Source organism: Giraffa tippelskirchi, chromosome 6 (genome assembly GCF_054371585.1).
Source record: "Giraffa tippelskirchi isolate mGirTip1 chromosome 6, T2T-mGirTip1v1.2.pri, whole genome shotgun sequence".
In the NCBI taxonomy this organism is placed as follows: domain Eukaryota; kingdom Metazoa; phylum Chordata; class Mammalia; order Artiodactyla; family Giraffidae; genus Giraffa; species Giraffa tippelskirchi.
This window is the reverse complement of record NC_137280.1, coordinates 116,770,818-117,038,406: the sequence shown is the minus strand read 5'-3', so window position 1 is coordinate 117,038,406 and position 267,589 is coordinate 116,770,818. Positions and strand designations below refer to the sequence as shown.

Here is a 267,589-nt window from a genome sequence, read left to right as displayed (position 1 = left end):
CTGCCAGTCTGGGGACTAGACCCTTGCTGTCCAAAAGAACTTCCCACAAGGATGGCCAAGTTTCAGATCAGCTGGGTCCAACACAGGCGCCACCAGCAGCTCCATGTGGGTACTGGGCACAGGACATGTGACAGCAGGATAAGGAGCAGGGTTTTAGACATCATTTACTTTCAGTGAAGGTACATCTAAACAGCTGATCCAAGGGCAACACAGCTGTGGGTGAAGCCACCCCTCGGTGGGCACCTGGACATGAAGGGCTGCTAGAAGGAGGGAGGTGGTGGCTCAGACAGCCCAGAGAGCAGGAGATGGGGGGCCCTGAGTTCCCTCGGAAGAATGGAGGATCAGGGGAGAGGTCCCAGAACATCCAGAGGGCACAGCTCCCTTGCCTGCTGACCTCAGGTGAGCAGGAGGTGACCCTGTTGGGTGCTGGGGCCACATCGGAGAGAGACCCACATCAGAGCCAGCAGAGGAGCCCGCTCTCCAGGGAAGACGCCTGGCCTTGACCACTGGCTACCCACTTTCTGAGCCTAAGGTGTCCAGCCTCCCCCGCCCCCACCTGGCCCCATTCCCCAGATGGAAATAGGAAGTTGGGGGCAGGGTGTCTTGCGCACCCAAGAGCCAGAGACCCCCACGTGGCCCCCGCGGGCAGAGGGGCTGGTTTGCGGCGTGTCCAGTGGGCACTCCCCAGGTAGCGAGTGGAAGGGATGGAAGTTGTGGGAGGGGCCTCGAGAGCGCAGGTCGTGGGTCTGTGCACCCGCACCGGGCACAGGCTTGGGACCAGCTGCAACACCCGTGCACGAGTGTGGGCTTGTGTCCTGTGTGTGCATCCCGCATGCGTGGCTGCCATGTCGCGTCCCCGTGGCCGTGTGCCACGCCTAGGCCCATGCGTGAGTTTGCAAGGTGGAAGAAGGTACTGGAAGGCCTCCCGATCCAGCATGCACACGTACACGCGCGCATACACGCACACTCGCCCCTCCAGCCAGCCGGGCCCCAGGCCTTTCATCTCGCGCTGACAGGCCCCGCTCCCAGCTTTTAGCCGCCGAGAACTTCCTGCTAATAGTGCATTAACCTTGGCGGGGCCTGCCAGTTACTCGACACTAATGCGGGGGGCGCGGGTGCGCGCGCTGACGGCGCTGACAGGCGCAAGGGCCGGGTAGCGGGCGGGGCTCCCCTTCCTACCCGAGGGGGGCGGGCAGGAGGCGCGGGGCTGCGGGGGCCGGCTGTGTGTTCCCGGCTCCGGATGGCAGAGCGCGGGGTCTCTCCTGACCTCATTAGAGTAATTAATGTGCCTTTTGAAGCTGGAGAAAGCGCTCAGAGTTGTGGGAAAGGGGCGCAGATCACAGGGTAGGGGGGCCGTGGACGGTGTCTACGTGCCTGTTAAAAGCGTGTCCCAGTGAGTCAGGCACAGAGAGAGCCCGAGTGACAGAGAGGGGCAGACGGAAACGGAGGTGGGCCGAGGGAGAGGCAGTGCAGATGGTGAGACACACCAATAGCGAGGTGAGCAAGGCTTCAGAATCGGATGAAGAGTCACAGAGACAAAAAAGCAAGGGATGCGTGGAAAGACCCACAGGGGGAACAGATGGGGAGAGAGCAAGGGGGTTGGGTTGGGGGATGTCATCTCAGTGCCTCCCTGGGACTGTGGCCTCACTTCCTCAAACTTCCCTGGCTACTGGGGACCTGCTGGCCACTCTGTACAGGGCTCTCCCAAAGAATGGTAGTGGGCAGTCAGGGAGGACCTCCTGGAGGCGGCAGTAGCACATCAGAAGGGGAAGAGGAATTGTGAGCAGCCTTGGGGCATGATGGGAGATATTGCCAACAGAGAAGGAAGTCAACTGGGGGCCAACGTAAAGGACCCCAGCTGGAAGGAGGGGAGACCAGCTGACTGTGACAGAGATGGTGCTTCTTCAGAAACCCAGGCTCAGGCTGAGCGGGAAGGGTCAGCAGGTCTGAGGGAGACTGGCCAGAGCGGCTGGTGAGGCTTGAGTGAGCAGCACGCCCAGACCATCCCATGGTGGACATGGCAACAAGGTGGAGTTGAGGTGTGAGAAACCGGGCCCCCAGCTGGACCTATTTCCCCACGTGTACAAAGTTTGGCTCAGGCCACACCTAGGACCATAGGCCAACAGGGTAGAGACTGTGCAGCACAAGGCTGCCACCTGGTGGCAGCTCCCTCTGATGACAGCTCCTTCTAACAACGTGGCCTTCATGCTTTCCACCAGCAGCGTGAGGGTGGGAATAGAGCTACAGGCCAGCCACACTGGTCCCGCTTTCCACAACCACATTTATAGGGTGCAGGGGGGAACAGGCCAGAGCCAGACTCTGCCTAGAAACAAGGCCCACAGAAGAACTCATCAAGCCCATCACAAGGTATGGGAACCAAGGTACTCCAGTGAGACTCAGGTGACCAGTATGGGCCTCAGATGGTCAAGATGGGGACTGAAACACCCCCATGGGGTCAGGTGCCAGGATGAATCCCAGATGATCAGGATGGGGACTGAGGTACCCCTAAGAGGTTCAGGTGCCCAGAATGGGGATCAGTTGCCCTGATGGGACTCAGATGCCTGAAACGGGTTCAAGCTCCAGATATGGGACTGAGTGGCCAGGATGTGCACTGAGCCACACGCTGTGGACTTCAGGTGTCCCCGTGGGACTCAGGAGGCCAGGACAGAGGCCTGAGTGCCAGCACAGATTGCCTGGGATGGGGGATCAGGTTCACCAGTAATTTCACTGGAGGCTGAAAGGAGAGGGGCAGGGTGGCCACAGGGAGCCTCAGCTGATTCCAGACCTGGACGCTGCAGCCTGGGGCTCTGTGAGAATGGCCCTGTAGTAGTAGTGTGTGGTAAAGCAGAGGACACAGCCCTTGAGGGGCCCCGGGCTGAAGTTGGCCTGGAAGGGGAGCCCTTAAGCAGTTTGGTGGACGAATAGTTCTCTTTTACTAAGCCTAGAGGTAACTAGTGGCAAGGTCTTCTTCCAGGCAGGTGGGGGCAGGTCTCCCCCATCTCTCCCTCTCCTTTGTGGGATTCCCTATGGGACCCTCTGAACAGCTAGGGATGATCCAGATGGTCACGGGTGGGAGAACTGAGGCTGACATGGACCCAGATCTGCTGCCCCCTGCCCTACCCCTGAGCCAGGGCACTGGGTCTGGCCCGCTGTGGAGTTGGGTACCGGCTACAAAAGCACTGCTGCCTTTATTGTCCCCGCCCCAAAGGGACGGTGCTCCCAGACAGGACACTCAGCCTGCCCGCCTTCCAGGCCTCAGCCTGGGGCTGCCGCATTCCCACCGGGGAGGGTGACTGGTATAAGTCACATCACAGTCAGGGACCTCAGAGCCCTGTGTGGGGCTGCCGGTGCCCCTCTGGGCAGTCCTGTCTGCAGGGAGGGCTGAGTTGGCTTCCAGTGGGCCAAGAGGGCCCCACACATGCTCTCTGGTCCAGGCCGGGTATTCCAAGCACTGAGAGGGCCCCTGCCTTTCGTCCTTCCCCCAGGACCACTGGAAATGCTGCCTTCCCGAACCAAACATCTGGAAAGGAGAAGTAGAAGGTGGTGAGAAATGTGGGTGAGCCCACCCCACTCTGCCCTCATCCAGCTGTGTTTGAGGCTGAGTGCTGAGCCCTCTAACTGGCCAGCCCCCGCCCCCAGCCTGCAGGCCTTGCTGACTCCCGACCTGGGGGGAGAGGGAGTAGGTGCCCTAGCCAGAAGATGCAGACAGCAAAGGAATTCGCAGACCATACCCACGCTTCCCTCTGGGAGTGGGAGGGGGGACCAGAAAGTGCCCACCTACTCCAGCCATGCAGCTGGTTCCCATGTTAAAGAAATGGGAAACTGAAACTGTGAGACAGGGGCCTCAGACAAGGCCACGCAGCCTGTGACGGCAAAGCAGTGCTCACTCCAGGCCCACCCCTGCTGCTGGGTGCTGACTATGCTGAGCCCAGGCACAGGTGGTCCACGTGACTCTCTTCCTGCTGATCCCACCCCCCACCCTCCCCAAGGAGCCCCTGAAAGTGTGTAGAGTGCTATCCTACCATCTCAGGTTCCTTGTCTCAAAGACTGTCTCCTCGTCACTGTCCATCGAGGTCATCTCGGTGGGGTCCTCAGTGTTGGCCAGGAGCCCGTATCTCCTTCGCTGTGGCTTTTTCAATCTGAAAGCAGGCCCAGGCCCACTCAGTGACTCTCTGAGGACCCCTCCGTGAAGCTGCTGACCCCCTGTCCAGCTTCCCACCTTTTCCCACAATCCTCCTCTGCATGACTCCCAAAGCCTTGCAGTGTACTTTCCTGGCCTAATCGCATTTCTTCTCACAACGGTCACAGCGATCATCAATTGCTCTTACGTCAATAACAAAAGGTGGACATCTCCCTTGGCAGGCCCCCGAGCTAGGACCCCTGGTGTGGGGGGGTGTTGTTATCCCACTATACAGATAAGAAGACTGAGTCTCAGACAGAGTATTAGGGTTTGCCAGAAACATCAAGTGGAGAGCTGTCTCTTGACCACCACCAGGGAAACCGCGAGGTCTCTATGAGGCCTCTACGATGGATACAGCGTGCACTGACATGGAGACAAGCATTGTGCACCCACAGCAGTGTTCAAGGAAGACAGAAAAGGCCTGTTGAGAGCTCCTGAACATGGTCAGCTCTGTGGGAACACAGGCTCTCTGGAGATCAACCCCAGAGAGGAAGCCAAATGCGGAGGTCAGGGGTCCAGGAGGGGGCAAAGGGCCTGCACCAGGCAGGGAATATGCTTCGAGAAAAGCAAAGTGAAAGAAAGTGAAGTCGCTTCAGTTGTGTCTGACTCTTTGCGACCCCATGGACTCTAGCCTGCCAGGCTCCTCCGTCCATGGGATTCTCCAAGCAAGAATACTGGGGCGGGTTGCCTTTCCCTTCTCCAGGGGATCTTCCCAACCCAGGGATTGAACCCTGGCCTCCCGTACTGCAGGCGAGTAAAGCAAGAGGGTCCTCAACTCTTGGGAGAGCATGGGCAGAATCTAGACACCAATCATCATGGCCAGCCCTGGACTGAGCAGGAGCAGCAAAGCGCAGGGGCTGGCTCCGGTCTGGCCCGGGCCGGGCTGTGAGCATTAACTACAGGGAACGATACGGCCAGCCCGGCTCGCAGACGCAAATTGGATTGGTGGTCACGACGCTCGTCGCCAGGCTGGCGGAGCCGCATAGTGTCCCGGAGACTCCTGGTGCCCTACGCAACCTACCACCTCCCGCTTCCGTGGCTCCGTCTGGAAAACTAGCTGCTGCTACTACTGCTGCTAAGTCGCTTCAGTCGTGTCCGACCCCGTGCGACCCCATAGACAGCAGCCCACCAGGCTCCGCCATCCCTGGGATTCTCCAGGCAAGAACACGGAGTGGGTTGCCATTTCCTTCTCCAATGCATGAAAGTGAAAGCAGCAGCACCCAAACACCCAAACTTCAGAAGAAGGAAGGAAAAAAAAAAAAAAAAAAACCCAGCGCATCACGTGACTTTCTTACCGCACCCACCCAACCAGCCACGTGACGCTGGCGCACTGGGCTTCAAGCGCCTAAACACGTGGGGCATGAGGCGCGCGAGGATTGGCCGCGCCCGGGCGGCGGCGGCGTGCGCTTGACGCACCTGAATGCCCGGATGAGGAAGTAGACCGCGGCCAGGACGATGAGGCCCGTGACCACGTAGAGAGAGCGCAGCAGCGGCGAGCCCGGCGAGCCCAGCGGCCACGGGTGTGTGTTGTTGTGCGGTGCACCCGGCTGGCTACCGTTCGTCACAACGGGCGGCGGCGGCAACGTGGCCTGTGGTGACGGGGGCGTGTCCTCGGCTCCGCACAGCAGAGGCGGCAGCAAAAGCGCCGACAGCAGCAGGAGCCGCGGCGACACCCAGCGCGGCCCCATGGCCCGGCGGAAGCGCTAGCTGCGCCCCGCCCCCTTTAGGGGCTGTCATTCAATGGCGCGGGACAGTGTCAGCCAATGGAGTTCAGGGGCGTGGCCTCGTAGCCGGAAATACCTAACCACGCCCCCGGCTGTTAACCTCATTTCACCTGGGCCCTTAAATTTCTCCGCGTCGCGAGCCTGCCAGCTCCTCGCTCAAGCCTGCCCCCGAGGGCTCGGAGCCTCAGTCCTGTCCCCCGACCGGAGCGTGAGCACCGCGGCCGCCCCGCACGCCACGCCGGGGGCGGGTTATCGGGAACACCCACCAGCGTCAGGGACTTTGATGCGGGGGCAAGTGCGACCGGACCCAGCGGGCCTCCCTCCCACTTGAGCCCCGGGAACACTCGCCCTGGGCTATAGTGACACCTGCGCGGTGGCACACTGGGCCTGATCCTCCCGTGGAGGAGACATCCAGGCCCCGAACCTGCACATCCTGCCTTTCGGGGAGGGGGCCAGAAGAGACCAAACACATCCCGTGGGAGAAGTGGGGGTTAAGCCAGTGACCTGGACCTCACAGGGCCACACCCTGCTCAGAGTTGACACAACCAGCCCAGAGCCCAAGGCAGTGGAACCAGGGCTCAACCCTAAGGTTCAAAACCCCAAGACTGGGGCAGAAAGCAAGCGGCTTGGGAGCAAGGCCAGCCCCATGCAAAGATGAACATGCCCAGGGTCACTGCCAAGACCTCAGCCTGGGCTCTGGGAGAGATGCCTGCCCCCCTGGGATGGGGGACCCAAGGGACCACCTCCTCCTCTGCTCAGGCTGGCCACACCCTCTCAGACCCTGAGAGAACAGTCCCAGGGGAACTGCCCAAGAAGGCAATGAGCTGCCAAGCTGGTCTTCCTGGTTTGATTCCAGCTCATGCCCAGAATGAAGGCCAAAAAAGGTTTTCTCCAGTGGACTCTCCACCACGCCCCTTCCACCTGGACCACCCCTGCAGGATCAGTGTCCGCCCTCCACACCACACCCCAAACGAGACTCAGATTTGTGGGTGGACACACTATCCCTTTATTCAAACGTGACTTCCACGCTTTCTTGTCACATCGCGGGTGAGGACCCACCGCCGTGCCAGCACCACAGGCCTGTCCTCCTGGAGCACCTTGAACCCTGTGCCCCAACCTTGCCAGTAAAACATCTGCTGGAAAGACAGGAAGGATTGGGGGGAGCACAAGGGCCACTCCAGCAGGAGGCAAAGATGCTGTCCCCAATGGATCACGCTGCCAGGAGGGGAGAACCCACTGCAAGGGCCTGGGCCAAAGGGCCACATGCCTCCCGCCCCAGGAAGCACTTACAGGCGACGGGCTGCGAGGGCAGGCATCCGTGCCTCTGGCTCGATCCTGGGTAGAGTCCCTCCTGGGACAGGGACCCCAGGTCAACACTGTTTTCAGGCCACACTTCCTCCAGGTCACACTGACTTCCATTCAACCTGCCAAAGCAAACGAGTGTTAGCCCTTACCCCCTGGCAGAGCTGAGCTCCCCTCCCTGCCTCCCCCAGAACAATCCACAGCTCCTGGGAGGGTCTCAAGCTAGTCATTGGGGCCAACCTGAGGCCCCGCCACGGGCAGGCCTGAGCCTTTCAGATGGGCCAGGCTACCTCCACTCTTAAGCAGAGCCAGCCACCCACTTGGGACGGAGCTGCTTAGAAAACGGCACAAGCTCTGGGAAAAATGTCATGGCAGCAGCAGACGCCGTAGAGAACTAGTTAGGAGTGTGACTTGAAGAGGTCTGGAAAAGACAGTCAATTGAGGAAAAAAAAATTCTAAAAGGCAGGGTGTTTGGTGGTCTCCAATCCTACTAGCAGGTGGAACCTACCGGTGAAGCTCAACTGCCCAGGCTGCTCACCTGGCTGCAGGTGGGGAAGGGCAAATGGCCGGGGCCTGCCTTTGGTTCCACTTTATTTTTGTTAAAAAAAAAAAAGGAAAAAAAATAGAAAAGCAAAAAAGTCAAAGGAACATTCCCCAGGTAATATGGCTTTACTTTCATGAGCGCCCGAGAGAGGAGGAATGCGGACGAGCAAAAGGAGTTACCTCGGTGACAGGACTATCTCCACATATGAGCTAGCCCAGGGAGCGGCTTGCGTCTCAGAGGGTTCTGTTGGGCGCACAACACTTCTGTCCTCCGAGGGGCTGCAGCTTCCATAGGCTAGCAGAGAATGCTCAGAACTTGTAAAGCAACAGCAGAGCTAGCTAATGAGCCAGTCAGTCTGTGGTCACCCAGGGACACTGTCTGCATCCGCTCACTCTCTGGCCTGATTCTAGATTAAGGGGCTCAGGGTCAGCGTTGGGCGCCCCCATGTCCACTGTCCCTGCTAGGCTGCCCGCCCATTGACCCCTCCAGCTGCCATGGCCAGAAGAATCCCGGGACTGCCCTGCGGTCCGAGAGCCCGCTCCCGTCACCCACCTGCTCGCCTAACTGGGTGGGGGCAGTCGGTGGTCACAGGGGCCCAGCCAGTGTCACTGGCTCTACCTTCCTCCTCTAGCTCTGGGAGCTGCAGGCAGGATGGCAGCCCTAGTCCTCTAGCTGCCCACTCTGCTCTACTCTGCCTGCCTCAAGCTGACAGCAGGACGCGTGTGGTGCGATCAAAGGGAGATGCTCAGAGCGAGGTTCATTCAGACAGTCTTTTAATCAGCTTCGTGAAGCCAAAGAAAACGGCATACAAGGATTCCTCAACCACTTCAAATACAACAGTGATGGCATATGTGTATGACTTCCAGTAAAAAAGGACAATATAAACACACATTGTCAAGAACCTCTTGGGGACTGTGGGTCACCCAGGACAGGCGGGCAGCCCGGGCACCTCCACTGCCTCCTGCATGGTCTGACCACGCTACACTCAGAAATGTTACACCAAGTTGGAAAAAAGCCACAGCTTGCTCAGCTTCCGACAAAGAGAGCGGATCCAGAGTTCCTTCAACCTCAAAAAAGAGCAACCTCACGGGGTTGACCCCGCTGAAAAGAGAAACGAAAATGGCAACACAACCAAAAACAAAAACAAAACCCTCACAACCCCCGGTTATTTTCTAAAAAATCTCTTGGCTAGTGGTAAGAAGGTTAAAAGTAAAACCGGAAGTGCTTTTCAAAACGAGTTAAAAACCCTTAAAAACAGAATGCACTTCCTTAAAAAGCAAAGGGCAGCAGTGAGGCCATCTGGGGGGTCAGAAGCAGTCAGGCTGTGTTTGACAAGATCAGAACCAACAAGACTACAGAAGTGGGCACAAGGAGGCGTGGTCACTACACACTAACGATGCAGCGGCGCTCCCCAAATCCTTAAACACACAGCCATTGGAAGGACGATCTCGAGCAGGAAGGATTTTTACTCGTTGTGTGTAGCTGAGAACAAGAAGCAGGCACAGTGTAAAGGAACGGAAGCAGACGGCAAGAGGCAGCAGTCCACGCCTGGCCGGCCCTGGGGGCCCAGCCCTGCAGCCTCAGGAGCAACCAACCCCCCCAAACAGCTGAGGGTGGCGGTGGCCCACAGGCACAGATGCTGCCTGCCCACTCTGCTCAGAGGCCCTGGATCTCCCTTTCCTCCTTGGTCAGTAGAAGTGGCTGCTGGCACCAACACCCGAGAAGGCAGTCTTGTCCCTTACAGGGTCAGCAGAGTAACCAGCTCTGATCGAGGCTGGCAGAGCGCACCGAGGCACACTGAACTCCCACCACCAGCCCTTGGAGCGCCACTTACCGTAACTGTCGTAGCTATCTCTGTAGGACCCGCCAGAGCTCCGGTCGTACCCGCCACCCTGATTCCGGCTGCAGGAAGGACATAGATGGGCATGGAGGGCACCTCAGGGGGTTTCCACCAGCCCCCACCCTCTGCAGGACCGCTGCCCCCACCTGCTGTAGTAGTCTCTGGAGCCTCCATAGCCCCCACTCCTGGACTCGAACCTGCTCCCCCCATAGCCGCGGTCCCCACCTCCTACAGAGGGCACAGGAGGAAAAGTGTCAGCTCCTGCAGCAATGCCCCCCCACCTCATCCCCGCAGGTGGCACTCACCTCTGGAGAAACCACGGCCCCGGCCCCGGCCCCCGCGGAAGAAGCCCCGGCCTCCGGCAGAGCCACCTCGGTATCCACGGGATCGGTTATCAGATGACTTGCCTGCCTGGTCCACCCGGATCTGCCGCCCATCCACAGACTGGAGACCAAGAGTGAACACGGTAAGCCTCTGCACCTCCTGCCCTAGGTCTGCAGCCCAGACCCTCCGGACCCCAAAGTGGCCACCCCTCACCTTCCCATTCATAGCCATCATGGCGTCCTTGGCATCGTCGATGTTTTCAAAGGTGACAAACCCAAAGCCCCTGGATCGCTGGGTCTCCCTGTCTTTCACGACCACCACTGTGCAGTAGAGAGGTCTGAGGTCAGGACCCCGCCCTCCCTGTGCACAGCCCTACTCAGCCACCTCCTCTGGCACCAGTCTCACCTTCAGAGATCTGTCCATACTTTGAGAAGACCTGCTCCAGTGACTGCTCATTGGTGTCAAAACTCAGCCCTCCGACGAAAAGCTTGCCCTCATCTGATGCCATGGTGGCCTGAGGCAAACACCATTGAAATCCTCTGAGGTCCTGCAGGGGCTTCCAAACTCACCCCTCCCTATTTTCCTTTATACAAGTAACATATGCTCATGGGGGAAACCGTGAAAAATTATTTTGCTGCCCTTTAACCGTTCCAAGCCCACACCCAGACCGTCATTTCAAATAAGCCCTTAATTCCTTTATCACTTCGGGCCCCTTGCCTCTACTCTGTGCGTGGGCCAACTCCACCCCTCTCAGCCAATACTCGGAGCTCCGAGAGCTGGGTCCACACCGCGATTCTGCCGCGCTCCTCAGTGCTACTTGACCATGGGGCCCCAAAACTCCAGCCTGGTGACACCCTTACAGGAGGTTTAACAACGGACCCTTAAAGAGGGCATCGACCACCACTGCCATGGGCTGAGTGCACCTTGACTTCTGCACTTTGCAAACACTAGAAGACTAAGTCCTAACCAGACCATCATGGCAAAGTGCTCGGTCCACTGGAGGGTACTGTGCAGGGAGTGGCAAGGAGGCGCGGGGGGGGGCGGTCTGCGCTGGGATGCCGACGCAGGGCGGGATTGTGGGGCGGTGCTTAGATTGACCCTTTACGGGACACAGGTTTCCACTGAGGGGCCAGAAACAGGCCAGAAGGCGACCTGCAGCCGCGAAACTAGGACCCAAACTTAAGCCGTGGGTGGCACCGGGGCTGTGTTGCCCTCGCAGAACTCCAATAGGAAAGCGGGGAGGAGCCCTGGACCGGCCACGCCCAACATGCGCATGCGCCCCCGCGCGCGTCCTGCGCCACTCCATCCGGGCATCGGCGCTCCCGCCATTTCGATAGGCGCTGTCTCGCGCTCGCGGCCGCCATTTTACGGAGATGTCACGCTCGCGGCAGGCCTGGCTCACCGGGAATGCCGTCCGGCCACGGCTCTACCTGGTCTACGCTGCCCCTCGCCGCTGGCGGGGCGGACTCCACCCCGTGCCCGCCCTGGCACCGCCCCCGCCCAAGGGCGTGCCGCCGCCGCCCCGCCTCATCCAGCTAGCCGCAGGCCGCCCGCCGCCCCGGGCCCGTGGAGCCGGTGCCGCCAGGGCCCTCACCACTGAGTCGGGCAGGTCCCTGGCGCAGGCGGGAAGACAGAACAGCAAAACGACCCGAGCCTCCTAACGCGCGAGTGAGGAGGGGGGCGCTGTGCGCCTGACCTTATATACTTCGCCCCCAGGCCCCGCCCCTGAGCTCGCCTCCCCGCGCTGCGCCGGCCAATCCCAGGCCCTGGAGACCGTGGCTGTACCTCATATTCATGAGCTGGGGGGCCGGGCCTGTAGCGGTCCCGCCCCCTCTCGCGCGTGGGCGCTGGGCACAGGGACGCGCGGGGTCCGCAGTCCTCAGCCCGTGAGTGGGGGGCGGGGCAGGTTAGCGGCGGGGCGGAGCGGACCTACTTCCGCATGCCCGCCCCCTGGCCTGTGGCAGAGAACAAAGGGGCTCTGGAGGGTGCTGCCAGAGCATCTCCTGGGAACCTTCTAGGGGTGGCTGAAACCTCTCGTTTTTTGGTGCTCCAGCAATTACCGACTAACCAACCTTACTTAGGTCCCCAGAACCACCCGAGATCCAGTTCTCAGACACCCCACCTTCATCTGAACCCCGGCCGGCATCAGTCCTTATAAACTTGCCAACGTAACGGACAACCCAGAACTCCTAGAACCTCAACTCTCTTGAATACACCACTTCGTGTGGTCAGCCCCAAAGCCCGCCCAAACCCTAACACTGAGACAAGTCCATTTATGTGGACCCCAGTATTCTCCACGATCCGAACTCTTCCTGCTTCCCAACTTCGTTTCCCTACAAATTCCAGACTGCATCCACACCTAATTCCCACCCCAACCCTGACTTCAGGTCTGGTAGGTGGCACCCATACCCCACAGTCATACCCCAGACATTTTTGTGCATCCCAGCTCTAGACTGCAGGCTTACCTTGACTTGGGCTCTCAAACCCACAGAGCTGGACTCTGTGCCCAGCCCTGGAGTCTCCACTGCACCCCAACATTCAGCTTAGCCCTCAACTTCACTGTGTGCTCCAGCCCCCTCCCCTCTCCTCGAAGCACACTGTTTTGCATACCTAGAACCCACTCACTGCCCATGCCAGGAGTGTGCCACTTGGCTCATCCCCATGAATATTTTTCCTGTCTGGGGGTCCCGAGACCTCTGCTATTGCACAAATATTCACCCCCAAGGCTGTTCCCAGTTTCTCTTGTGGTCACCCCTTTCCCCCTGCCCAGGCCTTGGCTCATACTACCTTCTGTGGCCCCGGACCCTTCCATGGGGTGCAAGAAGCTAGTGCAGACTCCTGCCTCCCCAGAACAGAGGCCCAAGCTAATACTCCTCCTCCAGACGGTCTTCAAAGGCAGACATTCTGCTAAAAGTTAGAGGGATTTGAAGGACTTCCCTGCTGGTCCAGTGGTTAGGACTCCCCACTTCTTATGAAAGGGGTGCAGGTTCAATCCCTGGTCTGAGAACTAGGATCCCATATGCCCCAAATTGAGGTCAAAAAAAAAAAAAAATTAAGAGGGAATCTGAGAAGAGAGACCTCCCTCACACACACACCAGGCAAGCTCCAGGCCTCCCCAAGCCCCACACTTGGTCCCACACTCAGGTGGGTCTAGCTGACACAGTAGGGATGCGGGCATGGACACTGTCTCATGTGACAAGGTCGCTGGGACCCCTCCCAGGCTCAGGCAGTAGTTCATGACTCCTGGCAGCCGTCTCCCCGCGCCTCGTCCCCCACACCACAGCCCCCACCATACAACTCTCTGTCAGCAGCAGCAGGAGCTGCTGCGTCAGCCACTCACGCAGGGCGGTTATTAAAAGGAGCAGAGGGACTCATCGCTCAACTCCCCCTCCCGCCGCGCCCATTGTGGGGCCGGAGGGCCGGGCATGCCCAGCCAGAGAGTAATCCCCTCCTCCACCGGCGTTCTGATCTGCTCCCCCGGCAGTCAGGTCGGCGGCTCCTGGCCCCAGCCCAGGCGACGGGGCCCCCGGAGTTACAGGGGACCCTCATCACTCATTGCCCCCCGCCCCCACTGTTCTGTGGTTCCTAGTCTGCCTTCTCCTGGTTTTGTGAAGTATCTTGGTTCATTCATTTTTCCACCAGCAGCGTGTACTTACTACGAGGCTGTTGCTCGGCACAGGGCTGAATAAGTACCCACGACTGTCCTGGGTTCCCATCGCAGTGCGGACCTATACCTGTGGATACCTGTCCTCAGGTGCGCCTGCCCCGGGCACAGTGTGGGAAGTGTGTGCTTGAGTCTCAGGTGTGATACCTGTATCCGTACCTGGCTGCCGGCGTGTCCCTGTGACTCAGTGTGTAACAAGGACTGTTTGTCCCCGTGAGCGATGGGGTGGGAAGGGTGGTCGCAGTGGGCTGGGAGCACCTTCCTCCCTGCCTCGGCCCTGCTCCACGTTCTCCCCGAGGACACAAGGGGGCGCTGCGGCCTCGTTGTCAGCCTGGCCGGGGGCTCCCGGGCCCGCCTCGCGGTCCAGCCGACTGCCACGAGCACCGGCGTGGGAGGGGGTTCCCGTCCAGTCCTCAGCCCCCCCCCCCGACTCCTCCGCCCGAGCGCTTGGGGTGGTCGGGGAGAAGGGGCTTAAAATAGCCTTGGGCGGGGGCGAAGCTGCTATTCGCGGCCCCGATGCGCGGCTTGCCGCCTGCCCGGCGGGACGGGGATTAGGCCAAAGGTCTACTTCTGCGCACTCACAAGACGCCCTTCCACAGGCGCCCGCCGAAGACCACCCCGCTTCCCCGCGGCAGGGCACCTCACCCACACGCGTTGACACGGAGACGGGGGCGTGGCCGCTGTGCTCCCGCACCGAACCCCTAGGCCTCCCCGCTGGGTCGGGCCCGCCGGACGCCGAGTCCTCCCCCGACCCCGGCTAATGACCGGGCGGGAGGCGGTAATGAGCGTCTGGGCTCGGGTCGGGCGTGGCAGGGATGAAAAGCGCATGGAGGGGGAGAGACCCCGGGGCCGCGTAATTACCGCCCCCTCCCGGCCGACCAGGCGGGGGCCGGGCCGGTGCACCTGGCGGCCGCCCGGCGAGGGCGCGGAAGTGGGACGGTCCGGGCAGAAACTCCAGCCCGCCAGCCTGGCCCAGATCCCAGGGGCCCAGAACCAGGGAGGGAGAAGTGGGGACTAGATGTATGTGTATGTTGCCAGGTGTGGTGCACATGTGTGCCTCTGGGCAGGGGACCCGTGGGTGCAGAGATGGAGAAACAGGATCTGAGGACCATGCCTGTGTGAGCATGAAAGTGGCGCTGTGTGCCTGTGCACATGGGTGTGGAAGTGTGTGCACAGAATTTACGTGTATGTGTATGTGCAAACTGGCGTGGAGGTGTGTGCGTGCGTGTGCACACATGGAAACATGTTTGCATGGTCATTTTTTATGTGCAAGAACAGAGGGGTTGTGCACGGACCCCAAAGTATGTGCAAAACCAGGATGTGGAATCAGCCCAGAAAGGCTGGGTGTGCGTGACTCAAGGGACCAGGACTCCCAGATCATATGTGCCCATGGCTGGTGGCGTGACGTGACTCATGACCCTGGGGTGGGCACATGCCGTGTGCTGTGTCAGCAGCAATCAGAGGAGGGTGACAGGAAGGAGGCCAGAAGCCCAGAAGAAGAGGTTAACTGCCCTCCATTTCCCACCTGCATTTGTAGGGGGCACATGTGAGATCCCTAGGAAGCCCAGGTGGCTGCCCACAGTGAGTACAGGAGAGTCAGCTGACTGCAGCCTGGCTTCTGTTTCCCTCCTGTTCCTAGGAGGGGGCTTCCTGGTGGAGGGGGTCATGGCAGGCACCTGGGTGGAGCTCCCTGTGACTCATGGACCAGGAATGTGATGGGTGATGGCTGCCTCTCTTCTGCTCCTGCCCGGGGCCCTCATCCCAGGAATACAAAGGTCAGGCAGCTCCTGGATCATGCTAGTGACTGCAACCCCTACCAACTGCAGGCAGACTGTGAAGGGACCCAGGGGACACCTGGAGGCCCACACCAATACATGCGTTCATGCATGGGACATATCAAGTGTGTGAAATGCAGGCCTGGTGCAGCCACTGCATGCTCATGGAAACCCCAAAGCTTCCCTGGGTAGGGATGCTGGGGAGGCAACCCCCTGGGTTTCTGAGACTGGGGCAGGGCTGTGTGGTCCACAGCCCCACTGAAGCCTTGTTGACTCCCTTGACCTTGGCCCCATATACAGGCTCACTGCAGAAACATAGAGGAACCAAAGGACCCCTGACTGGTGATGTTGAGTTTCCATGGCAACATTGGGAGTGGCAACCATGGAGAGAGCCCACCCTCCTGGGGCAGCTGCCAGGGGCTCAGGAAAGACACCTCTGTGACCTGTGTGTCCAGGCAGCCGTACATAGCAGCCTCCACATCCCTGCCCCCACACCCAAGCTGGCAGACACAGGTGCTCACAGGACTTGTCCTGCCCGCTGCCCTTCCCCATCCCTCCCTCAAGGGTCAGCGACTGCCTGGGTGCCCAGCTGTGAGGGCAGGCAGCGTCTGGGCTTCCTTTTGAGCCTGGGGTGCCTCAGCTGAGAATGGGTGCAACAGCAGCACTTCCCCAGGTCAGCAAGGGTCATAGCAAGGCAACCAGTCCTCACCCTGGAGTGGCTCCTAGGGCCGTTTTTCTCTTCTTCCTCTGGGTCTTAGGCCTCTCCGGGAATGGTCCGCCGTGCAGGAGGAAGCCCCACTTTTTCTGAGGGTGCACCTACGCTCATGCACCTGCCCACCCTAGTGGCCGCTTTGCTCGGCTGGGCCTGCAGAAGGAAGGGCGCGTAGGCAGTGTCTGTGGCTGGGGCGCCCCGGCTTCGGGTGCCGCCTCCGCTGAGCAGCGTCTCTGAGGGTCTGAGTTTGGGCTGCCTGATGTGACCTTCAATGCTGCGGTTTTTGTCAGGGAGGTCTTGGCCCTGGGTGAGAACGGGTTCTGAGGGTCACACAGTTGACTGAGGTTGTGGTACCGAAGTGTAGGTTGGGGCGGGTTTGGGACTGTGGGGGGTGTTGCGTATGGGGGTCCCTGTGCTGCGGGCGAGATGAGCCTCTCCCGTGGACTGCAGAGCGGGTGCAGCGCGCGTGTGGTACGGGGAGGCGGGTTGGTCTGGTGGCAATAAGGGGCCCTGCGTGGGCGTCCGGGGTTGGGTTGATTCTCCGCGAGGCCCGTGGGTAGCGTTCGGGGTGTGGGCCGTGCGCAGGGCAGATGGAGTCAGCCGGCTCCGGCCGGCTCCGCCTGCGGGCGCTCGACCTCCTTCCCTCGACCCCGTGGGGCCAGTCCAGCCCACATTCCAGAGGAGTTAGGGGGTGCCCTCTCCAGCCCCCGCCGGCTCCGGACCTCTGACTCCAGCTCAAGCCTACCCGCAGCATCTCGGGAACCCACCCCGCAGCAGCTGGCTCCAGGGAGGGGCGGCGAGGCGGGGGCGGAGGCTGGAATGTACGCCGGGGGTGAAGGAGGGGGCCCCCAAGAGGGGGCGGAAGCGGGGGAGGGGTCGGGAGGAGGAGTCAGTGAGGCCGAGACTGGACGAAAATAGAGGGAGACCGCCGAGGAGAGATGGAGACTCCGACAGAAATACAGACAGACCCAGAGACCAAGAAAGGAGGAAAGAAAGGGAAACAGGAAGACACAGGAAAGGAGAACTCAAAGGGAGAGGAGGAGGGGCACACGTGGGTGAGGGGAACCGAGGCAGCAGGCCAGGCCTGGAGGCCCCTCAGGAGGGCCATCTCCAGTCGGGAAAGGGCCTGAGGTGACAGCGGCCCCGCCCCCACCTGCAAGCTGGACGGCTCACCTGTCCCTAGTGACATCGGAGGCTCCTCGTCCTCTGCCCTGCCCGGTGGGGGCGGCCGTGGGTGGGGCTGGAGGGGAGACTCCTGAGTTGAGCCCTAGCACCCTTGGCTGTAGCTTGGCAACTCCCATTCCCAAAGTGCCTGGAGAGGAGGGCGTTCCCGCCAGGCCTGGGCGGGGGTGGCTGTGCTGGGGCACACGCCCACTGCTGGGGGTGCTGGCGCTGGCCCCAGCGGGGCACCACTCACCCTCACCTTCCCAGGGACCTGGCTTCTCCCAGCCTTTCTCCCAAGCCAACCCAATGCCGCGTCCTTTGGCATTTCAAAACCGTGCAGCTAGCCCCAATTACCCATTTGGCCGCCCGCAGGGGACTCTGGCCTTGAACAAAAAGACGTGACCCCAGTGACCTTTTCTTGCCCGCCCACAGCTGCCTCATCATCCCAGAAGCACGGCCCATCTGTGAGGCAGCACCTGGATCCAGGCCTCTGTTTGGACTCCACACCTTGGCAGCCACACCTGTCCACACCTCCAGTGCCAACCCCCATCTAAGTGTCGGGGCTCTCTGTCGGCCCCGGCTAGCCCCAGGGGTAACCTCGGACCGGAGGTTTTGGCTCACATCCTCCCCACCTGGCAAAGGCCACCCTGTTCACACTGATCGCTGCCTTCTCTGAGTGGACTACTGATCACAGCAAAACAGGCATAGCCAGGCAGCGACGAGGTCTTCCTGCCGCCATGACCCCTCCTGGGTCCCCAACCTCCGAACTCCCTGCAGCCCCCTTGCCAGATATCGCACTGTGAACCAGAGGCCCCCTTCAGACAATGCCTCATCTGTCCCTTCCCAGGCTTGTCTCCGAAGCCTAAGCAGAGCGTCCAGACCAGACACCTAGGATGTTCCGGCCTCTGCTCCCTCCACCTGCTCCTCCTCCTTGGGGTCCCCATTTCATCGCCCCCAAGCCAGATTTGAGGAATCATTCCTGTCGAATCCTTGCCGTCGCCTTTTGTTTTAGGTCCCCCAAGCTGACTTTCAGATGTTTCCCAAATGCACCCGCATTCATGTCTTCAGACATCTGCGCACGCCGTGCCCCCAATATGGGGCACCATTTCCCTCTTCCTGTAGTTGTCAAACTCTTATTCTTTTGGCAGAGCCTCAGCCCAACTGCCCTTCTCCTGCTCCCCGCCCTGCGCTCCCCTAGCCCGGAGCTCGCGCACAGTGTCGTGGGGAAGAGACAACAGACAATGGCCGGGCTTGAAAGGCGGGTGCACGCGATCGCGCCCGTGCGGGGGTCCACGTGCGGCACCCCCATGTACGCCCCCTCTTCCGTCTCAGAGCTGCAGCGGTCGTCAGACCCCTTGGCGCGCCCGCCGCCCCCAAATTGCGGACGTGCGGCCAAAGGAAAAAGGAGGTGGGGGGGGCACACGCCCCCGCGCCGCGCCTGCGCACTTGGCCTGGCCACGCCGCAGTCCCGCCTCCGGGAAGCAATCCGCGCGGCTATTGGTGCGAGCAGAGCAGCGAACAAGGAGGCCGCCAATGAGGCGTCCCAAGAGTAGGCGGGGCCTGAGTCTTTCAACGCTAGGACGGGGGCGAGCGGGGCACCCGCCCCACAGTGACGTCAGGCCCGGTTCGCGGCGCGTTGCCATGGAAACCGCGTTTCCATCCCTGCGGGCTTCCGGGGGCCGCCCCCTCCCATTCAACTTTTTCCTCCCTGGGAGGAGGGGTTGGTTGGTGCAGGGCCGTCCCCGCCTCCTATGATTCCGCAGCCCCTGCCTACACTGGGCCTCAATTTACCTTTCTGTGCTGCCCACGCCCACGTGGCCTGACCGGCCGCCTCTCAGGTCGCTGCACCCCTTCGGCTGGGCGCCTCTCCCTCCTCGCCCCCCCGCAGGCGTGTGCGTTTCAGGTCCGCACAGCGAGAAGGGACCAAGGGCCACAGCCCCAACTTGGGGTGGGGTTCTAGGACTCCGGTAGGGCTGTGACCCTCGGACCCCAGGGCTGGGCGCCAAACAGCGCCCTGAGGACTACCCGGCAGTAGACCAAGTGTCCCCCCACCCCGCCCCCCAGCACCGTGCAGACACAGCTCCTGAGATGCAGCGGGTGCTTTGATCTACACCCTCCTTCCTTATCCCCCACCCAGCCCTGCAGTGGCCAGCTGGTTCACAGCCCTAACCTCCGGGGGTCCGGCTGCGTGGTAAGGGTGTTCGACCTTGACTGTCCCATCCCCACCTACACCTTGTGGTCCTCCGAACCAGAGGGAACGTTTGGGCTTTTGACCTTAAGGTCTGAAGGGATAAGGCGGACCCAGGCATCCTACCTTCCCGGCTGGGTGTGCGATGATTTAGGGGTGACTGGGTGGCAGGAGGGGCAGAACGGCCTTAGCAAGTGCTCCCAGGACACTCCTGGACTGCACCTGTTCCCTTCCCCCTGGACGGGGCTCCTGGAACTGGGGCTTAGGAGGGCTGGGTCTTGGCTACAGGAAATGAGCCTAGGGATGGTGGTCACTAATTTGACAAACACCCCCAGTGCTCTGGACCAAATAGTATTTCTCCTTGGGCCTGGGTTTTCTCATCTACCAAGTGGGAGGATAATTAGTTCTCTTAGGTGACTGTGCTAAGTGAGGCAATATATGTAAAACGACCTTCAGTATTATGATTGTGTCTCTGCCCAGCCCCAAAGTGGATGAAGGTGGGACTTGCCACCTGGCCCGGCCCTTAGGGAGCCCCAGGTGGGCAGTGGTGGAAGACGCAGACTGGGGAAGTTCCCAGCCAGAGCTGGGGCGCTAGGGGTGCTCCTGGGTAGGGCACGGCCTGAGCAAAGGCCCGGAGGCTTGATCGCAATGGTCAGGGCTGGGGAGAGCTGGAATGCAAGGCCTGGCAGGCCGAAAGGAGTCCACCAAGAGCCAGCGTGGAGCCAAACTGACGGGCCTTGAGCACCTGCCCTAGGCCCTGGCTTGACTCTGGCGCAATGGGTGTCCTGGAGGCCTGGCGCCAACCCCCCAGGGGTGGAGCTTGGGCCAGGGGTCCGCAGGCTGCCCACCCCCCCACACGCGTGGGCGGGCGGATGTAACTACTTCCCCTTTCTGTGGCTGGGGAACCCGTGGCCCGGAGTGTGCGGCCTTGTCTCCCTGGAGACTGAGTCTCAGGGCTCGCCTGCAGCCCACTTAGAACTGAGAGGCCACACCCAGGGCACATAGCCCTCGGGCAGCCCCGTGCCCACACCCTGCAGGACTTCCGGCCTTGGGTACCGGGAAGTGGCCGGCCCCTCCCTCCCTTGCCAGGCGGCTTCCTGCCCACCCTCACCCCAGGGCGGGGAGGGGGTGTGGGAACTGTTATGGGACGAGCCCCTCTCCCCGCAGCCCTTCCACTCTCCGGGGTAGTGGGCTACCCCAGCATCTGACCTGGTGGCCCTCCTGGGAAAGACCACCCTCTCTCATACTCAGAACCCCCTCAGTAACCACTCCACCCTCCAGGCGAGCAGGCCGGACGTACACTTGTGTTTCATTTTCTGTTTATTCCTTGAAGTCACGGTGTTTGTGTAGGCTTCTTTTCCAATTTCATGTTTTCATACAGGAAACTCCCGCAAGGTGCTGGGACACCCCACAGCCCGACCCCCCCGAAGGTGGGTAATGCTTTCTGGGGGGGGGAGGGGCCCTCCCAAGGGCAGAAAGGGTGGACAGTTCCTGCCTGGGGCCTCCACCCTCAGACCAGCGGAGGCACGTACGTTATTTAAAAATCGTTAAAAAAAAAAAACCATCAGAACACACATTAAATAGATATCCAAGACAGCGTTTCAAAAACAAACCCGCCCCTTTTTCTTTTTTTTGGAAAAATGAAAATAAAAACAAAATTCTTGACCCCTCCCCGACCCCCCCTGCCCTCCCACTCCCCCCCACAAAAAATGTACAGAGCTACAGTTAACACAAGATGTTCACATCTGAAACCATTAACTTTAAACACATAACCTGGGGTAGGGTGAGGACCTGGGGTTCATCTAACAGGGAGGGGCAGGCAGAGGGTGGGGGGAGTGTTGCGCAGCAGAGGGGCGGGGCCAGGACAAGACTGACAGGTGGGGGCAGGGCCCAAACTTCTCCATTATCAGTAAAAAATAAGTGAATGAAAAAATAACTCCACCCCTATTGAAATGGCCCCAATAGTGGGGAGGTCTGCCCCTCTGCCCTGGGGATGCCCCTGCGGCAGGGGCGTGAGTGGGGGGGGTCCAAATTAGACCAGCAGCGAACCCCCCCCACGGGGGGTTAATGCTACACAGCTTTGCCCCTAGTGGGGGTTTCACAGCTCAGCACCCCCACCCCTCCTGGCTGCTGAAGGGCCCCCCAGACAAAGTCCACAGGCCCAGATCCCTCAGGTTGGGTGGGGAAGAAGGGCCGGGGGTGGGGCATCAACCCCGCCCCCCCCAGCCATTTCTCTATTTTTCAAGAGATTCCCAACCACTATTGGCTCAGTCAGAAAATTAATAGTCTATAAATACCCCAAGCGCAGAAAAACGGGGTGGGGCGGGAGGAAACGCACAGTGCGTGGACGGCGGTGAAGGCTGGCGGCAGGCTCCTCCCCCCCTTTCCTTTCCTGGCAGGAAAGGGTCCCACACCCCAGCCCGCACCCCAAGGCAGGCTCTGGCCAGCCTCTCCCCTGAAACGGCTTTTCTTTTCTTTTCCAGGAAAAAGGAACATGGAAAAGGAAATCAGGAACAAGAGTTCGAACATGGAAGAAGAGCAGTCCCTGGCAGTCATGGGCTTGGTCGCGGTTGACGCGCACCTGACCGCGGGGTTCCTCGCCCGGTGGTTTCAGAGCCAGAGTTTGCGGTGGGGGGGTGGGGGCTCTCCTCTCGCGGCCCCCTCCCCTGTCTGTAAAGTGCATAATGAGGCATCTACGTTTTTTTACTTAAACCTGAAAGGAGTGGGGAGGGCGGCAGAACGGAAGGGGGGGCGGCTTCCTTGTCTCCGCTCTCTCTCAACCATCTGGAAAGACTGCTACATATTTGGAGCTTGGGCAGGTGGGCGGGAGGGACCCAGTGCGGGTCGGGAGAAGGATGAGGCGATGGAGGAAGGGGCGGGGAGTGTGAGCCGAATCAAGGAGGCAGGAACCCAAGTCCACGGAGAGTTCGGAAAACCATGGTAGGAATTGCAATTTTAAAAAAGAAAAAAAAAAAAACCACCGGAAGGACATGGAACCGGGAGGGGGGAGCCTCTTGCTGCACCGACAGAAAGCCTGCCCTCCCGTGTGAGGCCACGCTGGCGGCCACCCAGGGCTGGGGCGAGGGACAGGGTTCCTAGGCCACCACGAACTCTGATTTGATGTCGGGGTTCACTTCTGGCTTCCAGACGGAGTCCTCGAAGTCGAGGCCCAAGCCGGCCGCCTCGCTGGGGCCGCCACCTCCCCCACTGCCAGTGCTGTCGCTGCGGCCGGCCTTGCGGCTGGGCGGCCAGTGGTAGGGACCGCGGGCATCACGCCGGGCCTTTCTGCGGAGCCGTTTCTGCTGGAGCAGCAGCTGCAGGCGCTCCACCTTACAGCGGGTGGCTCGGTTTTCTGTCTGCCGCAGCCGGTCCCCTGCAGAGGACGCAGTGGGCGTGACCCTGAGGGTCTCTTGGAGGCCAAAGTCCCAACCAAATACGAGGACCCCCAGCAGCTGCCCCTGGATATCAGGCCCAACCCAGGACACTCCCTCCAGCGAGGGAGCCAGACAAGAATATCTACTGAACCTTCCGTCAACTGGAGCTGTCAGCTCCATGAGGGCAGGGCTGGCCCAATACAGCCCTTAGTGACTCAGCGGTCATAAACATTAGCTGCTCAGGCTGTGTCTGTTTCCCCTTCAGGACCCAGGCTCAGGGGCCCACTTCACAATTTGGAAGGACTCGGAATGTGTCCGGAATAACCAGGTTTTGTGGGGCGGGGGGTGCGCAGGCTGCCCTCGAGCGGGAGAAGCTGACCCCCTCCCTCCCTCAGGCTGACTGGGCCATTCACAGTGGCTTCACCCACCATCTGGAGAAGGTGCCTGAGGGGGGTGAGGAGGAAGTGCGGATGGAGCCCCCTCTGGAGGGCACAAAGACACTGTGTGCCCCAACACACACACTCCCTTCTCTACAGGCGCCTGCAGAGCAGGGTGAGCGGCAGCTGGCGGCCCCCTCCCCACCACCGGGGGCTCAGCTGCTGGAAGAGGCACACAGAGGGGCCTTGACAGACCCATGGGGGGGGTGCAAGGGGGACACTTACCCGGGGGCTTGCACAAGCGGGCCTGGCTCAGGGAGGCCGGGGCCGCGGCCGCCAGCTTCTCACAGGAGGTAGTTTTGGGGCCGAGGTCTGGGGTGCACTGGGCGTGGCAGCGCAGCTGTGTGAGCGATGGGGGCATGCCCTGGTAGTGCCGTGTGGCGCTTAGGAGGTCATTGAGGATCTGCAGGATGGTCCCGATGTCCCGCCTCGGCCGTCCGCTGCTGTCCTGGCAGTTGGGGTGCAGCGTGCCTGTGGGGAGACACAGATGAGGACACTGCAGTGCTGGATGTGTGGTCTTGGCAGCATGGGGTTCCATCTGTACAAAGGGCACCCCTGGCTGACTTGGGCACTTGCACCCCCACGGGTGGACATGTGGCCGGCTGTACAGCCAGGCACGTGTGTGGCCACCCCGGGGAGCATCTCATCCCTAGTGTGTGTGTGTTACCACTCATGGGGACACTCTGACACCTACCAGAGAAGGTCCCTGAGAAGACCCCCGGGGCGTGGTTCACAAAGCTCTCGATGACTGCGCCAGGTTTGCGGGAGCGGGAGGTGGGGCTGCCCCCAGTGGGGGATGTGGGGCTGGCACCAGTGCTGGCAGCGGGAGAACAGTCCATCTGCTGATGGAGGAAGGCACATGAGCTTCGGGTGCCAGGGTAACCCTTGGGGTTCGGGGCCAGGAGATCACCCACCACACCACGCAAGCCCAGGTTGTGGGGACAACTCAGGGATTCTGGATTCAGAAGACATATCTGGGGCTCTGCTGTCCTTCCACTGCACCCTTCCCCAGACTCACCTCAGGGCAGGTGGTAGAGGCTGAATGGGAGCGGAAAGAGCCGGCTGTGACAGGTGAGGATGCAGGGGCAGGGCTGGTGGGCACTGGGGGGACGCGGGCAGCACTGGACACTGGCCGGCAGGGAGAGGACACAGGGGTGGTGGTCATGCTGGGGTCCCCGCGGGTGGCGGCGGCGGCAGCAGCCAGCACGTGGCGGTGCTGCAACGGGGCATGCTGGGCTGCGAGCTGCAACTGGACAAACATCATGTGGTCCCCCACACGCAGCGCCAGGGTCAGCGGCGAGCGGCCTGACAAGAAGTCACTGACCTGCAGAGAGAGGCCCGTCAAGCCTAGGGCCCAGCCCGCAGTGCCCCCAGCCCGGCCCGGCCCGGCCCCCCACGCTGTGTGACCTGGGGCCTCTCGCCGCCCCTCTGTGGGTTCTGGGGTCCCTGTCGGTGCCACGGATGCTTAAATAAAATGAATCGGTATTTCCGGAAGCCGCCTCCGCCAGCCCGGCCCAGGTCGGGAGCCGCTGGGGGCTGTGGGGGGACAGAGGCAGATGAGACGGGGGCCTGGCCCACCCTGGCCAACTTGGTTCTTTCAAGGGGAAACCGAGGCCAGAGGGGGTGGGGCCCAGCCGGCATCTCTGCTCTCAAATAACCCCCAGCTCACACCTCTCCCCACCCTCTCTCTGCTTGTGCACACTGCAGGGGCTAGGCTCAGGCCCCCTCCCAGCTAAGCTACTTGGGCAGCGAGTGGGTGGAATTCCTGGACAAATTCTTGTCCTAACCTTTGCTTTCTCAAGATAAATATTTATCTGTCCTGGGCGGGGCTGAGGCTGAGGGGGAGGCGCTCCGCCGGCAGTGGGGGGGCCCTGACCATTCACTCTGTGGCCTGAGTCCCCCAAGGCATCAATATAGCCCATGCAAAAGTGAACCTCCAACCTGGCAACCTCTTTGGAGCAGGTTAGGAGCCCATAAGATCCCCCCATCTGCACTGGACCCCTCCTTTGGGGGCCTGCCAGCACTGCGCTCTCCCCAGGGGCCGGGATTGAGGGGGGTGGAGGTTTCTGAGAAATGACACAGGCCAGGATGACTCAGAACCACCTCCTCCCTGCTCTCTGCTGGCAGCGGCTGGTGTAACCTTCCCTGCTTGGGGGCCGTGGGGAGGAGGCAAAGGAGGCGGACAGAGCGCACTCCCCCCTCCCCGCAGCCCCTTCTGCATGTGCCCTCCCCAGCCCCAGAGATGCCCTTTGCAGAAAGGGCCTGGGTGGCTTCATAAGAGTGGCTGCCCCCCCCACTCCACCCTGCAACTTCCTCCCAGGGGAGGGCGAAGGGGCAGGCATGACTTGGTGCCAGGCAGGGAAGCAGCACTGGGAGCCCAGTCACTCCGCCCAGCGCCTCCCTGACTCCCCGACTCCCTCCTGACTCCCTCCTGACGCAGGCACCCTGGGGCGGATGTGAACCCAACACGCCCCAGGGGCCCCCTGCCAACCACAGCACCGCACCACCCCCCCAGGAGCAGGGAGCTCCGGTCACATCTGCCCCAAAAAGCACACCCCCAGCTGGCTCCAGGCTCTCCTCTGACTCCTCTGCCCCTCCCAATGGCGGACCACCCAGCTCCCAGGGCCCCTCCTCCTCCACCGTGCTAGCCGGCTGGCAAGGGCAGGACACAGCACGCCGGGGAGGGGGCGAGGGCCTCAGGGCAGGAGGAAGGGAAGCCGCTGAGCAGGTTCTGAGGCCGGGGGCCAGCCCAGCCAGGGAGGCTGAGGACTTGCCACCCCCACCCTGGCAGCAGCCGGATAGCTGAGGCCTGTGTCACCCTCCTGGGAGGAGGGCCCCACTGCCAGAAAAATGAGGAAAGGAGGAGGAAAAAAAAAAAAAGCTGCAACAAAACCGGGAACCCTGTGTGGGCCAGCCCCAGCCTTCCTCCTCATCGCCCTCCCGTGCGCTTACTAAATATTTTCCTAACATCCTGTCTGGGCTGTGCTGGCCCCAGGGTTGGGCGCCCCCACCCCCTCCCCCTTTTGGGGCAGAGAACAAAAGCCCGAGGAAGGAGGGGTAAGAGTGACTCCCCACCCCTCACAATGGGGGTCACAGAAGGCGGAAGGAATGTCACCCAGAACCACCCCCCCCATCAGAAATGTTAAAAAGGTTGCTCTGGGGAAACCGCAGTCTGGGCAAGGGGAGCTCTACGACAAAGCCGGTGGGGCTGGGGACGCAGGCCCCGGTGTGTGGGAGTGGTGTGAGAGCATGGGCCAAGGTCACCCCGCAGGCAGGCTTGTGAAAGCTGGGCCCCCTCCCCCATGGCGGCCACCGTGGGAGAGAAGGCTCTCAAGGTCAGGTGGAGAGTGCTGGGGGGGCGGGGAGGAGGAAGAGGAAGCTGGGTGACCAGGCCAAGCTGGCACGAAGGTGGAGCGGCGCGTCCCCTCCCCTTCCCACAGGCCTCTTGGGAGCACAAACAACCCCTAAGCTCTCCAGAGTGGCTGGGCACTCCGCCGGTTGCCCCCAGGGGTGGGGAGGGCGCTGGTGCGCGTCTTACCTGGGTCTCCGTCAAGCTCTCCAGGGCCTGCATCACAGACTGTTCTGGCCTGGAGGCCTGAGACTAGAGAGAGAGGAAGGAAGAAGAGGAGACCCTGAGGGTGGGCCCTGACGGAGGAGTGGGGTGGGGTGGGTGGGCAGCCCTGCAGGGAAGGGGTCCCATGTCAGTGCTGGGGGCTGTGCTCGCAGGGGAGGGGGCTGCCTGCTAACGCGGGGCTTCGGGGCTCGCTGCCCCAGCCATTTACCATGAGGCCCGCCTCCACGGTGGGCACGAGCGTCAGCTTGCTGCCATCCCCCACGCCGAACTCCTGCAGCTTCCCCGAACTGAGCCGGCTGAGGGGGGGAGGAAGGAAGAGGGTGAGGCTATGCCGCCGAGACAAGGCAGGGACTCGGAAGCAGAGTCCGCGGGGGAGGGCTATGCTCATATGGTAGAGACAGCAGTCCCTCGCCCCCACCCCTTCCTGGTCTCCAGATCCAGGGCCCTGAGTTTGTGTGGAGGGTGGAGGTCAGACCCTGGGAGTCTCATGCTGGCAGTTCAGACCCCTTATTCCAAGGAACCCCAGTTCTGTACTGGGACACTCCAGCTGCACCTCAGCAAGGCACTTTTTCACCATCCAGGCCCAGCACACCCCTTGGCACCCTCCCCCCACCCCGGGGCCGCCCCCTTGTAATTCAACCACCCGGGCCTGGGCTGTCCCTGCGGGCCAAGCGCTTAGCCTTTCGGGGCTTTGCCGGGCGGGCTCCCCTCCTCCCTCCCTCCCTCCCAGGCGCAAGCCGCCGCCGCTCAGACAAAGGAGACCCTCCCCCACTCTCCCCTCCCCCACCGGGCCCCTCCGCTGGGGATGGACATTGCGTGTCCCCGGAGGCCCGCGGAGGGAGGGCTCCCCGGCCGGGAGGCGATTTAAATGGCAGGGGGGAGGGGTAGACTGCGGAGAGCGCTCGGTGGCGAGAACAAAGCGGGGCAGAGAGACGCGAATGGGGGGTGAAACAGCCAGACGCAGAGGGGGCCGCTGAACAGATGCGGAAGCCGGCAGGTCGCAGGCAGAGGAGGCCGCCGCAGAGCCCCCCACCCCAGCAGTTGGGACCCCTACTCCGCCCGGGACTCCTGCCTTCCCGTGGGGGACGCCGCTTAAGCCCGACCCGAGGCGCCCTCGCAACCGCCTTTGTGCAGCGACCCCGGGCGGGGGAGGGGGCCGAGACACGAAGGCCGAGCAGAGGGCGCCCGTGAGCGCGCGGCGCGCCCCCGCCCCCCCGTCTGCCGCCCCCTTCCTTCCCCGAGCGGCGCGCTCTTTGTTCCCGCCCCAGGGCCGGGGCCCGAGGGGGCGGCGCGGGGACTGGGGGCGCGCGGTACCTACGTGTCTTTGTGGAGCAGCGCCAGGCGCTCCTTGGGCACTTTGAGGCGTTGGGACAGCCGCTTGCGCAGCCCTTCCACCGTCTCGTCGGGGGGCACCGACAGCTCGTAGCGGGTGCCTGTCGTGCTGTGGATGGCCAGGCTCATGGGCGCCGTCTCGGCCGTCGGGCTCAGCTCGCAGGCGCCGCCGGGGGCCCCGCGCCGGCAGCTCCGGGCGCCGCCGGGCTGCGGCTCCATCCCCGGCCCGCGCTGAGGGGCTGGGGTCCGCGGGGCGCCGCCAATTCTCGCCGCGCCTCCGGGCAGGGAGGGTTGGGGGAGAGATCCCAAACTGGTTTCCTCTGTGTCCCTGAAAGCGGGGGGCAGCGAGCGTCCCTTTGGAGAAGGTCCCAGGAGTGGAAGGCGAATCAAGAATCAAAAATCCAAGTGAAGCTCCGAGGTCGGCGTCAGCTCGCCGGGGCGCCTTCCTAGGTGGGGACTACACTCCCAACTCTTTTCCAGGGCGGCGGGCTCGGGGAAGGGTCCCAGAAGAGGGGGCGCCGCTCACCCAGCCGCGTTCAGGGACGTCTGCTATTCGGGCCGTGCTTCCCCTCGCGTCCCCTCCCTTAGCAACAGCCGCCGCCGCCGCCGCCAGAGGATCTGGGGGTGAAAGTAACAGAAAAAAAAGTTATAATGTATCAACGTTCCGAGGGGCGGGGCCGCCGCCCCCTCCCATTCACTACTTACACTGCCGGCCCGCGCCGACCAATCAGCGTGCGCTGAACGCCCAGTCGGCAGCGGGGTCCGGCCAATGGGAGCCGCCGAGGCACCGCCCCACGTGGCCGCGCGGGCCCGCCCCTCGCCCCGCCCCCGACCCGGTGGCCAAGCGGAGTGCGGCGGGGGCGGGGCCGGCGCCGCTCCGGCCCGCCCCCGCCCCCGCCCCGCCACAGCCATTCATAACGCCGGGACCCGCAACAAAGGGCGGGCGGTGGGGCGCTCGGGGCCCGAGACCCCGGGTTGGGGCGCATTGCCGTGGATAAGGCGGCGGCCCAACGCTGGAAGAGTAGGAAGCCGGAGCCTCCCCCTGCGCCCGTCCGGGAAACCGCTGCAAGCGGAAGCGGGACGCGATCCCCGCGCCTCGTGGCTGGGTCCCAGCTGAAGGACTCGCGGGAGGGTCGGCCTGCGGCGCCCCCTTTCCCAAGAAGCGTGAAGCCCCTGCAAGGGGTGGAGCTGCGGGCGGGGCTGTACCCCGCTGACGTGGCCGTTGCCGGACGGCCCCTCCCGCGCCTGTGCCACCTCGCGTCCCACCCCCGTCCCGCGGGCCGGGCCCGCTTCTCGAGTCGCGCCCGCCCGAGCCGTGACGTGACGCGGCGTCCCCAGCTGCGCCCGCGCGCGCCGCTCGGGGCTGCGGTGAGTCAGCAGCGCTGGCGCGCCCTCTGCCGGCCCTGCCTGGGAGCTCTGCCCAGAGACCCGGGCAGGGGGCGCCGATGCAGCCCAGGGTAGGGGGCTGTCAGACGGGACTGCTGGCGTTAAGGGAGCTTAAGAGCGTGAAGCTTCTGCGTCAGTAGACTGGGGTCACACAGCCGAGGAAACAGAGGCCAGAATGGAAACTAACTCAAGGTCACTCGCGGGGAGTGGGAGTGCCCGGGGAGGCGGGGCGGGGGCAGAGGTCCAGACTGGGCTCTGCCGGCAGCGCCGAGTCCTTCCCATTCCACGTCCCAAGGGGCTCCCCAGGGTTGGAGACACCTTGAACTCTGCCTGCTCAAAGAACAAAGAAAACTAGGGCACCCTTAAGAGCCTAGAATGAGAACCCTCTTCTTCGGCCAGCGGGGTCCCGCCCCCACTCACCGGGAGCGGCCCGTCCGAGGTCCCAACTGTCCTGAGTGTACGTCCAGGACGAGTACGCGGTGGCGGAGCCGGTCTGGGGCTGAGCGGGCAGCCCCCGAACCTTTATCCGCACCGCCTTCCCTCGGGGTGGAGTTTAGGCGGCCAGGGGGCGGGGGGCCGGGCGGGCCGTGACGCAGGCCCGCCCCCGCCCCTGCCTGTCGGCCAGGGCCCTGGGGCACCGTCCAGCCTGGGCCACCCGCCCCCTAAGCTTCGCCCTTTTAAACGGGGAGGGGTGTAGTCCTCCTTGAATGCTACGAATCAAGGGTCACGGTCGGCAGCGCTGACGACTGGGGGCACCCGCACTCCGGCCCCGGCCAAAGGGTTTTGGGGTGCACGGCTGGATTTGCTGCCCCGCCCCTTTCCTGCTACCCCAGGCCCGGTGCTTCCGTCGGGGGACACCTGCATTGGCGAACGGGAAAGGGGGGCCTGAGTCAGCAGCCTGCGTCCAGGAAAACAGGCCCGAGTCACCTGCCTGCAGTGGGGGTGCCCCAGCCAGCTACCCTGGCCTCCTGCATCCCTTAATGGTGACCTCAGAGAGTATTTATGGAGCGATTCACCAGCTCCAGGCCTGCCCTGTACATCCGTCACTACCTGCTGGGCTTTGTGACTCTGGAGGGCAGTGACCTTTGTGAGCTCCTGTGGTATGGAGTGAGAAAATACAGCAGGTCTCTCCAGAACCCTGGGGATACAGGGCCCTCACCTAAGGCTGGTGATCGACATCAGCCCATTTGGTTAGCTCACCTGCTGGTGTCCAGCCTTGGCTGTGAGTGTACTTGCCCTGCCCATCTTACAGGTGATGAAACTGAGGACATACAGCCATTGGTTTGTCTGCAGCTCGCCTCATATAGGAGGCTTTCTAACGATGACCCTGAGAGCAGGGCCCTCTCCGTCCTCCTTCCCTCTGTCCAGAGGAGGGGGACCCCGGGCCACCCCCATCCACTTATCTGTGCCTCCCTTTATCTGACCCAACCACCTCTACCTCCACCCTTGCCCTGGGGCCCCTCCCAGGGCTGTGCTCCTTTCTAGGATGGAGCCAGTCCTCATCCTGCTCCCACCCAAGGCCCCCCAGCCTCTGCCCCCGACCGGGTCACAGGCACACCCAGACACTCCCAGTCCCACAGGATAAGGGCTGGGCCTGAGGGATAGACAAGAGCTTGCAAGAGACAGAAGAGCTGCAGGGAGGAGCAAGTCCACGCCAAGCACAAGAGGCTTCAAAGAGGCCCCCAAGGTCAGGTGTGGGACCAGGCCATGGGCCTGCTTGGGTCTGCGTCCAGGGAGAGCAGGGAGGCAGCATGAGGGACGTGGGCTCTGAAGCCGGAGCATCTGAGCACAGTAGGGCTCCAGGGCAGGCAGGCCAGGTGGGACCCTCAAGTGAGCAGGTGCCACTGGGTGGGGGTGTTGTGGAGACCTCAGGTGGGTCTCCAATCTCACCTGGCTGGGTTCCTCTGCCTGCAGGGGAGTGGGCTGGTCCTGGCGTGGGCCTCCTGAGGGTCACACACACAGGAGGACCAGCCCCTGCCTGGCTTTGCAAGTCCAAGTTGATAAACATGCCAGATCAGCCTGCTTCAGGCTCTCCTTCTCAGAAGACCCCTCTCATCTAGCTGCTGGTCCCAGGTTGCGAGCACACTCCAGGGATGAGGGCATCACTTCCTGGGAAGGAGATGAGCCCTTGGGCACCATCTAGCCTGCGCTCTCAGTAGGGGGTCATGGTCCCTGGTTCCTGGCCCTGTGACCACTCCCACCCCGGGTGCCCTGACCCCAGGACAGGACCTGGCCTGTGCTGGCCGTCTCTGCAGTCTATCAGCACAGGGGTCCCCAGGCCAGGCTCCAAGCCTTGCCCATCCCTCAGGGGGCCTGCTCTGTGCTGTGGGGCCCGGCTGTGTCCCAGTCCCAGTCCCTCGGGGTGAGGGGCCGGAGGCAGGTTCCCTGGTGTCATGGCCGCTTGCTGCTTCAGTGGTCGGCGATGGTCTCCTTCTGCAGCCCTCCTGCCGTGTCCTCACTCTTATTTATAGACCAGATAAGGAACTGGCCAGGAACTGGAGGACCTGTGCCCTAAGCGGGGGGATGGGGGTGGGATGGGGCTGCACCTGAGCCCCCACAGCTGTTCCAGCCTTATCTGAGCTGGGGGTTCCTGGGCAAGTGGGGGCCGGCCACTTGGGCTTCCCCTGCCCAGAAGGATCAAGCCTGGACAAACACCCTCTCCAGAGCTGCAAGCTGGCAAGGCATATCCTGGGACATCAGGCCTCAGAAGTAGCCGTGGGACACTCACTCACACGGGACCATGACACAAGACCGCACAGCCCATCCGTACCCATGAAGAGCCCTGGAGTGGCCTCTCTGTCACCTTCTGGCTGCCAGTGACACACAGGGAGGCCAGAGCTCTCCTACACACTCACTCCCCTGGAATCCCCTGCCAGCTCTGCTCAGACCCAGGGCCAGGTAGGGGGCAAGGTGACTCCCGCCAGCCACCTGAAGCCAGGTCCAGGGACACCCCTTGGTTGCAAAAAAAGGAGTGACTGGCTAAAGGAGGTGGGACAGCACTGAAGCTTCCAGGTGCCAGGACCGCCCCCACCCAGCCACCCCACCCATCTGGGGCCATTCCAGGGGCCAGGGTGCCATGGAGGTGCCAACACCACCAGGGACTGGGCGCCCAGCCAGCTGGGGCCACCCACAGGCCAGGCGAACACAGGGCGGGGCCTCCGTGGGAGCAGGCAGAGCCGGCCCCTTCCCAGTGTAGCTAGGGCGGGGCACCCGCAGGGCACACGTCACAGTCTGGAACCTGGTGGAGCCCTGCTGTCCGCTGGGCAGCCCAGGCCCAGCCCACAAGTGGCAAACCACACCCCTGCCCACCATCCCCAGCCCCAGCTTGGTGACCTTTGCCTGTCCCCACCCTATCGGGGTGAAGGCCAGAACCCAGCCTGGTTTTACTAGCAGTGCCCCCACCTCCCCCAGCTTACTGCAGACACTCAGGACGTTTCAGGACACAGCCTGCGGCCCCAGGAAAGCTGAGGCTGGTGTTCAGCGCCCCACCTCAGTGGGCAGACACAGGAAGCCAGCGAGACGCTGGGCTGGATCCGGGGCCCACTACCAAGCAGGATAAAATCAGCGTACACACGTTGGATCCCAGGTCTTTAATATGGTCTGGGCAGGGGGCAAACTGTCTGCTGGCGGTGGCTAGGAGCAGCGATCTCTGCAGCAGACACTGCAGGGGCAGAGTGGTGGTGCAGATGGCGGGAGACTCCCCCCAGGGGGACAGCATTCCCCGCGGGCAGGGCAAGTGTCCTAGCTTGCCCCCAGCCACCCGACCTGCCAGAGCTGGTTCTTTCCCTGGGTTTATTTAGCATAAAGGGGCAGGGCCCCAAGGGGCACTCTGGCCAGAAACTGGCACTGTGCTGCCCCCTAGTGGCTTATTAACAGGACAGCTCCCCGCAGGCCCGCTCCCTGTCAGCCTGCACCCATGGGGAGCTGGGTCTTCATGCTAGGCCACCCTTGCCCAGCTCCAGCCTGGTCTCCTGGCTGGACCAGTGTGAGGCAGGCACCGCCTACTCCAGAGCCTTCACCAAGGCCTCGTTGGCCTCGATGCGGATTTGGATCTCAGCCCGTGTGGCCTCGTCTGCTGCCCCCAACAGCTCCGACTGTGCCTTCTCCAGGTTCGCTTTCGCTGCCTGCAGGGAGTGGGGGGTGGGTGAGGGCTGAGCAGGGACCCCAGCCCGGCACCTGTTCCCACCAAACCTCAGCTTCCCCCAGGACACTCACCCCCAGATCCAGCATGTCCAAGGTGACAGCTTCCTCAGCCAATAACTGCACGGAGGAGTCAGCATTCACTGTGACAGAGCCGCTACTCACTGCAGGAAGAGGGAGCTTGAGAGTCAGCTCCACAGCCCCTGTGAGGCTGGGAGGCTGACCCTACAACCTGGCTCCAGGGTAGAAAAGCCCCAGCACACAAGTGGACAAGCGGCCACCAAGCGCATCCACTGGGGGTTGGACATGGAGACAGAGACCCCTCTCTTTGCCCAGCAGCTGAGCTAAGGTTGGGGTGATCCCCAGCTGAATCCCAGTGCTGGACAGGAGCCATGCTGTGGAAGACCTTTACAGAACCAAGGACCCCTTCTCCAAAAGCCCCTGCCAGGCAGCACTCTTAGGTCTCTTTCCCCAGTCTGTCAGCCCCAACTGCTGAGCAGTTACATCCCAAACCACAATTAGACCACTGCCGGTGTGGGGGCGGTCTATGTCCCTGGTGCCCTTTCTCAAGCTCCCAGCTGAAAACAGGACTAGTCTGCTGAGACGTGCATCCCCTACTCTCTGTGTGCCCACTCGACTCACCGAAGTATTTGGAGGTGGTGCCATCCTCAGCGTGGACCACAACCAGGCCTGGCCGCAGGACCTGCAATGTGGGCACATGGGCTGCAAGGATGCCGAAGGCGCCGGTCTGCGTGGGCACGTCCACCTGGCGGACGTTGGCGCCGTTGAAGAACACCTAGAGAACACACGTGACGAAAGGGTCACCTAAGGCCAGTTCTTCGGGGCCCAGCAGTTGGTGTCCTCTGTAGTTAAACAGCTAGAACAGGACAGCTGAGGCTGGGACACAGGCTGCTCCGCTGCGGCCAATGTTTCGGAGGGATCCCGGTGCAGGACTGCAGCACCTTCCTCTACTTGAGGACGAAATCCAGACACCCTAGCCTTCGCGGAAGCAGATACGGTTAAAGCACCACCAGCGAGACGCCAGGAGAGGAGACACTGAATTCGGCAGAAGGGCCGAGAGGCTCAGGTTCTGAATCCCGGGAAGACAGGTGTATGTCGAAATAGGGGCTGAGGGCAGGCGACCCGAGAACTAGGGGCTCGAATCCCAGACCACAGGTCCGGAATGGGGGTGGTCTCCGACCTGAAGGTTGGGGGCTCGGATCCAGGACCACACGGAGGAGGGGCGAGGGTCTGGAACGGGGGTCCCCGACCTGAGGGTTAGGGATTCGCATCCCGGACCATACGGAGGAGGGGCGCGGGTCTGGAGTGGGAGTCGCCAGCCTGAGGGTTGGGGGCTCGGATCCTGGGCCACGTAGGGGAGGGGTCCAGAATGGGGTCTCGAGCTCCGCGGACGTCCGAACCTGCGTGGGTGAAGCGAATGTGAAGGACATCTGTCCTGGACCCGCGGCAGGGGCCTGAGCAGCGGCGGCCTCGGCGTAGGCGCGGACCTGGCGTACGAGGCGGCCCAAACCCGGACGGCGGAGCAACGCGGCGGGCAGCATGACGGCTGGCAGACAGCGGAAGGCAACGCGGAGGCGAGCGGACTTCTGTTAAACACGAGCGGCCTTGAGGGCGAGGAGGACAACGCGAGAGGACTTCTGGGAAAAGGATCCTGGCGAGAGCGCACGCGCGAACTACGACTCCCAGCGCGCTGCGCGCGATGCGGAAGACGAAGCACCACCTGGGCGCGTCGCATGCTGGGGATTGTAGTTTCCTGCCAGCGAGCGCTCCTAGCCCGGTCGTTCCGGGAGGGGAGATCGGTTACATGGCTCTGCATCCTGAGGACCAGAAGCCTGCGCGGAGAAGATACGGAAACACTTAATTCAAGATTTGGGGGACGCTCGTTGGATGTCAGGCGCTAGGGAGACATCAGGGAAATAGCGAGATTCCTGCTCTAGTTTGGGGTGTTGGGGACGTTTAACAGACATTAACGTGATATATGAGCGTCCGAGGTGGCAATAATGGTAAAGAACCTGCCTGCCAATGCAGTAGACGCGGGTTCGATCTTTGGGTGGGGAAGATCCCCTGGAGGAGGGCATGGCAACCCGTCCCAGTATTCTTGCCGAGAGAATCCAGTGGACAGAGGAACCTGGTGGACTACAGTCTATAGGGTCGCAAAGAGTCGGACTCGACTGAAGAGACTTAGCACGCACGCAACATAGTTTATAAGTTGTGCAGTACGTTAGGAGGTAACAAATACATAAAAGTAACAAAGGGGCGGGGGCCGGATAGAACAGGCTGTGAATGCGGGAGGTGCAGGCGGCGAACCAGAAACTGCATCCCAGGTAGAGTGTCCAGCTCCCGCAAGCGTCCAGCGGGAACCTCTTGGCTGTAACCCTAAGGGCGCCGGCAGAGGGCGCACTGCGCCCAGAGGTGCGCTCCCCGCGGCCCCGCCCGGCTACCGCCCCCGCGCGCTGCTGACGCAGGGGCGCGCGCGCGCAGGCGGCCCAGGGCTGCGCTGCCGTCACCGCCTCCCTCGCGGCGCTGACGTCACCGCTCTGCCCCCGCGCTCCGGCAGGTCGTCTCCCGGGGTTGGGCCCCAGCCCCCACCTTGGGCTCCAGGAAAACGCGAAGCCGGCCTCCGCAGGGCTAGGACCTACTTCGGGAAGGGCCTTGGCTGAGGAGCGGGCGGATGCAGAACGCAGGGGAGAGATGTTACACCTGGGCCCGTGGCTGCACAGGTGCTGTGTCCAAAGAGGCTCCCACACCAGGGAGGCCCGAGACCTGGGGCCCAGGCCCCGCCAGACCCTCTAGGCCAGCGTTGTTAAGGCCTCCTAGGGAGTCGGTTCCTATGCGTTGGGCATCCCAGCCCTAGTTGGATGTTCAAGCAGGGAAGCTGTACTCCCATTTCTTAGGGGGTGCGTCCTGTGCACGCGCCTCTCGGAGCCCTGGATCCTACTGGAATGGAGGCCTATTCTAATCCGTGCCTCAAACCCATCTACTGCACTGGTCTTTAATTCCCCTTCCAGAGTAGCCAAGGGGACAAGGCTACCTGTTATCCAGGTCCCAAACCCGGGGTTATCCTGGAATTCTCTGCTGGACCGGTCAACAAGTCTTCCACCCAGCTCCGCCACTGCAGCCATTACTGGCTTGGATGGCCCCACCGCTCCTTCCCTGGCCTCACCACAGTGCCTCGTCCACGCACAGCCAAGAGGGACAATATCACTCCCGTCCTGGGAACCACAAACTGGCTTCCCCCTGCTCCTCCGGCATGTTCATCTTCAGCCCACACACTCTGGGACCTCAGGGACTTTGCACATGCATTTCCCACGTGCCTGGAGCCAGGCAACTTCCTGGGTAGTTGTCCCCCTGACTGCCCCTTGTCCTCCTTTGGCAGTGTCCCCCTTACATCCACTGAACACGCATGTTCCCTCCACTGTGCTCCCCCCCGGGATAGCCTCAGGGACCCAATGGCAAATGAACTTCTGCTCTGGGAGGCAGAGGTGAGCAGGGACACAACACACAGGAACAGGCAGCAGGCAACGACATGCAGGGCCTCGAAGAGAAGCCAAGTGTAGCAGGGCATGGGAACATGGGGTGAGAGTAAGAGCTGAAGGAAGCAAAGCAGGGAGCAGGCCATTCAGGCCTGGCAGCTGCTGGCACAAAGGCCCGGAGGTTGGAATGGTCCTTCCACTTTCACTTCACAGGAAAGAGGAGCCATTGAGCTGTATTGAACACAAGGCTGGGCAAACTGGGATGGAACCCCAGCCAGGCTGGTGGTAGCTTGATGACCTTAGCATCTAGAAGGATGATGCATAGTTGTCTGAGAAAGAGCAGCTTTGGGGCTGACCTGACATGGAGTTTCTGCAGGGTAGTCCTGTTTGGTGGCACTCACAATAGGTTGGGTTCCATTATCTCTGCTAGTCTTAACAAGGCGACCCTGACAGTGCAGCCCACACAAGGGAAGAAAGATGGACACGTGCCCCAGAGCTCCCTGGTTGTGCACCCAACAGGCTCCCAAATTGCGAAAGCCATCGACGGGGAGTCTGTGCACCCCCAGGACACTGGGCTGCGGGGAGTCGTGCGCCCCAGGACCAACACCTCTTTGGTTCCCCCGTCCCCCGGGATCCAGGGGAAGGGTCGAGGAATCGTGCGCCGTGGACCTGGAACGGAGATTCAGCTGCCTCTGGAGAGGGCGGCTCCGCGTGGGGAGGGGGCGCCCGGGAGCGTAGGCTCCGCCCCCCGCCCCCTCCGGAAGGGAAGGAGAGGCGGCGGCCGGCGCGGAGCAAGCAAGCGAGACGCGGCGGCGAGCGCGGTAGGGGCGGCCGGCCGGGGACAGGGCGGCTCCGGGCGGCACCGAGCGGGTCGGAGCTGGCTAGCCGCCAACGCGATCACGTGTGCAGCCCCTCCTCTCGCGCCTACCTCCCCCGCGCGCCGCGCTCTCCATTCATAAATTCTCATCCTGCTACCGCGGCTACCGGGCGCCGGAGCCAGCCGGGAGCGCCGCGCAGCCGCCTGCCCGCCGCCCATGGGCCGCGCACCCCGGCGCTGAGGTAGGCGCGCGCGGGCCTGGGGTTGCACCGGGTCGGGCGGGGGGCAGGGCGAGGCCGCACGGCTAGCTCTGGCTAGAGATCTCCGGCCCTTGCCCGCGAGGCGGCGAGGCCGGAGGCTGGGAGCGAAGGAGCCGTGGCCAGCGTGGGGGCCAACCTGCGGCGCTCTGCACCCGGACTTCGGCTCCCGGGATAGGGACCCTCGCCCACGCCCTCCCCAGCCTGTTTCCCCTTGAGAGATTCGGCCAGAGCCGTGGCATTTCCGCCCCCTGGCTTAGCCCGATGTTGAGACAAGCCAGAAGTCGGTTATCTGCATCTCACTTCTCGCCATCCCCATCTCCGGGGCCGGTTGGGGACGCGGGGGTGGGCGCAGTGGAGAGCCCGATCCGGAGCCGAGGCCCCGCGGGACTTAAGGGTGGCCTGTGGCCAACCTCCGCCCTAGGCTCACGACCCCGCCTGCCCCCTAGAAGCCCACCTCCCTTCCCCCTGGGCCCCCTACTGTCTTTCCTGGTCTCCTGTCAACGTCCCTGTGCCTCTGCCACCTCCCGCTCTAGCCTGAACTCATTTCTCATTTCCCGACCTACATAGAGGGGCCCCCTCCCCCATGGATGCAGGGGAGCCGCGGCCAGCCTCTGACCCTAAGTGTCGAGGACACCTGGCTTTTGCCAGGCCCCTCCCCTGCTATGGGCCTCGGTCCCCCACTCCCCCCGTCCAATAGGGTGAAAACTCCGATGGACTGGGGGCGCTGGACCTGTGCACAGTCTCTCCCATTCCTGTGAGGAGGGGCCGCGCGCAGTGCCCACTCAGAGCTGCTGGTCATCCTTGCCCCAGACTCCGTTCCCTGACATTCCAGAGTGCGGCCACCGGTCCTTCCCACCGGGAGGGCGCGTTGGGGAGGGCGGTCAGGTGCAACGTCCAGGCAGTCCCTCTGCTGAGATCTGAGACCTTCCTGTCTCGGCGCCCCCAGCGTCAGGCAGACGTGGACCCGGCCGGCTCTGGCAGGGAGGGGTGCGGCAGGGGCACGCGGGCGGCCGGGCACCGGCGGGCGGCGGCGGCAGCAGCCATCTTGCCGCCCGGGGCTGGCTCCAGCCGCCCCTGTAGGAGGCCTCCCTCCCCCGCGCCCCCTCCCCTCCCCAATGCTCCCTGGCAACCCGCTTCCCTCCCCCCCCCCAGCTCGGCCTGCTCGCTCAGTCACCATGGGAACCAGATTCTTGAGGGTTGGGAACAGATGCGCCTCCTTTGGCCTTGTCACTCCCCCTAGCTCTGGGCGGAGTGAGTCCTGAACCTCCTGGAGTCGTGACCTCGAGGGTCCCGGGGCTCGGCCCCTCCGCCCCCGCCCCTGGCTGGACAGCCCCGCGGATGGTCCGAGTCCCCGCTATTTTGGAAGCCGTCTCCTGGGGCCGAGGCAGCCCCTCCAGCTCCCCGGATGGGGCAGGCCGGACCCCTGGCGTCTGGCGGTAGTGAGCTGATTCAGGTCTCAGTTTCCCCTTTCCTGGGTAGGGCTCCCCGCCCGCGCCACCTTGTCGGGCCGGCCCCACCGGCTGGGGAAGCTGGCCGTTGATACGTACGCGCCTCTTTTTCAAAGATGGGGACTTGGAGGTCTGATCCGAGCTGGTGGAGGCTGCCTCGGGGCTCCCCCACCACCACCACTCTGTGAGTCACGCCCTGTGTGGGCCCCTGCTCCTGCTCCCGGGAAGGAAGGCGGGAGGGGGGATACAGGAGCTGGAGCTGAGCAGCCCCTGCCTCCGCCCCCCACCCCTCCTCCTAGCCTCAACATGCAGCCCACGGCCACCATGGCCACGGCCGCCGCCACCACCACCGCCACGGTTGCCCCGACCATGACTTGGGACAACGCCACGGATCGCCCTACAGTGAGTGAGGGATGGAGGGAAAGGCAGGAGGGGGGCAGGGCTGCCAGAGGTCACGCCCACTGGCCCTGACCCCTAACCCGCTGGCCCCGCAGGCAGAGCCCGACCCAATCCTGGACAACTATCTGCTCCTGATGGTGGTGATGGCGCTCTTTGTCGGGGGCGTCCTCGTGGTGCTGTCGGGTGCACTGCTGCTCTGCAGGCGCTGCTGGGAGGTGCACCGACGCCTCCACAGGTGCGCAGTCCCCTCCCCCCACCAGGGGAACTGGGACAGGTCAGCGTGAGAGCCCCGCTAAGAGCAGGTGCAGGCATACTAAGGCACGCAAGCATACTTCTAAAGGACAGTGCCCGGGCTCCTATGAGCTCGGGATGCTACCTGTGAACAGGAGCCCTGCTGGGCCCCCAGGGAGGGCAGCCAGTCTGGGTCCTTAGGCCCACTGTGCTCTCTTGCTGTGCTTCCCCAGAGCCCCAGAGGAAGCAGAGAAGACCACCACCACCTACCTGGACAACGGTGCCCACCCTGCCCAAGGTGAGGCGCCCTGCCAGGCCCTGTCCCAGCCTGTCTGCCCCCACCTGGCCACCCCGCGGCCGCCCTCCTTGGGCCGCCTGACCATCTGTGTCTGTCTGTCTCCCCCACCAGACTGGGCGCGGCTCGATTCCGACTCATCTCTGTTTCCTTAAGCCCACGCGTAGGTGCTCACAGGCGCGTGCTGCGTGAGTGAGTGTGTGAGCGGATGAGCGAGTGCCCGTCCACCCTCCCACCCCGCCCTGCCCCTGGTGGTTAGCCGGGCCCTCCGTGCTCCCTTCCCAACCGCTCCCCTCCCTAGCCGCCTGCCGGCCCACTCGTGGCCCACCCTCTCTTGGCTCTCCTCGCAGACCCCGAGTTCAGGGGGGAGGATCCGGAGGGTCAGGACGAGACCCAGCGCTTCTTGTCCACCAGCTCCACTGGCCGCCGGGTGTCCTTCAATGAAGCAGCCCTGTTTGAGCAGAGTCGGAAGGCGCAGGACAAGGGCCGCCGGTAAGGAGGTCCAGTGCAGCAGCTAACCTGGGAACTCGCCTTGCCGCCCCCGCCCTCCCCAGCACCTGGTGGGCAGAGTGGCAGTGGGGCTGGAGAGGGCACTGGAGTGTGTGTCGGGGGCCTGGCTTGCCTGAGGTGACGGGCAGGTGTGCTGGGCGCAGGTACACCCTGACGGAGGGGGACTTCCACCACCTGAAGAATGCCCGCCTCACCCACCTGCACCTGCCACCCCTCAAGATCGTCACCATTCATGAGTGCGACTCGGGCGAGGCCAGTGCAACTGCCACACCACACCCCACGGTTGCCCCCAAGGCCAGCCTTGCCATATTCCAGGTGAGTCAGGTGTCAGGTGGCCCGGAGCTCGGGAGTGGGACCCCAACCCCACACCCACCCAGCAGGCACCACTTTGCCCACCCACACCCTCCCCCAGCTGTGCTCCTCACCTCAGGGTGGGAAGTGGGGCCTGGCCAGGTCCAGTGGGTGGGGGTCCAGCACGCCCCCCTCACCCACCCGTGCTCTTTGACCTGTCACTGCTTCCTCCTCCCCCCTGGCTCTGTCCCACAGCCCCCGGGGAGGGCCCTCACTGGCCGCTCCGTGGGCCCCAGCTCCGCCCTGCCAGGTGACCCCTACAACTCGGCCGTGGGCCCTGCCAACTTCGGGATCAGCCCCTCGGCCTCCAGTGACTCCGGGGAAGGCAGCTCGGTGAGACCCCCACCACGTCCTCTGCCCTCCTCCAGCATGGGTCAGCCTATGGGCCTCTACCTGGTCCCTGCCCCAGGAGGAAAAGGGGCGGGTTATACATGGGGCACACGTGTGCACCTGGCTCACCTCCTCCAGGGTTGTCCAGCAGCTGGAGAGGGCATGGTCAGGACCATTCCAGGCTGTGCGACAGGACACCCCCTACCCTGTCTTGTTCTGGGATGGGCAGGACAGAGCTGGCCTGTGCCTGGGGAGCTTCTCAGGCAGGGTCTGGGGGTGGGGGGAGGCCTAGCCCCCTGGTTTAGTGTGGCTCCCACCCAGCCCCAGCTCTCTGCTCTTCCTCTGCACTCCAAGTGAGTGACAAGTGGCCCAAGCGAGGTGGGCACTCGGGCAGCAGGGAGGGGTCAGCGGGTCTCAGAGCATCTCTCTTCTCTCACAGCTGGACACTGGGGCCAGGAGTGCCAAGCCTGGTGCGCAGGGGGCCGCGGCAGGGCCTGGGGAGGCGGGCCCAGGCTCTGGGGCAGGCCCCGTCCTGCAGTTCTTCACCCGCCTGAGGCGCCATGCTAGCCTGGACGGGGCCAGCCCCTACTTCAAAGTCAAGAAATGGAAGCTGGAGCCCAGCCAGCGAGCGTCCAGTCTGGACACAAGAGGTGAGCTGCAGCCCCTGGTGGGAAGTGAGGCCCAGGGGGATGTGGAGCAGCAGGTGGCTCTGCACCGTGGTTGGGGGTGGGGGTGGTCCCCAGTCCCCATCCCAGACTGGCCAGCATCATCTGCTCACCAGTGGGTGTCTGGCCCACGAGCTGGTCAGGAGGATGACCTGGGGCTGCACACAGTGCCCCAGTAAAGCCAGGGCTTGTCCAGCTAGAGCAGACAACAGTGAGCTTCTCCCGTGAGGCCTCGTACAGCATGTTTCTGGCACTGTAGTTAGTTTGTTCTGCTAGTGAGAGCACACCTAGATGACATGTACAATAGTATGGCTGTGTGCCAATAAAACTTTATTTACAACCACAGGTGGTGGGCCTTTGATGCTGCAGACCCCTGCTCATGGAGCCCTGGATACAGGGCTTCCAAACCTCAACCCAAGGGCCATGCAGGTGGGGGTGGGGGTGGGGGTGTGGCACCAACTCCTGCGACCAATGCTGCTCACTGGAGCTCAGCAGGGCCAGGCTGCTAGGGCACCTACTGCCCTGTGGTGGAGGTGGCGGGTCCCAGTGCCAGGAGAGGCAGGGTGAGGGGACCAGGGACAGCATGAGTACCCTTGTTGGAGCCAGGCTCTGGTGCCCATGGGGCGAAGGAGGGCTGATTTCTGGTTGAGTGCTCCTGGCCAGGAAGGGGAGGGGAGGGCTTGTACTGCTGCCCCACTGGGAGCCTAGGTGGAGCCTGTAATTCCAGAGGTGATTATAGGCAAATGCAGGCAGGAAGCACGCAGAACCTGTCTGCTGGGTTACTACCATCCCCACCCCTGAGGCTCTACCACTAGGTCTCCCTGGCCCACCAGCAAGGCAGGATCTGGAGCTGGCAGGAAAGAGCGTCACCTCTCTCCCTCCCCAGTCCCTTACTTGGCCCTACCTTCGGCCTTCAGCCAGGCCGTGTCTGTTACCTGATGTCCAGGACAAGTCCTTGATCTGGCCACACCTGACTGCTACCTTGGCACCTCCACTCATGCCTGCCCTGGCCGCCGGGCTCTTGGTCCTGGCCTTCCCGCCCTCGGTGCCTTAGTTTCCCAGCTGCACCACGGGGCGGGATAGACACTCACCTGGCCCAGGCTGGTGTCTGCTAGCCTGGCTCAGATGTGGGCAGTGGGCCTGGTGCAGGGAGGGGCTTAGGCAGGTGGTCGGTTTTCCTTTGCACAGGCTCCCCCAAGCGACACCACTTCCAGCGGCAGCGGGCAGCCAGTGAGAGCATGGAGCAGGAGGAAGGGGATGCCCCCCACGTGGACTTCATCCAGTACATTGCCAGCGCGGGCGACACCATGGTCTTCCCAAGCCCCCGCCCCTTTCTGGCCAGCCCCGCCAGCCCGTCCCCCAGTCTCGGCAGGTATTTTTCAGTAGATAGAGGTGCTGGGGTGGACCTGTGGGCCCCTGCCCCATCCCATCCCCCATAGGTGGCCCAGAGGATGGGCGGTCAAGTCCCTCTGGCTCCATAGTCTCCTGGAGGCTGCCTCGCTGGAGCCATCTCTCCAGCACGGACCAGAGAAGGGAATCAGGGGAGAATGGGTAAGGGTAGAGGGATGGCTGGGGCCCACTGCTTCCTGCTGAAGCCTAGGGCGTGAAGGTCTCTGCTGTGGACCCAGGGTACCTCCCACTTGCTGGTGCTCCTGTAGCTGGACAGCTGCTAGTCAGAAACTGTTGTGACCACTTCTGGGGGTGCCGCCCTCTCCCCCAGCCCGAGGGCAACTCTCAGGAAACTCTGGGCCCCTGTCAGCAGGATGGACAACTGGACCCAAGGAGCAGGGCAGGCTTCCTAGTCTTGGGCGCTTCCTGGTGGGGGAGATCAACACTTTCTATGTGTTATCTTCCTCCTGAGTCCCAGTCAATCTGTGGTGGGGGAGCTGAGGCGGCCCCCCGGGGGGGTAACCCAGGTGTCCGGGCTCAGGTGGACCCCACTTGGTCCAATCCAACCCCAGCAACCCCTTGGTACATGAAGTTCTTAGTAAGAAGGCATCTCCTGAGAAGAGCCTTAACTCTTTCAGGGCAAGGGGCCAACCCCCTGCACTGCCAGCGGATGCCCTGGTCACATTTTCTTTTAACATTTTATTTATTTTTAATTGAAGGATAATCGCTTTACAATATCGTGTTGGTTTCTGCCATACATCGGCATGAGTCAGCCATAGATATTCGTATTATACATATACCCCCTCCCTCTTGAACCTCCTTCCCATCTCTCATCCCATAAGGCCCTGGTTGAACTGGCAGGCACCAGGACAGCTCCGGGTTAACCCAAGAGCATCCAGGCCAAAGTGGACAGGCAGCACTCAGAAACACCATCTTCCACGGCCCGGCCAAGCCTGGAGGGTTCTTACCCGTGCCCACCCTCCTGGACCGAGAAGCAGGGTGGTCAGGAGAGGGGACGGGGGAGGGGGCCCAATGCAGCCTCCTGACTGCGGCCTGGTTTGCAGGATAGAGGCAGCCGAGGACGTGGGCGCCGCAGGAGGAGCGAGCCCTGAGTCCCCCCTAGAGCGCGGCATCATCTCAGGGCCTGAACAGCTACAAGACTCAGATGGAGAGCGAGACGCGGGGCTGGAGCAGGCCCCGACCATCTACCGCGATATCTGGAGTTTGCGCGCCTCGCTCGAGCTGCACGCGGCTGCCTCCTCAGACCACAGCAGTAGCGGCAACGACCGTGACTCGGTGCGCAGTGCCGACAGCTCGGGCTCGGGCTCCGGGGGCGCCGCACCCGCCTTTCCACCGCCCTCGCCGCCGTCCACACCCATGCCGCGGCCGGCGGATGGAGAGACGGGCGGACCACGCAAGCTGCTGCAGATGGACAGCGGCTATGCCAGCATCGAAGGCCGCGGCGCGGGGGATGATGGGCCCCCAAGCGCGCCCGAGAAGCGCTCCTCCTTTACAAGTGTGGACAGCGAGGCCACCGTGGGCTGCAGCTTCGAGAGCCCCGCACCAGAGACACCCATCCGTCCCCGCAGCCCACGCGCCTGGCCTCGCCGCGCCCCGCGCCGCGACTACAGCATCGATGAGAAGACAGACGCACTGTTCCACGAGTTTCTACGCCACGACCCGCACTTCGACGACGCCCCGTCTGCCACAGCGCGCCATAGGGCGCGCACACACCCGCACCCCCACCCCCACGCACGCAAGCAGTGGCAGCAGCGGGGCCGGCAGCACAGCGACCCTGGAGCACGCGCTGCGCCCCCCACCCCATCCACGGCCCAATCTGGTGCCCCCCGCCCCGCACGCGCACCCCTGCGCCGCGGAGACAGTGTCGACTGCCCGCCTGACGGCAGAGCGGGCGACGACCCGGCCACATCCTCCATCCCCGTCATCGAGGAGGAGCCCGGTGGTGGATGCCCGGGGTCCGGCCTGTGCACTGGGACCCCGGGTGCGCTGCTGGACAAGCTGGCGGCCAGCCTCGATGACAGTCTCTTCCCACCGCGGCTGGCCCAGCCAGTCGCCGTGGCCCCTGCATTGGCCACGGCAGCGCCCACGTCCCCTGACCACAGCCCGGTCTAAGCCTGCGCCCCGTGCCCACCTCGTCAGCTTATTCGGCACCGGCGGGGCCCCGGCGCCGCCCCGGCGCCAGACATACCTGGGGTGCGACGCCCCGGCGAGCCTGTGCTGGGATCGCGGGCCTGGAACACGAGCATGGTTCCCCAGGCACCCCAACGTGCGCACGCACAGTCCCCTCCAGGCACTTCGTAGGTAGAGGTAGAGGGAGTGTAGCGGATTCTCACCTTGGGGTCCCGAGGGCCACACTCAACTTCCCTTGGCCCCAGACTGTGGCCTCGGGGTGTTGATGGGGGTTGCCAAGCACACCGCGTCGCGTCTCTGGCGCATAGCTACGGAAAGCGCATGCGCAGGGCTTGCATCCAGACGGGGGTGATACAGGCAGACTGCGCAACACGCATGCGCACAGTGCCTCTTCTAGAGACCAATGAAGCCTCGAGATTCGCTCGATGCGCACGCACCGCAATTCGCGCCAGGACACATGCGCAGGGACCGCAAGGCGCCAAAGCTCTACCAAGAGCGCGGTCCCTGGCTGGGAGGTCAGCTCAAGGCCGCAGCCACCAACCCTTCGAAGCCGTTTACCTCACCGCGGCAAGTGCTCGCGGCAGTCCGCACCCCCGCCTCCCCCGAGCAATAACCGCTGCCGCCCCCCACCGCCCCCACCCCCGCCCTGCACACGCTTCCCACCTCGCTCCTTCCCGGTGTCTGCACTCCACACCTGCCCTCCGCATGTTGAGCGGGCCGCACGCCCTGGAACCGCTCTGTCCAAAGAGCCGCCAGAACTCACCAGTGTTTAAGACATAAAACCCAATGGTCAAGGTTTCAAGTTTCCCAAGCTTTATTTATTGCCAAAAGATGGGGCAGCCCTCGCCAGCGGCCGAGTCGCCCTGCCCCGCCCCTCCCCTCCCTCCAAAGCTTCCTGCAGTCTGTGTACCATCCAGTGATGGAGTTTGTGTTTTGTTTTCTGGTTGATTATAAATATTTACTGCATACTCTTGCTTGCTCTGGATTGTTTCTGGGGACCCGAGAGCGCATACGTCTTGGGGAGAAGGGAATGAGGCACCCCCTAACCACCATGCTGTGAAGCCGTGGGCCCTGGGCTGAGCAGAGGGGCCTATGGAGCTTTGGGGAGGCCGGGCTCCCGCTGAGAGCAGAGAGATCCAGCATGGCTAGAAGCAAATATGCCTAGGAGGCCCAGGTCTCCAGCAGGTACCCGGCCAGCCCCTCCACTGTGGGACCCACAAAGGGCCCCAGGCTCAGGCTCAGATCCCCTGACAGCATGCTGCCACCCACAGTTCCCAAACATCCCTCACAACCACAGCTCAAATCCACCTGTTTTATTTTTTGTTTAAAAAATAAAAATAAAAAGGAACCAACCAAACAACAAACACAAGGAGGCCGCCTGGTTCCCTTGGGCATGGGCATGCATCTGGGTTGGCAGGCCTGCACGTCATGCCCATCCCGCTGCGGCTGTGGTTGATATGAACACATCACCAGGTGTGGGAGGTGCTAACCAGTGGCAGAGTAAAAAGAGGAGTTGGGGCGGACGAGAACCAGTAGTCTCAACGTAAAGTGCATGGCGAAGGCTGGCATGGGGCCACATTGGGCCCTCTCCCTCCTCCCCTAGCTGGGGGAAGGGGCTCAGCACAGGATTGCAGTCAGCAGGAGGTCGTGTCCACTGGCCACCGAGGGAGGGCCAGATCCCAGTCCCTGCTGTCCCCCAGCCACAGCCCTCTAGGACCCTCTGGCTTCCAGAGGAGCAGTCAGCACGGAGGGCGCTGTGGCAGCCTTCCTGGGCGGTGGGCAGCAGGCCAGCCGTCGACGGGAAGACTGAGCAGGACCTGGCCGGGGCTCCTGGAGACGGACTGAGACCAGGACACAGGTGGGTCACTTCTGAGCCAAGCAAGGTCCTGTGTCACAGGCAGCACGCTCTCCCTGGATCCCTTCAGAGGGTGGGGAAACGGAGGCCTAGTCACGCAGTGCTGTCAGACACCTCCACTGGCCAGGGAGAGCTGCACTGCCTCAAGGGGCCACCCCACGAATCTCTGGTCACCTGGTGGGATTAAACAGGGCCCTTGTGCCACAGAACCAGGCCTCCCTGCAAAGAGCTTCTACCCTACCTGACTGGTTCTGATACTGGCAGGTAAGTTCTGTGGGGGCCATTTGAGGGGCAGCTCCTGGGGAGAGGAGGCATGGATGGACAGGGGCTGGTGCCTCAGGCCCCCACCCCACTGCTCATATCCTAAGTGGCAATGGGGGCCCAAGCACCTGTGAGGCCCACCCAAAACGCCCTTTGTGGACTGGGTGGGTCATGGCTGGGAGGAGGGAGCAGGGAGAGGAGATGACAGCCTCAGTCAGAGCACAGCCCCCTGCACCAACCCCACCCCCCGAACTCCTCCAATGCCAGGAGCAGCCTAGGCTGGACAGGAGGCAAGCCCCTTGGGTCTGCAAAACAGGCCGTCAGCTTGAGGGGCCCTCCTCTGAGACACACACATACCAAGCTCCCGCCCCACACCAAGCAGCCAGTCAGTGTTCTATAGAAAGTGACTTCCTTCAACTCCAACCCAGACCCCAGGGACAGTGACACAAACCAAGATGGTAGTGTCCACGATGTGCCCCCCCACCCCTCTGGTCCTGGCCCCATCCTACCTGTGGGCAGCCACCCTCACTGCTGTTTGCAGGCCGACAGCCGGCGGATCTTGCTGCTGGCCGAGCAGGCCTTGCGGGAAGGATTGGAGGCAGCGCTGGCCCGGCGCTCTGCCCTCGACCTGGTGTTCAGCTGGGTGGTGTCAGTGCCATTCACGCACACAGCCTTGGGAAGGACCCGGTTCTGTGCGCTCCGCCCAGCCTCCTCCTCCAGGACCTGACCTTCAAGGGGAGAGGGCAAGAGTGTGCTGACTGGGGATTCCAAAGCACACGTGCTCTGCATCATTCCTGCCCAGACCCAGGCACCCCCTCACCTGTCCCATGTGACCTGCCCGGTCCTGCCACAGGGCCTCATCCAGGGAGTGGGAGGGTGGGCCTTCGAACCAACCGGCCAGAGTCAGGCCCAGCCCACGCTCACCTGCCCGTTCAGCTGTGAGCGGGGCTCTGCACTCAGGTGAGTGGGAATGTGGTGGAGGACCAGAGGCCTGGGGCCCAAGCCTCAGCTCTCTCACCTGGGTGAAAGCCAGAGCCCACTGGACCCTGTGGAACACGAGGGGCTGTACTCAGGCCAGGCATCCAGACTCGGTGTCTCTCTTGAAACAGCCCACCCCGGCTCTCCATGCCGGGCATGAAAGAACACAGAAGCAGGCTCGGGCACCTCCCATACCCCATGTCTTCCCGCGTGGCCTGCTAGCCCTCACTGGGTCCTGGGGCCCTGCTGCGTGCCCGCTGAGTGGTGGGGGAGAGAGGGGCGCAGGAGCCCATGCTGACCACAGCGCACCCTCCTCCCGTGGATACCAGGAAACCACCACAGCTGCCCCGAGCTCGTCTGGTCCTCACACAGGAATGCATTTCCACCAGTGGCGTCTGGGGCCTGACTTGGCCCCTGGACCTTGCCGGAAGCCCCCTAGGCATGTGTACAGGGAGCAACTCAGGTCAGAACTCAGAGCATGGCGGGGTGGGCTGGTGTCAGGAGCCTGCTCTAATGGGGGAGGGGGCTTCCAGGGTGCTGAGTACCATAACGCTGCTCAGACCACCAGGGCTCAGCCTTCAGCACAGCAATCACAGCTGGGGGTGGCCGGCAGGCAAGGAATCTGCTCCACTTGCCCTCAAGGCACCACGGCACTGGCCCCAACAACACCCCTCAGAGTGGGTGGCAGGACGAGGGACAGACCAAGGAGACCCTGGTGAGCAGATCATGAGACAGGACTGGAGCAGAAGCAGCCCCAACACAGCCTGACATTGGCCTAAGGCAGGTTGGCAAGAGGTAGCTAAGCTGCCTGATCTCGGTGCAGGCTTGTCCCCCGTCTGGAGTAGGGACGTTTCTGGGATAGGGGTCTAGCTTAGGCCCAGAGAACTGCTCTTGGACAAGCATTCCACACCCAAGAAAAGTAGCCCGGGCCTCTGGCATAGGCCTGAAGGGACGGCGTGTGGTAAGTGCCCAGCGGGGCTTGGGGGGGCTGGCAGGTCCACACTCAGCCAGCCAGACACCTGTCCCAGAGCCCCAGTGCCTCCCAAAAGAGAACACCTTGTTCCTATCCTGCCAGGAACAGAGATCCAGGAGGCCTGACTTGGGACTGGGCTGTGGCCGAGGTTCCCAGGGTCTCTGACCTGACCCCAGGACCCCAGTGGGAAACGGCTACAGCCAGCCACCATGGGCACCATAGGCCTGACATGTCCTGGGAGGGTGGGTCCGTGCCCACAGGCCACCCTGCACATAGGCTCTTTCTATAGGAAACACCTAAGCCCTGGCTGACGAGCCAGAAGAAGGCAAGCAGGACCACACATGCAAGGCAGGAAGATCTTTATGCAGAGCCAGTGGAACCAGCCCCGGGGCAGCACAGAACCACGGACATGGTGGCGGGGCAGTGGCCCGGCCTCCCTCAGACCCTGGGCAGGGTCAGCGAGAGCCCACGGGGCACAGGGCGCGGGCAGGGCGGTGCTACACTAGGGCCCGGGCTCTGCCTGGAGCTCCTCCAAGGCCCTGGCCTCAGCTTCCTCTCCAGAAAGTTCTGAGCACAGGCTCTCCCGTGGGCCTCTCTCTCTAAGCCCTGCCTCAGACGCCTCCTCGCCACCTGGGGAAGAAGGCCAGGCATCAGCAGGGCACCAACACTGAGAGGGCCACCGGACCCTCGGGCGGAGCCCCCCGACCGGGGCTCACCGGGCACTGTGAAGTCCTGAGTGTAGATGACGTCGTCCTCAATGTCGAAGAGCTCGTCATCCACGTCGTCGGCACAGCTGTGCAGGTCCTCCAGGTAGGGCACCACTGTCATGCCCCGCCACCGGTCCTTGCAGTCCGCGCTGGGCGGGATGGGCACCGGCTGCTCGGCCGGCGGGTGCTTCTTCCGGAACCAGCTGTGGGAACGGGGCATCAGGGCGTCCAGGCTGGCTCCCCACACGGGCCCACCCTCAATTCCCACAGAGAACTACATGGCGTGCAGAGATGGAGAAGGGTGGGGCCAACAGGAGAGAGAGCCGGCAAGACCCCTGCACCCCGCCCTCCCCCTCCAGCACCCAGCCGGGCCGGGGACTCACCTGTGCTGCCGGATCTGCTGTATGGAGAACCGCTTGGCCGGCTCATACTCCAACATCCCTGCCAGGAGACCAGCCGGGGGCGGGGTCAGCGCGGGCAGAGGCCCCGCCCCTGCCTGGGAGGGGTGGGGGCGGAGGGCACGGCGCCTGTGAGCGGAGCCCCGCCCCCGCTGCAAAGCGAGGTCAGGAAGGAGACCGGAGCAGGCTGGAACACAGGACAAGAGCCCACCCCAGGGATCCTGAACCTGTCCACACGTCCCAGGAAGACAAAGCACAGGGGTCGACCCTGCAATGCCCGCCCGGCTCTGGCCAGCAAAGCCGGTGACCGGCAATTCTAGCCGGAACCCCAAATCCCCAAGGCAGAAGCAGGAGAACCAGGGGCCTCCAGAGGGACACACCCTAGAACCTGTGTGAAGGCCTTTGCCCCAGACCTGGACACGCAGAAGGGGCAAGGCAGCCCTGTAGGCCTTGCTGGGCTGCCCTGAGGTGGCAGAGCTACAGAGGTGGGGAGCCCACAATCCCTGTCCGCACCCCCCTGCAGGTGGCTTTGTTCTCAGAAAAGTGTAACTTTGGGATGTTGGCACTCAAGACCTGAGCCTGAGTGGTGCAGAAGAGGAAAGGTCATGTCACAGCCCTGTGGTGGGAGGGCGAGGGCAAGGCTGGGGCGGTGTTTCAGAGACCTGTGGGCAGGAGGCTTGCCGCCCAGCTATGCAAGACCTCTAGGCAGGCCCAGGCAGAGAGGACAAGACACTGCCTGGACCTGGGGGACAGGGACACCAATGCCCTCCATCATCTCATTAGCCAGACTTGGGGCTGCTTCTTATTTATTTGGTTGTGCTGGGTCTTAGGTGCGGCATGAGATCTAGTTCCCTGACCAGAGATCGAGCCAGGGCCCCCTGCATTGGGAACTTGCAGTTGTAACCACAGGACCAGCAGGGAAGTCCCCTTGGGACTGTTTCAAGTGTTTATGAGAATGAAGGCAATAACAGGTCATCATCTGTGTCACTGGAGCCAAGAAAGCTTAAAACTGAGAGAACTCCAACCCATCAGTCCCCGTTGAAGGAAGCAGGCTCTGAAACATCAGTCCTTGCTAGAGCTGGAGGAGGCCGGGGGGTGCGGGTGGGGGTTGGGCCATGAGCCTTCAAGGAACACTTGGGCAGGGAGGGCCAGGTCTGAGTCGGTGGGGCTGCCACCTCCCACATTCCAGGAAGATCCTGGGAGGGCGGGGAGCCCAGTGCCTGGCTGCCAGGGCGGCCCTGATGCGGAGGGCGGGACTGGGTTGCACCACTGCAGAGCACTTGAACTGCAGCTGCCCAGCTTCACTTCACTAACAACCAGAGAACTGGTGTGACTCGGTCATCAGGAGGCTCCGGAGCCACACAGGACTGTGAAGCTGCTTGTTCATCTGTAGGCCACATACACGCTAAAGCACAGATTAGGTGTCCAGCACAAGCCGAGCATCAGGTCAGTTATACAAGGCCTGGGGACTGTGGGCAGAGGACCTAGGACAGTACCAGTCACACAGGCGATACCCTGGATGTGCAGTATCATCAAAACTAACTTCACCAGGGAGCTCCCTGCCAGTGCAGGGATGAAGACTTGGCGCTTTCACTGCTGTGGACCTGGGTTCAATCCCTGGTCAGGGAGTAGGATCCCACAAGCCATGTGGGATGTCCAAAGACACTAACTTCAGCCAAACCCCAGGATGCTGGTGTGGCTTTATGGGGGCCACGTTGGGCCAGGCCCCTGTGTGCAGGGACAGTGCCACCTGCTGAGCAGCCTGGGAACTGCACCCGAAAGAGGTCCTGCAGGAGACCCCCTCACTGTTACTTCCCGTAGGGATGGGTAATCAGGACAGAGTGGAACCAAGACCCAGGGCAGGTGGCAGAGCCCAAAGGAGCAGCAACCCCTCCCACGCTCCACTCGGGTTGCTCTCCAAGCCTGGCTACGCTGTGCCCACCTCCCATGTGGCTGGTGGGGGGGGGAGGCGGCAGGCAGCTGTGGCTGCTGCAGAGATGGCTCAGCTCTCAAGAGGCCAGTGGTCTATGGAAGACCCTCAGGAGCCCCCACACCTGCAGCCTGGCCTCCACCCCGAGGGCCTCACCTCTGAGCAGGTCTGAAAGCGGGGGCCCACAGTCCCCTGGGATGATGTAGTCCCCCTTCCCGATGTTCTCAAACAGCTTGTAGATGTTGTCGCCCTCGAACGGGTACAGGCCTGTTGTGATGTTGTAGCTGTGGCCCAGGAGGACAGACTGGTCAGAGCCTCCCCTGTGGCCCTGGAGCCTCTGCCACACTCCCCCACCCCCACTACACACACACACACCCCACCCCCTGCAGGGATCGGATGTGAAGACGATGGTCTGGAACATACAGTGCTGCTGGCTCACTGTGAAGACACGGAAAGCCACTGGACTGCGCGCTCTAACAGGATGGGTCAGGGGATGTCCGTCAGTGATTGCTCAGTGGAATAAAATGGGATGCCTCTTGGCCCAGACCATCGGCTGCCCCACGGGGCTGCAGCGCCAACTCACGTTGGGCGGAAGAACACAGGCCCCCTCGCTGCTGCCGGGCTTATGGAGGGACAGACGCCTGCAAGGTAGTCTGGGTGAGAACCAAGCATCACTGGCAACTCATGGTATCTTAAGAACTCAGCCCCAGGAGTCAGGACAGAAAGCCTCACCTGAACAGTGATGGGTGACTTGCGCAGGGGGACCAGCACAGGGGGACGCCAGCACAAGGCCGAGGTGGGCAGGAGGACAGCTGGTCCCAGTGCATGTGCCCCTACCCGCAGGAGTTCCTGACCCCAGCTCCATGGCCTCCCCAGATATGGGGGACCTGCCAGGAGGGGCAGGTCATTAAGGCCTGGAGTCTGAACTGAGTGCCTGGGGCTGGGATAGGTGAGGTAGAGGGACCCTGGGGTAAAGGGACCAGGCCCAGGGCACTTACAGCGTGACTCCTGCTGACCAGATGTCCACTTTGAAGCCAGAGAAAGTGTCCAGGCCATTGGCGATCTCAGGTGGCTGGAACGCTGGGGAGCCCTGGCTGGTCCGGCATGTGTCATCCTCGGCAAACGGGTGCAGTGCCTGTGGCAGCGCCAGGTAGCCCTTAGGAAGTGGCCCCAGGCGCTGGACCCCATGCCCTGCCCGCCCCGGGCCCCTCCACGCACCTCAGCCACACCCAGGTCAGAGATCTTGAGCGTGCCACCAGTGGTGAGCAGCAGGTTGCCGGGTTTGATGTCCTTGTGCACGATGCCCTGGCTGTGCAGGTACTCCAGGCCATCCACCAGCTGGCAAAAGTACCTGTGGGCACAGCTCTGTGACTACCAACCACGGCCGGCCGCCTGGGCTGTGCTGTCACCCCAGTCTCTGGCCTGGAAAGAGCCAAGCTGCTCACTGCCCCTGCCCTCTGTCCTCTCCTACCACAGGCCAACTGGTCCTACAAGCAACTGGGGGCTGACTCTCCAGGAGAACTTGGCCTCAGGGCAGTGAGGCCCCCGTCAGAGGCTCCCCCAGCACTAGGAGGCCTGACAGTCTCAGGCAAGGGGCATGTGGGGCAGTGTGTGTGCAGAGAGGAGCCGGTGGACTGCCGCAGGGCGTGCACAGCAGGCGGGCTACACGATCGCAAACTGGGCGCCAAAGCCCTGAGTTTTAAAACACACTTGAACTTCCATCTCACTCGTGCTCAGAATAAGCTCTCTGAACATAGGACCAGGTCCTTTAAGGCCCTGGCCCTGAGTGACCTGCAGGGGCGGGGCTCAAGCTCACTCACCCATGGGCCTGGCACACAGGGAAGCGCTTCTCAGGCACGCTGTCCAGCATCTCCTGCATGCCACACACGCAGTACTCCATCACCATGTACGTGGGCCGCGCTAAGGAAAACACGCAGCAGGCACCCTGCTCTGGACAGGACAGGCCCTGGGACACAGACAAACGCTGGGGATGGGGCTGTACCAGTGCAGTGAGCAGGAGCACCCGGGAGGGATCATGGGCACTGCAGTGGATCCCCACCCCTCCACGGACCCTCCAGGGCCGTCCTGTGGAGCTCTGTGCCGTCTCTGGGCTCAGCCCACACAGCCTACCATGAAGGCCCCTGGTCGTTCCATCCCAAGGAGGAGCTTAAGCCTCGCCCCCAGGGGAGCGAGGGATAGAGGCCCATGAGGGCCCTGGGGAAAAGAAGGCTGGAGCCATGGTGAGGAGAGGGAGGGAGTGAGGAAGGGTGGGAGCCAGGGTCAGGTCGAGGCCCCCCAGCCACACCTCTTTGTAGAGAAAAGCCCAGTCATTTTGCATCCAGCGGGTCAGGGATAGACCCTTCAGCAGGACCCCAGGCCCCTAGACCTGGCCTGGGAGTCGCAGCTCCGGAGGAGAGGGGAAGGCCAAGGAGACTGCCAATATGCCCGCCCACTCGTGGGGACATGCCCACCTCCCCACCCCCTGCAGGATATATCTTCTGCTTCTCCTCGTTGTACAGCACATCCACTAGCTGGATGACGTTCCTGTGCCGCAGTCTTCTCAGCAGCTGGATCTCCCTGGAGAGAGGATGGGTGGTCAGCCGAGTCCCGGCAGCCTGGCCGCGCCCACCGTGTGGAGGGCACCACACGGAGGGTGCCGGGTCTCCCAGAGACCAGCAGGGCTTCAACACGGCAACAAGACCAGGGACGTCCAACACTTGAACTGAAGATGCATGGAGACCACAGCAAGGGCGCACAGGGGCAGCATGAGGGGTGTGGGAGCTGGGACTCCAGAGACAGCCCTCTCCACCCCAACCTCCACCCTGTTGCCAGTGCAGCTCCCGAGGATTCTCTGCAGGAGCCGGTGGTAGTGAAGGGGGAAAAGTCGGAGGTCTGTGAGGAGGCTTCACAGAACGCTTAACAGAGTCACCAACTGACCCAGCACCTCCACTCAGGGCATGAGCCTGGGAGGACTGAGAACACGCGACCTGTGCACATGTGCTCACAGCAGCACCATCCATGGGAGCCCAAGGGTGGACACAATGCCAGTGTCCCTCCACATCCAGGAGCATCCCTCAGCCCTGAAAAAGAGAGAAACACTGATACTTGCTACCACATAGACGGGCCCTGAGAACACGATGCTCAATGAGAGAAGCAGACACAGAAGGACAAGCAAGGTGTGATTCCACTGATGGGAAACGTCCAGAACAGGCTGATCCACCGAGAGTGGGTTCCTGGTTATCAGGGGCTGGGGAGGGGATGGGGTGACGGTTAGAGGAGATAGGGCTTCTTTTTGGGTGATGGAATGTCCTGGACCTACACAGAGATGACCATTACTAAGAAGATACCAAGTGCCACGAAACTGCATGGTATGTGAGTGATACCTCAATAAAGGTTTTGTTAAGTCCTCACCAGAAAGCCCACGTGTGAAACATAAGAACATCAGGGCAGGTGAGGGCTCGTCCTCTTGAGACTCAGCTCCCACCCCTCCCACTGTCCACATTTCGTGAAAAGGTCGCCTATTCCAGAAAACCGACCCTCCACCCTCACAGACCAGTGCACGATCCTGGGCTCTCATAGTGTAGGTCCTCCTTCCACGTGGATCATGGCCCGGCACTCAGAGCCCCCACTCCCCAGACCCAGTGCACAAGAGGCCCTCCATTTGCAGGAGGAAACACAGCTTTACAGTGGCTTCTCGCAAGCCCACTGGCTGCCCCGTCCCTGCCCAGGGTCCCCTCCAGGCAAGAGGCTGCACATCTAAATGCTCCCCTGAGCTGAAGCAAGGGGAGGTGACTCAGAGGCTGGGCCCTGGGTTCACACCATCTGACCACCGGGAGTTTAGCCTGCTGTCCAGCATGAGCAGGGACCACACACACAGCAGCTCTACCTGGGTACTGACCCTGGCTGTGCAGGCTCTGTGGGAAGCAGACTCTGATGCGAGGAGTCCCCGTATCTCTGGGTGTCCCTGGGGACAAGGCAGTGTGGTGAGTCCTGGTGGGTGGGAGCAGACTCCCCAGCCCTGCCTCTGGCAGGTCCTCCCTCAACCTGCCCAGCTTGGGCCCTACTGTGGACCAGTAGGTTCCACTCACTCCTGCAATCGACATTTCCAGGCTGCTTTGAGCAAGGCACTGGGTCCGTGGGCACCCTGTCCTGGGGGCCCCCTCAGACGCTCCAGGCCCACCAGCACTCGTTGGCAGTAGCCCTGTGCTCCCAGGCTTCCTTCCCCCATCACCTCATAGCTGACTCCCAGCCTGCTGCCGGCTCCCCAGGGCCAGAGCTCAACTGTGGTGACTCAGGGCCCCTCCCCTGCCTATAAGTCCTCCACCCCCTCTATCCGACAGAGAGGTGGACACCCCAGGCCGCCCAAACGGGAGCCTTTGTCCTGACAGTGGTTACCAGGCCTCTGCGGTCTCTGCTGCGTGCTGCCTGGTTGGAGTACAGAGCAGCTCCTTGCAGAGGTGCCAGGAGAGAGGGCCCCGGGGAGGGGTCCTGAGGCAGCTCCCTCAGTGTTTGATGCCTGCTGGGCTAACTGGCCAGCAAGGGCACCCACCGCGGGGATGGGATTTGCAGCCCAGAGGGGAAAGCGGCATGTGGCGGCAAGCTCAGTAGAGAGCCCACAGGCTGGGGCGGGGATGGGACACAGAGCCCAGTGCAGACTGAACTCTAGCGGCATGGGGACAGCTCAGGTGACCGTCCCCATCGGCCTCCCTGCTGGACACGGGAGGAGAGACACAAAGGAGGGTCCAACCCAGACAGTGACTCCTGTGGCAACAGGACAGCCCAGGTGACCGTCCCCTCTCTATCCAAAGAGATGCTACATAAACCCACATGTGGAGACAAGGAGCCCTTGACACCTGAGCCAACATGTGGCTACTTTGAGGAGGCAGGCCTCACAGCCAGGCTTCAAGCAGCACCGCCAGTCCCAGTGTGCAAACAGTCTCCAAACTCGGATGTGGCTGCCAACCACACGTGTGGTGGTGCTTGCCCCAGGCCTGCCCAGGCATAGACAAGCCCAGGCTCTGCCTTCTGTGCCATGAGTACCCGTCCCAGGACCATCCACCCAGCCGAGCCTCCCCCTCCTTCCATTGCCACTGGGGCAAGACTCCTCTGCAGGAAAAGTTAAACGCCAGAGGGACCCGCAGGCAGTGGACAGCACTACCCCCCACCCCACGTCAGGAAAGTCAGCTCTGGAGGGAGGGCCCTGTGCAGGGCCCTCAATCAACATGATCACAGCCTCTCGAGGAAGTGAGTGAGCCTGCTGTCAACACCAAGGAAGGGGCCACAGTGTCAAACCGCATGCCCAAAAGGCCAGGACCGCGGTGGAGACAGCACAGAGACACACTCCGAGTGGGTGAGGGGGTGCAGGAGGATCCCTGAAACATGCACTGCAGGGGCCGAGATGTTTTCGTCACCTAGGAGTAACACCACTGGCCAGAGAAAAAGAAAAACATTATTTAAAGAAAGAGGAAAGCCAGGCGCTCAGCCAGGATGCAGGAAGTGAAGTGAAAGGAAGCAAGCCTTCCGGTCCAGCCGCAGTTGCTCAGGGAGGGCATCGCAGGGACCTGCCTGTGGTGCTGGGAGCAAAGTGGACCTGGGGCGGGCTCGCTGACCGCCCACAAGGGGAGGGCAGTGAAAGAGCCAGGTCCTAAAGCACTGGAGTTCACAGAGGGGTGCAGCTGCCCCCATGGCCACCCACCTCAGGGCCCCGGGACCAGCCACCTCGCTCCCTCTAGACGCCTGATGGTCCACAGAGAGCAAGGAAGGGGTGATGGCCACTCTGGCCAAGGGACACTGAGCAAGAGCCCCTCACCCCTCGGTCCTTCTGCTGATGCTTCCAATCATGTGGCGAGGGGCAAGAGACGAAAATGAGGAGAAACTCAAGAAAAGCGAAGTTCAACACAAACACGTGCTCGCACAACTGCCCAGCAGCACAATTCCTAATGGGCATCAGCAGAGGATGACCCATACGTCCACTGATGTGGATGGATACACATGTCCACACACATGGGCATCAGGGGTAGATGACTCACACGTCCACTGATGTGGATGGATACACATGTCCACACACATGGGCATCAGGGGTAGATGACCCACACGTCCACTGATGGGGATGGATACACATGTCCACACACATGGGCATCAGGGGTAGATGACCCACATGTCCACTGATAGGGATGGATACACACATGTCCACACACATGGGCATCAGGGATAGATGACCCACACGTCCACTGATGGGGATGGATACACATGTCCACACACATGGGCATCAGGAGGGGATGACCCACACATACACTGATGGGATCAGATACACGTCCCCACCCCCCACACACGGGCAGCATCAGAAGCTCTGACACTTGCTACCACATGGACACACCCTGAGAACACGAGAGAAGCAGACACAGAACACACAGGGTGTGATTCCACTGATGCGAAACGTCCAGAACACGCCGATCCACAAACACAGAGTGGGTTCCTGGTTGTCAGCGGCTGCGAGGGGGAGCAGGGATGACTGCTGACAGGGATGGGGGTTCCTTCTGGGACATGGACTGCTCCGGAACTAGAGACAGGTTGTGGTCGCACTCTTCAGGAAAGTACCTGACCCTGAGTTACCTGCTCACAGCTGAATTTCACATCACGTAAAACGTGTCTCACTAAAGCTACTCAGAGAACAGGACACCTGCTGCTGTATAGTAGACACATGATAATGGGCGACTGGGCTGTGACTTCCAACAGGCTTCTGGGTGAGGGGCCAGCGTCCCCCACACCCCAACCTGGAGTGTCCCTATGGCCCCAAGGCTCCACTGCATCTAGTCACCCCTCAGCCAGTGCAATGAGAGCCTGGGTGCCTCAAGGAGCAGCTGTGCCCTGGTGATGCCAGCTGGCTTCAGGGAGGAAGCTTTACCAATACCTGGGTAGTGGCGGTACCAGCAGATGCCAGGACCTGGCAGAGGCCACCTGGGATGGGAAAGAGGGCCAGGAAAGTCCAGGCTCCGCCAAAATCCCAACCACTCACCCTCGGGTCCAAGAGCCCACCAGTCACCACTGCTGACCTGGAGACTGGCACTGGGCACTTGGGCCAGGACGCAAGGCAGGAACACCAGGAACGCTGATGACGAAGGAGGCTGGCAGGGCCCCGAGTTGCCAGTCCCGGCTCTGCACAGCTCAACGAGCACATGCATCTGGCACACAGCAGGCACAGGCCCTGAGCTGCCCTCTCACAGAGGGAACGTGGAGCGGGAGCACGGAGACTGTCCCTGCTTCTCAACAGCTGATGGAAAAGCCCGCAAAGAACAGGACCTTGTGACAGGTGAGAATCCCGTGAGCTGGGCCCACCTGCCCTCCCAAGGGTGGGGGCAGAGGGGCGTGTACCCACCATCTGTACAGGTGTGAAGCCCCAGGGCTGCCCCCAGCCAGGGAGGCACCAGCGTGGCCTCTGCGGCTGACCGGAAAAACAAGTGGATGTAAAATCACCCTTTTCATTAAAAAGTCCTTGGATTGGTAAGGAGAAGTTCAAAGGTGTCAGTGTTAAAACGACAACTGCTTTCTTTTTCACTTCTTGATGCTTTTCTGAATTTTCCTATTTTACAACAAGAACAAATTGGCGGGACTTCCCTGGCAGTCCAGTGGCTAAGAGTCCAAGCTCCCAAAGCAAGGGGGTCCAGGTTCCATCCCTGGGTCAGGAAGATCCCCTGGAGAAGGGCATGGCAATACCCTCCAGTAGAAAACCCACCAACAGAGGAGCCTGGCAGGCTACAGTCCATAAGGTGGTACAGAGTCAGACACAACTGAATGACTTACACACATAAAAAAAGAACAAAGAGGGACAAGCACAGACCACAGCAGCCCTCCCGGGAGGAGCCACAGGAGGGGAGTCTTCCTCTGTCACACACTGCATTTCTTAAGGAATGCGTCCCATCCCAACTGGAGCTGCGGGACTCCTGAGGTTTGTCTGGAAAGTTCCGGACACTTCACTCCATGAGAAGAGTCTGGAGTTGAGTTTATTAAGTCTCTCCAAGACAAAGGAGCCTTTTTTCCCCCCTGTAGCTGCCTGGCGGCAAGGCTGACCCAGAAGCCTGGATCTTGGGGCCCCGCTTGAGCGCCTGCACAGAGCAGTCCAGCATGTATCATCAGGATTCAGGACAAGGGAACAGGGTGCTCAGAGCAGGGCTTGCCCTCACGACATTGAGGAAGGAGGCGCGGGGTTCTAACCTGAAGGCACACACCCAGTGGGCCCTCCCAGCACCAACCCACAGGTGGCCAGCCGGCTGGGTGCCAGAGCTGCACTCTGAGAGGGGAAGACCTGTGCCTCTGGGGCTGAGACGGAGGAAAGGGCCCGACCCTGCAGCTATGGCACCTCACAGCGACCCCCAGGCCGCTGTAGATGCCAATCACCTTGCCTCCCCAGGCTCAGTCTCCCCAGGGCTTCCTCCAATGGACACTGTCTCCACAGCTCCTGAGACCACAGCTGATGGCTCAGGAAACCAGAACTGGAAGCCACGATCCTCTGTCGGGTGGCCAAGCAGGAGGGGTGGTGATCGCCCTCTAACTTGACCTTGGGCACATACATTTGCAGATAGGGAGGGGCTTCCTCAGGTGTGCGTCACCCTTTGGAAGAACTGGGCACTCACCCACCTGACACCTCTCCCTCATCTCAAGGTGGGCATCTGCAGATGTTCTGGGACCACTCAGTTCTGCCACCCTCAGTGCATGCCCTTAGTCCCCCACTCTCTCTGAAGCCCCCGGAATGGCCAGCAGTGGCTGGGGGGGCCCTAACCAAACATCAGTTGGTGCTGGAAATGAGCCTGGCCCCTCCCAGCCTGGGATGCAGCAGAACATAAGGCACCAGAAACCAGGGCGACCTGCGCCAACTCTATCCAGGAGGGCTTGTCCACGCTGGAAGAGTCCAGCACCCTACCCCTGGGACAGACCCAGGAATGAGGCTTTCGAGGAGCCAGGAGGACAAGGACCAGCCTTGGAGAGTATGTGTGTGTGTGGGGGTTCCCTTTCTGCCAGCAGCATCCAGAAGCCCACTGCCCCTCAACCTGCAGTGGTGGCCAACTGGTAGGCCGAGGGTCACCTCTCCCCTCCACGCTTCTGGATTAAGGAGAAAAGGTGACTCAGAGAAAACAGGGAGTGGGGATTGGATCAGAAGTGTGGCCTAACTTAGCCTGCAGGAGGGCACTGGCACCCACTGTCCCCTGGCCTGTCTCGCCCAGGACACTGGTGGCCCCTGCCTAAACCTCACCATGCAGGTGACAGATGGGCACAGAGAACTGGCTAGGCTGGCCCTGGGACGCCTGGTCCTGCCCTTGCTGGCGGTCCATGGCTGGGGCACAGTCCACAGCCAGTCTGGCCCCACTGCCCTGCTCTCCAGGTGTCCCACAGCAGACAGAAGCAGCTGGGCGCTCACTGTCAAACTGCCCAGAGAGCAGGGGGGCCGGGGGAGGGGTGAGAGTGATCAGGGAGCAGCACTCCCAGGACCGGCCAAGGTCACCAGCCAGTCCTGCTGCCTGGCCTGTTAGATAAAGCCCTGGGCTGGGGTAGGGTGGGATCCCCAGGCAGCAGAGATAAGGAAGGAGTGTCCCCTCCCAGAACCAGCAAAAAGGACGGAGGCAGGGCTCCCACCACCTCTGGGATGCCTATGGCCAGACAGGCGCCTGAAAAAAGTCTGTGTAAAAAGTTTGCGGGGACACAAGCCGACCCCCACTTCTCAGGAGCCACCGAGCCTGCAATTCGTGGATATGTCCTGTGCATATGGCATATCCCAGGCGAGTGAGAAAAGACCGAGTACGCCCCTGCAGACTGATAAACCGGTGTAAACAATTATTTTTGGCAACCGCAGCGTCCCCCTCCAACAAGGTAAACAAATGGCGTGTCCCGGCCCTAGTAACAGCCTCACGCTGGGAGGAAACCTGCTGGCGGCAGGCAGAGCCCTTTCCGAACCCAACTGCTTTTGGTTTTCCGAAGCCAAACCAACGCTGGCCGCCTCCGCCGGGTACCTGAGCCCTCCGGACAGCTGAGAGGGCACAGGGGGAGAGGGGCGCCCCCTTCCGAGGAGGGCCCCGCAGTGACCGAGCGCGCAGGACGCCTAGCCGCAACGAGCGATCCTGACTTCACCAAAGTCCCCCAAAGAGTTGCCCACGACTCTCCCTGGCTGGTCGACTGGGGTGCTTAAGGAAACGGAGGACGGAAGAAAGTAACCGAGAGGAGAAGGGAAGAGGAAGAGAGGGAAGGGGGAAGAAGGAGGACGCCCAGCGGCGCGCGTCCCCACCCAGGAAGCCCGCACTTACTTCTTCACGTTGGCCTCCCCGTTGGGGATCCTCCGTAACTTCTTTTTCTTAAGGATTTTGACGGCTCTTCTGCACAGTGTCTCCGAGTCCAGCACCTCCTTCACCTTGCCATACGACCCCTCCCCCAGCAGGTCCCCCATCAGGTACTTTCCGATGAGCTTGGCCCGCTTGCGGCGGGGCTGGTAGATGACCTCGGTGGAGTCGATCCGGTGGATGAATGTGTCCATCCCCACCGACATCAGCTCGCCCTCTGTAAACATGCCCAGCTGCTGCGGGTCCGCCACCTCCATCCTGAACTCCAGGCCTCCGACTCCGGCCGGCGGTCCCTTATCCCCTTTGTGAACTTCGCGGGGAGCGGTTCTTCCTTTTGTTCCCCACCCCCGCCCGGCCTCAAAATTCCCTTCTCCGAAATTAAAAGTCAACAAAATCGAAAAAATAAGAGAGAGAGGGAAAAAAAAAAATAAAAAGAAAACCCTCTTGGAAAAGAAACGATTGTACTGAACGTAAGTTCAAAAGGCGCGGCTGGTCCAAAGCCCGGGCACCCGGGCGTGCGCAGCGTCTCAAGTTTGGGGGCCGCCCGACCTCGGGGCTTCGGAGCGGGCAGGCGCGTCCACGGGGGCCCTTGGCAGGCCGGTGGGGCCGGGAAGTGCTAGGTCATCCTCCAGGGACTTTAGACCCTCGAACGAACACGGACGGGGCCGGGCCGAGTCTTCTCCGCGCCGTCCATTACTAGCGGGCCATGGCGCGCGCCCGGGGCCCCGCGCAGACCAGCTCTGGGGCTCCCAGAGCTGGGCAAGTGAGCTTTGCCGGGGGCAGGGCGCGCAGCTCGGGGGCGTCTCCCGCCGTCCGGGGCGCCCGAGACGCCGGCAGGTGCGTATCCGGAGCGCGCGGGGCACTTTCGTCCAGCTCGGCCGGCTCCCGCCAGCGCCGGGGCTGCCCGCGGCTGCCCGGGGCCCGCCGGCTGCAAGGAGCAAGCCTCGTACGAGCCAGCTGCCGCCCGGGCGCCCACACACCGGCCCGGGACACCGAGTGACCGCGCGGGCCCGGCGGGCGCCCCGCCCCTAACGGCAGCCCGCGCTCGCTCTCCGCCCGAACGCCGTCGGTCGCGGACCGCGGGTCTTCGGGCAGCCGAGGCGGCGCAGGCCGCAGGCCCCGGACCGGGGTTCCCGGGGTTGTCGGGGCCCGGGCGGCGCGTATCCCGCCGCAGCCGCCGCGCGCGTGGAGCAGGCGGGGCGGCGCGGGGGCGCAGCCCATGCAAGGCGGCCGCGCTGCCGGCCGGCGCCTGCCGCCGCTACCGCCGCGCCCCGCCTCAGTCGCGGCCGCCCCGGGCCTCCTCCCCCTTCCGCGCCCGACACGCCGCCGCCATCTTGTTTACCTCCTCCCCCGCCCTGCGCCGCCTCTCCACCGCACGCCCGCCGTGGGCCCGCCCCTCGCGGCGCCGACGTGCACGCCCGTTGGCCGAGCCGACCAGCCCCGCCTCCACAGCGAACCCTGCCGCCACCACCCATTGGGCCAGTTGGATCCGGGCGGGCCCCGGAGCAGGGATTGGTTCTCGTTCGGTCCCGCCCCAGGGGTGGTTACTGCTCGATCATTGGCCCACGGAGACGCCCGTCAAGTGGAGGGGGCGGGAAGCAGGCGCGGGGAGGTGAGGCGGTGGCGTTGACCTGGGAGGGTTTGAAGGCTGGGGTCGAAGTTCGCAAAGGCCAAGGGTTGCCTCGGAACCGGGAGTCGGGGGCGGGTGTCTGAGCGCAACCCTCGCTGGCCCGGAGGCGGCTCACAGATGCTAGTGGGCGCCTGCTCTGGCGTGTCCCCTGAAATCCCGTTCGAAGCGAGGTCAAGGGTCAAAAAGTAGCCGAAAGTGGCCAATTGAAGCCTGAAAGCCTTTATTAAGCATCTACTCAGGCCAGACGGGGCGAGAAGTGCGCTGGACCGTCTCTACCCCAAAGAATCTGACAGGATAAAACGCAGTAGTACTCAGCTGGCATGGTGCCAGCAAAGTGCTTTGGATGAAGAACAGAAATGGGAAAATACTAGGGCTTAATGAAATTGAAAATTCCTCTAGGCCTGTCGGGTTTTTCTACCTTTCTGTTTTTTTTTTTTCACTTGATTATTTTGTCACTACAAACTGCTTGTCTTGAGTGGGAACGGTGGGAGCCGACACCGTCAGATTGGGGCTCCAGGCCGCAAGTTCTGAGCCTGACACCTGTGGACTGCCTAAATCTACGTGTGAAATTGAGTGTGTTCTTGTGTGTGTTCTTGGGGACATCTAGGAATTTCATCAGATTCTCAAATGACCCACAGAAGGCGGATTGCTGTGGCTTTGGGGGTGGGGGGACCACAAGTCACACCAACATACCAGCAAGCCCTAATCAGAACATGTAGATTAGCCTCAAATTCCTTTTCCTTAATCGTAAAGAGCAGAGCAGAAACCAATGAAACAGAATAGAAAAAAAAAAACCACAGGGAAAACTGATGAAGCCAAAAGACTATTCATTTAAAGGATCAAAACAACTGATAAAACTCTGGCCAGACTAACCAAGAAAACTAGGTGACCTAAAAGGATTAGATATAGGAACAGCTCTATGCCCAAAATTCAATATGAAATAGACCAACACCTGAAAAGGCACTAAAATGAAAGCTCAATGAAGAAGAAATAGATAATCTGCATTGGCTTATATCTATTAGAGAAATTAAATCTGTAGGGAAAAACCTTTCAACAAAGACAATTAAGACCCAGATGTTTTCATTCATGAATTTCCATCAAACATTTTGGGAAGGACTTCTCTGCTGGTCCAGTGGTTAATTAAGAATCTGCCTGCCAATGCAGGAGACACCAGTTCAATCCCTGGTCCAGGAAGATTCCACATGCATCAGGGCAGCTTACCCCCTGTGCCACAAGAACTGAACCAGCACTTTAGAGCCTGTGCTCTGCAATATGGGAAGCCCCAGCAATGAGTAGCCCCCACTCTGATGCAACTAGAGAAAGCCCATGAACAGCAACGAAGACCAAGTGCACCCCCCAAAAATTTTAATAATAAAAAATTTTAAGAAGAAATAACATTGGTTCTAAACAATCTTGCAGAAAATGAAGAAGAGGCAACACTGCCCAACTCAAATTCCTTTTGGTATTTTCTGTTTTTAACTGCTGACTTATGCCTAGCTTTCTTAGAATCTGGGGGTATTTGATAATCTTGGCATCCCACTCTCCTTCACTCCAATCCTCTCCTGATGTGCAGGACACATGGAAGGACATAGGAAATGTTTGGTGACCATTGCAGAAAGAGTCCATGAAGGTGAAATCTTGGCCTAGATGTGACCTCCTCCAAGAAGTCCTCCTGGTCATTCCCTCAAATGTAGCCCCTTTCAAGTTTAGTTTTCTTCTTAACACTTGTCACCAGCAGAAATTATCTTATTTATATATTTCTTTTCCCATATTTCTTTAGTCTTTGGAACTGCACTGGGAGCTCTCTGGGGCTGAGGCTGGATATGTCTTGGCCACTGCTGTGCCTTCAGCAATTTGAGCTATGTCATTTAGTACAACAGCCACTGGCCACCTATGTCTGTTAAGCTCCTATAATGTGGCTGCTGGAATTGAGATGTGCTGTGAGTGTAATACACATTGGATTTATATATATATATATATATATATTCAGACCAGAGACTGAACTGCAAGGAGATCACACCAGAGACTGAACTACAAGGAGATCCAACCAGTCCATGCTAAAGGAGATCAGTCCTGGGTGTTCATTGGAAGGACTGATGTTGAAGCTGAAACTCCAATACTTTGGCCACCTGATGCGAAGAGTTGACTCATTGAAAAAGACCCTAATGCTGGCAAGGACTGGGGCCAGGAGAAGAAGGGGACAACAGAGGATGAGATGGTTGGATGGCATCACCGACTCGATGGACATGGGTTTGGGTAAACTCCGGGAGTTTGTGATGGACAGGGAGGCCTGGCATGCTGCGATTCATGGGGTCACAAAGAGTCGGACACGACTGAGCGACTGAACTGAACTGAATTGAACTGATATATAAAATGTATTTTTTTTTGGCTACATTGGATCTTTGTTGCTATGCTTGGGCTTTCTCTAGTTGTGAGTTTCTTTGTTGTGGTGCATGTACTTCTCACTGCAGTGGCTTCTCTTGCTGCAGAGCACGGGCTCTAGAGTATAGGTTCAGTAGTAGTGGCGCATGGGTTTAGCTGCTTCTTGGCATATGGGATCTTCCCGGACCAGAGACTGAACTGATGTCCTTGCATTGCAAGGCAGACTCTTAACCACTGGACCACCAGGGAAGCACTACACACTGGATTTTGAAGGCCTAATGTGAAAGGAAGAAAGTAGGTATGATATTTATGTATGGGGCTTCCTGATGGCTCAGCGGTAAAGAATCTACCTGCCAGTGCAGAAGATGCAGGTTCAATCCCTGGGTCAGGAAAATCCCCTGGAGGATTAAATGGCAACCCGCTCCAGTATTCTCACCTGGGAAATCCCATGGACAGAGGAGCCTGGCAGGCTACAGTCCATGGGGTCGCAAAAGAGTCAGACACAACTTAGCGACTCAACAACAACAATATATGTGTATATCTTATTAATAACTGTAATATGAAAACACTCTAACATATTGATCGCATATTGAAATGATAAATTTTGGATATATTAGGTTAAAAGAAATATATTATTAAAATTAACCACTTCATTGAATCAGTGGCCCAGTGGTTAGGACTGGGTGCTTTCACTGCCTGGGCCCAGGTTCAATCCCTGTTTGGGGAACTAACATTCTATAAGCCACAGAGTGCAAACAAAAAAATAAATTAAATAACATAAAAGTAACCACTTCATTGGAGAAGGAAATGACAACCCACTCCAGTATGCTTGCCTGGGAAATCTCATGGACAGAGGGGCCTCCTGGGCTATAGTTCATGGGGTTGCAAGAGTCTGATACAACTGAGTGACTAAACTACAACAAAACCACGTCATACCCACCATGATGGTTACGATTTTTTAAAAATGGATTATCGGCAAGGATGTGAAGAAACTGGAACTTTCATATAGATGGTATAGCCAGGTTGGAAAACCAGTTGAAAGGTTAACACTGAGTCACCATATGGCCCTGTAGTTCCAATCTGAGATTTCTGCTCAAGAGAAATGGAAACACATCCACATAAGAACTTGTACACAGATGTTTACAGCAGCACAATTTACGATAGTCAAAAAGTGGAAACAACCCACATATCCAGCAACAGGTGATGGACAAACTGATCATGGCATGTCTACATATTGGAATATTATTCAGCCTGAAAAGGACAGAGGCATTGACACACATGGATGAACTTGAGAACCTGATGCTCAGTGAGAGAAGCCAGACACAGGACTCACAGTGTGTGATTCCATTGATGGAAAACGTCCAGAACAGGCAAGTCCACAGAGACAAGAGAGTGGGTTCCTGGTTGTCAGTGTCTGGGGTGGGGATGGGAGTGGGGGCAGGTTGGCTGCTGACATGTGTGGGGCTTCCCACTCCTGTGAGTGAAGAGTAAGAGTATAGTATGTCATGAAATATAAGAGGCCATTGGAAGTGAGGTGTGCTATTACTTTATGAATCACTGTAAAAAGGAAAGACTTAACAGTTAGAGATAACACTCTGGATCCAGAGAGACAGCCTGACCTCTGGGACAGTAAACTGTGACAAATGGGATTACTAATAGACATAGGCAATAAGTATGAACATTTATGGTAACCCTGGGGAAAAACAGCTTTGACAGCATGCTCTCACCCTCACCATTCTTCAGGTTCTACTAAGGACCCTGGGTTATAGGTGAGAGGCCCCAGGGTCGGGTTTCAGGTTATCACTGAGAGGCCCCAGTTTATAGGTGGGGTCCCCATACATGTGGAGGCTCTAGGTTACAGGTGGGGCCCCAGGTTATAGCAAGGGGGCCCAGGTTATAGATAGGAGTCCCAGATTATAGATATGGAGCCCCAGGTTACAGGTGGGAAGTTTCAGGTTATAGATGGGGGCCCCAGTTTATACTGGGAAACCCAAGGTTATAGGCTCATGTTAAAAGTGAGGGGCCCCAGGATTGAGGTGGAGACCCCAGGTTATAAGTAGGGGCATCGGGTAATAGCTGGGAGAACCAAGATACAAGTGGGGAACACCTGGTTATAGATTGGAGCCCCAGGTCATAGCAGGGGGCAATGGTTACAGGTGGAGGACTCCAGGGCATACAACATGGGTGGCCTCAGATTATAAATGGAGAGCTGTAGCTTACAGGGAGAGACAGGTTATATACTCAGACCCCTCTAGGGCTCAGTTGTCCCCTCTGCCTTCCCCATCCCTCACACCTATCGTTTCTCCCACCCCCCTACAATTCTCACAGATACTCATGCACAGCTGGCCCCCAGACCTGTCTGCTCCTTCGCACACCTCTTGCTGACCCCCTTGCTTACCTCTGATGCCAAGTCCCCTTTCATCCCCTCCCTGAGGACCGAGGAGGCAGAGGTCCTTCTGGCCCTTCTCCTGGCTGACTGCCCCACCTTGGGTCTCCTCCCACTTGGTGGGTCTCTTAAATGTTAAGCTCTTGGCCCCAGGGCCACCCCTTTTCCAGGGGCCCAGCTAAGGCCCCCACTTGAGAAATGAGGCCCCTGGGAGTCAGAGGGGTCCTTCCAAAACCAAGGTCAGTCCCCACCAGGAATCCAGCAGGCATTGATTAGGGGCTGACCCAGCCTGGGCTAGTGTGGCCACCAGGGGGCAGGTAAGGATCATGGCTGAGGCTGGCCTGGAGTGATGTGAGCATGTACGTGTGTGTGTGTGTATGAGCTTCTGTGTGTGTGTGTATGAGCTTCTGTGTGTGTGTGTGTGTGTGTGTGTGTGTGTGTGTATGAGCTTCTGTGTGTGTGTGTGTGCGTGCACTTGTTGTATATGTGAGCGTCTGTGTGTGAGTGTCTCTGTTTGATCATCTGTATATGTGTGTATGTATGAGCTTCTGTGAGTGTGTGTGTGTGTGTATGAGCATCTCTGTGTATATGAGTGTCTGTGTGGATGTGGGTGTTTGTGCATGCCAACATCCACTGCATGCCAAGAGAGTCCCCAGCGGTGACAACTGTAGATGCCCCGAGAGGTGGCCCAGTGACCCCTGGGGGGCAGGACCACCCCACACCCCCAGTTGAGAATCACAGATTTAGAGATCCACACTGAATTATCTACAGATAAAAGAACATAATGTCGAGGGTTTTACTTCAAAACGTTCCTGGGTGCACTGTTCAGGCCCAAGGATTTGGGAGAAAGTGTTCTGATATGGCCACTACTGTTTTGTGTGTGTGTTTAAAAATATTTAATCAATTTATTTGGCTGCACCGGGTCTTAGCTGTTGCATATAAGATCTTTAGTTGCAGCATCTGAACTTAGTTGCAGCATGGGGGATCCAGTTCCCTGACCAAGGATCGAACCCAGGCCCCCTGCATTGGGAGAGTGGAGTCTCAGCCACTGGACCAGCAGGGGAGTCCTGTCACTACTGTTTTCATTTTTAGGTAACATGTAACATGTTGAGTGGAAGCTCCCTGAAGAAATGTTCCTGTCCAGATCCCCAGAACCTGTGAATGGGACCTCAATTGGAAGTAGGGGGTCTCTGCAGTGGTCATCAAGATAAAGATCTTGAAGTCAGCCTGGGTTACTTCAGTGCAGTTCAGTCGCTCAGTCGTGTCTGACTCTTTGTGACCCCCATGGACTGCAGCACGCCAGGCCTCTGTGTCCATCACCAACTCCCGGAGTTTACTGAAACTCATGTACACTGAGTCAGTGATGCCATCCGACCATCTCATCCTGTGCCGTCCCCTTCTCCTCCTGCCCTCAATCCTTCCCAGCATGAGGGTCTTTTCAAATGAGTCAGTTCTTCGCATCAGGTGGCCAAAGTATTGGAGTTTCAGCTTAAACATCAGTCCTTCCAATGAACACCCAGGACTGATCTCCTTTAGGATGAACTGGTTGGATCTTCTTGCAGTCCAAGGGACTCTCAAGAACCTTCTCCAACACCACAGTTCAAAAGCATCAATTCTTCAGCGCTCAGCTTTCTTTGTAGTCCAGCTCTCACATCCATATATGACTACTGGAAAAACCATAGCCTTGACTAGACAGACTTTTGTTGGCAAAGTAATGTCTCTGCTTTTTAATATGCTGTCTAGGTTGGTCATAAGTTTCCTTCCAAGGAGTAAGCGTCTTTTAATTTCATGGCTGCAGTTACCGTCTGCAGTGATTTTGGAGCCCAAGAAAATAAAGTCTGCCACTGTTTCCCCATCTATTTGCCATGAAGTGATGGAACTGGATGCCATATCTTAGTTTTCTGAATGTTGAGCTTTAAGCCAACTTTTTCACTCTCCTCTTTCACTTTCACCACAAGGCTCTTTAGTTCTTCTTCACTTTCTGCCATAAGGGTGGTGTCATCTACATATCTGAGGTTATTGATATTTCTCCCAGCAATCTTGATTCTAGCTTGTGCTTCATCCAGCCCAGTGTTTCTCATTATGTACTCTGCGTATAAGTTAAATAAGCATGGTGACGATATACAGCCTTGAGGTACTCCTTTTCCTATTTGGAACCAGTCTGTTGTTCCATGTCCATTTCTAACTGTTGCTTCCTGACCTGCATACAGATTTCTCAAGAAGCAGGTCAGGTGGTCTGGTATTCCCATCTCTTTTAGAATTTTCCACAGTTTATTGTGATCCACACAGTCAAAGGCTTTGGCATAGTCAATAAAGCATTAACAGATGTTTTTCTGAAACTCTCTTGCTTTTTTGATGATCCAGCGGATGTTGGCAATTTGATCTCTGGTTCCTCTGCCTCTTCTGAAACCAGCTTGAACATCTGGAAGTTCACAGTTCATGTATTGTTGAAGCCTGGCTTGGAGAATTTTGAGCATTACTTTACCAGCGTGTGAGATGAGTGCAATTGTGCGGTAGTTTGAGCATTCTTTGGGATTGGAACGAAAACTGACCTTTTCCAGTCCTGTGGCCATTGCTGCATTTTCCAAATTTGCTGGCATGTTGATTGCAGCATTTTCACAGCATCATCTTTTAGGATTTGAAATAGCTCAACTGGAATTCCATCACCTCCACTAGCTTTGTTCGTAGTGATGCTTCCTAAGGCATTTGACTTCACATTCCAGGATGTCTGGCTCTAGGTGAGTGATCACACCATCGTGATTATCTGGGTCTTGAAGATCTTTTTTGTACAGTTCTGTGTATTCTTGCCACCTCTTCTTAATATCTTCTGCTTCTGTTAGGTCCATACCATTTCTGTCCTTTATTGAGTCCATCTTTGCATGAAATGTTCCCTTGGTATCTCTAATTTTCTTGAAGAGATCTCTAGTCTTTCCCATTCTATTGTTTTCCTCTATTTCTTTGCACTGACCACTGAGGAAGGCTTTCTTATCTCTCCTTGCTGTTCTTTGGAACTCTGCATTCAAATGGGTATATCTTTCCTTTTGTCCTTTTGCTTTTCACTTCTCTTCCTTTCACAGCTATTTGTAAGGCTTCCTCAGACAGCCATTTTGCTTTTTTTTTGCATTTCTTTTTCTTGGGTAGTCTTGATCCCTGTCTTCTGTACAATGTCACGAACCTCCGTCCATAGTTCATCAGGCACTCTGTCTATCAGATCTAGTCCCTTAATTCTATTTCTCACTTCCACTGTATAATCATAAGGGATTTGATTTAGGTCATACCTGAATGGTCTAGTGGTTTTCCCTACTTTCTTCAATTTAAGTCTGAATTTGGCAATAAGGAGTTCATGATCTGAGCCATAGTCAGCTCTGGGTTACGTAGGTGGGCACTAAAGCCAATGACAGTTGTCCTTATAAAAATCATACAGGGGAGATCTGACAGCCAGAGAGAAGCCATGTGAAGATGGAGGCAGAGACTGGGGAGGTGCGGCCACAGCCAGGACACCTGCAGCCCCCAGAAGAGGCAGGATGGCCCCTGCCCTGGAGCCTCCAGCACTGCCGTCACTTTGACCTCTGAAGTCTGGCCTGCACAATATGACTGTGTACAGTTCTGTTGTTTAAAGGCCATTTGTTATGGCAGCCCCAGGAAGTTCATATGCAAGTTTCTGAGAATTATTTATTACAGGAAAATTCACCCTTTTTAAGTGCACAGTTCTATGAATTTTTTCACAAGGATATAGTTGTGTAATCACCACCATAATCAGGAAATAAAATATTTTCATCACCCCAAAAGGTCCCCTGTTGCCCCTTGCAGTCACCTCCCTCCACCCCCAGCCCTCCCCAAGTACACATTGAGTTTTGGCCTCATAACTTGGTCTTCTCTGTGGTGTCATGCAATGCAATAGGATAGTAGGAGCCTGGCTTCCTTCATTCACCCAGAGTTCATCTGAGATGCATATGTTTTGAGCACTGGCTCCATGTTAGGTCTGGATGATGTCCGTTCATATGGACATTCTGTGTTTTGTTTTTTTTCATCCATTCACCAGTTGAGGACCATCTGGGCTGTCTTCAGTTTTCTGCGATTACAAATCATGCTTCCGTGAATACATGCGCACAGCTTTTTTGGTGTACAGCAGACTTTATTTCTCTTGGGGTAACACCCAAGAGTGGAACAGCTGAATCACCTGGCACTTCTGGATTTCCCATTTTGAGAACCCTTGAGCTGTCTCCCAAAGTGGCTGCGTTCCTGCCAGCAACATCTGAGGGGCCCAGTGGTTCTGCCTCCTTGCCAGCAGTTGGTTTTGTACAATTTTTTTGGTTTTGGCTTTACCATTCAGATAGGTGGCACATTAACACACATGTGCACAAACATGCAGCCACATAGAGGAAAGGATGAATGTTCAGTTATGTGCTAAATAAAGTGTTAGTCGTAGGAAGTAGATTTTGTGTTTTTAACCACAAAATCCTTTCAATTCTTCTCCACATTTGAAAATATTCATAATAAAAGGTTGGAAAAAAATAATCCAAGGGTGGACTAGAGAGAACACAAGATTCGCCGGGAGTCGATACTGGTTGAAGCTAGGTAGGGGGATGGAGGGGTCGGTCTACCTTTTCCTATCCTGTGTGTCTGAAGTACTCCACAGCAAAGAGTTGGGGGACTCATACCTCGTGCTCCTTAGGATGGCTATGAAGAGAAAAGAAAGCCAGAAATAACAGGCATTGGTGGGGATCTGGAGAAATTTTTTAGAAGCCTTGTGCACAGCTCATGGGAATGTAAAAGGGTGCAAGCACTGTGGAAAACAGTCAGAAGTTTTCTCAAAAAAATTAAACATAGAATTACCACATGACCCAGCAATCCCACTCCTGGGTACAGAACCAAAAGAGTCGAAAGCAGGGACCTGAAGAGATATTGACACACCGGTGTTCACAGCAGCATGATTTATAACAGCCAAAAGGTGCAAGCAACTGAGTGTCCGTCAATGGATGATGGGCAGACACAATGTGGTCCGTTCACACCACGTGGTCCCTCCATGGTCATCCCCAGCCATGAAAAGGACAGAAGCCCTGACTGTCACTACCACATGGACAGACTCTGAGAACACAATGCTCAGTGGGAGAAGTGGACACAGAAGGACAGACACATAGTTTGTGATTCCACTCATAGGAAGTCTCTATGATAAAGATGGAACTCTCTATGGTGAAGATGTAAGTCTTTGTGGTGAAGATGGAAGTCTCTATGGTGAAGATGGAAGCCTCTATGATAAAAATGGATGCCTCTATGATAAAAATGGGCATCTCTATGGTGAAGATGCTGAATTTTATGAGGGGGACACACCTTTTTGTGGTAAAAATCTACATAACATAAAATTCACCATCTCAGCCATTTTTGAGTGCACAGCTCAGTGGCATTAAGCACATTCACATTGTCTTGCAGTCATCCCCACCATCATCTCCAGAACTTTCTCATCTCCCCAAATTAAGGCTCTGTTCCTGTGAAACACTGACTCCCTGTCCCCTCCCCCAGTCCTTGGCCCCACCATCTACTTCCTGTCTCTGTGGATCTGACTTCTCCAGGGACCTCCGGTGAGTGAAATCAGACAGTGTGTGTCCTTCTGTGTCTGGCTTCTCTTACCGAGCATCACGTCCTCAGGGTTCATCCCTGTTGTAGCAGATGTCAGAACCTCCCTCCTTTTTAAGGCTGAGTAACATTCCACTGTGTGGATGGACCCTGTTTGTTCATCCATCATCCGTCGATAGACACTTGGGTTCCTTGTAACTTTGGCCATTGTGAACTCACTACCAGGAACACTCCCACACAAGGGGTAACTGGTCAGGTCTCTGCTTGCAGGACTTGGGACTCACACCTGGGAAAAGAGCTTCTAGGTCGGGTGGTGATTCTGCTCAACATTTTGAGGGTCTGTAGGACTCTCCCCTTGCAGCTGCCCTCTGGGTGGACTTTTGACTCTCGAGTTTTGAAACAAGGGGATGAACTACCTCTCTGAAAATTTAACTCATCACAGGGAAACACATCAGCAAGTTCTAGACTGTGGGAAAGTTAACAGGAAAAACAACTGGGTTTCAAGCAAAAAAAAAAAACAACACAACACACAAAGAACAAAAAAACCCACCAAACCACAGAAAAGAATGGGGGAGGGGAGTACAAAGTTATAAATTAAAATGTGAGCGGCATCAGCTACATTTTGTTTACACGTTTATGCATGAGCAGGTTGGACTGGGTCATCAGGGCTAGCATCTGCTCAGACGCTTGGGCACCAGAAACCCTGAGTGTATGAATGAGTGGGCGATCAGGGTGACAAGGGGGAGAAAGCCTGCCCAGTGCTAGACACACTACCCACGCCTGCTCCCGCTTACTCAGGACTCCAGTTCCCAGCCCCAGCTCTGGGGTCCCACACTTCCTTTGGGCCTTGGCAGGCCCACCTGTGCAATGGGCCACTCACTGGGACCCAGGGTTTCTGGATGACTGGGGAATCACCAAGGAAGGGGCAAGGCAGGCAGTCAGCCCCGTGAGAGCAGGGTTGTGACAGGTGGGGGTCACTGGATATTCATCCCCTACTGTGCCCAGGACTCTCCTCTCCCTGAGACCCACAGCCTCACATTGATCCCTCTTGGCCTGCATGGTAGGGTGGAGGCTTTGGGACAGAACTTACCAGAATCAGAGAGCAGGGACATTGGTCAGCATCCCCCAGCCCCGGACCATTGGCCCATCCCATTGCTCAGTTTGGCCTGGGGAGCCAGAGACGTGGTGGCCAGCTTGACACACAGTCAGGCCAGCACAGACCTGAAATTCCGGGACATCACTGGGCTCTGGCCGCCATTCTGCAGCTGGGGTCAGTGAGGCTTGGGGGAAGCTGGACTGGAGGTGGAGAGGGCCCCACCAGCCCTGTGTGCTTGGGTGTGGCCCTGGCTAGGGGTCGTTTTGCTCCAGCCACATTGTCTTTTCATCTCCAGTCATCAGTCATCAGACCAACTTCTGTCTCATCCCAGGGCCTTTGCTCTTGCCCCTCCCCGCCAAGTGTCCACACAACTCCCTCTTTCACTCATCCCAGTTGCGGCTTCATGTCCTCTGACCTCCCTGGCTAAGCCCCCACCCCTGACACACACTTGCTGCCCCCATCAATGCAGGCTGCAGGATCCTGTTGCCCCATTTGAGATGATCTCACAAGGTTGTGCTATGGTTCTAAGACCATTAGAACATGCAGAATGTGCAGAATCTGGCTGCATTTCCCACCTGCTGCCTGCAGATGCCCTGGCCCAGGCCACCTGAAGAGCAACAGTGATCATCATCCCTGGCACATGCTGACCCAAAGTTCACCTCTTGCTGGCCTGGAGGCCAAGGTCCTTCCTCCCTCTCACCACCCAGTTTGAGAGAGGAAATTTCTGGGCTAAGAGAGCTCACAGCATCCTTTGTCAGGGGCATTATCATCATTGTTCAGTTGCTTAGTCGTGTCCGATTCTCTGTGTCCCCATGGACTACAGCATACCAGGCTTCCCTGTCCTTCACCATCTCCTGGAGTTTGTTCAAACTCATGTCCGTTGAATCAGTTGCCATCCAACCATCTCATCCTTTGTCATCCCCTTCTCCTGCCTTCAGTCTTTCCTAGCATCAGAGTCTTTTCCAGTGAGTCAGTTCTTTGCATCAGGTGGCCAAAGTATTAGAGCTTCAGCTTTAGTATCAGTCCTTCCAATGAATATTCAGTGTTGATTTCCTTTAGGATTGACTGGTTTGATCTCCTTGCTGTCCAAGAGACTCAAGAGTCTTGTCCAACACCATAGTTCAAAAGACAGGAACATAGGACCGCGTAGAGCAGGGCTCAGACAGCCCTTTGTGTCAAGGGCCTGAGAACAAACATTTTCAGCTTTGCGACTGGCTGGCCTCTCTTGATTGTCCACCTCTGTCCATCATGTCATGGACGCAGTCACAGCAGATGCTTAGTGGAAGGTATGCATCTTCGCCAGGGAAATTTTACTCTTGGACACCAACATGTGAATTTCATGTCATTTTCATGTGTCACAAAAGAAGTCTCCTTCATTTTTTTCGCCTATTTCGAAATGTAGACATCACTCATAGGGTGATGCAGTCCTCATACACATGGATGGCAGTTGGCCTGGGCTCATGGGCCAGGGTCTATGGACCCACCTCCAGGTGATGTCACTCTATGGCACTCAAGCTCTGAGCTACACAAGGCTGATGTTTCCTCTGCTGAACCTGGAGGCTGTGTGGAGGACAGACCCTAATGTGATCCAGATCCTAGCTCCTGCTGGCCAGGCCTTGGTGTTGTCCACTTCCCTTGAGAGGGTGGGGCCAACAGACTGTGGCCAAGGTGACATCATGCCATGCATGGTCAGACTTACATCCCCTCCCTGTGGGTTTGACAATGTGAGTAGCCAAGCTGGAGGACCACATGTGTGGCCAAGGGCACCCTCCAGTCAACATCTAGCAAGAAACAGGGCCCTCAGTCTTAAAGCATCAAGAGTATAAATCCTGCAACAATGTGAGGGGGCTAGAAAGTGACCCCCTCCCCAATCAAGCCTCCCAATGAGCTCTGAACTCTGGTCAACACCAGTGATGTGGCCTGTGCAAAGGACCCAGCTCCACCAGCCCTTGGAAACTGTGAGATAGTCAATGTGTGTGTTGTTTTAAGCCTCTGTTGTTTGGGGAAATTTGTTACATGGCAGCTGCTAACTAATACAGGCCATATGTGGCGATCACCCCAGCTTCTGCCATTTGTCCATCCACTCACTACTTTACATCCAGCATGCATTTATTGAGCACTACTGTATACCACTCACTCATTTATTAATGCTGCCCTGCTAAAGCCCACAGTGGGATGACAGGCCAACCTTGCCCTGCAGGAGACTACTGCCCAGGGCTAATCCCCCTGCTTCCAATCCAGTCCACAGTGTACTCACTCCATTGGCTGACTCCATATACCCCATTGGCTGACATCATGGGGCTCTAACCCCATTGACTCCATACAATCATGTGATCCCAGTTTGGCCAATGAGGGCTTTCCCTTACCTGGCCACAGAGATTGGTTCAACAAGGATATGTGAGTAAAGTTGTGCCGATCAAAACGGTCCCTGAGACTTTTGCTGCTTCTCTTGCAGAGGAGGTGCTGACCTTTTGCTGGGGCTGTTAAGCTCATGTGGGGATTTAGTCAAGGGCTGCTGTCCCAAGGTGGGGAGACTTGAGGAAAAAAACCCAAGAGCCAAGATGGCAGAATTGAGAGATGGAGAAGTGGACAAATCTTTGTGACACTGTTTGAGGGTCCTGGATCCAGGTGAGTTTGAAACCAGTTGGATCAGAGGGAGTCCTGCCCCCAGGGGATACTGGGACATCTGTGGTTGTCAAGACTGTGGGGCTCCGGGCATTGGGTGGGTAGGGAGCAGGGATGCTGTCCACACCCCACAGTGCCCAGGACAGCTGTAAAACACAAAGAACCATCTAGTCCCAAATGTCAGCTGTGCTAAGGGGGAGAACTCTGAGTTAAATATGTCCCTGGACCTTTCAGTTCCACAAGCCCAAAATTCCCATTTAAAAGAAAAAAAAACAAACAACTGCCAGTTTCAGTTGCAGTTTCTATCACTTGCAACCAAAATATTCTAACCAAACTTGGCGGGAAGACTCATGTAGGGGGTTTTGGCAATGGAAGCTGCAGGTGTCCAGCCTAGGTGGGCTTCATCACATGGGGTGGGGTGGGAGGATGGATCAGGTCTTATACTTTGATCATTTTTAATAGGTTTAGAAATCTCAAGTCGCAAGGATGGTACAGGGAGTTCCTGTCTTCTGGCACCCACTTTGTCCTGATGTTAACATCTTCCATGAGTGTAGGACATGTCATTAATATATTGTTATCGACCAAATTCCTCACTTCAAAAAAATATTTCTTTAGTTTTTCCCTAAGGTCCTTTTTCTGCCCCAAGACTCCCCATCAGGATCCCACATGACATTTAGTCATTACATTTCTGGGTTGTGACAGTTTTTCAGACTTTCCTTGTTTTTACTTATTTTCTTATTTATTTATTATGGCTGCATTGCAGGGTATTTGGGACCTTTGTTCCCCTGAGCAGAAGTCGAACCTGCGCCCCCTCGTTAGAAGTGTGGAGTCTTAACCACTGGACCATCAGGGAAGTCCAGATTTTCCTTGTTTTTGATGACTGGACAGCTTTGAAGAGAGACTGGTGGGATATCTTGTAGATCGTCCCTTGATTGAGTTTTTCCGGTGTTGTTCTCAGAGCTTCACAGGCAGTGCTAGTGGTAAAGAACCCATCTACCAATGCAAGTAGATGTAAGAGATGTGGGTTCGATCCCTGGGTTGGGAAGATCCCCTGAAGGAGGGCATGGCAACCCACTCCAGTATTCTTGCCTGAAGAATCCCATGGACAGAGGAACCTGGTGGGCTACCGTCCACAGAGATGCACCGAGTCAGACACGACAGAAGCAACTTAGCACACATGGTGTTGTTCTCAGGGTTAGACCAGGGTGATGGGCCTGGGGAGGAAGACCACAGGGCGAGGAGCCATCCCGGCCCACTACATCAAGGATCCCCACTGTTCACACAGAAGATCATGGTCAGTGGCCATGGAATTTCTCCAGTGTGTCTGAAACCTGTTGCTTTTGGAGGCCTCCCTGGGATCTGAATGCAACTTTAGTTTAGGATTTCATGACAAGTTGATTGTGACGTGTCACCCCTTTGATTACAGGGTCGATTGCCTTTTGCTTTCTCTTCTGTTAGTGAAATTCACATGACATACAATTAACCATTTTATTATTATTGCTTATTTATTTTGGCTGCTCTGTGCCCAGACTTTCTCTAGTTGTGGTGAGCAGGGGCTACTCTCTAGTTAGGGTATGGGGGCTTCTCTTGTTCATGAGCACAAGTAGGGCGCTTGCGCATCAATAGTTGTGGCACATGGGCTTATTTGTCCCTTAGCTTATGGGATCTTCCCTGACCAGGGATATTGAACCTGTGTCCCCTGATTGGCAGGTGGACTTTTAATCACCAGGGAAGTCCACAATGGACCATTTTAAAAGGTACAGTCCAGTGGCGTTTAGTACATTCACCTTGTACAACCACCACCTCTATTTTCAAAACATTGTCATCACCCTTTTAAAACATCGAGTCCCCAGTAAGCAGTCATCTTCACCCCCTCCCTAGTCCCTGACAACCAGGAACCCACTCCCTGTGTCTGTGGATCTTCCTGTTCTGGACATTTCCCATCAGTGGAATCACACCCTGTGTGTCTGTCTGCTTCTTTCACTGAGCATTGTGTTCTTGGGGTCCATCCATGTGGTAGCGAGTGTCAGGGCTTCATCCCTTTTCATGATGAATGATGTTCCTGTGTGTGGAGGGACCGGTGTGTGTGTCCACCCATTAAGTGAAGTTGATGTTGTTCTTGTTCAGTCATGTCCAACTCTTTGTGACCCCATGGACTGCAGCATACCAGGCTTCCCTGTCCTTCACCATCTCCCGGAGTTTGCTCAAATTCATGTCCATTGAGTCGGTGAAGCCATCCAACCATCTCATTCTCTGTTGTCCCCTTCTCTTCCTGCCATCAATCTTTCCTAGCATCAGGGTCTTTTCCAGTGAGTTGGCTCTTCGCATCAGGTGGCCAAAGTATTGTAGCTTCAGCTTCAGCATCAGTCCTTCCAATGAATATTCAGGGTTGACTTTCTTTAGGATAGACTGGTTTGATCTCTTTGCAGTCCAAGGGACTCTCAGGAGTCTTCTCCAGCAACACAGTTCAAAAGCATCAATTCTTCGGTGCTCAGCCTTCTTTATGGTTCAGCTCTCACATCTGTACATGACTACATTAACTGAAGTACATGGGGTTGTTTCCACTTCTGTTATGAATTGTGCTGCAATGAATTTGTTTTTTTTAAACATTTTTACCATAACGTCCCCAAACTCACAGTGATCCTCACCAAATTCTCACAAAAACCCTCCAAAGGAGGTACTGTGATTTTCCCCCATTTTACAGGTGGAGAAACTGAGGCACGTGGAGGTTAAGTAACCTGCCTGGGGTCCCAGAGCCACTAGCAGAGCTGGGATTTGAACCCAGGAGTTAGTAACCTCATGCTCAGCTACGGGAGCTCCATCTTCTTGGCTGGTCATTTGTACAGCCCTGGGGATATCAAATGACCAGCTCAGTACCCCACTTCCAGAACAGCTTTGACACCCCCAAAGTCTTACCCTTTGGAACCCAGCTTCCTGGTCTCACCCAGCAGGTTCTGATGGGGACTCCTGACCTGAGGCTGCGGAGTCTGGCTTCTCCCTAAGCCTAGGGGTGGATCCCACAGAGTGATCCAAATGCCCCCGATACCCCTCAGGAGCCTGGCCACTCGCATGCCACTGGAGCCTGGACGTGAGTCAGCTGGTGTCTGCCTGGCTTGGAATTTCCCTGTGGGTCCAGGCAGATCCAAGGTGAAGGTTCAGGAAGTCCCAGCACAGGTGACATCAGTGCTCAGAGCTGGCTGTGGTTTACAGCCGGGAGGTTAGGCCAGGGCAAGGAAGGGCCTGGTCCACCTGCCTGGATCCTCCTCTGGCACTTGTGTTGCAGGGACCTGTCCTGTGCCACAGGGGTAGGGGGTCCATTACCTTGTGACCCAGGAGCATAATGGATGTGCCTGGTGCTCTGCTCCGTCCCTCGTGCCTGGCCCCAGGATGACAAACATTTAGTGGATGAATGCATGGCATGGCACCAAAGCTAAGGTCCACCTCCTCCCCACACCACAGCCCCCCTACCCTCAGCCTACACCCACTCTTGCTCCCCTCACCAACTGCCCCCGCCTTGGCCAGCTCACTACTGGCCCTGGATAGAAAAAAATTCAGAGGGACTTCCCTGGGGTTCCAGTGGTTAAGAATCCACCTTCCAGTGGAGGGGAAGCGGGTTAGATCCCTGGTTGGAGAACTAGGATTCCACACGTCTCAGTTAAGCCTATGCGCTGCAAATAAGACTCGATGCAGCCAAAAAGTAATAAATAAGAAAGAAATACAAACTTTGGCTCCTTAGGCTTTGGGGCAACAGCTCCACCTCCTCCAGCCTCCATCTTTCCACCAGATGAGATTCACAGATGTGGCCCCCTGTCCAGCATATGTGGCAGATCAGGTGACCTCCAGCCCCACCCTGACCATACCACACCATTGCTTCAGAATCTTCAGTGGCTCCCTAGTGCTCCAGGATAAAGGCCTCGCCCTAGCTTTCTGTTGATTGGCGGGGGAGGGTAACAATGCCTCCTCCCTCTTCCCAGACTCACCGCCTGCGCCCCCCATAGGTGTTCCTCGGGGCCTTGGCACATGCCAGCCCTCCCCCTACACTTCTTCCCCTGTGGGCTTGGTGGGTGAACTGCTGATCTTTCTTCCCCTCCCACCTGCTCTCCAACCTCAGGGCCCAGCCAGGACCCAGCCTGGGGTTGGGGGATAAGAGTCACATTTAACCCCTGCAGCCCTGGTGTCCCTGGCCCAGCGGAGAGGCGGGAAGCCCTGTCTGGGGCGGATCTTAAACCTGTTGGACAGGTTTGCTGTTCCCAGAAGTGGCCCCGGCTCAGAGACAGCCTAGCCGAGCCTGGCAGGATCCAGCTCCGGGTCAGACACGGCGGGAGGGAGCTGTAGGGCCCTGGAAGCCGCCAGCCAGCGCCGGCGCCTGAGGACGCCTCGGGGCAAGTGTCAGGTGGGCACAGAGGGGGCGTGGTGGCTGGAGAGGGCGGAGTCGGCTCCGTGTGTGCGGGAGGACTGGTGGAGCGGGGGACAGAGGTTGGGACGAACCAAGGGACAAGGGGACAGCGATCGAGAGAGAGGCGCCGTGGCGGGGCGGGAGGGAGGAAAGACAGACAGTGACCGGAGGCTGGGGACACAGACATGGCTCGTGGGACCTTGCTGCCTCGGTTTTCTGTTCTGTACCCTGGGGGCGCCGATTGGGGCTCCAGGAGGAGAAAAAAGAGGAGAGCCGGAGAAGAGATGGGAAAAGGAAGGAAGGGGGGGAGAGGAGGGGAGAGGGAGCCGGGAACCGACCACTGGGCTGGGGGAAGCGGGTGCGGAAAGGAGAAGTGGTGAGGGACCCGGGCCCGGAGGCGCGGGGAGGGAGGAGGCGCTGCGCCGCCCGGGAACGCGGGGGCTTTCCAGAATGTGGAGAAACAGGAAGTGGCGAGTCCCTGCCCCTGCCCCCAGGCCGGGTCCACCTGCCCCGCCTCACCTGCCCATCACCCGGCTCCTCCTCCCTGGGCGGGCCTAGCCCCGGGGTCTTTCCCTGGAGGGAAACCGAGGCTAATGGGGGACTCCTGACTTAGACCGAGAATCACCTGGCTCAAAGGGAAGCCCCCAGTGATCTGACCTCTATCCGTGTGAAGTTTTTTGCTCTTTTGAAATAATGATCCGCATGGGGAACTCGCCTGTGTGTTTGGTGCTAAAATCTCGCCCATTTAGCAGGCGGGAACGCCAAGGCTCCGCGAGAGGGAGCCACTCGCCAGGCCTTCTCCTGGGTCCCATTTCTGTCCGTGGCAGTTCCCACGTCGAGTGCCTGAATTTCACCATTAAAATCACAGGACTTCCATCCCAGTTAGATGTGAATTTCAGATACATCAAGGCTAGTTCTTTGATATAAATATAGCCCAAACGTTGCCTGGGCTATACTGGCACGAAAAATTATTCTTCCTGTACCTGAAATTCACACTTAACTTTGTGTCCTGCATTTTATATGGCGCCCCTACTTCCTTGAGCCTGGTAAAAGTGCCTGGGGGACAGTCAGGTGCCCCTCCATGGGGCAGGGGCAGAGGGAGGGGTTGAAGAAGAGGCTCTTTGACCTTAAACAGAACTCCACCAGCAGACCTGTGGTCTTCTGTGAGCCTGTCCCCACCAGATAAAAAGCCTTGGTCTCTTGTGACGATTGAATGGGGTCACTTAGGTGACCCCATGATCCAGATGTTCACCTGGAAACATTCATAATGTCTTAATACTAGGCACTGTTCATTTAGCTGTCTGAAAAATAATAGCCACTATTATCTGTGGGAAATGGAGGCACAGAGAGGCTAAGTCACTTTCTGGGGGTCACACAGCACCTAGGGCCAGGTTTTGAGCTCCAGAGCAGCATCCATTCTGGTCTCCCAGGCTGCCTCTTGCGATTCCCTGGAAATCCCCAAATCTGACTAATTCCCTAGACATCCCCAGACTTGGCAGTTTCCTCCATGCTGAGATGGCTGGACCCACCCCGGCTTGGGCAAACTGCCCCCATTTCAGGCAGAATTACCCATAGAGACCTAGTGCTTTTCTGAGGTGGACGTGGTGGAGGTCGAGTCCACGCCTCCCAGCGGCTCTCTCTGTGACCTGGACCATCTGTGGAACAGTTCTGCGCCTCAGTTTCTCCATCAGCAAAATGCAGGTACTATCAGTCAGACCCCAGAGGGCCGCAGTGGGGGCAGGGCCAGTTTTGTGGGTGTGTGACTTGGGACTTTGCTCAGGCCTGGAGCTTGGGGGGCTGTGCTCAGTTTAACGGTCCCCATCTTGAAGTTCTTGCTACTTTTTGAACAAGGGGCCCTGCGTTTTCCCATGTCACTGGGCCCTGAAAATTGTTTGATGGTCCTGTGTGAGCAGAAACTGGAACATGCCACCAGATGCTCCGCGAATCAGTTTATTCACCCTTTTGAAGCTTAAGTCTGTTGCTCAATTGGATTTCTTCTCGTTAGCTATAAAGAATAGTTCCAGGGTCAGGGTTACAACTCAATTGCCAAAAACAACGCATGCCAAAATAAAGCTCCATCTGGATATTACTTCTCTCTGGGTCCCAGTTTCCCCATCTGCTTCCTTGTGCCTGTGGGTTTGGGTACAGGAGGTCCTGAATTTGTAGGACAAACAGATTTTTTTCTCTTTTTGGCCACAGCCCATGGCATGTGGGATCTTAGTTCCCCAACCAGGGATTGAACCCACGCCCCCTCCAGTGGGTGCAAGGAATCTTAACCACTGGACTGCCAGGGATGTCCCAGGGCAAACAGATGTTTTAAAACATACTCATCTTCCTTACCAGATCCGGCCTTTGAACAGCTTTTAATTTGCTCTTCCTAAGTCTAGCTGTCTGGCAAACTCCTACTTGAACTTCAAAGCCCCAGCCTCAACACCCTCTCAACACCGCCCTCCATGATGCCCTAGGCAGAGACTTTGTTCCTCACTGGGCCCTATGCCTGATCTTGCAGATGGGAGTGTCTGGTCCTAGCTCTGTTTCTCCTAGACTGGGGGCTTCCTGAGGGCAAGGATGAGAACTGAGTCCTCTCTGGGGGCCCTGGACTTGTCCAGCTCAAGGCCAGGCACATAGCAGCATCCATAAGAGTTCACTGAATAGACAAGCAAGTGAAGAGGTGGCCTTTAAATTCAAGGGGTTGGACCAGGTACAGGAGGCCTCTGGCTGGCTGGTGAGGTGGGTCCAGGAAAAGGTGGCAGTGTCTTCATTCCCTGCTGGGGAGGAGGTGGTGCCTCCTGCACTGGCTCTGTCTGACCCGCCAGGCTCAGCCCCTGGTGGTCCAGTAGGCCCCAGCCACAGGAACACAGCAGGCCTGTGCCACAGCTGGGTCCCATCCTGTGCCTGACAATGAGGCCCCTAGAAGCCCTGATGGGGACGGAGACAGCAAGGGAGCCACTCAGGTCTTAAGGCCCCTGCCTGAGAGGATCCTGCTTTTCTCAGGGTGGCCTCTGGGGCTTATCAGACCCCATGTGCCTGGCTCCCTGACCGGCGGCGGGTGGTCCCAGGATTCCTATTCTAGAGTGGAGATAGATTAATGAGCAGACTACTATTGGTAGGGAGGCAACCAAGTGAGGGAGCATGATAGGGGGACTCAGGGCCCTTTCAGATGGTTGTGAGGCCAAGGTCTGGGCTGTCCGAGGACCCCAGTGGCTGAAAGGTCAGGGTCAGAGTGCACCAGGGGAGGGCAGAGTCATGCAAAGATCTGCAGGTAGGAATGGTTCCTCATGCTGTAGAGGAGGAAACTGAGGCTTACTCGAGAATCGAGCCCCTTCCAAATGCAGAAGGGCCTCAAGGGGTTGGGGGTGGGCTGTCACCGCGAGATGGCCCCGCGCCCAAACCCCGCCCACCAGAGGTCCCGCCCCCGCGGCATGACCGGAAGTGCGCGAGCCCCCCAAGATGGCGCCCGAAACCCGGAAGTGAGCCCGGCCGCGGCGAAGCTCGGAGAAACGGAGGCGCAGTGGGCTCCGCGCCCGGCCGGACCCGGGTCCGAGGTGAGGCGCGCCCGGCTCCACCCTCGGCCCGCTCCCGCCACCCCTACCCGGCCAAACCTCTCTCGCCGGCCCGCGCAGGCCATGGCACCCCGCGGCCGCCTGCGCCCCGAGCCGGGGGTTACAGAATTCTGGGGTTCCGGGGCCGCGGGCGTGGGGAGCGCGGCGGCGTGTCCCCGCCCTCATGGGCGACCCCCTGATCCCGCCCTCCGCCGCGACCCTCCCGATCCCGTCCTTCGCCGTGAACTCTAACCCGGCCCTCCTCGGCGACCCCGGACCTTGCGCCGCTCCGTCACCCCCGCCTGACACCCGCCTTGGCATGAACCCTGAAACAGGGCGACTCCTAACCCTTTCCTCTCTCTCTCCTCGGTGATTCCCTGATCTCCCGCTATCTGGCTCTCCCTGGTGATACCCGGACTTTACTTTGGTGACTCTTGACCCCGCGCTTCTCTGTGGCTCTCTTGCACTTGGTGACCTCCTCCTGGCTGCTCCCCGGTCATTCCTTGACTCCTCTCTTGTGCTTCTCCAGCTCCGTGACCATAGCCCCTCCCTCTCAGGGTGACCCCTGACCTTAGTCTCCTCGCTGATTCCCACCCTTTCTCCGCAGTAACCCTTCTCCCCGGACTCCTGCTGTCCTGGCTTCTCCGCCCTGCGTTTTTACGGGTGCGATCCCATGGCCTTGGGATGGGGCCCTTGCTGGTATTAACTGAGCAGGCAGAGCATGTTGGGTGGGAGTGTCTCCTAGAGCTGGGCGGGGAGCGCTGGTGGGCAGAGGCGGCCCCCACCCCAGGGCTACCGAGACCTGGAGCCTGTAGAGCAGTAGCCTGTGTGGGTTGATGGGGAAGGTGAGGTGTCCTCCCAGCACCAGGGCACTGGCGGACAGGGGCTGATGTCTGGGAGCAGAGGCGTGGATAGCCAGGCAGGAGGGTCTAGCATCATGTTATTACATTCTGGAAAGGGAGAGAGAGCTGAGCGTTGGAAGTGTGTTGGTCCTGCCTGCCCTGGGCCTCCTTTCTGGCTGTTCACTGCCTGACTGGCCAGGTGTGGTCCCCTCTGTTTGCACCTGGCCTGGAAGCAGGCTGGGAGGAAGCCTGCTGATAGTTGGAGGAGTGGTGAATGTTGCACATGTGATGAGGGGGGCTGGTGTTGGACAGACTTAAGGTGGGAACCTGCCTACCTCCTGCCAGGCCAGGTGACCCAGCCCAGAGCCAGTGTGGTGGGTCTGTCCCTGTAGGAGAGATTCGAGGCAAGTGGGGCTGGGCCCCCAGAGTCTGGAGGGAAGAAGGGCCACCTGTCAGAGGCTGAGGTTCCAGGGAAATCTGTAGAGGTCAGGCCCACCCTTTCTCCAGGCTAGACAGCCTGAGCTGGATCTGACCCTGATTTTGTGTCCCCGCCTGGGGCCCTGTGTGCCTGGCTGGGCGGGGGAGCTCGACAGTTACAGACGCTGCAAACAGAGGAGTGGCTGTGTACCCCATCCTTGGGCTGAGACTTGGGCCCACTGGGCGGCCTGGGGAGGCCACTCCCTGCCTATCTGCACCTTTTCTTCCAAAGGCCCTGTATTTTCCTAGGGGAGTCCCCAGAGGTGGGTGGTGGCTGCTCAGGGCTGTCTGCTTGGGCCCTGGGTGAGTGGGCCGGAGATGAGTGATCCCTGGACACCCCTGGGCCAGGGAGACCCAGGTGGGCATTGGACAGACCCTGGGGAGTCTGACGAGTGTGATATGCTATCCCCAGGGATAGCCAATGTGAGGACTTAGGGGAAGGCATTGGGGATTTCTAGGGCGGGAGGGCCCTTTGTTTAACTCTGTGCCTCTGAGCAGCCGTCTGCTCACACCTGTCTGGAGCCAGACCTGCCGTGTGTGTGTGCATGCGTGCGTGTGTGCATGCGTGCGTGTGCATGCGCACATTTGGGGGAAATGTCTGTGCTTTGATAAGGGAGTGAGGGGCCTTGTGTGTGTGTGTGTGTGTGTGTGTGTGTGTGCGTGTGCACGCGCACATTTGGGGGAGATGTCTATGCTTTGCTAAGGGAGTGAGGGGCCTTGTTTCTAGGGGAGCCCTCATGGCAGAGCGCAGAGGAGGCTTTGAAGTTTGGGTGGGGCAGCGTTGACCTCAGGTGTGCAGCCCAGGGCCAGGTCTCTCCAGCTGCCTGATCACCCCGACCCTTGGCTGGGGGGAGGAACGGAGGTTGGACCGCCACTGGGGACATGACCAGCAGGCTGGCCCAGCTCGGTTCTAGTAAAGTCTCCGAGCACCCCCCCAACCCTGCCAACCAACAGGGGCTGGGCCGGAAACGCTGACCCAGCAGAGAGCTCTGGCCTCATGAGTGAGCCGGCTGGGAATAAAGAGGCGACTGTGTCCAGTCTCCAGAGGCTGCCTCCCTCCTCACAGGGCCTCCGCCCCGTGAAGCTTTCACAGCCACTGGTGGAGGCGGGGTCTGCCTGTTCCTCATGTGGGGTCAGGTCGTGGAGAAGTGGGGGCACCTAGAGGCTGACACGAAGAGTGGGGACACGGGTCCCCTGGGCAGCTGCACAGGTCCAGGGGGTGTGTGTGAGTCTGCCCACGTATGTGCCAGTGTGTGTCTGTGGACACACACATGTGCAGCAGTGCACGTACGAGCCAGAGTGTGCGTATGTCACGTGTGAGTGTTGCATGCACACTTGTGCGTGGTGTCACCTGTGTGCATACATGTGAGAGTGCATGTGTGTGTGCCTTGCGTACGTGCGATCTGTCAGTGGGCCAGCTTGGAGCGTCTCCAGCCACTTTTCCACAGCCAAGGGCTGCGTGGTCAGGCGTGGGGAGGGCCGGCCACAGCCAGCTGCCTGGAGTGGCCAGGCGCGAGGTCACTCAGGCCCAAGCCTGGCCAGCCCTGCTCGCCCACCATCTCCCTGTCTGCCCAGCCCAGATACAGCCTGGTGTCCATGGGCCAACACTCCCGCTGGAACTGCCCTCTCCCCTGCTGCTGGCAGGTCAGTCCCCTGTGGGCCAGCTGAGCAGGGCTGGGACAGAGCCAACTTTCTGCATCTTCCTGCCGTGGTGACAGCTGCCAGCCTCCCTCGCTGGGGGTTGTGGCTGCCCTGTCCTCAAGTGGGTGACTCAGGTGAGGGCGATTTCTAATGCTCTGGGCTGGCCCGGGTACCTACTGCTAAAGCCTGTCATTTATATATGGTGATGTGGACCCTGAGAACACGATGCTCAGTGAGGGAAGCAGACACAGAAGGACACACAGGGTGAGATTCCATTGGTGGGAAATGTGCAAAACAAGCAGATCCACAGACACAGAGAGTGGGTTCCTGGTTGTCAGGGGCTGGGGAGAGCGTGGGGGAGACTACTGATGGGAGTGAGCTCTCCTTTTGGGGGTGATGGAATGTTCTGGAATTAGATGGAGGTGGTGGTTGCACGAGTCTGTGGTTGTATTGAAGGCTACTGTGCTGTTCACTTTAGGTGGATTAAGTGTATGGCACGTGAATTGTGTCTCCATAAAACAGAAAAGTGGTTAAAAAAAAAAGACAAAAAAAAAAGGAGAGACAGCAGGGCCTGGCCTAGGGTGAGGGGGTGTCGGCTGGCCCCATGAAGAGGGCAGAGGAGATGCCATCTCCTTGTTTTATGGAGGGTGAACAAGACTCCCCTGGGAGCTCCCCAAGCCCCAGCTCTGCCCTGACAGCTGCCGGCAGGAAGTGGGCTTGTGGGGAGGCAGGCTCCTGGTGCTGGGGTGTCTGGGCCGGGTGTGGGCAGTAGGAGGCCCAGAAGCCCCTCCCTGAAGCCTGGCCCTGTGGGAGGAGGCGCCCTGGTAGCTGTAGCTGGTAGTGCCCTGACCCCTCCTGTAGGCTCCCGGTTGGCTGGGATACTCGGCACATTTCCCCCCCACCCCCTCCACCCTCCCACTACAGTGACTCCTCCCCGGTCAGCCTTACACTCCCCCTGTGCTGCCCATGGGGCAGAAAGGGCGTCCGCAGCCTCCCAGCCGGGACACTTCGGGGAAGGCATTGAACTTGGCGCCTGCAGGGGGTGGGGCGGGGGAGCAGTGGTCACCCAGCACCTCCCTGGGTCCTCAGGCACCCCTTCCGTGCCAGGCGCTGCCCAGCCTCCCCTGGGCCCCAGAGAGGGGCAGGTGCCTCCAGCCTGGCCTCCATCCCCAAGTGAAACCGAAAGTGGCCTCTCTGGCCTTCCTGCCGGGCCACATCCCGGAAGGCTGGCGCCTGGCATTTCCCAGGAGTCCGGGTGGGCGGGAGTCACAGCAGCCTGGGGTCAGAGGCTGACCCAGGAAGTGGGGACGAAGTGGGGAGGGGTAGAATTGTGGGGCAGGGAGCCTGTGTGACTCTGAGTCACAGACTAGGATGGGGTGAGAGTCCTGCTCAGAGATGCCCAGAGCTACCAGGAGCCAGGGCTCCCCTGGAGGTGAGGTGCCGTGAGGGAAGGCTGATCCAGGAGCTGTGACAGTGGGGGGGGGGGCAAGCCTGAGCACTCCGCCCCTGAGCCCTCTCCTATTCTGAACATTCTGGTGTGTCCTTAAAGATCAGTGCCACCAGGGCCACTCTTTCCCAGCTTGGGGGTGTGGCTCCGCCCTGGAAACTGCAAAGTGGGGCAAGAGACCCTTCCCTACCACCCACCCATAGCCCTGTGGGGGCCCTTCTGCTGTCGCTTGGGGTATGTCAGCTGACCAGGGATCTGAAGGGGGGTTTCATCAGATTTGGGAGCTCAGCCCGTTATCTGGGGGGCAGGACTCAGAGTGAGTGAGCCCCCAGGTGGGTGTTGGGGACTGTCCGGATCACCCTTGGGGGTGAGTGATCTTCACCATGGGAACCTGAAGGAAGGCGTCCCATGCTGGGACAGAATTGGAGTGCAGCTGCCACCACCAGATCCAGACCTGCCACTCGACTTGCAGAACCTGCCCATCTAGACGCCCCAGCACATTCCTGCACTGGGGGATGGGGGGAGGCCCCGCCAGCCTGCAGCTCCTCCATGGCCCTGAAGAGGCTGCCCCATGAGGGGCCACCGGGGGCTTCACCACCTCCAGGCACCTCTGGGGTGTTACCGTGCCTAGCCCTACCGCCCACCTGTCCACTCGTGGGCTATGTCCTAGCTGTGTTCTGGGGTCAGCTCAGTAAGGGCGCCAGAGATGTCCCCGTCCTGATCCTGGGACCTGCAGACGTGTCCCTTCACATACAAAGGGATTTCGCAAGTGGGATTAAACTAGGGGCCCTGAGATGGGGTGACCCTGGGTCCCCGGGGCCCCAGCGTCATCACGGGGTCCTCATGAGCCGAGGACTCTCTCCAATGAGGCCGAAAGGGACTGAGGGTCAGAGCTCAGGGGCGTCCATATGCTGCGACTGAGGCTGCTCTAACCATGGGGCAGCCCCTTGGAGAACTCTGCCCTGCCGGCACTGTCAGCGCTGAGCCAACCTTGGGAGACCCAGAGCCAAGGGCTGGCGAGCTTGCTTGGATGTCTGACCTGCAGGCCTGGGGGAGGGTTTGAGTTTGTGGATGTTCATCTGCACAGGAAAATCAGACACAAGCCTGTCGGTGGGTCTTGGGGCCCCTGCTGCTGCGACTTAGGAGTGTCTGCCCTCTTCCCAGCACAGGGGTGCCCTTTGGCTTGGGCGAAGGTCTCTTATGATGTACTTGGCACCAGGCTGGACCACAGGAGCCCAAGGAGGGCGCTGGCCAGTCTGACCACTCGCCTAGTACTAGTGTGATCCAGCCGTGGGGAGCACCCTCCACTGCCTGTCTCTGGGCTCTCCAAGGAGCTGGGCAGAGGGACCTGGTGTGCCAGCTGGCCTGAGACTCTTGTCATCAAGCAGCAAGCGTCAGGAGGAACAAACTCTTCTCCCCGCCGACCCTGGACATCAGTGTCCAAGGACTAGAATGTCAGGCCTGCAAGATTCAGCTTAATGTCCACTCAGGGGAGAAAGATCCAGGGATCAGAAGAGACCACAAGCTCAGTGTATCTAAAGCCTTTTCAAGACCACAAATAAACACGAGCCCTGAGCAGGCACTTCCCAGAAGAGGAAGCCTGCATGCATGTGTACTATCACCATGGGCAGCCACTCCACACCTGTCCACATGGATGCAGGTTGGAAGGTCCATTAGCTGCAAGGGGGGTCCAGCTGGAACACCATCCTGCGGGCTCTCTCCTGATAAGGCTGGAACACGCCTGAGAGTGGGGATCAGGGCCCTGAGACCTAGGCTCAGCATTTCCAGCTGTGACTAAAGAAGTTCCTTGTCCTCATCCCCATTCCCTTCTGGGCCATCGATTGGGTATGAAGGGCTCCATGCCCCAAAGCTGTGTCGTCAGAGCTGGTAGGGTTGCTGACTGGCCTCCCGAGGGCTGTGAGACTCCGGCAGGTCCTTATAGGTTCGAGGTGGCCCTCTAGGTGTGGGAGCTGCTTTGAGAAGCACCTGGCCCACAGTTGGCGCTCAGAGTACCCTGGGCCAGCGGTTCTGTGCCTGCTAGCAGACAGGTCTGCGGGCGCAGACACAGCCAGTGCAGGTGACCCTGAATCGGTGCCCACAGGACTCAGCCTTAGGGTCTCCTCTTCTGCATAAACGTTCATCTCTGCAAACATCACTCCATCACCTGGGTCTGGGGTTGGTTATCCTCCAGCTAGGGTTTTTCTCTGCCTTCCATCTGAACGTCCATGGGCGGCTGTAACAGCTGACCACAGGCTCAGCTTAAACCACAGAGATTTACTCTCCCAATTCTGGAGACCAGCTGTCTGAGATCAAGGTACAGCAGGGCGGTGCTCCCTCCACCCACTCCAGGGGAGGGTCCTTCCTTCCTCTCCCAGTTCCTGGTGTGGCCTGCAGTCCTTGGTGTCCTGGCCTTGTGGGCACAGCACCCCTGTCTCTGCCTCCGTTGCCACACGGCCGCTCCCAGGGTCTCTGTGTCCAGATTTCCCTCTTGTAAAGACACAGGCCCCACCACCCCATCTTAACTCCTTTTGTCTGTGAAGAGCCTGCTTCTAAGTGAGGGCCTGTTCCTGGTGGACCTGAGCTTGGGGGGCACCCCTCTCTCCAGCATGCCTCCCCTGTTCCATCACTTCCTCCCACACACACGCTGGGCCCTCCTCCATAGCCCTGTACCCCTGTCGCTCACCAGCTGGCCCTGTGTCCCCATGTGTCCCACCTGAGTACCTGGCCTGGTCAGTCAGTGAGGAGGGGCCCCTGAGGCTTCCCTTGGGACCCATCCCCTCCCTTTTTGGCCCACCCATGGAGGTGGCCATCCAGGTGCCTGTCCCCTTCCGGGGGTTCTGACAGAGTAAGCTGTGCCAGCCAGCCCAGATGGGACCTCGGGGCATGGCCAGTGCCCCCAGGACAGAGCTCCTTTCCCTTGCCTGACCTTCCCTGACCCTCTGCCCTTCTGACTGCAGCACATCCTGACCCGGCTGGACCCCTCTATCAGGAGCAGAGGAGACTTTGGGTACCCCTGCTGGGGACTGACCCTAGGCTGGCTCTGACCAGTGGGGCAAGAAGGGGGCTCCCCACCCCAGCCCTCCCCCAGACATCCCAGACCCGGCCCCCTGATTCTACCCAGGCCACTGCCCCCAACCAGCCCCCTACTCATTCCCCCATCCCAGGGCCAATGCTCAGAGTCCAGCCAAGGGTTGGCCAGAAGGACTGCTCTCCTGCAGCCTGGGGGAGACTGGCAGGTCCCTCATGCCTGGAGAGGGGGTTCCTCGGGGGCCTGGTAACACGTGACCACCAGAGCCCAGGCACCACCAGGCAGGGGTCCAGGTGGCTGGTTCCGAGGGTGCCTGGGGGGCTGAGCCCTTAGTGTGCATCAGATGGCCCACCCCGGGGGCACTGGCCCTGCACTGAGGTCTGGCGGGGGCACCGAGGTGAAGTGGGCTCAGCCGAGAGGCAGGGGTGGCCATGGTCACCCACCAGCTGGGTGCATCCCGGGGATCAGGCTGCCCCAGATCAGGCCTCTTCCCACATTCCACCCCCTGCCCCGCCATCATCCTGTCCAGGCCACCAATTCCTTGATCTTGCTGTTTTACAATGACTCATTCGAAATGTGATCTCAAAAGGAAATCCTGCAACTCAAAGCTGGGTGAAGTGCAGGCCCCTCCCCAAGAGCACCTTGCCAGCGAGCACCCCTGCCGCACGTGCCGTGGGGCTCACGTCTCAACAAACATGCTGTGGCCCCACCTCCTTCATACCCGGGGAGTGCAGCCTCTGAAGCTTGGGAGCTGGTGACGCTGTCCTGACCCCAGGGGGGTGGGCAGGTTGGGGCTGCTCAGCAGAGGTCAGAAAGTGAGGGGGTGGGAGGACTGTTTGAGGGTGCAACAGGGTGAAGTGGGCTGAAGTTGGTTGTGGGGCCCAGAGACGACCTTGCGCCTGGGCATCCAAGGATGGTGATGCTGTAGGGGTGGCCTCTGGGGGTGTGGGGATGGTGGTGGGCACAGTGTCGGCCCCACCCCAGCCCCTGACAACCAGGAACCCAATCTCTGTGTCTGTGGATTGTTCTGTTCTGGACGTTTCCCGTCAGTAGAATCACACCCTTTGTGTCCTGTGTCTGCTTCTCTCACTGAGCATCGTGTTCTCAGGGTCCATCCATGTGGTAGCGGGTGTCAGGGCTTCACCCCTTTTTGTGGTTGAGGGATGTTCCCAGGTGTGGAGGGACACGTGTGTTGATCCATCATCCACTCAGGGACACTCGGGCTGTATGCACCCTTTGGCTGTTGTGGATGTGAGTATTCAGGTTGCTGTGTGGGCGTGTCTCCATTCCCCTGGGTGGACACGTGGGAGCAGGACTGCTGGCTCTGAGGTTACTGTGTAGCCGGGTGAGGTGCTGCTAACCCCCAGGTGGCACCATGTCCCCTCCCCCCATCTGGGTTCACGATCCCCAGCGGCTCTCGACTCACAGTCCTGTTGCTCCCCTCCTCACAACCCCTCCAGGTCTAGGTCTGAATGCTCTGCTTGGTCAGAGAAGACTTCTGGGGTCCCCAGGGCATGCCCCCCCCACGTCTTGGTAGAACAGGACAGACAGGTCCCGTCACAGGAACCCCCCCAGTCACGACTCCCCCCACAGAACATAGAGAGCCCTCCCCACGGGGACAGCCTCTTCCTCTGGAAGGACATGATGCCCTGGGTTGCAGCATGGGGCCTGAGCCTGCAGGCCCACTCAGAATAGGTGCCATGCAGGCCTGGCCTTCTGCCAGTGGGGGTCCTTGGGGTTCCATGCACCCCAAGGACAGACCAGGGGTTCCCCTCCTGTGCCTTTTGGCCATGGTCTCTGGATGGTGCTTCCCAAGGGAGCAGCCCCAGCCTCTGCAGTTGTGGAGCTGAGAAGCACCTGGGAGTGAGTATAGGATTGGCCCCACGTAGACCTGTTGAGGAGTCCATTGAATCAAGGAGCTTGAACTGAGGGTCTCTGTGATGGCTGTGGTCGCTTGAATGGCTTGGGGTCTTGGAGGCTCCGGGTTCCATGGAGCTCCTGACAAGACTTATGCCCAAACAGCCCATTCTCCTGATGATCAAACTGAGGCTCACGGAGCTCTGGGCCCTGAATCTTTGGAGGTTATCCCACTGTTAGACGTGGAGCTGGGTTTGACCATCCGCTTGACCGAGGCCACAGGTCCCAGAGCAGCCGTGTGTTCCTCATGGTGCAGCCAGGTCCTGCTGGGAGCTGGGGGGCTGGCGTCCTGCCAGCATCTCCAGCCAAGGTGGGGCAGCCCAGCCCCCACAGGCTTCCTGAAGGGCTGAACGCAGCCCCTGTCCCTCTGGGCCTCGGGTGAGGCACTCACGGGCAGCGAGTGGGTGCAGGCGGCCCTCCCCGCCCCCCGCGGGATTGCACAAGACTCCGTGTGGCAGAGATTACTGGAAGTCCTGAGGATTTCTTCACTCAGGGCTTGGCCGGGAGTGGCAGCCGCCTCCCCTTCCTGCCTCTCTGGGTGATTAACGTCCCGAGGCCTTGTCCTGCGGGGCACTCAGTTAGCCCTCCGTTGGCGATGTGGCCTGCAGTATGTCGGTTCTACCCAGGCCGTGGGCGGGTGGGCATGGCGGGGTGGGGAGATCACATGGGGCTGGGTCGTCCCTCGTGCTTTCCCCATCTGGGTGTCTGCCCCCCTTATCAGTGAGACCCTATGCGACCCTACCTAGCCCCACTCGGGTCTGGGGGCTCCTTCTGGCTCAGCCCAGCTGCCCAGAGAGCCTTGGCACACTTGACCTGGCTGCAGTAGGATGGGGCTCCCGTGGCCCTGCAGCCCCTCTAGCTCAGAGCTGCCAGTTGGCTAAACCTCTTCCAGACGCTAGTCACAGATCTGGGGGTGTGTCCCTGTGGCTCACGGTAGGCTCCCAGGGCTCAAGGTTCCCTTTGTGGGTGGCGGGAGTGGCCCCAGAGCCCACAGGATTCAGGGGCCTGAGAACAAGGGTGGGAATGCAGCGGGGCCCCCACCCCCAAGGGGCTGCCCTCATCCTGGAGGTCTCTGCCATTTGCCTAGGAGGGAGTGACGGGGCACCTGATGGATCCCCCAGCACAGCCCCCGCGTGGGTGGGGTAGTCAGGTGGGCTGGGGTCATCTGAGGGTTCCCCTGGGGATCCTGCCACCCCCAGCCCACTGTCCCCAGAGGCACCCTTCCCCACCCTTTGGGGTTGGAGGGCAACCTTGGGACATGCCTGTCTTTCCCCAGGTCATGATGCCGCCGCCGCGGAGCAAGAAGCCCAGATAGCTGCCCCTGCGGCCTGGCTGCTGGAGCCCCCTGATGCTGGCAGTGGGGCCCGCCATGGACGGGGAGCTCCCTCCGCATGAGCCCCCGCCGGCTGGCAGCGTCCTATACAGCCCGCCGCCCCTGCAGACCCCACTGTGTGGGCCCAGCGTCCAGGTGAGCCCCAGCCCCGGGTGTGTGGGGTGGACCCTCTGGGGGTCATGCACCACTCCCGAGTCCCTCACATGTTTGCTGTAAGATTTCTAATGCCAGGACCTCGGCTGGCCCTTGGGGACGCTCGGCCTGGGTGACTGTCCTCACCCATGAGATGTCAATGGCTGGGACTGCTGGCTGGTCACACTCATCCACTCTGCCGCAGCACTTCTTTCTCCTTATTTTTCAAGACTTTATATCTGAAGCAGTTTTAGGTTTATGGGAAAACTGCACAGAAAGGTCCCGTACAACCCTCCCCATGCCCCTCCCCTCCATTAGTGTCTCAGGGTCCTCAGGGTGCTGAGCCCAGAAGCCGATGCCCATCAGCATCACTGTCTGAGGACCATAGTGACATTTGGTTCAGTTTGATTGCTAGGTGTTCTGTGGGTTTTGACAGATGTCAGGTGACCCGTATCCACTGGTCAGCATTACAAAGCAGTGTCACCACCCTAAACCCCCCTGCCCCCATCCATCCTTCTCTCTCCAGAGTCTCACCTTTTTCAGAATGTCCTAGGGTGGGAATCACACTGTGTAGACTTTTCAGACCAGCTTCTTTCCCTTAATGTTGTGTGTGCAGAGCTCTTCTGAGTCTTTCCATGGCTTCACAGCCCATTTCTTTCTATTGTCTGCATGTCCCACGGTTGGTTTATGCTTCCACCTGCCGAGGGACAGCTCACTCACATCCGAGCTCTGACGGCTGCAGTAAAGAACTGCAAGTGATAGAACGACTGCGGGTGCCGGGCCTCCTCATATCACAGAGGGTATGGAGGCCTCGCACAGAGAAGGGGCCGGCATACTCCAGCGAGTCCAGCCTGCCTGGAGCAGAACGGGGCTCCTTCCCTGCAGAAAAGAAAAGAAGCTGAATGCCTTTGTGGGGAGACTTGAGCTGCTCGGCAGGGGGAGCAAGTGGGATGTGGGCTGCGTGGGCGCAGCAGCAGCAGCAGGTACACTCGGGAGTGTCCTCCCCTGACACCTGCTGGGATGGGAGGGAAAGATCGTCAGGGGGAGAGAGCGAGGATCCAGCTTGGGGTTCAGAGAGGCCGGGCACTAGGCCTCTGGGGCAAGGCAAAGTTCCAGGTCAAGGGCCCAGAGCCGTCAAGGGGCACCCCAGACTTCCAAGTGTAGCATCAGACGGGGCTGTAGGTCATGCACAAACCCAGGATCCACCCTGGGCACAGCTGTGCCCCTGAGGCACCCTGACACGTCAGAGCACAGCACCAGGTCAAGTCAAGCAGGCCTCACCATTTGGTAGGGAGGGAGCGAAAGCGGATCCAGCTGAAGACCCCCTACAGCCTCAGGCCAGGCCTCCCCCCAGGCACTGCCTATGCCCATCCAGCTACGCCCACAGAGGCCCTGCCCTCCTCGGCCCCGCCTCTCTCCAAGCCTCCGCCCACCCATGCCCTCTCTGACTTGTGGCATGAGGTGTGTTCCTCCTCACATGCCGTGTCTCTCCGTTTCGTGGGCTCAGAGCCTGCGCCTGTCATTCTTAATAACCCTTTAGGATTCCTCCTTCTCAGCGTCCCATCATCTGCTTAATTATTTCCCCGTTGTTTGGCCTTTGGGGCGATTCCAGTTTTCTGCCGCTATAAATAGTGCCACTGCGTTTTCTCCCTGCTCCTGGATGAGTCCCTGGGGGTATGCTTCTGGAATAGAATTCCTGGGTTAGAGCAAGCCCCAGCTTGGGCAGGTTTGCAGACGACGGAGCTCTTCTGCAGGGAGTAGGCTCCTGCCATGTCCCATGGTGGTGACCCAGGAAGCCAGCCATGGGGCAGGACACAAGCTCTGCAGGGACAGCACATGGGGACTGCAGGGGCTGAGATACTGGAATCGAGGGGAGGATATTTGGGCCAAGATATCCTGTACCTGAGTACAGGGAGGTGCCGTGTGGGGGCTGAGCTTTGCTCTGGGCAGTTAGAGCCCACAAAGCAGGCTCTTGGGCTGTGCACAGAGCCTGTCCCTCTTGGGCCACTGAACATGGGGGTGGCCCCTCAGGCCACATTGGGACTGGCCCACAGTATTGACAATAAGAGCTATCTTTTCTTTATCTGAAATTCCAATTTCACTGGCCTGGTTTCACTGGCAGTTCTGTATCTTATCTGGCAGTTCCGTGTTATCTGCTGCACACCTGAGCAGGAGTGTCATCTTCCTTCATCAGTTTACACCTGGCCTGGGAAGCTCCTGGCTAATCTCCCAGGACCTTCTCCTCCCCAAGGGGAGGGCCAGCCTCTTTGTCTCCAGGCAGGCTCTGATTGGCTAGCCTGCGCAGGGACCCATCTTGGGACTACTCAGGTCCCCCAGGCCTGCCTTCTGAAGGTGGTGTCACTCCCACTGGCTGCAAGTATAAAATCCCAGGGAAGGCTCTGACTGAGGGAGACGTCAGGGGGCACCCCAGGCTTCCAAGTGTAGCATCAGATGGGGCTGTAGGTTGTGCACAAACCCAGGATCCACCCTGTGCCCAGCTGTGCCCCCGAAGGCACCCTGACACGGCAGAGCACAGCACCAGGTCAAGTCGAGCAGGCCTCACCATTTGGTAGGGAGGGAGCGAAAGCAGATCCAGCTGAAGACCCCCCACAGCCTCTGAGGGGTGTCACATTGGGGTCATGTGCCCCCCCTCTGAGCCAGTCACATTCTATGGACCTTCCTGTTCACCCCGGCCCTCTGAAGATGGATGCACAGTGAACCTGCTGGGAGGCCCCTGATGAGGGAGGGATTCAGTGCCCTCTGGACCCTGCCCCAGGGCAGTGGGGGGGACCAGGGACGCTGCCCCACCACCCCCTCCCCTGACGCCCACTGCTTTGTCATAGGACACCATGCTGCACTACCCCTGGTGGAACAGCTTCTCGCCCACGACATACCCAGCCTTCTCCAGTGAAAGCCAGTAAGTGTCCAGCTCCCAGGGTCCTGCTGGGGGCCCCCACCCACAGGGGCTTCACTTTGCCTCTCCATCCCACAGTCAGGGCTAAATGGAACCAGAGCTCTCAGTCGGGGAGTGGGGCTTCAGTGTCCTATCAGGAGAGTTGAGACCCAAGCCCTAGACTGACCTGCTGTGATCTGCCTTAACAAGAACCCTCCAGGGAGACAAGCAGCAGTAGTGGGGACAAGGGAGCCAGGGAGGGCCCCACTGTGAGGACATCATGTGGGCAGTGAGAAACTATGGGGCTGAAAGGAGCCTAGAGGGCAACTTCGTGAAGGGCATTGGCAAGCTGGGTTTTGAAGGATAAATAGGAGTTTGCCGGGTGGGGAGCAAGCCTGGAATCCGGCCAAGGAATGGCCTGTGCAAAGGGCATGAAAAGAACATGCAGCCAGAGCCTCAAGGTTTTTCTGGGGTTCCATGTCTGGGGACATGGGCATGTGGGCCCCTCCTAAGCAGAGTTTCTGAGGTGCCAGAATTGTTCCTGCAGGCTGTTGGCCCCCACCTCTGTCCTGTATGTGGGGTGGGTGGGCAGAGTCCCACCACGCCACCGGCTCAGCTTCCTTTTCCTCCTCCAGCCAGTTCATGAATTCTTCCATCATGGGCCAGCCCTGCGCGGATACCAGCTATGGCCCTGTGGCCACTGCCCCCAGCTTCCCACCAAAGAGCAGTGATTTTCCTCAGGTAGGAGATCTTTGCTGGGCTGCGCGCCTCTTGGGGGTGTTAGTGCCAGCGGACGGGGCTTGTGTGGCGGGATAGCCGGTGTGACTTTTCCATAGCAGGGGCGCTGGGTCAGAGGTCATGTCACTGAGGCCAGGGGCCCATCTGCTGTCACTCCACCTGCGTGCGGGTCACAGACCGCATCACAAGCACCTGATCGCTTTGCCCATACCCATGCTTGCTCCATTCGGGTGCCTTGGTGGGTCCACAATCCCCATGCCTCGTCCAGGGGGTTCACAGGTGGTGCCATGCTTCCCTCCACTCAGCAGCCCTTGATCGAGAGCTGCAGAGGGGTCTGCGGGAAGAAGCCCAGTGCCATCCTGGGGGGGGCTTAGTGCCAGGGTGACCCCCACCTGGGGGCAGGAAGTAGGGGCAACAGGGGCTGTGTAGTGCTGAGTCTCCCTTGGAAGTTTGGAATCCTCAGCCCCCAAGTGGCTCCTGTATCTGGGCAGACTCAGTGCACAGTCTGGGGACCATCCAGTGGACTGGCTGGGGTGGGGGTGTCAGGTGCTCAGGTTTCCTTTCGTAATGTGGGAGCTCGTGGGCCCCACCAAGTGACAGGCTGAGAAAGGCCACGGCACACACAGGCCAGTGCAGGCCCACTGGACTCACATGGATCCAGGCCAAGGCCCTTCCGACTAGCCTACACACACCAGGGGCAGCAGGACTGGCCAGAGATCTAGACAGGGGCGGTGGGGGTGTGTGCTGCAATGACTGCACCCCCCCCCAAATCCGCATCTTCTTGGGACCTCAGGATGAGAAACTACTTGGCTGTCGGGACTTTGTGGGTCAATTAGTAAAGACAGAGCTGAGGTCATTCTGGTTAGAGTGGCCCTAACCTTGCCAGAAGTCCCTATAGAGACACAGCGTGGGGAGGCATGTGATGAGGGAGGCAGAACCTGGGCACTGGGGAGGCAGGGAGATCTCAGAGCCTGGAGGCGTTGCCACCATGCCATGCCCTGGATGCCTGCCCTAAACGCAAGATATGTCTATCATTTGAGCTGCCCCATCAGTGACCTTTACAGCTGCCCAGAAGGTGACATGCTGGTCTTGTGGCCCGGGGAGCAGAGCCTGCCCCTGGGGACCCCTGAGGCCCCAAGGGCAAGGATAGTGGAGTGGGGACAGGAGGCCCGTGGATCTAGCCTCCCAGACTCTATAGAAGGATTTGCGGTTTCCATTGCCTGCCACTGGTCCGTGAGGACACTGTTGACCACCCAGGAGAGGAAGGTTGGTGGGTTCACACTCCCAGGGCATCCGCCGTGGCCCCTCGTCTCTGGGCAGCTGATGGGCCTCTTGTCCACTGGGTCCAGGGCCTGACTCCGTGTCCAGACTTGTTCCCTTGCTGGGACATCCTGTGCTGGATGGCTGAGGCCTGGGCCATTCTGAGTCCAGGGCCAGCGGAAGCCTTTGTGGGCTGACCCAGCTCCTGCAGCCGCCCAGGTGCCTCGCTCCCCGTCCCACTCACCGCTTCCACCGCCTCCTGGGCTCTGTCAAGAATTCACATGGCTTCCAAGCCAAGAATTCCTTGGGGCACTGCATCCGCTTCTTGTCACGGGTGGGGAAGAGCACCCTGCGTGGCCCCTCACTGGAGGTCACACATCTACCCCACAGAAGCTCACAGAGTGTGGCTGCAGGCCACTCACCCTCCAGTCTCCTTTGCCGGGGGCAACTTGGACCAGGTCTCCCTTTAAAGCAGTGAAACGTCTTCAAACGAGCTCTCACCCCATTGCTGACCATGGGGTCACACAGATGTGAGACTGTAGTGCAGCCAGGGTTTGACTCTGTCATCAGCATCCTCCATCTCCCCTGGGACCCCTGTAGCTGTGGCCAAAAGCAGGACGGAGTCCAGAGTGCACCTGGCATTCAAAGTTCTTCCCAGCCCAGCTCCGGCCTGGTAGGTCCACTCTGCTCCTGGTTCAGACTGAGTGACATTGCATGGTGGCTGGCACAGGGACAGCCCCAAAGACATCCTCATCTTGGGACCTGTGGACATGTCACCTCATGGGGCAGAGGGGACTTTGCAGGTGGGATTAAGCTAAGGCCCCTGAAATGGGGATGACCCTGGATTCCTGGGGTCCCAGTGTCATCATAGAGTCCTTATAAGAGGGAGGTAGAGGGTCAGAGAAATGGCAACCCACTCCAGTGTTCTTGCCTGGAGAATCCCAGGGACGGGGGAGCCTGGTAGGCTGCCACCTATGGGGTCGCAGAGTCGGACACGACCGAAGCGACTTAGCAGCAGCAGCAGCAGAGGGTCAGAGGCAGAGAGACGGGAGATGCTGCTCTGCTGGCTGTGAGGATGGAGAGAGGGGCCGCGAGCCAGGGATGCGGTACCTCTAGAAGATGGAAAAGTGGGAAGCCAGTGCTCCACTGGAGCCTCCAGAGGTTACCAGTCCCATGAACCCATCTCATACTTCCGACCTCTAGAACCATAAAGTAATAAACGTGCTGTTGTAAGCCGTGGAGTTCGGGGTAGTCTTATTACAGCCGCTTCATCACGTGAAGCCCTCATGAGGGCCATGACACACACCAGAAGCGGTTGCTTCTGTTAGTATGTCAGAAGGAGTTTTGGAATGGGGAGTGCAGACCTGGACTGGGGGCAGGCAGTGGGTGTACACCTGCAGGCCTTAACACATCCCCCCAGTAACTAAACCTGAGCCCCGAGTTTCCTGCTAGCCAAAGTGAAAGGGGAAAGACTATTGGGGGGATGTGTGACCCTCACAGCCCACAAGCAGAAAAGCTTACCCCTGCCTTCCCTTGGGGTCTGGAGCAGTTCCCTGGAGGCTCCACACAGCCGGCTTGAGCCCAGGACCTGGTGGGGTCAAGCCCGCCTCTGTATGGGGGTACCCATCCACCAGTTACCTGGGAGGGATCTACAGCCGAGGGAATTTGCTCTGGAGGTCTAGGGCAAGAGGTCAGTCTGGGTCCCACTTGGAGGTAGCTCTGCTTGTCTGGACAGTCCTGGACGTCAGACCAGGCGCCCGCTGAGCCACCACAGCTGGGGACCCTAGTTCTAGCCAGGGAGGGGTCTGCTGAAAATTTCATCCCTGACTCTCTTTTCTCTATGTTTGAAGGTTTTCATGAAACACAATGAACTTTAAAATGTCTTAGCCTTACAGGGACTTCCCTAGCAGTCCAGTAGATTAGAACTCCTTGCTTCCAATGCAGGGGGATGTGGGTTCCATCCTTGGTCGAGGAGGTAAGGTCCTGCATGCCACATGGTGTGGCCAAAAAATAGAAAAAAAAAATCTTAGATTCACAGCAAAGTGGGCAAAACGGTACAGAGAATCCCTGAGCGCCCTGCCTCACCTTGTGGCTCAGATGGTAAAGAATGTGCCAGCAGTGCAAGAGACCCAGATTCAATCCCTGAGTTGGGAAGATTCCCTGGAGGAGGAAATGACAACCCACTCCAGTATTCTTGCGTGGAAAATCCCATGGACAGAGGAGTCTGACGGCCTATAGTCCTTGGGGTCACAAAGAGTTGGACACGACTGAGTGACTAACACTTTCACTTTTCTCACCGCCTCACCCAGTTTCCCTGCACATTACATGTAGCAGCTTACATGGCCAAGGCCGACATCACAGGTACAACCCACATGACTACACTTGTGTGCCCCCATATCCCCATATGTGTGCTAAGGCTTCGAAGAGAACCAACCAGGTGTCTGTAGGGTACCCCACACTGGGAGAGGTTGGAGTCCCTGGCGGGATGCCCACAAACATAACACATCAACTCCAAGGCCCTGTGTCAATGCGTCTCGTTGCTGATGGGTTGACTTAGACCCCTGCTGGGGCAGCGTCCACAGAGTCCCTCCACTGTGCACCACGGTTGGCACTAAGCCACTCAGACCCCTACACCCTTGACAGCCCAAGGGGCCCCATGTGGGGTCTCCAAGCCCAGGGTGTACTTTGTGTTTGGGGGATATGACTTTTCTTCATTCTTCATTTTTTAAATTGAGATATTATTTGCATTTCTTACAATTCAGCAGTTTTAGTACATTCACAGATGTGCAACCATTACCTCTAGATCCAGAACATTCCATCCCCCAACAGAAGCCCCACCCCCATGACCAGTCACCCCCCACCCCCTTTCCAGCCCCTGACAACCAGGAACCCACTCTCTGTCTGTGGATTGGCCTGTTCTGGACGTTTCCCATCACTGGAATCACACCCTGTGTGTCCTCCTGTGTCTGCTTCTATCACTGGGCATTGTATTCTCAGGTCCCCTCCACGTGGCAGCCGGGGTCTGGGCTTTAGCCTTTTTCCTGGCTGAGTCATATTCTACTGTGTAGAGGGACCACGTTGTGTTTATCCATCCTGTGGGTGAACTTGTGGGTCATTTCTGCTTTTCAACTGCTGTGAATCATGCTGGTGTGAACATGCATGTACAGACTTTGCTGTGAGCATGTGTTCCAGATGTGACTGAATCTCCTCAGGGGGAAGTTTGGGGCCTTGTTAGGGTCAGGGCTGAGGGGGAGTGCTCAGCCTTCCAGACACACCTCTCCAGGCTTTGTGCCTCCAGCTGTCCCTGCCCCTGCCCCTCCAGGCCCTCCTCTGGTCCTCCCCACTCTGGTTTTTCTGGAGTCCTGGCTGCAGGGGTAACCACCCGCCCTCCTCTGCTGCCCCTCAGTGCCCAGCCCCCTACAGCCCCCTGGGAGCAATGCTACCCTGTCCCTTCCTCACAAGCTTCCCTGGATCCTTGCATCTCTTCCAGGCCCTGGAGAGGGGGACTCTATGCGATGCACTGAGCCCTTCTCTTTCTGTCGTCAGGGTGAGCATGTGCCCTGAGGGTCCCTCCAGGCATCCCAGGTGGGCCTGGATGAGGGCACTGTCCATTTGCCAGCTGGGCTTCTGGGAAACAGGATGAGGTCACAGCTCAGGAAAATGCTTCACAAACTCGCAGCAGCATCCTACACGGGTTGGGGGGAGGAGCAGCATCATCTGCGTTGCGGGTGCATCTGCCACAGTTGGAGGCCCTGCCTACCCAGCCAGCAGTTCCCACAGCTCCTGGTACTGGCCACCAGCGCACAGTTGCTTCCCATGGGAAGCCCCTGGTTCACTTCCATGGCCAAGGCCCCTGCTCTGGGGTCCTCTGGGGGGAGGGCCTGTCCTGCCTCTCACAGCACCTGGGCCCCAAGTGTCCCAGGATTGTGGTCCCATCACGCCCCTCGCACCTCCATCTTCACCCGATCTTCTCTTTGTACACATCCAGACCTCCCTTTTGTAAGGGCACCAGCCGTTACTCCAGCATGATCACATTTTAGTTGGCTACTTCTGCAGCAACCCCATTTCCAAAGAGGGTCCCATCATGGGCCTCATCCACCCCTACGTGCCCAGCCCAGTGGTGGCCTGGGGACCCAAGAGCATCCCGGCAGCTGGGCAGCCCCACGTCAGACAGGGACAACCAGCCATCTGGTGACAAGATAGAGGGGACAGAGTGTGAGCCCACTCCTGGCAATCCGACCAGTTTCTTGCCCCTGAAATATAATAACAAAAGTTTGTGCTTGTCCTTTGTGGGTCTTCTTTTCATATCAGTCTCCTAGTAGTTCTTTTTAAAACTGAGACAGAATTTACACACCTTAAAATTCATTCCTCCAAAGCATATTTGCACAGCTGTACAACCACCACCTTTATGTAATTCCAGAACATTCCATTACCCTAAAAGGAAACCCCGTCCTCATTAGCAATGACTCCCCAGCCTCTGACAATCAGGAGCCCACTCTCTGTGTCTGTGGATTGGCCTGTTCTAGACATTTCCCATCGGTGGAATCACACCCTGTGTGTCCTTCTTTGTCTGCTTCTCTCACGGAACATTGTGTTCTCGGGGTCTGTCCACACGGTAGCAAGTGTCAGGGCTTCCCTCTTTTCCATGGCTGAGTGATGCTCACGGATATGGAGGGACACGTGGTTGTGTTCACCTTTGGCTGCTGTGCATGTGTGGGTTTCCATGTGGACCTGTATGTCCGTTGCCCCTCATGGGTGCCTGGCGGTGGAATCACAGGGTCTTGGGGTGACTGTCTTCTGAGGATGCTGCCCCATTTCACAGCCCACCTGCCGTGTGGGGTTCCAATTTCTCCTCATCCTCCCACAGTGGTCCCTGTCGGCTTCATGAATCCAGCCATTCCGGCGGGTGTGGAGTGTGTCCTACTGGTTTCGGTTTGCGTTTCCCTCTTGCCAGACTGTGTATGTCCTTCCTCTCCTGGTTGCCATTTCTACATGTTCCTTGCCTTCAGCAGTGGCCTCCAGGCCATGTACCCCCCAACCTCCTCCCCAGCTGTGGGCTGCAGACTGAGTGAGGTTGCAACATCAGGCCAAAGTCTCCCTGACCCCAGGGACCCTCCCCAACTAGAGTCCCGGGGCACTGGGCAGGTGCAGGGAGGCCTACAGGCCCACCTGTTTCTCCTGGTTATGGGCCGGCATCGAACTGTCCTGAGATGGGGGTGATCAAAAGAAATAGTCCAGGATGGGGCTCCTAGCCTGACGGTTTTGTGCCCCCCAGCCGCTGGCCCTGCCTGCATCTCTCCCTCTGTGCTGGGATGTGGGTCGCAGAGGGAGATGGAGTGGGGGAAGGACAGAAACCCCTTGCCAAGGCAGAATGGGAGCTGGATGGGACCTCAGAGCCCTGCCAGGGTGGCCCTCCAAGTGGGGGGGGGGGCTACAGCATGGGCAAAGGCCCTGGGCCGAGCCGCCTGGGGAGGCAGGCACTGAGGGTCAGCCGTAGGGCAGCCAGGACAGGCAGTGAAGGTCATGGTGCAGGCTGAGGAACCAAGGGCAGACCCAGGAGGGGCCAGCCTTGGTTTCCTCCCCACAGCACGGGGTCTGTGCCCCTTGAGTTCCTGCTATGAGCACCCCCAGGACAGCCATGGTCCCTGCCAGGCGCATCTGGGCCTGGGCTCTGGGGGGCAACGATTTGGGGAAACTGAGGCTGGGGCGGGGAGGGCGCCAGGGCAGCAGGGTACAGGTTGGCAGCAGCAGGGTTCAGGCCGGTGGCGGCAGGCCGGCGTTGTTGACAGCCGTCTGTGGCTAGAATCCGCCCCGTTCAGTAATTCTCTGCACTCTGCCAGTAATCGCCCTGACTTACCAGGCAGGCATCATTTCCTGAAAGTCAGCCGGCCTTAGGGGAAGTAGGCGCCGGCGGTGACTAAACCAACATGCAAATGCAGCCGGGCGGGCGCGGGCTGAGGGCTGAGGGCCGGCCGGGCTGAGCCCCCGCGGTCATGAGGCAGCTGCTCCTGCTGCCTCCCAGAGCCCCGGCCATCACCATGTCCCAGCTGCGCTTCTGGCTGCAGTTTGCCACTATCAGCAAGGTAATCCCGCTCCTGCCGGGCACGCAGGGCCGGCGGGGCGGCAGAGTGGGCGGGCCCAGCCCGTGGGAACAACGGCGGTGGGGGGGGAGGGGGGCGGGCTCCGTCCGGCTCTTTTGGCAGCCAGGGTGATTCCGCTGGAGTTTTCCGAGCAGAGCCACGTGGGATGTGGGGACAGCCAGGGAGGGTAGGCAGGGGGACAACGGGGGGCCAGAGCCACCCCACCTGGAGTCTTGGGGGCACTCTGGGCACGGCGGCACTGGCTCCATGGGCTGGGGTGGGGCACGGCTTGAGACGGGCTCTGATGGGACAGGTAGGAATGGTCCCTTCTGTCCTTCTGTCCTCCCATCCCTCCATCCCCCCTTCCCTTCATTCCCCTCACTCCTGTCCTGCCATCCCTCCATTCCCCGGTCTGTCCTCGGGGCCCCTGGATCTGTGTCTGAAGGGCGTTTCTGGTGTCGCTTCCCCAGCTGGGAGGGGTTGCTGAGCAGACCCAGAGCCAGGTCCAGCCTCAGGGCTGTCCTGTTCCATCCTGCTGGGTACTGGTGGTGGACGTGAGATGGGGGCATTGCTGCGTGGGCAGCTCCTCCAGGTCCCCCCAGCTCCTCACTGGTCTGGGATCTCTGGGATGCTGAGAGAACTGTCAGGGTAACCAGCCAGCTCCCCACTCAGGGGCTGCAGTGGAAGGAGCAGGGTGGGGACACAGGTCAGGAGGTGACTGGGGGTAGGGTGGACACAGGCTGCTGAGTTGGCTCTGGTGAGGGCCGGGGAGCTGCCGCCCTGGCCTGACTAGGCCTTGGGACCCAGAGAGGGTGGATCTGGGTTCAGGTCGTCTTGCAGGTCTTCTGCGGCTGCCGGGGGTCAGGTCCTGACATGGGCAGGCGCCCTCTCACTCCCATCCAAACACCCACTCTGCCCAAGGCAGGAGGGGCCCTGGGAGCCCCACCCCCAGCCCTGGTGACCCGAGTGAGGCCCCACCTCCCTTTGCCCCTGAGGATCCAGGGGCCCCCAGACAATGCTGGTTCCCCCCCCGGGCATCTGGTGGGGACAGTGTCCACAGACTGGGGACGCCCACTTCCTTAATAAATTGTACTTTTCACAACAGGGTTAGGTTTATAGCGAAGCTGTGGATCAGTTCAGGGTCCCCATGGGTCACACCTCAGCTCAGCACCACCTGCATCCCAGCTGATGGGCTGGTATTGACGTGTCATCCTCAGCCAGGGTCTGCACTTCCCCTTGTCCTCTCTGCCCCAGGGCTGCATGTCACCAGGCCCCCTTGGTCTTGCCATTGTCTCCTCTTGGGGTTGGGGGCCTGGGCAGTTGTGGGTGGAGAGCCCGGGTCGGGCATCCTGCAGGATGTCCCCAGTCTGGGCTTGTCTGGTGTTTTCTTGTGGTCACCCTGGGACCATGGATTCCTAGGGGAGGGACCCAGGAGGGGACGTGCCCTCACCTGTCACATCAGGGATCCCTGCTGCCAACCTTGACCTGACCTCCTGGCTCCTCCATGGGGGAGGGAGTGTCCTTCCCCTGCACACTGTCCTGGGAAGGGTCTCCATGCAGCCCTCTCAGAGGGTGTAATCCCCTTCAGCCCAGGGACTCTGCCATGGTCAGGGCTGGCCCCCCAGCCCCACCCCGCTTCTTGCCCACTGCTCAGCAACTGTTCTGCCTTCAGGGAGCAGGGCAACCCCTCAGGGCTCCAGGGCTGCTGGCTGCTGGCCTGGGCCATCATCACTCTGCCCAAGCTCAGTGCCATCCGCTGGGAGGACCACGCAGATGTGGTGCCAGGGGATTTCAGCAAGGACAGCTGTCCTTGCCTGTACCCAGACCCCACCCCAGCCAGCCTGCGGAGTCTGGGGACCTCCTCATTGTCCAGGCTCGGGATGGGCCACCTCTGACCCCAGCTGACCAGGGATGGGCCGGGGAGCAGGCAGGCCAGACCTCCAAGCCCTCGCTGCCTCAGTGTCCCCTGAGATGGGTGCTCTGGCCTGTTGAGTCACCCAGCTCTTGTGTGAGGGTGCCAGGAGCCTCAAGTGGATCATGGAGCACCTCTTCCCGTTCCTGGGGTTGGCATTCCCCTCCTGCTTCCCTTCCTGCTCTGTCCCAACCTCGAAGATTTTATTCACACTCTCGCCTGGATTTGACCAGGTCACAAGGTCCTAGCACTGCAGGCGGTGGGGGAGGCTGAGGTCTATCCCCCCAACACCGTGAGACCAGGCTGTGCGTGGCAGGGGGCAGGGGCCAGTAGGGGCCTGGTGGGCAGAAAGCTTGCCTTACAAACCCCCCAAGCCAGGGCAGCCAGGCTGTGGGAGGCCGTCTTCCCAGGGCCCGCAGCCTCAGACTGGCTGACCTGGCCCCGCCCCTGCCATACCCCTTCCTGCCACTCCCCCTGTCTGGGCACGGTGGGTCCCACCAGCCTGTTTGGGTTCCCCTGCCTGCTAGCATGGGAGCATGGGGGTCTGGGGAAGCTGGTCAGTGTCACCTGGAGGTCCCCTCACCCCAGAGCGGGGGCAGGTGGTTCCCATGTAGATCAGTGGGAGGGGAGCCCCAGAAACACTCTGCAGGGGCGTGGGGCAGGGCTTGGCACTGCCTGAGCCAGGGGGCCTAGTCTTAGTGACCTGGGGCTGAGGGGACGGCCCCCTCTACCCCCCCACCCAGCCAGGAGCTAGCTCAGCTCCGGCTTCCAGGCCCCAGCCGGACACATCGGGTGGGCCCCACTCCCCGGCGTCCCTTCCAAGTCTCTTTCTCCCCAGAGTCCACTGATCTTGAGTCCCTAAGTCGGAGACCCAGCTGGTCTGCCCCGCCCACCTTCCTAGCCTCCCCCACCCCCCGCCACAAGTTAGTGGGACACATGCAGCCTACCTGGCAGCCCGCCTCAGCCCACCTGTCCGTGGCCCTCCTCCCACCAGGCGGTGACCTGTGGAAGGTGCGCCGGGCTGGGTGCTCCCAAAGGGCTTGTTCCCTCCTCCTCTGCCTTGGCCCCACCCCCTCCTTGGCTCCTCCCGGCTCAGGAAATGCTCCCATTGACACTCCCTCTGGGACCACAGTCTGTCCATAACCCCTGCCCCATGTCAGGCAGGCTAGGGGGCTCCTTCCCTGGAGTGATCAGCTGAGCGTGCCCCACATTAGGGCATGGAGGGGCTAAGGGAGGTGGTTGGGGCCTTCACCTTCCCCAGCTCCAGGCGCTGGGGGGCTCCTGCATCTTGGCATTACCCCTTCACAAGGATGGGTGTGCCCTAAGTAGACTCCAGCGTGTACCTGTGGGGTCTGCTTTCTCTCACCTCCCCTTACTTTTCCCCTTTCTTTTTAAAAAAGAAAAAACAGCTTTATTGCTATAATTCACGTACCATACAGTTGACCCATTTGAAATGTGTAATTCAGTGTTTCCAGTACATTCACAGAGTCATGCATGTGTCATCTCTGTTTAGTTCCAGAACATTCCATCACCCCCCCAAGACGCCCCATCCCCAAGAGCAGTCATTCCCCTCTCCTCCCCAGCCCCTGACCACCAGGAACCCACTCAGTTTGTGTATCCGCCTGTTCTGGACGTTTCCCATCAGTGGAATCACATGCTGTGTTGTCCTTCTCTGTCTGCTTCTCTCACTGAGCATCATGTTCTCAGGGTCCATTCGCATGGTAGCGAGTGTCAGGGCTTTATCCCTTTCTGTGGCCAAGCATCATCCACGGCATGGCTGGGCCTGTGGCTCTGTCTGTGTGGCCTCAGCCGCCCATACCTAGCCTGTCTTCCAGGACTCCTCATACCTCGATGACCTCTCCAACGCTTCCATCTTCTCCTCATCCGTGGATTCCCTCTCGGACATAGCTGACACGCCCGACTTCCCACCCGCTGACAGCCTCAGCCAGGTGCCTACCATTTGGGATGTGAGCACTGGCCCCTCTGCCCACGACAAGGTCAGTGCACCCAGCCTCCAAGCTGGCAGCCATGCCAAGGCCGCTTAGACCCAGACAACGCTGCTACTCAAGGTTGCTTGTGTCTCCCATGTGGGCCTGAAGATGCAGGGGCTCCCAGGGGGAAAGGTGACTCTGGGGAGCACAGCACACACTAGTGGATGTTGGTGGATATCTGCCCAGCTGCCCTGACAGGTTCAGTGCCCGTGAAACTCCTGGACCCTCAAGAAGGGTCAGGGGGATGTGACATGCCCAGAGCAGGTGTAGTAGGCAACCCAGGACCAACCCCATCTCTGGCTGCAGGGGCCCAGTGGGGCAGTAACCCTGCCCTCCCCTCACCAGGGCCCTCCCACCAGCTCCTAGCCTCTCCCAGGCCCAAGCGGGCAGCTGAAATCCCACACGGACTTCTGCTGCGGCCAGCAGGGCTGCAGGAACCTGACTCAGCCTTCCAGGAACCTGAGCCCAAGGCTGTTTGTTTGTTTTTGTTAATTCAAAAAAGAAAACGGAGAGGGAATTGAGAGTAGGTTTCTGATCTCCTTATACCTCATTTCCAATTTATTTTCATTTCAAGAAAACTTTGTGGCTTTTTTTTTCAATTTCCCTGGTGGTCCAGGGGCTAAGACTGTGCTTCTACCATAGGGAGGCACAGGTTTGATCCCTAGATAGGGAACTAAGATCCCACATGCTGCACAGCACAGGCCCCCTACTCCCCCCCCCCAAAAAAAAAGAAAAGGAAACTACACTTTGATTAAAAAAACAAAACTTTGTTTTTACTTTCCTTCCAGTTTTATTGAGATATAATTGACACATGGCACTAAGTTTAAGGAGATGCACACACAGCACAACGATTGACTTGCATATGTCATGAAAAAGGACCACAATAAGTCAGTGAACATCCACTGTCTCATACTGATACAACAATAAAGAGATAGAGGGACTTCCCTGGTGGTCCAGTGGTTAGAACTCGGCGCTGTCACTGCTGGAGACCTGGGTTCAATACCCGGTTGGGGAACTAAGAGCCCACAAGCCACACAGCATAGCCAAAAAAGGAAAAAAGAAAAAGTAGAAAACCATTTTTTTTCTTGTGCCCACAACTCCTTGCATTTACTGTTAACTTTCACATACAATGTACAGCAGTGTTGTCTACTTATCATGCTGCATGTTGCGTTCCTAGTTCTTACTTATATAGTGCTTCGTGTATCCCTAGTACTTATTTATGCACCAGATCTAAGTGGGCAGAAAGCAGGAGGGAGGCTTGTAGCCAGCTGAGGGGCTTGAGGACAGTCAGGCGAGCCCTCCTGGAGGCTGGGGGCCTATCGAGGCACTTGAGCCCCACCTCTGGCCTGCAGGCTCATGCCCCACTCCCTGACTCTCCCCTCCAGCTGTTCCCGCCCAGTGGGCCATTTACAGGCCTCGAGGACCCTGTGTCCTCCCTCCCCAGCACCCCACTTCTCATCAGCTACCAGGTGAGCCAGGTACCTTCCCTACCCCTGCCCACCCCTCCTGGGCACTAGGGAGGGCCACTCAGGCACTTGCTGTGTGCAGAGTCTGGGCTACAGACAGGGAAACTGAGGTCCCAGGGAGGCACCATGCTGGGGGGGGCAGGGGGAGAGGGTAACACCTTCCCATCACCTGAGTCACTGGGCTGGCTGGTGGTCCAGGCCCCTGCCCCTGACAGGGAGGCTGGCAGGCTGCAGGGGACAGGACAGTCCCCAGTGTAACAGCACCTCTCCTCAGGCTCAGAGTCAGCCTGAGGAGGACGACGAGGCCGAGGAGGATGAGGCGGAGGAGCTGGGCCACGCGGAGACATATGCTGACTACGTGCCATCCAAGTGTGAGTGTCCCCTGTGGAGACCCCCAGCTGCACAGCGCCCAGGGTCTGGGTCCTCTGGCCTGGGGTGCCCGTTTCGGGGGTCTCTGAAGGTCCCAGGGAACCTTAAACTGCCAGAGCAGGTGTGGATGCTGTGGGTGGGCTCCTGAGGGACTCTTCTGTAATCAGGGTTGTGATCTTCACCTGGCACAAAATCAGCGGCAGGCCGAGGTTGCAATGGAAAGGCAGGCCGCCTTCCTCTGCACCTGGGAGGGTTTTAGGAATCTGCCACCTGCTGGAACTAGGCTGATAGACCCTCCCCTCCCCTTCGTGGGGCGTGCCCCGCCTATCCTGGCCCCAGGCCACCTCCCTAGTGCCCTGGTTATGCCCCGGCCATGCCCCTGACCTGCCCCCTCGCCACATCCCTACAGCCAAGATTGGGAAGCAGCACCCGGACCGTGTGGTGGAGACCAGCACGCTGTCCAGCGTCCCGCCGCCAGACATCACCTACACCCTCGCCCTACCCTCCTCAGACAGCGGGGCCCTGTCCGCCCTGCAGCTGGAGGCCATCACCTACGCCTGTCAGGTGATCCCGGGGTCTCCCACCGGGTCTGCGTCCTGTGTGGGGATAGTCTCAGTGACCCCTCCCTCCCCCACCCCTGCAGCAACATGAGGTCCTGCTCCCCAGCGGGCAGCGCGCAGGCTTTCTCATCGGCGATGGTGCGGGTGTGGGTAAGGGCCGCACGGTGGCCGGAGTCATCCTGGAGAACTATCTGCGGGGCAGGAAGAAGGCCTTGTGGTGAGCTGCCTCCCCTGGGTGCGGGGCGGGCCCACAGCCCGGGAGGGGACTCCTGAAGCCAACTGGCCCGCAACCCCAGGTTCAGCGTCTCCAATGATCTCAAGTACGACGCGGAGCGCGACCTCCGGGACATCGCCGCTCCCGGCATCGCGGTGCACGCACTGAGCAAGGTGGGTGGGCCGCAGCCCCAAACCTGGTACCGGTCGGGGTCGCGGAGCCCAGCTCTGGCCAAGCCACCTCATGCACAGATGTCCGCCCTCTCCCCCAGATCAAGTACGGCGACAACACTACCTCAGAGGGCGTCCTCTTCGCCACCTACTCCGCCCTGATCGGTGAGAGCCAGGCAGGTGGGCAGCACCGCACGCGCATCCGGCAGATCCTGGAGTGGTGCGGGGAGGCCTTCGACGGCGTGGTATCCTCGCTGGGATGGGGGCGGAGCCGAGCACAGGGGTGGGGCTATAGGGGCGGGGTCTAGGGCAGGGGGCCGGGAGACCTTGACAAGTCCCATCCTGGCAGGCTCTGGAGGGGCGGAAGTGCGGGCGGAATTCCCGGCAGGGAGGGCCTGGTGTCACAGGCTCGCCCTTAGTGACCGTTGCTACCCGTCCCTGGCTGTCTGCCTAGGCCTCCTGGCTCCAGTGGGACGGACCCATGCCCACAAGGTCAGGGTGGTGTTGGCTGAGACACTCCAGGCGGTGAGACTCAAGGGCTAGAGATGCAAAGCACTTCCTCCCTCGTCCTCATCCAGCCCCCTAGTAGTGGGGCTGAGTGGGCCGGCCAGGCCAGGAGATCCAAAGGGAAGCCAGGCCAAAGGCCCCCTGTCCCAGCTTGGCCAGCTAGTGTGGGTCCCAGGCCTCTCCCTCCTTCGCTCTTAAGCCTGAGATCACTTCCTTTTTGCTCACACCAAACTGTAGGAAAATGAAGTGTAGGAGAATATAAGCTAGAGTCTGATGTTTGTGTCCTGTCCACCTTTTCTTGTTTCACACACTCCTCTTACCAGTAACAATCTTCCAGAGGACCCATCTTAGTCTCCCCACAGCTGGGCATTCAAGGGCCACAACTTCTGGGGATATCTGCAGGGGCCCACAGAGGACCCTTAAGCTCTATCCTCCCAGGATCTGCCCTTGTTCCCAGAAGTGGGGCCGCTGCTTTCTCCCGAGGCTCCCCGTCCCTCTTGATGAGAGGAGACCTAGGGTCCTCTGCTCACAGGGCGAAGTCTGTACAGAGGCCCTCAAGCAAGACACAGCAGCAGGTCTACTGATGCATCAGCTCAGCAACAGTATGAAAAATAACAAGGTTAACGTCACACCCGGGGGCAGCCTGCTGGCAACAGGCTAACCTTCTCACCCATGTTCCCACAAGTTCTCCATCAATCCTCTGTATATTTGTGTGGACACATGCACACACACATGGCACTCACACCTTGTCTTTCAGATAGGTTTGTGACAGACCTACTTGTCTGTAACTTACTCCCCTGAAAACATGAAGAACCTTCTATGTTTTCCAACTCCTGTGAACATCACGGGTCTAGAGGCTGTTTTCCAGTGGCCCTGGTGGCCTCACACCCCAAGGACCCCACCCTGTGGCCAGAGACCCCGGGCACCTTCTGGAGTTCCCGCAGCCAGGAAGGGAGATAGTGTGGTGGGTCTTTCGGGCGGCCTGCCTTCCAGAACAGTCCTTAACCCACGCCCACCCCAGATTGTGTTCGACGAGTGCCACAAAGCCAAGAACGCAAGCTCCACCAAGATGGGCAAGGCCGTGCTGGACCTGCAGAACAAGCTGCCCCTGGCCAGGGTGGTCTATGCCAGCGCCACAGGTGAGAGCCTGCTCATCGATGGGTGATGCCTGCCCCAGCACAGCTGTAGGGGCATCTGATCTGCAACCCAGCTCCTGCCAGCCACCTTGCAGCCTGTCTGCTGATAGATACCAGCCCCTGTCAGAGGCCTCCCCTCTGCCCACTGGCCATGGGCACTTTTCCAAGAGCCTCAGGTCCCTGTTGCTGGCCCTCATGCCATTTCTGGGGCCCCATCCAAGGCTGCCAACCTAGCCAGGTCAGAGAAGCTGACAGTGGCCCCCTTCCCCCAGGTGCCTCTGAGCCCCGAAACATGATCTACATGAGCCGCCTGGGCATCTGGGGTGAGGGCACGCCCTTCCGGACCTTCGAGGAATTTCTGCATGCCATCGAGAAGAGGTGCGCTCTTCATGCCCACGTGATGGAGGAGGGGCCGCAGAGGGCCCTGCTTGTCATATGTGGAGTTGCACCCCTCCTATCCACTCTCCTGTGGCAACCAGGGGGGGTCTTAGAATGAAAATTCCATGCTTTCTCTGCCTAGTACTTCCAATTATCTCAGAGGAAGGGCCCTCCCCTGCCCCCCCACCAAGGTAGACCACTTTCTCTTTCCAAGGCACACTAGGCCCTTGATGACCACAGGGCCTTTGCAAATGCTCTCTGCCCCACACACCGCACCCCGTGCACCTTGTCCTTCCTCACTCTCCAGTGACAGCCCCTACCTCGCTGGCTCCATCTCTCGGTGGGACCCAGCATGTGGTCCCTAGCTGGCACCTAGGCAGCCTGTGCTTGCCCACAGGGGTGTGGGCGCCATGGAGATCGTGGCCATGGACATGAAGGTCAGTGGCATGTACATCGCTCGCCAACTCAGCTTCTCTGGTGTCACCTTCCGCATCGAGGAGATCCCGCTTACCCCGGCCTTCGAGCGCATCTATAACCGGGCAGCCCTGCTGGTGAGTCTCTGACCTAACGGACAGCCTCAGTGTCGCCTTGGAGTTCTGCCCGATCACCTTCAGCGTCTTCCCTTGAGGGCACCACTCAGATTAGTCAGACTGTAGACAGGAGGAAGCAGCTGGCCGGCCCACCTCATCCTTGGTGGGAGCCCAGCATCTCAATCCTGTTTAAGCTGGGGATTCTGTGGGACTCCCCTCCACATGTTGCCCCCAAGGCATGATCCAGAGCTGGTGGCCATTTCAGTCTCTCTCCATGGAGCCGTTCTAGGTGTTGCAGGGTGTGGAAGAGTCTCTCTGGCCCCACCAGGTCACTACCAAGAACCCCCTCCCTGGTGACAACTACAGATGCCCCAGACATGGCCCACTGTCCCCTGGGGGCCAGTGGTAGAAGGCGGGCAGGGCAGATATCCCCTCCATTCTAGAGGTGTTGTCCACTTACCCTCTGACTGCATGAGTGCCATTTTCACAGTGGCCTTCCCAACGTTATACTTTTTGGATTTTTAACATTTCTGACCATCCAGCTGTTGCCAGGGCCTCTGTATAGCCCCACTTACAGCCCCCATCCTCTGGCCCTACATTTCTGTGGGGCAGGGGCCGGCAGTAGCAAGCTGAGCTGGGCATGTCATTGCAGTGGGCCGAGGCCCTGGGCGTGTTCCAGCAGGCAGCCGACTGGATCGGCCTGGAGTCGCGCAAGTCCCTGTGGGGCCAGTTCTGGTCAGCCCATCAGCGCTTCTTCAAGTACCTGTGTGTGGCCGCCAAGGTGCACCGGCTGGTGGAGCTGGCCCAGGAGGAGCTGGCCCAGGACAAGGTGAGCTGGGTTGGGCTGAATCCCCAGAAAGAAGCGGGCACAGGCTTGTGTGGAGAACGGGGTTGTCTGGGAGCTGAGGCCAGCCATTGGTGCCAGGTTAACATCCCAGGGGACGTGGGCTTTTTGGGGTCTGGCAGCCTGAGTAACACAGGGGAAGGAGGACGGAGCAACAGGCCAGCCCCAGGTTTCCAGCTGCAGGGGTGGGTGTGGGGGCAGGGGGTCCAATCCTGCTCACACACACCCACCCCCGCAGTGTGTGGTCATCGGGCTGCAGTCCACAGGTGAGGCGCGGACCCGGGAGGTGCTGGGCGAGAAGGAGGGACAGCTTGATGGCTTCGTGTCCGCCGCCGAGTGAGTGACACCTTGGGGGCCTGGCCCTGCCTGTGACCCCAGCTGAAGGAGCCGACCCCGACCCTCAGAGACCTTAGGTCCAGCCCAGGTTGTTAAGCCAGAAAGGGTAACCATGGGGACCCAGGACTCGGGGGCCACTGGCCCAGGGTCCCGAGACTTTCGAATGAAGCTTCCCCAGGCTCACCCCTTATGTGGGTACCGGGCTGTTTCAAGGACTGCACAGATTTTAGGGACTGTCCCTGGTGGTCCCTGAAGCCCCTGGCCTCCCTTTCCACCCTGGGCGAGGATCCCAGCATGAGGCCCCTTGCCTGCTCTGCCTCATCCTGTCTCTTCCTGCACGGTCCAGCATGTCCTCCTTTCCCCTGGGCCCCCCACTCTGGGATGCCCGCCTTGTTCTTCAGAGCCATCAGTGCTTGCAGGCAGAGCCCCACCCAGCCCCCCACCTATATTCAATCTATTGCCCACCAAGTGTGGGTAGGACCCCAGTGGGACCCCTGCCCCCGTCCCTGCAGCTCCTTCCCCCTCTACCCATCTTCTCTGAGCCCCTGTGCCCAGACCCACTCTTGGGGCCTCTTGGTGCTAGGCGTCCACTAGGCAGAGCAGACCTTACACATGGGACCCAACCCCTCCATGTCTCCCAGTGAAAACAAACTCTGCATCTCACTTTCAGAGGCGTCTTTTTGTCACTAATTCAGAAGCACTTTCCTTCGACCAAGAGAAGGCGTGAGAGAGGAGCAGGCAGTAAGAGAAAGCGTAAGTGCCCGCCACCCGGCTGGACCTTGTGCCTATGGCCCCTCACTGCTCCTGCCGGGGCCCTCCAGCCTCCCTCCTTTCTGACCCTCGACCTGGGTTGGTATGCTGCCACATAGCCACATGGCCTGAGCCCATCCCCACCCCAGCCCTCCAGGGCAGCTGCTCAGTCAGCAAAAAACCCCAGTGCTGCAGGATGGCTGTGTGGCTAGTTCATTCCCAAGGCCTCCAGCCTCATCCCCAGAAGGCAGGGCCTCGCATTCCCCAGGTGAAAGTGAGTCTGAGGCTGAAACCACACTGGTCCAGGGGACCAGGATGGAGCCCTTACAAAGCACCCCAGGATAGGGGACTGGCCCAAGCACCTACCTGCAGGCACACACTGCACCCTGTTCTTGCAGGCAAAGGCTGAGCATCCTCTCATCAGGGGGAAGTGAGGCTCAGAGAGACCAAGCAACTCACCTGAGGGCATACAGCCAGCCTTGGGGCCCAGTCCTGCCCCTCAGGCTTCCTGGGAGCGCCCTGCAGGGTGTCCGGGACAGTATTCAGGTTACTTGGGCCCCTGGACCGCCACCTCCCAGGGCTTGGGCATGTCCTCTGGCTGACCCACCCAGCGCCACCTTGTGAGGTGGGGCACGTGGCCTCCCCAGGCACCACCCAAGGACGCACTGCTGTGTCAAGAAGTCTGGCAGGGTCGGTAACACGCCCCCGCCAGCAGCAGGGCAGAGACATGCCACAGCTGCACAGGGGGAAGGGGCTTGGGCCGTAAGCCCTAACCATCCAGGCATGCAGCCTGTCCCTGGACCACTGGGAGTCTCCCTGGGACCAGGCCGCAGTGACCCTTGACTGCTCCCTTGCAGGGCGGCCACGGGGCCGTGGGGTCAAGGCGCCCAGGCTGGCGTGCGAGGCGGCAGGTGTGATCCGCATCAGTGACGACAGCAGCACAGAGTCGGACGGCGGCCTGGACAGTGACTTCCACTCTTCCCCCGAGTCCCTGCTGGATGACGATGTGGTCATCGTGGATGCCATCGGGCTCCCAGCCGATGACCGCGGTGAGGCCCAATGCTGCCCTCCCCATCCTCACTTCTCAGGCTCTGAGCAGGGAGTCAGGGGCACATGAGCAGGGGCAGCCAGAGGTTCGGGGAAAGATTCTGGACCCCCACTACCCGTGGGCCCCCTCACCCTTGAGGGCCCAGGGCTGGGAGCAGGGCTGTGGACAGGCGGCCTGGCCCAGTCCCCCCTGACCCTCTGGCCCCACAGGCCCCTTGTGCCCCCCACAGCGGGACCTGCATGGCCCCGGTGTCCTGGAGCGGGTTGAACGGCTGAAGCAGGACCTGCTGGCCAAGGTGCAGGCGCTTGGCCGGGAGCTGCCAGTCAACACCCTGGACGAGCTCGTAGACCAGCTGGGGGGCCCAGAGTGTGTGGCCGAGGTGAGCTCTGGTGCCCCCTGGTGGCCAGCTTGGTGCGGGTGGGTGGGTGGGGAGTGGCTGCTGGATCCAGTGTCCTGCTCTCCCCTTCAGGCAGTGCTGCCCAAGCCCAACCCCCGACCCCCCTCCCCCTCCCTTCCTCTCTTCCTCTCTTCCACTGTGTGCCTGCGCGCTTTCCCGGGACGGGCCCTGGTGCCACCTCAGGTCTGTCTTGGCCCTATGTGGTCGGGTTGCAATAAAAAGACTCAGGAAGATGTAGTGACCGTGCCTGCTGATGACCCCATGGGTACCCGAGCCTAGGGAGAGGCCAGGTTCTGGCAGCCCCCACCACCCACCCACACCCAGGAGCCCCAGGAGCCAGGTGGGGGGACAGATGGGGAAACTGAGGCCCGTGGGGATCAGCCCCTGGGCGGCCACACCAGCTGACAACCTGTCCTCTCTCCCCACCACGGCCACAGATGACCGGCAGGAAGGGCCGTGTAGTGTCCAGACCTGACGGGACGGTGGTGTTCGAGTCACGGGCGGAGCAGGGTCTCTCCATTGACCACGTGAACCTCAGGGAGAAGGAACGCTTCATGAGTGGGGAGAAGGTGGGGTCCCTGGGGCACCCCGTGTGTGGCCGCATGTGGGCTGAGAGGCGCAGGGCTCTTGATAGACTGGCTAGAGGACCACCAGCTGTGTGTAGGGGTGTGTGCTGTGCTTGTGTGCCTGAGTGGGGCCCCCTAGCCCTCCCCAGTCCCACTTTCAGTTTGAGTCATCCAGGCCCTCTGTCAGTGCCTGGACCGCTGATGCTGAGCCACCCTGTGGGAACTGATGTCTGCAGGGCCAGCAGACTCTGGGAGTGACTCAGGATGGTCCAGACTCCACTCTAAGCCCACGGAGGCCCCTCAGGGACACACATAACCTGACCTTCCTGTGTGGGTCACCCTGAATGCTTCCAGTTGACCCAGGGCACATGGGGCGTGGGGCAAGGTGGAGCAGGCTGCCCACCCTGCCGCCCCTCTGACCCATCCCCAACCATGCGTACCCAGCTTGTGGCCATCATCTCAGAGGCCTCCAGCTCTGGCGTCTCCCTCCAAGCTGACCGCCGCGTCCAGAACCAGCGGCGCCGGGTGCACATGACGCTGGAGCTGCCCTGGAGCGCTGACCGAGCCATCCAGCAGTTTGGTGAGCCCTGCCCCCGCCTCAGGCCAACTCGCCCCAGGGGCCTACCTGGTCCCTAAACACCCCTTCTGCCTCCAGGCCGGACCCACCGCTCCAACCAGGTCTCTGCACCAGAGTACATCTTTCTCATTTCGGAGCTGGCGGGGGAGCGCAGGTTTGCTTCCATCGTGGCCAAGCGGCTGGAGAGCCTGGTGAGCCTGCAGGCAAGGGGCGGGCTGGTAGCTCCCCAAGGGGGGTGGGCCAGGGAGGAGCAACACATGGGTAACGTGTGACGGCCTCCCATCCTGGGCAGGGGGCTCTGACCCACGGGGACCGCCGTGCCACTGAGTCCCGGGACCTGAGCAAGTACAACTTTGAGAACAAGGTACCTGAGGAGGTGGGGCCCAGGAGAGGAGTGTTCCCGGGGTGCTGAGACCTGGGGTGCCCCAGTCTCTGACATGGCCCTTGGCCCACCCCGCAGTACGGCGCCCGGGCGCTCAGCTGCGTCCTCACCACCATCCTAAGCCAGACGGAGAGCAAGGTGCCACTGCCCCAGGGCTACCCCGGAGGGGATGCCGCCTTCTTCCGCGGTGAGCTGGTAGACCCCCCCCCCCACATACACACCAGGGGCACAGGAGATGCTGGCAGTGAGGGGGAGCCCTGGTAGGCTGTGGCCAGCAGTTGTGCGAGGCTCTCCCTCCCCGCAGACATGAAGCAGGGGCTGCTGTTGGTGGGCATTGGTGGGCGCGAGTCCCGGTCCGGCTGCCTGGATGTGGAGAAGGGTGAGTCCCTTGCTGGCTGGCACCTCCAGGATGGGGAGGGGGGAGGATATGAGGGGAGAGGGGGAAGACGGAGGCCACGTGGGCCTGAGGCACCCTGCCGTCCGCAGACTGCTCCATCAGCAAGTTCCTGAACCGCATCCTGGGGTTGGAGGTGCACAAGCAGAACGCGCTCTTCCAGTACTTCTCCGACACCTTTGACCACCTCATCGCCGCCGACAAGAGGGAGGGCAAATACGACATGGGCATCCTGGGTGAGCTCTGTGGGGATGCCCTCCCCTGGGCCGGGCCCCAGACCACCGCTCACCCCGCTCACCTGCTCGCCCTCCACAGACCTGGCCCCTGGCATCGATGAGATCTACGAGGAGAGCCAGCAGGTGTTCCTGGCGCCTGGGCACCCGCAGGATGGACAGGTGGTCTTCTACAAGGTGAGCAGCCCTGCCCCGCCCACCGCCACGCCCTGTTCACGGCCCCGCCCATCGCCTGACACACACATGCCCGCAGATCAGTGTGGACCGCGGCCTGAAGTGGGAAGAGGCCTACGCCCGGTCGCTGGAGCTGACGGGCACCCACGACGGCTTCTACCTCTCCTACAAGGTGGGTCCACCAGTGAGCCCCCAACGCTCTCCCAGGGGCAGGACCCAGGCTGGTGGGTTGGGAGGGGAGGGCGGTGGCCATCCTCACGCCCTCTCGGTTGACACGCGTTCTCGGATATGCGGCGCGCCCCCGCGAACTGCCCCATCCAGGTCCGCGGCAACAAGCCCAGCTGCCTGCTGGCCCAGCAGAACCGCGGAAAGCTCTTCACTGTGTACAAGCCCAACATAGGGCGGCAGAGCCAGCTAGAGTCCTTGGATAGCCTGAGTCGGAGGTTCCACCGGGTAGGTCCCCGGGGCCCCCTCTGTGCTCCAGTGTCCGGCAGCCCCCAGGCCGCCCCGGGCGCTAGGTGGGGGATGAGTAGCCCTGGGCCCTTTGCGCTGCAGTTTCCCACCGACAAGCTGGGGAGCGCGGACAGGTGCGTGCAGGGGCTCAACCCGCTGTGTCCGCAGGTGACGGCAGAGGAGGCCAGGGAGCCCTGGGAAAGCAGCTACACCTTCTCGCTGACGCACTGCAGCCACACCACGTGGTGAGGGCCCGGGGTGGCCTGGGGGGACTGTTGGGGGCACGCGCTCGCTTGCGCGGCAGCTGGTATGAGCCGCGGTCCCTCGCAGGAACCGGCACTGCCGGCTGGTGCAGGAGGGCAAAGACTGCGCGCAGGGCCTGCGGCTGCGCCACCACTACATGCTGTGCGGGGCCTTGCTGCGCGTGTGGGGCCGCATCGCCGCCGTCATGGCCGACGTCACCAGCAGCAGCTACCTGCAGATCGTGCGCCTCAAAACCAAGGACAAGAAGAAGCAAGTCGGTGAGTCAAGGCACCAGCGGGCTGGGGGAGGTGGGCGGCCTCAGCCCCGCCCCGCAGGCCCTGATGCTACCGCCCCCGCTCCACCCCGCCCCACCCCACCCCCACAGGTATCAAGATCCCCGAGGTCTGCGTGCGCCGTGTTCTGCAGGAGCTGCAGCTGATGGACGCCGACGTGAAGCGCAAGCAAGCGCGCACTCGGGCTCTCCTTGCTCCGCTGCCCACCCCACGCCCTCTTGCTCTGCCCTTTGGCCCCGGGGAGGTCCTGGACCTCACGTATAGCCCGCCGGCCCAGGCCTTCCCTGCACCCTCACCCTTCACCTTCCCGGCCCTGGGCCCGGGCCCCGGCCCCGGCAGTCAGCTGCTGGGCGCCCCCGACACCCCCGACGCCCCGGCTGACCCCGTGGCACTCCTGCACCAGGGCTGCGAAATCAACTTCAAGGAGGTGCTGGAGGACATGCTGCGCTCCCTCAACGCCGCGCCACCCCCCGAGCCCCCCGGCCCTCTGGGCCCTCTGGGTGCGGGGGCGGCGGGCGCACCGGCCGGTGGAGCACCAGAGCGGCAGAGCGTCATCCAGTTCAGCCCCCCCTTTCCCAACTCCTAGGTCCAGGCATCCTTCCCGAATGAAACATATTTATCCGTAATAGGCTCCCGTCTACACGGGGAAGAGAGTGGCTAGCCGAGCAGGGCCAGGACCCCAGCCGACTACTGAGAGGAGCGGGGCCAGGGGCCCCTCGTCCAGCCTCCCGAGGCCTCCATTGCAGTGCCTTCCCGCCCGGTGCCTGGGCAGACCCCCAAAATGCTGTCCGCCCTGAGGGACCCTCTGAGGCCTTGCCTGGTGGGCAGTGGCCGTGTGCAGCCCCCCACTCAGGATACTTGGGGGCCAGGCAGGGCCTGGGGTGGCGGCTCTTCTCTGTGCCTCTATCCTCTACTGCCCCCCCCTCCAGGCCTGGGTTGGGGCTCCCACCCCACCCACCTTACAAGGCCCGGTCAGGCCTGTACCCCTGACATCCACAAACTGGGTGGCCCCAAGAGCTGGAAACTCAGGAAACCCCAGGTGCTCAGGGCCCCACCACCTCTGGGGGGTTCCAAGGGGCAGATCCCGTCTTAATATATGCAACCCCTCCCTGCTCTCTGTGCCCTAAATTATTGCCCAGCCACCTCTCTCAGGGGCCTGGAATCCCTGCAGAGCTGGTGGCCGGCCTCTGGTTTCTATGTGTATTTATAATTAATTCAAGTGTATATATGTAAAGAGATCTTTTTTAAATATATGTGCCTTTTCACTACTTGGGTCAGGCCCCACTTGGTGATGCTGAGTCCCGTTCCTCTGAACACCTTGATCTGGACTGACTGCCATCTCTGCCTTGGTTTCTTCCCAGGTCTGCTCCAGATGGTGTTGGGTGTGGCAGGTGGGGCAGACCAGGGACAGGACAGCCCAAGAGTAGGGCTTGGTCTGGAAGGCAGGACGGGATGCCTGACCCTTCCTGGAAACTGGGGAGCATGCCCAGCCCATGGCCGGAAGTTGGAAAGGGACTAGGGAGCAAAGTCGGGAGACCCTGCTAGAAACAGCCAAGGGTGGTGGAGGTGGCTCTTGACCCGCCATCCAGACCCCGTCAGTCCCCTCCCCCTGTAGGTCCCTACTCCTGGGGGAAGACTGCTGGGGTGGGGGGGAGCCAGCTCAGCCATTCTACAGCTGTGCACCCACCTCCCACTCTCACAGAATGGCCCCTTTGAGCAGCAGGCAGGCTGTACCCACCCACAGCCCTTCCCGGGAAGTGGGGCTGAATACGCCAGGTGAAGCCCATGGGCAGGCCTGATGCCCGGACTCCATGTCTTCATTGCAAGGCCAGCATGGTTGAGCAGACCCTGACAGGCATGGCTCGATGCCCAAACCAACTTGGCCTGATGCCCAGCCTGGGTGCAGTGGGCCTCCAACGGCAGGGTCACGAGCCTAAGTCCCCTGATCTCCCACACCTGGGTACACTGGAGGAGACCAAGGCCACCTGTGCTGAGAGCAGCAGCCAATGAGGAGGCATTATCTCCCCCAGGATCAGCTGGGCTGGGTGGAGGAGATTAACAACCCCGGGCAGAAAGACAGGTGCAGCCCTCTGAACCCCGAAGGAACTCCACCTCCCTACTTGCCCGCACCCCACTCAGCCTGGGGAGCTGATGACACCTGCCCCTGAGCCCTGAGTTAGCAAAAGCCAGGAGCAAGCCAATCTGTGTTGTGTTGTACATTTTATTCCCACAAGGCAGCCAGGGGTGGGGTTGTCAAGCTGTGGCCAGGCCAAGGGACCTTCCTCCGGCAGGGGTGCACGCCAGGTTCTCAGGTCTGCCCCACCAGGGGCTGGTTTTCAGACAGACCGTCATAGGCACCGGGAGAAGGCTCCTTGGAGCACAGGCAGCAGGCTTGGCTAGGGGCAGCACCTTCTGGAGCTAGAAGTAGCACGGCAGGTCCTTCTCTATCACCTGTCGGGGAGAAGGGGGTCAGGGGTGCCTTTTCCTGAGTCCCCCCAGCGGGCTCCCTGGACAGGCACCTACCAGGGGCTCTTCCATGGGACCATACCGCTTCACCACACAGCCATTCTTGTCAATGAGGAACTGCAAGGAGGCCACCGTGGGTATGAGGTGAGCCAGTGGCCCCCACCTGCCATTCGCATGGCTCTGGACCCTCAAAGCAGCACAACTGTGGCTGGTGGCCGTGTCTGTCCATCCCGCCAGGGCCCCTGACCCCCCTTACCTTGGTGAAGTTCCATTTGATGGCGCTACAAGAGAAGCATGAGGTTGTGAGGAATCCCTTGGCAGTTGCAGATCCCCCCTCCACTGCCCCCAGGAAGCCATCCTGTCCTCCCCGTCCCCCAGCCCCCAACTCACTTTCCCAGCATGCCCCTCCCCTTGGGCTGGACTTTCATCCATTTCCACAGAGGGTGGGCGTCGTCCCCATTTACACAGATCTTGCTGAACATATCGAATTTGACGTTATAGCCAGCGGCGAACTCTTTGATCTCCGCATTAGTCCCTGGCTCCTGTGTAGACCCGGGTTGAGGGGGGAGGTGAGTGGGGAGGGGCCTATGCCCCTTTCACTCCCCGCTTCCACAGACAGCTCCTCTCCCCAGCCCGCACAATGGGACACACAAGGACATCCAGGGCCAGCCACGACGCACCTGCCTCCCGAACTGGTTGCAAGGGAAGGCCAGGATCCGTAAACCACACTCGGCGTATCGGGCGTGCAGGTCGACCAGCTGAGTGTAGTTTACGTCAGTCTTGCCTCATTGCGAGGCCACATTGGTGACGATGCACACGTAGCCCCTGGAGACGGGATGAAGCGGTCAGGTCTGGGCCACGACCTTACCCCCGCCGCCCCCACCAAGTGGGCAAGGACCCACCGGTACTTGTCCAGGTTAACCATGCGCCCGTCGATGTCCTTGGCTGAGAATTCGTGCATGGAGCGAGCACAGCGCCAGTCGTCGCGGGACGCACACTGCAAGGCAAGGGCTGGCTGAGCGGCCGACTGACCTCGGGGCTTGGAGCCCACAGCCGCTCAGCCCACTCGCCCTGCCCAGGGTACCTAAGGGAGAAAAACCCGGGCCCTGGGACTAAGCAAAATGTGATGCTCCTCCTCAAAGTCTCCCCTGTACAGCAGGGCGCACTGGGCCGGAGTCATTGAGACCTAGGGAGGGCTCGGGACCCTGCCAGGTGCCCCAGCGGATGGGGAGGCCGCTAGGTGTGGGGGCCTCCGTGCGCACCGGGTCTTGGGATTCGGTGGTGCAGCCGCTCTCCCCGGCCGGTGGTCCCGCCAGCCCAGGGCTCTCAGGAACTGGCCTCCTCCTCCGGGGGCGCGCCCTCCTGCGTCGGCATATCCGAGCCCTCCGCCTTCGGGGGGCTCGGCGCCGTCGCCCGGCCGGCAACCGGCGCCGCTGCCCGCGACGACCCGGGGAGCAGGCGGCTGCGCGGCCCATGCCCGCAGGTCTCTGACTGAACCTGTGCCCACCGAGCGCCAGGCCCCGGGGACAAAGGGCCGGTAGCCAAGGGCGCCAGGCCGCTCCTTTGTGACGCCACCGCAAGGGGCCCCGGGGCGCGCAGGGCGGGGGAGGGGCAGTGATGACCCGCGGCGCGTGATCCCGGATTTCCACCCCTTCCGGCGCCCCCGCTCTCCAGGCCGCAGTCGGGGAGCCAGAGGCCGACGGCACCACCCCCAGCTGCCCGGATACAGCAGCCTGTGTGCGTCAGGGGCTTCCAACCGTGGGTTCCGACCGCCCAGCCCTGTCCCCGGCCCCCCGGACGCCGCCTCGGTCCCCGACCCAGACTCGGACTGTGACCCCCGCCCGCGCTCTAGCCACGGTCCGGATGGCCGCGGAGGGGGCGGCAGGCGCCCCCCGCCCAAGGTCGCCAGAGGCAGGTCGCGCGCCCGCCCAACGGCCCGCTGGCCGGTCGGCGGCGCCACACTCACCATGGTGCTGGCCAGGCCCGGCGCGGCCACAGCCCCGCAGAGTAGCGCTGGCTTCAGCAGGCGGTACAGACGGCTAAAGCTCATCTCTACGGTTGGGGGCCCGGGAAAGCAGCGCTCCTCCCCTCGCCGAACCGGCCAATGGACGCGCGCCGGCGGGCCTCACCTCCCCGCCCTACACCACGCCCAGCAACACTCTCATTGGTCGGATGTTCAGGCGTCGCAGACGCGTGCCCACACCAGCCAATGGGAGGCCGGAGTGGGTTGGCGGGGCGGGGCCTAGGCCGGGCTGCGGTTTTTTTGTCGCTGTGACTGCGCATGCTCGTGCGCGGGCGGGGGCCGCGTCCGCCCAGGCGGTGCGTTGGTGGATTGCGGAGTTATCCGCACTGAAGGATGCTCGACAACTTGAAATACTACTGGAAGCCCGTGGGGGGGATCGGGGTGGTGGGGGAAAGGTTGGCTCGAAGTCTCAGAAAACATGCTTGTTTTTTTAAAATGTAAATAAAACCACGCTGGGCGTCGGACTACCCCCACTCGAGCTGCGGTGTCGCTACGAGGGTCTGGAGGTCACCGGCGGCGACAGGCCCGGATGGCGGTGGCGCTGCCGCAGGGTGCGCCATCAGCGCACGGCCCAAGGTCTCCGCCCTTGGAAACCGCAGGCTTAGCCGCTTATATAAGTGACACGTGAGCCCTGGGGGGGAGGGAAGCTTCGGCAGTTACCTTGTGGTCCCGCCCCCTTCTCTGAGCGGACGCTCAGGTTTGTGCTTAGAAAGGTAAACACGAGGCCAAAGGGATCTGTTGTCACTTCCAACGTGACACAGCACGAGTGCATGCGGTTGGGGACAGAGTGCCCGCTGATTTGGCTCCTGGCGCATTTCCACTCGAGGCTCAGGCGTTGAGCCACCGCCCGGAGAGCAGCCCCACCCCATTCTTGGGACCTGAGTCACGGAATTCCACAGCCCGCCTGGCTGCCCCCTTCCCCCAGCCGCGGCAGGACGTTGACCTGCGGCCAGGAGGGTGGTTTCAGCTTGTGCTGCTGGTCAGTTTCTCTCTTCTTGGATCCTCCCCGTGGACGTTTCTGCAGTGGTCTTGAGGGCAGGACTTTTGGGGCTGGGCTCATTTGGGGGAACTCCCCCACACACACACATAAACACACACCCTGCAACCTAGGCCTGCCCCAGGGGCCTTAGTAGGCTGCATTTGGTGGCAAAGGGGACAGGATCCCTGGGGCCAGATTGCCACACTCCTGTCTTGCACAACAGTCTTCATGTATTACTGCCTCTCAACCTGATCAACCACAGCTGGTGAGTTCTGCAGTCACATCTTTGCTGGAGCCCCCATTGTCTCAGCTTAGCTATCTCACTTCTCAGGAAATCCCCCCTCACTTCCGCCCGGGTGGGTGTGCAACACTGGGTGTCAACACCCACACCAGCCAATCTGAGTGGCCTTTAGAACAACACAGCTGTTTCTAGTTTCCTTTATGATGGGATCTGTAACTTTGTCATGAAGATGGCCACCATCTGCCTGGTTACTTGAAGGTTTCCAGGAAAATAGCTTAGGATGACTCCCCCGCCCTGTGGAGCCCACCACAGGGGAGACATACGCAAGGTCTCACCCCATTCCTGACTTCATACCAGTTACAATGAGAGCAGAGGGGGCAGGACGAGCTGCTGGTTATGGTTCCACTGGCTCTGGGAGGGCTTTGTGCTTGGGGATTCACTGCTTTTCCAAACATTCCTCCCCTTACAGAGAGGGCAGTGGAATCCTGGGGAAGCCCCAGCCAGGCTCCAGGAAGGCTCCCCTGTGGTGGCCTTTAATTGAGTTTAAAATTCACATCACATAGAATTCACCATTTTCACCAAAACATACAGTTAAGTGATTTTTAGAATATTCACAATGTTGTGGGACCATCACCACTATCCAATTCCAGAACATTCTTATCACCCCAAAATAAACTCCACCCCCATTTGTAGTCACCCACTCCAACCCCTGACACCCACCATCTACTTCCTGTCCCTGTTAAATTTCCTGTGAGTGGAATTAGCACTTCTTTGCTTTCTGTGTGTCACTTATGTCATTCAAAAAGAAACCCTGTCCCCGTTACCAGTCTCCTCCATCTCCCTACCTCAGCCCCTGACAACCATGAATCCACTCTGTGCAGATTTGCCTGTTCTGGACTGTTCACATCAATGCAGTCATATACTAGGTGGCCTCTTGTGTGAGGCTTCTATGAGCATCATGTTTTCAAGGTTCATCCACATTATAGTGTGTGTCAGTGCTTCTTTTCATGGCTGAGTAATATCCTATGATGTGAATGGATTATATTGTGTTTACCCATGTATCCATTGATGAGTATTGTGCTGTTCTACCATTTGGCTTTGTGATGCTGTACAAGACTTTTTGCATGGGCGTATGTTTTCATTTCTCCTGGGCATGCACCAGGGAGTGGAATTGCTGGCTCACATGGTCACTCTCTTTAACTGTTAAAGGAACTGCCAGGCTTCCCCACAGCTGCTGCTGGATCTCACATCCCCGGCCAGGAGTGTGGGGGTGGTGGCCTAATTTCTGACCTCTGGGCTCTGCCAATTGGCAGAGCTGCACGGTGGCGATTCCCAGGAGGAAGTTGTAACTCCATGCCCCGTTGCTGAGGTCACGCAGTCACAGGCAGAATTCTGATTCATGGGTGATGGGGTGGGGCTCACCTGCTCCCGTGAGCCCATTCTCCCCTCTTCCCTGCCCCAAGGAACAGCAAGGCAACCTAACATCCCCTGCCACCCACACCTGGGCCTTCCCTGGGTAACGGTCCAGGCTGCCCTTGGGAACCTCCAGCAGTTCTGCCCCCTCCCCCACTCAGATTTGCCCATCACCTAGATAGACACTCTTTCTCCTGTCTTAAAACCCACTCTAGGACATCCCTGGTGGCTAAGTGGTTAAGAATCTACCCACCAATGCAGGAGACATGGGTTTGATCCCTGGTCCGGGAAGATCTAACATGCTGGAGGGCAACTAAGCCTGTGCGTCACAACTACTGAGTCCAGGCACCCTAGAGCCCGTGCTCTACAACAAGAGAAGCCACCGCAATGAGAAGCTTGTGCACCACAACTAGAGAGTAGCCTCCACTCGCCACAACTAGAGAAAGCCTGTGCTCAGCAACTAATACCAAATGCAGCCAAAAATAAAATAAATAAAACCCACTCTAGACCACCTCTCTCTCTCCCCGCTACATCCACATCTCCTGTTTCTTCCCTCCCATAAAGAAAGGCCCCCTCCCTGGATCTGCCCTCCGTGGTCACAAACAGTGGCCCCTGGGCCAATCCCCTGTTCAGTCTGCAGACCTGCTTTGACAGCTTCTCCATCCCCCCTCCTCCAGACACCTCCTTCACCTGGCTCCAGGATACCTGGTTTCCACCCACCCTCTATTCTGTTTCAGGGACACTTAGGTAGCGCCAGCATCCTGCAGTCTTCAGCCAAGTACATATGCAATGGGTGCTGTTCTTGCTTCTGTTCTACAAAGGGGGAGGGGGACATTGAGGCACAGAGAGGTTAAGTAATATGCCCAGGTCACACAGCCAGCACTGGAGCCCAGGTAGCCACATCTCTTTGCTTTCTGCCGTTTCCTCCCCTCCTCTCAGCCTCAGGGCTCAGGCCTGACTTCTGATGGGCTCCGTGACCTCATCAGACTCTCAATGCCAGTCTGCACTGTGCGCCCACAACACCCACAACACCCACATCAGTCTCCACTCCAAGCTCATCCTGAGTTTCAGGCTTGTACCCTACTGTCCCCTGGATATCTCCCCGTAGGGTCCCCCAGGAGTCCCAAGCTCACCATGTCCAAGATCTGCTCCTGATCTGCCTCCTACACCTCCCCACCGAGGTCTGTTCTTCCTCCTTTGCTTGTCTCTGCGTCTTTCCACATCCTGTCCACCTACAGATCCTGTGAGCACTGCCTTCCGGACACCCTGGACCTGCCCACAGCTCACTCTTCACTTGAAGCCTCATCTATCTCTGGCCAGGACGGTCCTCCCCAGCCCACTCTTTGGTCTCCCTGTTTCTGCCCTGCGGAGATGCTGAAAATGGCTGCAAACACAAACTTCTCAAACCCAACCAGCAAAGGCTCCCAGGATCTGCCCCACCTGACCCTCTGACCCACAGGCCTCCTTGCTGCCAACACACTAGGCCTCAGGGCCTTTGCACACGCTGTACCCTCCGCCTGATACACTTTCCTCGACATCCCCATGGCTCCTACCCTCTCACCCTTTGGGGTTTTGCTGGAACCTTCCCTGACCACATTTGAGACTGCTCTATTTTTTCTTCCACAGCACTGTCTCCTTCTAACATGCTGTATCATTTACTTATGTCCACTGTTTCTGTCCTGTCTCTCCCTGGCATGTAAAGGTGCTTGGTCTGTTTTGTTCCCTGTCCCTTTGGCTCCTCATTAAATAGTGAATCATTGAATTAATCTATTACTGAATGAGAAGTTACTGACATAAGGAAGCTGGGCTGAGCAGGCCTGAGCAAACCTCCTGAACCAACTCGGGGGGAGGGTCCAATGCAGAGGTTGTGCACTCTTGGGGGTCTGTGGGGTATCCAACCAGGGGCTGGGCTGGGGCTCAGGGGACAGGAAAGGGGGAAAAGAGAGGTGGGTGCATTTCATAAGCACCAGGAACTATACCAAGCTCCTCCCAAGTACGAGCATCTCTATAGGCCCTCTAAAATGGGGGACACTTTATTCTTTCCATTATACAAAACGGAAAACTGAGGCTCCGCTCACACCTCCTCTGTCTCACCAGATTCTAAACAGTCTCCCCAGACTGATTTTGAGCAAAAACCACCACTCACGACAGGCCTTGCGGTCAAAGCATCGCGAGAACTTCTGTGCGGGTGGGCGGTGCTGTTTGAAAGTTTCTCGCGCAACCAACCGCCGCTTTAGTAAGGCCAGGGCTGCCCTTGGCAGTGCCGTTCCCGAAGGTCGCTGTATTCAGGCGTTTGCCTGCGACAGCCCTGCACGGGTAGACAACGTGTGGGGGGCCTGATCAGGACTCGGCGTAGGCACAGTGGGCGCGGGTCGTGCCGGTCGCAGGCGCAGTGTGTGAGAGCGGCGGCAATCATGGACGACGAGGAGGAGACGTACCGGCTGTGGAAAATCCGCAAGACCATCATGCAGGTGAGCCGCGCGGGGGCCGCCCTCCTTGGAGAACGCGGTGAGGGCGGGCCTGGCTGCGCCAGACGAATTGGGCACGCGGCTGCCGAGGCGTGGACGGCGGGTGCCAGGGCCCACTGATGGGGATGAGCCTCTCCACCCGCGGCCGGGCGGCTGGAGCGGAGGAGTCGAGCCCCAGAGTCCCCCGAGAGGGGGTTAGAATCTCGCTCGAGCTGGAGGGAGGGAAGGCGGGAGACGCTGGGCCGCCGTGTGTTTGTGTTCCTGGAAGGTTGTGGTGGTAAGCCCCTTCAAGCCCCTGATCCTTGAAGTCCTTAATCAGTAAGAATTGATAACAGGCCAGACTAGAAGTTCAGGCAAGGCTTTATTGGAGCTTATGCTGCAGCAGGAGGGAGCGAAAACAAGCAACAGGCGCCCTTCCTAGATCTTCCTGAATGGGGTGAGGATGGGCGCGGGTCCAGGGGTCATGCCAGAGTGATGACTTGGGTGGTCTGCCCGCCCTCTGGGTGGTGCTGTGTGCAGGGATCATGCCTGGCACCCAGCTTTTGCTCCCAGCACCTCAGAAGTGGCAGTGGAGTTTTTGACTTTTTGTTGTTGTCTATGATTTGCTCCAGCTGCTTCAAGTGCACAGTTATTTTTAGTCCTGCATAGTTTCTGGGTATTCTGTTGCTGGAGACGTTTGTCCAAGTGCAGGCACTGCGCAAAGGGTCCCAGCTCCCAGTCTGTCTTATCAGCACCACTTTAAGTACATAACGCAGAATCCCCGGTTCTTGACGGTGGGAGGAACCCTGGTGGGCTGGTCTGACCACTGTCTGGTGGCTACTTAGACGCCCTGCCCACGAACTCGGTCTCAATGTCACAGCAGTCATACCAGTTTTTTCTGTGTGCCACATAATTTAAGCCACCCTGTGGGTGGGGTCCAGTGTAATGCCACAAAGACTTGGGGTCTTGATCAAGAGCACCCAGCCTTCTGGGAATTATGCTGGAAGCTAAGGCTGAGCCGTGACCCAGCGTCTCCAATGCTTGGCAGAGCTACCCAAGACAGGGCTGGAGCAACTGCACTTCTACCTGTTGGTGTCAGGGCTGCGGGAGAGGAGACCTAGGTCTCTGGATGGAGACAGCATGGGGTGGGGGATGTTGGCACGGCTAGGGGGCAGCTCCAACCTTCCTTTCTCTTTCTGGGTCCTCACCTAGTCCGTGTGCTCACAAAGCCCCAGTTTCTGAGCAGGACCTCGAACTGCTGGGCCTCAGGCTTTCGCCTGGTTTCCCAGCCAGCACCCTCCCAGCCTGCTGTACCTGTCAGACCTATGCCTTGGGGCTTGGCTCTGGACTCAACATCCCCCCTTGCATCCCAGGCCTTTCCCCAGTCTCCTCTGCAGTGGCCTCACCCACCAGAGCTCTGGCTGCTGTCCCATCTCCACTGTGTGATCACCTGCCACTTCTCTCTGCAGCTGTGCCACGACCGTGGCTACCTGGTGACCCAGGACGAGCTGGACCAGACACTGGAGGAGTTCAAGGCCCAGTTTGGGGACAAGCCCAGTGAAGGACGGCCGAGGCGCACAGACCTCACGGTGCTGGTGGCCCACAATGACGACCCCACCGACCAGATGTTCGTCTTCTTCCCAGGTGAGGGCTGCTCAGGGCCAGCTCACAGCAGCCACCTGCTGTGCACCCCAGAGTCATGCACCCACCCTCATCCCTCTGCCCCCTGCACTCCTTGCTGTGGGGACCCCTTCTCCAGCTTCCCTCTTCTTGATCACCCACCCATTCTCTCTGGGCCGAAAGATCACATATCCAAATACGGTTTCATTCTGAGATTCTAGGGCCAGGACCCCAACAGAGGGACTTTGGGAGTAGAGTGGGTTAGTGGAATGGGAAGTGAGAGCAGCTTGAGGCGGCCGATGTACTGCACACAGACCCTGGGGCTGCCTTAGGCGCTGACCTGCTGGGCTCCTAGGGTCCAGCTGTTCTGTGGCAGGCCCTGCGTGCTGCCAAGATCATGAAGACCCCCACTGCTGCAGCATGGAGATGGGTGGTCTGTGTCTGGCAGGACCGTGCTCTCCGGGTCATCTCACCTCAGCTCACCTCTGAGAACCCCAGACCTTGTCTCGTGAACCTCTAGACTAAATGGCTTAATCCAGGGTTTCCCAAAGCTCAGAGCCACTGAGCCCTGGGCAAGCCCAGACTCCCAGACCCCACTTCCAGAAGAGGTCCCTGAGGTCCAGGGGGCCCAGGGCACCTGTCAGCTCCCATGTGACCTGGAGGCAGCCAGTCCCCCCATTCTGGGGACCAGCTGCCCGTTTCTTGCTTTGCACATGGAGAGGCTGAGGCCTGAGAGTTGGAGTGGCACCGCAGTGCCTTGGCAGAGCCAGGCTAGAACCTGGGTGCCCGATGGGAAGGGGCCCCTCAGCACTGACCAGCCTGTGCTCTGCCTGCAGAGGAGCCCAAGGTGGGCATCAAGACCATCAAGGTGTACTGTCAGCGCATGCAGGAGGAGAACATCACGCGTGCCCTCATTGTGGTGCAGCAGGGCATGACGCCCTCTGCCAAGCAGGTAAGCCCGCACCACTGGGGTGGGATGGAGCCCAGCCAGCACCTCTGTCCCCAGGCCCAGGGACCAGCTGCCACACTAGCTCCCAGCAACCCTGGGAGCATCCTGACAAGTGCTCACCTTTCTTGATGTGAGACCAAGGCCTTATTACTGTGCTGAGTGCCTGGGTGGAGTGGGGTGGGTTTTCCCAATTTATGATGCGAGATGTCTTTCTGAGCCACGAGGGTAAACCCTGCTCCACTTCCAGGGTGCCAGTTGCCCATGAGGAGGAGCTGGGTTGGGGCGGACCTGGGGGCCACACAGGGGCGGGCAGCCGCCCTTGCTGCACTTGAGGGTTGGCGTCTCTTCCAGTCCCTGGTTGACATGGCACCCAAGTATATCTTGGAGCAGTTTCTGCAACAGGAGCTGCTCATCAACATCACAGAGCACGAGGTAGGGGTGCGGGGGCTTGGGTGGGATGGGACTGGAGACCCACCCCCCAGCCCCTCACCTGTTGGGGAACGGCAGACGTCCGGGGTCCCCCCAGTGTGGAAAGAAGGTAGGGTGACCCAGCCTTCAGTCAGGAGTTGGGGGGCGGGGGTGCAGTTTCTATCTCCCCTGGAGCCCCGGGTCCCAGGATTGTGCCCTGTGGCCCATCTGCAGGGCAGGGATGTAGGCTCCAGACACCCACCCCCTCCCCCCAGTGTAGAGTCAGGACTGGTGCAGACCCCTGGAGCCCGAGCTGTACCCCTCCCCTGGGGGCTCCTTAGGGTCTGTCGCTCCATGGAGACCAGGTTCTCTTCTCACAGCTGGTCCCAGAGCATGTGGTCATGACCAAGGAAGAGGTAACGGAGCTGCTGGCCCGGTAGTATCCTTTCTGGACCCTGACTGGGCCCGGTTCCTCTCCCCACCCTGCCTGAATTTCACCCTGGACCCCCCCCATACCCCGTCAGTCCAGTGAGGCCTTTTCCCTGACCTGCTACCCAGTAAACTCCGAGAGAACCAGCTGCCCAGGATCCAGGCAGGAGACCCTGTGGCGCGGTACTTTGGGATAAAGCGCGGACAGGTAAGAAGCCCTCCCAGGGTGGAACTAGAGCCAGGGCTTCTGGGCGGGGTGGAGGGAACCCCAGGCTGCTGCTCCTGCACTGCTCCAGCTCTGCTTCCTGCCCCTAGGTGGTGAAGATAATCCGGCCGAGCGAGACTGCAGGCAGGTACATCACCTACCGGCTGGTACAGTAGCTGCCTGTGGACAGACAGCTGGCATCGAGGGGCCAGGCAGTGGCGTTCATCCCACTCCTGTGCGCGCGCCCCACCACTTCCCTCTCTGGATGCAGCCCCAGTTCCAGCCTGGTTGTGCCCAGCTTCTGTGATGAATAGTCACAGATCACACGACTAACTGCCCGTTTCTCTCCCAGCATGTCCCCTGGAGGACAGAGAGATGGTCGTGACCACCCCTTCACCCCACCCCACCCCCTTGCCGCTCCCAGCCAGGAGTGTGGGAGCTGGTTGCCTTGGGAACCTTGCCTCTGCTCCCCCTGGATCCTAGGGCCCTTTGCCTCGGGCCTTGGATCTGCCTTTCCTGGGCTAAGAGTCCCTGCAGCCTCTCCTGGATGCCAAGCCCCGGCCCTGGATCCCAGCTGACGGTGCCTCTGGATGGGCCAGGACACCTCAGGGTGGCCCAGCATCCTCTGGCCTCCCCTCGCTGTGTCCCCCACGGTGGCCCTGATGCTCCCTGTCCAGGGAATCTGAGGACAGTAGCGGTGAGATGGAAACTGGGATTTGGTTGCTTTGGAATGCTGGGCATCTTAAAGAATTAAAGCTATTTTGAGTAATAAGTTCACTCATCTGAAGACCAAGGCAAAACAACACTGGGTTTGCTGTGAGCAGCCTTGTTCAGGCTCTAGACCACTCCACAGGATCATTGCCCACTTCCCCTGGAGGGGTGGGGCTCCATCATGCCCTCTAGCTTTGCTTCTTGGTGCTCTTCTTCCATAGAAGTTGGGGGTCAGACTACCTAGTTTTCCTCTATATTAACTTCAGAGGCCTCCCTCCCCAGGCTAAGTGCCATTGTTTGTATTTTTAATTAATAGCTTCGTTGACATGGGATCTACATACCATACAGTTCACCGTTTTAAAGTTCAGGGTTCTGTGATTTTTAGTACATGCACAGTTGTGTACCACAGTCAACTGTGGAACACTCCATCACCCTAAAAAAAAGCCCCATTCTGTTAGCAGTCACCCCAGCCTCACTACCACTAACTCTGTTGATATGCCTGTTCTGGACATTTCCTATCAGTGGAATCACACCCTATGTGTCCTTCTGTGTCTGCTTCTCTCCTGAGTATCGTGTTCTCAGGGTCTCTCCACGTGGTAGCAAATATCAGGGCTTCTCTCCTTTTCCTGGCTGAGGGATGCTCCTGTGTGTGGAGACACTGTGTTTCTTCTTCAATTGATGGGCCTGGGTTGTTTCCATTGTGAGCAGTGTTGCTGTGAGCATCCGGGTACACATTGCTGTGGTTGTGTTTATTTTTCTGGGTGTGGTGTGTACCTTGGAGTAGAATTAGTCTTGTAGAAGCTCTGGTCACCCTTTGGAGAAGCTGTCAGGCTATCTTTCCTGTGGCTCCCCCGTTTCTCATTCCTGAGCCCTGTATAGATGTCCCAGTGTCTCTACCTCCTTGCCTGCACTAGTTCTTATGACCTGAGGGACGGGGAGTGGGTACAGGGTGGCCAGTGGTGGCGCTGTGGTTCTGGTTCCCTTGCCCGGTGCTGGTGGTGGTGAGCACCGGGCTTGCCAGCTGCCTGTGGGTTACCTCAGATATGTGTCTGTGCACAGGTCCTTTGCTTCTTGTTTAACTGGGTTATTTGTCTTCCATTACTGAGTTTTAGGGGTTCTTTATATATCCTAGGCACAAATTACAAAACGGTTTTCCCACGTTTTGTATTTTTTAGGTGTCTCCATGTAGTGTTTTTCTTTTTTGACTGCCTTGGGTCTTAGTTGTGGCATGTGTGGGATCTTAGTTCTCCAGCCAGGGATCAAACCACCTCCTGCTGCGCTGGCAGGTGGATTCTCAACCACTGGACCCCAGGGACGTCCATCTCCCTGTAGTCTTTATTTGTGGGTCTCAAATCCTGGGTTTACTCCTGGGCATCGTGTGACCTGGGGTGGTCACTTTCCCACTGACAGATGGTGCTCTTGATGCTGTTTGTTGAGGAATATATTGCGCTGCCCTGAGTTTCCACTCTTGTAGTGAACGCATAGACCCACGTGAGTCTGTGTTGAGATCCTCTTTTCGTTGATAAATTTAGGTGTGTTTTTAACTGGAGGATGATTGCTTTACAATACTGTGTTGGTTTCTGCCACACATCAACAGGAATCAGCCATAGGTATACATATCCCCCCTCCCTCTTGAACATCCCTCCCCAAAACTTAGGTGGTAAAATCATAATTTTACAGTACATCTTAACAGGCAAACAGGTCTCCCCTTTCTCCAAAACAGACATACGTTGTTTTCCATCAGCCAGAATAAGCCAGATGTAGACGGAGGAGCCTGGTGGGCTACAGTCCATGGGGTTGCTAAGAGTTGGACACAACTGAGCGACTTCACTTTCACTTTTCCCTTTCATGCACTGGAGAAGGAAATGGCAACCCACTCCAATGTTCTTGCCTGGAGAATCCCAGGGATGGCAGAGCCTGATGGGCTGCCATCTATGGGGTCGCACAGAGTCGGACATGACTGAAGCGACTTGGCAGTAGCAGTAGTAGCAGTAGATGGACAAATTGTCTGATTCCATTTACCTGGGATCTCTAAGGAGTCAGGTCCACAGAGACAGGAAGTAGATGGTGCTGGGGGCCAGGGACTGGGAGGAGAGAGGGAGTTGGTGTTTCCTGGGGACCAGAGTTTCAGTTTGGGAAGATGAGAAAGTTCTGGAGATGATGGTGGGGATGGTTGCACAACTGTGTGAATGTGCTGTGGTTGTGAACTATGCAGGTTAAAATGGCAGAAAGTAAATGTGTAGTTTACAGTGTTGAATGTTCTTAGATTTTTACTCTTGCTAATGAACTCTAGAATCAGTGCACTGATTCCCTGAAAACTCCTTTTCTTGTGGTTGAGGGGCTTGGTGGAGGGGCTGGGTGCAGGCGTGTCTACAGGTGTGGGGCCTCAGATGCGAGGTGTGGACGTTCCACCAGCAGTACCAGCTCTCCTTTGGGGCCCACCCAACTCCTGCTTGTTGCTTAGGGATTGGTTCTGCTGCCCACAAGTCCCTGAGATTGGTCCAGACACCTGCCTCAGAGCTTCAGGAAGTGGGGCCCTTCCCGATTGTGACCCTGGGTCAGTCCTTTGGTGGGGTCGTGTCCGGAACCGGTTGCAAGCCAGGCCGGGCTCCTCACAGGCACTTGGGTGCCTGGAGCAGGGTGCTTATCTTACCTCCTCCATGGAAAAGTGGAGAGCCCCTCTGCCCTGCGGAGCACCTGGAAGTGTTCATAGATCTGTTCACTCATTCTTCTGTTTTAAAAACTTAGGGGTCAGCACACTTGTTCTGCAAAGGCCCGGGGGTGAGTGTCTTGGCTGTGCTGGCCAGGTGGCCTCGCTGCAGTTACTCAACCCTGCTGCCCTGCAAGGCAGAAGTGGCCACAGGTCACATGCAACCAGAGGGTACGGCCTGGGCCTTTATCTTTTTTGCAAGACTGCAGGCCGCCTTCTGGGCTCTTAAGAAGCTTAGGCAGCAAGCTCTAACCACCACAGCTGGTCTTACCTAAGCTTGGGGAGGACTGCCGTTTTGGGGGGCTGTCCTGTCAGAAAGGGAGGCCTAGCAGCTTTTACCATGATGGGGTGTGAATCCATGTCATTCATCTCGTGAGTAGTTAGATCTCTGCTTAGCTATCCCCTGCCCTCCAGGATAAACCTATAGGAATGGAGGCAGAGCCTCACCTCTTCCTGGCTGTGCTGTATCAGACAGTGGCTACTGTCTTCCTGAGGCTCTTCAGTCCATGTGGGTTTCCTGAGCCAGGAGTGCAGGGAAGTGGTGCCTTGTGTCTATGTCCCCATGGCCACCTGGGCTCACACGCCCTATGGGGTTGCCCTGCCGGGCGGTGGAATTTCTATTCATAGCTTCCCCCACCACCCCAGGCCCAGCGAGGAGCTGGGAACATTGCTCAGGTGGCTGCTGCCAGAGGAGGCAGGCTCAGGTTGAAGACTTTATTGTATGCAAAAGGAAAGTACATGTTGGAAAACTCCTTCGTGGGAACTTCCTGTACCCTAACATGAGTGTCCAAACCCGCTCTTCTGTAAGAGCCAGGTTGTCTTGAGGCCAGCCGGCCCACTGTCCACAAGGCGTCCAGCCCTCCTCCCAGGTGCCCTGTGACCTCCTCAGCCTGGCTCAGGGTGGGCAGGGTCCTCCATCACAGCAAGTCTGAGAGCGGGTGTGCAGAGCAGCGCAGGCAGGAGCTTCTGGGAAGGCAGATCAGTAATGCCCTGGCCGCTGTGGCCAGAAGGAGAGGCCTCACAGTGACGTGTCCACAGGGGCGGGACCTGCCCGCTACCCCAGTTACACAAACTCCGGCCGCCTCTTGCAGCTGTTGCCCCCTACCAGCCGCCCACCACGCAGCCTCACAGCCGGCAGCCAAGCTGCGGCCACACTGTTGGACCAGTTGGTGGCATTGTACTGGCTGGTGTTGTTGCACTCGTTGGTGTTGTACTCGGAGAGCCTCCGGGCTGGCTCCTCCCCCAGGCCCTCCCAGGCCCCAGGCCCATACTCCCCGGCTGTGGCACCCAGCTGCTCTTCGCTGCCGCTGCGGCTGTCCTGACTGCCCTCTGTGCCTGCCTCGCCGCCCTGTTTCTCCAGAAAACTGAGCCGGTGCAGTGCAGCCCCACCCGCCGGGGACCGCAGGTCTGAGGCCTCCTCCAGCTCTGAGTCGGAGTCGTTGGAGGCGATGTGGGGTTCTGAAAAGTCCAAGGGAGAGGGACAGAGATACAGAGGGACAGATGGACAGCCTGTGAGCTGGGGGTGGAACCACTGGGCATCCACCTCTGGTGACACCAAGAGGCTCCCCCACCCCCCCAGCAGGCCTGTCTCCCTGCTCAGAACCCTCTCAAGTCAGGTGCAGGGTCTCAGACACTTGGGGTTGTTTCCACTTCTGGGCGCCTGTTTCTTGGAGCTGGCAAAACACCTCAAGGGTATCTCTTTGCGAGGGTTTGTAACGGATTAAAGACAGATGACACTGTGTCCAGGGAGACAGTTCAGTCTGCAGCTCTTGATGTGAACCGACTACATCACCCACCATCTGCCCAGCACCTCCAGGGCCACCCCACTCACCAAGGCCCCCGTCCTCAGCCGCCTCTGTCAAGGGAAAGGCCACACCCCCGCTGCCCCCCGGGTACGGTGCCTGAACCACCACCTCAGGTCTCTGGCTGGATACCCCATCCTGCAGAAGCAGAAGAGAGGTCAGGGAAGCGCCACGGTTCTGGCCATGCCACGTTCCATTTACTCTCTTGTAAGTTAACCAAGTAAAAACCCTAAAAACCATTAACACCTGCTGCAGCTGAGCATATGAGGGCCCTCAGCCCCCCATTCCCATGTCTGGACAGGTTGAGCTCATACAAAGGGGGCTGAGTCCCTGTGGACACCAGCACCGGTGCCACTGTCCTGAAGCTACAACCAGGCATGTCCCCTCCACAGCCTTCCTCCCCTAAAGGCAGCTGACAAGGGGTTAAAGATGTGCAGTGGGGACTGAACAAGGGAGCCGATGCTGCCTGGAAATAAGACCCTCTACCAAGGAGAGCAGCAGGCTGGACCCAGCTGAGCTGTGTGGGAGCCAGGGCACAAGGACAGGCTACAGGTGGCACAGAAGTGGGAAACCAGAGAGGGGCCAGGATGGCTGGTCGAGTGCAGGTGTGATATGAACTCGGGAGGGCACAGTTTCCCTCCACAGATCTGAACCCACACTTCACCCAGTTCTTTGCTTAAAACGTGCCTCGAGTGCCCCGGACAGCCCTGTCCAAGCCAAACATCTCCCAGCAGAAACCCCTGTCTAATCCCCATGGGCAAGCAAGGTTCCTAGCCCCCACCATGCTCAGAGCCCTGCATCCCTTGTTCAGAGTGGGCAACCCTCACCTGGCCTCCTGGGGCCTCTTCAGGCTCCTCCTCAAAGACCAGGGTGTAGTGGGTGATGAGTGTCTCCACGATGCAGGCCTGGTGGGGGTAGTCCACCAGCGAGGAAAGGGACACGGTGGCCTCGGTGGGCCGGGGCCGCAGCAGCGTGGGCCCAAACACAATGCCCAGGTTCCCTGGTGTCATCTTGTTGTCCTGTTCCACCTCCACGATCCTGGGGGGTTGCAGGGTGCAGGGGCAGGTGTGAGCAGCTCCCAAGACCCTGCCACCCTTGACCCCAGCCGACTCTGCCCTCACCTGCGCAGGTGCCGCATCAGGTACCGCAGTGTGGCCCAGTTCTCCCGAGGCAGGTCCCGTAGGAGTTCCCGCAAACGGCCCGCCATGGCCATGGCCGCAGCCTCGCTCTCTGTGGCATCCGGCCGACCCCGAGATGCTGCCTTGGCCTCGGCCTCGGCCTTCAGACTGTCTTTGGCCATCCCCACAAGCTCATGGTAGAGGCGGAAGGAGATGAGCGGCTCAGGCAGCTGCAGGGTGACAGGTCAGGTGTGGAGGGTCAGTGGGCCTGGCCCACAAACTGCCAGTCCTGCACTGGCCCCGCCCCTGACAGCAGCCCCGCCTCTAGGCACAGGTCCCATCCACTCTACTGACCACGCCCCAGCATAGCAACCACGCCCCTTCCAGCGCTGGCCACACCCCCAGCAGGCTCCCTATCCAGCCTAGGAATTGCTCTGCCCTGTCAGCATCTATCTCACCTGGCGCAGATAGAGTTTGAGGACATTGCTGATGTCGTGGGGCGAGGCTTGCGACAACTCCACCAGCTCCTTGCCGTTCTCGAAGGCCTGGCACAGCTTCTCTACACGTGTCTTCACCCCATTGACCCGGTAGATGCCCTGTGGAAGCCTGCAGTCAGCAGGGGCCCATGCCTCTACCTCCCTGTGCAGTCCCTTGGCTGGAGTCCCCGCCACTGTGCCTGCGATGTTCACCTTGGTGCGCAGTGCCCGCTGCTCGATCTCAAAGACGCACTTCTTGATGATGAAGGGCACGCCGTCGGGGGTGCTGCGGGCAGCATGGCTGAAATCCTGGCCAAAGAGCTGCAGGCGGCCCTGCAGCTTCTTGTGGCCACACTGGATGGCCAGGGTCTCCAGGCACTTCTTGTGGCAGGCCAGGCAGCACTGAGGGTGGGCACAGTGTGAGCAGCCCTTCCTGGCTCAGGTCCAGCTCAGACACCCCTGGCTCCATCTCCTGCCTCATCTCAGCACGCGCGCACACACACACACCCCGCCCCCCCACCCCACACCACAGTACAGCTTCTGAAACGGCCTTCACCCTTCAGCCTGGGCTCCTCCCACTGCTCTGGCCCCGCCTCCAGGCCGCAGGTGCTCTCCCCCCAGGTGGAACGCACATCCAGATGCCTCGCTCCCCTGAACCCGACCAGGACCACTCACCTCCTCACACTCGGCGCCCTGGAAGTACACGTAGCTGTTGCACTCCCGGCACTTAGCCGGCGTGCGGAGCTTCCGAAGCCGGTGGGTCCGGGCCGCCTTGGACAGCCCCACGTGGCGGAAGGGCCCGCTGGGCATGGCCACAGGCAGCTCCGGGGTCATGCCGTTGAGGTCAGCTGGTGGGGGAGGGGGAAGGTGGCCAGTGTCACCGAGGGAGGTCAGGGCCAGACCCACAGAGAGTCTCCAAATCCCTCCTTTCCCCACTGCCCCGTTCAGAGGCTCCCTCACCCTGATCAAAGGCTGATCCCCCTGCACTGCCCTCCTGGTCGGCTAGCTCCTCGTTGGATGACAGGGTGCCGCAAGAAGACATACGCTCGAACTTCTTAAAGTCCTCTGAGCAGGAAACAGGGTGTCAGAGACTCTCCCTGACCCCCCACCCCTGCTACCCGCTACACAATGAGCCCACTGAAGCCTGGAATGGGTCGCAACATTCCACCTCCCGCTGACCCAGCTGGCCCCTTCACCTGAGCCAGGGCTGGGGTCCAGACTGGTTTCCGAATCCGAGATGGAGATGGGCCATGACTTGTGCACCTGGTGGCCCCGCCCACCTGTGAAATAGGTATCCCCAGTGAAGGTCTGAGGGGGGCTGCAAGGGGGCCACGTCTGCCCTCTCTTGGCACTCACCCCTGCGCTCCTTGGCAATCTCCTCCTCGCTGGGCCCGCCTTCCTCCGGGGGGCTACCGGCAGCCTCTGCCCCCACAGCATCGCTGACATTGAAGCTGCTTTTCCGAGCACGCAAGACTGGGGACCTGGTGGGACCAACAGCCAAAAGGAAGGGCCATGATGGGGGTCTCAAGGGCTCACCGCCCCCACTCTCATCTCAGGCAGGAAGTCTGGCTCCCTGGGCATGCACAGAAGGTATGTACCAGGCACTGGCAGACACATGGGGCTCGAAGTCGTAGTGCACATCGGGCTCCTCGCCACGCTGCAGCTGGCGCACGTGAGAAGCGTACTGCTGGCCTGGGTCGTACAGCTTGCTGCTCTCATACAGCATGTGGAAGTGCACAGGCAGTGGGGCTGTCTGCGTGTGCATCATCTGGTAATAGGAGATGGTGGCCTGCGGATGGGTGGGAGGTGAGCACTAGCGGTCCTGGCACCTGACAGGTAGGTGCTCTGCCCACCTCTCCAGGGGAGCCCCAGTGCACACCGACTTGATGGTCTGGTCGCTCTGCCGGATGACCTCCTGGATCTGCCGTAACGCCGTCACCTTGGTATCTTCCAGCTCCTGCTTCTGGGTCTTAGCATCGGCCACGCATGTACGGTAAGTGGCCATTGCTTCCTCCGCCTGGGGTGGGGGCGGGAGGTGAGCGGTTGCCCAGAGAAGCATTAGCCCAGGGTTCAGCCCTCAGGGCATCTTCAGGCCCCACAAAGAAATCAACTAGGCACAAAAGGATGGGAAGTCATTCCTGCCAAGAGGCAGAGCCTGGACAAGGGACCAGAGGTGGCAGTTCTGTACAGGGCGTGAGGATCTGCCACCATGGGCCTTGCCCTCACTGGCCCTCACCTTGTTCTTGGCCTCCTCCTCCAGGCGACGACGCTTGTCCAGGGTCTTGGAGGCTGCACCCCCTGCGCCGGGGCCAATGTTGGCTTGCTCCTCCTCCGCCTTGGCCACCAGGAAGCGGGCCTTGTCATGGTCCTCGCAGCGCTGCACATAGCCCTGCTTGGCCTTGCGGAGATTGGACTCTGCCTCTTGCTGTGGGTGTGGCAGTGAGCAGACCACCCCGGTCAGTCAAATACACATTAGAGATCTCTGCCACCCACATCTCTTGTGCACAGATCCCATAGCCAGTGAAGCAAACAGGACTGATGGTGGAAGAGCAGGAGATGACACCTGTAGTGGGAGCCTGGGAGGAGCCAGCATCTGGCCTGCCCATTTTACAGCTGGGGAAGCTGAGGCACAGCTAAGCTTTGAAGGAGACACCAACGACATCATCCTCTTGACACCTACACAAACGCCCACCACAGTGACTTGTGCTTTTGTCTCTTTCACTTCCCTTCTTACAGACAAGACCAGTGAGGTCGCCCAGACAGGAAGTGAGGCACCCTCAAAGAGCACTCCGTTAAAACCCAGTGAGCGTTCTGCGGGCCACACCTTACAGCCTACACCATCAGAAGCTCAAACATATAAGAATTCATATGAGTACTAGGAGAAACCATGGGAGAATTTGTTTAAGTAAACATAGCACAGGGAAGCCCTTTCCATATGTGACACAGAACCGAGAAATCATAAAAGGAAAGACTACTACTAACGATCATGGGTTTCAACTGGGAAAACAGGCCAACAGGTTAAATCAAAAGTCAAAACAACAAACTGGGGGTGGAGAGTCTGTAACACGTATCATCCAAGGCTGGGTTCTCTAATAGGTAGAAAGTTCTGGGAAGTCAATAAGAAACAGGCTACTGTCCAGTCCAAGGTGTGCAAAGGATATGAACTGAGAGCTCACAGAAGAGGAAGAGCATGGTTGTGGCTCTGGAGGTCAGCCTCTCACACTCATCCCCTATGACCCAGCCATTATCTTTTGGGCACTGATCTGAGATGAATGCTAGGTCACAGGTCTGAGTAACAGGGGCAGAAGCTCATCACAGCCAGTCATGTTTGAAACAGCAACAGCTCAACCACAACTAAACTCCATCAATAGGAATGTATTGAAATAAGCCATGTGGCTCTGTAGCTGAGAATGCCTAGCTAAGAAAAAGGCAGGAGGGGTTTCACGTGGACTGAGATGGGGCGAGTCCCTGAATGTGGAGGTGCGTTTAAAAGATCAGAAGCAGAATGGGGTACTCGGCAAGCTGTCATCAGGTGTGCAAAAGTTGTGGAGAGAGGCATTTGCCAGACATGCTAGAGGGAGCCGCAGGACTCCACTAGCTAGAGTTGAGGCCAGGAGAGCTGGTTTCACCACCGACCCTGTTAACGTACCTAAAAGGCAATACAAAAGATACTAGTGCCTTGGAACTGCCCAAAAAGAGGTGAGAAGAGTAACCTGGAGGAAGAACCTGGAGCATCCGCCAGACCTGGACGAGCCCATTTGGTCCACCCCAGACCTGCTCCTGGCAGCCACAGGTGACCCTGTTCCCCCATGACTGCGAACTCTGACACTGAGGGGCGCCCCGGGGCCAGGGCCTTTCCTGCCACAGCTAGAGGGTCAGGAGCCTGAAGCAGCTTGGAGGCAGGACCCACGTCACGTGGGCACAGGGCACTCTGCACGGTGTCGGCAAAACGGGAAACCTTCATTTGGGTGTGTACCAGAGAACTGCGCATGCGCGAGCTGGCTACCCTGGCCCCTCCCAATACCCTTGCCCCACCCGTGGTACCAGCTTCCTCTGGGCGCGGTGCCAGGACTCCTTGATCTCCTTCCTGCGCTTCTCATGCTCGAGCCGCCGCAGATTCAGGGGCTTGGGGGAGACAAGTGTGAGTGGGGACCCCAGAACCCTCCATCCTGCCCACTCTCCCAGGCGCAGCCTACCTGCATGAAGGTCTGGGTCAGCAGCGTGCCCACTGCCTGCACCAGGCCGTGGCCAAACTCCAGGTCCTGTTCCAGCGCCAGCGAGTAGATAGACAAGAGGGGCATGTGCGGCTGTGGGGTGGGGCCGGCGTCACGGTCACGTGGGGCTGGCCCAGGAACCCTCCCAGCAGCCCTGCCACCCCCCTGCTCCCTCAACCGCCCTTGTACAGACTGGAAACCCCTTTCCTCCGGTCCATCCTGGAGGTATTGAGACTCACATCCAGGCCTGAGGGACCCCGCGTGGTGCCCCACCCACCCACTCCCCCCAAGTTCCCCACCTCCTGCATGACACTCTGTCTGCAGTTCTGGACGATCTTCTGCAGGCCTTTGGCAAAGTCCATCTCTGCAGGGGAAGGGGTGTGAGGGCAGGGGGGCAGAGGAGCCCTCCAGCCAGACCCCACCCTCTAGGCTCCAGCTCTCACCCAGCGCGCTCCGCTTCTCCAGGTAGCCGATGAGGTCCTTCATGTATTTGGCCATGTTCTTGGCGTACTGCAGGGCAGCATCCACGCCCCCCTCACAGCGCTGCAGCAGGGTGTCCACCTCCTCTGGGGACAGGCAGCCTGTGGAGTAGACACCCCTCAGCCCAGGCTCCACTCCTGCCCAGCCTTCCCCTGCCCCCGCCCACGCCTCCTCCCATCCACCACCCCAGTCCTCTGCCACTTGCTGGGCTCAGAGACTCACCCGCATCACACTCCTCGCTGCTGGGGGGGGCACTCTCACTCCCCTGTCCATACAGGTTCTCCATGGACTATATCAGAGGGAGACAGGTGAGTCCAGCCTGGGCTGGGCCCTGTTTGAGGCCCACCCTGCAGGACACAGTCACCGCCCCCCTGGACAGAGCGAGTGGCCGTGGTCCACAGAGGGAACAGGGGCACTCACCCGCCCTGCCAGCCTGACCCCAAGCAATATGCAGGCCACCCTTGCTTACCTGGCCTGAGTCCCCAGGGGGCACTGACAGGAGGATGCTGCTGTCCACTTCACCCATAAGGAACTCGGACACACTGCAGGGCGGAGGGGCAAGTGTCAAGAGGCACATGGGTCCACATGGGTTCCCACCCTTCCCCACCTTGACTCTTCCCCACCCCTACCCCACACTCACGTGCTGCTGAAGGAGACGGCAATGGTCTCCAAGGCCTTCTCAAACTCCCGCTTGTCTGACTCATTGTTGCACTCATAATGGAAGGCTGGGGACAGACAAGGATGAAAGAGGTTAGCCCAGTCTGTTTGGGAGGTGACCAACCATGCAACTAATTGAAGGGGGAGCACTGGAGCCGTTGTGTCCATCACACTCCTATGCATCCTTCAAAACCCACTTCAAACATCCCCTCCTTCAGAAAGCCCTCCCAGACAGAAAGCCCTCTGTGCCTTGTCCTAGCTGGCTGACCTTTGACTTTGGCAATGAGGGTTCCAGCAGCCGTGAGTGTCTCCACAGTGTTCAGCAGTGGGTACTTGGAGATGACCTGGCGCATCACACGGAGGGCCTCACCCAAGCACTCATGGGCCAGTGGCCGGCGGGCCTCAAGGAGTTCTGCCAGGTAGAGTGGGTATGAGCAGGGAGGGAGGGAAAGCCTGTCCACCTAACCACCTAACCCTAACACTTCTCTCCCCAGGTGGGAAAACTGAGGCAGAGGTGGGAGAAGGCAACTGCCTGAGGCTCAGTGTGTGACCTCAGGGGGTGGGGTGGGGTGGACTGTCCCTCTCTGGACTGCTGGCCAGGTCGACAAAGGCCAGATGTCAGTCTAGAGAGTCCTGCTTAGAACACCCTTTCCTTGTCCCTCCAGAAAATAACCTTCCACTGACATTCAAGTTGCAAAGCTCTGTTCAGTTCTCTCCTGGCCCTGCCGGCCTGGGAACTGAGGCTTAAACACCCCATTATCTCTCTCCAGACAGCCACCCTATGAGGCAGGCACTGTTATCACCCCCATTTAGAAGATGAGGAAACTGAGGCACACAAGTGAGAAGTCATTTCGCAAGGATCACACAGCTTTTCCATTTACACTAGCTCTGAAGACAGAAGGACACTGCCTGGCTTTATCAGGAGGGCAATGGGAAGCCATGGAAGGTGTTAGAGCAAAGAAAGGTCAAGGTCATATCTACATCTTTGAGGGAGGCTTTAAGTGCCCTCCTCAGATATTCTTAGCCTGAAAAAAAGCAGAGTGTGCAGGCAGAACATGCACCATGTAGTGGAAACAAAACTGAAGAAACCTGTAGATGCTGAAGGAATGAGCAGACCTGCTGACTCCCAGGAGGGGCCTGCCTGTACCTCCCCCACCTGTGTGCTTCTGACTCAGCCTGGTAGGTGATGCTCAAAAGAAAAAAAAAAGGAATCTGGAAATAGGTGTCTGATCCCTTTACAGCACTGAGGACTCCCACTGAATACCACCGATAGGGAGACCCCTATGGAGTCCTTGGCCCCAACATTCCTCAGATTCAGGATTTGGCGCCTGAATCAGCGGGGAACTCCGGGAGGCGGAGGGAGCGTCAGGAATCCTGGGAGGCTGGCCACGCCCCTTCCCCAGACATTATTCCCAGGCACCCCGCCCCTCGTGTCTCCTGGGCCTCAGCCACCTGGGTCCCCGCAGCACCCCCACCTGGGCAGGTGGGACTCTGGCGAAGCCCAGACATGCCCAGCTCTGCACCGGCCAAGGTAAGCGCCCGGCAGCCCTGCGTCCCCAGTGGGCCGGCAAACGCCCAGAACGCCACGTGCTCCTGACCAGAGACTACACCCCACACCCCACACCATCCCCTCACCTCGGGGCCCTGCCTGGCAGCGCACAGGCCTCTGGTCCAGCACGGGGTGCACCGTCCCGCAGATACACATGGTGTACCATCAGAGCGCGGGGACCGTGAATGCGCACGACGGACTACTCGACTGGCAGGACTAGGGTCTTTGGTGCCCGGTCTTCATCAGCCAAACCGGCTCTGGCCGGTCCGAAGACCCCGCCCCTGCCGAGGAAAGCTCCGCCCCCCGGAGTCCCGAGAGCCCTGCCTGGGGTTCTCGGCTTCCCAAACTCGAGGATCAGGACTCAGACCCGAGGAGACAGGAGATGTGACTCCATTCAGGATGGGGCTGCCAAGGGCAGACAGGGAAACAGGCCCAGGTACATGGTGTGGGGAGGTGCAGGGAGACCCCGCCCACATGGATCCCTGCGCTCCCTGCCTCCCAGGCTGAAAGCCGTCTGGCTATCCCACAACCATCATTGTAGGCTGAGGACCTCTGGTCACAGCCAGCATCCTTCCAGGGCTTGTCGTTGCCCCATTTCACAGATGAAATACCAGAGTCTCCCAGGCCGGTAGGGGCAGCACCAGCATTCAAACCCAAATCCTCTCTACTTCAGGCCCTTCCCTCTGCCCGGGGCTGCCCCAAGGTGCAAAGAAGGGGGCCCCTGCCCTGGCCATCCTCCTGCACAACACCCACAGGCTCAGCTCCGCCCTGGCCTGGCCTCCAAGGAAGCGCTAGGATCGGAAAGGAACCGAGATTAAAGAATTTCCCCAGGAAACAAGTCCAGCTCCACCCCAGGACCAGATAACCCCACAGGCTGACACACATCCCCCCAGCAGAGGCTTGGCCAACAGGGAAGCTCTCCATTACAGCCTGCAAAGCTGAGGTCCCTCTCCAGGAGGAGGTTGAACCCAGGCTCTGGCTCGGGTGAGCCGGAGTCAGGGGCCCACCCTGAGCCTCAGTTTCCTCATCCGTAAAATGGGCACCTGTGAGGAGCAGGCCAGGGTGTTTAGCATGGCCCTGGCACTGCGGTTTCCGGCAGGAGAGATCACAGTGCCCTCCTTGGCTGTCAAGGACAAACAGGAAGCAGATGAAAATAACTCGGCAGGAAGCTGGGCTGTCAGCGGACCCGTGGAGAAAACGGAACTGCCATCCACAGCCCGCTCACTCCTGCAGCTTATGTGCTGGTCCTGCCCCTCGTCCCTCCTGAGTCTCTCTCAGTCTAGACCTCAGCCTGCCTCTCATTCACATCAGTCCAACATGCAGATCTGACCTTGTTCCACCTCTGCTCTGACACCTTCTATGGCTCCCCAGCACCCTCAGGATAACAGCCAGGGTCCCTCTGCTTGCCATTCTCAAGGTCTTCAGCCTTACACATTTCATACACCTGAACCTTATTCCCTCAAATGTATCTCTACTTTGTGTTTCTATGCACATGACATTCCCTCTCAATGCCTTTCCTTCCTAGTTGCCACTGAACTCCTATTCATCTGTCAGAACCCTAGCTGCAATGTCCTTTTCCACAAAGCCCTCCCAACCACTTCCTTCTGAGCCTCCCCAAGTCCCTTCCCAACCCTGTGCTGACCCTCTAGGTTTTGGAGTCTGACCCTGCCTTCCTCCACCCAGGCCTTGGTGTCCCGGCCAGTTCTCACCATCACGCAGAACACACTCCTTCAGTTTCTCAAGGCCCTCAGCAAAGCGGGCCACATCAGCTAGCAGGTGGGAGATGTCCTCCACAGTGTCTGGGCAGGGTCCCTGGATGGGTGCCTCGGCCGGGCTGGCCGCAGACAGTGGGCTGCGATGGCTGCGGCCCAGTGTCCAAGTGCTGGCCCCCGACAGAGGGAAGCCAGCAGCGCTGGCATGGCGGCTCAGGCTGGTGGGCCTCTTGAGAGTGCCCGTGGCCTTAGCATTTGAGGCCACACTTGGTGGTTCCAGGCCGGCCCCCAGGGACACTGCATCAGCCCCGTCTCTCCTAGGCAGCTCCTGGGAGGGTGAGATGAGCTGGTAAAGCAGGTGCTCCCATCGGGCCCTGCCTCAGTTTCCCTGGAAGTGAAGTGGGGCTCTGGAGGGTCTTCAGCCTGACCCCATAGGGGTCAGAGGCCATAGGTCAGAGGGCTGAGATTTGGTGTCGTGCCCCTCCCACACCTGTTACCCAACGTCCTCTCCTGGAGCTTTCACAAACAACGTCTCTGCCCAAACCACAGCCGGGGTGGAGGAGGGGCGCCCCACTTCCGGAGGTGGGGGAGGGAGGGGGGTAGGGAGGGCTGGGGTCTCCTGAGCTCCTCTCAGTAGAGGCCACTGCAGATGCCTACTCATTGTTAGACACCTCCTCCGTTCCTGTCCCCTGAGGGTCCAGCAGACTCCTGAGCCCACAGACACTGCCGGCCCTGTAGATGCCCCCAGGCTTGCACCAGGCCTGCCCCTGTGGGTCTACTTCCACACTCTACTCCCTATAAACCTTTTGCCTAACAGCCTGGCTATAGCTCTCACATCTAACGGTACCGGGAGACCCCAAATTCCCTGAGCCCCCACCTGACGGAGTCCAGGCCCAATGCACCCACACCCTGGTACCCACCCCACCACTCCCTGGACCCCATAGCCGGCCCTGGACAGGGTAGGAAGGTGCATGGCCCTCCCAAGGGCTTCTACCGTAAGCTGAACATGAGGATCCCAGCCCATCCTGCGAAGCCCCTTGCAGTCCAGTCTGGTGGGGACTGTAGCTGGCTCGTGCGCCCCACCTCTGGCCCAGCATGTCACTGCCCGACCCTGCCTTGCTGGGCCTGATCACAGGGTGTCCTCCTGCCCCCGTGCTGCCCAGCTGTCGCTCCAAGGTCCCCGCCCGCTCCGTGCTCCCCTTAGAGGCTCACTCACCCCCGAGGGCTGTGGGCAGGGGCTTCCCGCCCGGTTCTTTTTCGAGATAGACGGGGTTTTCATGAGCTCTCTCTTCTTCCTGGAGAACATGGTGGGGCCAGGCCCAGTGGGCCGAGAAGCCCAAGGGGGGCCGGCTAGGGGAGGCAGGCCGGGGGTCTCAGTGCCACAGTTCCTGGTGTTGGTGGCCTCGGGACCACATTGCCGCTGGCCACCCCCTCCTCAGCTGTCAGGCTCATGTGACAGGCCCAGCCCTCATTGGCGGGCGCTTCCCCCCACAGGAAAAGGCCTCCGGAGGCGGTGACTCAGACCCGCCCTGACCCTCCCCAGCCTCAGCCTCAGCCTGCCCCTCCGCACAGTGGGCTCGAAGGTGGGGTCCCAGGCCCCGCCCCCAACTTCCGCTTTCCTGAGCTCTGCGTGTGTACATTCACTGAGGTGCCCTGCCTGGCGGCAGCGCCCCAGGCAAGACACCGATGCCCCAGGCACGACCCCAGCAGGGACACAGGACTGCAGAGACTCTCACCCCCACTCGGCCACACCCAGATGCACCCAGGAGTGCAGATACCCGAACATGATGGACATGTGGGGACACAGACTTTGACATGTGTTCAGAAGCCACCCAGCTCCACAGACGCAATGGGTACCCTGGACACAGGCACCTGCCTTCCATTCATCCCATCATTCCTGTGTGTGGCCACCCTCCACCCTTTGGCAACGCCCCTGCAGACCCCAGGGAACAGTGCAGGGTATAGTGGGTTGCCTTCCCTCCATCCATCTCTCATCCCCACCTGATTCTACATTCTGGGGACACTCAGCAGGACAGATTAACCCTAATGCTAACTGCTGAGGCCACCATGCTGCCTCCCTCCCTGGCTTAGCCCCCATACCTGGGGTGTTTGCAATGTGTATAGCACCCCCTGTACCCTCTCCCCCCATAACCACCTCTTCTCTTGGAGCCCCCCTAATCTGAGCCTTTTCCCCTCCCCCAGTCTTCCTCCCCTCCCCTTCTGGAGTCTCACCCCCTCATCCCCTACGCCTTCCCCACCATTGGCCCCCACTGACCTCAGGTGGGAGGGGCGGATCTCCAGGGCACAGGGCACGCAGGCCACAGCCCCTCACAGCAAACCCTGTTCTCCAGGCCCGGGTCCATCCACTAACCCAGCCCAGAAGGCCCTTGAGGATCCTCTGCCCACCACTCATCGCTCTGGATGCCAGGATTGGGAGGTGAGGGCCGGCTGCAGGGCTGGCTAGCTGGTGGGCCTCTGCCTGGTTGGAGGCCTGAAGTCTGGGCCACCCCTTCTGGGCTCCCTCAGCTGCCCCAGACATTCCTGAGCCCTGACCTCATGTCCACTTCAGATCCAGCCACTCACAGGTACTGCCTTCAGGCACCAGAACTACAGAGGCACTCAGGGGCCCGGGGACCAGTGTCCAGGCTCTTATGAAGGGTACGCCTGCACAGGAGACACTCCCCAGCCACCACACAAGCTTTCACAGCTGGGAGTCCAGCTAGCTGTAGCTAGGTTCACATCTGCATCCACACACCCACTCCAGCACACACTCTGTGCCAAGCCCAGTGTCCAGGCACATGTACAGAGCCATTTTGGGATGAATATGCAACCTGGCACAGGGACACAGGTGCACAGTGCTTCACACCACAGCTTCCCTTTATTTCCTCCAGGGCCTCTGGAGTCTGGGTGAGGCTTCAGCCCCTCTGCCCTGCTTTGGTCCCCCCAGCTCCACAGAGGAAGAGGCTCAGAGGACCGTCTCAGCCATGCTGTGGTCATCGAGGAAGTGGGTTATGAGTTGGGGGTTCTGCGGGCCTGGCACAGGGTCAGCCCCCGTTTGTGCCTCCTTCTCATCTTCCTCCTTGCCCTGATCCTTGGAGAAGTACAAGAATACCTAGGGGTGGATGGCCCAGGGAAACAGGAGGGGAGGTCAGCTTGAGGGCCTAGCCCCCAGCCCCATCTTTGCCCTCAGCCCCGTCCCGGCGTGGCGGTCACCTCCTCCAGTGTGGTCTGGCTCACAGAGAAGTCCTCCACACCATGCTCCGCGCCATGTGCCGCCAGCAATCCAAAGACGAGGGCCAAGGTGCAGCGCCCTCCTGGCAGCAGCTGGAAGCGCAGGCGGCCGCCGTGTGCCTCCCGCAACTCTGCTCCCGGGAAAGCCTGGGCCATGAAGTCAGCCGCAGACTTGGAGCGCGACAAGGGCACCCTCAGGGTCAGTGTATGGCCAGCCCCGAATCTGGGGTGGGGTAGGGTAGACCAGAGCTAATGGACCCGCCTATACCATCTTCCAGCCCTCTTCTAGCCCCACCCCTATATTTGGCTCCTCTAGAATCCCAGGCCAATCTGACCCCAACCTCTGCTCCTAGCCCCACCTACATGCTCATCCGGTCTCTACCCTGCTGCTCCCCGGTCCCGCCCACACAATGCCATGCCCCACTCCAATATCCAGGTCATGCCCACTTGCTGGACCCTCTTTGGCCTCCACCTACAGACACACCTTCACCCATCAGACCTCCTCCCCATCTCGGTCCAGCGTTGCCCCCTCTCCTGGACAGTCCATGATCCTTGCCTGTTCCCCAGTTAGAACCCAAACTGGCCCCACCTGATCTCCCCTCCAGGGCCACTTACGCCCCCACCCTCATCTGCCCGCACCCAGGCCTTGAGGCCTTGCCCTGCTCACCTGCCCTTGAGGTGCTGAGCGCTGCCCAGGCAGCGGAACCGCCCATTCACCATGATGGCCAGGCGTGTGCAGAGCGCTTCACACTCCTCCATGCTGTGGGAACCCAGCGATGTGAGCTCCTACCAGCCCTGGACCCACGGCGCTCGGCTCCGGGCTGCCCCTCCCAGGGACCCTCACCCTACAGCTCTGGGCCACCCTGTGCTCTGGACATTTCCTGTCAGTCCCAGACTGCTCTGTTCCCCAGGCCCACCTGTGTGAGGTGAGTACCACGGAGCGGCCCTCCCGCACCATGGCCAGAAGACTGTTCCAGAGGAACCGCCGGGCGCCAGGGTCCATGCCAGTGGTTGGCTCGTCCTGGGCGCAAAGCGGGGAGATGCTTAAATGCGGCCCCCTCCCCCCTACTCTGTCCTCCCATCCGCACACACATACCAGAAAGACTAAAGCCGGCTCCCCCACCAGAGCCACGGCTGTCGCCAGCTTCCGCTTGTTGCCACCGCTGTAGGTGCCCGCAAGCCGGTCAGCATACTGAGGGAGGCCCAGGCGTGCCAGGCCGTAGCTTGCTGTCTATGGCAGGATGGAGTGGGAAGGGCAGAGTGAGAATGGGGTGCAGGGTGAGTGGGAGGGGCTAGGGCGGGGATACGGTGGTGGTTTAGTCGCTCAGTGGTGGACTCTGTGATTCCATGGACTATAGTCCGCCAGGCTTCTCTGTCCATGGGATTTCCCAGGCAAGAATACTGGAGTGGGATGCCATTTCCTTCTCCGGGGATCTTTCTGACACAGGGATCGAACACGGGTCTCCCGCGTTGCAGGCGGATTCTTAACCGACTGAGCCACCAGGGAAGCCCGGGGATATCGTGGGAAGGTAACTAAAGAGGTGGGGCCAGAGCGAGTACGGGGCGGGGCTGCGACTGGAGGCGGGGCCAGACCAAGAGAGAGGCAGGGCCTGGCCTGGTGGCAGGAAGCCACCAGGAAGCGAACCCCTAACCCAGAGGTGAAAGTGGGTGGGGCCACAGCCAGGAAGGTCTAGGAGAGAAAGGGCGGGCCCCTAAGCAGGGAGGGGGCGGGTGCAACCTGAGAAAGGTGGGAAGGGCTGGGGATGTGGGGGTGGACCCAATGAGTGTGTAGGTGCTCAGGGAGGGCAGGGGCGGGGCCAGAGGACCTAAGGTCGGGGGACCGAGAGCAGCAGAGACACTGTGATCCAAGGGAGAGACTGGGGTGGGGACCGGAGGGGTTAGTGGAGAGAGCTGTCACCTGCGCAACTTGGGCTTCGGGGACTCCTCGCAGGCGTGCATACAGCTCCAGGTGCTCGCGACCAGTCAGAAGCTCGAAGATGGCATCAGACTGAGGGCAGTAGCCCATGCTGCGGTGAGCTGCGGCCGGTTCCTGGGCCACGCTGGGGATGGGGGACAGGGAACTCAGGGCACTGGCTGGGCCCTGGCCATACGAGGGGCAAGCAGGGGCCTTGGGGCCCACCCACCCTGGTAAGGGACAGGAGGTAACTCAGGGCTGGGTCCACTTGCAGGGGGACTCAAGGCCAGGCCAATCCTGTCATACATGCACGAGCAGGGGAAGGTGGGGAGGAACAAGAGCCCAGGAGCCCCTCACCTGTGGCCTTCCAGAATGGCCTCGCCCCCACTAGGCAGCATGTCCCCAGTCACCATGCGGAATGTGGACGTTTTCCCTGCTCCGTTCACGCCCAGCAGCCCGAAACACTGCAGGTACACCCACAGAGGACACTCATAGAAGCCCAGACACTTGTCCCAGCATCTCTGACTTCTGGGACGGGTTTCTCAGCTTCCGCTGGGAGGGCTGTGGGCAAAGGGATCCCTGGGCAGATACTGGGGTGTGTGAGTAGGCACAAGCAGAAATGCTAGATGACACAGCATGTGTTCAATGGACACAGTAGATGTTCTATAAAGGTCACTCGCAGTCAGTGCTCTATAAATATTGAGGCAGGAGTTGGCTGAATGTTTCCTGCCATGCAGTGGGTACCAACAGCAAGAGCACCTGGTGAGAATTCATGCTGGGCACACAGTCAACCCAAGATGGAGAGGTTGACTGAACACAGCAGGCATTTGCTAAAGAGTGATGGCAATTTATACCAACACACCACAAATGTCCACAGGTGTGTGCCAGCCTCGAGTAGGTGGCCAGGAAATGGACCACAGCAGACAAGTTTGCACAAAGTAGTTGCTTGAATGTGCATTGGTACAGAGCAGGTACCTACTAAATACTGGTTGTGAGCAAGTGCTTGATACATATACAGTATGGACTCAATAAATGTTGGTGTTTGATAAAAGTTGATCATCACAAAGGTGACATTCAATACACTTTTGGTACACACAATGGTGGGGGGTTCAACAAGCTTTACTGTATACAGTTGGTACTCAATAAATACTAACATATAGTAGGTGCACATAGTAACTGGCACATGTATGGGAGCCCAGTAAGTGCTCAATAATAAATTTGTCCTCACTAAGATCTTGTTAATTCCTATTGCACACAGTCGCGATCAATAAATGTAACCATGCAGTAGGAGCTTCATGAGATTTGTTGGCTCTAAATAGGAGCTCAAATATTGACACCCAGTAGGTACTCAGTATAGGACAACAGACACAGAGTAGGTGTTCTATAGGGGGAGGTAGACACAAACATGGTAAAGACCAGTGGGCGTACAATAGGGCAGCCTCTCACCCTTGCATCACCTGGACTTACCTCACCAGGAGGGATCCCCAGGCACAGGCGATCAACAGCTGGTGTCCTCTGCCCTGGGTACACCTGGGAGGATGGAAGTCCATGAGAAAGGTGAGTGGGCCAGTGGAGGCCCCCCAACCGACCAGTGGAGGCCCCCCAACCCACACCCACCTTGGTCAGGTCCCTCAGTACCAACACATCCCCCTGGGTGGCCCCTTGTACTACCCGTTCCCGCTCACGGGCCACATCCTCATCCTCCTCTCCCAGGGCGGGTAGTGGCCTCAGCTTGGGTCTGAGGACAGAGATGTGAGTGGGCCCAGGGCCAGACCCCAGTCCCTGCCACCCTCCCTGGTCCCCACTGACTGTGGTAGGAGGCGATTGTGGTGCTGAAGCAGTAGTGTAAAGAGGAGGAAGACTGGCCCCTGTACGAACATGGCCAAGAGGTTCTTGCCGACCACCTCCCAACGCAGGGGAGACTGGAAATGCCCCTCTCCTGTGGGGACATGAGGAGGGATAGGGTCATTTTAGGGGCTTGGTTACTGGGCCTCTCCCCATTCAGGTCACCTTGGGTTCTTAAGAGAAAGCACCAAGCTGAATAGACACTCAACTAGGGTCTAATTGGCATGGGAAACAGTGGCATTACCACCTTCTTTATTTAGCATCTTAGACCTCTTGTGACATGACCAAGATGGAATTAACTCTTATGGCTGCTTTGCTGCATTTTTAACTTTGCCTACCCACCCTTCCAGGTCATCTAAGACCTCAAGTTCTCTTCCTCAGGACTGCTGTTTGTCCCTGCACTGTAGGATTGACCCTTGTCTGGCACTTCCCCTCCTGGAGAGAAGTTCTCACCCAAGCGCTCAAAAGCATCAGCCATGGCCTGGTTCCGCACCATGTCGATGAGGCCCCGGCCCAAGCAGAAGTGAGGAAAGATAAGGAAGACCTGTTTCAGGATCCTGCTCACTTTCTGCAACTTCTGCTCAGGGACAGATTAAGAAGGAGGTGGGTTGGAAGCCGAGGCTGAGGCCCAGTCTGACCCCAACCCAAGGACCAGCCTTGTGGGTCCCACCTGATCAGAGAAGAGCTCGAGCACGAAGGTGGCCATGCTGCCATTGATACCAATAAAGAGATTGATGCAGGTGAGCACAACATAAGCTGTGCTGGGCACAGAGAAGAAGAAGGAGGCTGGGTACATGAGCGGTGTGATCGACCAGCTGAGGGGGAACAGGAGCCATGGTTATTGTCAGATAGGCTGAGCAGCCCTGAGAAGAATATAGATCTCCCATCCCAAACTATGTTGTAGACCTCTGTAACACGGTCAGGTCAAGATGAGCTTTTAAGGCCACCTTGGCATACCCCTGAATAAGATCACACTTGGGGTCCTCTCAGATCTCCATATCCTCTCCTTAGGAGCTGCTGTAGAGTCCCACCTCCCTCAGCAGAGTCGAGGGGGTCAGTAAGAACAAATCCTGGCGGGGCTGGGAAACTCACCCATACAGTAGTAGCAACAGCAGGAGGGCAGGCAGGTTGGCAGGGGCCACATACGCCCTCTGCTGGAAGGCCAAAAAAATGAGCACCACGATGCACGCTGACACCAAGTAGTTACACTGCATTGGAGATGGCGGTTACCCCCTCAGTATGCTGAGCTATCAGGGAAGCCCACCGGCATCCTTGGCATTGTTCCCCACCCCAACCTCCCTATGCTTTGGATAATAGGACATGAGGTCTCCACCATCCCCAAGACTTCAGTGATGCCATTCTAGACGAGTTCCTGACCAGAAAGGGCCAGAAGAGGCAGTGGCAAGTGGTGGCAGGGCCCCCACCCCTCCAAACAGTCTGCGCACCATGTCCCAGAGAAAGTTGCCAAGCCAGTAGAGAGTGGGGGGCAGGCCCTCCATGCACTGCAGGTGTTTGGCTTGGGTGACACGCTCGTCAATGAGGACAAGGATGAAGCTGGCCGGAACAAAGGACATGGCGAAGACCACGCAGATGGAGACAAGCACGTCCACCGAGGAGGCCATCCTGGGGGCGAAGGGGCATGAGCTGCTCAGAGAGGAGCTGTGCTCACCATTGATGGGACTGAGGTCCCCAGGGCTGGACACAGCTGGTGGGGGAATGTCCTGAGCCATTTTGAATTATTAGTCAGGGAGAGATTGTCCAGGTCTCTAGTAGGATAGAAGTTGATGTGACAAGGATGTGCAGGCAGCTGGGGGAGATTGCAGCCCATGAAGCCTGATGATGCCCCATTATCCTGGCATAAGGGGTGGAGAGGGGAAGTTCTTGTTCTCTGTTTACACAACAAGAGTGTGCCAGGGCATAAATTCAGCTCCCATCACCACAAACAACAGAGAGACCAACTGGGGTGGGGGGATACATGGAACAGGGGAACACACAAGGTGGGGCTGCACACAAGGCAGGGCAACTCACAAGGTGGGGGAACACATGGGGTAGGGGGACTCACAGAGCAGCCTCAGACAACTGCTCCTTGGTGAGGTTCAGGGGGTGATTGAGCGTGGTGATGCTGTAGGCATGGTGGGAGGCGCCTGGTGGCAGGTGGGCGCGTAGGAAAGCATTGTTGGCTCGGTTTACAAAGGCCACCATGGCGTGCCAGCCCTTGTTGTTAAACCAGATCTGTGGTGGAATTGGGGCCAAGGGGTCAGTGAGCTGGGATCAGACCTCCCCTACCACAGCACCAGCCTTCCACCGCCAGTTACCACCTTGAGGCCATCCTGAGTGTCCAGACCAACAGCCCATGCTGTGAGGTTGTTCAGGAGGTGGTCGAGGGCCTTGCCTGGTACGGGGTTCAGCAGTGCCCGCAGCTCTTCCACAGAGCGGCCCACCTCCAAGCCCGAGGGCAGGCCTGGGTCTCGGCCCCCCAAGGAGAAGCCCCCATACCTGAGGGGCAGTGGAGTTGGGAGACAGCTGAGGGTCGGGAGGATGGGGCGGCAGGCAGGCAGAGGGCACAGGAAAGGAACCCATACAAGGGACCCTCCTCACCTGACCTCGTTCACCCATTTCTTGGTCTTCAGGCTGTGGGAGAGACAGACACAAACAGAGAGGTGAGTGGGACAGAGACAAGGTGCTGGGGAGTTGAGTGAGACAAATAAAAAGGGGGAGGCACAGAGGGCCCCCAGGAGGTCCCAGCCCAGAGCCCCAGCCTGGGCATCCCACCAACCCCTCCCAGGACTGGACCACGTCCTCCCCACTGGACCCTTGCTACAGCTGGCCACACCAAGTCCAGGGTGGTGCTCACCCTTGGTGCACCAGGCGTGGGTAAGTCTTGACCAGGAAGTCAGACAGATTCCGGCCCGTTAGGTTCTGGACCACTTCACCCAAGCTTGTTGGCGCCTGAGGTGGCGGGGGGCCACCGGCTGCGGCAGGGCAGTCAGGCAGCAGACGGCGGGCACCAGGTCGGCTGCACTGGCAGGCGGGGGATGGAGACTCCGGGGTCCAGTTGCCACTGGCCAAGACCTCAGCCACATCCGCAGGGACCTCAGGCACCGAGAAGTGGCAGGGGGCAGGCCGTGAGCACGCTGGTTCCCTGTGGGGGTAGGAGCAGGGTGGGGGTGGGACTGGAGGTGCCCTGCTCCCAACCAAGCATGGGGGATGCTCCAGAGCCCAGACAGGGAAACCGAGGCCAGAGAGGAGCCAGGCCCAGGCTGGAGGGCCCTTACCTGCTGGAGTTACTTTTCAGGTAAGGCTCCTCCAGTCCGGCCTCCTCCAGCAGAGCCTCAAGCAGGCGGGCATGTTCGGGGTCCCCTGGAGTGTCATCACTGTGTGTAGTGGGTGCAGGGTCAGGGCTGTGCCCACAGGCCCCTGGCCCCCCCCCCAGCCAGGCCCCTCTCCTCTGCACCCACCTGAAGAAGGACACATGGGAGCCGTACATGCTGGGGCTCAGCCGCAGAGCCGGGTAGTATCCAAACGGGGGTGCAATGAGGCTGAACACCAGTGCCAGGCCCACAAAGAGGGCAGGCAGCACAATCTGAAGGGCCAGCCCATCAGCTCCCCGCCCATCGGCCGCCAGGCTTGCCTGCACCCTTCCCTGATCCTGCTCTAGAACCATCTATGGCTCCCCAGTGCTCTCAATAAAAGTGTTCAGAGTGGGGCATACACCTGGGCTTACGGGGCTAAATTAGGTTGTAGAGTGGAAAACAGACACCGAGGGGCTTCCCCCACACACACCCCCCAGTAGGTGGCCCCTCACCTGGGCAAACAGGCCACGGCGGCTGCGGCGGGCAAGCAGGAAACGCTTGAGAAGTAAGGCCCAGAGCTGCTGACAGGTGAGTGCCCAGCTGTGTACGTGGCCTGCGGTGGCTGGCCCAGAGCCCTGTAGTGCCTGTGTCTCAGGGGCAGAGCCAGCTGTGGGGGATGGGAGGGTCAGTGCTCGGCCCTGAGGACCAGGAGGGGCCACAGGGTAGGGCAGGGACAACTCACCCAGCCCCCTATTCTCCAGGGCTGTCTCCTCTGGCGGAACCTGGAGCTGCCTAGTCGCATTGGGGTGAGCAATACCCAAGCATGGGCCCTGCCTGGGCCTACCATCTGCAGAGTCACCGGCGTTGGGGTCAGGCTTAGTGTTTGGCCTGGGGTCTGGGCCAGTGTCAAGGCTCACAAAGGAGGAGTCAGGAATTAGGGTGGAGGTCAGGGCTGTAGGTTGGGCCATGTTAGCCAAGAGTGGGGACTTGGTCTAAAGTCAGATCGGACTCTGGACCAGGGTGAGGGGTCAGGACAGGGGCCTGCGGGCGTACCCTCTGGGCCTGCATCCACAGCGCAATCCTCTACCACCTTCAGGAAGATCTGGGAAGACAAAGCAGGGGGCTCAGACAGAGCCTGGGGACACGCAAGAGGGAGGGGGACTCGAGGGCCACATATCCCTCAAACACTGGGGATCCCCAAGCCTCCCTTAAGGCCCCCGAGCCTCCAGGCCTCCATGTGGGCCCTGCCTCCTCCCTGGGACACCCAGCTGTCCACAGGCAGACTCTTTTTCATCCTTCCAGGCGCTACCTCCTCCAGGCAGCCCTCCTCCTGCCTCCCACCTCATCCAGCAGCCATACCTCCTCCAGGCTGGTGTCGGAGATCCCATAGCCAGCCAGCCCCAGCTCCCCCAGCTGCTGGTCCAGCTCACGGAAGAGCTCAGCAAAGCTGCCATCCAGGGCGCCCTTGTAGGGCAGCGCCAGCACCAGCTCGTGTGGCAGATCCTTGACCAGTCGTGTGCCGGGCACGTGGCGCTGCACTATGGCCCACAGCTGGGCTGCACCTGGGTGGGCAGCAGGCACGTCAGGGGCCCTGGGGTCCCACATTGCTCTGGCTTCTGCCCCACCCCCTTGGGGAAGGGGCTTAGGTGACCCACAAGGGACCAGTCACTGAGGGCAGAGGAGATCAGGATTAAGCACCCAAGGGCAGGACTTGACCTGGGGGTCAGGGCCAGAGTCCACTCAGGGTCAGAGGTAGGTTTGTGTGTCAGCTCAGCTCAGGGGTCAGGTCAGGGGTCAAGCCTGGGTCGTCAGGCCTGTTGCCCTGAACCAAGTCACTGTCCCCCACTGGCCCCTCCCTCTTGCTCTCCCAGCCCCATCCACCAGCCCCTCACTCAGGCTCTCCCACCCCCGCCCTCACCAGCAGAGCTGGCCTGGCCGCCTGGCTCCCTTTTCTGCCCAGCATCCATGCTGTTCTTCAAGCCAGTTTCACCCTGGGGGCAAAGAGGCACCAGCTGCCACGGCCATTGGGGCTGTATGGAGTCTTAAGAACTGGGGTCAGAGGTCAGTTCCAGCCCTCACCTTTTTGCTGGTGGCCAGGGGCAGGGGACCCTTGGCCAATGTCAGGTAGTATCCGGAGCCCAAGTGACGCCGCAGGAAGAGAGGAGAGCCACAGCAGCACAGGCGGCCCCCTGCCACCACCGCCACCCTGTCTCCCAACAGCTCCGCCTCATCCAGGTGGTGGGTGGAGAGGATCAGTGTGCGACCTAGGCAGGGGACCCAACCCATACATGTCAGCAGGCTGCCCAAGCTGTGGTCCCTGCCCCATGCATTACTTATCCCTCAAAACCCCATCTTCCATCACCTCTTTGTCAGAAAGATCTTCTGGCCTCTCAAGCAGCATCCAGGGAAATCTCAGGCCACTCCCAGTTCTTACCTTCACGGTATTTGAGCAGCAGCTCCCAGATGCCTCGACGGGAAGTGGGGTCCACACCAGCCGTGGGCTCATCCAGGATAACAACTCGGGAACCACCCACAAAGGCAATGGCCACTGAGAGCTTCCGCTGCATCCCTCCTGGGTTGGGACAGGGGTCAAGATCTCCACAGTCTTGGGCAGGGCTGCCTCCCTTCTCCCTGCACCTTTCCCTACCCACCTGGATCACAGTGCCTGATTCCTCCTGGGTCCCCAGATCCGCCCATCTCCTCTGGCATCTCACAGTCCTCAATATAAAGTCCCAGCACCACCCCCCTGCCTCATCTCTGCAGACCTGGAGGCTCCCCCCAGTCCGGGCTCACCTGACAGGTGATGAGTCTGTGTATGCCTCTTGGGGATCAGCCCCACGTCCTGCAGCAGCCGGTCCTGCTCGGGACCCACAGCAGCTGCGCTTAGACCCTTCAACCGCCCATAGAACCAGACGTGCTCATCCACAGTCAGCCTGAGGCCATGTACAAAAGACAGTGGGGGGTTACCATGGCAGACGAAGCCCCAGAGAGCACCCAGCACCCCCACTGCCATGCCCCAGGCCCACGGAGACGCACAGGTCAAAGAGGACGTTGTACTGTGGGCAGACACCCAGGCAGGGACGGATGGCTGCCATGCTGGTCCGGATGTCGTGGCCCAGGACAGAGGCGGAGCCAGCCGTGGGTGGAAAGAGGCCACTCAGGATGGACCTGCAGGTGCAGGGGTCTCAGGGCAGCTTCAGAGGGGAAGCTGAGGCTCCCAGAGCAGAGGCACCAGCACTTATAGGGCACCTATTATATGCCCAGACCAAAGGGGTGTTATGTTCCCATTTTACAGGGGAGGGAAGACAAAGCTCAGAGAAAATATTCATCACCTGCCTATTGTGGATTCAAAGTGAACTAAGGGGAAGGGGTCCAAAGGGAACTGGGGCTGGGGGCTGCTGGGGGGGCATCAGGGTTACCCCCTCACTGTACAGACAGGGACCTTCTGACCCCAGATGTCCTTCCCTTTGAACAAGTGGGCAAGTTGAGACCCAGGAAGAGGAGCTGGGGGGGAGGGGAGCTGTGGGGGGAGAGGAGCGATGGCTGCTCACATTGTGGTCGTCTTGCCAGCCCCATTGTGGCCCAGGAAGGCAGTGATGTGGCCCTGGTAGAAGTCCAGGCTGAGTCCGCACAGCGCCGGCTGGGGGTTGCCAGGAAAGCGCTTTTCCAGGCCACGTATGGAGACTCCCGGAATCAGGCCGGGGGGCGCCTCCTCCACTAGCACTGAGGAAGGAGGGCAGACTCAGTTATGGGCGCCCTCAGAAGCCTGGAAACAGTTCAAGCTGGTCCTTGGAGTCAGGGACTTGTGGGGCTGGGGCCTGTGGGAGTTAGGGGAGCCCCAGGACCTGGGAATGTCCAGAGGATTGGGATCCATGGGGACCTGGGTTTTGTAGGGGCTGAGAATCCAGACAGGGAAGGTTTGTCGGGCCTTACCCTTGGGGTCTTGTGCGGCCAGGACTGGGGCAGGATCTTTGGGGGTCTGAGAGCCAAACCAGTAGCTCCTCCGAAAGGGAAAGTTCCACGGTTTGGGGATCCCATACTCGCCTGTGGGGAGTGGTGCTCAGTTACCCCTGAGCCGCTCCCCCTGGAGTGTGCCCACCTGGGATGCGGGCATCCAGCTAAGGGGTAACCAGGAAGCCCCACCCACCCGCCTGCCTGCCCCAGGCCGTTCCTGAAACGCAGCCACCAGTGCACATGTGCACAGGTGCCAGGAAGACCCACCCTTTCACCTGTATTCCAGGCCCCCTCAGCCCCACCCCATCCTGCACCCGCCCTTAGCCCAGTCTCTCCTGCACCGACACTGCACCTCCTGCAGCCCACCTGGGCACACCGCCTCCAGGTACCAAGTGGCGAGGCCATAGAGAGCGGCATCTAGCAGCAGAAGGCCTGAGACCTGTGCCAGGCTGAAGACATCTTCTGTAGGCCCGGTGCCCACGTTGTGCCACTGCGCGCCCTCGCCCTGCTCCTCCAGCAGTGCCAGGCTCTCGCAGCCAAAACCGAAGGCCACGGGGGACAGAAGGCTCTATGGGTGGGGGCGGGTAGGGGCGGGTAGGTAGGTAGGTAGGTCAGCAAACAAGGACAGCTGAGGGTGCCCTGCACCCCCGCACCCCCGCAGCCTGGCTCTCACCGCGGCCACACGGCCGCCCATGGGCAGCTGGTCCCTCCAGGCCACGCACAGCACGTAAGGCAGATAGAGTACGAAGTAAGCAAGACCCCCGCAGGCGGCTGCCAAGTTCGCGCGGGAGAAGAAGGCGCTCAGCAAGAAACTCTGGACCACCGTGGCCACAGCGAAAGCCGCCAAGAACAGGAACAGCACCCCCGGGTGGCTGTAGGGGAGGATGTCCCCGAGCTGCAGGAGGACAAGGCAGCTGGAGGGAGAGCGCGGATTCGCCCAGGGACGCGCAACCCCGCGAGGCGCCCCCTGCTCGTTACCTCCCGTACACACGCACCCGTCCCGAGTCGGCAAGGCGGGGGTACACGCACCTTGAGCACCAGCACAAGCAGCGCGGTGCTGAGGAGGAAGGGCCCGAGGCAGCTGAGGAACCAGCCCAGCCACAGTGCAGTGGCGCTGAGCCCCATGGCGTGCATCGTGTAGCGCAGCCGAGTCTCCTTCTCACGCACCACTGCCTTCACCGTCAACGCCACCGAGTAGATCCAAGCCAGTGTCAGGAAGAGTGGCAGTGACCGGCTCAGCACACGCAGGAACCTGGGGCAGTGGGCAGCTGTGGTGGACGCCAGAGACCCCCGCGCTGCCCCCATCTGGCACGACAGTTCCCGCCCTGGGACCCCAAGGGGCGGCGAGGACATTCGCCCTCCCTTGTCCTCGGACTCCTGATGGTGCTGTCAGGTTACGTTCTCCCTGTATCCAGAGACACCAGACCCTGAGGGATCCCGGCTCCTCCAGCTACAAGGTCACGGAGAGTGGTCCCTCTGAACCGTAGTTCTCAGCCTTGACTGCGTGAATATTCCACATGGCACCCAGGCCCCCACCCTGAGACCCGGGATCTGGCATCTGGGAGAAGTGAGGAGAGGGAACTCACGCATCGTCCACGTAGCAGGGGTAGGGCATCTGCTGCAGGTAGAGGCCAGCATGGGGGATGGTGCCTGTGAGCACGCGCACGGCTGCCCGCTCCAGCAGGTCTTGCAGGTACACGAAGCCACCCCACACGTAGCGCAGGTCCATCAGGGGGTCAGCGGCTGGACCGGGGTCCCAAAACCTGAAAGTAGTATGGGAGTAGCTAGGACCTGCCCATCACAACTTTAGCTCCGCCCTCACCTGTGTACAAATTACCTAGACCCACCTGCCAAGTGCTTTAATCTTAACCCAGAAGCCAAGGCATTGACCCCGCCCACCAAGCCCTTGGCCGTGCCCATCACACATAAACCCCTCCCATCATGGATCCCTATTGGTCTAAGGATTTGGGCCCCACCTACCAAGATCTCTGATAGGTGGGATGCTCCCTAGCACCCCCCCGCTGGTTCCGCCCCACAAGGCCCCCCAACCTGTCCTTGATCTTATTGGTTCCTGTGACATCATCGATATCCATGCGGATCTTGATGCGCACGTGGCCAGGGCCTGGGGACTGCGCGGAGTCTGGGGAGTCCTCGGGTCCCAGGAAGACGATGCCGGCCCAGAAACGGTGCTCGGAGAGCAGCTTCAGGGCCCGCTCCACCAGGGCGGCCTCTGAAGGGGCGGCCTCCAGCTTGTCCAGAGTCACGCACTGCGGAGGGGCCTGGGCGTGAGTTCGAGGCCCCAGTGTCTTCCCCTGGACCTGAAGGCGGAGCCGCGCTTCCTCCTAGGAGGCTCTCAGCAGAGCTGCCTCTCCCCTCGGAAACGTTTTCCCAGGTGGACGGTCCCTCACCTCCATCACACGGCCCAGTGTGACCGCCAGGTGTCCCACATCAGCGTGGGCCTTCTGCCAGCTGTAGCCCCCGCTGCGAGGATTCAGAAAGGCACGAAGAGCTTCCACTCTGGTCCCACCTCCGGGTCTTGGCTGCTTCCTTTCCTCGTCCTGGATCTGCAGGAGCCTCTGTGGGTGTGTTAGGGAAGGTGGGGCTCTGCATCGGAGGTTCAGGGCCTGTCACCCCTCTTCCCATCCCAGTGAGTGGCCTGAGCTCACCGTGGAAACCACTCCCCACCTCCACACCCTCAGCTGGAAGTCCCTGCCCTTCACCCAAATCCTCAGCAGGGGTGACCCTGCTGCCACACACCCCCGCCCCCCACATCCCTCTCCCACTCCCATCCTGGCCCCACCTGCAGCGTGGCGACATTGGCACTATCGTTCAGGAAGTTGAAGAGCTGGGGTCCCAGCAACCCCCACACCTCCTGGATGTCCTTCAACAGCGCCAGCTCCTGGAAAGTTTGGTTGACCTGCAAGAGGTGGGTGCTGAGTTCCTCAGCCGTTCATGACCCTTCCCTCCAGTGAAGCCCCCTGCCCACCCCTCTTGCCTTCTCCCCTCTGCTCCATCCTGCACCTCTGAGTACTGTCTGAAATCTGGCAGTCCCTCCACTTCAAACCCCACTTCCTGGACCCAGCCCAGGGGCAGCCAGTCTCTGGACTCAGGCTCTCCTGTGGCCTGGCTCTCTCCCCCTCAGCTGAGGCTGGGACTGAGGGCCCCTCGCACTGTCACCTGGGCCATGATCTGCCGGGTGAAGGGTGTGTCGGGCGTGAACAGTACTTTCCCCAGGACCAGTGGCTTCAGGCGCCTCCAGAGCAGGCGGGACAGGGGGTGGGTGTCCAGAGCCCCCATCAGCTCAGCGCAGGTGGGGCCTAGGGCCAGGGTGGGGGCACCATGAGGCTCTGCGCCCACGTCCTGGCCCTGCTTCCCCAGGGAGAGGGATGGAAACCAGGTTGGTCACTCACTCAGGCTGTTGTCCCGCAGGGCCTGCGCCGGCTCCTGCCCCACCAGCTCCTTTAGGTCACTGGCCTCATACCAGTTGAGGGAGGGCCCGCCTGGTTTGCTGGGCCCCCTGGCACTGCAGAGGACTTCTGCCACTGCCTCCAGGGGACCACCTGGCCTGTGGGGTCTCTGTAGCAGGGTCCATAGCTCCCTCAGGCTGGGCAGCTCCAGGAGCTGGAGGAGGGGGTCACCAGAGGGCCAGGCAGGCTTTCCTTCCACGTGACCCCACCACCAAGCCATAACCAGGGCAGGGCCCTTCACCAGGAGCACCCTTGCCCTCTCTTTCTGCCCCAGTACCCCCACACAACTACTGAGGACACGTGCCCAGGGTTGCTCTGTCCTCTCCCCTTCCTGCAGCCCACCCCTCTAGTTTCCTGGCAGGGGCGGAGACTGCACCGGCCTCTTACCTCCTGGGCCATGTCCTCTGCAGTCTCCACAAGGCTGCCCATGGACCCCTGGGCCTGGCCCAGCACAGAGCCCAGGGATTCCTGGGGAGAAAGATGACAAGGTGACAATGAGGTTTGCAGACATCTCACTCGGGATCCAAGTTCCCCGGGGGTCCATGCTATCATAGCCTCATTTTACAAACAGAGAAACTAAGGCTCTAAGAGGCACCTGAGCTTGTTCAAGGTCTCAGGGCTGGAGTCTAAGGAATATCACTCCAGGCATCAGGGAAGGCCCAGGCAAAGGCCTGGAAGCTGGCCCCCGAGAGGGGCAGGGTGGGACTCGGTGAGATCAGGGTCCCAGATCTTGCCCTGTCCCCACCTCACCCCTTGCAGCAGTGTCCCCAGGAGCTGAGTGACCAGGGACAATCCCTCCTTGGGCTGGTCACTGGGCCAAGGAAAGGCTGAGGGAGTAAAGCACAGAAGCCCAGGGTGAAGCCAAGGTTAGCCGGAGCCATGTCCCACTTGTCCCACTCCAAGCTGTGCCATCAGGTGGAGGTGCAGAGCCCAGCCCCACGTGCCAAAAGCCGCCTTCTCACTTGATCGGGCTGTGCGTGCAGTCTTCAGAGTGGGCATCAGCTTTCTCAGGCTAGCCAGCATCCTATGGGCACTGGGGCCCCCCAGGACAGTGCGAGCATCTGCCAGGAGCCGGGAAACCCTGGATACAGAGAGAATGCTGGAGGCAAAGGCTAGGCAAAGCCTCCCACCCCTGCCCCGCCGCTCCCACTGGTTTACAGGGAGTCCTCGAAGTTGCTGAGGACACCAGGTTCCTCGCCGGGGGTGGGCCGCGGGAAGCAGGTGTTGTTCACGTTGCAGATGAGGCCCTGGAGCCAAGGGATGGTGCCTGCTGAGGGCAGTGGCTTGTTGGGGAAATGACCTGCAGGGACACCAGGTGTAGGGTTCTTGGCTGAGTCCCCACCCCTGGTGACAGAGTGCCCCCCTCAGCCATTATTCGAGCATCCAGTCTGTGCCCCGGGTTCTCACTGGAGCCCCTGTGCATAGAGCGACCACTGCTAATCCTAACCCCAAAGCTCTGGACGCTGGGGGTCTTACATTCATGCTGCTCGAGTGGGGGGTGGGAATGGCGAACGGCCAACAGGATGAAGAAGAGAAAGAGCGGCCACAACAACTCCACCAAGAGTTGGATCTGCGGGGGTAGAATAGGCTTGGGGAGTGGCGGGCTATGGGGGGCTGTGGGCCACCCCACCCCCGGCCCACCCGACTGGACATTACCGGCTGCCTCCTGCGATACAGGAAATTCTTCCAAAGCAGCAGCATCAGCTGTGTCCAGAAGGCCATGGTGGAAATGGACAGCAGGCAGGACGGAGGGGTCAAGCTGAGGACGTATTGTGTGGTTGCGGGGAACTCTCTGTCCCTCCCTGAACCTCATCATCTATTTCATTGCTCAGCATTCTCAGAAGCTATGCTTGGAGCCAAGAAAACAGTAGGTGCTTATTAAAGGGGCTTTCTTCTCCGGAGGGGTGGAGTAAGCCAATGGGAGACCTGCCCGAATCCTTCCTCACATCTGATTGGTTGCGCGGGATCTGTCGCTCCCTCCCAGGCAGCAGCTGGGGTCCCAAAGGCGAGGAATTTGTCCTGCAGGGGGCGGAGCCTAGGCTTAACTCTTTCATTACCAGGATCCACCCTAAACCCTCCTGGGGGGCTTCCAAGTTCTGTCCCCCAGCCTCATCATTAACCCAGGCAAGGATTCCCCTTCCCCTCGCTCTCCTCCAATAATGATAGCTAGGAGTATTTTAAACCGCTGTCTGGAAGAAGGGCTATTCCAGGCCACCAGAGAAGCGAGTAACCAGCTGGAAGGGGGCTCCAGCTCTGCCCACCCCTCACGTACTATTCGTCGCTCAGAAGAACCCCAAGATCCAGAAAATGAGTAAGAAGCAGGGGCGCTTCTGGAAGCAGCTATTATTGATCGTGTCCCTTGCTTGGAATACAGCCTGGCCTACTTCATCATCGTACACATGGAGAAACTGAGGCCTCCAGAAAGACAGGGAATGGGCCCAGGGCCCCTGACCCCCACTTCAGGACTCTCATTTACAAATGGGATAGGGGAGTGGGGAACGGCCTCAGTTTCTCTATTGGTAAAATGGGGGAGAGAGCTTAGCGCCGTATCAACTGGGAAAGCGGCTGCAGGTAGGTGAGTCTATTGCCCAACCTCCCCTTGTATAATTATTGGTCAATTCTGCAGCACTCCCGGCCAGGGAGTAAAAATGAGTGAGAGTCTAGATTCGGTCCACACCCTTTAATTCCCACGGAATCTGCCTCCTTTCTACCCATCCGCATCCCCGCATCTTCTCAGGACTTTCCTCAGGACCATCTCACCATTCCAGCCCCCAGCTCTCTCCACCTTCCCTACCCTCCACAGCGGCCGGGGAGAGCGGCTCCTTTAAGAGGAGCCCTTGCCGCTGGCCAGGCGCCCCTGCTGAGGATTGTACCTGGCATCCGGTGCCCAAGGCCGCTGGTCTCGGGCATAGCCCCACCCCGTCCATTCCCATTGTCTTCTATACGCGCCACTCAAAGGCCTGGCCAGCCGGAGTCGCGCGCGCTAACGGGGAAGGTGGTGTCACCGCGGGGCCGCGCCGAGCTGGGTTTCTTAAAGGGATCGCTCTTCTCTTGCTGCATCATCGCGTGTAGGAGGGGCGCCCGGGTCAACTGGCACAGGTTGTCCTCGGGACAAAATCGCCAGGCTGTCTTCCCACGTTGCGTAACCGCCTGCAATACCGCAGCTCCGGGTCTCAGGAGATCTCCTTCTCCCCACTTTCGCCAGAGGGGGCCCCAGTCCTAACCAAACCCGCCCTGGTACCCTGGGACTCTATTTGTCCATCCAGAAAACGGGAGTTACACTAGAATAATCATTTGTTCATTCATTCATTTCACAAACATTCCTCGGTCCCTACAGTGGACCAGGCTATGGCAGAAGGGGGAGGTGGCCCTCAACATTCTAAGATTAGAATCTGGGGTCATAATGGTCACCCCGATTTTGAAGAAAACCTCCAGAAGTTTCCCCCTCCAGGAAATTGGATATATTTCACAAGATCATGATGAAGATGAAACAAGTGTGTGAATCCAGAGCTCTGATGGTGCTGGGAACGGTGAGAAGTGTGGGAAGGGCTCCAGAAAGGAGGGGTTGTTGCTGTTGGGGCTTTGAGGATGGAGAGGAATTTGTCAGGAGAGCGCTCTGTGAGGAGTAAATGCACTAAGGCCTGCAGGCTGGGTGAAGCTGCAATCCTGAGGACCTACTCAAGAGATTTGCCCTTTGCCCCACCCTGGAGGCCCCAGAGGGAATCCAAGCCAGGCACCACCCCCAGGTTGTCTTGGACACCAGCTCTAACACCTTCATTTCCAAAAACAGGTTTTATTTACTTTGGTCCACAGTTGGTATTTTCACATTATTTCTTGGTCCTAGGGCTCCTGGGCAGGGGCTGGTCCCTGTGGGGGCCTCTGGGTGGGGGTCCCTGTGCAGTACTTGGTGGGGGAGTGGGGACAAGTGTAGGGGTGGGGGCTAGCTTTGTCTCAAGCACTCAGAACTCCACTGTCCTGCCTGGGCCTCAGTGTCCCCACTGGGCCCCTGGGAGGGCCCAGAATTGGTGGTCTGAGAGTCCTAGGGAAATCCATGAGGACTAAAATATTTTGCGACTGTGGCCTGACCTTCTCTCAGCATCCCCTCCACCCCCCCCGCCACCATTCCCCTGAACAAAAAGTATTTTCATTTCATTAAAACTGCCTGAAACTTCTGTGGGTAGAGAAACCACAAACTGATCGGCACAGAAAAGAGAAGCAGGGAAGACGTAACCGGAAACCACTTGGGGCCAGTTCCCCTCCTTGCCTGGGTTTCTTCTTCCCCCTAACAGCTTGGCCCGAAGTCTGCTGGGAAACCTGATGCCTGGAGCTGCCCTGGTGGGGACCCCCCACCCCACATGCATCTGGATATGGCCTTCACCCCTTTCCCCCAGAGTCTCAACTGGCAGCATTCAGACATGTAGAAAAACAAGGCAAAAAACACAGAAAGACCCAAAAACCCAGATGGGGCAATGATGTGGGGAGACGGCCCGCACAGGTGTCTCAGTAGCCCTCCTCCTCCTGGTAGTAGGGAGGGCACTCTGAGGGCTCCCCTGGGCCTGGGCCATCTCCAGCAGATGCTGGAGCCCCATCGGCCGCTGGGCCTTGAGGGCAGTACTTGGGGTCGTATATCTGCCGGCCCAGGCCAAAGACCTGACCACTCTGGTTGGCACCCTGTGTGTAGCCCATCTGCAGGGACATGGAGGAATTATCACATTTGTCTGTCCCCAGCTTTGTGTCGTAAATGTGCCGCCGGGTCCCTGGAGCCGTCATGCCCACCTGGAGAGAGAGGAGAAGCATCAGGGAGGGCAAAGGAGAAACAGAACCCCCAGAGGAGAACTTCCCACAGGTTCCCACACCTTTTTCCGCCTCCCTGTGTGCACTCACCATGGACATTCCTTTCGTACAGATCCTTCCTAGCCCTGCTCAGAACCCTCTCTTTTCTGACTCTGTGTTGAGTCGATCTGACATTTGGGTCCAGACTCCCTTCCAGCCAGGAAGCTCCCCAGGCTGGGGCTCAGGCCTGACACAGACCTGAATGCTCTAAAAGCATCACACTGATACATCAACACAGCAGGAAAAGTGATGACTGCAGGATCTAAAAATATCAGTTGGATGGGCCTCTGGGCATCCAACTTTGAGGGAAACCGAGGCACAGAGCTGGGTAGTAATTCCCCTGGGGACCCACAGCAAGCTGAGGCAGAGTCAGGGCAGGGGGTCTGGGGGAACTGGGGCGGCCCACCTGGCTGGCACACTTGTTTGTGCCCATCTGGAGGCTGATGGTCGAGTGGTCCATGGGGGGCAGGATGTGGTTTTTGGGGTCATACAGATGCCGTCTGGTGCCATAAGCTGTCATGCCAGACTGGCTGGCACATTTGTTGGTACCCATCTGCAGGGAGGCAGGAAGGGAAAGGTCAGGCTGCCCCCACAAAGCCTCCAGACCCTGCCCCCAAACCAAGGACCCACTGGAAGCCCACCACCCATGTGCCCTGATGCTGGAGCAGCCAGGTGCCCACCTGGAGCCCAATGACGCACTGGCCCGCCTTCATGGTGGCATCATCAAAGTTTCGCTCCTGCTTCTCCGAGTATTTGACGCCAATGTCCACACCACTCTGCAGCCCCTTTGTCTTGGCCTGGGGAGAAAGTGGGGAGGGAGTATCATAGTTGGGGCAGCCAGGTCCCAGGTATGCAAGTCCAGAGGAGGCCCGGTGATCCGGCTGCAACCTGGCCTTGTACCATCCACCCAGCACTGTGGACTCAACGGCTTTCCCTTATCCCTGGCTTTCCCTCCCCAGGCAACAGCATCCCCACCCTTCCAGCCGCACAGGCCAAGAACTATGGGGGGTATCCTCACCTCCCATCTCTCTCACCTTCCATCACCTCCTTCTACCCAGCCCCAGCCACCATCTCTCCCCACACCTGTCCCCTACTCCTCACTGGTCTCCGGGCCTCACTGCCCATATAGCAGCCACAGGGGGTTCAAAACACAATTACCTGACACAACCCCCCCGCCTCATCCCCATGGCAGAAGCTCGCTGTTCCCTCCTCCTGAAACGCTGTTTCAGCCTGCCCTAGTGTCAGTTTTAGACCCTAGATGTCAGCATCATGCTTTCTTCTCTTTCAAGGAGCTTCTCGCAATTTATAATTTGTAAAGCAATGATTTGAAGAGCAAACCCTAATGTGAACTCTGGGTGTAACAAGGTGCCTGTGGAGGGTCACTGACTGCATGAGAAGTGGGGGAGCCTGTGCAGGAGTGGGGCCACGGGACGTCTCTGTACTTTCCACTCTGTTTTGTTGTGAACCTAAAAATGCTCTAACACATAAATTTTTAAAAAATAATTTAAAAAAATAGATTCATTCATTGCCTGCACATAAAGGGGTGGACTGTGTCTGCCTTGGTCACCCTTGAATCCAAAGTGCTGGGCACCTCATGAGTGCTCAGAAATCTTTGTAAAGGAATAAATGAAGAGCATCTGAAAAATCTCTGCCTGGCTTGCTGTGTGACTTTGGGCAGGTTGCTGACCCTCTCTGAGCCTCACCTTCCCAGCCAGGGCAAGAAGAGACACCTGCACCTGAGTCAAGTTCCCACTTTCAAACAGGTCGTTGGCCTCGAACAGGTCGACAGGATTCATGCCATAGCTCACCATGGCCTTGATGAAGTTGGAGAGGTTTTCCAGCTGGGAGGGGGCAAGAGGAGGATGGTGAGGGGCCTTGGTCTCCCCACCTGTCAGACAGGGTCTCCTAGCCCCATTCTGGTTCCACCTCCCTCCCCCTGGCCCCTCACCTGGTGCCAGTTCTGCATGGAGCGGTTGATCTTAGGGATTGAGCCCGGCTGCAGTTTATTCATGAGTCTGGGGAGGACACATGGGGTGGGGGAAAAGGGGAACCTCCATTAGTGTAGGGGAACCTCAGAGACCCAAGACTCATTCACGGCTTCCTGGCCACCCTCTCTCTGGGCCTAAGTTTCCTCTATTACAATCCAGTCTCCACCCACCAAAGAAACAAAGATGCCAAAGAATGACAACAACCAGTGCTGGGAATGCAATTCAGAACCACTGAGCTATCCAGTGATTTTGGGAATTTCCATGAAGATTTTTAAGGTGCAAACCATGGAATGTTTGAATCACAGCTGAATTAGGGGCAGCAAAGAAAGGCCTCCAGAAACCTTAAGGCTCTCCTAAGAGGATGTTCCCTGTTAGAGATCAAAGCAGTAACACAAGAAAAAGAAAAGCAAGAAAGACCAGACACTCATCAAGAAAAAGCAAGCTGGAGTCACACACAGCATGACCTCATCATGCATAGCAGTCAGGGTGATGAGCACTGTGGACACACACACTCACGTGCACAATATGATGCCATCCTTCAGACCCTTCTGGAAGTCTGGGCCGACCGAGAGGCCAGTGAGTCCCTCAATCCAGCTTCGGAGCTCCACCTCCTTCTGAGGGTCATATTTGGACTGCAGCTGGAGGGGTAGAGGGCACAGGGTTGGGGTGAGCCCAGTGAAGCTCCTCATGGGGCAAGACCCAGTGTTTCAGGAAAAAAGAAACAGAGGAGCCAGGAGGTCCCCACACCACTGGAGGAGACTCTTTCCTTTTCCCATCAGCACAGATGAACTCCAGTCGATAAACATCGGGGCTAATCTACCTTCAATGGTGCTAACCCCCTAGGGCAGCCAACACGGCCCTGCCACCACCCCCTACCTAAAGGATCTGCCTCCATGCCCGCCACCTCCCTGGTCTCCCAGCACTAGAGATACTGGCCTTTCTCTGTTGTTCTTAAATTATGGTGAGAAACTTACAACGTGTACCACTTGAAAGCTCATAAATCAGTGACATTCAGTGCATTCACGAGATTGTGCAAGCATCATCTGTCTGGTTCCAGAACATTCCATCACCTCAAAAGTAAGCCCATCCCTATTAGCTCTCCCCGCCTCCCCAGGCTCTGACAAGCAGGAACCCACTCTCTGTCTGTGGATCTACCTGTTCTGGCCATTTCTCATTAGTGCAATCACACCCTGTGTGTCCTTCTGCGTCTGCTTCTCTCTCTGAGCATCGTGTTCTCAGGGTCCATCCATGTGTAGCAAGTGTCAGGGCTGCACTCTTTGTTTTATACAATTTTTTTTATTTGTTTCACTGTGCTGAATCTTCATTGCTGTGCCTGCTTTTCTCTAGTCATGGCCAGCGTGGGCTTCTCATTGCAGTGGCTTCTCTTGTGGAGCACAAGCTCTAAGTTGAGCGAGCTTCAGTAGTTGCAGCTGCTCGGCTCTAGAGCACAGGCTCAGCAGTTGTGGTGCACAGGCTTAGTTGCTTCGTGGCATGTGGGATCCTCCCAAATCAGGGATTGAACCTGTGTCTCCTGCATTGGTAGGCAGATTCGTCACCACTGAGCCACCAGGGAAGCCCTTCACCCCTTTTTCTGACTAAGCGATGCTCCTGTGTGTGGAGGGACCATACTGTGCTTATCCATTAACCCACTGATGGATATTTAGGTCACTCCCATCTTTTGGCTCTTGTGAGTCAAGCTGCTATAAACATCCATTTATAAGTTTTATTTGAAAACCTGTTTTCAGTTCTTTGGGGTATATACCAGGGAGTAGAAGTGTTTGGTCACATGATAATTCTACCTTTAATTTGGAACCACTGAACCTTTCTCTGCTCCTTGAACTGGTCACACTAGTGGCTACCTCAGAGCCTTTGCACATGCTGCCACCTTGGACTCATGTTTGCACAGGTTCCTCCTTTCAATCCAGTGGTAGCTTGAAGGTTACCTCCTTGGAAAAGTCTTTCCTAACCACCTGGCTGTGACGACCCTCTGCATCCCCCACCCCTAGTCCTGCATTATTTTCTTTTTAAAACAATATTTATTTGGCTTGGCTGTTATGGCATACATGATCTTTAGTTGTGGCATGCGGACTCTGAAGTTTCAGCATGTGCAATCTAGTTCCCTGACCAGGAACCCAGGCCTCCTGCACTGGGAGTGTGGAGTACTAGCCACAGGACCACCAGGGAAATCCCTGCTTTATCTTCTTTCTAGCTTTTTCTACCTTTTGCGGTATGATCTATCTTCTAGCTGATGGTCCAAGCTCATGACAAGCGACAAGAGGTACCACCCAATTCAGGCTGTCCCTCAGTAAGGAGGCTCATGCTCCACCATCAACACACACTGTCCACAGATACAGCACTGGCTGCCCCCAGGGCAGCATCCCACAGCATCCAGGGAGGCCAAGGACAGGGTATGTGTGTACAGCCCCAGGGCAGCTCCCCGGAGGGGTGGTAAAAACCTGAGGACCTGGCTGCCCAGCCGGGTGGGCTTCTGCCCAGACCCTGTGCGTGTGTGCTCAGTCGCTTCAACTGTGTCCAACTCTTTGCAACTCCATGAACCAACCATAGCCCACCAGGCTCCTCTGTCCACGGGATTCTCCAGGCAAGAATACTAGAGTGGTTGCTGTGCCCTCCTCTAGGGGATCTCTCCAACCCAGGGATCAAACCTGCGTCTCTTATGTCTCTTGCACTGGCAGGTGGGTTCTTTACCACTAGCACCACCTGGGAAGCCCCAACCCCAGGCCCCTCTTCATCTCTACTCACCCTGTGCCCACCCGGGTCTCTCCTCCACACCCACTAGGGACAAGGACTCAGAGCTGCCCTTGCAGCCCCCACCTCCTCAATGACCATGGACAGGTTTTACCTCATGCCTCTGTCTCCCCATCTATGTTTGAATGGTCTTCATAAGGCTTTCCAGACCTGGGCTCCACTTCCTGCTTCCTGCATATAAACCCCTAGACATGGGATCAGGGCTGAGCTGCTCAGAGTGTAGGGGAGACAAAGGCAGGAGGCTGGCCTGTGAACCTGATCTGTCCAGCCTACTCCCTCCTCGGATCTCCTGTCTCTGGTTCCCACGCCCGGCAGAAGGGTTGTGGGGAGGCAGAGGGTGTTATTAGGATCGCTGAACTTGAAGCAGGCAGGCTGGTCTGGACCTCTGGTCTGCCTGCCCAGCTGGGCCCCATCTCGACAGCTCATTGGGGCTGGGGCCACGGAGGGTCCCGAGCAGGGGTGCTTGGCCCGGCCCCACCCGCTAGGCCGCCTTCCACCCAGCTGCCCAGCTGGCCTTCAGCGCATTCCTCCCCACCGCAAACTGCCAGGAATGCAGCCGCTGCCTCCCTGCTAAATCAGGACCAGCTGTTCCCAGCGGTCCAGACCCCCCAGCCAGCCAGAGATCTCAGGGGTACGCACTGAACCTCAGCCTGCCTGTATGCCATCCAGCAGTGGGACTGAAGCCTGGGGTGGGGGGCAGGGGGTCTTTCTCCTCTCAAAGTGGACAGTCTAGAAACCACAGGAACCTGGTTTCCAATTCAGGTGGGGCCCTAAGGTGACTCCGGTGAGGGGGTGGGGGCCCCGCCCATTCTCCAGGCCCACAGACTGAGGGCTGGTCACAGGGAGCTTCTGACCTCATCCCCCACAGGACAGGTAACAACCTGCCTCCATCCCACTCCATCGCAGGAAGCTGCCCCCACCCCGCTGGGGTGCTGCACCCTTGCCCACTTCCTGCTGCTTCCGGGGAGATGCCTGGCTGCCCAGGAGGACTGCTGGCCATTGGACACTGCCTATGCCAGTTCTGGGTTCAAGTACTGACCCTGCCTCTGATCTCCTACATGGGTCTTGGCCGTCTGAGCTATGTCTCTGAAACCCATGTGCTAAGCAGGAATCTTAGAGGGTCTCGGCTGGGTGAGGACTGTCAACATTCTGCTCCCCACCAAGGCATTACTGCTGGAGTGTGGAATTTTGTGTTCAAGGGGGAATCGATGGGGAGCTTGCTCGGTGACCATGCTCAGATCCTGGGCTTCCCAAATGCGCTGGAGGGAGGTTCCTAGGAGCTCACATAGTTGAGATGTGGAAACTCTCCCTCTGGTCCGATGACCTGGCAGGGGCCTGGGGGCCTTCAGGGCTGTGTCTCCAGTGTGCCCAGGCAGGCTCCCGTCAGCCGCCTCCCTGGGGCCACATTCCCAGGTGCCTGGTGACAGTGTGTGCCTAGTGGGTGGACAGGGATGACAAACTCCCCTCTAGCTGGAAAACCCTTGTGTGTCCAGCTTAGGACCTCTCCCCTTGCCCTCCGGGGCAGGGATCACTCTCTGCTCCTGTTTCCTTGGATGCGCTGAGCCTGCTGTGTGACCTTGCAGAAGCCCCTGCCCTCTCGGGCTGGAACCAAAAGCACTTTCTGAAAAAGAAGAGTGCCCCACCCCCCATGCCCTAGCCCATGTTTTCAAGTTACAAAACTCATGGCAGGGTCACATTCAGGGGACTGGTGGACCTCTTTGCTATTTCTTTAAGTGTGTCAGATGGTGACAAAGAGAATGTGGAAGGTAGGCCCCCTTGATTCCAACTCCTCCCCCCATCCAGTGCCCCACCTCCCAGGTGTAAGAGGTCGGGAAATTCTTTTGGGGGGCCACACCCTTCTCAAAAACACCTGGCCCGCCCCCTTCCTTCCCCAAAGTTTTAAGTGGTCCAAAAGCAGAAGTGGGGGAGGGGATGAGAAAGGGCCGCTGAGGTTCCCTCAGGACCTTCTCAGGCCTTGAAGCGCTAGAGGGGCCCAGGGCTGGGGGGTTCAGAGCGGTGGGCGGGGGTCTTCAGACGAGTAGGGGCTGGGGAAGGGGTTGGACCCAACCGCTCCTAGATATTGGGGGTGCCAGAGCACAGACCTCACTGTTCCCCCAGAGTTTAGGGAGCGTCGGAGGCACCCTCGGAGGTTCAGGAGGAGGAGGGCCGCCCCTGATGCCGGGGTGGGGTGGGGTGGGGTGGGGTGGGGTGGGGTGGGGGGGTGGGGGGAGCCCAGCGGGGCGCCAGCCCTGCAGCCGCGGAGGGTGAGACCGGCTGGGCTGGCGGAGAGGGCGCTCCCCTCACTCACCCGGTTCTTGACCTCGGCCGAGAGCCCGTACGAGGGCCCCTTGTTGAACTGCGTGGAGCTCATGGCTGGCGGGCGCAGAGCCGCGCGCGGGACGGGACGGACGGACCGACGGCCGGGCTGGCGGGCAAGCGGGCTGGGGACGCGGACCCGGCGCCCCGCCCCCACCGCTGATTGGCGCGGGGCGCACATGTCCTTATAAGGCTGCGCCGCGCCGGATTCCTGAGGCCGCGGGCTTCCTGAGCCCCTGAACCGCCCGACCCCCGCCCCGCCTCCTCGGAACCCCAGGGAGACTGAGGCCGGGAAGGACGGGCCCCGCACCATGAAGACCCGGCACCCCCTCCTACTCAATGCTGGGAGCCCCTGGGCGGCTGTCCCCATGCTTTCTGGGCCTCAACTAACCTTTCTACATGATAATGGGAGGGGGAAAGTGGTTGAATGGAACCCTAATTCCCTTCGGACACTAATGCGGGGGAGCGGTGCATGGGGACCCCTTCTCTGATGATTAGAGGCGCCTCCCAGTCTAGGTCCGCTTCTGCAAACCCTACTAGCTGGGTGCTAAGCAAGGGAACTAGGACAGGCTTTTCAGCGGAGGGGGCCATTGGCGCTGGGACTTTGATGGAGGAGTAGGAGTTTGCCAGTCCAAAGGGCATTGTTTGTCCTGGCAGAACAAAAAGTGCAAAGACTTGGAGGGACCATCAGTGGTTGAAAGTGTGCAGAGATCAATCAGATAGGGTGGGGGAGTGGGGGATGAGAAGAGACCCTAGATTCTGGGTTGGGGGATGGTGGGAATGGGGAGGAGATGGAACAGCAGAGAGTTGAAGTCAGGAGATGCCTTGAGGGTAGAGTTGAGGACGCCAAGGGAACCAAGCCAGGCACACACTTGGCACTCAATACATGCTACCTGCTTGTGCAGATAAATCAATAAATAAAGGAATAAATTTCACTTTTTCAGTAACATTCATTCACAGACCTACTTGTTCATCAAAAGCTCTATGACGGGGCCTCTGGGCCAATCCCTTTGCTAGGCTATACTAGCTCCTAGGAGACCTTGGCTCTGGCCCTGCTCATCCCTGGGAAGACAGACCCTGGCATAGACACTCCTGCCCCATGTGAGCAGGTACAGGATAGAGAGAGGTGTCTGGGGTGGAGGAACCCCAGGAGTGGGTGCTCCCCTGGAGGGGTAAAGGAAAGAGGCATGTAAGAGTGGGCATGGGAAGTGGGGTTTTGAAGCATAAATAGGAGTTTGAAACATTTGACAAGTGATCTGTGAGGGCTTGGAGATTACTCACTCTGCCCTTCCTGGGAACATCCTCTCGATGTCTATTGACTCTTTCCCTGACAATGCATCTCCTATTCTATGTGAAGGCTCCTTTCTTCAGGGCTCAAGTCCTAGCTGGGTGGTTTTGGGTGAGTCCCTTCCCATTCCGGTCTCATTTTCATCATCTGTGAAATGGGGACCAGTGGTCAACCAGACAGTGCAGCTGAGTGTGGGAACAGGGTGGTTTGTCAGTGTCTAGGTAGGGGGTTGTTTGGATGGGGGCTGTGCTGGTGGACTCCTTGCAGATTCCACAGGGGGTGGGCAGGACCAGGGCACTGTGGGGGCTGGCAGTAGTGGGAAGGAGGCTTGAGCCAGCCTGGTGGGCTATATAGCCCATGGGATAGCAAGGAGTCAGACACAACTGAACGACTGAGAACACACTATATTCTTAGCCTGCTGGAACCCAGAAATTCAGATCAGACATCTGAGAATTCAAAACTCTGAGGTTCCAAAAGCTTAGACTATTATAATTTGAGAAACTCCCCCAGGACCTGAGGCTTACAGAACTACGTGGTTCTGTGTAATCTTACAACCTCAGTGGGCCCCACCTGGGTTCAAATTCCCGGTCAGCTGAGATAAGGGCATGTGAAAATCTCAGGAATTTTGGGTCAGCCTCGGAACCTGGCCAGGAGGCCTGGGGCCTCTGCAGTTGCCCTACAGCCTTGAACACTGGCACTCATCTCTCTGTCCAGGACTGACCCTGAGGACACTGTGGGGGTAGGAGGGCTATGGAGTGACGCAGGCTCACTGGGGACAGATTTAGGTACTCTGGGATGGGGGCCACAGCTGGAGGACCTAGGGTTGCAGGAAACCCTGGAGCCTCAGCCTTGGGTGCTGGGCCCCAGGGTCTGAGTGGGTGGGCACAGGGGCTGCAGGTGCGGTGAGGGCCTTCTGGGCTTTGCATGAGACCCCGGGGTTCCTATGCGTCAAATGATGCAGTGACAAACAAACAATACTAGTTACAATAAAATGACTAGCCTGTTAACTCAGGTCAGCATCTCCCTTGCTCACAATCTGCCAGGCTCCCTATCACCCCTCAACAAAGGTGTCCTCCAGGTCCCCAGGTCTCCCTGGCTCACTGTGCTCCAGAGGCGTGGGGCTTCTCCTCGCTCTGCCTCCAATAATCAGCCACAGGCTTGCCTCAGGGCCTTTGCTCCCACAGTGCTCTCTAACTGAAACTCTTTCCACCTGGTTTGTTCACTGTCCACCTTCTAGAACCTTCTCAGTGAGCCCCAACCAAGGCTCCCAGCCCCAATGCCACTCACACATCCCAGACAGGTCCCAAGTGATACTCACAGCGTCCTGTGAGATCCAGCCATCTTCTGAAGTCCCCAACAAAAGACAAACCCACACCAAAAACCAGCAGAAACCAGCACAACATTGTAAAACAGTTATCCTCCAATTAAAAAAGAATAAAATAAAGTAAAATAAAGTCTCCGACTGCCCCCAGAAGTGCGAAGCCTGGTCCTTCTCCTTATCTTTGTCTTAGATTTAGAACTGTTTCCCCCCATTTTCCTTTTTTGTGACAGTAACTTTCATTTGCTCCCCTGGGTCAAGTGTCTCCCTGACGTGGAAGTGAGTGCTAGACAGGGATTACCGGTGCCCTACTTCAGTACAAATTACCTCAATAAAAATAAAGTTTAAAATCCCATTCCTCAGCAGCACTGGCCACATTTCCAGAACTTAGGAGTCGCATATGGCTAATGCATCAGACCTCACTGCACATTTCAGGGACCCACAGCACCCCCCCACCCCCACTGAGTGACTGGGTTTTCTCCCCAGGTCAAAGGTACATCGACTGGCCTCTCCATTATAAAAGGAGTTTGTGTTCTCCTTTTGTAACCAATAAATGATCTGGGGGTGACCTGTAATAATGTCAAGAATGTGCATTGGTTGAGCACTGACTGTATGCCAGGCCCCCATACAGGGCATTCTCTATGAAACAGGAAGAGATGGGATGACCTTAGCTTCCTGTCCACCTCAAGGAAGTGGGGCTCCCAGGGTTATGAAACCAGGCAGGTAGGTCTGGAAAGTTCTCTGAGGCTCTAGAACAGCTGAAAAGTCTCCTCCCTGCCATGCCTGCCTCACACCCTGGTCTTTCTCAGAGGCCCTGACTGTCCCTTCTTAATGTTCCCTGGGTGTCCTTCCCCAGCATCTGTACTCAGGTGTCCTCTCCCACACCCAGCCTCTGGCTCCTCCTGCCCTTCCATGCTCCCTGCTGCAGCCCACCCATTCTTGCTTTGGAGCATGGTGTGGAACTACTGTACCTGGCATACAGTAGGTGCTTAGTGAATGTTGGATTCTATTACTACCATGGCTGCTAGGAGTCGCCCAGGCTTTTCAAAGATGAATGAATGAGCATGTCTGTAGTCCACATGTGGGCTCCCAGGCCTGGGACATCTCTGGCAGGCAACTGGTGGCAGTCAACAAGGAGGGCATGGTCAGGGATAGACCATTTGCGATCCTGCTTTAGTTGGCAAAGGGCTGTCGGCTCAGTCGTCCTGGAAAGGCTGGAACGGCGGGTCTGGTGCCCTAAGAGCAGAAGAGAGATGGGAGGTGCTGAGCGGCCCGCGTTCTCAGAAGGAAAACCTAGTCAGGATGAGACGGTTGGATGGCATCACCGACTCAGTGGACACGAGTTTGAGCAAATTCCTGGAGATAGTGAAGGAGAGAGAAGCCTGGCATGCTGCAGTCCATGAGGTCGCAGAGTCCAACGCGACTGACCAACTGAACAACCAAAAGTCGGGAACGGACCGAAGGCTGGAAGGTTGGGCCAAAGCAGTTCGCTTAGCCTCTTCTGGACCCCTAAAATCCCCCGGACCGCCACCAAGTGCAGAGAGGAGAGAGGTCCGTCAGTCCTTCCAGTCACCGACCTCCGCGAGGAGGGGGAGGTAGTACTTAAGCGCGGCCCTGCAACATCACCGGCCTTTATGACGTCACGGCGCATCAGGTTAGTCTGCTTAGGGGCACAGCGGGCCCGGCCGAAAAGAGAATTCTCCACGAGCTTTCTGGGGACGTAATTTACAGACCGCAAATTAAATCACTTTTCAGCCAGAACACTCTACTGTGAGCCTATTTTCAGTATAGTTTTCTAGAGTGCCACGTAGAAAACAGCTCTGACAGTTGTATTTCCTTTCAGTATATTTTATCACTTCTAAACGCCTCAGATATTGACTAATTTTGACTCTCGCCTTGCAGCGGTGGAGGCTAGTGGGGGCAATGTGCAAAAGATCGGGGCCAGACGCAGCCCCGCCCCTCGGCGCTCCCGAGCCGGCTGACACTCCAGAAGGCGGAGCAGCCGCGGGCCGACCGCCGGCTTCCCAGCGTGCCCGGCAAGCGCGAGGAGGCCGCTCTAGCCGTCGCGACAACTCGCTGGCGTCAGCTGGGGCGCGGAGGCGGAAGATGGCGGCGGCGGCCGGGCGGCCGTGAGGAGCGCGGCGGCGGCGAAGACTGCCGATGGCGGCCGGGAGGCGCCCTCGGGGAGCCGCGGGCCGTTAGGGTGCTACGCTGGGCGACATGTCGGAGCACGCGGCACCCGGGGCCCCGGGGCCTGGGCCCAACGGCGGTGGTGGCGGCGGCGGTGGTGGTGGTGGCGGCGGCGGCGGCGGCCCGGCCCCCGCGCGCGGGCCTCGCACCCCCAACCTCAACCCCAATCCTCTCATCAACGTGCGCGACCGGCTTTTCCACGCGCTCTTCTTCAAGATGGCTGTCACCTACTCTCGCCTCTTCCCGCCCGCCTTCCGTCGGCTCTTCGAATTTTTCGTGTTGCTCAAGGTGACCGCGGCCCCGACCCTTAACCCTGGCGGATGGACCCCCTACCCCTGAGTTTCGACCTCTGACTCCGCCCGGGGCAGCGTGCCCCTCCCTCCCGGAGGCATAGGCCCGGTTGGGCCGGTTGTGACCCTTCCCTTAAGGCTGCCTCCCCCGCTCTCCTTCCCAAAAACTTCCACCCGGCAAGGCCCGAGCCTCCCCGGGTTAGTGGCCCCTGATCCCGATTCCAGAAACTCACTCCCAGCCCCTCCAGGCTGCACCCCACCGCTGGCCTCGCCCTTCCCGGCGTCCCCACCTCGGGAGACCGGAGCCGAGTCCCGCGACCCTCGACCTTGTCGCCTGGGATCCTCATCCCGGGATGACTCCGTCCCCAGTACCGAGCCTAACCTCGCCGCAAACCACATACCCGGGGATTCCGGGCTCTATCGCCACTGCCGCCTCTTTGGACACACCCCCGGACCGCCCACCTGCACCGGAAGCTGCTCCCCACTCTTCTCTCCCCCTTTTTCTTAGGGCGCGCCTCTTGGAGCCCTTCTGCTCCAACTCAGATTCTACCCCTTCTGAACCTCTGGGGGAAGGTGACCAGGCCGAGGTCACGTCACCAGGATTCCTGGCAGAGCCCCAGCCAGCGGTGCCGCTGGTGCCTCAGTGAGGGGCGTCCGGAAGACCCGCTCCGGTCCTCCTTCGGCTGTCCGGGCGGTTCGGCGCGGGTCCCTCCAAGGAGGAGTCTTACTCAGGGAAGGAGCCGCTGGGTGCCGGACCCCGGCTGTCTGGCGGGCCTGAGGAAATGGAGAAATGGCTGTTCCTGTTTGTGTCCTGTCCTGGGGTGCCCCCTGGGCGGGGGCCGGGGTCACAGTTGCCGACTTAGGAGGGAGCTTGGATTCCTTGTCCACAGAAAGGGGTCTAAGGCAGGTGGGGCGCAGGCCAGCGAGGTTGGGTAGCAGGGGTGCGTGCAAGGCTGTCCTGCAGACCTGGGAGTGGGTCCCCACTGAGCCTCCCAGTTCCTGAGCGGCAGCAGGTGCCCCCCCCCCGGGGGGGCCTCGACTCTGGAGGCCCTGAGTAGGGCTTCCCTTACCTGGTGCGTGGGACCCATGGGTAGCTTGAGAGTGGGCAGAAGGCCTAGTGTGGGCGTGGTTGCATCCTAGAAGGAAGCCCTGGCTTCTCTGCACCCTCAGGAGGAGCCCATGTCACCCAAGGGAGGGAGTGCCCTATGTGAGGAGGGCCCCCACAGAGCTCAGCCTTCCTGAGAGTCCGGCCTGAGGCCTTGGCTTGGTCCTTCCGCTTGCTTCCCAATTGGGACCAAGGAGCAAGTCAGGGGTTGGGCCAACTGGGCAGACAGGCCGCACGTCCAGGCTGTGCCCCTTGTGTGGGGGCCTGCGGGATCAGGTCACTCTTAGCTCCCTACATCTTTTCTCTCCACGGGGCTGCAGCCACAAGGCCCCTCTCAATTCTCGGGACCCTCCCTGGCCCCTGGTGCTTTTGGTTTCCCTCTTTTGCAAAGTCAGGGCTGAGCTAGCCAATCTCTGAGGCTGCCTGAGTTCCAGAAAGTTCCCTTCTTTGCTTCCCAGCTGCCTAGCTTCTGGACTCTTGCTGCAGAGATCAAGTTCCCCTCCCCTCCTCACTTGGTCGCCTCTTCCTGTGGCACCTGTTCTGCTCCACCTGCAGAGCTGGTTCCCCCCCCCCCCCGCTCCCTGCCACCACGTGCCCCCTGCCACCTTGTGCCAATCTCTGGGACCAGAGATGAGTGGCTGACCAGGAGGAAGGGGGGAGAGACAGCAGCTACCAGGGCAGGGTCCAAGTCAGAGCAAACTGCTTCAGGCTGGGAGGAAGGAGGTGGGTGGCAGGGACGGCATGTACAAAGGCCCTGGAGCTGGCGCGACAGCGTGGCTAGTGAGGTGGAGTGTTCGGTCACGGGATACCAGAGGTTGGGGGCTGGAGCACCCAGGGCCTGTGATATGGCCAGGCCAGCTGTCAGGCAGAGGACAGATGGATTCCTGAAATGCTGAGAGGGAGAAGGGGGTGGGGCCACCGGGTGTGTCTGCTGATAGGTCTTAGGAGGCAGCTGTTTGCCAGCTTGTTCCACGGAGGCGGTGGGGAACCAGGTCCAGCTCAGGGGTAGGCCTTGTCCAGTGGGACGAGAGTCCTGGCCTGTCTCTAGGGACCCACCCAATTGGTCAGGGTGACGGACCCCACCTGGGATTTTGGTTCATGGTAGGGGGGCTGTGAGGGGCGCTGGGGGAGACTCCAGGGTGACAGTGGGGACTTGGCCACTCTGCGAGGTCACGGGTCCCCCATTTGTCCATATGGCCCTCTCAGGACCTAGCTACCCTGCCTGGTGTTTCCTCCAGGTTTAACTCCTGGCTCCACCTCGTCCTGTCGGTGTGGCCTCTGTCTTGGTTTCCTGTCTGCAAACTGGGGATGATGGCAGGCACGTGCCTTGCAGGGACGAGCTCGGGCAGCCCCTGGCATTGGGCCACCTGCGTGTCCGCGCTTTCTGTGATGTCTTGGCATGTGGTGCGGTATTGTCCTCATGGCTGAGGGTGAACAGTGTTCTGGCAATGGCTCCTGCTGGACATCGGGGCCCAGAGAGCACAGCTGGGGCTGTGGGTCAGCTGTGACCGCAGCCTGCTGCCACCATGGGCCCCACGCTTTCCTGACTCCTGTCGTCATCTCAAGGTCCCCAGACATGTTGGGGAGAGGTGCTTGGGGTTCCCAGGGACACTGAGCCTATGGCCACATCTCTGGCCTCAGTGCAGGCTGGCCTGTGGGAGGCTCTACGGGTGTGGGGGCCTGTACTGGGAGGGGTCCTCGATTGGGGGGGGTCCCAGGCAGCTCCCCCCTGACCGCTTCCTGCCCTGCAGGCCCTGTTCGTGCTCTTCGTCCTGGCCTACATCCACATCGTCTTCTCCCGCTCGCCCATCAACTGCCTGGAGCACGTGCGTGACAAGTGGCCGCGTGAGGGCATCCTGCGGGTAGAGGTGCAGCACAACTCGAGCCGCGCGCCTGTCTTCCTGCAGTTCTGCGATGGTGGCCATGGCAGCTTCCCCGGCCTGGCCGTGGAGCCCGATGGCCTGGAGCTAGAGGAGGAGGAGGAGGAAGAGCTGACCATGGACATGTTCGGGAACAGCTCCATCAAGGTGAGCAGCCGGGGTGTGGTCAGGGCTGCAGGGGACACTCCTGACCTGCCGGGCCGTTTCCCAGTTGTCTACTAAAGGCCTGGTTCTGGGGTGCTGAGGGCAGACAGGCTAAGAAGCAGGCTTTGGGCTCAGAGCTCTGAGGGGATCCTGGCCATCCTTGGTGGTGTGGCTGCCCACAGGATGGGGAGCCTAGAGGGAGGACTGTGCTCAGGTGGCCAGAGGCCAGGGGTGGATGTGGACGGAGTGTTGGTACAGACCCAGCAGGGGGCCCCACCTCGCTGATCCTGTCCCTCAGACCTTCACCTGGAAATCTCAGGGAGCTCAGTGTTGGGGTTAGGGCTTTTATGGGTCAGGGATACATTGCCTTCCATTGGGGGGATGGGCAGAGACCTTCAGGCCAACCCTTTGGTACCAAGGGCCTGCTGACCTCTGCCTCCCACTGTGCAGTTTGAGCTGGACATCGAGCCCAAGGTGTTCAAGCCACCAGGTGGCCCCGAGGCCTTAAATGACAGCCAGGAGTTCCCATTCCCTGAGACGCCCCCAAAAGGTACCACCACTCCCTGGGGCTATGTCCAGTGACGGAGGTGGGGGTGTGGTGCAGTCCCCCCAGCCCTCTGAGGAGAGGGCTCCTCTGCTGACCAGCCATCCCCACCCGCAGCCTGGCCGCAGGACGAGTACATCGTAGAGTACTCACTGGAGTACGGCTTCCTGAGGCTGTCACAGGCCACGCGCCAGCGGCTCAGCATCCCCGTCATGGTGGTCACCCTGGGTGAGTGCCCCTGCAAAGCAGAGCAAGGCCCAGGGGAGGGAGCTCCTTTCTCCTCAGTCTTGGGTGTCTTCCTTGGGGAGGGGTGACCTGGAAGCACTTGTGTCCAAGGTCTCAGGGCTGCCCCTGCTGCCCAGTTGCAGGAAACTTCCCAAGGCTCCATTCCTCCACCATTCCTCTGCACCTGTCAGTCACAGCACTGCTGGGCAGTGGAGTTCTGCGCCCCTGGACTAACATCCCTGTCTTGGTCCTGCCCATAGATCCCATGCGAGACCAGTGCTTTGGTGACCGCTTTAGCCGCCTGCTGCTAGCTGAGTTCCTGGGCTATGATGACATCCTCATGTCCAGCGTGAAGGGCCTGGCGGAGAACGAGGAGAACAAGGGTGCGGGGTGAAGGCGGGGCCTGCTTGGGTGGGGCTTGGGCTGGGGCACTTGCTCACTGCCTCCTCTACCCCATCCCTCATGCAGGCTTCCTGAGGAACGTGGTGTCTGGGGAGCACTACCGCTTCGTGAGCATGTGGATGGCCCGGACGTCCTACCTGGCCGCCTTCGTCATCATGGTCATCTTCGTGAGTGCCTCGAGCTGGGTGGGGCGGGGTGGGGTGAGGCCGGAGGGGTGGGGCAGCCATCTAAAGCCTCATGGTGGCCCACTTGCAGACCCTGAGTGTGTCCATGTTGCTGCGTTACTCCCACCACCAGATCTTTGTCTTCATTGGTGAGTGTCCCCTCTGGCCATCTCCCCTGCCCCTCCCCCCTTCCGGGCACCTCACCCGGTCTGCCCGCCCGCCGCCCTCTCCCGCAGTGGACCTGCTGCAGATGCTGGAGATGAACATGGCCATCGCCTTCCCCGCAGCGCCCCTGCTGACCGTCATCCTGGCCCTCGTGGGTGAGGACCCTGCGCCCCCACACCCTGCCCCCTTCTCTGGCGTGCTGGCCACCCGCCTCAACCGGTGGCTCCCATCTCCCCCCCTCCCAGGAATGGAGGCGATCATGTCCGAGTTCTTCAATGACACCACCACAGCCTTCTACATCATCCTCATCGTGTGGCTGGCTGACCAGTATGACGCCATCTGCTGCCACACCAACACCAGCAAGCGGCACTGGCTTCGGTGGGCACCGGAGGCCATGTGGTCTGGGGTGGGGGCAGCTGGGTGGGCAGCACCTAACTATTCCCCTTGCAGGTTCTTCTACCTGTACCACTTTGCCTTCTATGCTTACCACTATCGCTTCAACGGGCAGTACAGCAGCCTAGCACTCGTCACCTCCTGGCTCTTCATCCAGGTGAGGTGGGCTTTTCTTGCGACTGGCGGTCCGAGGGTCCAGCCTGTTGGGAGTCCCTCGCCTGACTTGGTGCCTCTCCCCCCAGCATTCCATGATCTACTTCTTCCACCACTACGAGCTACCCGCCATCCTGCAGCAGATCCGTGTCCAGGAGATGCTGCTGCAGACACCACCACTGGGCCCCGGCACCCCCACGGCCCTGCCAGATGACCTGAACAACAATGGAGGCATCCCACCTATCACCCCTGACGCTGCCAGCCAGTCCCCTGCCTTGGGCCCTGGCTTGCCAGGTGCTGGTGGGGGCCCCGGGCCTGTGGCTGAGGCACCTAGCTCCCTGGTGGCTGCGGCAGCCTCAGTGGCTGCAGCAGCCAGTGGTGACCTGGGTTGGATGGCGGAGACGGCTGCCATCATCACAGACGCCTCCTTCCTGTCTGGCCTGAGCGCTTCTCTCCTGGACCGGCGGCCAGCTAGCCCCCTAAGCCCCAGTGGGGGGCTCCCACGGGCCCCCCAGGACAGTGCCCCTACAAGCAACTCTCCAGGGTCTGATGCAGTCCCTCAGACCACTGGGGGGGGCAGGCCCAGCCCTGCGTCCACCGATCTAGTGGACACGCCCTTGGAGGTCGGCTCCTGAGCCCTGGGCAGCTGACTGCCTCTGTCCCTGGCCGTCCAAGCCAGCTGGGTGTGACCTGGCTGGAGCCCTCAGGGGTCAGGGAGACTGTCCCCAGCGCCTCTGGGAATGCTCAGCCTGCCTTGGGTGGTTTGGGGTCCATCAGGTTTGCTGGGAGGCAGGCGTCTCTCCCCCAGGGCATGGGGCTGGCCTACAGCCTGTCCCTGTCCCTGGTGGGCCTCCTCAGCTAGTAAATCAAGACCAGCCTGTGAACCAGGGTAGGAGAAGGGGTGGGGCTCCATGGAAGGTTCTGAAAAGGTGGTGAAAGGTCTGGAGCAAGCTGCCCCGAAGCAAAGCATCGGGTGGGGCTGGCTTAGCTGGTGCTCTGTCATGCCCAGTGCCTTTCCACGGCCACCCTACGCGCCCGGGCTGGGGGTCCGGGAAGGTAGAGCTTGGCCCCGATGGCGCATAGGCGCCAACATCTAAGGCAGCCAGGGGCACCAGGGTCCTGCCCTGCTCTGGGTGGGGAGATGGCCGGTGACCCAACCCAATCACTCTGTGAGGAATGCAGAAGAGCGCGCATTCCACTCTTATTTAATTGCAGTGTACAAAATGGTGTTTGTATATAGAATAAACTGTTGACAGCGTCCAGCCAGTGTCTGTGTGTTGGGGAGGGGAGCCGCGCAGGAAGGGAGGTTCCACCCTATGGCCGGGTGGCCCCCTCGGAGCAGGCGCGGCAGTTGGAGAAGGGCTGGATCCCACTTCAGGGGGCCACCTCCGGAGCTTCCTCGCAGGCCAGGAGCTCGCAAGTGCTGTGCCCAAGCTGGGCCAGGAGCGCCCTGCGCCGCAGCAGCGCCTGGCAGAGCCTCTCCTGCGCAGCCGAGATTTGCTGCTCCAGCTCCTCCAGCTCCCCAGGGAGCGGGGCGCCAGACCGCAGCTCGGCGGGCGGGCCATTGGAGCGGATGGGGGCAGGGGAGGCAGAGACCACAGTATGCTCCAGCAGGAAACGCACGCGACGCTCCCTCACCGCGGCCCGGCGCACCTGTGTCCAGCTCTCTGGGCCCGCGGGGACAGCCTGCGTGTTCTGCTGCGGCTCCTCGAGAACCCTGGGGGATGGATGGGCTGGGCAGCCACGTCCTACCCACAGTCCGCGTCTGCCCTTTAGGGTCAAAGTTCCTGAGGAGGCCACCACTGGAAGGAGGTGTGGACCCAGACGACTGTCTGGAGGACAGGTATGGGAGTTGCTGGGGTGGTGAACCGCCCCCCAAGCACCTTACCTCGACTCCGCCTCCTCCTGCCCCTCTGGCGGCTCTGTGTTGAGGGCACGATGAATTCTCTAGGAGCCAAGAATTTGGCTCAGCGGGAAGACAGCCCCGCCCCCGACCCCGGCCCCTGGGGTTGGCCAGCTCCTCACCTGGCTCGTGTGCAGCCAGTACTGCAGCTTGTTGCCTCTTCGGATGCACGGCAGCGCCAGGTGGTAGAAGACGTGCTCACCCAGGGAGCTGAGCAGAGCACTACCCAGACCCAGGCAGAGCAGCACGAAGAGTCCCGAGAAGTGGTAGACGCCCATCTGCAGGGTCTGTGGGCAGGATGCAGGCACATAGTCCCTCCGGGCCATAGCAGACCCCGGGGGAGCCCAGACCTTGGACGGGAGAGGGGACAGAGTTTGGGCCAGAGAGAAGGGCCTGGGGCTACATTTTCGGAGGTGTCATGGACAAGAGGGCACTAGAGCTGGGGTTTTGTAGGATGAATAGGATGCACAAAAGCAGGCAAATACACTGGTCTTGGGAATGACAGAGGTTGACTATCCTGGTGAAGGACCACGCAGGTTCGGGGGCTCCCCCAGGCCAACCCCCACCCCGCGTGCGGGGACCTGCCGCACCTCTGTCACGGCGAAGACCCGCTTCCCACAAGGCACCATCTTGTACCACTTGTCGTGCAGTAAGTCGATGAAGCCGGAGGACTTGTAGCGGCTGATGTACTCCGATAGGTTGGAGGTGAGCGGAGAATTTCTGGGGAGTCCGATACCATAGCCTGGGGGAGGCCAGGCATTGGGTTGGGACCAGGCTGGACGCAGACCCAGAGGAACAGAACCTTTCTGGAGCCCGCAGATCACTGGTCCTGGGGACTCCTCACCCTCAATGGCGAAGGGCTTGCCCACGGTCAGCAGCCTGCAGTCGGCATCGATGGAGACCTCATAGTCCAGGAGCGACTTGTCCATGATGAAGGCGTTGAGCTTGGGGGGATCGCTCCTGCGGAGAGCATGGGGGCAGGGTGAGCATCCCCGCCCGCCCGCCCGCGTGACCCCGCCCCGAGCCCCGCCCCGCGCGCCCCCCTCACGTGAGCATGGCGACGCCGTGGGGAGTGGTAGGTGCGCTATGGCTCCTCACGTGCGAGTACATCTCCGGGAAGCTTTTCTTGATGTAGGCCTCGGCGCTGCTCTCCCACACCGTGCCGAAACGGAAGCCCTGAGACGGGTGATGCAGCTGCGGGCCAGCGCCCAGTCAGCACAGGAGGGCCTCGACCCCTGCCCCTGCTCCCCCCTCGCGCCCCACTTTCGCCGAAGAATTGATGCTTTTGAACTGTGGTGTTGGAGAAGACTCTTGAGAGTCCCTTGAACTGCAAGGAGATCCAACCGGTCCATCCTAAAAGAAATCAGTCCTGAATATTCATTGGAAGGATTGATGTTGAGGCTGAAACTCCAATACTTTGGCCACCTGATGCAAAGAACTGACTCCTTGGAAAAGACCCTGATGCTGGGAAAAATTGAAGGTGGGAGGAGAAGGGGGCGACAGAGGATGAGATGTCTGGATGGCATCACCAACTCGATGGACATGAGTTTGAGTAAGCTCGGGGAGTTGGTGATGGACAGGGAAGCCTGTCCTGCTGCAATCCATGGGATCATAAAAAGTCTGACAGGACTGAGCGACTGAATTGAACTGAACTGAGGCCACACTGACCGGGGCCTCCTTGGGGCTATGCACCTCCAAAAAGCTGGACCTGAGGTAAGCAGGGCTGTCCAGAACTTTCTGTGGAAGAAAATGCTCTACAACTGTGCTGTTGCATGCTTTCAATTAAATCAATTTAAAAAGTAGCCACATGTGGAGAGTGGCTGGCCCATCTAGATCTCCTTAATGGTTTACAGAGGACACCAGGGTGGTGGTGGATTGGGCGGGCGGCATGTGTGCTAAGTTGCTTCAGTCGCGTCCAACTCTTTGCGACCCTATGGACTCTAGCCTGCCACACTCCTCTGTTCATGGGATTCTCCAGGCAAAAATACTGGAGTGGATTGCCATTGTCTCCTCCAGAGAATCTTCCTGACCCAGGGATCAAACCCACGTCTCCTAATATGTCTTCTGGATTGGCAGGTGGGTTCTTTACTATCATCGCTAACTGGGAAGTCATGGATTGGGGGTGGACAGAAGAGGCTAAACAGCACTCAGAGACAAGATCAGCCAGATCCAAACACTGGGAGATACTATAGGGCAAAACACAAAACAACTTCAACAAACAAATCACTAGTGAAAAAGACAGGAGTGTCAAAATGATCTTCTGGGGCCTTCTCAGGACAGACCACCCCCTTGTCCTCTGCCTGCCTTTTGTCTATAGAAAATAGCCTCCTAGGTCTTCCCTGAGTTCAAAAGAATAAATCAAAGAAATGACAAAATGCAGAAACAAAGGAAAAGAGTCAAGACAAGAATAGTTTAGCCATTAAAACCAAGGACTTTTAATTCCTTCTCAGGTGCTATAGCTAATATCCGGAGCCAGCGGACTTCCTCGGTGGTCCAGTGGTAAGATTCTGCACTTCTACTGCAGGGAACATGGATTCAGTCCCTGGTCAGGGAACTAACAGCTCATATGCCATGCAGTGTGACCAAAAAAAGAAAAAAAACAAAATCCTGAACCAGGTCCTTTCAGCTGTTTCCCCCGCCCCCAGGTGGTAGAAGTTAACTATATGCTGCCCATAAGCACAGAGACCCTAGGCTGATTAGAACCAGAGGGTTAATGATGTTGACTCCTGACTACCTCACCACCAACCAGTCAAAGGAATGTCCACCACCTGATCACACACACCCTGAAACCCCCCTCCCTCACCCTGTCTTTAAAGTTTTTTCCCCAATATTAAAAAATAAACAAATGAAAACCACTTTTCCCTGAGGGCCACTTAGGAGTTCAGGTCTTAAGCACTAGCTGCCTGGACTCCTTGCTTGGCACCTGCGATAAACCCTGTAGTTTCCTTCGTCATGACCCCACATCAATAGAATGGTTTCACTGCCCACCAGCGAGTGGATCTAAGTTTGATTCAATAACAAAGAGGTTTCTGGCATCCTCGATGTCTGTGCATTTTGGATCCAGATTCAAACAAACCATGGCGGGGTGGGGGGGAGACAACTGAGAAAATGGGTCCCTGATGTTTAAATTTCCTGAATGTTCATAATGAAATGACAGGCGGCCTGGGTCTTGCTTTTGGATAATTCAGTGACTGGGGTTGGTGCGTGAATGGAACTGGCCAGGAGTTATTTTGGAGCGAGGCAATGGTTTCATTCATGGTTGTTCTTGTTCCAGAATATTAAAATTTTTTCATTAAAAGAGAAAAATATGTAGGCCAGGGCATGCCCTGCTCTGCCAACAGTCCTCTAGGACTCCCGGTGAAAATTCTGAGCGGAGCTGTTTTCAAGGGCCACATCCTCCCACACCTGCAGGCCCTGCAGGCCCTGCCCTGTCCCCTTCCTGCCCTCCCCTCCTCCCTCTCCCCTCCTCAACTCCTCTGCTCCAGACACAAGGCTTCCTTGCTGCTCCTCCAATACATCAAGCACAGTCCTGCCCCAGGCCCTTTGCACAGGCTGCCACTGCTTACCACATTCCTCCCTGATACCAAGCACCTCATGTGTCACGCCTCCCAGAGGCATTCCTGACCTGCACTGGAGAAATCTTCCTCTCCATCGAGCCCTGTGTCCCCACCTCTGCCTAATTTTCTTCCGTGGCCCTTTTTTGGGGGGCTGCGCTGGATCTTAGTTGTGGCATGTGAGATCTAGTTCCCCAACCACCGATGGAACCCAGGCCCCCTGCATTGGGAGCACGGAGTCTTAGCCACTGGACTACCATGGAAGTCCCTGCCTGGAACTTTACCACCACCTCACACACCATCCTTTTAGCTTCTCTCTCAGTTCTCACCAGCAGCGGCTGGGCTCAGTATGAGTTTGAGAAAAGGAACAGCTGCCCTTTCTGGGGTGAGGATGGGGGTGGGGGTATTAGACTTCTCAGCTCCCCCTGCAGTTGCCCACCTTGGGGTCGTGGATCCCAGACAGCTCCTCGAAAGTCTTGTCCCCGACCATGACAGCAGCCAGGTTGGCCGTGTAGCTGGACAGCACGAGCAGGCAGAAGATGGCCCACAGGTTCATGAGGAGGCGGCCCGTTGGGCACTTGGGCGTCTTGCTGGATACCGTGCGTCCAAAGAGGATGGCATAGCAGAGGTTGAGGGCAGAGGAGTAGGAGAACACTGTGTCCCGGTTGCGGCCACGAGGCGTTAGGCCGAAGGGGCTACGCCACTCATAGAGGGTGAGGAAGAGCGCGGTCAGGTGCAGCGCAGTAAAGACTCCCAGCCACATGGACCAGTGCAGAGGCCACATGAAGGCGCCAATGGGCGACGCCGTGTCGCGTGCGCGCACCATGATGCCCAGGCTGGTGGAGAAGAAAGGGCTGGTGAAGTCCACCACCTGCGAGCGGGCAGAGTTGATGCTGAAGCTGGTGACGGCCATGTGCGCCCGGCCGGCTAGCAGGTCGCCCACCAGGCCTGTCCAGCGGCCATCGCGCAGCGCGCCATACTTGCCGTCGCCCACGATATAGAGCTCGAAGTCGAAGGGTGCGTCCTCCGCCAGGCGCTCCAGCAGGTCGATGCAGTAGCCGTAGCAGCACCTGCGCAGCGCGCGGGGCGCCGAGCCATCGGCCAGTGCGGCGAAGAGTGCGTCCAGAGTGGCCGAATCATTGGTGCCGGGGGCCAGGCACAGTTGCCCCGCCGGGCACCGCCCGTCTTCGTCCGGCTGGCGGGCGAACACGAACGGATGCTCCACTAGCGTCACCACCCGCAGCTTGGGCCGCGCCTGGGCACCTGCCGAGGGTGGGGGCTGCTCGGCAGCGCCCCATGCCTCCGACTCCAGCCGCCCATCCCGCCAGCGACCCAGCGTGGCCCAGGCCGGGGTGCCCCTCGGGTCGCGGCGGAGGCTCCACAGGCGGAAGCGCCGGGAGATGTGCACCTGCGAGGAGCCGGTTACCCACACCGGTCCCGTGCGGCCCCAGAAGGATGTGTTGGCCAGGAACCTGGTGGGGGTGGGGGCGGCGTCAGGGCGGAGGGATCCCTCCCCCCAGGTGAGACCCGTGGCCTTGCAGCTCAGACACACCCGGGGCCACTGGGGGCTCTATTGAGCCCCCCATTCCACGACCCCTTCTGATCAGGGTACCCGCGCCCTGGGGACTGGGGCAACGTCCCAGCCCTGAGCCAAGGGCTGCTGCCCAGTTCAGAGGCCCAGGTGGGGCCTTCTGGTTCCGGGGTGCTGTCGCCCTCGAGGGCCCCCAGGATCAGGAGGTGACTCACTTCGGCAGTCTCACTCATTCCTTCTCCTCCCTTCTCTCTTCTCCCAAAGCCCCCACCCCAGCCCCACAGAATCCCCTTCTTAGGTTCTGCTTTCATGCAAGATGGACACAGCATCTGGCATACAGCAAACACTTGATCTTATTGCCTGTCACGGCCCACCGGCAGAGGTGGCTTCCTGCAGCCAGGGCCCTGCTCACCGTGCCAAGAGGCGGCCCGAAGACTCAGGCTCTGGTGGCGGTAGGTCACTGCAGTTGACTGTGGCAGGAAGCAAGGCGCGCTCTGGCTGCACACGGGCAGCACTGTCCAGCGCACGAGCCACTAGTTCCACCACATCCTGGATGGCAGCCTCCAGCGGGGGCCGGGCCACCTCGCCCAGCGCCAGCACTCCGGGTGGCAGGCCCTCAGTGGGCAGGGCCTTGGCGGGTAGCGGCGTGCCCAGCAGCCAGCGGGGACCAGGGGGTGCAGCTTGTAGCACCTGTTGGGAGCGGACCACATCGCAGCCCAGGAGTACGGCTGCGGGGACCGGGGCCTTCCCTCCGGCTGGTGCCCCAAGGAGTGCCAGGCGTGCGCTCAGCCCTGCATCGCCCAGCTCCGGCCGGCTCAGGTCCAGCACAAGCTTCGGGGCCCGGCCCGCCCGGCTTGTCCAGAGGACCACCAGGCTGCCAGGGTCACGTACACGGCAGAGCACCAGGCCGACGTCCTCCCAGGTGTGAGCCCGCAGCACGGATACCAGCACATCCAGCAGTGTCTCAAGGGGGCTGGCCCAGTCCAGCTGCAGGTGGAATGGGTTCTGGCAGAGGGGTTGGTCAAGTTAGGGCTGGCGACCTCACAATCCCACTACACTTTTCCCACCCCCATCTGTACATCACCTTGAGCCGATGTTGGGAGTGGGCCGCACTGCAGCCCAGGAGTATGGCTGCGAGGACTAGAGCCTTCCCCCCTCCCCTCCCCCTCTGCTAGTGCCCCCAGGAATGCCAGGCGTGCGCACAGCACCTGCTCCTGACATGTGCTACAGGCTGTGTCTCCTGGCTGCTGCTAGCTACTCAAAGGACCTTGAGTCGACCTCCTCCCAGCCCAGCCCCTGCTCTATACCCCTCTGTGGCTCCCCATCGCCATCAGCACAAAGCCTGGCCGTGCCTTGACCTGCATGGCCTGCTCTTTTGACTCCAGTCACTCTGAGGCATTTTGGATTCCCCAGCTGGAAGACCTTTCCCCATCTAGGTCAGCCAACTCCTACACATCCTTCAAAACCCAGCTCCATACCCCCTCTCTATTCAGACTTACCCAGGCCAACCAGGAACTGAAGGGCCCCACTTTGTGCCCGGGGCACCCCGAAAGTTCTCCTGGATTTGCTTTCAGTGTGGGATGAGAACTTTACCAGACACCTAGGGTAGGCAGGATGTTGTCTGGGTGGGGACAGGGTGCTGAGTGCCCGGAGAAAGGCTGGAGGCTACTGCTCAGTCCCTGGCATGGGCGAGGACGGGGAGAGGGGAAGAGGCAAGCCTATTATCCGCCCAAAGCCTGACAGGTCCAACTGAAGGGGTGCAGTTCCTGGATCTGGCTGTAGAGGGCCCCACAGGCCTGGATTTGGGTCCTGCATCTCTTCCACTGTGAGGGGGCAGGAACGGAGTGGGGGGTGGGTTAAAGAGACACCAGGCCTCCTCTAGGATCAGAGTCTCCCCGCCCTCAGAAGAAGGAAGACCTGGAGGGGGCTTCAAGGTGGGTTGGGAGGCCCCCTACTAGGCCCCACGTCCGGGCGTTGGGCCCCTCCCAGCTGGTCCTTAGAGGAGGGATCTCTCCCTGGGGCACCGCGGGGATCCCAGAGCTCTGCCAGTCACCCTCTCTCGTCTTTGTCCCATTCTCTACTTATTCGGACCCAAATTCCAGTCTGGGGGTGGAAATAAGAGAGAATGAACTCCGAGGTCGAGGAGAGGCAGAGGAAGACGAGAGTTTTGGAGTCTGGGGATCTGAGGAGGCTGTGGGTCAAGAAGGCTGTGGGTGGGGGCGGCCTAGCCTCGAGGGCCTCTGGGAGGATGCTGACGGGAGGAAGGCCTCCAGCTTCAGCCTCTGAAACTGTTGCCCCTGGAGAGGGGGCAGGGAGACCCGCTTTCCCATCCCAGGCTCGCGATCCCGCCCAGTGGGGATCCGAAGGCACTCCTGGACCCGACAAGGGGGTCCCGCTCCCAAGGGACTACACCTCCGAGGCCCAGGGAGGCGCCCCGTGGGATCCGCCGTCTGGAGTCCAGAGGAGTCCCGCGGGGTCCCGAGCCGCAGGTCCCTGGCTCTAGGTCCCTGCGTCCCGGGGCTCCCGCCTCCCATTCTGGGTCCCTGAGCCCCGGGGACATCCGGGATCCAGAGCCTCTGTCATCCGGACTCCGAGTCTTCGCTCATCTACGGTCCAGAAGTCCAGTCCTGTGCATCCCAAGGACTGTCTCCAGTACCCCGGACCCCACGCCCCAGGAGCTTCCCATCCCGCCTCGGGTCCCCGCGCGTACCGGGGAGCCGAGGGGCGCGCGCGCTTCCCGCCGCAGCACGCTGAGCACGGGGGTCTCGGTGGCGGACGCCAGGAAGTGCAGCTGCAGCAGCTCGGGTCGTGCCTCGGGGAAGGCGATCAGGGCCGCCACTCCCGGTGCCGCCAATGCCTGGCACAGACCGCGAGCTAGAGAGGCGGGGTCGCGGGCGGGGGGAGCGGCGGCCACCAGCTCCAGGCTCAGGTTGTGGGGCAGCCGCGGCGCCAGGGAGGCCCGGGCTAGGGCGGCGCGGGCGCGGGCGCGGGCGGCGGGCGCGCGGGGCAGGAGGGCGCCCAGGCGCACCGAGCCCCCCAGGCGTGCCAGGACGCCGCATGGGTGCGGGTGGCCCCCGGCGGGCCCCGGCCCCAGCACCAGCGCCAGGCCGAGCCACAGCGCCGGCACAAACTCCATCCCAAAGTTGCCGGCGGGATCCACGGGGCGGAGCCGCGGGTGGCACCCCGGGAGGCAGGATCTCGTGCGCCCCCGCCGCACCCTCTCCGCCCCCGCCGGGCCGGCTCCTCCCTCCCTGCCGGAGTCCACCTGCCTTCGCCCGCCCTCGCCCCTCCTGGTCCCCAGTGCCAGGCAAGCTATTCGGGAGGAATCAGATCCATGACGCAGGGGGAGAAACTGAGGCTCAGATGATCTCAATAGGCGGGGATGGGGGTGGGGTCTAACCATCGCTACCCCTGGCTCTGTGCCCACTCTACAGATGAGAAAGCCGAGGTTAGCAGCAGGGAGGGATTTTGCATCAAAATTGGTCCCCACACTCACCCCTGGATCCCTCATCCCCCTCCTCCAGCCTGGAAATATTTCCCATTGATAAGGCAGGAAAACTAAAGCCCAGAAGGGGTCAGTTTGCCTCCATAGTCACACAGCAGCACTGTTCCCTCCACCAGGAAGCAGTGTCTACCCAGACCAACCCCCCTGGGTGTGCTCTACCATCCTGGGCAGCTGGGGAAACTGAAGCAGACTTGTCTGATAGGAACCTATAGGGCAGATCTCATGCCCACCAGCTGTGGGCAGGAAACGACCCAGACAGCTCCTCTTCACCCCTCAAGACCCAATGCCAAATGCCCCTGCTTGAAAAATTTCCCTGAAAGATGCAGAACCCCCACCCCCACCCACATTAACTCCATCACACACTTGTCATCTTTTTGCTGCTTTATTTACTTTATTTAGTGGGCAACTCTGGGAGACAGGGGTGAGCCTGGCTTGTTAACTGCTCTATCTCCAGCGCTTGCACACAGTAGACACTCTGCTTGAGCAACTGTTTGGACGAGGACACTTGAATACATGACTCTCCACTGCTCTAGAACCTTCCATAGCTCCCTGCTGCCTACCAATCCCTCAGCCTCCTACGTTCTCTGTGCCTCTCCATGAGAAACAGCCCCTGGCATGCAGCAGATGCTCAATGAACACTGGTCAAGTTAAGGGCCCCAGCGGCGCTGTGCATCAACTCCTCCCATCTGCCATCCCAGGTGGGCGAACAGAGAAAGCCTCCACAGGAGGGCAAGACCCCGAAGGGCACAGGGCAGCAGATCTGTCCGGATCATTCCAGCTCTAATGGATGAGTCGACATTCAGTTATTTATTTTTTTCACACGCAAAAAAACATCTCCTTTTGGAGCCAGTGTTCGAGAAGCAGGGAACAAACTCCATTAGATGAATAAAAATGCTAAGCGCTGGCCAACAGCATAGATGAATTTTGAGATGACTAATGAGGGCTGGGTGGCTGACTGACTCCCAGGTGACAAGACCACCTCATCCAGCCACCTGGCCAGGCATCCCAGGACAAGGACGGTCATACCGGGGAGCCCTCCCCCACCCCATTCTTCTGGGTAAGGTGCTAAACTGAAAAGGGTCCTCAGGGACCACCAGGACATCATTTCCACCATAGGGAGATGCCTTTGTCAGCATGAGTCCTCCAAAATAGGGACCCAGCCTGGGGAGGGACACTTCCTCACCCTAAGATAGCCCTCAGCACAGTCAACAGACATAGCTTAGGGCTGGTTCTAGGAGGCAGGCACACACCAGAAGGCACTTCGGGCCCTCCTGGGACTCATGAGGGGGCAGCCCCGGAAGCCCCCATATCTCCCCTCCCCCCAGGCTCACTTGGCCACTATTTTCCCATCTCCTGAGCCAGTGAAGAAGGGCCCTGATGGAAACTGGGACTGCCCCCATCTGGGTGACCCAAGGTGGGTGCCTGGCCTCTGCGCCTCAGCTCCCAGCTTTACAGGGCATTGGTTGTCACATCACAAAGACAGGCGAGGTTTTTTCCTTTAATGTGGTAAAATATATATAATGCAAAATTCACCATTTCAACCATTTCTAGAGTCTACAGCTCATGGCATTAAGCACATTCACATTGTTGTGCAACCAGCCCCACCGTCATCTCCAGAACTTTCTTGTCTTTCCAAACGGAAACTCTGTCCCCATGAAACACTCCCCATCCCCTCCGCCAGCCCCTGTCTCTGTGGATCTGACTCCTTTAGGGACCTCCAGTGAGTGGAATCAGTGTGTCTCCTTCTGGGTCTGGTTTATTTCACTGAGCATTATGTCCTCAAGGTCCAACCAGGTTGTAGCAGGTTTCAGAATCTCTTTTTAAAGGTCAAGTAATATTCCACTCTGCAGAAGAACCACTCTTGCTCATCTGTCATCTTTGACAGACAATCTGGTTGTCTCCACTCTTTGGCTGCTGTGAACACGGGTGTGTAGATATCTCTTCGAGCCTCCTGCTTTCATCCCTGTGGGCAAGGTACCTGTAGTGGGATTGCTGGGACACATGGTGATTCCACGCTTAACTTTTTGATGACCCTCCTATTTGCCAGGGCAGGTGTACCCTTTCACCTTCCCACCAACGATGCACAAGTGCTCGGAAGACCCCTCCACCACATCCTGATACTTTTTAAAATAGCGGCTGTCCTGGTCAGCAGGGGTTTCCATCAACTCAGCCAGAGTCACCTGGGAATGTCAGATGCAGTCTGCACCTCCCCTTCTGGCAGTGACAGCCCAGGATTCAGGGTCAGGTTGGATTTCTACGGATTCTCAGACAAGCAACAGGAGTACTGACTGCTGGGCCCCCGCTCAGCTGCACACTGGCTCCTGAAGACTCCTCCCGAACCAACGAGGTACATGTTTCCTTTGAGTGACAACACAAAGTCTCAGGGCCAGGTGTGGCTCGTCCGAGGCCACGTGGGGATTTCAGGGAAAGAGGCCAGTGGGTTCCAGCCCTTCCAGCCCACCAGGGACCTTCTCTGGACTCTGTATGACCTGTGGAGGGGGGAAGGGGACCTTCCAGGCCCCCATGGACTGGCGGCAAGGACAGCTTGGGCGAGGCTGGTTGCGTATTGATTGGAAACTCTCCCTAGGCCCTGCTGGGACCACCTCTTAGGCCTGAGTCATCACAGTGACCACCCCCGGGTGGGACCCCACCATCCCTGCCCAGGGGCACACACCCTCAGCCCCGCAGGAGCCATGAGTGGCCAAGGTCCCCTCAGCCGCAGCCACAGATGTGGTGGGCAAGCCAGGAGGGACTCCAGGACCCAAGTCAGCAGCTGAAGGTCCAGAGCTCTGCTGAGGGTGCCCCAGAACTTCTGGGCAGTGACAACAGCACCCCTACTGCTTAGCGAACAACCCTGAGCCAGTGGAGGTGACCCCCAGAGGCTGGACCCCTGCCGGCTCCTGTCTGGGACTTGACCAGACGCAGAAAACAGTACCCAGGTCTCCAGAACTGGCATCTCCTCCTAAGTCACTGAACTATGAGCTGAGTGCAGATGGCCAGGGTGCAGAGAAGCACCAGGCACAGGATGGCAGTGCTTAGAAACGAGGCCAGGCAGGTAAGGTGGCCCTAGGCCCCGGGGGAGCCTCAGCCAACCCTGATGCCCTCCCCACCTTTCAGACCCCCTGGCAACCAAGGGGTGAGGAGGGGAACAGAGCCCCTAGGTCTCCTTCCCCCACCCTGCTGCCAGGGACCAACTAGGAGCCCAGAGCCTGCTGGAACCTTATTCTGTGTGGCGTGACTGGAATGTGGAGGCCAGCAGGACTCCTCACCTGATGGCCCCAAGTAAACCTATCTAGGTCTGAGGGCAAGGTGGGCTGTGAGGGGGTTGCAGAGCCCCAGGAGAGGACACCCATCAGCTAAAAGCAGGAACTGCAGTTACTATAGCACCAGCTAACTCACATGGATTTTCCGGACCATTAAACAGACTGTCACTTGGGGGCAGCTTTCTGGAAGGTTCCATGGGAGGCTTAGGGCCCAAGTCTGGGCTGGGCTCCAGGTTCCCGCTGGCAGCCAGCGGTGTCCCTGTCTACCCTGCACAATGTGTATGTATGTGTGGTGCTGGAGGAGGGGAGGTTGGCTTCTTTTGGGCCCTTGACACCAAGAACTTTCTGGTCGAGACAACTCTGGCCCAGAACTGGCTGCCACCCCAGAGTTGGCTGCCCAGAGCCAGGCTGGGGGGACAAGCCTGGTGTGACCACCCTGCTGTTCCTGAGTTACTCTTGCCCCTGGGGACCTGGCCCACGGCCCGGCCCCCTGGGAGCTGCACAGGGGCGGCAGGTGAGGGAGCAGGTGAGAACCCAGGCTTCTAGACGTTATGTCTGGGACTCGGACTCTGATAGCTGTGGTGAATCCCCCCGGCAGGTCCCACTGCGAGGGTCCTCAGCCCGGCGGGGGCACAAGGAGGCCAAAAAGTAGGATTTCAGGTCTTTTGTTAGAAATAGCAGAGCACCCATGTGACACAGCAGGTCACGGCAGGGCAGCCAGTCAACCCTGGACCGCGACCCTGGTGGGGGTGCCAATCCAAGCAATAGGACCTCGCAGAGGACAGGCTTGGGCCGTGGACTCTGCCGGCTGAGGGCAAGTCCAGACGTGTCACTTGGTTGGGTGCGTGATGATGCGTGTGGAGAAGTCAAAGAGGTCGCGGTTGATCTTGCGCAGGTTCCGCACCTCGTCTTCCAGCTCAGTCACGCGGATCCGCAGCTGGTCCTGGCCGCCCAGGACGTTCTGGGGGAGGGGCGGGGTGCTCAGACTGGGCTGGGGGGTTGTGGCTGGGGGGGCTCGGACCTCTGCCCTGCTCTGAAGGCCACTGTCCCTATGGTCCAGGATGGTGAGCAGGGGTGCACGTAGATCTTCTCCAACCAATAGCCTGAGCCGAGCCTGCCCCTAGCAGCCCACCTGAGGTGAGCCTGGCCATCTTGAGCCCAGCCCCTCGTCCACCCTGGACCTCTCCCCTCCAGGCTCGCTCTCCCATCTTTGGGCCCCGCCCCTTCCCCATCTTGGAGTTGCTCCTCCTCCCACCTTCTCCAGCGTGCTGGACATCACTGCCTGCAGCTGCTCCACCCGCTCCAGATAGCTGGGCTCTGACCCCTGAAACACAAGAGCCGAATCAGTCAGCCACTCCCAGGGATGGCCAGGGGGTCAGCTGGTGCCTCCAGCCGGTGGGGACAGCCTGCTGGCCTGGCAAAATGGTTGGACCCTGCTGTTGTTCCAGGCCATTTGTCTCCTGCCGGACACCATATGGGTGTGCAGCTCTGGGCCAGTAGCCAATGCTGGGCATAGGCATCCATCAAATCCCCTGGAGAGGTATGGAAGCCCCCGCAGTGTTGTGTGGTTCCGGGGCACAGAGACAGCAGACAGAGCCCAGCCTCAGTGGGAAAGGGTGCCCTGTCCTTGCTGGGTGAGGCGTACCTGCTGGTGGAGGCCTAGGCGCAGCATGAGGCCCCCGCGGTGCGGCTCATCCCCGTGTTCTGCACCTAGCAGGTGCTTGTTGAAGTGGGGCAGGGGCAGGCCTGGTCTGAAGTCGGAGCTCAGCATACTGACAGGTGCAAGCATGATGCAGGCATTGGTCACGGGGCCTAGGGGTGGGGTGGGGGAGGCGGTCAGGACCACCCTCAGCCAGGATGCTCCCTCCACGAGGCGGGCCCTGAGTCCTTCCTCTGCCCTGCCTGGGGTTGGGGAGCAGTGGTGGTGGCCACGCCCACCTTTGAGGGTCACTGTCCTGAGGCACTGCTGGCTCTGCACATCCCAGAGGCGAACGGTCTCATCGTGGGAGCCCGACAGCAGCACGCTGCCATCCGTGGACACCGACAGGCAGGTCACCTGGTTCCTGATGATGAATGCATCAGCTGGCTCCTGGGATGCTCGGGCTGGGGGTGGGGCAGCAGCAGGACCAGGCCTGCATTTGTGCCCCAGGGCAGCAACCCTCCTCCAACCCCTGTCCCTGACTGGTCCCCGCACCTGTGCCCTCTGAACACCTTCCCGTGCTCCTGCTCCGGCTGGAAGCTCTTCTCTCTCTGCCCGGGCTGCAGATGCAGGAGGGCAGGTGATCAGGGGCCTGGCAGTGCCTTAGCCCCAAGCCCGTCCCCTGACCCTGCTGCCTGCAGCCACTCACCCAGGTACAGAGATCGACCTGGAAGATGGAGCCGTCGCTGCCACCACAGAACATGTAATGCTCAGCCAGGTCCATGGTCACGGCCAGGATGCCCACGTCAAAGAGTACAGACAGCAGCAGCTCACCTGAGGAGACCTCCCACAGCTGGGGGCGGGTGGCGGTGTGAGAGCCAAGGACTGGTTGGGAGGCTGGATCCCACAGAACCTCCGACAAGCACTGTCGCCACAGGGGTCTCGGGAGCTCAGGGACCCCCGTTCACCACCTACTTCAGTGACTGTCAGCCCCTAGTCCCCCAGCAGGTCAGCCCTGAATCCCCCAACGAGGGACAAAGACCCGAGGATGCCCTTGAATCCCTTCAGGCTTGGTCAGGAGCTGCCAGGAGCAGTGGCCAAGTGGGAATTTCCAAGCCGACACAGGCCTGAACTGTCCACCCTCTGGCCGTCCTTGAGGCTGGAAGCGTCGGGGGATCAAGAGCTGTCTGGAGCTGCTGGCTTGGAGGAGGACATTATGTGCTGGCTCCCTTGGGCCAGGAACCCGCCAGCTGGGCTTGGCTCACATCCGCTGCGGGGGACGTGGCAGGGTGAGGGTCCTACCTTCACTGTCTGGTCCAGCGAGGCGGTGGCCACCCGGGCTAGGGGCCCCCCAAAGCCGCAGTGCAGGTCTGTGATGGGGAGGGTGTGGCGAGACCAGACGTGCCGGGGGGCAGGGGTCCGGGAGGGGTCTGCCTGCAGCACGCTTGGGGAGGGGGTGGGCGGACCTCAGCGGGCATCTCCATGCCCTCACCTCATCTCCAGGTGGCAGCCCGGCCCCCGGTTCTCCTGATACCAGCCCGCCTGACCCGGAGCCCCTTGCTTCCCACCCTCATGGTCAAGGCCTTGCCTGCCCAGAAGCCACAGCTGGACGAGGAGCCACTGGGGCCATGGTGCTACCTGCAGAGGCTCCAGGCCAGCACTAGGCAGTCCTTGCCCCCTGAGATGAAGTGGCTGCTGTCCCCTGTGAACTGCAGGCATGACACGTCCTGGTAGTGGCGGCTCAGGATGACCAGAAGGTTCCCTGTGGACACCTGGGGGGATGGGCACCGGGTTGGTGGGGGGCCTGTGGGGAGAGCCTACCCCCACGGCCCCTGCACCAGGGCTTCGCAGCAACTGTGACAAGCCGGTCACAGCTGCGAGCGACTGCTTTCTGAGCTAGGGGGTGGCGCTGGTCACAGCTGCCTTGCGACCACCTTCTGATTGGGGGTGGGGGTGGGGCTCATGCTGGGAACCATGGGGTAGAGGGAGCTTGGGCTCCAGGAGAGGAGGCCCCTGGTGGCAGGGACACCAGGGAAGGGCTGGGCAGGGGTGAGAGGGCAGAGATGCTGCGGTAGGGTGAACTTCGTCACCCAGATAAACGTGTCCACACCCCAACCTCCAAAACCTGTGACCTCACTTGAATATAGTCTTTGGAGATGTAATCCATTCAGATGAGTTGACATGGGAGTGAGGTGACCACTGTCTCTGTGAGAACACCTGGACACAGACATCCAGGCGCTCACCCCGCAGAGGGGAGGGGAGAAGGTCCACAGAGTACAGGAGTCAGAGCCCAAGCCAGAGCGGCCCTGTGGGGTACCCCCTTGTGATCATGATGCACACTGGCCAGGAATTCTCCTAGAGGGTGGGTCCTCCAGGCCAGGTAGCCTCTACCTGCAGGGGAGATGGATTCCAGACTGTTCCGCCATCAAGAAGGGCCAACCATTGGCGGCCCACCGGAGCGGTCTAATGACGGTGGACCAGCTGCTGAAATCTGGCCACACCCCCTGCACTGGCCTGACCACAGCAGAGGAGGATCTCTACCACAGGGTGAGTGCCTCAGTTTCTCTCCCTGCACTTGGGCAAGGCTTCCTAGTTTCAGAATCGTGCAGCGAAGTTTGAAAGCTGGAAGTGAGACTGCCAGCTCCTTCTCCTCTCTGTAACTGGTTGCCGGGCAGGGGTCAGGAAAGGCTTTGTCCTGGGACCTCTGACACTGCACTATGCTTAAGAAGGGAGGTCAGTGTCCCCCTAAACATAACAGCCTGTCGGTGACAACCCGCTCAATGGTCTGACCAGCAGCCCACCCACAGGCTGACCCCACCCTCGTGTTTCTGAGTCCCTGGGCTCACCTCCCACAGGTATATGTTCTCTGAGATCCCTGCCAGGACGTAGAGCCCATTGGGCGATGTGGTGAGGCAGGTGACTGGTCCCGGGCACATGATCTTCTGCTGAAGCTGGTCCTAGAGACAGAAAAGGCCTCTGAGTTTCATGCGGGAGGAAGCCGGGGAAGGGGCATGGAGACAGCTGGTAAGTCTAGGAGTATAAAGAAGGTGGGGGTGGGGAGGGGAGGAGGGGATGGGACACTGAGCAAATCCATGGTTCAGCAAAGAGGGATCTGCTCCAATTGATGCTATGCATTGTGGGGGTGGAAGCCTGTGGAATCTCTTTCAAAGCAAGACAGCACCTCTCTGGACTGGGGGTCAGAGGGACCCCTGGGTGTTCGGGTGCAGAAGGCACAGAGGGTCCAGGAGGACCCAATGGCCACTCGGCTTTTGCCCTAGTCCTGCATCCCCACTAAAGTGTCACATGGGACCTTGAGCCTCAGTTTCCAGATCTCTAAAATGGAACAACTTCTCAAGTTTGTGTGTGGACCACACTAGGAAGAGCCAGAACACAGAACCCACTAAAGAGATGTCAGCTGTCAAAAGCAGGAGGCAAGCAGCGTCAAGGGCTGCATTTTTAAGTTTCTCTAACCGTGGGCCCTAATGGCAAAAGGTAGCGTCTTTGGGGATGATAAATGCACTAGACTCCCGAGTCACCCTTCAGCGGGCTCCCTCAAGCCTCGGGCCTTCACCCTCCAAGCTCAGGATACCGATGGAACCCCTAATGCAAACTCTTTTCAACTAAATTTCTCGCCTAACGCGCCGGCTCCCGCGCAGGGCCCCCAAGGGGCCCACCCCGGCACTCCTCGTGCGCGTGCGCACCGCTAGCAACCCCACCCCCACCCCGAAGCAGCTGCCCAACCTTAGCTCGGCGTGTGCGCGCAGCGCCCTAGCCGCTCGCAATCACAACGGGCGCGCGACTCCCTACCTTCCCTCAAAAGACCCCAGACCCGCGCGTGCGCAGAACACTTTAACGGGACGACCCCCTCCTACCCTGGCTCAGGGTCCATGTAGCCCCCACCGCCCTCTCCCCCGACCCCTGCGCGCCGCGCAGCTTGCCAACGGCGCCCAGGAGCACGCCGCACCTTCCTCTGCAGCTCCCAGGCGCAGATGTAGTTCTTGCCCAGCTGTGCGGCCAGCAGGTACTCGCCATTGAGTAGCGCCAGGCCGCGGGGCCCGGCCTGGCCTCCGCGGTACGTGAGCAGGTTGGCGCCAGAGTGCAGCTCCCACACAACGCAGCTCCACAACTGGGCCACCGAGTCCGTACACACGGCTACCTCCATGGGCGCCGCCATCTTGCCTTCTCCACCGCCCCGGATGTGCGTCATCATCAGCGAGACGCGCGCGAATCCGTCGTGCCGGGTAGAGCGGCGCACAGGTTGCCCGGCTCTCGCGGCCGGCTGTCTTGCGCGTGCGCACACGCCTCAGCGAGGGGGCTGCCCTATGAACCAGGCTGAGTTATCTTCCTGCTCCGCAAAAACTAAGCGGTGCACCGCCTGGTTAGAGCTCTTAGAAGGATACTTCTTCCAAAAATAGATGGCGAAACCAAGGCCTAGAGTCTCCTGAGAGCAGTTAGTAGCTTCAGAGCCTTGAGGTCTGGCTTGGCCATTTGCACTGGGCGCTTTTGGCCAAGCACGCAACTTCGCAGATTCTTCTTCTTCTTCTAATTGTGCCAATACTGAGTACCGACCTCACAGGATCGTGACATTGCACGTAAAACAGGTTACACTCCTGACATAACAGGTAGTGATAGTCGTGTCCGACTCTTTGCGACCCCATGGGCTGTAGACCACCAGGTTCCTCTGTCCATGGGATTTCCCAGGCAAGAATACTGGAGTGGGTTGCCATTCACTCCTCCAGAGGCTTTCCCAGACCCAGAGGTCGAACTCATGTCTCCTGCATTGCGGACAGATTCTTTGCCGGCCGAGCCACCAGGGAAACCCCAACAAAACATGTAGCTGGCGTTCAAAACATAGCCAGTTAGATGTGTGTTCGCGGACCCACGGTCCGCCTCCCGCTGGACCTCGCTTCTTCGGAGGCCACAAAACCCACATTTTAATTTCAGCAACTTGGTGCAGGTCGAGCAAATCGTGAGGTCTAGGGAGCACTTAACCTCGCGTCAGAGCTGCCGGCTGCAGGCTGTGTCCGCAAACAGTACATTTTAAATAGGGAATTAGTTGCCAACCTTTGAAAAGGGAGAATTCGCTCAAAAGTCGCTGTCTAATGCCTGTCCTGGGCGGTGTACCCAGAAGCAATATGGGGACTGGGTGCTGGGTACGTCCCCCAACCCCGCCGCGCGATCTAGGAGGAGGGGGCCCTCCTGGAGAAGGAACGGCGCCGGAGCCGGGGACACCGCAGGCCCAGGCCCGGCCGCCAGGTGGCAGGCTCGAGCCATTCACCGAGATGCAGGAGGGAGTCGCTCCTAGCCCGGGAGCCCACAGCAACAAGCAGCAACCGGGGCGGGGACGGGGGGCGGGGGGGGCGGGGACACGTCAGGGGGTGTCAGGGAGACCGGCCTGATCGGGCGGAAGGGCTTCCCTGAACAGGTGTCCTGAAGAGAAAGAGGGACAGACGCGCAAACAAAGGCCCTGATGCTGACCGTGGAGGGGGGAGCTGGACATAGGGACCTGGGTTTCATTTTATCCCAGGGAAGTGGCGGGGTGGGAGGGAGAGGGGAGTTGGGCGGTTGGGGGCGGGATGTGAAACTGAAGGACTTTTGTAAATTGGAGAGAGGTGGGTGTCCAAATCTCCAGAAGCTTCCAAAAGGGGAAACTGAGGCAAGTACTACCTAGTCTGAAGATGAATTGGAGCTAGAACCCCGGTTCCTCAAACTTTTTTTGTTCTTAATGTGAATAAGAAAAATGAAACACCTTGAATGCTTATTTAAATTTTCCGGATACCGATTTTCCCCAACCACATCTTTCTTTGAATCTTGGGCATTCTGTGGAAACCCAGTTGAGAATAGTGACACCCTGCAGCTCCTGGGGGTGGGCCAAGGTGACCTTCTTCCAACCACCAACTCAGGGCTTGAACCCGGTCCTCCTTATGAGCAGAGGGACAAGTCACTGCCCAGCTCTGGGCCTCGGTTTCCCCAGGGGCCAGTCGGGAATGCTTATTTGAACCCTGGGTCTGCGTGCTTCTTTGGAGAGGTCTCCCCTGGCTAAGTTGCCAAGCACCGGGGTTCCAGGAGGAAAGGTGGGCCCTGCAGGTGCGGGTCGCATGGGGACACGTTGTACAAACAGAAGTCGAAGACTTGGAAGCCCAGGCATGGGCAAGCCAGGGCTCCGCTGGAGGGCAGGCAGCTGCGGTGCAGTCCCGGCCCCCTCCCTCCCCTCCTTCCCTTTCCCCTCCTCCCGTCCCGGGGGACCCAGCTCAGCCGGGCTGCTGTGTGAGGTCAGAGGTCACCCCACCCCCAGCCTGGTTCCGGAATGAGGACAGACCAGTTGTGTCAGAAGGCCAGGACAAAAGCCACACTTTGGGGGCCTCTCGGACCACCCAGTCGCCAGACCTCCTTGGTGCCAGCCTGGCGCCCGGGTCCCAGATCCACTAACACTCCTAGGCCTGAGGACATAAGGGTAGGGGCGGGGCAGAACGGGGAAACCGAGGCACAGAGCTCTGCAGAACCGCTCTGGGTCTAAGCCCCCCAACCCCGTTATTTATTCCCTGCTCCGGTATTGAGCGCCTTCTGTTTTCAGGCTCAGGGTACATATTACCCCGTCTCCCGCTCTGCCCACCTGGAGCCGGAGCCCGGGGGAGGGGGCCTTGTGGGTTGGGGGCGGGGACCGGGAACCCAGGCTCAAATGCAGCGCCTAGCCTGCCAAGTGCACTAATGGCGTTGCGGAAGGCTGATGACTCAAGCGAAAGCCTTCTTCGCGCTCCGGGCTGGCTCCCGCGGCTCTGCTGATCAGACGTGGTTTTGAGTTTCACCTCCAGGGAGGCTCCCCCGGCATACTCACAGGCACGGAGCGGGAGGCTCCGCGGGGATCTGAGAGGCTGGGGAGGAGGGGGTGGGGCCCGGGGTGGGGCCCGACCCCCTCCCTGTATCCCTCCCCAGCCTTGGGGCTGTGTAACCTCGCGGCCTCTGGGCCCCTCTCTGGGCCTCTTCAGAGGAATGAAGATGCTGGACTGGCCGATCCAGTTTGCCCAGAGGGCCTTAAAAAAAAAAATCACTTTTCCTTTACCTCCGTGGCGGGGGAGGGCAGGGGAGCTCTGAGAGGCAGGTGGGTTAACCCCTGTCCTCTGAGTTCCCCAGGTACCCCTGGTCCGCAGAGGCTGGGACCACATGAATGGGCTACGGGGAGGCGCGTGCACCAGGAGGAGTGAATTGTTTTTCCTCACTCAACGCAGACCTGGGGGCTGGCCCAGGCAGGAGGGACCGGCCCAGGCCAGCCGAGGCCGGGGAGCCAGGTGGCAAGAGGCCAGTCCTACCCACCATTTGGCCATGCTGACTTTGATGAGGCCATTAGGTCCTCTGTTCATGGGCTGGGGCGAGAGGTGGATGAGGAAAGGATGCGTTTCCCTTCCAGGTGTGTTGAGCTCGAGGGTCCCAGGGCTGAGTCTGCCTCTTGGTCTGCTTACTTTGGGTCCTCAGGTCACGTGTAGAAGTGTGGACTGAACCACAGCGGGAAGGCTGGCGGGTGGGTGCAGGGTGGACCCATATGGCCGCCAAGACTGCCTAGGCTCCTCCTGGTGGGCGTGTGGGAGTTCCTACAGTTCACCCACAAGGGCCAGGCACTGTTGACTTGGGGATGGGTCATCCACTGTCCCCTCCTCCCCCCACCATCACACCCACTGGAGGACATCGGGGACGTGGCTCAGTGGCCCTGAGGGGCACAGTCCCCGCTGGGGGACCTCACCATCAGGCCTTCAGCCTCCTGCCACTAGGAGCGGAGTAGGGGTGGGGCGATGCCCCCAAAAAACCACCAAAGGAGCCATTGTCTGTTAAAAGTCAGAAGTGTTTTGTCTTGTTTTAATATTTCATCAGCTTTACAGGGTTACAATTGTCTTAAATATTTCTGAAGTTTAAATACAATCTGCATAATAATGTTATAAAATGTAAACTTTCAGTGTTCCTTTAAATTTCAAAAATCACACTTTTTTTTTTTTTTGTCTTTTTTCCCCCCTTCCTTTTAATACCTGAATATCCTGCAAAAACTGAAATAAATCGTCACAGGCTGCCCTGCCGCAGCCAAGGTGCGACAGGCTGAGCCCGGCCAGAGGTAGAGAGTAGTTTTACGTCTTTTTATTGGAAGTTTTTTTTTCCCCTTTAACCTGAGTTCAGGCGTGCTCCCCACGCCTTCTGACAAACCCCAGAGAAACTGAAATTTCACAAGTCAGGCATGAAAGGCTGAAGTCGTGTTTGCCAAGAAAAAAATGCAGAAGCAAAATTAAGGGAAAAAAAAATGGTGGTGGGCAAAAATGCTAACAGTGAGAAAAGTGACTGTACAAACGCACAACTATTACAAACCAACCCGCCACCCCGTTCCCACCCACCCCCCACCCGCCCCCCAGCTGGACAGCTACAGACCTGCGGCCAGTTTGGAGGTCACAAGGAAGGTTCTAGAAGCAGCCTGTCCACAGGCATCAGCAGAGCAGGGGTACCCCTCGAGCCCCTCTCCACCCTGAGTTTGAGGGTCCCCATCCAAGGCATGCTGCTAAGCTCCACCTGTTCAGGAATGAACAGCACTCAACCCTGGTCCCCCTGGGTTTGCATAAGGGGTGCTAAGCGCACCCCAGAAACCCACACCGACAGGCAGCAGTGGGGTTGGGAGTGTGGGGTGCTGATTGGAGCGACCTAGGCAGAGGCAGGGCGCCCTGAAGGACGAAGTCCCTCCTGGACCCGGAACCCCCTGCTATTTCTATGACCAGTGGGTCCCCCCTCCTGGGCCCACGCCCCCTCCCCTACAATCAGCGTTGCCCAGCACCACAGGCACACCCTGAGTCAGACGCGGGTGTGTGGGGCCGGGGGTGGCCCATTGCCCGCACGACACTCTGTCCCCCGGTGCCGGGGCCCCGCGACACAGGTTGATGCAACAGCGCATGCGTGGGACCCTGAGCTGGGGGCTAGGGAGGTGGGAACCCGGGCAGGGGTTTTGGCATCAAGAGTCAGACCTGAGGTAGAAAGAAACTCGCAGCAGACACCACCCCCCCCCCACGAGGCCGGCAGGAAAGGGGTGGGGGGCAGGGGGCAGCCGCCCACACTCCCGGGGTCAGGTGAGCTAGAGAGCAGAGGGAGAAGGGGGGACGGCAAACAAGGGGGGGAGGCAGATTGTGTCTGGGAACAAAAGGATCCCCCTCCCACAATGATTGTGCCCCTGCAGTGGGAGACGACAGGAGGGGAGAACCTTCCAGAAGCAGGAAGAAAGGCCCAAGCCCTGCGCCACCCTCTCCTGGGAGGGTGGGGGGCGTCAGCGACCCTGAGATACACCAAAGAAAGGGGTTCCCTCCCAGAGACACACCTCACCTCACAGGAAGGCAAACCCGGCGAGACTGGGGGCTCAGGACCACCCCCAAGGTCTCCAAGGCAACAAGATGACGCCTGGGTTGGGAGAGAGCAGGCTGCTGGCGGCGCCCCGCTGGTCCGGGCTCGTTAGGCGGCTCCCAGGGCCCAATTAGAGTTTCCAGGCTCACCTGGGAACAGCTAGCTGCGTTCTTCCCAGCCCACCCTCACCTTCAGAGGTACGTGAAAAAGCACTACCTTGCGGGTGGGAGGCACAGCCCCACCCAACACTACCTGGTCCCTCGGACGGAAGGAAACTGGGCCCCCAAAGCGCGCCTGGGCCTAGGGCGGACGGATGTGCAGGCTGCGTGCCACATCTTACCAGCGCCCCCGACTCCCAGCAGCATCCCACCAAAGCCTGCCTTCTGACCTGGGGAACAGGGTTGCGGGGCGGGGGGGAGTGCGGGGCCCCCCTCGGCCTGTGTGTAATTGCTGCAGGGCTCCCAGCAAGTACAGAGAGACAAAGTTAAAGAGACGAGAACGGGAGTGGGGTGGGGTGAGGGGGTTCAGGGTGCCATGGCCCCAGAAACCTCGCCCTGAGCTAAGGCCGGCTCACCCCCATCCCCAGACATGGCATCCCCAGAAGCAGCGCTCTCAGGCAAGGCCAGTCCCCAGGCCGTGTTCATCCCTGAGACAAGAGCCTGGGGCTGGCAGGGGAGCACCCCCCACCCCAGCAATTTCTCCTTTTGAGTTAAGATTTCGGGGCTCCTGACTGAGAAGCCCAGCCTGAAACACAAGTCCGGTGACATCTAGCATTCATCCCTGCCCCTCTTCCCCCAGGACCCCACCATGCACCCCACCCCCCACCCCAGCGCAGCCCAGCCCACAGCACCTGAGTTCATTGGCTCTGCTGACTCCAGCCCAGGCATCCAGTGTCCTGGGCCCACTGCACCACAGGAAATGCACAACCGAACCCAAATCAGTCATGGGAAAAATAAAGGGTATTACTTGTGTTTTTTTTGCCTTTTTTTTTTTTTCAAGTCCAGTTTCCCTGAATGAACACAAATATATAGATATATATATCCTTTTCCTAGGTTTGATTCCTCCCCAAGAATAAAATAGAATATTTACAAAACAAAATCCCTAAAACCTCTTAAAAACCCTATAGAGTTTGAATTTCGCTATGTCTTTTAAAAAAACAACAACAAAGTCCCCGAAAGCAACAACAAAAAAATTCAACTGATCTTGGCTCAGGGGTTTCATTCAACACAAGGAGCTGGGTGTGGTGAGTGTGTGACAAATGGACAAAAAAAAAAAAAAGCAAAGAAAAAAACAGATAAAAATGAAAAAACACAGTGCAGGGATGTATGAGGTAAACAGGATTGGCCTGTTGAAACCAGACACCAGTCCGCGTGGGTCCACCAGGGCTGCAGGAGAGCCCTAGTATACATTTGTCTCTCTCATTTCTAATTTCCTTTGATATTCTCACAATTCATCTCTGAATGTCCGAAACCTGAGTAATTCAAGTGTTCCTTGGTTTTCCCCTGTTTTATTAAATTTTCTTTATATATATATATATATATATATATGTATATATTTTTTTCTTTTCTTTTTGGCGTTAAGCTGTCGCTCCTCTGTGGATACCTCCCCTCCCCACCCGTATCTTCCGCCATTCTAGCCCCTGCTTGGCCCACCTGGACCCCCTGCCCAGTCTGGCAGGTTCCCAGGGTGGGGAGTGTAGCGGTTAAGGCAATGAGTTGTTTGAGGTAGATGTGGGGGGTGCAGACATCCCTGCTGGCCCTGCCTGGCTGCCTGCACTGCTGCTGCTGCTGTTGGTCCCGCTGTTTCCTCCCCGGCTGCTGCCGCCTCCACCTTTGCTGGGAGCGGAGGGTGGTGTGGGGGCCGGCGGCTGGGCGAACAGCACTCCTGGTGCAAGGACAGGAGGAGAGACAAGTCATGGAGAATGTAAAAGATGACATGACAGGGGCAAGCGATTCCTGAGTGATTCCCAGCAAAGTCCCTCTCCCCCAGGACACCACTACCTCCTCAAGCCTCCCCTCATGGGGCCTTTATAGCAACAGAGCTGTTCTGTGTCAACATCGCCACCTGGTGGCCTACAGGAGTCATGGATCTGACCACATATTTTTGAAGTATGTAACAGGTGATATGACCATGCTGAGCACTTAGTACTTGCTGACCACCTGGCTAAGTATAAGACACAGACTATCGCTCATACTCTAGTCTCAGAAGGGAAGAGCTCTGGGCTCAAGCCAGCCACACCCGAGGGGCAACCAGGACTCTGGAAAGACATGGTCAAGGTGGGCATGTGCACCAGGCCAGCCTACCTGTGTACATGATTCCGTTAATCTCTACTGACATGCTAATACTGTTGCTGCCGTTGGTGCTGGTTAGGTTCGCAGCCGAGTCCTGGCGGCTCTCCGAGGCTGCGGGAAGAAGAAAAAACACCCTTTGTCACCATAAACCAGCCCCCATGCAAAGAGCTCTATCATGTGGGTCCATCCCCACCAGATGTGAAGCTTCACAGAGCTTCAGACCTGATCTCTCAGCAGCGCACACAGTAGGTATTCAACAAATACTTATTGAATAAGAATGTATTTGTCTCGAATTTGCTTTTTTGCATGATTACAACTCTTGTTTTCCCCTAATAATTAAAAAAATTATTTTTTCTTAAATTTTTTGGCTTCACTGCAAAGCAGGTGGGATCTTAGCTCCTCAACCAGGGATGGAAGTCTCGTGCCTCCTGCAGTGGAAGTGGAAAGTCTTAGCCACTGGACTGCCAGGGAAGTCCTTTTCTAATAATTTTTATTGGAGTATAGTTGATTTACAATGTTAAGTTTTTCAGATGTACAGCATGATTACAAGTCTTAAGCAATGTGCTTGTGCTTAGTCACTCATGTCCGACTCTTTGCGACCCTATGGACTGTAACGCACCAGGCTCCTGTGTCCATGGGGATTCTCCAGGCAAGAATACTGGAGTGGGTTGCCATTCCCTTCTCCAGGAGATCTTACCAATCCAAGGATCAAACCTGGATCTCCTGCATTGCAGATTCTTTGTCTGAGTCACCAGGGAAACCCAAGTCATGTCATTCTTTTTAATGGCCACAGAGTATTCCAGCCTTGGTTCATTCATTCCCCTACTGAAGAGCAAGGGCTCAAGGAAACTCACGTGTCCAAAGACGTTCACTGCAGATGTTTGCACGATGTCCCTAGTGTGTCCACCAGCAGGACCAAGGGGGCCCATTTCCACCACAACATGACCAACATTTGATATTATCAAACTCTGACGGATGAAAAATGGTATCCTCTAGTTAACTTGCAGAGTCCCAAAGAGATGGAGTTGAACAGTTTTTCCTACTAGTTTATAAGTTGCGCTCCCCAGGTGACTCAGTGGCAAAGAATCTATCTGCCAATGCAGGAGCCACAGGAGACGTGGGTTCAATCCCTGGGTTGGAAAGATCCTCAGGAGAAGGAAATGGCAAACTACTCTAGTATTCTTGCATGGAGAATCCCGTGGACAGAGGAGCCTGGCAGGCTATAGTCCATGGAGTTGCACAGTTGGATACAACTGAGTATGCATGATGAGTCCCAGCTGCTCATTCCTTGTACTGGTCTGTTTACCTTTTTTCTTTTTGATCTGTAGGCACTCTTTACGTATGTTGGCTACGAGGCCCTTCTCTTGTGCTTGTGCAAGAAGCACAGAGGGTCTGAGCGCCGGGGTGATACCTTGGCTGTTGATCCGGATGCTCATGGGCAGCTGTGCCGTCATGGCCAGGAAGTTCTGCTGAAGTGCCCGCTGCATCAGCCGCTGCTGCTCCTCTGCCACCAGGGCCATCTTCTTCTCGGGAGGCTCCCCAGACTCTAGTTTCTCCCGAAGCTGCTCCAGGGCAGCCGCCTGTGCTGCCACAGCCGCCTGGGCTGCTACTGCCTGGGCCGCCACCACGGAGTGACCTGCCAGGGAGACCGGCAGGCGCCCAGGGACTGTGATGGGGATGGCCGCATCCTCCTCTGGACAGGAGAGAAGAGTTGGTGGCCAGAAGGGAATGGAGGTAGCTTAGTCCTTGCCTCCCACACAACGCAGGAAGGTGCCTCCTGGAATACCTCCCCTGATGGGGTGCTCATTTCCTCTCCAGGGACGAAGTGGACAGGTTTTGGAACAAACACAAGTGCTAAGAGCCTTTCTATTCTCAGGCTGACATCAGATACCACCATAATGGTAACAATACTCATGATAGTAACAGTATATAGTACTGCTTGGCATTATTAAGTAGTATTATATGGAGACCATAGTAGCATACGTTACATACACATATAATACTAATTACAAGAGCTCACCACATCTTGTCTAAAGCACTTAATGTGAACCATCTCAACAACCCCATTTCTACCTAGAACTCTCTTCTCCACTTTACTGCTGAGAAAACCAAGGCTCAGAGAGAATGGATAACTTTCCTGAGGCCACTGAGTTGAAGAGAAGTTGAGCTGAAATCAAACACACTCAGCCCAAGCCCAAACCAGCTCTGGACCATTCCCCTGTCCAGCAGTTGAAACAAATAACCCCATCATTCCCACTCACTGTTCCCACTGTGACCCACTCTCTCTTCTCCCAATTCTTCCTCCTGAGTCTCTCCCTGGTGGCCAGGGGCTACCTCTCCAGGATGGACCCCATTCCAACTTTTGCAGTTGCCAGCCCCCCTGCCCTGGAGTTTCTGCAGCCACCTCTGCTACTCTCGGCTCCAAAGAGCCCCTCGGACCCATTACAACCGTCTTTCCCCAGCTCCCTCATGAGCTCCATCGGGTTCGGATCTCTCTTTTGTCCCCCACCGTCCTCCTGAGCTCCAGCACGGGCCTTGCACAGAACGGATGCCTAATGACATTCACAGGTATGGCTGTGACTCCCCGAGGCTGGGGTGGGGTAAACAGAGGCCCATAGAGGTTGGAGGGAGCTGACACTGACGAGATCTCCTTCATTTTAGATCTGACCAGCCCTGAATTCACAGGGTGATGGGAGGATCACCCTGGATCCCTGGGCCAAGCCTGTGACGTAGGGAGTCGCAGTTCGTGTGGCAGATGAGAAATGGGACCTCGGACAAGTGCACTGGCCTGCTTGAGGCCGGGCCACCACATGAACTGTTGGTGATTCTGTGTTAAGAAGGATTCAGAGGCTCAGTGATCGATTGGTGATGTCTGCCACGGATGGGGCCAAGGGTGTTGCATGCTGGGCATTTTATACACCGAAGGTCCTCAACAACTCTACAAAGGTATAATCTCCTGCACTTTACCCATAACGAGAGCTAGGCTCAGAAAGGGACAGTGAGCACTGAGCAATAGCTCCAAGTGTGATAACAGTCAGTTTGATGACCCACACTGGGACCGTGTGTGCAGAAGAATTCTAAAGCTCAAAGGGAAAAGAATACAGTGAACAACTAGCAATGTCTGTCACATGCAAGGGACTAGAGATAACCACGGGCAGCAGCCTGGACCAATGCTACAATAAAAGAGTGATTAATTAGCAATGTCTGCCACGGGCAAAGGATAGGAAAATTGGGCATGGTTTGCCTTGTCTGCCTTGGCACAGAATTGGGGGTAACAACTATTGATTCATGATGTATGCCAACGGCACAGGTTTAGGGGAAACAAATTGATTAGAGATGTCTGCCTGCCATGGGCCAAGGTTGGAAGGAACAGTAGTTGACTAGTAATGTATGCCACAGGCATAGCACTGGTATGTAGGCAGCCGTCTTCCACACCCACTCTGGGGCCTATCTTCCTGGTCACCCAGAAAGGGAAAGAGGCATCCCCATCCCTAGGTCACATTGCCAGGCTAACGCAGAGTCATGATCAGGCCCCAGGCCCTGCTCAGCCCTCACCTTTCTTGATCTTGGGGGCTGGGGTGATGGAGCTGCCGTTGGTGCTGGCGGCCAGGCCCAGGGAGGACACAGGCAGCTTGGGTGAGGACAGCATGCTGTGGGCCCCGCCCGGTGAGTAGGCAAAGAGGGAGCCTCCAAAGCTCTGGCGCCGGCCCTCCCTCCGATTGCTGTCAATGGCTGCCTGGAGCTCGTTGGGGTTGCTGAGGCCACGCTTCTCACACTCGTAGGGGTACAGGTACTTCATATACCTGTGGGCAGGGACAAGACGCAGGATGGCACCCAGGACACCTTGGGGGTCTGCATGAAGCCAAGCCCCACCTCCCTGCCTGGATGCCCACAGGTCCTCTGAGCCCCTGTCCTCACTTATGCTCTTCCCTCTGTTGTGATGCCTGTCCTGTAGCATGTTCCATCCCCATGACCACCACCTGCTAATCCTTGAGCACTCAACCGGCAGGGCCTAAAGGCCAGGACTTTCCATGACCCCCTGCTCTGTGGTCCTTTCTACCTAGGGTCCTTTCTGTCTGGCATGAGTGGGCACTTACTGGGTGCGCAGCGTGAAGGCGGCGCTGGTGATAGACGTGGGCAGGTTCAGTCCCTTGGTGATCTCCCGCCACAGCTTCTTGTTGATGACCTCCACCAGGCCTCCCTTCTCCGTCACCAGCACGTACAACATGAACAGGTCGAGCACTTGCTTTGCCATGATGGGGATGCGGTTCACAGGTGTCCCTGTGGAGAGGGGGGTGCTGTCACTTGCGGTGGCACCTGGTGCATCAGTGAGAGTGGGTACCCTTGGCGCAGCTGACCCAAGGTGGCTGGCCCTCTGGAGGGCTGCCCCTGGCATTATAGGGGGTAAAGAAGCATCCCTGCCCCCCCCCCCAGTGTGACACCCAGCATCCCCTGGGAGCAGGGTCACCAGGTCAGACCCCAGCTTGCGAGAGCCCCAAGGCAGCTGTGTCTCAGTGTTTCCATCAGTGATCTGGGTTCATGCTGCTCATCTGGGGATGAGGGGGTGCTGTAGGGCCAACTTGGGGGCCCAGCATGAGAAATACAGCCTCTTATTATTCCTTCTACAACCGACAGCTGCCAAAACAACTCCGCTGTGTTCCCACAGGTCGGCTCCCTCCAGGTTCCCCAGGGCTCTGCATGGGGAAGGGGGGCTGGTTAATCCACTTTGCAGTTTAGATAGCAGAGAGGTGGGCCAGCCAGGGGAGAGGGGCCCCTCCCTGCAGACAGGCCTTCTCCCCACTTCTGCCCACCCTGATGGTCCGAGCCCCTGCACACGTGCCTCCCAGCCAAGGGAGCCCCCAGGTCTCAGGTCAGTCTGCCTGGCACCTTCCTGGCTGATGGTGGCTGCTGCTGCTGCTAAGTCACTTCAGTCGTGTCCGACTCTGTGCGACCCCATAGACGGCAGCCCACCAGGCTCCACCGTCCCTGGGATTCTCCAGGCAAGAATACTGGAGTGGGTTGCCATTTCCTTCTCCAGTGCATGAGAGGGTAAAGTGAAAGTGAAGTCGCTCAGTCGTGTCCGACTCTTAGCGACCCCATGGACTGCAGCCTACCAGGCTCCTCCGTCCATGGGATTTTCCAGGCAAGAGTACTGGAGTGGGGTGCCATTGCCTTCTCCAGGCTGATGGTGGAGAAGCCCCCAATTATACTTCTCCCCTGGGCAGTGAAATTACAGGTTTACTGTCTGTGGCCCCCACACTGTCCTGCTCACATGGAGTACCCCCACCCTGTGCCCAGCCTGGCATATAGCAGGTGTCAATAAACAACAGTGAAGGCTGCTGGGCTCTCATTGTGGCCCTGAGGGCAGGCCTGCTCCCCCTGCAGAGATGGAATCTGGCTCCCTCTCCCTCCGCCCCCACCACGGTGCCCTGGACCTGGGACCCTGGTTTCCACTCCCCAGCCCCAGTGGGACATCTCAGAACCACCTCCTGCCAAAGGAACGAACGCAGCCTGGAGGGGGTGGGGTAAGATGGGCCTCAGATCCCCCACTTCATTTTCCAGCCCAAGAAGGAGAGAGACAAGCAACACCAGGTGGCAGTGGCACCCCCTGCCCCAGAGGCCCCCCCGGCGCCCGCCTGGCCCACCCGGGATGCTGAGTTAGGCTCTGAGTTGGGCTTCTCCCAGGACCCTGGGCCCTGGCTCAGCAGCAGGCGGATGTTTATAGAAGACACGGGGCTGGGTGAGCACAGACAGGCATTGATGGAGGCGGGCAGGGGGGTGATAAGGAAGGGTGGAGAGGTCGTCAAGGAAACAGCAGGAGGGTGGGGTGCAGGCAGGACCCCTCCCCCACTTCTAGCCCAAGAGACTCTGGAGAACCATCCAGTTGGAGGCTTTGACTTTGTGATGGGGGCAGGGAGAGGGGGAACTACTTTCCCCCTGGAGTGAAGGGAAGGGGCTTGTGGGATGCAGGACATGATATCCAGATTCTCAGCCCCAAAGCCCTCCACCCCAATTATAGATAGGAGGGTTCAACAGGAAGGTGGGAAAGCAGGGCCTTGGAGCTGGGTTCTGAGGGATGCATAGGAGTTTGTTGCTTCCTGTCCTCAGGAGCACCTGGCTTGGTGAGGGAGGCAGGGCTGGACACAGACCCTGAAAGCCTGGGTGGCCAGGAGCTGGGGCCTCAGAGAACCTGGCCTCACTGACACCCCACTCCAGAGCAGCTCACCATACTCCCTCCGTGCCTCCAGGACACCAGGAACCCAGTCTTGGACAGAGTGGGCGGGCTTTGGGCCTAAGGGCTTGGAGCCCCATGGTTGGGGGGACAGTGGGGGACTCAGGTAGGTGTGGACAGGGCTGATAAAGGGTGGGGTAGGAGCTCTCTGACCACATAGGGGGCAGCAGGCCTGGCTGGGCTGGAAGATAACTGGGCTGGGCTGGACTCCTCCACCTCTGGCACAGGAGGGGTTAACGCGGAGGCCGCAGCCCCCTCCCCTTTCATCTCCTTCCCTTCCGGCCTGGGCCTGTGTTTACAGAAGCTGCTAGCAGGGAGAGGCAGGCAGGGGCCCTGGACAAAGAAGCTGCCTGGCTGGCCCCTGCAGCCCACACCAGCCCCACCCCTTCCTGCCTCTCCAGGCCTCAGTTTCCTTCCCTGAACAGTGGGGGCATGGGGGTATCAGGGAAATGAGCCCACGCTGCAGTGGGTACTCCTAGGATCTGCATCTGGCTGGAGCTCTGAGCTAGGGGTAGGGTACTGGGGGCCCTCTGGGCCTGGCTCTCCCTGAATGCCCCCTAGGCCTGGCCTCTGTCCCTGGTCATCTCCTGTTTGCAAGGCTGTGTCTGGCATCTGCCAGACCCTGGGGGTGGGGGTGGGGGGCAGAGGTGGCTCGGGCATGGAACCCTGTCTTTGCATAATAACTGTGGCCCTGGCACTTAGCACATGTGGGCACTGATCGCAACACGGCAGGGGGTGCAGGTGGCCCATCCCACAGACTGAGGAACTGGGGCCCCAGGTGGGAGCAGGGAGAGGTCAGGATCCAAACTTCCCACCAATTGCAGCAGCAGGAAGGCCAGTCTCCAGTCTGCCAGGAGCTTCTGCCCACCACCCAGCGCCCGCCCTCCTGGGAATCCAACCCTGTTCCCCACACAGAGGCCGGCCTGCTGTGGGGGATCCTGGGGGCAGCAAGGGAGGAAGCCTGCACTATCACTTCTGGGTTGGGGTCCTGAGACACCCCCCACCACCACCCAAGGACATACCCCTTAGACTCTCACAGCTGTGCCTCCCCCACCAGACCTGCAGGGCTGGGCCTCCTCTGTCAGATACCCATGGCAGGATGGTGCCTCTTCTCTCAGACGCTTGCCACCATGGCAGTGCTGTATCTCCTCCTCAGGCATCTCTTGGATGCCTCCAGCCATGGGGAGCTCACTTTCTGACAAACCTGCCCCAGGCCGTGGCCAGCAGGCCTCATCCTCCTGGCAGGCAGGCCTCACCTCGCTTTTGCATGAAACTGAACAAGTCGTCCAGGAACTCCTTCCTCTTGGGGTCTGCGTCCAGTTCGTAGAGCTGTGAAGGCAGGGAGGGGATGGGTTAGCGGGTGCCGGAGCTGGCAGCATGTCCACATCACTTGGAAAGTTAGTTGAGGAGACTGCCAGCCAGAGAGGCAGCAGGGGGTCTCAGTCCTGGCCCTGTCCCCCAGCATCCAAACATCTGCCGAGGTCCCGCTGAGCAGGCAGCGAGAGCCTGCCCCTGACATCAGACAAGGACACTGAGACACTGTCCTGGGGCGGCGTAGCAGCTGACCACACGCTCAGCTTAAACCACGGAGATTTATTTATTCCTACCTGGTTCTGGAGACCAACCATCTGAAGTCAAGGTATGGCTCTAAGGGGGATTCTTCCCACCTCTCCCAGCTTCCAGGGGCCCAAGTGCCCCAGGCCTGTAGCTGCATCACCCTGGTCTCTGCCTCTGTCTTGCCGTGGCTTCTCCGTGGGGATTTGTCCAAAGTCCCCTCTTCCCATGGGGCACCACTCACTGGCTGAGGGCTACCTCATCTCCATCCTTAACTGCTCACACCTGCAGATACCCGACTCCCGCATCATGCTCTGATCACAGGTATGTGCTCAAGCTGAGTCTTGAGCATATAATTTTGGGGGACACAATCTGTCTCACCCAGACCATCGCCACCATGAAGGCGGTGGATGTCTGGCACTGTCCACCAAGCCATGTGTGTATGCTCCTGCAGGGCACAGAGGCAGGCCTAGGACAGAATCAGGACTCTCAGGAGCTCTGTCCTGAACATCCATTGCCTGGGTCCACCAATTATGGAGGTCTGCAGTATTTGTAGAGCAGGGTATCCTAGCCTCAACTGTCAGCTCCCAGGTGCTGGTGGGCAAGGGAAGCCAGTAGAGGTAATTAGAGAGCAAAGCTTGGCAGGGGGAGGGGGGATTGCCAAGGAGGGACAGTGCAAATAGCAGGCTTCAAATTAAGCTCCAGGGAATGTGCCCCCGTGGCTGCCTGGACACAGGGCGAGCAGGACTGTGGCAGGGGGCCTTGAAACCACCAATTAGCTCCAGCTGGGATAATCCGTCATCAAGGCCTAAGAACACGCTAAGGCCCAGCTCCTGTGGCACCAGACATCCCTGGGCCTGGGAAGGCAGGGTCCTCTGGGAGACTACCCTTAGCCATCCGGCCCCTCTCCGGGCCTCAGTTTCCCGGTCTGTGCGGTGGAGACAACGTGGGGACTGCAGGGCACAGGCTGGGAGAGCTAGGAGCCCAGCCCTGGGTGGTCGAGGCCCGGCCTTTGTCTCCAGCCTGCCCAGCCAGGCCGGCCAGCTGCATTCCTGCACTGATTTATGGTGGCCAGAGGCGTGCACCCATCCGGGCCCCTCCGCTGTCCCCGCCCCACCCCCACTCCAGCCCACACAGCCCCCAGCACTGTGTGGGCCCCTCACCTCTTCCTCAGAGCCTGTGATTCACACCCTGGTCTGGTCTCCCATCTGTTTGCCCAGCGAGTTTGTCTGTTTTGTTTCTAGTGTCTAAAATGGGGCCGGGCACACAGCAGTTGCTTAATAGATGCTCGTTAAGTGAATCCTAATTGCTCAGCTGCAACATGGGCCAGACTGGGCAGAGAAGACCAAAGAGATTTGTGGGGGTTCATCCTCAAATTTCCATCCACCCAGAACCTCAGGACTAGACCTTGTGCAGAAATGGGCTCTCTGCTGATGTCATTAGTCATGATGGGTTTTCACAGTAGGACGACTGGGGTCCTTATGAAAGGAAGACAGGCAGACACATGGGGAGATGAGGCAGAGACTGGGCTGATGAGGACACAGACCAAGGGATGCCCGGAGACCCTGGAGCTGGAAGAGGCGGGAGGACTTGCCTCTGGAACCTCTGGAGGGAGCAGGGCCCTGCCATGGCCTGACCCTGGCCACTAATCCTCCAGAACTGAGAAGATCTCTGTAGATCTAAGCCATCCTGTGTGTGGTCAGTCATCCCGTCCAGTCAGTTGTCATACCTGCTCCAGGAAGCTCACGCGGGGCTCACCCAACCTCAAGCCCGTCCTGACGAGGGGCAACACTTCCTCCTGTAAGATCCCCACCCCAGTGGAGGGGGGGCCACCCTGCATGAACCCCTTCCTTTCCAGGCCTAGCCCCCACAAGAGATCAGAGCACCCCTCCTGCCTCAGTTTCCCCATCTTTCAGGGACAGTGGTTGATAAGTACAACAGCTTCACCCAGTGCTCCCGGCACCATCAGGACACCTGTTTTCTAGATGGGAAAACCGAGTTTCAGAGCAGAGACCAGCTGCCTGCACAGGCGGCCCAGCTTAGAAGGGGTCCACTCACTAACCCCAGGCTAGACAGTGGGCGGTTGTGGTGGCATGGCCAGACACCCACGGGGCCGGGGCTTTATGTGTGGCCATAAAGGGGGTGGGCATGCCCCCAGGCAGCCAGTAGAGGAGGCAACTTTAATGGTCGTTGCTGTGGGCAGCGGACAACAAAGACGGGCAGTAAAGGCCACCCAGCTTTATGGGGCTCTGGCCCCAAGTTCCGCACCCCTGTGGTGTGTGTCCTGCCCTGGTCAGCTGGCTAGGGTAGCCCACCAAGCCCCAGCCAAGGGGGAGCTATGGACGGTGTCCGCCCCCTCCCCCACCACCATGAGCTGCTGGGCCCAGCTACCTGGTCTCACAAGGCTTTCAAGCCACATAGCTGGGCCAGGACATCTCCCTGGCCACGCCCAGGCCTCCGGCCCACCTGGGTCCTCTGGCTGAAACCCTGCCCCTTTCCGGAGGGCCCAGGAGGCGTTGTCATGCCTAGAGCTGCAAACCCAGGCTGGAGGTTGGGCAAAACCTCAGGAAACCCCCCTGGGGCTGAGGCAGGAGATAAACTGCCTGGCTCTTCCCTCCCCAAAGCTGAATGCTAGGGCCATAGGTGCTGTGATCACAGGGCCTCCTCCGGCTGAGAGCACCCCACCTCCCTGCGGCCACATAGTCCGGTAGGACCTGCCAGGGCCCTCCCCAATGACCTCTCACCGGCCTTCCCGCAGCTTCTCAAGCCGGCCAGGGGCCGCGGTCCCACCTCCGGCCTTTGACCTGGCAGCTCCTCTGGCCTGGAATGTTGGCCTGGCCCTGGCTGAGCTCTCTGCCCCCCAGGCTTCCCTGTCACCCAGGTCTCTGTGCTGAGGTCACCCCGGAGGGCCGTCTGCAGCCTGCGCTCTCACTGGGGGCAGGTCCACCAACTGTGGGCGACTCTCTTGTGTACACCACCCCCCACACCACCGCACTCTGCCCTGTCCCCTGCACAACTGAGCCACACGGACTCACACTGTCCTCCCTGGGAGAGTGTCGGGGGTTTTCCCAGTGTCTAGGATTGGGCACACAGCAGCTGCTTCAAAAGTGCTCATTAAAGTGGACTTTGATTTCTCACCACAACTTGGGGACAGGATCCCCCATCCTTTCCAAAATCCCAGACATGTCTGGGCACGATCCATGCTCTGGGGCACCTGCAGACCAGGATTGGGCAGACAAGCGTCTTGGGGGTTCCTAGGGTCTGCCCTGCTGGGTTCAGATTCTACCCTCCCCCAGCCCCATCTGTGAAGGGGGCACAGGAGCCTGAGGATGTGGGTATGGATGTGTGGGCCTGGGCTGGGAATCCACAAAAATGCTCCCAAGTGCACACCTCCCTTCCCATTTTCTACCTGCCAGGCGGGGTCATTGGGACATGGCCACATGGCCCCTCCACCTGTCTGGGCTGTCTGGGCTGTGGTGGGGCCCCCACCCATTGGTGGAACACATCTTTCAGCTAGTTACCAAGGCTTGGCTGCCCATGGTCCATCTTCTCTCTACCCAGCACCACCCATTTCACAGAAGGGAAACTGAGGCACAGTCCCCACCTCCCCTGCCCTGCAGTCTCCCATCTCCCCATCGCCCCAATGAGGACTATACTACCCTTGTGGTCACTGCTGGCCCTTACCTCCCTCTGCTTAGCCCCTTTGGACCACATCATGGTTTTGGAGCAAAAGGCACAGAGCTCACCTCAGGGCCTTTCCACCTGTGCTCCCTCCCTTGGAAAGCAGTTTCCTGGCCCCTCCTCATCCTCAGACCCCGGCCTCAGCCTCAGTTCCCTTTCAAGCAAAGACAAAAGAAAGCATGGTGCCCCATATGGCTGTCTCAGTGGACACTCGACCACCCTGGGGAGGGGGGAAGATGAGCATGAGGGCCCAACACCTGCCTTGCTCTGGGTCCAGCACAGGTGTGGGAGAAGGCTGGAGGGGGTAAGGAGCAGGGATCTTTGGAGGGATGGAACCCTCCCACCCCACCCCACGCCACCCCACCCCACCCCCCAGCCCCCGCCCCATGGAGGGTGGAGGGGCCAGTGTCCAGGAGGAAGCAGATAAAGCCAGGCAGGCTCAGGGCTCCAGGCTCAGGTAGTGGGTGGGGGAGGGGCTGCGGAGGAAAAAGTGAGATAACCTCCCCCTCCCCCAAGTGCTCGAGGGGCAAACAGGAAATTCTTGTTTGTGGCGAATGGTGAGCATTTCCACCACCACCAGCCTGCTGACCAGGCCTCCAGAAGCCCTGGCTGGAGCAGGGGGTGGGAGTGGGGGTTGGGGTGGGAGTGGGGGTTGGGGTGGGACCCGTGGGACCCTCCCTCACTGGAAGCTGCCCTGTAGGGACAGCAGACACCTCAGGAGCCAGGGCACCACGCACACCGGGATACCACCTGCCAGCCTGGAAGAGGAGGACAGGCCGCTATCAATCCACAGGAGGGCCTGGTGCGGGGTGGGGGTGGGGTGTGTGTGGCCAGGACTGCCCACACTCGGGAGACCCCTCCCAGACACCACGTCCCCAGTCCCCACGGGGCTGAGGGCGAGGGCTGCCTCTGGCCCAAGGCTGAGAGGGCCCTAGCTATAAAGAGACCGCCCGCCCAGGGCCCCTGAGAGGACCTTTGCCCCCTCAACAGTGTCTGCTCGGCCCCCTCCTGCCACCCAGGCGGCTCCAAAGTCCGAGGGGCCCTGTCTCGGATGGACGAGGCCACTGGGCGGCAGGGGCACTCTGGGAGTGAGGCTGTGTCCTTGGACAGCAGACAGGGACTCAAATCAGGAGAAACTGGAAGAATTCGGGATCGCGGAGAGCCCCCAGGCCCTGAGCAGGACATCTCTGTCCCTGGCAGACACTGATGCAGCTCGGAGAGCCCACAGCTGGGGGCAGGTGTAAAAAGGCCTGTTTTCACACTTGTGTCCAACCACAGCTCCTGGGAACCAGAGAAGGATGCTTCCCCCACAGCCACAATGGGGTGGGGGTGGGGGTAGGAACAGAACCCCCACCCCCACCCCCTGAACCCCTCACCCCCATGGGGAGCATGGGACTCAGAGGGGGTTAGGGAAGGGATGAGGGATGAAGGAGGAGCCAGGCAGCAGGCAGGGCTGGGCACCGCCTTAATCTCGCCTACTTTATCCTGGATTGTTAAAGAAAATATTTATGGAGGTGAAAGTCACGTACCATAGAATTAGCTGTTTTACACTGAATGATTCAGGGGCCTTCTGTGCACAGACAGTGTTTGGCAACCACCACCTCTGTTCCTTCCAGAACCTTCCATTCCCCACCCAAAAAACCCTGTCCTCATCAGAACCCCTTCCCCCACCAGCCCCTGACAACCAGGAGCCCACTTCTTGTGTCTGTGGATCTGCCAGTTCTGGACATTTCCCATCAGTGGAATCACACCCTGTGTGTCCTTCTGTGTCTGCTTCTCACTGAGCATCGTGTTCTCAGGATCTGTCCACGTGATAGTGAGTGTCAGGGCTTCTCTCCTTTTCGTGACTGAGTAATATTCTAGGTGTGTGGAGGGACACGTGTTCATCCATTCACCACTGATGGGCATTTGACTTATTTCCCTTTTTTGGCTATTATTACAAATCTCACCTATTTCTATATCCTTTGGGGTTTGGACAAAAACTGATTCATCATACCACCAGTAAACAAAGTGAAACTGCAGTGAAAGAGCCGAGAAGACCCCACAGCTGGCTTTTAATCCTTCAACATCCCCCCTCAGAGCAACCAAGATGACACTTCCCTGCAGCTTCCCAGAATGGAGGGTTCCAGGAGCTTTCAATCTCTACATCAAGATCAGGCTGTGTCTCCCCTGCTCCAAGGCCGCCATTGGCTCCCTGCCTCTGTCAGGAGAAGCCAGACCTCCTACCTGCCAGGCTGGGTGGGTGGAGCTGACCCCCTGGATGCTGGCACCTGGCGCTTCCCCAGTGCTGGCCCCTCACTGTCTCCATGCTGGTCCTGTCTGGGGCCTCTGCATGGCTGGTGCCCCCACCTGGGTCCCCCTCCTCCACCCTTAAAACCCTCTTTGGCTCCTGCTCTGACCCCCAAGCCAGGGCAACACCCTGAGTAACGCTCCCTGCCCCTCCCACCCCCAGCATCTGTCACCGGTCATGTGACTCTGCACTTATTTGGGGGACGGTTTCTTTCCCTTCTTCATTCCCACCCAGATGACAGCCCCCAGGGCAGAACAGGTAACAGTGGGTGGGCTTGGTATACAGCAGGTGCTAAAGAACTTACATTCCCACCCATCTGGTGGTCCTCCATCACAGCTCAGCCCCTTTGTCCCCCGGGGGACCCCGCCCCGGGCAGATAAAGCCCCTCATCACATTATCTATCAGGCCCTGGGAGGCCTGGGCCGGGGATGACTCAGCACGGGCAGCCGTTGCCAGGTGGGCCCAGGTCTGGGCCGGGTCCCTGGGGACCACTCAACCGTGCACCCATTCACAGAACCGCCCACATGCAGGCTAGGAGTAGGGCCACACCGCATCCCCACAGCCCCTCCCCTCACGTCCACTCTGTATCTGGGAAAGTGAAGCGGCCGCGGGGCTCCATGCGCACTGGTGACCAGTCTGGGTCTGGCTCTGGTGCTGCCCCCACCAGGTGCCGAGCCACTGGGCACTATAACTGTTCTGTTCCGCAGCACCCGCTCAGAGGGTGCGCTTCTGCCCCTTCTCGCTCCCTCTCCCCAGAGACCCCGGTGGAGGAGGGGCAGGGTCAGATGGATGAAGCCAGGACCATGGCCGGGCTGTGGGAGGAGGTGAGGTGGGGCAGATGGACCTGGAGTCTGGAACCCTCCCTGTCTGCCTCAGTTTACCCATCGTGGCAGGTGGGGGGACCGGGCCAGGTGGGCAGTAAGCAGAAGTTGGTGCGGTGCCCACAGCCCTTCTGAGGGTGGCAGGGGCTCAGGAGGAGGAGGGCAGAGGAGGAGGAAGCCAGAGAGAGCAATGTCAGCCCTCCAGGTTGGGGCCAGGTCAGGCCATTTTACAGCCATGACTGAGCACCTTCTGTGTTGGTTTTCTTGTGGGGGGCCCACACTGCACATTTGGGGTGCAGGGCCTGTAGGATCTTAGTTCCCCCACCAGGGACTGAACCTGGGCCCAACGCAGTGAAGCGCTGAGTCCTAACCACTGGACTGCCAGGCAAGTCCCATCCTTCTCTGTGAAGGCCCATACTGGATGCTGGGGACACAGTGCACCCAAGAGAGACCAGGCCTGAAGGGGGGGCAGCAGAAATCCCACCCAAGGGTGGCCAGGGCCCCTGGAGCCAGGCAGCTCCCTGCAGAGTGGGGGAAGGGCAGTCTGGCTTGCTGCTGTATACAGCAGGGGCTTAAAGGTGTCCACAAGGTGATGAGCCCTTCCCACAAGTTGGCCTCCCCATGCACCTGACCGCTGGGGCCAGCCCCGCCCCAGCCCAGGCACAGGGCCACGCGGCCCTTTCATTTCCCGTCAGCACTCCAGGGCTGCAGGGGCCCCACTCGGCCGGCAGGAAATTGGGGAAGTGATTCTGGGCAGGGCAGAAACATCTGCCCGCTTGGCCGCTGCACACCCCGCAACTGGTGTGTGTCCCCTCTCGGCAGAGACGCAGCACCCCCACCCACGACACAGATATTAATAAAAGTTCCAGAAACAAGTCACAGAGCCTGACCGCAAAGTCAGCGATGAAAGGCACTTCTTTCTGGATTTCCGGATTGTGAGGTTCCGGGGACGTGCCCCGGTCTCCAGTCAGCCTTTCATGTGAGTGGGGGCCCCCGGAGCCTCAATCTTCCCACCTGGGAAGTGGGCAGGGGTGCACCTGGGGCATCCAGGTGGGGGAGGACAAGGGGATCGTGGGAACAGGCTGTGCAGAGAGAACAGTCTGGCCCTGTGTCACAGCTAGGGACGCCAGCCAGGCCTGGCATCAAGGACGCGCCCAGAACGGGGAGCAGAGGAGAGAAACTTCTAGGAAGGCAGCAGCCCCAACATGCAAATCTGGGCAGTGGCCTCCATCCACCTGGGAGCCCCCTGCCCATGGGCTTGGCTGGAGCAGACCACTGTCCATGTGGGAGTCCATTTCTCAGATGGGGAGACTGAGGTGGCACAGAGTGGGACTGGGACCCAGGACAGAGCCCCTTGGCGCCTCTGGCCATGTCAGAGTCTGGTGGGACTGGGGGTTGGGGTGAGACCCTGCCCAAGAACGCCTGGCATGCGTGGGGCACCAGCCAAAGGCTTTGGGGTCAGAAAGTGAAAAATCCAGCATCTTCTCCTTCTCCGCCCCCTCTACCTGTAGTTACGAGGCTGATGGTCCTTGTGTTCTGGGGTCCTGGGGCCCCCACAACCCGAGGACAACAGTGTTGTTACCGCTTAGCTGCTGACTCAGGGCAGCCGAGGGGTCTGAGCCCTGCACCCAGAGCCTGGCACCCGGGAATTAAAACTTCCACCATGGGGAACACTTCCCTGGTGGTCCAGTGGTTAGGACTCTATGCTCCCAAAGCAGGGGGCCCTGGTTCGATCCCTGGTCAAGGAACTAGATTCCACATTCCACAATTAAGACCCGGGGAAGCCAGATAAAAAAACAACAAACAAACAAAAAACCCGCATTGTGCAGGAGTAACTTCTGGAGGAAAGTAGCCCCGTGTACCTGCAGAAGAGCTGTGGGCAGACCCCAATAGGCGGAAAGGGACCCTCCTAGTGGCCCAGTGGCAGGTAGAGCTCCACCTGCTCAGGGAGTGACGTCCCCATTGCCCCCCACCCAGGTTCGCTCAACGGAAGCACAGTAGAGTCACGGGGGCTGGTCCCAACCCTCCCCAGCCCTGCTGACCGGGTCCCCACCGTCCGGGGCGCCCACAGATGGGACCGGAAGGAAGGGGGCTGCTTCCTGCCTCCTGCCCAGGAGTCAAGAGGAAGGGGCCCCAGAGGGCTCAGGTTCTGGGGTTCCTGCCGAACACACCTGCAGGAGCCGCCATCAGACCTGGGCCCAGGGCGGAACACAATCTGCCCCACAATGGCCAATGGACTCAGGGTGCCAGCAAAACCTGCCCCCTAATGGCAGGGGGGGATCCCTCTCCTGGAACTTCCCACCTCCCCAGGGGCCGCTCCTATAGTGAGGAGACCCATGCTGGGCACCTGGGGGCACAGCAGGTGCCCACCACACCCTGCCCTCCTCCACCGGGACCCTTGGTGACCAGTAGCTAACAATGATGAACAAATATAATAAAACAAAATAAAAAAACAATGATGACAACAAAACACCAGCTCAGAATCTGCCACTGTTTTCCATATGGGGAAACGGTGCCCAGAAGGAGGGTGCTGAGATCAGCTGCCACCTACATCAGCTGGGCTGGTCTCCCCCAGATAGCCGTGGCATGAAATAAAAGAATAACCCCCAGGACTTCAGTGGTTAGAACTCAGCACTATCACTGCCAAGGGTGCCGGTTCAATCCCTGGTTGGGGAAGTAAGATCCTGCAAAACATACTAAGTGGCCAAAAAAAAAAAAAAACCTACCCACAATAACCCCAGAGGTGCCCTAGGGCCCCACTTCCAGTCTAAGAATCCAGCACCCTGTCAGCGGGCACATGGACCTGCCAGAGGGCACAGGGAGGGGCCGGGCGGGCCGCTGGCTTGGCAGAGTGCCAGTTGGGGCAGCAGCCACCAGGCTGGGAAAGGTGGCAGCTGGGGCCATGTACACTGTCCCTGGGAGCTCCCGGGAAAAGGGCAGATGAATAATTACAGGGTAATGGGGGCAGGATGGGCAGAAGGGCATGGGGGTTGGAGATCAGAAACAAGAAAGGAAACAGAAAGAGCCATGAGGGGGAGACAGAGACTAGAGACACGGAGACTGACAGACGTGGTCAGTTTCCAGGCCCAGGCCCGGCTCCCCCAGTGCCAGGCATGGTGGCCTAGCAGGAGGGGGACAGTTCACATTGGTTCCAGCCTTCAGTGAGGACCCAGGGCCGGATGGAGTTCTGGGGAAGAACTTATGGGGCTCGTCCTAAAAGGAGGGGGATAAGGAACAGAAGGAGAGGCTTCCCCGGTGTGGTCCAGTGGTTAAAAATCCACCTTGCCATGCAAAGGACACTAGTTCAATCCATAGTTGCAGAAGATCCCATATGCTGGCGGGGCAACTAAGCCTGTACTCCACTACTACTGAAGCCCGTGCGCCCAGAGCCTGTGCTGTGCAACAAGAGAAGCTGCTGCAATGCGAAGCCCGCACGTAACAACAAAGACCCAGCACAGCCAAAATAAATAAAATTTAAAAAAGAAGAACAGAAGAAGGACATGGCCCACCCTGTCCAGAGTTGGCAGCCCTGAGGCTTGGGGAGCCCTCTCCCCGGATGGGGACCTCACAAGTCCGGAAGATCCACATTGGAAGCAAGGGGGTGAGGTTGGGGACATAGCCTAACAGGGCAAAGGCTAGAGTGGCCACGGGGACCCTCAGAGGCCCCTCCTGGGGCAGAAAGAGAAAGTGGCACAGCACCAGGGCCATGGCCACTGCAGCCCGGACAGAGATGCCAGACACCACCCCCAGACACTAGCAGGATTCACCCCACCCCACCTCAAGAGACACAGACACACTACATAGCCCCCTACCGGGACCTCTATGTGGCTGTGGACACTTGTGTCCACCCCACGGCTGCACATGGACCTTTCCACCCCTGTCTGGACGTGTGCTGTCACCTCCACATGTGGACCCTCCCAATGGACAACCCCCGCCCCCGCCAGGCAGGTCCCGCCACCCCACTGTGGTTCTCAGGCACACATGGACACACCCATCCAGCCAGACACAGACACACACAGACACACCCTCGCCCGGCAGCTGGCTTGCAGATACTGGGCCCAGACGCCCTGCCCTCGGCCGCCATGCCCACCAGACCCACTGGGCCCAGCGTCCCCACTGCCACGCAGCCACGTGGGCAGCACTTCTGTGCGCTTTGTTCTCAGGCACACTCCCAGTGCTCCACACCTTCACACACACACACACACACACACACATGCACGTACGCACGTGGGTGTGCAGCCTGGCCTTTCTGCCCACAGCAGTCCATGATGCCTTGGACCACTCAGTCAGGGTCTGGAGGAGGCTCCATGGCAGACCGGCCCCCTATGCATCTGCCTGGCACTGCTGAGCCCCAAGAGTCAGGGACCCAAACCCCTCACTGGACTTTGTGTTCATTTCCTGCAGTGGCAACAGGTCGGGAGGCTTGGGACAGGGGTTTGTTTTTCCATGATTCTGGAGCCCAGATGTTGGGAATCAAGGTGTGGACAGGGCCATGCTCCCAGAGGCTCCAGGGGAGGGTCCTCTCTGTCTCTTCCAGTTTCTGGGGGGCCCTGGGCTTGTGGCCACATCACCCATCTCCACCTTCACCCTCACATGGCTATTTTCTGCCTCTGTGTGTCCCTTGCCTTTCTATAAGGACCCTGGCTGCCCTCCTCTGCTGTGGCCTCATCTTAACTGCATCTACAGAAACCTAATTTCCAAACAAGGTCCCGTCACTCTGGGGACACCATTCAGCCCCTGATAGATTTCTCCCTGGAATATGGGGTTTTATCTGTCCCTGGTTTGTCGTCTGGAAGGCAGGTGTCCCCAAGGCCACAAGCCTGCTGGGGGCAGGCGGTGTTAACTCTATGCCCTCCCTGCCCCCGCCCCCACTCCTTGGTCCCACAAGACGCCTGCCAGCCCTGACCAAGGGGCAAGGCTGAGTCCCCCGCTGGGGCCTCCACAGGCAGATTGGCTAGCGTTTAACCCCGTGACCCCCAATTGTCCTCTGGCCAAGCGCAGCCGGGCGAGCAGAGGAGGGCGGTCCGGCCCCGCCCCCGCGCGTGCCCACCCATGGCCTGCACCCCCAGCTGCCCCAGACCCCGCCTGGAGCAGGACCTAGCAGTGGGCAGAATCAGCAGACAGGGTCTTCCACAGGGCCTGGGACGCCCCCAAGTCACCATGGAGGGTGCAGGCTCAGAGTCAGAAAGATGGGTGGGTTGAAGAGGCTCTGTGTCAGATGGGGAAACCAAGGCACAGAGCAGGGGAGCCATGCCTGGCAGCCCCCGACTGCAGCTTTGCATCAGAGAGGGTGCACCCCCGCCCACAATCACACAGCACATGAGGGGAGGAAGATGGGACCCAGCGATGGGAGCCCCTGCAGCCCAGAGGCCCTCGTCACACCTCGTGGCTCCTGGGGCTGCGTCAGCAAGGCAGCATGGGACGCTGACCTGTGTCTGGGCCACTGATCCGAGCCACTGACTGGGGCAGCTTGACTTTCTGGCTAACGGTTAATTGGTCCCACCACACCCTCAAGATTGCTGAGACAAGGGGCGGGGGCGGTGGGGGGCATGCACATATGTGTTCTTGCAGACCCCCAGGCACACAGCCACATGCAGAGGAGAGGGTCACCATGGGAGAGGGTCATCCCAACATGCACAGCTCTGGGGTGGATGACCCGAATACACAAGCTTGGGCACCCTCAAGTGAGTCCAGACCCCAGGACACACTGGTGGGACATCCACGTGCCTTGGGCCCATGTCACATGGGGGCACATGCAGATGTACACAAACACTCCAGGTGCGGGGACCCACCAGCAGGTGCCTGAGATGACAGATACACATAAAAGACGCTGTACATGTGTCCACGTGGCCCCAGACCATTCAAATGAACACATGGGAGAGCCACACTGGCACACACATGGTCACAGGCACCACATTGTCTCACAAGGCCCCCAGAGATCCAGCTCCAGTCTCTGACGCACATGGGGCCCCTCGAGAGGGGACTCCATGCAGCCAGCCCTTCCCCACGTGCACACACATGCACACGTCAGCGGCTGGACCCCACGTGCTCCCCATGCCCGCCAGCCACCACACCCTCCACAGCCGCGTGTGTTATTAGAAAGCGTGGGGAGGGGCCGGGCGCTTGGCAGCAGCGACCTGGGTGGGGAGCGGTGGTGGGCGTGGGGCCAGGCCACAGTGGCGGTGACCCCACAGCGGTGATCGGGCAGCCAGGCGGCGGCGCCGGGGCCAGATAAGGCTCTTCCGGCTGAGTCAGTGTGGTTCCCAAGGCTGGCACGGGCAGGGGAACGGTGCCAGGGCTGTCAGGCGGGCACCCTCCCTGCGCCCGCCATGGCCCAGCTGGCTCTGTGCCAGCAGCCGCAGTGGCTTTGATGAGGCGGGTGCTGCTCCAGGATGGCAGGGCTGGGTTCCTAGGGGGCTTCGCAGCACTGGTCCCACCCCCAGCACAGGGCCCAGGGCCCCGGCTCCCCAGGAAGACGCCTGGCGCCAGAGCTGGCCCACAGGACCCATGGGCCTGGCCCCCAGCCTGTTCCACCCCCGGCACGCCAGCTAAACGTCACTGGGCCCAGAAACCAGTGCCTGACCTCCTGCCTGTGCCCAGAACACACTTCTCCACCCAAAACTTCTCACCCTCCTCCCTGGCCCCACAGGGCTAGCTGTGGTGCCCGGCCGTGGATCCCAGCAGGGTTCTCCCAGCGTCCCTCTCCCTCCCCTAGCACTGCTAAATCTTGCGAAGGCCCCCCCTCTGAGCCCACCTTGGCTTGCCCTATTGTACTGCCCACCTCTACCTCTCCCACTTCATGGTCCAGCCACACGGTTCCAAGATACAGACCCTAACCATTCTCTGGCCATCTGGCCAACTCTTACGTATCCTACAAAGCCCCAGTTCCAAACCCCATTCCTCTGGGCAGCCTTCCCTCTAGCCCAGCCCTGACTGTACGGCTGGAGTGCCTGTGTCCATCTCTGGCCTTCCAGGTGAAGAAAGTATCTGCCACATCCTCCTGCAGCCCTAGGAATTTCTGCTCCCCACCCCTACCCTACACAACCCCAAGAGATGTTTACTGCAGTGTTGTTTACAACTGGGAAATAGGAAAAAAGACCAATGTGTTGGTGTCAGCCCCACAAGGGAAAATGAAGCAGCTAAAAAGAACCAGGCTACTCAAAACACTGATAAAATAAACAAAGAGTGAAAATAATGGGAAAAAATGAGAAAACTGGTATGTCCAGCTCAGTGAATGGCAGACACCAGCAACCCCCCAAAGACCACACTTCAATATGCTGCCCATCACGCTTTAATACCCTGCCTGTCACACTTCTGTGTGAGTGGACAGAGAAAGGCCTGGAAAGACGGCGTGGCTGATGCCAGGAAGGTTGGGGAGGGGGCTGGCGGGCTCAGACCTTGCTGGAATCCTTCCTTTTTTTCCTACCAGAATGGTATCAAGTGTCACTTCTGAAATCAAAAAAAAAGACTTTAAAAATGTATGTGTGTATATTTTCCATAATTTAAAAAAAAAATCTAGTGAGCTGAAAAACACAGGAAAAAAAAAATGTGACCACAGCCCCTTGCTGAGGGAGCATCTGGGGCCCAGGGCTGCACCCTAAGTTGTCTGAACCCATTTTTTGGGCCACAGAAGCTTGTGTGGAGAAGGACACCCATGGGAATTCAAGGGGCCCCGGGAGGCCCGGGGCAGGGTGGGGAAGGGGGGACAGGCAGGGTCCATAGCAAGGATGCGGCAGCCTCTCAGAGCCGGGGACCTGAGGCTGATGGTGGCTTTTCTATCTGGGGGCCTCTGTGTCCAGACCTTGGGTTCTGACACCCTGCTGGGGGGCCCTGACTGACCACCTCCGTTTCAGATGAGGAGACGGAGGATCAGAACCACCCAGGTTCTCTCCAAACCCTCACCAGTGGGGCTTGCCCCCTGCCCCTTCCCATCCGTCCACTCCTCTGGTACACCCTGCGGTCAAGTTCCAGCCTGACACATCCCCCGTGTGACCGTGGGCAAGTGGCTTCACGGGTCTATGCCTCAGTTTCCCTACCTGCACACTTGTCCAAACACAGTGCCCCCCACCAGCACCAGTGTACACAAGACACTCGCAAGATGTTCAACCTGCCACCTGTGCATAGGTGACAAGCACCACCTGGAACCGTCATCTCTACACCTCTGAGCTTATTTACTAGTGATGGTGAGCAGACACGACCTTGGGAAGCAGGGGGAGTAAGATCCCAACATTTAATGCAAACTGAAACCACAGGGAGATAGCACACCACCCCCGGAGGGACAGCTGGAATCAGAGTCATAACCACAAGTGTCGGTGAGGACGTGGAGAAACTGGAACCCTCAGCTTGGATGCAAAATGGAGCAGCCACCGTGAACAAGAGCAGCTCCTCAGAAGACTAAACACAGAGTTATCATATGACGCGGCACCTCCTCTCCCAGGTACATGCCCATGAGAACCGAAAGCACACATTCATGCACAAACTCGTGCACACACATTCACAGCCGCCAAAGGGAGAAACAACCCCGGTGTCCATCAGTGGATGAGTGGGTAAATAAAATGCTGTGTGTATGTGTGTGTGTGTGTGTGTGTGTGTGTGTGCATGCATGTACAGACACATGCATGCAAGCACGGCATGTGCATAATGGAACATTACTCAGCCAAGAAAAGGAGAGAAGCCCTGACACTCACTACCATGTGGACAGATCCTGAGAACAGGATGCTTAGTGAAAGAAGCAAACACAGAAGGACACACGGGGCGTGATTCCACTGATAGGAAACGTCCAGAACAGGCAGATCTAGAGACTGATTGTCAGGAGCCAGGGGAGGAGTGGGGTAATAGCGAAAGGGCACACGTTAAAAGCTTTATTTTTAAAGTGACAAAATGTTCTAAAATTGATGGTGGTGATGGCTGCACAACCCCATGAATGCATGAAAAGCCACTGAATTGCACTTTCCATGGCTGAATCACATGCTACATAAATTTTATATCAATAAAACCACGAGCAAAAATCCCAGCATTTATCTGTAGAGTCACTGAAACTAAGGATTCAAGTCCTTAAGTGGCTGAAGACCCGCAATTGAGTCTGTTTGCTTGAAAACCCCACGATGGCACTTTCTTGAGAGCCCTGCACAGCCCTGCTGGTGACAGGAAGCCACCGGGATGTCACCAGGATGCCATATCTGATGGCAGAAGGCAAGCTGCTGATTGCGCCCTGTGACACACTGCGATCCTGGCCAGCCCTGGCCTCCATCAGCTTGTGTCCCTGGGGCCGCCCAGTAGCGAGGTTCTTGGCTTCCAAGGAAAGATTCCGTGGCCGTGAGCCTGCTGCTCCCAGCCCCTCCCCAGCCTGGCTGCCCCCCAAACCCTGCGGCTGACGGCGGGATTTCACGGCTGTCGAGGGTTTTTGGGCGGAAGTCAGGCCTGGGCCCTGCCAAGACCGGGGAGGAAGAGGCAGAGATGGTGCCAAGCAGGCGGCCGGCCGGCCCGGCTGCCACGTGCCAGGAAGGGGGTGGGGCAGGCACCAGAGTCAACACAGCCCCGACATCTGCCAGGCTGGCTAGGCCCGGGCCACTGTTGACACTGGCTGCACAGGTGCCTGGCCAGCTGGGCAGGAGGTCAGTGCAGGCGGCTGGAACTGCCACAGCTAGGCAGGAATAGGACCCTGGCATCTGCCCACCAACCCCCAGCCCCTCCATCTGGGAATTCAATCCCAGGCCCTGCAGGGCCAAGCCCAGTGGCAGCATCTGGCCTCCACACACAAGCCATGCTACATCCTACCCCAGGGCCTTTGCACGGGTGCCCCACGGTCCAAGTGCCCAGCTCCTCTGCCAACCAGCCTTGGCCCATGTGCTACATTCTCCAGCGGCTGCCAGGCTGGGTCTTATCATCCCTTCCCACCCCTCTGTTTACAGATCTTCTTTGCCCCTGGCAGAGGAGCTGGGCATCCCATAGACACTCCACAAGCATGAGGCTAACTTGTGACCTGCGTTCCCTGTGCTTCTTGGGCCTCAGTTTCCCCATCTGTGCCCTGACCCTGGGGGTCCTCAAGACATCACCTGTTTCCCAGACCAGCAAGATAACGGCCCCTCGAGTTACTTTGCTCCTGATGGGCCGAGGGGGCTTTGCAGTCAGGACACCTGACCCCTGGCCTCTGCTGGGCCTGGTCACTCAAAACCAGGTTGGGTGGGGCTGGGGGATACTTGTCCACCCTCAACCCCACAGTGGCTGTGGGCTTGTCCCTTCCTCCTGCCTGGCAGTAACCCTGTGAGATGGGGGTTATCTGTCCGGCTCTGGCCTCCAGCCTGGGGCTCCCTGAGGGCTGAACTCAGATGGCAAACATTGATGTAAATTACCCATGAGACTTCTGTTTCGTTACTTTTACTCCAACAGAAGTCAGGAGCTCGGTTCTGGGAAACCCACCACTCCCCCTGCCCCCCTCATGCCTCGCCTCTGTTTTCTCATCCGCACAAGTAGACAGACAGCAGCCCAGACATAAGTGGGCCCCCTGGAAGGGGAGGCAGACTGAGGCAGGTTGCAGGCTGGGGTCTACATGCCAGGGTGGGGACTTCAGGCTGGAGGGGGGCAGCCAGGGTCATGCGTGGGGAGTGGTCAGCCACGCCCTGGGAAGGTGACGTCTGCTGTGTGTCAATCCACCCCCCACACAGCATGCCAGGACCCAGCCGGAAGCCAGGGCAGCCCCACCCAGCCTGAGATGCCCGGGCAGGGGATTAACCCTCCTGCCTTCCTTAGTCTGGCCTCCTGCCTCAGGCCACTGCCCTGGCCACGCCCACTCCAGGGGCACATTCCCCTCCTGCCTTTACACCTGCCCCTGCATCACCCCACCACAGTCTTGGCTCATCCCCCTCATGCTGCATGTCTGCTTCTATACTTTGAGTTTTCTGAGGGTCACCAGGGTCCCAGTGCCCTTTCCCCACGCGGCAGTGGGGCCTCCTGCTCCCTTGAGGAGGGTCCCACCGCCCATCCCAGAAGCCAGCATGGGTGGGGGGGTGCCCCAAGGCCACACACAGCCACCTCCCGAATCCCATGTGCCTGGCGCGTCCCCAGCCCCGTGGAGCCCAGATGAGGGCTGGGCACAGGGCCTGGGAGGCCAAGTCCCCACGTCCACTCTCGGAGGTCGAGGCAGGGCCCAGCTGGCCTCAGGCTGGAATGCAAACCCAGCCGGCTGCCCCAGCCGCCATCTGGTTTCCATCTGCCTGGCCTGACGAGGCCGGACTTCAAAGGCTCCCCCGCCTGGCCACTTCCTCTGCCCTGGCCGCCCGCGGGGACGGCACCAGGACGCCTGCTTCCTCCCCGCCCCTTCTGAGCCCAGGGAGCTGCTCCACTGGCCATCCACACCAACGTGGCCACCCCCTGCTCAGCCCCTTCCATGGCCACAGCCTCAACAGACCAGACTCTACGCTACTGACAATGCCTCTGGCCGCGCCTTCTGGCTGCACCCACGACCCCCAGAGCCCCATATAGGACAGTGGCCTTTCCCCAAGCCAGGGCCTCCACTCAGAACCCACTTTGCTTAGGTCTCTCTGCTTGGCCTTCTGGTACAGACAGAGTCTGCTGAACTTCCCTTCCTGACTCCTGTCCTCATGTGTCCTCATGTCCCTGCATTTACTGGCCGGCCCGTCCCACCCATGGGCCACAATCCCACACTGGGGCTTCCATGGGATGCCCCAGGCCCAACAGCCGAGCTCCTGGCCCTTGAGGGCAGGTCAGAAGGACTCTGTCAGCGACCACCCGCAGCCCCAATTACGACGCAAGGCCCACCTGCTTGAACTGCTCCTCATACGTCCAGTCTCCGTGGTCTGGTGGCTGTAGCTGAGGTGCAGCATGGGCAGCCCCTCCGGGGACAGCCGGGCCAGTTCCCGGACGCTCCTGGCCACCCAGTGCCCGGGATCCACTGTCACCACGGAAGGCCTGGAGCGGCTGAGCCTTGCGGGGGAACAGAGCTGCGGGGCCCAGGCTGGCGGCGCCCGGGGGCCCAAGCCCCTCCTCGTCCTCGTAGTCCTCATCTTCCTCATCCTCTTCGTCGTCCCCCAGGTCTTCCTCCAGCTCCTCCTCCTCCTCCTCCTCCTCCCATTTTGGCTTCCTGGGGCCGACAAAGGGCACGGGTCAGGGGAGAAGGCGCCAGCTCAACTCAGGCCCTAGCTCAACTCAGGCCCTGGGGCAAGGGTCCCACCTCATTCGGCCTTGGTTTCCCTGTCTGGACGTGGGTGAGCTGTCAAGAGCACCTGTGAGCAGAACTGCTCAGGGTGTGGCCCTTACTGCCCTGTTCCCAGTTAGCCCAGAGCAATTAGAGGTGTCCCTGTGGCACGAACCCCCCCCACCTACCTGCTAATCCCCTCTCTCCCTGTCCCCGGCACAGGCTTCCTCACTAGGCCCTGAATACACCGACCCTATTCCTGCCTTGGGGCCTTCACTGAGGCTGTTCCCTCTGCCATGCATGCTGTTCTCTGCTCCCCTCGCCCCCTCCTAAGGGCTGTCACCTGCACAGGGAGACCTTCACCCACAACGCCCCAAAAATTGATTCCAGCCCCAGCCACCCTCCCCTCAACATCCCCTCTTTATTTTCTTGGCAACTCTGATCACAGCCCATAATCACACTCATGTGTGACTTGTCAAACTTCTGCCCAGGAGGATCCCACCAGGGTCTTGCCAGTGCCCAGCTCGGAACCCGCATCAGATGCTGGTGAGACACACACAAGGGCCAATGGATGCTCGCTCTGTGCAGGCTGCTCCTGGGCCATGGACTCTAACTAAGTCTGTCCCCACCACTAAATCTCCTACAGCCTCGCTAGGCGATGGGGGCCGCCAATCCCGTGTGAGTAGCTCCATTTAAATTAAGGTGAAATAAAGCTACAGACGCGGAGTGCGGCTGCACTGGCCACGTGTATGTGAGCCCTCTGGGACAGGAGGCCCCCATCTCTGGCGGTGCAGATGGAGAATTGTCCACCAGTGAGTTCTAAAGGATGGTATGCCCCAGGAGGTCAGCAGGACAGGAGTTTTGTCCTTCCTCTATGGCAGTGTCCCCAGGGCTGAGAGTGGCCGGTGCAGGGCATGTGGTCGGCACGTGGAGCCCACAGACCCCGACTCACAGGTCATCGTCGGAGCCTGCATCCTCAAAGCGGCCATCGCCCGTGGGGAGGCTGGCTGCCTCCCTGCCTCGGCCGGGTTGGGTGGGCGAGCCCGGTGCCCCCTCCAGGGCCACATCCTCATCCTCCGAGCCGGGGGGCCCGTCCTCCGAGCTGGGACTGGGCGCATGGCCAAGGCCAGCAGCAGCGGCCCGCATGGCGGCCAGGGCGGCCATCTGCGCCCGCTGCATCCGGGCGCTCTCAGGCTCCCTGTCCTCCTCCGGAGTGGCCCTGGTGCGGGCTGGGGGTTCAGGGGGCGGCGGCGGCTGCCGGGCCTCCAGTTCTTGGCGTGCCCGCTGCTGCCGCTGCAGGAGCGTCTCCATCACAGCCTGCAACTTCATGGCCCTGCGGGCCGGGCCGCCCCGGGCACCAGGAGGGGGCGGTGGGGGCGGCCCCTGTGGGGAGGGGGCCCGGCCGCACTGCAGTGTGGGGGCCGCGGGGGAGCCGGGGCAGTGCAGGGTGGCAGGGGGCAGGGGCAGGCACCACTGGGCTCAGGCTGAGGGCTGGCGGGGCATGCCAGTGGCAGGCGGGCGACGCCTCTTTTCTCACACTGAGCACCGGGGGGTGGTGGCGGCTGGCGGGTGGCTCATTCACGTGTATACAGAAACCTGGGGGTGACAAGAGACCGTCAGACTGCACCTGGGCTCCTCCCCACTGAGGTCAGACCTCAAAGGCCTCTGGGAAAATCCCTTCCATACATGCCCATCAGGGTGCAAACCTGTGGGCCTCCCTGGAGGTGGAGGAGCATGCTCGCCCCATCTTCCCCCCTCCGTCCACCCTCCAGCAGGCTGAGAAGCAGGGTCACTATGCACTGGACTCCCAAGGGCCTCGAGGCAGCCCCCACCCGTCTGGGCCACAGAGAAACAATACCCCCCCGGAAAGAGCTGGATTATGGCTTCATAAACAGAGCAAGGGGACCAAGTATTCCCGGTCTCTGATTGGTCAAAGCTGGCTACCAGGTGCCAGAGTCCAGGGGGCTCCAGGTTCCAGTTCTGAGTTCTAGGTGCTGCTCACAGACATGCTAGTGCAGACTGGCCCAGGGGGCTCCAGGCACCCTCCTTTCTCATAGAAACCAGGGCTGACCCAGATTGAGCACCTGGTGTATACAGGCTCAGGCTTCCCCACTCAAGCTCCCACCTCATCCCTAAACCTCAGTTACTCCAGGCCTCAGTCTCCCCATCTGCAAAACAGGGCCCATACAGCACCCATCTCCTTGTGCCAAAGCAGGAATGATGCAAGTTTGTGATGATGCAGGTGCAATCCCAGAAGGCACTCGCTAGACTTATGGAAGGAGACTGGACGGGCCACGTTTCACGGATGGAGAAAATAGGTTTGAGTTGTCCTGCTGGAGGGCATACAGCAAGTTCTGGGCAAGACTGAGGGTCGAATCCAGAACCCAGGTCTAGGGGAATGCTGGAACCTCCCAATGGCCCCCACATGCTCTCTGGCGGCTTCCCTACCCTTTGGGACCCCAAGTGGGGCTCAGGGCCCAGAACACAGCCCACTCTGCCCCCTGTCCCCCTCCCCAAGCCTGGGGTCCCTTTGGATCACTGCCAACTTGTTCTGCCAGGGCCTTGGGCAGGCTCCAGGAATGGATGTCCCAGAGCCACCACCAAGGATAGGAGGATGTAGCCCCCTATCTGCATCCCAGCCCCCAACCCAGCCCAGGCCACACCCCCACCTGCCCAGGCTGCCAATAAAATAGACCAGGCAGAACTCAACAGGCCTGGCAGAGATACCCCAGATGGTACATCACTGAGATGCTGGGGGGGGACAGGAGGGTCCAGGAGCCACCCCAGCTGGCCAGTGACCCCCACAGGCTTCTGAGCATCTCCTCAGGCAGAAGGGGCCAGTGGGCAGGAGCTCCTGGTTGACAGCAGACACGGGCCACCAGGCTGACTGGTCTCCCAGCCCCTCCTGTGACCTGCTAAGAGAAGCCTGACCCCTCCCCCAGGGGAATCTTGTAGTAGAGACCCTCCCAGCCTCCCCAATCACGGGAGGGTGCCCCTCCCCAGTGATAGGGTTCCCAGCAGGACGGGTGAAAGGGCAGTGGGGTGGCAGGTGGGGGCCCCTGCAGGAAAGTGGGGAGGGACCCGTCCCCAAAGGGCCTGAGTACTCAGCAGGGGCAGGGGTCCCAGGGCACGAAGACTCTCTCAGAGGCCATACTGCTGGAGAGTGACCAGCACAGCCTGCCCTTAGAGGCAGCAGAAGAGCACCCAGCCCCCACCCCCGGGGATGGGCAGTCACCCGTCCCCCCACCAGCCCCCAGAAGTGCTGAGGGGACATTTCTCACCCAGTGTCTAGTCTGGTCTGCTGCCCCTCCCCCACCATTGACAACTTCAAGATGAGCCCCCTTCCCCACGGAAATGCTCTGGGCATCGCCCCCTCCCTTTGTGGGGGGGAGAAGGAAGAGGCCAAAGGAAGCCACTCCCCCCCAAGCCACCACCCCCAGGCCTGCTGGGTTTAATGACCCTTCCGGGTCCACGGGTGGGGGAGGGGAGCAGTGCAGGCTTCCACGTAGGGGCTGGTGGAGGGGGCAGGTGGGAACCCCAAAGCCCCTCTAGGCCTGGGCCTGCTCCCCCCACCGTGGCTGCCATTAACCCTAGGCTGAGGACGCCCACCCCTCCAGACCCCTCCCTGCAAGAGCCCTTTGTCCTTGGCCCTACCCCCACTTTATGACAACCCCAGGGGAGAGGCATTCCCAGGCAGGGACTGGGCTAGGATGGGAGGGGGCTGCCGGGGGCTCGCTGGGACCTGGCTGCGGGGGGCGGCAAGGAGGGATCTGAGGCCACACCCTCTCCCCCCTCCCAGGCCTCCCGGAGAGAGGTCACCAGCTCGGCCCAGGGCTTGCAAAACACGGTTATTTAAAGAGTTGTGCAAGGCTGGGCCCCGCGGGTGGCGAAAGGGGGCCCTCACTTCACGAGGGGAAGAGGAGGGGGGAGGGCGGGGCAGAAAGGTGGGGAGGGGGCTAGGAGAGTCCGGAGGGGGTGGCCCGGAGGAAGTGAGAAAAGAAACGCTGAAGAGGGAGAAGAAATTAGACGACAGAAACCCAAGTCCGATTTCAAAGGCTTCTTGGAAAGCGACCGATTTGCATGGTGGTGGGGGGGCAAACCCTCCGGGCCAGGCGACTGAAAACGGAAGATTATTGACAAACCGGCCACCCGGGGTCCGCGGAACGTTGGAATTGACCAACGCGCTCTCCCCGCGCTTCCTGCGCCCGCTTTTGTGTCTGGGGGGTACTTAAAGAGGGAGGAGACTTTTCCAGAGGATCCCCGCCAAAGAGTTAGGGCTCGGGCCGAGCCTCCCCCACTCCCCGGCCGCGGGCCCCGTGGGGTCCCCTCCAGGGGCCCCTTTCTGCCCAAGAGCCGACACTTTATAAATAAACCATCCAGGCTGAGGAGGGTCACCAGAGAACTGCCCTCCCGACCCGGCGCTCCCACTCCCCTCGAGGCTCCAGAATAAAACACGGATTCCAGCGACAATAAATGAAATAACCCCGACCATAGCCCCCCGCGCGCGCGCCTAAAGACCATTTCCTTCCGCTGGGGGTGGGGGGGTACACACACACTCGCGACCCCCGATCACTCCCGCACCCGCGCAATATGGTAGGGGTGAGGGGTCCGAGGGGGTCGAAGAGAAAATCGCCCCAACTCCGACCCACTCGGGTAGCCTTTCCGCACCCACGTTCCTGACCAACTTTGGGGACCCCCCCTCATTAGTTTCCAGGGCGCGCGATGCCCACCCGGGACGAAACCCGCGTTTTAAAAGCCCGGCCCATCTACTGCCCCAGCCTCACCGCGCGGGGCGCGCTAGGGGGGCGCAGGGCCCGCTCGGGGGGCGCATGCCCCACGCCTGGCGTCCGGCCCTGCCCCGGCCGCGCCTGGCCTCCGGCCCGGGCCGCGAGCTGCGCGCTGCTGGCTCCCGGCCACCGCCGGGTTTGTGCCTCGCGCCGACTCACCGAGTCGCCAGCCGAGTCCGCGTCTACACCCCCCACCGACCCGATTGGTAAAAGTCTCCCCGCGCGCGGCCTCCCCCGCCCCTCCCCTCCCCCCCACCGGCGCGCTCACCGCCCCGCAGACAAATCACTGGGTGACAAATCGCTCTCAGATGCAAATACCTCGCCGGTGATTCAGCGCCGCGGCCCGGGACGCGGGGAGGGCTCTCGTAAGGCCCCCTCCCCCTTCCCGGACACCCCCTCGCCCCCCGCGCTTGGTCCGAAGACGCTCCAAAAGCCCAGGGGTGTTAGGGAAGGGGAGACAGTGGACGGAAATTTTCAAGTCGTGGCCCCTTTAAATGATAATAAATAATAAAAGGGAAGGGGAACAGGGACGCGGTATGCCCCGCCCCTATCTAGGGACGGTCGGTAATGTGCTCTCCGCGGGTCAGAGCGTACAGGACACCGAGGGGGCAGGCAGGGCTGGAAGCGACCCAGGAAAAGAGGGAGGGGAGAAAGAAAGTTGAGGCTCCGCCTGGATGGGCTTAGGGCACAGGAGCCCGGGACCTCTACCTATTGTAACGACCGCCGAGGCTATACCTACCGTGCTCGGAGTTTCACCCCTGTCCCTTGGACTAAGCTACTCAGCTAAAGGCTTCACCCCCAGGAATGGTGCCTCGGTTTCCTAGTCTGTAAAGTGGGGATTAGAGACTTGATAAACAAAGGATCTGCGGTGACAGGAAAAGAGAGCAGTGCTGGGTCGGTGGGAGGGGGCTAGGGCTCTGCGATGAGGGCGCTGTGGAGGGGGTTCTGGGAGAGGGAGAGGCTGCCAGCCGTGGGCACCGTACTGGCAAAGCCGTGGGGTGGCGTCCAGGATTCTTGGGAGGGCTTATCGAGAAGTCCTGATGACCCCTACCCTCCCCACTCCCCACCCCCTACAGCCCCCTCCTCTTGGAAACCTGACTACCCACACCTTCTAGAAGGAGAGGCAAGATTATCTTCTGGGTAATCATAATTCATTAATAATTTCCATCTTCTGAGCAGCGCTCAGTCGCGCGGCCATGTGCCCAACGCATGAAGTTCACATTTTTGTGTAATGCAGACGTCTGTCCCCATTTCAGACAGCGGGGGAAACTGAGGCCAGAGTAGGTTGGGGTAAGGTGGGGTTTGGGGGCCCCTGGGAGCTAATCGCAGGGGCCCAGGCTCCAGCCCAGATAAGAGCAAAGTGAGAGCACGGAGGGCAGGCAGGGGCCACCCAGAGGGCCCCTATGGGAAGGGACTGAAGTCCCTGATCTTGAGTTGTGGTTGGGGGGGGGAGGGTGTAGCCCCTCCAGTACAACAGACAGCATTGCCATCTTCTGGGGGTCCTTCCCCCACTCAACATCACCCATCCCCACTGAGGCCCTGTCTCTCTTGAGGATTTCCAAACCCAGGGGACAGTGCAAGGGAGCCACCCCCATACATAATGGTGGTCAGAGACAGAGTTCTGCCTGCTCCTTTCAGCCTTCCAGCCCTTGGGCCATTATAGCCTACTAACAGCAGGTGACAGGGAGGCTACCTTGAGGCTATTAAACATCCACCCCCAGCTGCCCACCTCACCGCCCCTGCCACCAGAGGGGCAATAACTGCCCTCCCAGAAGAGAGGAGAGTTTGGAGACCCAGGTGAGCTGGGGGAGGGAAGCTGTCCTTTAAGGACCAGGCCCCAGGTTAGTTCCAAAGTTCAGGAAAGCCCCACCTCCACCAAAGAGCCAAACATCAGGATGCAAGCCCTGCCTTACCTGGCTCGGGAGGATGAGCCTCACTGTGCCTGTTTCCTCTCTCTAAAATGGGTCAATTTACATTCACTCCCCCTTCAGTGGTTTTGAGGATCTCATTCCCCTCTGGTCAAAGGCAAGGGGGCAGGGAGGGGAGTCTCCTGGGGAGCAGGAGGGGTGCTGCCTAGCCGCGCCCCCCCCCCCACATTTTCCAGAGGAAAGCAGTTGTCTCTAAATAGCTAGGGGCAACTTCCCAGAGGAGCCTGGCCCAGCAGGGTGAGGGGCTGCAAGATTCCCAGCTGCCTCTTGTGAAGGGGGTCCTATTTTTAGCCCAGGGAGCTAGCTGGGAATTGACCCCAGTTTTGCTGGTTCCTCCAGGGATAGGCAACAGGTATGGACTGCACCTGGGTCCTGGTTGTGTGATTTTAGGTTAGCCTGGACCCCTCTCTCAGAGAAAGTGATGGCACCCCACTTCAGTACTCTTGCCTAGAGAATCCCAGGAACAGGGAAGCCTGGTGGGCTGCCGTCTATGGGGTCGCACAGAGTCGGACACGACTGAAGCGACTTAGCAGCAGCAGCAGGACCTCTCTCTGGTCTCTGTTTCCCAAGCTGGAAAATAAGTAGAGCGACCCCAGCCCTGTAAGGTTTCCTGGCCAAACCAGCTTGTGGGCCACCTTTGAAAACCAGCCTGATTCTCACTGAGCCCCTCAAGACACTCATCCTGCCCTCCATTCAGGGTTGAGGGGGCACCTTTTTAAAAGTTCACCAAGGGACTTCCCTGATGGTTCAGCAGTTAAGACTGTACTCCCAATGCAGGGGGCGCAGGTTTGATCCCTGGTCAGGGAACTAGGGGGCTTCCCAGGTGGTGCTAGTGGTAAAGAACCCATCTGACAATGCAAGACTCCAGAGACATGTGTTCAAGAGTCATGGGTCAGGAAGATCCCCCAGAGGAGGGCATGGCAACCCACTCCAGTATTCTTACCTGGAGAATCCCATGGACAGAGGAGCCTGGCGGGCTACAATCCATGGGATCTCAAAGAGTCGGACATGACTGAAGTGACTTAGCATGCACATGTGCAGGAAACTAGATTCCATATGCTGCAACTGAGTTCCTATGCCACAATTAAAGATACCCCATGCCTCAACTATGATCTGGTGCATCCAAATAAATTAAAAATAAATTATTTAAATAAATAAATAAAAGTTTACCCAGATTTCAAACTGCCCACTTTTCCACATATATTCCTCCTCAAACATATTCTGCCTCAGGGCCTTTGCCCTGGCTGTTACCCTGGCCATTCCCTTGCCTGGCTCGCCCTTCCCCAGCTGTGCCTTCTCATTCAAACTGGAGCCTCGGGTCATATTCTTTTATCTTCTTCCAGGCTGTTCTATTCAAAACAGCTGTATTTATTTAACCTAGCCTTGAGCAGGGCTGGCTGCATGTCCAGTGCTGAGGCTGGGCTTGACATATGAAGTTGTCTAAATGAATGAATTCACAGGTTCCCTCTGTCCTCCCTAATCCCGTGGTATTTCTGATGTCTGTCTGCACAGAGGCGGAGGGCAAATTGAACTATTCACCATCTCAATCTCAAAATGTCTCAGCCCCCAAACCTCCTGAACCCCTACATTCTCTTGTCAGCCACACTTGGCCTCTAGGTTCCCTTGTCTCTGCGAGCCTGGGTCTGTGAAAATGTAATTTTAACTTAGAATAAGATGAAAAAATCGACTATAATTATAAGGAATGTATAGTCACGAATCTACCCTAAAATAATGTCTTTATACCAACACAGCAGCAAAATATGATTAGTAGTATTTTTTCATAGAAGGGGCCCAGGAGACCCAGGACATTCATAATGAGGCTCTACGTGACTTATTTTGCAGCGGGCACACATTGAGCCGGGGGTCTAGGTTGGGGTACTTGGGAGAGACTCCCTACAAGCGCTGGGGTTCCTTTGTGGGGTGTACTCGCCCCTCTGCAGAGTGCGCGCGCCCCCTGCCGGGTACCTACGGGATGCAGCCAGAGGCGGGGCCTCGAGTCCGAGGCCGCCAGGGGGCGCCGTTTCACTTGTAAATGAGTTTCCCCGGTAGGATGAGGAAACAGGCCTGCCGAGCCTTTCCTGTGGCTCCTTTGAAATGCCCCCGGGTAGATTTGATGATGAGACACAGGGCTTGCAGTTACATTTGAATTTCCAATAAACAAGGACTTTGCTGTTATTGTTGTTCAGTTGGTAAGTTGTATCTGACTCTTTGCGGCCCCGTGGACAGCAGCACGCCAGGCTCCCTGTTCTTCACTATTTCCCAGAGTTTGCTCAAACTCACGTCCACTGAGTCCCTTATGCTATCTAACCATCTCATCCTTCTCTAACCCTAAGCCTCTTCTCCTTTTGCGCTCTGTCTTTGCAAGCATCAGGGTCTTTTGCAGCCAATCGGTTCTTCGCATCAGGTGGGCCAAAGTATTGGAGCTTCAGCTTCAGCATCAGTCCTTCCAATGAATATTCAAGACTGATTTCCTTTAAGATGGACTAGTAGGATCTCCTTGCTGTCCCAGGGACTCTCAAGAGTCTTCTCCAACACCACAGTTTAAAAGCATCAATTCTTCAGAGCTCAGCTTTCTTTATGGTCCAACTCTCACATCCATACATGACTACTGGAAAAACCATAGCTTTGATTAGATGGACCTTTGTTGGCAAGGTAATATCTCTGCTTTTTAATATGCTATCTAGGTTGGTCATAGCTTTTCTTCCAAGGAGCAAGTATCTTTTAATTTCATGGCTGCAGTCACCATCTGCAGTGATTTTGGAGTCCAAAAATAAAAAGTTTCTCACTTGCCCGGAGCCAGCCCACGAGATCCCACCCATGACAGAGTCATGGGAAAGAGGAATGATTGAGCACGGCTTCTCAGGCCTCAGTGATTCTCGGAAGGCTGCCTCAGCGCTCACCTTAAAGATATCTGTCTTTCTGATGTTTACTATAAAAAACCTCTTCGTATTTTCTATGACTTAAGCAAAAGGCCTTTCCCGATTTCCTTCTAAAATAGATCATTCTGAAACCTCAAATCAACAAGGCCTCTGAATGGTAGCACCCTAAATAAAATTATCTGGGATATAGAGTATGCTGATCTAAATTCCTTTTGCTAACATATTGGTTTGTTTAGTAAATGTACCTGTGCCTTTGGAGCTAATGTGCATAACTGCTCCTTAATAATAAAACAGCATTGAGAGCCTCCGCACAGAAAGCCCCTATGGGCACAAAACCCTTCGCAGGAAAAAAGGCTTGTTAGGAAATATAAGAAATATTGCTTTATGAAACTGTTACTTAGTCTATATTTACTATGTTTTTACTCTTAACATATTTAGCCTATATAATAAAAGCATAATAGCTAGAGATTTATATAAGTAGAAGTTTAGCTTTAATACAAATAATAAGACAATTGTTGATTTAACTGATGATTCTTACTTAAAGCTGAACTTCAGCTTGCTGTTCTTTGACTTTATGGAACTGCATTCTTTTCTGTTAAGCTCAAGGCATAGAGTAAATTACCAAAAATAAGGTTTTACCTTAAAACTTCCTGTTGATGAATTCTGTCCTGCTGTGCCTGATACAAAAGTGTTCTGACTGATCAACTCTTATCAATGGAGAGTCACAAGGTGTTAGCAGGCCACCAGGCCAGAAGATGATGTAAACAAAATGAGGTTTTTTGTAACTAAAAACATGCAAACGGTTTCGATGAAGGTCAAAACTGCTGGCCTATTAAGCTAAATTGATAGGCCCATTAAGCTGAATTCATATGCCCATTAAGTTAAATTGGTATGCCCACTAAGCTGAATTGGTATGACTCTATGCTTTACACTCTATGCTTTACATTTGTTTCTATATACCACAAAAAATATAAAAGCTGTCTTAAAAATAATAAAGTTGGGAGACACTTGGAAACACCGAGACTCGCTGTATCTTCTCATTCGCATCGCCGACGCCGTCCATCCTGAGGGAACCCCTGGACCTGCTGGAGCTGGACTCCGGCACTCACTGTTTCCATTGTTTCCCCATCTATTTGCCATGAAGTGATGGGACTGGATGCCATGATCTTAATTTTCTGAATGTTGAGTTTTAAACCAACTTTTTCACTCTCCTCTACTGACTGGTTTGATCTCCTTGCAGTCCAAGGGACTCTCAAGAGTCTTCTCTAGCATCACAATTCAAAAGCAAAACAACAAATAATTTATATATATCCCAATTTTGCACAGGACATAATGATACTAAAGATTTTGTCACTGTTTATTTATCTGAAATTGAAATTAACCCCTCTGCTGACCCACCCTAACCTCTGGGGTTTATCCTCATGCTGTGGTTTCGGGTTCCATCCCCACCCAAATCAGCTACACTGGCCTATGCCTGGTGCTGGCACCTCCCAAAGGTTAGAGTAATCATAATAATGAAATAATGAATTGAAAAAAATCTCCTCATACCCTAGACCACACCCCTCCCTGTTGAGAAGCCTCCTATAGTTCCCACCCACTCAGGGCAGACCCAACACATCTCCTTGCTTATAAGGTCTCGGCCACCTCTCTGTTCTCACTTCTCTCATCTCCCATCCTTACCTGGGAAGCCCTACCTGCCTCTCACCTATTTCTAAGATCCACCAGGCATACCCTGCCTCACCGCATTTGCACTGGCTGTGGCCGCCATCGTATACGTTCTTTCCCCACCTCTGAGCTGAGGTCACATTCCCTGGCTTCACCTCATCCAGGAAGCCTTCCTCGAATCACGGTCAGGTTTACAGTTGCTCACAAAAGACACCCGTATCTCTTTGGTAAGCCTTTGCACTGCTTTTATTTGCATCTCTCTAGGTAGCTTACCACTTACTGGCCCCATTGACAACTAGACAGGGGCTCTGTATGGGCAGGGGTCGGAGGGTGCCTCACACACAGCACCTGGCACACAGAAGGGGCTCTGAAAACAGTGCCCAGATGAACAGACTTGAGGATAAAGCAAACGTCTGCAGTTTTGGGAAGATGCCGCTTCCTAGATGTCCCCTTTCAAGCTTTTCACATCATTTCTTAAAACCTTTTTTTCAAGAGTATTGTGAATTCTAATGCAGAGATAGCTCCCTCATGCCCTTGACCAGGCTTCTCCCAACAGTGATATTTTGCAAAACTATGTAGTACAACATTGGAATCAGGGTATTAGGGTTACTATGTCCCACCCGTGGATCTGGATCCCCTGTTTCATTTGTACTCCTGTGTGCCCATTTCCTTCTCTGCAGTTCAGTCACCTGTACAGGTTTGTGTCTCCACCATGTCCAGGGAGAGAGTGGCTCTGTCACAAAGGTCCCGCATGTTGTCTGCTTCCTGTCATCTCCTACCCTGGCCACCCTGCATCTGCTCTCCATTCCCATATTTTTGTTACCTTGAGGAGGTTACGCAGATGAAATCATACCTCATGTAAGCTTCGCAGGCTTCCTCCCTACACTCAGCGTCATTCCCAGAGATTTGCTGTGTGTGTGTGTGTATCAACAGTGTGTTCATAACTTAGAGCAGTTGAGCAGTTGTGGATGGACCAGCCCATGGTTTGTTCAACTACTCACCCATTGAAGGATGTCTGGTTCATTGACAGTTTGGGAGTATCACAAACAAAGCTGCTATGATCATGTGTGTGTGGTAATGACTGTAGCCCTCCAGGCTCCTCTGTCCATGGGATTCTCCAGGCAAGAATACTGGAGTGGGTTGCCATGCCCTCCTCCAGGGGATCTTCCCAACCAAGGGATTGAACCTGTGACCTTATGTCTCCTGCATTGGCAGATGGGTTCTTTATCACTAGTGTCACCTGGGAAGCGATGGTTTTGCATGAACAGAAGTTCTATTTCTCTGAGATAGATGGCTAAGAGTCCCCTTGAACTGTTTGCTTATTTTTGGCTGCCCTAGGTCTTCGTTGCTGCTCATGGTCTTCCTCTAGTCATGGTGAGTGGGGGCTACTGTCTATTGCAGTGCCCGGGCTTCTTATTGTGGTGGCTTCTCTCGTTGCAGAGCACAGGCTCTAGGGCATGTGGGCTTAGTAATTGTGGTGCACAGGCTTAGTTGCTCCTTGGCATGTGGAATCTTCCTGGACCTGTGTACCCTGTGTACCCTGCTTCAGCAGGCAGATTCTTGTCCACTGCACCACTAGGGAACTACTTGTTTGTTTTTTTTGTTCATCTTTCATAGAGAAATTCTGCCATTCCCTGTATACACACCAACTCTTTTCATCACTCCCACTGTGTGCTGAACCCTGGGGACACACTGGGGCCAATCCAGATACATACCCAGCAAGTACAGCATAAGGATGTCAGAGCTGAGATGGGGCAGCCCTGGGCCCAGGTGAGGGGCCTGACCCAGCCTGCTGGGGTCCAGGAGGGCTTCCTGGAGGAGGAGGCAGCTGAGCTGAGACTTGATAGATGAGCAAGGGTGAGGGTGACCTGGAGTAACAAGGGACCTGCCTGTGCAAAGGCCACAGGTAAGGATCAGGATAACATCAATGTCAGAATGGCCTCCCTTTCTCACACAACATCTCTGCACATTTGGACTCTTTGGAGACCTAGGATGTCCGCTAATAATTTGGGAGGACAGAGCCCTCCTCGAGATGGGCAGTTGTCCTTCAGGGAGACTAAGCCTGAGGCCTGCAGGGACTGACCCTAGCCCTCTCCCCCCGCCTCATAGACAAACTCAGTTGAACCCACAATGAGGTGGCTATGCTCCCCACACCTTGAATCTGGTTGTGACTGTGACAGCTCCCAACAACTCCCTGTGGCAGGGGTGAGGTTGCAGGGCTTTGGATGCTGTGCAGCTCCTCCTCCAATTGGAAGTCTCGGCCCAGGAGGAAATCTGACTTTCCCCAGACTGCCCTGCTGGGAGGAAGTCCAGGCAGCCATGGAAGCGCAATGGCTACCAGCCTGAGAGCAAAGCCTTCTCTGGCCTTCCCAGTCCAGCCGCTGGGTAGGTGGCTCCACCCAATACCACCCATGGATCACAAGAACCGCCTGGCTGGGTCCACTCACCCACAGAACTGTGAGCAGTGATACACTGATGCTGGGGACTTCCCTGGTGGTCCAGTGGTTAAGACTCCCCCTTATGATGCAGGGGACATAGGTTTTACCCCTGGTCAGGGAACTAAGATACCACGTGTTTCAGAGCAACTGAGCTGTGTGCTGCAACTAAGATCCGTTGCAGCCAAATAAATATTCTTTAAAAAATGACACTAGTAAAAAAAAAAAAAATGACACTAGTTTTGAAAAATACACTGATGCTGTTATATGCCTCTTTATTTGGGGGTGTGTTATGTATCGATAATTATGCTCCCTTGGGTTGTTGTTCAGTCATTAAGTCATGTCTGACTATTTGTGACCCCATGGACTGCAGCATGCCAGGCTTCCCCATACTTCACTATCTCCCAGAGTTTGCTCAAATTCATGTCCACTGAGTCGGTGATGCCATCCAACCATCTCATCCTCTGCCAACTATTCCCTGTGCCTTCAATCTTTCCCAGCATCACAGTCTTTTCCAGCATGTCTGCTCTTCACATCATATGGTCAAAGTATTGGAGTTTCAGCTTCAGCATCAGTCCTTCCAATAAATATTCAGGGTTAATTTCCTTTAGGATTCACTTGCTGTCCAAGGGAATTTCAAGTTTTCTCCAGCACTGCAATTCGAAAGCATCAATTCTAAGGTACTCAGCCTTCTATAAAGATTGTTGCAACTCTCACATCCATACATGACTACTGCAAAAACCAGTTTTGACTATATGGACTTTTGTCTGCAAAGTGATGTCTCTGTTATTTATTCAATGACACCCATGATTTTCCAGCCAGGACTCTGAACATTCACTCACAAGGTACCAAGAAGAATACCTTATTTCATCCATTTTAAGATGTACATCACTTTCCCTTTTTAGTATCTCTGAAAATGGCATTTGTACAGTCTTACAATTGTACAGTCAACCACAGGACAGTGTGTGAAAAGTCCTATTGATGCTTCCTTCAAAGTTCCAGAAAATGTCAGCATCAAAGTATCTTTAATTAGGAAATAATAATTACAACATCAACAGTGGCAAACATACAGCAGATTTGTATCAAATATTGCAAGAGGGCAAGGCCTTTATCACTATTATGATTTTGGGCAAAAACAGAATAATAGCAGCTGCTATTTAAGCCCGCCTGTTTCAGAGGGGCCCGTCTTGATCCCTACAGAGAGGGCTCAGAGAGACACAGCCTGTTCCCTCAGAACGCACAGCATGCGCAGCCCGGGACTACCGCTGCCTGACTTCGGGGGGCCTGGCGTGGCCCAGGAGTCGCAGCTGGGTTTGGCGGGCGGCCGCGAGGTCCGAGGTCCGAGGGTCCAGGCCGCCAGGGCCGCGGGAGAGGCCTAGGAGCACAGGGGCAGACGCGGCGGAAGGCCTGGCGGAAGTGGGAGCCCAGGAAGGCGTAGAGAAGTGGGTTCAGCGCCGAGTTGCAGTATGACATGCAGTGTGCCCAGATCTTGAGCGCATAGGCGGCGTAACTGCGCGGATGCCAGGCGCCGGCCGGGCCCAGCGCCTGCAGCAGCAGGAACAGCTGGATGGGGCCCCAGCAGGCAGCGAAGAGCAGGACCACAGCCGCCACCAACCGCGAGACCTTGGCCCTCACGGCACACGCTCGCTCCGCCAGCAGCTGCCCCTGGGGAGAGGGGAGGGGGAAGAGGGAAGGCGAAGGGCCGGAGGCGACGACACCCCTCCTCGGGCGCTCACCTTCTCGACTCTCTCGAATTACCCCCCAACCGGGCCACCGCCCCCTCCACCCCCCGTAGATGCGCCTCACTCCCCTCTACTGTACCTCCCCCCACCCTCAGCCCGGCCGCGTCCCCACCCACCCAGCCGCGCACCTGCAGGGTGCCGTCGGCGGGCGCTGGGCCCACGGCGGCCCGGCCCAAGTGGCGCAGCATGGCCCCGTAGCAGGCACAGGTGGCGACCAGCGGCAGCAGGTAGAGCGCCAACAGGTTGTAGAGCGCGAAGGCTCGCTCGAGGGCGCGGCTGGGGAAGGCCTCGCTGCAGTAGGTGCGCGGTCCGGACGACAGGCGATGTAGGGCGAACACTGGCGCCGACACGACCGCCGAGCCTGCATCAGGGCCCTGCTGAAGACCCTGCCCCGGGGGGACGAGGGGCGCAAGAGGGCCCGGGTCTCCCCGGTGCCTCCCGGGGAGCGAGCCACTGAGCGCTTGCTAGGCGCGGGTCCGCTTGGGTCCTCGCCCTCAGGGGCCCTTGCAGGGAGCGCTAGTACGCCCATTTCCCAGATGCACGATCCAGGCAGTGGGAGAGGGTGAGCCCAAGGACGAAAACTGATCTCCCCCAGCCCGTGCGACCCCCACGCTGAACTCACCCACCCAGATGCCAAGGCTGACTGCCAGCGCCAGGCGGGGCGTGCGGCGGTGCAAGGCGCGCAGCGGAAACACTGTCACGTACCAGCGGTCCACGCTCATGGCGGTCAGGGTGGCGCACGTGGCCTGCACCGAGACCTGGGAAGGCCGGGAGTCCGGCGTGTGGCCCCTGCCCCGTCGGGGCCTTTCCCTGTCCACGCCCTCCTTGCGGGTCCCCCACTGTCCAGCCACTCGAGTACAGGCAGGACCTGACCCGGGAAGGTCTCCAGGGCCCACAGTTGAAGGGGCAGGAGAAAGGGGTGCCAGAGAGGAGCCCAGGGTGGTGGAGGAGGAAGGAGCCGTCGGGGGTAGCCTGAAACCCCCAAGACTGAGACCAGGAGGGGCAGAGCCATCCTAGTAGGATCCCAATACCACCCCTAGCCCTACCAACCCAGACCCAGTGCCCGCCCCGCCCACCTCCACCCGGGGTCCCTGGCCCTCCCCAGGCCGCAGGGAGGCCTTCCCCGCCCCAACCCAGACTCTGCCCCGCCCACCTCCACAGCCGCCCCTGGCTAGCAGCAGCCCGCAGGAGGTCCGACCCCGCCCACACCCAGACTCCGCCCCCTTCCCGCCCGCCCTCAGCCCGCGCACCTGCTGGATGTAGTTGAGAAACTTGCACATGAAGTCGCCCAGCACCCAGGCGGGCAGCGGGTAGAGCAGAGCGGTGAAGGGCACGCAGCACAGCAGGAACGTTAAGTCCGTGGCTGCCAGGTTGGCTGCAGGTCGGGGACGCGCGGGTTCTGAATGTGGGGCGCATCGCCCTAGCCCTTCAGCACCCTGGCCCAGCCTCCTGGGTCTCGCCTTTGTCCGAGTGACCAGCAGGGCGGCTCGGGAGGCACCCAGAGGGACCCCAGCATCCATGGGCAGAGAAGTTGGGTGCCTCCTCTCACTTTATATTTCAAACACCCCTCACCCAGCTTTGTAGCCATTCAAGCATTGACGGGCCCTGCTCACCCCTGTCGGACTGCAAATAGGCCCTTGCCGTCTGAGCCTGTTTTCTCATCTGCAAATTGAGCGGTGCCAGCCAACAGAGAATGGAGAACACGGACTGAGTGAGCACTCACCTGGGTAGGGCACCCTCATCATATAAACGTATAAACTGAGCCTCTGGGGCAGTGGTTGCCAACTGCGGGCCCGCGGGCCACGCAGTCTTTCCCCTACTCCTTTTATTCATTCCACACGGTGTTATAAGAACCACATTTCAATCGGACATCTTCCTTGAGTGGCAGGGGCCAACGCTCCATGAGCCACTCTCTCCAACCTCCCTTTTAACTACTCCAGTCAAGATGGAGCTCTTCAACGCCACATTTGGCGACCTCCAGCCTAAGGTACAGGGACAGGAGGGAAAGGACCAGGAGACCTGCAGCGGAGAAATCCCCAACTGAGAGGACCCCGACTCACCGCTAGGGGAGCCCCCCGGCCACTACGCCTTCTCGTAGACCCCAGGAATGGCCCTCCGGCACTGTGAAGCGCCGGGTGCTCACCGATGTAGAAGTTGGTCACCGTCTGCATCTGCTTGTGGCGGCAGATGACGAAGATGACCAGTGAGTTCCCTGTCAGGCCGAGCAGCATCAGCGCGCAGAAGAAGAGCGGCACCAGCCAGGCGTCCACGGGCCAAGGCGCAGGGATCGCGCCGTCCGAGGTGTTGGCGCCACAGCCCGGGCAGACCGTTGTGTTGGCCGGCGGCCACCAGGACCCGTTAGGCCCAGACGCGGACAAGGGCTGCATTGCCACCCTCTTCCTCCTGACCACCCTCCGGGATTGCACACTGCGATCGCTGCCGTGACCTTCCCGGTAGCCCTCCGGGGATGCGCTACAAGGTCTGGGTCGCAGCTTTCCTGGACTCCTCAGCTGCAGCCGCTGCGCTTTTATACCCCGCATCCCACCGTGCTCCGCCTTCCCGCCTCTCCTGCAGCCGCTGGCCACTCCCTCCCCTGCCTGTGCGCCCTCTGTTCACCGGAGCAACACCCTGCTCCCGCATCCCGTCCTCCCCCTCCAAGGTAAGGATGAGAGCACAGGAGGAGGACTGGGGAAGGGAGTGTGGAGCAGAGCAGGGGGAGCGGTAGACTTCCTAGAGGATGCTGTAGACCCGGGAAGGACCCATCCTTACCCCAGGAGACTCACCAGCAAGAAAAGCAGAGGGACAAAGCTTCAGATACTAGGGTATGAGGCCTGTTAGAGGTCATGCCTCTGACCTTCCATGGGGCTGAGGCTGTGGGCTGGTGGTGAGGCCAGCCTTCAGAGGCCCTGAGTATCACTGCTGCCAGGGTTTGTCCCCGGACACTGGGGATCCATGGAAGGTTCAGGGTGAGAGAGGGTTGCCCAGAATCTGGTGGTCAGAAGATGCCTGTTCTTTCAGTAACTCAACCTTCCCAAGACTTTGATGCAAATCAGATTCCTAGGGATTATCCACCTTCCCCCTAAAGGGCAATCAACTGGCCGCTGTCTGCACTGGGGGCACAGTCATCTGTGCTGCTGCTGGTGGGAACCAGGTAGAGGGCAGTTTATAGAGAACTATGTTGATCTCCAATATATCCCAGGTAATAGCCTGTGAGGCAGGAAACAGGGCATGAAGGTGCAGAAGAAAAGATGTCCTCTGTGTAAAACAAAGATTAAAAGGTGGAAAAGCAACGAAGTATGCACAAGGGACATTCCTGGTGGTCTAGTGGTTAGGAATCTGCCTGCCAATTCAGGGGACAAAGGTTTGATCCCTGGTCCATCTGGGAAGATTCCATATGCCAGGGGGCAACTAAACCCACGTGCTACAACTACTGAAGCCCAATCTAGAGCCTGTGCTTTGCAACAAGAGAAGCCAGCTCAATGAGTAACCCCCGCTATCTGCAACTAGAGAAAGCCTGAGTACAGCAATGAAAATCCAGCATAGTAAAAAAATTAATTAATTTAAAAAATGCGCACGGGCATCAAAGTGCATTAAATATATCCAAAAGGAAGTACAATGAGCCTGGGATGGGGGGAAGGGGGACATTTCTCTGTTCACCCTTTTCATACCTTTAGCATCATGACAATGGCCTAAAAATTCAGAAAAGAGAAAAACATCCCTTTGGGGTGGTATTGGAGGGGCTTTTCCATTGCCTCAGTGGTAAAGAATCCACCTGCAATGCAGCAGGTGCAGATTTGATCCCTGGGTGCAGAAGATCCCCTGGAGGAGGGCATGGCAACCTACTCCAGTATTATTGCCTGGGGAACCCCATGGACAGGGAGACTGGCAGCCTACAGTCCAAGGGGTCACAGAGTTGGACATGACTGAAGTGACTAAGCACGCAGGGGTGGTAATGAGGGCCAGGTTAGGATGAGGAGACCCTGGGATACTTGGGGAGGGGAGGAACTGTTCTGGGGAGGCTGCTCAGCTGCGTGGGCCTGGGAGAGCAGTGAGAAGGGGGCCGGGGCTCTGGGGGACAGCGGTGGCTCCTGGGTAGGCCAAGGATCTGGGAGGGTGTTAGGAAGGTGATGACAGGGACTTCCCCGGTGGTCCAGTGGTTAAGGCTCTGCGGTTCCACAGCAGAAGATGTAGGTTTGATCCTGGGTTGGGGATCCCAAATGCTCTACTGTGCTGCCCTCCCCTACCTCCACCAAAAAAAAAAAAAGGGGGTGAGGAGAGGAATGAGTCAAGGGGAGAAAATAAAAGGGTGAGGACAGAATGAGTGAGGCTCAAGAATCAGGTTAAGACCCAGGTTGGCACATATGAGTGGCTGATCATCGTGGGCTAAAAGTTGGAGACCAAATATCGCCCCTACACCTAGAGACCCTGCCCAAGGGCTGTCCCCAGAGATCCCATTTCCCATCACCTTGAGTCTTTCCCTTCTTTCCACATTTATCTACATGAGGTCATACAGTGTGTGCTTTCTTGGGTCTTGTAATAGTTCCTCCTCCTTTTTTATTTTTCTCCTCTTGCTCTTTACTTGTTAAAGCAATGTGATCATTTGTCCTGTACAGCTTCCACCAGGCTGGATCTGAGTGGGTTGCATCCCTTGGTGTCCCATATCATGGTCTTGTATACATACGTGTTAAGTTGTTTCAGTTGTGTCTGATTCTTTTTGACCCTATGGACTGTAGCCCACCAGGCTCCTCTGTCCATGGGATTCTCTAGGCAAGAATACTGGAGTGGGTTGCCATTTCCCTTTCCAAGAGATCTTCCCCACACAGGGATCAAACCTGGGTTTCTTATGTCTACCTGCATTGGCAGGGGGGTTCTTTACCACTAGCATCACCTGGGAAGGCCTATCATGGTCCTAGTTTCTTACTTTTCTTGTGGAATGAAGGATGGATTCTAGATTCTAGAGCAAGTCTAAGTTTCTGTTCTTAAACCTCCCCTGGCTACCCATTGCCCTTGGGTCAAAAACCAAATCTGTCATTAAAGGACCACCTTTGGTCTGTCCCCTCTTATCTACCTCTATTCTGCCCAACCCCCCTTCTCCCATTATCCCGCTCCAGCTATCTGGATGCCCCAG

At 59.1% G+C, this 267,589-nt stretch overlaps 17 protein-coding genes, 3 long non-coding RNA genes and 1 other non-coding gene across 101 annotated transcripts; 8 read left to right on the top strand and 13 right to left on the bottom strand.

Moving 5' to 3' along the window:
• Positions 1-3,171: 3,171 nt before the first annotated feature.
• On the bottom strand, positions 3,172-5,876 carry FAM174C (family with sequence similarity 174 member C). Its single transcript, XM_081502492.1, has 3 exons — positions 5,597-5,876; positions 4,023-4,139; positions 3,172-3,520 (listed from the first exon to the last, which is right to left on the bottom strand). Coding segments are annotated over exons 1-3 (390 nt in total). The 5' UTR covers positions 5,869-5,876; the 3' UTR covers positions 3,172-3,519.
• Positions 5,802-18,213, top strand: LOC145510666 (uncharacterized). 2 transcript variants are annotated; one of them, XR_014057185.1, is made up of 3 exons: positions 5,802-6,112; positions 9,885-10,056; positions 17,662-18,213. It is a non-coding gene; the product is annotated as an uncharacterized LOC145510666 (long non-coding RNA). The 2 variants fall into 2 exon arrangements; XR_014057184.1 differs by lacking the exons at positions 5,802-6,112; positions 17,662-18,213 and adding an exon at positions 10,285-10,530.
• Positions 6,538-11,806, bottom strand: CIRBP (cold inducible RNA binding protein). 9 transcript variants are annotated; one of them, XM_081502487.1, is made up of 9 exons: positions 11,700-11,806; positions 10,320-10,428; positions 10,128-10,234; positions 9,896-10,034; positions 9,737-9,818; positions 9,585-9,652; positions 7,930-8,044; positions 7,195-7,328; positions 6,538-7,037 (listed from the first exon to the last, which is right to left on the bottom strand). In XM_081502487.1, exons 2-9 carry the CDS (start codon positions 10,420-10,422, stop codon positions 6,679-6,681), a joined length of 1,107 nt encoding a protein of 368 aa, XP_081358613.1. In that variant the 5' UTR covers positions 10,423-10,428; positions 11,700-11,806; the 3' UTR covers positions 6,538-6,678. The 9 variants fall into 9 exon arrangements, 5 of the variants coding, with proteins under 5 accessions (XP_081358613.1, XP_081358611.1, XP_081358612.1 ...); XM_081502485.1 differs by lacking the exon at positions 11,700-11,806 and adding an exon at positions 11,509-11,589 and having other exon boundaries at positions 6,538-7,040; XM_081502486.1 differs by lacking the exon at positions 11,700-11,806 and adding an exon at positions 11,509-11,589.
• A 649-nt stretch (positions 18,214-18,862) lies between the features above and the next one.
• LOC145510665 (uncharacterized) lies at positions 18,863-22,109 on the top strand. The gene is made up of 4 exons (XR_014057183.1): positions 18,863-19,132; positions 19,367-19,420; positions 20,799-20,847; positions 21,901-22,109. It is a non-coding gene; the product is annotated as an uncharacterized LOC145510665 (long non-coding RNA).
• MIDN (midnolin) lies at positions 20,720-28,754 on the bottom strand. 4 transcript variants are annotated; one of them, XM_081502481.1, is made up of 9 exons: positions 28,661-28,754; positions 28,121-28,462; positions 27,011-27,098; positions 26,767-26,829; positions 24,636-24,764; positions 24,247-24,552; positions 23,923-24,070; positions 23,454-23,699; positions 20,720-22,790 (listed from the first exon to the last, which is right to left on the bottom strand). In XM_081502481.1, the coding sequence occupies exons 2-9, from the start codon at positions 28,351-28,353 to the stop codon at positions 22,513-22,515; spliced, it is 1,491 nt and encodes a 496-aa protein (XP_081358607.1). In that variant the 5' UTR covers positions 28,354-28,462; positions 28,661-28,754; the 3' UTR covers positions 20,720-22,512. The 4 variants fall into 4 exon arrangements, with proteins under 4 accessions (XP_081358607.1, XP_081358608.1, XP_081358609.1 ...); XM_081502482.1 differs by having other exon boundaries at positions 23,923-24,067; XM_081502483.1 differs by lacking the exon at positions 24,636-24,764 and having other exon boundaries at positions 28,661-28,726.
• Positions 28,755-32,038: 3,284 nt separating this feature from the next.
• On the top strand, positions 32,039-33,606 carry LOC145510667 (uncharacterized). Its single transcript, XR_014057186.1, has 2 exons — positions 32,039-32,418; positions 32,932-33,606. It is a non-coding gene; the product is annotated as an uncharacterized LOC145510667 (long non-coding RNA).
• ATP5F1D (ATP synthase F1 subunit delta) lies at positions 33,096-35,343 on the bottom strand. Of its 2 annotated transcripts, none has more exons than XM_081502490.1 (4): positions 34,932-35,343; positions 34,303-34,456; positions 33,736-33,824; positions 33,096-33,644 (listed from the first exon to the last, which is right to left on the bottom strand). In XM_081502490.1, exons 1-4 carry the CDS (start codon positions 35,220-35,222, stop codon positions 33,522-33,524), a joined length of 657 nt encoding a protein of 218 aa, XP_081358616.1. In that variant the 5' UTR covers positions 35,223-35,343; the 3' UTR covers positions 33,096-33,521. The 2 variants fall into 2 exon arrangements, with proteins under 2 accessions (XP_081358616.1, XP_081358617.1); XM_081502491.1 differs by having other exon boundaries at positions 35,082-35,343.
• CBARP (CACN subunit beta associated regulatory protein) lies at positions 34,472-46,966 on the top strand. Of its 3 annotated transcripts, none has more exons than XM_081502462.1 (11): positions 37,928-38,213; positions 39,796-39,863; positions 39,979-40,081; positions 40,174-40,313; positions 40,543-40,607; positions 40,955-41,096; positions 41,258-41,429; positions 41,661-41,798; positions 42,235-42,445; positions 43,649-43,832; positions 44,914-46,966. In XM_081502462.1, the coding sequence occupies exons 2-11, from the start codon at positions 39,796-39,798 to the stop codon at positions 45,980-45,982; spliced, it is 2,292 nt and encodes a 763-aa protein (XP_081358588.1). In that variant the 5' UTR covers positions 37,928-38,213; the 3' UTR covers positions 45,983-46,966. The 3 variants fall into 3 exon arrangements, with proteins under 3 accessions (XP_081358589.1, XP_081358588.1, XP_081358587.1); XM_081502461.1 differs by lacking the exon at positions 37,928-38,213 and adding an exon at positions 39,208-39,684; XM_081502463.1 differs by lacking the exons at positions 37,928-38,213; positions 39,796-39,863 and adding an exon at positions 34,472-34,769.
• STK11 (serine/threonine kinase 11) lies at positions 46,797-64,789 on the bottom strand. 18 transcript variants are annotated; one of them, XR_014057177.1, is made up of 10 exons: positions 63,395-64,789; positions 55,596-55,679; positions 54,923-55,012; positions 54,321-54,453; positions 54,101-54,237; positions 53,259-53,386; positions 51,158-51,215; positions 50,784-50,977; positions 48,626-50,697; positions 46,797-47,919 (listed from the first exon to the last, which is right to left on the bottom strand). XR_014057177.1 is itself a non-coding variant. In XM_081502464.1 (10 exons), exons 1-9 carry the CDS (start codon positions 63,682-63,684, stop codon positions 48,642-48,644), a joined length of 1,557 nt encoding a protein of 518 aa, XP_081358590.1. In that variant the 5' UTR covers positions 63,685-64,789; the 3' UTR covers positions 46,797-48,029; positions 48,626-48,641. The 18 variants fall into 18 exon arrangements, 17 of the variants coding, with proteins under 17 accessions (XP_081358590.1, XP_081358591.1, XP_081358597.1 ...); XM_081502464.1 differs by having other exon boundaries at positions 46,797-48,029; positions 48,626-48,844; positions 51,158-51,359; positions 54,923-55,068; positions 55,556-55,679; XM_081502465.1 differs by having other exon boundaries at positions 48,626-48,844; positions 51,158-51,359; positions 54,923-55,068; positions 55,574-55,679.
• A 19,321-nt stretch (positions 64,790-84,110) lies between these two features.
• SBNO2 (strawberry notch homolog 2) lies at positions 84,111-126,037 on the top strand. 10 transcript variants are annotated; one of them, XM_081502453.1, is made up of 32 exons: positions 84,111-85,217; positions 97,687-97,878; positions 100,719-100,792; positions 101,404-101,509; positions 112,594-112,755; positions 114,135-114,218; positions 114,490-114,586; positions 114,994-115,148; positions 115,228-115,361; positions 115,441-115,531; positions 115,630-115,773; positions 117,057-117,174; positions 117,444-117,549; positions 117,947-118,100; positions 118,732-118,908; positions 119,162-119,259; positions 119,930-120,012; positions 120,867-121,058; positions 121,267-121,436; positions 121,892-122,023; positions 122,465-122,600; positions 122,676-122,788; positions 122,890-122,961; positions 123,058-123,166; positions 123,284-123,358; positions 123,466-123,609; positions 123,689-123,783; positions 123,860-123,952; positions 124,102-124,233; positions 124,402-124,478; positions 124,564-124,754; positions 124,862-126,037. In XM_081502453.1, exons 2-32 carry the CDS (start codon positions 97,759-97,761, stop codon positions 125,353-125,355), a joined length of 4,128 nt encoding a protein of 1,375 aa, XP_081358579.1. In that variant the 5' UTR covers positions 84,111-85,217; positions 97,687-97,758; the 3' UTR covers positions 125,356-126,037. The 10 variants fall into 10 exon arrangements, 9 of the variants coding, with proteins under 9 accessions (XP_081358579.1, XP_081358580.1, XP_081358578.1 ...); XR_014057176.1 differs by lacking the exon at positions 84,111-85,217 and adding an exon at positions 86,955-87,061 and having other exon boundaries at positions 123,865-123,952; XM_081502454.1 differs by lacking the exon at positions 84,111-85,217 and adding an exon at positions 86,955-87,061 and having other exon boundaries at positions 112,594-112,707.
• A 935-nt stretch (positions 126,038-126,972) lies between these two features.
• GPX4 (glutathione peroxidase 4) lies at positions 126,973-129,375 on the bottom strand. 4 transcript variants are annotated; one of them, XM_081502445.1, is made up of 7 exons: positions 128,498-129,375; positions 128,138-128,232; positions 127,916-128,060; positions 127,626-127,777; positions 127,492-127,516; positions 127,293-127,352; positions 126,973-127,220 (listed from the first exon to the last, which is right to left on the bottom strand). In XM_081502445.1, exons 1-7 carry the CDS (start codon positions 128,708-128,710, stop codon positions 127,188-127,190), a joined length of 723 nt encoding a protein of 240 aa, XP_081358571.1. In that variant the 5' UTR covers positions 128,711-129,375; the 3' UTR covers positions 126,973-127,187. The 4 variants fall into 4 exon arrangements, with proteins under 4 accessions (XP_081358571.1, XP_081358573.1, XP_081358570.1 ...); XM_081502447.1 differs by having other exon boundaries at positions 129,202-129,375; XM_081502444.1 differs by having other exon boundaries at positions 128,138-128,246; positions 128,458-128,740.
• Positions 129,376-134,240: 4,865 nt separating this feature from the next.
• On the top strand, positions 134,241-138,718 carry POLR2E (RNA polymerase II, I and III subunit E). Of its 2 annotated transcripts, XM_081502448.1 has the most exons (7): positions 134,241-134,362; positions 135,808-135,982; positions 136,795-136,910; positions 137,259-137,339; positions 137,696-137,754; positions 137,874-137,952; positions 138,060-138,718. In XM_081502448.1, the coding sequence occupies exons 1-7, from the start codon at positions 134,306-134,308 to the stop codon at positions 138,123-138,125; spliced, it is 633 nt and encodes a 210-aa protein (XP_081358574.1). In that variant the 5' UTR covers positions 134,241-134,305; the 3' UTR covers positions 138,126-138,718. The 2 variants fall into 2 exon arrangements, with proteins under 2 accessions (XP_081358574.1, XP_081358575.1); XM_081502449.1 differs by lacking the exon at positions 137,259-137,339.
• Positions 138,719-142,070: 3,352 nt separating this feature from the next.
• On the bottom strand, positions 142,071-155,791 carry ARHGAP45 (Rho GTPase activating protein 45). Of its 3 annotated transcripts, none has more exons than XM_081502424.1 (23): positions 155,654-155,791; positions 153,376-153,706; positions 150,386-150,529; positions 150,101-150,185; positions 149,930-150,002; positions 149,683-149,749; positions 149,424-149,561; positions 149,280-149,344; positions 148,963-149,073; positions 148,811-148,891; positions 147,003-147,191; positions 146,646-146,783; positions 146,365-146,555; positions 146,123-146,247; positions 145,963-146,046; positions 145,727-145,831; positions 145,442-145,614; positions 144,980-145,168; positions 144,749-144,886; positions 144,294-144,520; positions 144,000-144,210; positions 143,202-143,310; positions 142,071-142,828 (listed from the first exon to the last, which is right to left on the bottom strand). In XM_081502424.1, exons 1-23 carry the CDS (start codon positions 155,789-155,791, stop codon positions 142,434-142,436), a joined length of 3,507 nt encoding a protein of 1,168 aa, XP_081358550.1. In that variant the 3' UTR covers positions 142,071-142,433. The 3 variants fall into 3 exon arrangements, with proteins under 3 accessions (XP_081358550.1, XP_081358551.1, XP_081358552.1); XM_081502425.1 differs by lacking the exon at positions 155,654-155,791 and adding an exon at positions 154,595-154,851; XM_081502426.1 differs by lacking the exons at positions 153,376-153,706; positions 155,654-155,791 and adding an exon at positions 151,753-152,707.
• Positions 155,792-156,237: 446 nt separating this feature from the next.
• Positions 156,238-174,433, bottom strand: ABCA7 (ATP binding cassette subfamily A member 7). 4 transcript variants are annotated; one of them, XR_014057175.1, is made up of 47 exons: positions 173,957-174,102; positions 173,030-173,102; positions 172,740-172,932; positions 172,560-172,653; positions 172,242-172,383; positions 172,046-172,164; positions 171,834-171,910; positions 171,471-171,551; positions 171,027-171,237; positions 170,794-170,933; positions 170,417-170,533; positions 170,025-170,192; positions 169,666-169,883; positions 169,203-169,379; positions 168,646-168,868; positions 168,290-168,511; positions 167,983-168,184; positions 167,596-167,706; positions 167,214-167,385; positions 166,699-166,830; positions 166,456-166,595; positions 166,097-166,234; positions 165,742-165,926; positions 165,581-165,653; positions 165,022-165,224; positions 164,716-164,764; positions 164,175-164,329; positions 163,828-163,952; positions 163,645-163,743; positions 163,224-163,511; positions 162,968-163,000; positions 162,688-162,865; positions 162,432-162,601; positions 161,815-161,992; positions 161,462-161,577; positions 161,040-161,184; positions 160,823-160,946; positions 160,330-160,463; positions 160,142-160,262; positions 159,992-160,054; positions 158,882-158,988; positions 158,528-158,669; positions 157,706-157,840; positions 157,527-157,630; positions 157,277-157,369; positions 156,592-156,780; positions 156,238-156,490 (listed from the first exon to the last, which is right to left on the bottom strand). XR_014057175.1 is itself a non-coding variant. In XM_081502420.1 (47 exons), the coding sequence occupies exons 2-47, from the start codon at positions 172,803-172,805 to the stop codon at positions 156,344-156,346; spliced, it is 6,459 nt and encodes a 2,152-aa protein (XP_081358546.1). In that variant the 5' UTR covers positions 172,806-173,102; positions 173,957-174,433; the 3' UTR covers positions 156,238-156,343. The 4 variants fall into 4 exon arrangements, 3 of the variants coding, with proteins under 3 accessions (XP_081358546.1, XP_081358548.1, XP_081358549.1); XM_081502420.1 differs by adding an exon at positions 164,405-164,509 and having other exon boundaries at positions 156,592-156,832; positions 160,334-160,463; positions 172,740-173,102; positions 173,957-174,433; XM_081502422.1 differs by having other exon boundaries at positions 160,334-160,463.
• A 427-nt stretch (positions 174,434-174,860) lies between these two features.
• On the bottom strand, positions 174,861-188,484 carry CNN2 (calponin 2). 7 transcript variants are annotated; one of them, XM_081502442.1, is made up of 8 exons: positions 182,979-183,092; positions 178,513-178,542; positions 178,421-178,449; positions 177,865-177,931; positions 177,620-177,757; positions 176,597-176,713; positions 176,323-176,469; positions 174,861-175,859 (listed from the first exon to the last, which is right to left on the bottom strand). In XM_081502442.1, the coding sequence occupies exons 1-8, from the start codon at positions 183,039-183,041 to the stop codon at positions 175,584-175,586; spliced, it is 867 nt and encodes a 288-aa protein (XP_081358568.1). In that variant the 5' UTR covers positions 183,042-183,092; the 3' UTR covers positions 174,861-175,583. The 7 variants fall into 7 exon arrangements, with proteins under 7 accessions (XP_081358568.1, XP_081358567.1, XP_081358562.1 ...); XM_081502441.1 differs by lacking the exon at positions 182,979-183,092 and adding an exon at positions 188,363-188,484 and having other exon boundaries at positions 178,421-178,542; XM_081502436.1 differs by having other exon boundaries at positions 178,421-178,542.
• TMEM259 (transmembrane protein 259) lies at positions 187,688-194,507 on the top strand. 7 transcript variants are annotated; one of them, XM_081502434.1, is made up of 11 exons: positions 187,688-188,070; positions 191,085-191,204; positions 191,652-191,751; positions 191,863-191,973; positions 192,231-192,353; positions 192,439-192,539; positions 192,628-192,685; positions 192,824-192,856; positions 192,947-193,079; positions 193,152-193,251; positions 193,337-194,507. In XM_081502434.1, the coding sequence occupies exons 1-11, from the start codon at positions 187,813-187,815 to the stop codon at positions 193,880-193,882; spliced, it is 1,683 nt and encodes a 560-aa protein (XP_081358560.1). In that variant the 5' UTR covers positions 187,688-187,812; the 3' UTR covers positions 193,883-194,507. The 7 variants fall into 7 exon arrangements, with proteins under 7 accessions (XP_081358560.1, XP_081358559.1, XP_081358557.1 ...); XM_081502433.1 differs by having other exon boundaries at positions 192,773-192,856; XM_081502431.1 differs by having other exon boundaries at positions 190,929-191,204.
• Positions 194,437-203,371, bottom strand: GRIN3B (glutamate ionotropic receptor NMDA type subunit 3B). Its single transcript, XM_081502427.1, has 9 exons — positions 202,946-203,371; positions 200,648-201,240; positions 199,144-200,176; positions 196,199-196,344; positions 195,995-196,110; positions 195,741-195,892; positions 195,273-195,437; positions 195,136-195,194; positions 194,437-194,964 (listed from the first exon to the last, which is right to left on the bottom strand). Exons 1-9 carry the CDS (start codon positions 203,369-203,371, stop codon positions 194,622-194,624), a joined length of 3,033 nt encoding a protein of 1,010 aa, XP_081358553.1. The 3' UTR covers positions 194,437-194,621.
• A 1,854-nt stretch (positions 203,372-205,225) lies between these two features.
• Positions 205,226-212,828, bottom strand: WDR18 (WD repeat domain 18). Of its 7 annotated transcripts, none has more exons than XR_014057172.1 (12): positions 212,607-212,828; positions 211,489-211,599; positions 210,281-210,414; positions 209,945-210,086; positions 209,352-209,495; positions 209,198-209,262; positions 208,942-209,066; positions 208,649-208,815; positions 208,259-208,327; positions 207,908-207,964; positions 205,921-206,098; positions 205,226-205,732 (listed from the first exon to the last, which is right to left on the bottom strand). XR_014057172.1 is itself a non-coding variant. In XM_081502417.1 (11 exons), exons 1-11 carry the CDS (start codon positions 212,814-212,816, stop codon positions 205,982-205,984), a joined length of 1,341 nt encoding a protein of 446 aa, XP_081358543.1. In that variant the 5' UTR covers positions 212,817-212,828; the 3' UTR covers positions 205,226-205,981. The 7 variants fall into 7 exon arrangements, 3 of the variants coding, with proteins under 3 accessions (XP_081358543.1, XP_081358545.1, XP_081358544.1); XR_014057171.1 differs by having other exon boundaries at positions 205,226-205,703; XR_014057174.1 differs by lacking the exon at positions 207,908-207,964.
• A 6,710-nt stretch (positions 212,829-219,538) lies between these two features.
• On the bottom strand, positions 219,539-252,295 carry ARID3A (AT-rich interaction domain 3A). Of its 13 annotated transcripts, none has more exons than XM_081502405.1 (9): positions 248,732-248,826; positions 247,978-248,621; positions 246,650-246,971; positions 227,782-227,854; positions 224,391-224,574; positions 223,849-224,096; positions 221,705-221,986; positions 220,306-220,404; positions 219,539-219,886 (listed from the first exon to the last, which is right to left on the bottom strand). In XM_081502405.1, exons 2-9 carry the CDS (start codon positions 248,352-248,354, stop codon positions 219,705-219,707), a joined length of 1,767 nt encoding a protein of 588 aa, XP_081358531.1. In that variant the 5' UTR covers positions 248,355-248,621; positions 248,732-248,826; the 3' UTR covers positions 219,539-219,704. The 13 variants fall into 13 exon arrangements, with proteins under 13 accessions (XP_081358531.1, XP_081358537.1, XP_081358533.1 ...); XM_081502411.1 differs by lacking the exon at positions 248,732-248,826 and adding an exon at positions 252,131-252,295 and having other exon boundaries at positions 219,542-219,886; positions 221,705-221,929; XM_081502407.1 differs by lacking the exon at positions 248,732-248,826 and adding an exon at positions 252,081-252,295 and having other exon boundaries at positions 219,551-219,886.
• Positions 236,547-236,619, top strand: TRNAW-CCA (transfer RNA tryptophan (anticodon CCA)). The gene has a single exon. It is a non-coding gene; the product is annotated as a tRNA-Trp (tRNA).
• Positions 252,296-261,725: 9,430 nt separating the features above from the next.
• KISS1R (KISS1 receptor) lies at positions 261,726-264,954 on the bottom strand. The gene is made up of 5 exons (XM_081502400.1): positions 264,605-264,954; positions 263,712-263,836; positions 263,084-263,219; positions 262,590-262,822; positions 261,726-262,384 (listed from the first exon to the last, which is right to left on the bottom strand). The coding sequence occupies exons 1-5, from the start codon at positions 264,846-264,848 to the stop codon at positions 261,950-261,952; spliced, it is 1,173 nt and encodes a 390-aa protein (XP_081358526.1). The 5' UTR covers positions 264,849-264,954; the 3' UTR covers positions 261,726-261,949.
• Positions 264,955-267,589: the final 2,635 nt, after the last annotated feature.

Coding starts and splice junctions, on each gene's coding strand:
- MIDN (XM_081502481.1), bottom strand. CDS start 28,353: ATGGAGCCGCAGCCCGGCGGCGCCCGGAGCTGCCGGCGCGGGGCCCCC. Junction 27,099..28,120: donor GCGCTGCTCCACAAAGACAC/GTAGGTACCGCG, acceptor TCCCCCCCTCAG/CCGGCTCAGTTCGGGGAAGC. Junction 23,700..23,922: donor CTTCTCAGGGACCTTCTCTG/GTAGGTGTCAGA, acceptor GTCTCCCCACAG/GCACGCTGCACCCCAACTGC.
- FAM174C (XM_081502492.1), bottom strand. CDS start 5,868: ATGGGGCCGCGCTGGGTGTCGCCGCGGCTCCTGCTGCTGTCGGCGCTT. Junction 4,140..5,596: donor TTCCTCATCCGGGCATTCAG/GTGCGTCAAGCG, acceptor GCCTGCTTTCAG/ATTGAAAAAGCCACAGCGAA.
- STK11 (XM_081502464.1), bottom strand. CDS start 63,684: ATGGAGGTGGCGGACCCGCAGCAGCTGGGCATGTTTACAGAGGGCGAG. Junction 53,387..54,100: donor TGGTCAGCAGGAGTCACGCT/GTAAGTGCCCTG, acceptor CCTGGGCCACAG/CTACAACATCACAACAGGCC. Junction 50,978..51,157: donor CAGCAGATCCGGCAGCACAG/GTGAGTCCCCGG, acceptor CCGTTCCCACAG/CTGGTTCCGGAAGAAGCACC.
- ATP5F1D (XM_081502490.1), bottom strand. CDS start 35,222: ATGCTGCCCGCCGCGTTGCTCCGCCGTCCGGGTTTGGGCCGCCTCGTA. Junction 34,457..34,931: donor TGCGAATCCCTAACCCTCAG/GTCGGGGACCCC, acceptor TGTGTTCTCTAG/GTGTTCTTCAACGGCGCCAA. Junction 33,825..34,302: donor CACCACCTCCAAATACTTCG/GTGAGTCGAGTG, acceptor CTCTTCCTGCAG/TGAGTAGCGGCTCTGTCACA.
- KISS1R (XM_081502400.1), bottom strand. CDS start 264,848: ATGCAGCCCTTGTCCGCGTCTGGGCCTAACGGGTCCTGGTGGCCGCCG. Junction 262,823..263,083: donor CAGCCTTGGCATCTGGGTGG/GTGAGTTCAGCG, acceptor GCCCTGATGCAG/GCTCGGCGGTCGTGTCGGCG. Junction 262,385..262,589: donor CCGCCGACGGCACCCTGCAG/GTGCGCGGCTGG, acceptor CCCTCTCCCCAG/GGGCAGCTGCTGGCGGAGCG.
- ABCA7 (XM_081502420.1), bottom strand. CDS start 172,805: ATGGCCTTCTGGACACAGCTGATGCTGCTGCTTTGGAAGAATTTCCTG. Junction 165,927..166,096: donor GCTGCTCAAATACCGTGAAG/GTAAGAACTGGG, acceptor TCCCCTGCCTAG/GTCGCACACTGATCCTCTCC. Junction 163,001..163,223: donor CCACGCCTGGTGCACCAAGG/GTGAGCACCACC, acceptor TCTCTCCCACAG/CCTGAAGACCAAGAAATGGG.
- ARID3A (XM_081502407.1), bottom strand. CDS start 248,354: ATGAAGTTGCAGGCTGTGATGGAGACGCTCCTGCAGCGGCAGCAGCGG. Junction 224,575..227,781: donor CAGTTTCATGCAAAAGCGAG/GTGAGGCCTGCC, acceptor CCCTCTCCACAG/GGACACCTGTGAACCGCATC. Junction 220,405..221,704: donor CATCCGGATCAACAGCCAAG/GTATCACCCCGG, acceptor TTCTTCCCGCAG/CCTCGGAGAGCCGCCAGGAC.
- POLR2E (XM_081502448.1), top strand. CDS start 134,306: ATGGACGACGAGGAGGAGACGTACCGGCTGTGGAAAATCCGCAAGACC. Junction 136,911..137,258: donor TGACGCCCTCTGCCAAGCAG/GTAAGCCCGCAC, acceptor CGTCTCTTCCAG/TCCCTGGTTGACATGGCACC. Junction 137,340..137,695: donor TCAACATCACAGAGCACGAG/GTAGGGGTGCGG, acceptor CTCTTCTCACAG/CTGGTCCCAGAGCATGTGGT.
- CIRBP (XM_081502485.1), bottom strand. CDS start 10,422: ATGGCATCAGATGAGGGCAAGCTTTTCGTCGGAGGGCTGAGTTTTGAC. Junction 10,235..10,319: donor GTATGGACAGATCTCTGAAG/GTGAGACTGGTG, acceptor TCTACTGCACAG/TGGTGGTCGTGAAAGACAGG. Junction 9,819..9,895: donor GGGCCGTGGTTTCTCCAGAG/GTGAGTGCCACC, acceptor TGCCCTCTGTAG/GAGGTGGGGACCGCGGCTAT.
- WDR18 (XM_081502417.1), bottom strand. CDS start 212,816: ATGGCGGCGCCCATGGAGGTAGCCGTGTGTACGGACTCGGTGGCCCAG. Junction 210,415..211,488: donor AGAACATATACCTGTGGGAG/GTGAGCCCAGGG, acceptor CCATCCCCCCAG/GTGTCCACAGGGAACCTTCT. Junction 209,067..209,197: donor AAGGTGTTCAGAGGGCACAG/GTGCGGGGACCA, acceptor ATTCATCATCAG/GAACCAGGTGACCTGCCTGT.
- SBNO2 (XM_081502451.1), top strand. CDS start 97,759: ATGCTGGCAGTGGGGCCCGCCATGGACGGGGAGCTCCCTCCGCATGAG. Junction 115,362..115,440: donor GGCAGGAAGAAGGCCTTGTG/GTGAGCTGCCTC, acceptor CCGCAACCCCAG/GTTCAGCGTCTCCAATGATC. Junction 118,101..118,731: donor ATAACCGGGCAGCCCTGCTG/GTGAGTCTCTGA, acceptor ATGTCATTGCAG/TGGGCCGAGGCCCTGGGCGT.
- GRIN3B (XM_081502427.1), bottom strand. CDS start 203,371: ATGGAGTTTGTGCCGGCGCTGTGGCTCGGCCTGGCGCTGGTGCTGGGG. Junction 201,241..202,945: donor GCGCGCCCCTCGGCTCCCCG/GTACGCGCGGGG, acceptor CCCCTCTGCCAG/AACCCATTCCACCTGCAGCT. Junction 195,893..195,994: donor CAAGCCCTTCGCCATTGAGG/GTGAGGAGTCCC, acceptor GGCCTCCCCCAG/GCTATGGTATCGGACTCCCC.
- TMEM259 (XM_081502428.1), top strand. CDS start 187,813: ATGTCGGAGCACGCGGCACCCGGGGCCCCGGGGCCTGGGCCCAACGGC. Junction 192,354..192,438: donor GGAGAACGAGGAGAACAAGG/GTGCGGGGTGAA, acceptor TCCCTCATGCAG/GCTTCCTGAGGAACGTGGTG. Junction 192,857..192,946: donor CGTCATCCTGGCCCTCGTGG/GTGAGGACCCTG, acceptor CCCCCCTCCCAG/GAATGGAGGCGATCATGTCC.
- ARHGAP45 (XM_081502424.1), bottom strand. CDS start 155,791: ATGAGTGGTGGGCAGAGGATCCTCAAGGGCCTTCTGGGCTGGGTTAGT. Junction 148,892..148,962: donor TGACCCAGACCTTCATGCAG/GTAGGCTGCGCC, acceptor GTCTCCCCCAAG/CCCCTGAATCTGCGGCGGCT. Junction 142,829..143,201: donor GGCTGAGGACGGGGGCCTTG/GTGAGTGGGGTG, acceptor TGGACTTTTCAG/AACCCCACATCGCCTCCAAC.
- CNN2 (XM_081502436.1), bottom strand. CDS start 183,041: ATGAGCTCCACGCAGTTCAACAAGGGGCCCTCGTACGGGCTCTCGGCC. Junction 177,932..178,420: donor GATGGCATCATATTGTGCAC/GTGAGTGTGTGT, acceptor TGTCCTCCCCAG/ACTCATGAATAAACTGCAGC. Junction 177,758..177,864: donor CCATGCAGAACTGGCACCAG/GTGAGGGGCCAG, acceptor GCCCCCTCCCAG/CTGGAAAACCTCTCCAACTT.
- CBARP (XM_081502461.1), top strand. CDS start 39,637: ATGGGGCAGGCCGGACCCCTGGCGTCTGGCGGTAGTGAGCTGATTCAG. Junction 39,864..39,978: donor TCCCCCACCACCACCACTCT/GTGAGTCACGCC, acceptor CCCTCCTCCTAG/CCTCAACATGCAGCCCACGG. Junction 41,430..41,660: donor CCAGCCTTGCCATATTCCAG/GTGAGTCAGGTG, acceptor TCTGTCCCACAG/CCCCCGGGGAGGGCCCTCAC.